The 288,358-nt window shown below is 38.0% G+C and overlaps 4 protein-coding genes, 1 long non-coding RNA gene and 1 pseudogene across 12 annotated transcripts in view; 3 read left to right on the forward strand and 3 right to left on the reverse strand.

Moving 5' to 3' along the window:
• Nucleotides 1-12,455: 12,455 nt before the first annotated feature.
• On the reverse strand, nucleotides 12,456-68,478 carry VPS37A (VPS37A subunit of ESCRT-I). 3 transcript variants are annotated; one of them, XM_047854831.1, is made up of 13 exons: nucleotides 67,999-68,132; nucleotides 63,292-63,357; nucleotides 48,095-48,169; nucleotides 46,107-46,221; nucleotides 45,402-45,502; nucleotides 35,657-35,882; nucleotides 33,831-33,901; nucleotides 30,122-30,249; nucleotides 29,982-30,040; nucleotides 29,836-29,904; nucleotides 25,702-25,845; nucleotides 24,673-24,753; nucleotides 21,846-23,093 (listed from the first exon to the last, which is right to left on the reverse strand). In XM_047854831.1, the coding sequence occupies exons 2-12, from the start codon at nucleotides 63,297-63,299 to the stop codon at nucleotides 24,673-24,675; spliced, it is 1,077 nt and encodes a 358-aa protein (XP_047710787.1). In that variant the 5' UTR covers nucleotides 63,300-63,357; nucleotides 67,999-68,132; the 3' UTR covers nucleotides 21,846-23,093. The 3 variants fall into 3 exon arrangements, with proteins under 3 accessions (XP_047710786.1, XP_047710787.1, XP_047710785.1); XM_047854830.1 differs by lacking the exons at nucleotides 21,846-23,093; nucleotides 63,292-63,357 and adding an exon at nucleotides 12,456-13,127 and having other exon boundaries at nucleotides 67,999-68,478; XM_047854829.1 differs by lacking the exon at nucleotides 63,292-63,357 and having other exon boundaries at nucleotides 67,999-68,478.
• Nucleotides 68,479-68,515: 37 nt separating this feature from the next.
• Nucleotides 68,516-86,199, forward strand: CNOT7 (CCR4-NOT transcription complex subunit 7). Of its 3 annotated transcripts, none has more exons than XM_047854833.1 (7): nucleotides 68,516-68,668; nucleotides 70,204-70,418; nucleotides 72,269-72,462; nucleotides 77,264-77,425; nucleotides 80,362-80,506; nucleotides 82,812-82,922; nucleotides 84,488-86,199. In XM_047854833.1, the coding sequence occupies exons 2-7, from the start codon at nucleotides 70,302-70,304 to the stop codon at nucleotides 84,614-84,616; spliced, it is 858 nt and encodes a 285-aa protein (XP_047710789.1). In that variant the 5' UTR covers nucleotides 68,516-68,668; nucleotides 70,204-70,301; the 3' UTR covers nucleotides 84,617-86,199. The 3 variants fall into 3 exon arrangements, with proteins under 3 accessions (XP_047710789.1, XP_047710791.1, XP_047710792.1); XM_047854835.1 differs by lacking the exon at nucleotides 68,516-68,668 and adding an exon at nucleotides 68,804-68,827; XM_047854836.1 differs by lacking the exon at nucleotides 68,516-68,668 and adding an exon at nucleotides 68,945-68,968.
• A 3,441-nt stretch (nucleotides 86,200-89,640) lies between these two features.
• On the reverse strand, nucleotides 89,641-159,979 carry ZDHHC2 (zinc finger DHHC-type palmitoyltransferase 2). The gene is made up of 13 exons (XM_047854832.1): nucleotides 159,641-159,979; nucleotides 136,101-136,127; nucleotides 134,679-134,773; nucleotides 123,889-124,009; nucleotides 116,406-116,475; nucleotides 115,623-115,655; nucleotides 107,624-107,744; nucleotides 105,249-105,381; nucleotides 102,674-102,800; nucleotides 102,283-102,375; nucleotides 96,994-97,106; nucleotides 94,639-94,713; nucleotides 89,641-92,149 (listed from the first exon to the last, which is right to left on the reverse strand). The coding sequence occupies exons 1-12, from the start codon at nucleotides 159,765-159,767 to the stop codon at nucleotides 94,673-94,675; spliced, it is 1,101 nt and encodes a 366-aa protein (XP_047710788.1). The 5' UTR covers nucleotides 159,768-159,979; the 3' UTR covers nucleotides 89,641-92,149; nucleotides 94,639-94,672.
• Nucleotides 159,980-160,338: 359 nt separating this feature from the next.
• Nucleotides 160,339-177,376, forward strand: LOC125163946 (uncharacterized). The gene is made up of 6 exons (XR_007151594.1): nucleotides 160,339-160,661; nucleotides 163,140-163,236; nucleotides 163,330-163,387; nucleotides 166,679-166,761; nucleotides 172,581-172,708; nucleotides 173,241-177,376. It is a non-coding gene; the product is annotated as an uncharacterized LOC125163946 (long non-coding RNA).
• Nucleotides 177,377-190,753: 13,377 nt separating this feature from the next.
• The window catches only part of MICU3 (mitochondrial calcium uptake family member 3), a 113,295-nt gene continuing 15,690 nt past the window's right edge, over nucleotides 190,754-288,358 (reverse strand). The window contains exons 2-15 of one of the 4 annotated variants that reach the window (XM_047856839.1): nucleotides 251,463-251,616; nucleotides 244,186-244,217; nucleotides 238,373-238,451; nucleotides 234,571-234,618; nucleotides 231,676-231,758; nucleotides 229,035-229,106; nucleotides 225,868-225,906; nucleotides 214,445-214,540; nucleotides 208,309-208,409; nucleotides 207,669-207,840; nucleotides 197,678-197,786; nucleotides 195,457-195,614; nucleotides 194,338-194,406; nucleotides 190,754-192,636 (exon numbers count right to left, since the gene is read on the reverse strand). In XM_047856839.1, coding sequence (XP_047712795.1) covers nucleotides 194,338-194,406; nucleotides 195,457-195,614; nucleotides 197,678-197,786; nucleotides 207,669-207,840; nucleotides 208,309-208,409; nucleotides 214,445-214,540; nucleotides 225,868-225,906; nucleotides 229,035-229,106; nucleotides 231,676-231,758; nucleotides 234,571-234,618; nucleotides 238,373-238,451; nucleotides 244,186-244,217; nucleotides 251,463-251,616 — 1,212 coding nt within the window. In that variant the 3' untranslated portion in view covers nucleotides 190,754-192,636. Of the gene's footprint in view, nucleotides 192,637-194,337; nucleotides 194,407-195,456; nucleotides 195,615-197,337; nucleotides 197,461-197,677; nucleotides 197,787-207,668; nucleotides 207,841-208,308; nucleotides 208,410-214,444; nucleotides 214,541-225,867; nucleotides 225,907-229,034; nucleotides 229,107-231,675; nucleotides 231,759-234,570; nucleotides 234,619-238,372; nucleotides 238,452-244,185; nucleotides 244,218-251,462; nucleotides 251,617-288,358 lie in introns of those variants that run through there. The other 3 variants (XR_007151695.1, XM_047856840.1, XR_007151694.1) reach the window with 3 other exon arrangements.
• On the forward strand, nucleotides 272,735-275,078 carry LOC125163730 (chromobox protein homolog 1-like; annotated as a pseudogene).

Raw genomic sequence — 288,358 nt, forward strand, 5'->3', positions numbered from 1 at the left:
AGGAGGGAACCGAGCCAGCAGTGTTATCTAGCTATTCTTGGCCAGTGCCATACCCCTTACCTCAGAGCATTAACAGCTGCTTGCCTAAAAATAGACTCTACAAGGAGGCCCCACCTACCCAAGGATGTTACCAGCAGACACATCCAGAAACCCCACACTAAGCTGACTGGTGAAGAAATGTCTCTGCCAAATCAAACATGCTAAGTCTGAAAGAGGAGACCACTTAAAGAAAGGCACAGAGACCAACATAAAGAATCAAAGATCTTGAAAAATCAGGTAAGTATGACATACCAACGGAAATGAATGACGCTCTAGTAACTGACCCAAAAGAAATGGAGACCTGTGAGCTGTCAGATAAAGAATTCAGAATAATTGTCATAAAGTTTAGTGAGCTATAAGAACACACAGACCACTAAATAAAATTATGAAAACAATACATGAACAAGAAGTTCACCAAAGCAGAAATCATCCCAAAACCAAACAAACAAAAAAACCCACAAGCCCCAAAATCAGAGCTGAAAAATATAACTGAAGAATTCAATAAAGGGTTTTAAAAGCAGACTCAACCATGCAGAACACTGCAGTGAACTGGAAAAAAAAACAAAAAACCACCATTGAAATTAGAGGAGCAAAAAGAAAAAGAATGAAAGAAAGTGAAAAGAGGCTACAGGAATTACTGGACACAATGAAAGCAAATAATATTTGAATTAGGGGAATTCTAGAAGGAGAAAAAGAAACAACAGAAAGTATATTTAAAGCAATAATGGCTGAAAACTTCCCAAACCTGGGTAGGGAAATAGACATCCAGATCCAAGAGGCCCAAAGGACCCCAAACAGGGTGAACCCAAATAGGGCTAAATCAAGACACTTCATAATTAAATGGCAAAAATCAAAGACAGACCATGAATTTTGAAAGCAATAAGAGAAAACAGAGGGAAAATAAAAGGGAATTCCAAATAAGGCTGGACCCCTCAACAGAAACTTTTCAGGACAGAAAACAATGGGAAGACATATTCAAAATACAGGGAGGAAAAAAAGAAAAACCCAAAGTTTCAATCAAGAATTCTATGCCTGGCAAAGCTGTCCTTCAAAAATAAAGGAAGGATAGACTTTCTCAGACAAACAAAAGCTGAGGGAGTTCATTACCACTATACCTACCTTAAAAGAAATGCTAAACGGAGTTCTTTGAGTGAAAATAAAAGATCACTAGTTAATAGCATAGAAACATAAGGCACTGTACAACTCACTGGTATTGATAGTTAAAAATGGATTCTGGGGGCGCCTGGGTGGCGCAGTCGGTTAAGCGTCTGACTTCAGCCAGGTCACGATCTCGCGGTCCCTGAGTTCGAGCCCCGCGTCAGGCTCTGGGCTGATGGCTCAGAGCCTGGAGCCTGTTTCCGATTCTGTGTCTCCCTCTCTCTCTGCCCCTCGCCCGTTCATGCTCTCTCTCTGTCCCAAAAATAAAAATAAACGTTGAAAAAAAAAAAATGGATTCTGTAATAGGATAATGGTGGTGTGTAAGTCATAAGACTAGTTTAAACGTTAAAAACAAATATAGTAAAAGTAACCATATCTTCAATAGTCTGTTATTAATTACACAATAAGAAAATATGTAAATTGCAACATTAAGTAAAATGTGAGAAGTACAAAGCTTAGTAGTTCAATTAAAGTTGCTATTAGTTTAGAACAGAGTGCTAAATTTTAAAACATCTTATGTAAGCCTCAAGGTAACTACAGGGAAAAACCTGTAGTAATTACACAAAAGATGACAAGTCAAAGCATATTGATAAGGACAGGACATCAAACCACAAAGACAACAGGATAAGAAACAAGGAACAACGGATCCATAAAACAAACCACAAAACAACAAAAAGGCAACAGTAAATCCTTATCAACAATTACTTTAAATGTCAAGAGATTAAATTCCCCAATATAAAGACACAGAAAGGCTAAGTGGATTAAAATCACAAGACCCAACAATATCCTGTCCTACCGGAGACCCACCTCAGACTCAAAGGCAAACAGACTGAGAGTGAAGCAAAGGCATTTTAAGCAACTGGTAACCAAAAGAAAAAAAAAAAAAAAAAAGGGCGGGGGAAGCTATACTTGTATCAGACAAAACAGACTTTAAAAATTATAAAAAGAGACAAAAGGTTATTGGTAAATGGGTCTATACATCAAGATAACCTAACAACTGTAAACATTTATATACCCAGTGTTACAATCAGAGCACATAAAAGCATAAAGCAAAAATGAACAGACCTAAAATAAGCAACAACACAGTAATAGATGGGGTCTTTAATACACCACTCAACAATGGGTAGATCATGCAGACAGCAAATCAGTAAGGAAAACGCTGATATGAGCAGCCTATAGACAAAATGGGACATAAGAGTAATAATATACAGAACATTCTATCTGAACAGCAGAATACATTCTTCCCATGTGTAAATGGAACATTTTTCTAGGATATGTTAGGACATATGTTAGGACAAAAAATAATTCTTAGCAAATTTAAGAACAACGAAATCATACCAAATAACTATAACGAGAGGAAAACTGCAGGATAAAATGGCAATTAAACAACACTCTCCTGAACAACCAATGGATCAAGGAGGAAATGGGAAATAACTATCTTGAGACAAATGACAATGGAAACACACATACCAAAACTTATGAGAGGTAGTAAAAGCAGTTTGAAGAGGGAAGCTCATAGCAATAAACCTCCCAGATAAATAAGAAGCAGAAAAAGAGTAACAAAATGAACCCCAAGTTAGAATAAGAAAGGAAAAAGTAAAGACTACAGCAGAAATAAATGAAGGATAGAACAGAAATACAGTAGAAAACATTAACCAAACAAAGAGGTAGTTCTTTGAAAATATAAAATTGGCAAAACTATTAGATAAATCAAGACAAAAAAGAGGAACCAAATAAACTATGAATCAAACAAGGAGATATTACAACGGCTACTACAGGAATACAATCATAAAGGCTACTATGACCAATTACATGCCAACAAATAGGAAAACCTAGAAGAAATGTAAAAATTCTTGGAAGCATATAATCTACTGAGACTGAATCAAGAAGGAACGGTCTGAATTACACCATTTACTAGTATAAGATTTAATCAGTAATTAAAACTCTTCCAACAAAGAAAATTCTAAGACTAAATGTCTTTGCTAGTAAATTTTACCAAATATTTAAAATAACACTGATCCCTCTGAAATTCTTCCAAAAAAAAAAAAAAAATCAAAGAGGAGGGGCACTCACAAACCTTTTACAAGCCAACATCACCAATAACCAAAGCCAGAAAAAGACACTACCAGAAAAGAAAAACTATGAACCAATATCCCTGGTAATACAGATGCAAAAATTCTCAACAGAACACTGCAAACTGAATTCCGCTCATGAAAGGATCATTTACAACGATCAAGCATGATTTATACCTGGGATGCAAAGATGGCTCAACATGTGCCAATCAATGAGATACATGACATTAACAGAATGAAAGAAAAAAACATCATGTGATCATTGCAATAGAGCAGAAAAAGCATTTGAAAAAGATGCAACATCCTTTCATGATAAAAACTCTTAACAATTATGTATAGAAGGAATGAACCCCAACATAGTAAAGCCTATATATTATAAACCTACATCTAATATAATATTCAATGGTGAAAGGTTGAAAGCTTTTCCTTTAAGATAGGGAACATGACAGGGGTGCCCACTCTCACCATTCATATTCACCACTGTACTGGAAGTCCTTACAGAGCAATCAGGCAAGAAACAAATAAAAAGCATCAGAAATAAAAAGAAGTAAAATTGTCTCTATTTGTAGTAACAAGATTTTATAAATAGAAAATCCTAAAGACTCTACCAAAAAACTGTTAGATCAATGAATTCAGTACAGTTGCAGGATATTAACATTAAATTAACCATAAGAAATGACCTGATAAAAGAAATAAACAACATCATCCCACTTACAATAGCACCAAAATACTGAGGAACAAATTTAACCAAGGAGGTAAAAGATCTCTACTCTGAAAACTATAATACATTGATGAAAGAAATTGAAGAAGATACAAATAGGTGGAAAGGTATCCTGTGTTCCTGGACTGGAAGCATTGTTAAAATGTCCATACTACCTAATGCAATCTGTAGGTCCAATATAGTATCTATCACAATTCCAATGGCATGTTTCTACAGAAGTAGAAAAAAATCCTAAAATTTATATGGAACAACAAAATACTCTGAACAGCCAAAGAAATCCTAAGAGGAAAAAACTGGTAGGCATCACACTTCCTAATTTCAAGCTAAACTATAAAGCTATAGTAATCAAAACAGTATGGTACTGTCACAAAAGCAGACAGATCAAATGAACAGAACTGAGAGCTCAGAGATAAATCTGGGCTTGTATGGTCAACTAATATTTGGCAAGGGAGCCAAGAATACTCAATGGAGAAAAGACAGTCTCTTCAATGAATGGTGCTGGGAAAACTGGATATTTCACATATTAAAGAATGAAACTATACACCTATCTTATACTATTTATAAAAATTAACTCAAAATGGATAAAAGACTTAAACTCAAGACTGAAACTCCTATAAATAAACAAAGGAAGAAAGCACCTTGACATGGGTCTTGGCCATGATTTTTTTTGGATGTCACACCTAAAGCACAAACAATTAAAAAAAAAAAAAAGTAAACACCTGGGATTACATCAAACTAAAAAGCTTTTGTACAGCAAAAGAAACAACAAAGTGAAAAGATAACCTATGAAAAGGGAAAAAAATATTTGCAAGCTATGTATCTGATAAGGAGTTAATATCCAACAAATACAAAGAACTTATAAAAACTCAACAGCAAAAATAAAAATAATCCAATTTAAAAATGGGCAAAAGACTTGACTAGACATTTCCCCAAAGAAGACAAATGAAAGGCAGCACATACACAAAATGATGCCAATCAAAATCACTGACATATCACCCTAGGCCTGTTAAGGTGGCAATCCTCAACAAGACAGGATATAACAAATGCTGGTAAGGATGTGGACAAAAGGCAACACTTGTGCACTGTTGGTAGAACTCCAAACTGGCACGACCACTATGGAAAATAATACGGAGGATCCTCAAAATATTACAGTAGAATTACCACACCCACCAACACACCAGCAGCAGTTACAGGCCAGGAGTCACCCCTGCCGACCAGCGACCCCACAGGACTTGTGGTCGGCCCTTGCAACCACTCAGGCTAGGGGCCATCCTTGCCTACCACTGTGCCCACAGCAGTCATGGACCTATCACAACAAGAGGGAGCATGCAGCCCAAAGGTGGCACCCTTAGAGCACCTGGCTCTGGTGGCCAATGGAGACCACACTTCTGAGCCCTACAGGATATCCCCAACAAAAAGCTACTTTCTTAAGACAGACCTATGTGAACTACCTAATATGTACAAAGAAACAAAGAGAGGCAAAATGAGGAGACAGGAGAGTATGTTCCAAAAGAAAAACTAGGATAAAGCCTCAGAAAAAGAACAAAACAAAATGGAGATGGTTAATCTAACTGATAAAAGAGTTCCAAGTAACGGTCATAAAGATGCTTACCAACCTTGGATGAATGGACGCCAAGGTAAAAATTGCAGCAAAGAGATAGAAAATAGAAGAAAGCACCAATCTGAATTGAAGAGCAAAATAACAGAAATGAAAACTACACTCAAAGGAATAAACAGATGAGATGATAAAGAATGGATCCACAATCTGGAAGACAAGGTGATGTGGAAACTACACAAATTGAACAACAACAACAAAAAGATAGTTTAAGGGATCTCTGGAGAAAACATCAAGAATACCAATAATCTTGTCATAGGGGTCCCAGAAGGAAAAGAGAAAAGAGCAGAAAATTAATGTGAAGAAATAATGGCTGAAAACTTCTCTAACGTGGGAAAGGAAACAACACACAGGTCCAGGAAGCACAAGTTCCAAACAAGAGAAACCCAAAGAAATCCACACCAAGATACATTATAATTAAAAGGTCAAAAATTAAAGAGAGAATCTTAAAAGCAGCAAGAGAAAAGCAATTCACTATACACAAAGGAACCCCTATCACTATGGAACTATCAGCTGATTTTTCAAAAGAAACATTGCAGGCCAGAAAAAGTGTCACAATCCATTCAAAGTGCTGGGAAAAAACAGAACCAAACCAAACCAAACCAAAACCCCCAAAACAAAAAACAAACCTGCAACCAAGAATACTCTACCTGGCAAGGTTACCATTCAGAATTGAAGGGAAAATAAAGCATTTCCTGGACAAGAAAAAACTAAAGGAGTTCATCACTACTGACCAGCTTTGCAAGAAATATTATAAGGACTCTTTACACAGAAAAGCCCAGAAATGAGAAAATATATGATAGAAAAAAAAATCTCACTGATAAAAGCAAACATAGTAAAGGTAATGGGTCAACCAGTTATAAAGATAGTATGAAGATTAAAAGACAAAAGAAGCAAAATTAATTATATCTACAATAATCATTTAAGGGATTCACAAAATAAAAAGATGTAAAGTATGGCATCAAAAACAAAACATGGGGCAGGGGAGTAAAAATGTATTGTTTTTAGAATGTGTTCCAACTTAAGCAACCATCAACTTAAAAAAGACTGCTATATACATAGGTTGTTATATATGAACCTTCTGGTAACAATAAACAAAAACCTTAAAATAGATAATAGTAAAGGAAAAGGAATCCAAGGGTAACAGTAAAGAAAGTCATCAACACAATGGAAGAGAGGAAAAGAAGAATGGAATAGAGAATATAAAACAATCAGAAAAAAAATTAAGAAAAGGCAATAAACTCATACCTATCAGTAATTACTACAATTTTTTTAAATGTTTATTTAGTTTTGAGAGACAGAGAGACAGCATGAGCAGGAGAGAGGCAGAGAGAAAGGGAGAGACAGAATCTGAAGCAGGCTCCAGGTTCTGAGCTGTCAGCACAGAGCCTGACACAGGACTTGAACTTATGAACCATGAGATGACCTGAGCCGAAGTCGAATGCTTAACCGAGTAATTACTATAAATGTGAATGAGCTAAATGCTCCAATCAAAAGACAAAGCGTGGTTGAATGGATAAAAAAAACAAGATGCTGCCTAAAAGAGATTCACTTCCAATGAAAAGTCACACACACACTGAATGAGGGAGAAAAGAGATATTCCATGAAAATGGACTAAAGCTGGAATAGCAGTATTTATATCTGACAAAGTAAACTTTAAAACAAAGGCTATTTTAACAAGAAACAAAGAAGGGAATTAAATAATAATAAAAGGATCAATCAAACAAACAAGAAGGTGTAACACTTATACATACTTATGCACCCAACCTTGGAGCACCTAAACACTAAGAGACACAAAGAGAGAAACTGACAGTAATATAATAATAGTAATGGACTTTAATGGATCTTCCAGACAGAAAGTTATTAAGAAAACATCCTTAAATGACACACCAAATGGACTCAGCAGATATATACACAATGGGCTACCCAAAACAACAAGATTATGCATTCTTCTTAGGTGCACATGCAACATTCTCCAAGATGAATCACATGTTAGGCCACAAAACAAGCTCCATAAATTTAAAATCATATGAAGCATCTTTTCCAACCACAAAAGTATGAAACTAGAAATCAATTACAAGAAGAAAATGAAAAAAACACAAACACATGGAGACTAAACAACATGCTACTAAACAACCAATGGGTCAATGAAGACATCAGTAAGGAAAATAAAAATACCTCGAGACAAATGAAAATGAAAATACAACATCCCAAAATTTGAGACAAAGCAAAAGCAGTTCTAATGGCAAGTTTACAGTAATATAGTCCTACCTCAAGAAACAAGGAAAATCTCAAATAAACAATCTAATCTTATATCTCAAGAAACTAGAAGAACAACAAAACCCACAGTTAATAGAAGGAAGGAAATAAAGATCAGAGTAGATATAAATGAAACAGAGACAAAACAAAACAAATAAAAAGGATCAATGAAACTAAAAGCTAGTTCTTTGGAAAGATAAACTGCAAAAACTTTGGTAAGACTCATCAAGAAAAGAAGAGACAGGGCCCAGTAAATAAAATCAAGAATGAAAGAGAAGTATAAGAGACTACTAATGAATAGTTACATATCAAAAAATTGGAAGACCTAGAAAAAATGAATAAATTCCTAGGAATATATAATCTCAGACTAAACCCAAAAGAAACAGAAAATCTGAACAGACCAATTAATTACTAGTAATGAAACTGAATCAGTACTTAACAAATTCCCAACAAAGAAAAGTCCAAAACCAAATGGCTTCACTTGTGAATTCCCTCAAATATTTAGAGTTAATACCTATCCTCAAACTATTTCAAAAAAAATGAAGATGAATAAATGGTTCCTAACTAATTCTACAGGCTAGTATTACCCTGATACCTAAACTAGGGGGAGAAAAAAATTATAGGCCAATATCCCTGATGAACATAGATGCAAGTATTCACAATATATTAGCAAACTGAATTCAACAATACATTGAAAGAATTATTCATCATGATCAAGTGGAACTTATTCTGAGGATGCTTGGATGGTTAAATATTTGCAAATCAGTTAACATGATAAACCACATCAATAAAACAAAGGATAATGATCATATGATCATCAATATCATTATACATCAATAGATGTATAAAAAATTCGGGGCGCCTGGGTGGCTCAGTGGGTTAAGCGGCCGACTTCGGCTCAGGTCATGATCTCGCGGTCCGTGAGTTCGAGCCCTGCATCAGGCACTGTGCTGACAGCTCAGAGCCTGGAGCCTGTTTCAGATTCTGTGTCTCCCTCTCTCTGACCCTCCCCTGTTCATGCTCTGTCTCTCTCTGTGTCAAAAATAAATAAACGTTAAAAAAAATTTTTTTTTAAATTCAACATTCATTCATGATAAAAAGTCTCAACAAAGTGGGTATAGTGGGAATATACCTCAACATAATAAAGGCCACATATGATAAACTCATAGTTAACATCATACTCAACAGTGAAAAGCTCTTCTAGGAGTGGGAACAAGACAAAGATGACCATTGTCAATCAGCACTTTTACTTAACATAGTATTGGAAGAACTAGCTACAGCAATTAGGCAAGAAAAATAAGTAAAAGGTATCCAAATTAAAAAGAAGTAAAACTGTCACTATTTGCAGATGACATACTATATACAAAAAACCCTAAAGCCTCCACCAAAAAATATTAGAATAAAGGAATTCAGTAAAGTTGCAGGATACAAAATCAATACATTGAAATTTTTTGCATTTCTATATGCTAATAACTTACTATCAGAAAGAGAAAATAAGAAAACAATCCCAATGACAATTATACTAGAAAGTATAAAATATTTAGGAATAAATATTACCAAGGAGGTGAGAGACTGCTATACAGAAAACTGTAAGACACTGATGCAAGAAACTGAAGATGACACAAGTAAATGGGAAAACATACCATGCTCATGGACTAAATGAATTAATGTTAAAATGTCCATACTACACCAAGCAACACACAGAATCAATGCAATCCTTATCAAAATAACAGTGGAATTTTCCACAAAACTAGAAATAAAATTAAAATTTGTATGGAATCACAAAAGACCCTGAATAGTCAAAGTAATCTTGAGACAGAACAAAGCTGGAGGGATCACGCTCCCAAATATCAAACTACACTACAAAGCTATAGTAATCAAAACAGCATGGTAATGGCACAAAAATAGACACAGAGATTAATGGAGCAGAACAGAGAGCCCAGAAATACATTCACAATTATATGGTCAACTGATCTTTGACAAAGTTGGCAAGAACATACACTGGGGAAAAACAGTCTATTTAATAAATGGTGATGAGAAAACTGGACCACTTTCTTTTACCATACACAAGAATAAAATCAAAACATAGTAAAGACATTTGAATGCACAATATCCACAAAACTAGGAGAAAACAATATGCTCTTTGATACTGGTTTTAGCAATATTTTGGATCCATCTCTTTCAATAAAGACAGCGTAAGCAAAAATAAACAGGACTACATCACACTAAAAAGCTTTTGCACAGGAAAGGAAACCATCAACAGAACAAAAAGGCAACCTACTGGGGCACCTGGGTGGCTAAGTTGGTTGAGCATCAGACTTTGGCTCAGGTCATGATCTCACGGTCCATGAGTTCCAGCCCCGCAATGGGCTCTGTGCTGACAGCTCAGAGCCTGGAGCCTGCTTCAGGTTCTGTGTCTCCCTCTCTCTCTGCCCCTCCCCACTCACGCTGTTTCTCTCTCAAAAATAAATAAATATAAATTTTTTTTTTTTTTAAAGGCAACCTACTGAATGGGAGAAAATATTTGCAAATGACATATCTGATTAAGGGTTAATATCCAAAATATATAAAAAATTCTTCCAACTCAGTATCAACAAATATACAATTTTGATTAAAAATGGGTAGAGGACCTGAATAGACATTTTTCCAAAGAAGACACAGAGATGGTTAACAGGCATATGAAAAGATCTAAACACCAAGAGACTATGGTGAAATACCAATCAAGACCACAATGAAATATCACTTCTTATCTGTCAGAAAGGCTATTATCAAAAAGACAAACAACATGTTGGTGAAGATGTGGAGAAAAGGGAACCCTGATGAATAGTTGGTGGGAATGTAGATTGGTGAGCCATTATGGAAAACAGTATGTTGTTTACTCAAAAAATTAAAAATGGAACTACCAGAAGATGCAGCCATTCCACTTTTAGGTATTTATCTGAAGGAAACAAAAACACTAATTGGAAAAGACATGCACTCCCATGTTCACTGAAGCATGATTTATATTAGCAAAGATACTGAAGCAACCTTAATATGCACAATATATGGATTGAGGAAGTGGTATTTATATGCATGCATGTGTGTATTATGTGTGCATATATCTATATACACACACAGCAGAATATTATACAGCCATAAAAGACTGAGATCTTGTCATTTGTGACAACTTGGATAGACCTAGAGGGTATTATCCTAAATGAAGTAAGTCAGAGAAAAACTAATACTCTATCAATTCAGTTATGTGTGTAATCTGAATAGCAAAACAAATGAACAAACAAAACACAGGAATAGACTCATAGATATTGATGGTTGTAGAGAAGGGGGAAGCAGATAGATGAAATAGGTGAAGGGGATTAAGAGGTACAATCTTCCAATTATAAAATAAGACAAAGGATGTAATGTACAGCACAGGGAATACAGTCAGTAATACTGTAACAACTTTGTATAATGACAGACGGTAATGAGACTTACTGTAGTGATCACATCATAAGGTATATAAATATGAAATCACCATGTACACCTGAAACTCAACAATACTGCCTGTCGATTATCATCAACTAACATAAGTACAAACTGTCCTTGAAAAAAAAAAAAAAATGAACTACCATATGATCCAGCAATTCAATTTCTGGAAACAGATCCAAAGGAAACAAAAACACGTTTTTGCATCCCCATGTTCACAGCAGCATTATTTACAATAGCCAAGACGTGGAAATAACCTAGCTGTCCAATGATGGATGAAGAAGGTGAGTATATATACACAATGGAGTATTATTCAGCAATAAAGAACAAATCCTGCCACTTGTGAAAACATGGATGGACCTTGAAGGCATTACTATGCTAAGTGTAATAAGTTAGAGAAAAGCAAATATTGTATGATCTCTCTCATATGTGTAATCTAAAACAAAAAACAAAACTCATTGAAAAAGAGATCAGATTTATGGTTTCCCAAGGTGAGGGGGTGGGAAGGGGACTTGGCAAAAGGTGGTGGAAAGGTACAACCTTCCAGTTACAAGATGAAGAAGTACTAGGGATGTAACACACAGCGTAATGAGTATAGCTAACACTGCTGCATGATATATATTAAGACAGTTAATCCTTAACAATTCTCATCACAAGGAAAATTTTTGCTTTTTTTGCTTTTTTAGTGTAACTACTGTAGATGAGATGATGGATGCCAAGTAAACTTATTGTAATCATTTCACAATGTATATAGGTCAAACCATTATGCTATATATCTTAAACTTACACAGCGATGTACGTCAACTTCATCCCAATAAAACAGAAAACAGAGAAAGGGCAAGAAAGCTACATTGCTGAAATCTCTAACAGGAAAGGTTTGGAGGGGATATAGCAATATATTTAAATAAAATAATACAGTATTCAGTTGACCTTTGAACAACATTAAACTGCACAGTTTCGGGGTGCCTGGGTGGCTCAGTCGGTTAAGCGTCCGACTTTGGCTCAGGGCATGATCTCACAGTTCGTGAGTTTGAGCCCTGTGTCAGGCTCTGTGCTGACAGCTTGGAGCCTGGAGCCTGCTTTGGATTCTGTGTCTCCCTCTCTCTGTGCCCCTCCCCCACTTGTGCTCAGTCTCTCTCTCACTTTGTCTCTCAAAAATAAATAAACAAAAAAAATTTTAAACTGCACAGTTCCACATATATGTGGAATTTATTTCTATGAATACAGTACAGTGGGGTAAATGTATTTTCTTTATGATTTTAACATTTTCTTTTCTCTAACTCACTTTATTCTAGGAATACAGTATATATTATGTATAACATACAAAATATGTGGCTATCTATGTTATCAATAAGGCTTCTAGTCAATAGTAGGCTACTGACAGGTAAGTTTTTGAAGAGTCAAAACCTGTATGTGGATTTTTGTGCAGGAAGTGGGCACCCTTAACCTCCACATTGTTCGAAGGTCAACTGTAATTATTTATGTATTAATCATTTAAAAACAAAACTTTAATACATTAGAGACTTGTAATATAAAAGTACTGTTAATGTAAATAAAACACGTATAATTCCTTAAGAATATAAAATTTGAGCATGCTCTGAGGAATATTTGTTCATTTTCTGCAATTTACTGTATGTAGTAAGAATACTGTGTTAATGATACTTAGGATATACTTGTAATGGATTTTGCATTTTTATAACACAACTCACTACATGCCATTCTTGTAGTTATCAATTCTTAGAAACTTCTTTGCCTAATATGGAGGATGAGATTTTAATTTCTTCTGTTTGGCAGTTTATATCTACAAAAATACAGAAATAAAGAAAAATTAAAAAATAAATTTTTAATGTTTCTATTTTTAAGAGAGAGTGAGTGAGCAGGGGAAGGGCAGAGAGAGAGGGAGACACAGAATCCGAAGCAGGCTCCAGGCTCTGAGCTGTCAGCACAGAGCCTGACACGGAGCTCGAACTCACAAGCCGTGAGATCATGACCTGAGCCGAAGTTGGATGCTCAACCGACTGAGCCACCCAGGTGCCCCCAGCAATAGAAAAAATTTTTAGAAATGAGTAAATAGGGGCGTCTGGTTGGCTCAGTCAGTTAAGTGCCTATTTCAGCTGAGGTCATGATCTCGCGGTTTGCCCCACATCGGGCTCTGCGCTAATAGCATGGAGTCTGCTTGGGTTCTCCCTCTCCCTCTCTCTCTGCCCCTTTGCTGCTTTCTCTCTCTCTCAAAATAAATAAATTAAAAAAAAATTTAACAAATTAGAATAAGTACACAAAACTATACATTTATTTTAAAATACAAATAGTATGTGATATTTTAAAATGTCTTTAATGTGATGCCTTTCACATCAGACACAAACTTTTTTCAGCCTCCCCATTTTACAAGATACTGTAATTTACACAATATGTTCATTTAGACTACTTATTAGAAGTTAATCTAACACTGATATTTATACAAAAGGTTACATTTATTGCATATTAAAAGTTTATTATGCTTTCACAGGGTCTTGAAAGAGTATGGCTAATCCAAGACTAAAATTGCTAATAGCATAATTTCATTAAAAAAAAATTTTTTTTAACGTTTATTCATTTTTGAGAGAAGAGACAGAGCATGAATGGGGAAGGGGCAGAGAGAGGGAGACACAGAATCTGAAAGAGACTCCAGGCTCTGAGCTGTCAGCACAGAGCGCAACACGGGGCTTGAACTCACGGACCACGAGATCCTGAGCTAAATTCGGACACTCAACTGACTGAGCCACCCAGGCACCGCTAGCATAATTTCATTTTAAATCAAACATGAAGAGAGTAGGGGCAAGATGGCGGCTTAGGAGGACGCTGGGCTCACCGCACGTCCTGCTGATCACTTAGATTCCATCTACATCTGCCTAAATAACCCAGAAAACCGCCAGAGGATTAGCAGAACGGAGTCGCCGGAGCCAAACGCAGACGAGAGGCCCACGGAAGAGGGTAGGAAGGGCGGCGAGGCGGTGCGCGCTCCACGGACTGGCGGGAGGGAGCCGGGGCGGAGGGGCGGCTCGCCGGCCAAGCACAGCCACCGAGTCTGGCTTGCAAAAGCGGAGGGGCCTGACGGACTGTGTTCCCACAACAAGCGCGACTTAGCGTCTGGGAGGTCATAAGTTAACAGCTCTGCTCGGAAAGCGGGAAGGCTGGAGGACAAAGGGAGGGAGAGCTGCTGAGCCCCCTGACAACAGAGCTCAGTTTGGTGGGGAACAAAGGCGCTCGCCAGCGCCATCTCCCCCGCCCATCCCCCAGCCGAAATCCCAAAGAGAACCTGTTCCTGCCGGGGAACTTGCTCGCTCCGCGCAAACACCCAACTCTGCGCTTCGGCGGAGCCAAACCTCCGGCAGCGGATCTGACTCCCTCCCGCTGCCACAGGGCCCCTCCTGAAGTGGATCACCTAAGGAGAAGCGATCTAAGCCTGCCCCTCCTGCCCCCGAGCACCTTGCCTACCCACCCCAGCTAATACGCCAGATCCCCAGCATCACAAGCCTGGCACGGTGCAAGTAGCCCAGACGAGCCACACCACCCCACAGTGAATCCCGCCCCTAGGAGAGGGGAAGAGAAGGCACACACCAGTCTCACCGTGGCCCCAGCGGTGGGCTGGGGACAGACATCAGGTCTGACTGCGGCCCCGCCCACCAACTCCAGTTATACACTACAGCACAGGGGAAGTGCCCTGCAGGTCCGCACCACTCCAGGGACTATCCAAAATGACCAAGCGGAAGAACTCCCCTCAGAAGAATCTCCAGGAAATAACAACAGCTAATGAGCTGATCAAAAAGGATTTAAATAATATAACAGAAAGTGAATTTAGAATAATAGTCATAAAATTAATCGCTGGGCTTGAAAACAGTATACAGGACAGCAGAGAATCTCTTGCTACAGAGATCAAGGGACTAAGGAACAGTCACGAGGAGCTGAAAAACGCTTTAAACGAAATGCATAACAAAATGGAAACCACCACAGCTCGGCTTGAAGAGGCAGAGGAGAGAATAGGTGAACTAGAAGATAAAGTTATGGAAAAAGAGGAAGCTGAGAAAAAGAGAGATAAAAAAATCCAGGAGTATGAGGGGAAAATTAGAGAATTAAGTGATACACTAAAAAGAAATAATATACGCATAATTGGTATCCCAGAGGAGGAAGAGAGAGGGAAAGGTGCTGAAGGGGTACTTGAAGAAATAATAGCTGAGAACTTCCCTGAACTGGGGAAGGAAAAAGGCATTGAAATCCAAGAGGCACAGAGAACTCCCTTCAGACGTAACTTGAATCGATCTTCTGCACGACATATCATAGTGAAACTGGCAAAATACAAGGATAAAGAGAAAATTCTGAAAGCAGCAAGGGGTAAACGTGCCCTCACATATAAAGGGAGACCTATAAGACTCGTGACTGATCTCTCTTTTGAAACTTGGCAGGCCAGAAAGAATTGGCACGAGATTTTCAGGGTGCTAGACAGAAAAAATATGCAGCCGAGAATCCTTTATCCAGCAAGTCTGTCATTTAGAATAGAAGGAGAGATAAAGGTCTTCCCAAACAAACAAAAACTGAAGGAATTTGTCACCACTAAACCAGCCCTACAAGAGATCCTAAGGGGGACCCTGTGAGACAAAGTCCCAGAGACATCACTACAAGCATAAAACATACAGACATCACAATGACTCTAAACCCGTATCTTTCTATAATAACACTGAATGTAAATGGATTAAATGCGCCAACCAAAAGACATAGGGTATCAGAATGGATAAAAAAACAAGACCCATCTATTTGCTGTCTACAAGAGACTCATTTTAGACCTGAGGACACCTTTAGATTGAGAGTGAGGGGATGGAGAACTATTTATCATGCGACTGGAAACCAAAAGAAAGCTGGAGTAGCCATACTTATATCAGACAAACTAGACTTTAAATTAAAGGCTGTAACAAGAGATGAAGAAGGACATTATATAATAGTTACAGGGTCTATCCATCAGGAAGAGCTAACAATTATAAATGTCTATGCACCGAATACCGGAGCCCCCAAATATATAAAACAATTACTCATAAACATAAGCAACCTTATTGATAAGAATGTGGTAATTGCAGGGGACTTTAATACACCACTTACAGAAATGGATAGATCCTCTAGACACACGGTCAATAAAGAAACAAGGGCCCTGAATGAGACATTGGATCAGACGGACTTGACAGATATATTTAGAACTCTGCATCCCAAAGCAACAGAATATACTTTCTTCTCGAGTGCACATGGAACATTCTCCAAGATAGATCATATACTGGGTCACAAAACAGCCCTTCATAAGTTTACAAGAATTGAAATTATACCATGCTTACTTTCAGACCACAATGCTATGAAGCTTGAAATCAACCACAGAAAAAAGTCTGGAAAACCTCCAAAAGCATGGAGGTTAAAGAACACCCTACTAACGAATGAGTGGGTCAACCAGGCAATTAGAGAAGAAATTAAAAAATATATGGAAACAAATGAAAATGAAAATACAACAATCCAAACGCTTTGGGACGCAGCAAAGGCAGTCCTGAGAGGAAAATACATTGCAATCCAGGCCTATCTCAAGAAACAAGAAAAATCCCAAATACAAAATCTAACAGCACACCTAAAGGAACTAGAAGCAGAACAGCAAAGGCAGCCTAAGCCCAGCAGAAGAAGAGAAATAATAAAGATCAGGGCAGAAATAAACAATATAGAAACTAAAAAAACTGTAGAGCAGATCAACGAAACCAAGAGTTGGTTTTTTGAAAAAATAAACAAAATTGACAAACCTCTAGCCAGGCTTCTCAAAAAGAAAAGGGAGATGACCCAAATAGATAAAATCATGAATGAAAATGGAATTATTACAACCAATCCCTCAGAGATACAAACAATTATCAGGGAATACTATGAAAAATTATATGCCAACAAACTGGACAACCTGGAAGAAATGGACAAATTCCTGAACAACCACACTCTTCCAAAACTCAATCAGGAGGAAATAGAAAGCTTGAACAGACCCATAACCAGCGAAGAAATTGAATCGGTTATCAAAAATCTCCCAACAAATAAGAGTCCAGGACCAGATGGCTTCCCAGGGGAGTTCTACCAGACGTTTAAAGCAGAGATAATACCTATCCTTCTCAAGCTATTCCAAGAAATAGAAAGGGAAGGAAAACTTCCAGACTCATTCTATGAAGCCAGTATTACTTTGATTCCTAAACCAGACAGAGACCCAGTAAAAAAAGAGAACTACAGGCCAATATCCCTGATGAATATGGATGCAAAAATTCTCAATAAGGTACTAGCAAATCGAATTCAACGGCATATAAAAAGAATTATTCACCATGATCAAGTGGGATTCATTCCTGGGATGCAGGGCTGGTTCAACATTCGCAAATCAATCAATGTGATACATCACATTAACAAAAAAAAAGAGAAGAACCATATGATCCTGTCAATCGATGCAGAAAAGGCCTTCGACAAAATCCAGCACCCTTTCTTAATAAAAACCCTTGAGAAAGTCGGGATAGAAGGAACATACTTAAAGATCATAAAAGCCATTTATGAAAAGCCCACAGCTAACATCATCCTCAACGGGGAAAAACTGAGAGCTTTTTCCCTGAGATCAGGAACACGACAAGGATGCCCACTCTCACCGCTGCTGTTTAACATAGTGCTGGAAGTTCTAGCATCAGCAATCAGACAACAAAAGAAATCAAAGGCATCCAAATTGGCAAAGATGAAGTCAAGCTTTCGCTTTTTGCAGATGACATGATATTATACATGGAAAATCCGATAGACTCCACCAAAAGTCTGCTAGAACTGATACAGGAATTCAGCAAAGTTGCAGGATACAAAATCAATGTACAGAAATCAGTTGCATTCTTATACACTAACAATGAAGCAACAGAAAGACAAATAAAGAAACTGATCCCATTCACAATTGCACCAAGAAGCATAAAATACCTAGGAATAAATCTAACCAAAGATGTAAAGGATCTGTATGCTGAAAATTATAGAAAGCTTATGAAGGAAATTGAAGAAGATTTAAAGAAATGGAAAGACATTCCCTGCTCATGGATTGGAAAAATAAATATTGTCAAAATGTCAATACTACCCAAAGCTATCTACACATTCAATGCAATCCCAATCAAAATTGCACCAGCATTCTTCTCGAAACTAGAACAAGCAATCCTAAAATTCATATGGAACCACAAAAGGCCCCGAATAGCCAAAGGAATTTTGAAGAAGAAGACCAAAGCAGGAGGCATCACAATCCCAGACTTTAGCCTCTACTACAAAGCTGTCATCATCAAGACAGCATGGTATTGGCACCAAAACAGACACATAGACCAATGGAATAGAATAGAAACCCCAGAACTAGACCCACAAACGTATGGCCAACTCATCTTTGACAAAGCAGGAAAGAACATCCAATGGAAAAAAGACAGCCTCTTTAACAAATGGTGCTGGGAGAACTGGACAGCAACATGCAGAAGGTTGAAACTAGACCACTTTCTCACACCATTCACAAAAATAAACTCAAAATGGATAAAGGACCTAAATGTGAGACAGGAAACCATCAAAACCTTAGAGGAGAAAGCAGGAAAAGACCTCTCTGACCTCAGCCGTAGCAATCTCTTACTGGACACATCCCCAAAGGCAAGGGAATTAAAAGCAAAAGTGAATTACTGGGACCTTATGAAGATAAAAAGCTTCTGCACAGCCAAGGAAACAACCAACAAAACGAAAAGGCAACCAACGGAATGGGAAAAGATATTCGCAAATGACATATCGGACAAAGGGCTAGTATCCAAAATCTATAAAGAGCTCACCAAACTCCACACCCGAAAAACAAATAACCCAGTGAAGAAATGGGCAGAAAACATGAATAGACACTTCTCTAAAGAAGACATCCGGATGGCCAACAGGCACATGAAAAGATGTTCAGCGTCGCTCCTTATCAGGGAAATACAAATCAAAACCACACTCAGGTATCACCTCACGCCAGTCAGAGTGGCCAAAATGAACAAATCCGGAGACTATAGATGCTGGAGAGGATGTGGAGAAACGGGAACCCTCTTGCACTGTTGGTGGGAATGCAAATTGGTGCAGCCGCTCTGGAAAGCAGTGTGGAGGTTCCTCAGAAAATTAAAAATAGACCTACCCTATGACCCAGCAATAGCACTGCTAGGAATTTATCCAAGGGATACAGGAGCGCTGATGCATAGGGCCACGTGTACCCCAATGTTCATAGCAGCACTCTCAACAATAGCCAAATTATGGAAAGAGCCTAAATGTCCATCAACTGATGAATGGATAAAGAAATTGTGGTTTATATACACAATGGAATATTACGTGGCAATGAGAAAAAATGAAATATGGCCTTTCGTAGCAACGTGGATGGAACTGGAGAGTGTGATGCTAAGTGAAATAAGCCATACAGAGAAAGACAGATACCATATGGTTTCACTCTTATGTGGATCCTGAGAAACTTCACAGGAACCCATGGGGGAGGGGAAGGAAAAAAAAAAAAAAGAGGTTAGAATGGGAGAGAGCCAAAGCATAAGAGACTTAAAAACTGAGAACAAACTGAGGGTTGATGGGGGGTGGGAGGGAGGAGAGGGTGGGTGATGGGTATTGAGGAGGGCACCTTTTGGGATGAGCACTGGGTGTTGTATGGAAACCAATTTGTCAATAAATTTCATAAAAAAAAAAAAAAAAAAAAAAAAAAAAAAAAATCAAACATGAAGAGTTTTATTTAGGGCAACTGGTTTAAAGCACAGGTAATAAACCAATGTAAAACTGACTCAAAGCAGATTACTTCCCAACTAGTAATATTCAGAGCTCAAGTGACTTGTTATTTAGTGATATTCAAGAAAATTTAATGATATGAAGTAGGTAAGAACTCTGATCACAATTTAGCAATCAACAGAGGAACTTTTTTTAGAATAAAGGTAGGTGAAGACAAGGGAAACCTTGGCATACGATTTTATTTTTTAAGACCAGTTTACATTCTTGCCCTAAAAATGAATTCCAATTTTCACTGAAATTCCTTCAATTTAAGCATATGTAACTTGTGATCAAACTTACCTGTTAAACAACCTCTACTCCAATATAAATTTCCTAGTCTAGTTTATTCCTAGAACATCTTCCAATTTGGAGACAGGTATATTTTTTTTTTTAATTTTTTTTTTCTAACGTTTATTCATTTTTGAGACAGAGAGAGACAGAACATGAACGGGGGGGAGGTGCAGAGACAGAGGGAGACACAGAATCGGAAGCAGGCTCCAGGCTCCGAGCCATCAGCCCAGAGCCCGATGAGGGGCTCGAACTCACGGACCGCGAGATCGTGACCTGAGTTGAAGTCAGACACTTAACCGACTGAGCCACCCAGGCGCCCCGGAGACAGGTATCTTTACTGTACATCCAATTTATTTAGAAAACTTTCTTCTATTTTGAGATATCAGTGTTTAAGTTTCTACCCATGACAAACCTCTACTCTGAATAATATTCCCGATTTCCATCTGGTCTTCTATTATATGTTAAAGTAAAACCAGAAACTGCCTTGGCAGCCATTTGCCCCGCCGTTATGACTTCTCCAGATGACCAATTTTTAGAAGAAAACAACATGGCCATAAAATTACCCCCCAAATCACTTACTTTCCATTGCAAAAGAAAACCAAAGTTCAGAGAATTATTCAAATGCAGACTTTCTTCTATCTTGGACAACTTACACAACCTATATCTGAACTAAATTGTCTGTTGGTTAAATGCAGATATTCACGATCAAACTTTTTTGTAATGACTAGGTTGTAAGGAGGCTGTCTAATTTTGGAAGGAGAAAGCAAGCTATGTTAACTGGTAGAGAATGAAAGTAGGCATTTTGGCTTAGAGAATAAGAAACACTGAGATGAATTATGTAATTATGTATTAGAAATTTGCTGTATAAGAAAACTTATGTTTTTTGTTTGTTTTTGTTTTGTTGTTGTTGTCTCTGTGGAGGGGAAAGGAGATGAGCACCCAAGCACCTAAACCATGTGTGAGTGGATGTTTTATAGTATTTCCACAGGGACTTTTTTTGAATAGATGTTTAAGTACATTGGTAGATCAAATGGACTGATGTCCCTTCGGAATGACTGTGATCTGCTGGTTTCTTGCTATGGGTTCTACAGTTTCTAAGAAAGCTACCTGATGGTCTGCAAAAGACAATTATGTCCTCCAGTGCAGTGACTGCTGGACAACTGGAAGTTCTGCTGGTCTGTGTGTAAGGAAAGGTTTCTAAATACCCAGAAGGCTGCCACAAATTTAAGACACTTACCTGAGTTCTTTCATATACAAATCCTTAAAAATAATGTCTGGTCATTTTGAAGATTAAACAGCATGCCCTTAGTACAGCGCCAGTGAGACAGGCAATTAATGAAAGTTAATTTATTTATTCCAATTATATATTTATAGTCCATATGAATACTTGCTTTTCCATAAACAGAGACTAAGAACTAAGTAATTGTCAAGTCTAAGAAAATAATTTTATTCTTCCTAAAGTTCTATTGCCAGAACATGTAGAGAAAGAAAAAGAATGAAGAAAAAAAACACTGTACCAAATGCTGGCATTTGGAATGACAATACATACTGGGATGAAATTTAAATGAAAATATGTGTTAGGTTGTTTTGTGATTTAGATACCCTTACCAAAGCCTCAGATACATATAGTTCCAGATTTTCTCCTTTATTAGCTTTCACAGCTACCTATAAAATGTGTTCTTCCTATAACATTGTATAGAAGCAAATTGCTGAACGTAGCACAATTTAAAAAGAATTTTCAATAAAATTAAATAAAAACTAGATTGCCTAAAAATTAAATATTAATTTTATTACTAAAGCTGTTCTCTATGAAAAGCTAACTCACAGTAAAGATCAAAAGAATTCATTGACTTCTGTGTCTAGAATTACTACTTATTAACAAAAAGATTGTTTTTAACATTAGGAATTTAGAAAGTATATTATTATCCAATCACAAACCTATTAGCTACTTATATAAAAACATTATTATGAAAGGTTGTTGGACTAGATGAAATGGAAGGCAATCTTCTTCTATTAGGTAAAATATACATTTACTTGTATTGCTTCTTAAATGTATCTTTAATTTTAAAAATTAAATCATGTATGAGCAGCTGATGTATTCTTTTCATTTAGTGTTATTAAAAGTTACCTTTTTGAGACGGCACATTTGTAGGCATGGTGTTTCCTGACATTATGAATATTTAAAAACAAATGTTTTTTGAAAATTTATCATCTGGAAATGAAAAATAAGGCTTTCTACAGTTGAAAATAGTAATTTTTCAAAAAGGTTGACAGGAAAAATATCTAAACAAACCATTCTTGATAAAGAAAGGAGGCAGTTTCAAATTAAAAATATAAATTTAAATGAGGCAATTTTTATAAAATATTGATACTAGCTAAAATCACATGCATAGGTACTTAATAACAGAGGGCCAGCAGTGAAACTTAAATATGATAGGATTTATCAACAATAAATAAACATTTATAGTGCAAATCGTGCAGAAAAATTTCTCAAAGCAAAGACCATAGCAATCATTCTAATCTGTACAAAATCAGTCTCAGTTCTGTATACAATCTATACAGGGTATCTATGAATTCAGTCACTGTGATGAAATACCAATTTGCAAATCATACATATTAATTTGCTTATTAGTCTTGTGTCATTTCTGTCTTGGTAGGTTTTCAGGAAAATCTGAAAAGAAAAGAACATAGACAACCCTAAGATTTAACTTAAGATGATAAATTCTCATCTCTTGATGTTCTCTTCCAATTCAGACATGTCTTTAAGAAGATAACTGGACTATGAGGGAAAAAAGGTGGGGAAAGGATTCTAGCATGTTCATATAAACAATTACTCAGTGCCCACTCTCTTCTTAAACTGTGATATGAAAAATCAACCCCTCCCCAAGGGACTGACAGTATGATTTAAAAAACAAGATATAAAACAAGTCAATGTTGGCACTAACGTTATGTACAACTAGATGAAGAGAAGGGGCAGATGAGTTTGAGGTGGAGAGAAGAAATTCCTGCCATTTCCCTCGCTATAAATGCTCCCAGGGAGGTTCCCATGCTCCCTTCTCAGAGTGCACTGCTTCAGCCCACCTGAATGAGCAAAGAACCACAGACATGACGCTAATCTGCTGGCCAAGCTGCTGCCGGGTCAGCCTATTTGCTGGGGATTTGTAGTGAAACCCCGGTTAGTCGCCGTGAGCTACTTGAACCATCCTAATACGGTCAGGCCTGTGGGCAGCAATGGTGGAGCATGTGTAAGTGTAACAAAGAAAGGCTCTCTGAAGAGCAAGGTGGGGGAAGCACATGAGAGTGAGAGACAGAAAAGAACAGATGCGAAAATGAGAAACAAGCAGCCTTGGCAAGGGTGTGAGAAGAAGCCTTTGGTTATTACAGCCTCCTGCCCTGTTTTCAAGCTCAGCATCTGAGCTGTCCTTTCCTACATTTTGGCTCTACAAACTATCTCTGCATTGTTCAATAACACAAGCTTTTACTCAAATTTGGTGGGGTGGGCAATAGTTTTGACAACCAAATCATTCCTAAAACTAGATAGATGGAGAGGAAAAGGAAGAGAGTGTTGGGACTGAACAAAGACACAGTAATAAGAGAAAGAACATCAAATGGAGAACGTATGGGGAAAATGGAAAATTAAAGTGGGTGCTCTCGAATATATGCCAGATTATAGAGGGCTTAAAACCAGAGAGAAATTTAATAGTGATACTGCCATTGCTAAGTTCTAGAGCAGAGAAATTATACCATTGGCTGGTTTTAGGAAGATCATTCTGTCAGTGCTCTATAGGAAGGGGAAAGCCTCAATTCAGGGGACTGGCAAAACATTTACTGGAATAATCCTGGTGTGAGATGGAAAAGAGACAGACTGGAAGTTCATCTTAAAGGAAGAAATGACAAAGGAGACTAGTGAGAAATGTCAACTAAGTGATACGGTTTACTCCATATACCAGCTAAGAGAAAGGTACTAATCATAGATAGAGTTTATAATTCTACATACGTAGCTGTCAAAACACTAAAAAAACAAACACACAAAAAAACAAAAAAGAAATTCATTTAAGGCAACAGCACAGTGACAAAATATACAAAAGATTTCTATTGGTTAAATGCTTATGTATATAAAATTATACATAATGTATAACACAGAGCATTTTATATGTTGCATATAACACAAAAGCTAAGACAGAACTCAACAGGCACTGGTAAGAATACTTCAATTAAAGAATACTCAAACTTTCCGGAAAACAATTTACCTATAGTGGAGCATGGAATTGGCTGTGCGTTGTTATTGCTTGTTGAAGTTTCTCTTCCTTGGCTCTTCTACAGTGGCAAATCTAGAAGATTTAAAGTACCAGTCATTTCTCCAATGATTTACTTAATGCTTCCTACATTAGGACAGAATTCATATAAGAATCCTTTAACTTGTTGACATTTTTTACTTTTGAATGTTTAAGGTAGCTCAGAATTTGAAAATCATCACCCCACAAACATTGAATTGCATTTGGAAGATAACCTTTGCCTGTAAACTTCCAGAATGTAAAATAAACCTCTTTATATCAATTCTCTGATTATGTAATTTCAAATACCTGTGTTTTAAAAATATAAAAATCCTACTGTTGTTAATCAGGAAGATTAATTAAAACTTCAAGGTACAGTTATATAATATCAAAGAAGAATAAACTAGAAATCAATGCCTTGCAAATGCTATAACCATAGTTTTTAATGTGCCTAAACTTCAATTTTCTCTGATGGAAATGGGGATAACAAAATCTGGCCATGTTCCTTAATAGGATATGCATATATATCATACACATTTTATAAAGTTTATTAAGAAAAGGTTACTTTTAAAATGTGATGTTTCAGAGAAATTAGGTAAATATTTAGAACTTTATCGAAAGGCAAGATACTGTTAAATAGACTTTCTTGATCTTTCTTTAAATGTAATGAAAATCAGAACAGAAAAGAAACTATTCTAGAATGTTCTCAGTAACATTTACAAGTTTTAAAATAACTAAGTATACATTATTCCCTTTTGAAACAACTTGTTGAACATAAGAAGGTGCATAGCCTACAACCACTGACTAGACTTTAGCTGATATAGTAGCTTTAGAACAAAATCATAGTAAGATGCTGCTACCATTCTTAAAGAACAGAGGTTCTTTCGTCTCTTCTCATGGCACTCAAAACTCCAGCTCAGTACTGCGCTAACGTTTGCTCATGAATACAGTTAAGTAATTGGATATTGCACTGTCCCTTGTCCTCAACTGAAGAGTATTACATACTGTTCTCTTTTCCATGAAGCTACTGAGAAAATCATCTATTTCGGTTTTTCCCTCTAAGAAATCTTCAGCAATATTATCAGATTCTTCCTCAGCTTCATGAGCAGCTACTTTCAATCTTGCCTGCAAGGCACTCGCACTACAGCTCTGAAAAAGAAAATCAAGCGCTCATTTAGTTTATTTACACCGCTCAGAAAAATGAGACAGGGAAGGGAGAAATTCATTGTACGCCTTATATTGCGTCTTTTTGAGGAAATCTGCTACCACCCAAGTCCTCAGCTTTTGGAGATAAGGGTAGATACCTACCACAAAAAAACCCAATCCAAAGCTGCAAACCAGTAAATGAGGGAAACTGGGCCAATCAGTGTCTTCTGGGGATTTAGGAATTAGGTCATTGCGGTAGGCACCCTCTAAGAGGACACCTAATTATCCCCAGCTCCTGGTGTTGCTGCCCTTGTGTAAATCACCTTCACTTGAGGGTGGGCTGCACACAGGGACACACTTCTAATGAATATGGTGAAAGCGATGGGAATAAATTCAACCGAAAAGGCACAAGACCTGCACAAACACTGGTGAAAAAACTGAAGAAGTCCATGAATAAGCAGAAAGACATCTCGGGTGCATGGACTGGAAGACTTAACACTGTTAAGATGACAATACTACCCAAAGTGTTCTACACAGTCAATGTGATTCCTATCAAAATCTCCATGGCATTTTTGGCAGAAAAAGAAAAACCCATGCTAAAATTCATCAGAATCTCAAGTGACCCCAAATAGCCAAAATAATCTTGAAAAGGAAGAATAAAGACGCATATTTGCTGACTTCAAAACTTATTACAAAGTGACAGCAATCAAAACAGCGCTGAACTGACCTAAGAGACATGCAGACAAATGAAAGATCAAGCCCCAAGATATACCCTCACATACATGGTCAAATGTTTTCAAAAAGTGTGCCAAGACCATTCAGTGGGGGAAAAGAATGTTTTGGACAAATAGTGCAGGGACAACTGGATCTTCACATGCCACATGAAGGTGGACCCTTATTTTACCTCACATATAAAATTGAACTCAAAAAAAAAATGAACTTAAAGTGGACTGAAGACCTAATTGCCAGAAATAAGACTATTTTTAATAACAGTCATGCTAGTGGGTGTAAGGTGGCAACCCACTGATACATCACGTACACGAATGAACCATTTTCTTATCACCCTTGCCAATACTGGTCATCTATCTTTACAAGTCTGGCTCACATGGATGATGTAAAATTTGATTATTTTTATTACTGACAGGCTGAATGTCTTTTCAAATGTTTCCATTTATTTATTCATTGAACATTTATTGAGTATCTACTCTGTGCCAAGCACTGGACCCGGTACTGGGTATATGGGCGAATACAACACGGCATGCTTCTGCACTCATTGCAACAACAGTCTAATGAAATGATTTACATGCTTTAGAGTGAGAAGACGGACTCATCATTCCCGAAGATTCTGAGTGAGCACATCGAGACACAAGCGTAGGAATCAAGGTTGTATTTTTTAAGTGTTTCAAAAATAATCTCAAGCAATTATAAGTGGCACAGAAGACCGAGTATACCCGTAGGTTTATTGGACATTCATATTTCTTTTTGAGTTTCTTGTCTTTCCTTTGCCTATTTGTCAGGACTCTTTATGGGCCACTGGCATTCGTACGTGCTACATATGCTACAAATATTTGTTCCCTTTTCTTTTAATTTTGATATTATAATCTTCAGTATATGCAAGTTTTAAACTTATAGACAGATAAACAAAATTAATTTTTTTGTGCTTCTGCCTCTTGGATGATACTTGGAAGCATTTTCCCACCATAATCTCATAATTACCTTTCATAATTCTGGAATATTTTAAGTGTGTATGGTGTGACACAGGGATCTTCTTTCTAAATGGACTGCCAATTAAATAATTTATTAAACCCTCAATTTTCTCTGACCCATTACTCATATACACAAGTCTATTTCTGAATTGCACAGTCCGCTCCATAAAACCATTTTTCTCTTCCTACAAAAATAATCTTTTAAATTATGAGATTTTATAGTGTTATTCTAACACCTGGAAAGGGGGAGGGGTGGTTTCTTCCCCCATTGATTCTTTTTGTTCAAGCTCTTCCTGACCACTTTTAACCATTTAGTTTTTCAGATGAACTTTAGAATAAATCAAACTGAAAAAAAAAAACAAAAACAAAACTGGGGATTTTGACTAGAAGTACATTAGAGGCACCTGGTGGCTCAGTTGGCTAAACATCTGACTCTTGGATTTTGGCTCAGGTCATGACGTCGTGGGCTGTGAGTTCGAGCCTGACATCAGGCTCTGCGCTGAGAATGCAGAGCCTACTTGGGATTCTCTGTCTCCCTGTCTCTGCCTCTTCCCCACTCGTGCTCCCTCTCTCAAAATAAATACATAAAATAAAACTTGAAAAAGAAGTAGATTAAATTTTTTGGGGTGCCTGGGTGGCTCAGTCCATGCTGAGCATGGAGCCTACTTAAGATTTCTTTCTCTCTGCCCCTCTCCCCTGCTCACGCACTCTAAAATAAAATTTTTTTTAAGTAAATTTTTAAGTTATTTTGAGAAGAATGAAATCTTTATAATAGTGGATTCACTCCATGAATATTTTAGGTTGCTCCATTTACTCAAGTGTTCTTTTTTGTCATTCAGTAAAGTTTCCTAACTTCCTTCACCGGGTTCAGTTCTAGGTATTTTACAGTTCTGTTGCTATTGTAAATGAGTTTTTTTTCTCTACCTCACTTTGCATTAGTAGCTGCTGGAATCTCGGGGGAAACTTCCTCAATATGCTAGGATTTTTGCTTGTTTTTGGTAAACAACTATTTTATTTTTTCTTTTATACTGTACCTCTTTTTTCTTGTCTTGTTGCACTGGCCTGAACCTTTCCAGCATTGCTAAACAGGAGTTATATTGGGGCATCACTGTCTTATTCCTAATGTTAAGGGGATCTTGAAAATGTTTAGCAATTCAAATTTTTGCTGTTGGTTTCTAATATTCTTTATCAAGTTAAGGAATTAATTTCTATTCTTAGTTTACTAAAAATTTATAAAGAATCATAGGAATATTGTGAAAAGCTTATTCAGTATCTACTAAACTCTAATGTGCATTCAAGAGTATTTCATTGGATTCTCTCAGATTTTCTGGTTAAGAGGGAGGACAGTTTACATTTGATTCCTGACTCTGACACTTTCTATTTATATGACATCAGGGAAGTTATTTAATATCCCTGGGCCTCAGAATGTTTATCTGTACTATGAAAAAGTAGTACCAACGCCTACCTCCTAGGATTTTGAGGGAATAATGGGCAATATATGAAAACAACATAGTGCAGTGTAAGTTGAATTTTATAAATGCTTCAAGTAATTTTATAAAGTGATTTTTATTTTTTACTTAATTGGATCTCTAGCAAAGAGTCTACTATTTGTGGTGAATTAAACTTTACAATTTCATGTCTTTCCATTTGCTAAGTTTTCATTTAAGGTATCTGTACATAAGCTTAAAAGTGAGACTAAAGTTCAAGTTTTTTGTTGTTAGATTTTATTATAGAAGGTAAACTGGCATTATAATAACATTCCCAGAAAAGTTATTTATGGGGCTTTTTGTATTTTTCTGCTTTGGAACCAAATATGCTCTTGCATCAGAACAAATCATTTATAATGCCCCATAACTGAGAGCTATTCATCTCACTTAAAGGTATCAAGCCTTATAAAGAAAGTCGCCTAATAAATGCTTTCTGATAATGAAAGTAAGAATGTGGCTCATGCATACTGAGATTAAAAATTTTTCCTATGGGGTTCCTGGGTGGCTCAGTTGGTTTAGCGTCTGAATCTTGATTTAGGCTCAGGTCATGATCCCAGGATCATGGGATCAAGCCCCATATTGGGCTCTTTGCTGAGCATGGAACTTAAGATATTCTCTTTCTCTTTCTCTTACTCTCTCTCTCTCTCTCCCTCCCTCCCTCCGTCCCTCCCTCCCTCCCTCTCTCTTCCCCCACCCCTCCCCCGCCTCTCCCCAGTCTTGCACTCTCTCCCTTAAATAAATTAATTCATTAAATGTAAAAATAAAATCTTATGGTAACGGAAAAGAGCTAAACATCTTACCTCACTAAGTTCATGCTGCCTTTGCATCTTCTTTTCAAAAGTAGATTTCAGTTGTGTAAGCAACTCATACTAAAAGATTTAAAAAAAATGTTATTTGATTATATTTGTAAGTTGTATGAATTTCTTTAAAATGGTAACTAACTCACCTTATCTAAAACAATTTGCCTTTTGGCTTCCAAGCTGGGCTCCAAAAGAAGATTTTTTCCTGTAAGATAAATTTCTGGTTTATTTCTAGGTTAAAGATCATATTTTTCTCAGACAATTTAAGAAGTAAGGAAAGACATACTTGCTAGCTCTTCAATACTTTTTACTAAGTCATCCTTGTCGGTAATTATCTGTTTTAGTTGAGGCAAAGTCACAAATTGTTCCAGTAATATCTCCTCTTGTTCATTCATATCTGTAAGCTGTGATACACTAGCAGCACAACAGAAAAGTTCATGAGTATCAGTCATCTTGTTTTCTCCGTGATGACATATATTCACAATTTTTCCATTTTATTCAGCTGACAGGGCTCTAAATAATTTTTGAACTATCAGTTTTTATATATGCATGTAAGAATGCAAATTATAACCTTAAAAGCAAATAAAGTATCAACCAACCACAATGGAACACAAATTAGTCCGAGTGTAGCATCCAATCGTGACAGGAGAGTAGGGTTCATGAACAGTCACAACAAGTTAACTTCTCTGTACCTGTTTAGCTAAAAGGTGTGGGGTTATCATAATAAAAGGTGACTATATGCATATGTGTGTGTACAGATTCATAAAATATTTAAAGAAAAGCAATCATGGTGGACTAACCAAAAGTCAATATCCACGGGGTGAAAGCGGGAACTGGATGGGTGGATAGGAATGGAAGCTAAACCTTTATTAGTTTTGACTACAGATCCGTATTAAAGCATTATGTAGTTTAAAAAAATAAATTAAAGAAGTCTATAAAATTCAGAGTAAACAGAAATAAATGAAACTGGCTTTTTCTAAGTTACATACCATCCAGAGAAGTATTATTCAGAGACTTTAAAAAATAGTATTAGGCTGTACATTTCAGCCACAACACAAAAGAAATACAAAAACACAAAAGTATAAGAAACAAACTCTTATCCTGAATTCAAGAATCACAGTAATAATATTGGTATTGTAGTTTTGAAAAAGAACAAGTGCCTTTCAGAGAAAGGACTTTAGGCCAGAGAAAATAAATTTCATGATGATCCCATGGCATCTTTGTTTTGTCAGAAAGGACATAGAAGCCAATGTCAAGAATTTGCTAGTGACTAAAGACAGAATGCTTACGTATCAAAAAGAATAATGACTGCAATAGACTGAAACATATCAAATACAGTTTAAAAAAAATCCATGAATTCTTAGTAGAAAGTAGATTCTACTTTAAATTCTTAGTAGAAAGAACTACTTTCTGAAAGAACAGAAACAAACCAAAACCTTCACGTATCAGAAAGTTGGGAGCTTACGTGTGCATCAACTCAATATTCTGAAAATTGATAAAAAACCAAATAAGCATTTGTCTTTCTGTTCCTATATGAAGTGTATTTAAAGGGGCGCCTGGGTGGCGCAGTCGGTTAAGCGTCCGACTTCAGCCAGGTCACGATCTCGCGGCCTGTGAGTTCGAGCCCCACGTCAGGCTCTGGGCTGATGGCTCAGAGCCTGGAGCCTGTTTCCGATTCTGTGTCTCCCTCTCTCTCTGCCCCTCCCCCGTTCATGCTCTGTCTCTGTCCCAAAAATAAATAAATGTTGAAAAAAAAAAATTAAAAAAAAAAATAAATAAATACAACTAAATACTTGATTAAGAAAGTTCATCTTCCTGGGGCTCCTGGGTGGCTCAGTCGGTTAAGCGTCCGACTTTAGCTCAGGTCTTGATCTTGTGGTTCATGGGTTCGAGCCCTGTGTCGGGCTCTGTGCTGACAGCTCAGAGCCTAGAGCCTGTTTCTGATGCTGTGTCTCCCTCTCTCTCTGCCCCTACCCTGCTCACGCTGTCTCAAAAATAAATAAACATTAAAAAAAAAAGTTTTTAAAGAAAGTTCATCTTCCAGAATTCTGGCCTTTTCTGGAAGTAGAAAATCACATTTGCAACCTTTAACAAAATAACGGAGAGCTAATAATTTAGATGTTTCAACCTGTCTCAGTCTTAATGTCACTAAAAATAGGGCAACCAGACATCATTGTTGCGTTATATAAATGATGTAAAAGGAAGTATGTACTAATTATAAGTATTCTTACCAAAGGAATTGAACCTAAATCTTTTTTTTTTCACCACTGAGGTATAATTGGCATATAACAAACATTGTGTATGGTTAAGGTGTACAGCTCAATAATTTGATAAAACTGAACCTAAGTCTAATTAAAACTCTATATCTAGCTACCAACAGAAATAGGGAAATAGAACATTTCACTGGTACTACAACGATGCAATTAGGCAAAAACAGGATATAGGAAATTCTATAAGCCAAATAACCAATTTCTTCAACAAATATATAACAACATGACATGTATATAACTTACATTACCACATATATGTGTTTACATGTGTATATGTGTGTGTATGTGTGTGTGTATATATATACATGTATATATATACATATATACATGTATATATATGTATATATGTATATATATATATATATATGTATATACACACACACACACACATATATACTGACAAAAATGGGGGGAATGGTTCACAACTAAAAAAAAACATAATAAATATAGTAATCAAATATAATAGGTAAACCTTGTTTTGATCCTGATTCACCTAAACTACCAACGAAGAGATTTAATTATTAAGATCCTGGGGTAATGAGATACTATTAAAGAATTATCATTAATTTTGTTAAGTATGATGATATTGGGGTTATGGTAAACACAAAGTCCTTACCTGGTAGAGAAATTTAGTAAAGAACTGAGTAAAAATGCTATGTTTGGGATCTGGTTTAAAATAATTCTGACCCATACCCACACTTCCCAAAAAGGGCTACAAGGGTATATGATGCAAGACAAGCAAAGAGGTTCACCTTTTTGTATTTGTGACATTTTCATAATAATTTTTTTTAAAAGAAGGAAGAAAAAAAAGAATCCTTTATAACATGGGAAAAATAACAGTATCTACTTTATGGGGTTGCTGTAAACATTACAGTGCTTAGAAAACCTTAACATGTATGTAATATAATATAAATCTTCACTGACTATTATCAGCAGAAAATAATAAATCACTACTTCCTAAAAATGACTGTGAAACACTGAGTCAATTATGGTAAACATTTTTTTTTTTTTTAACTGTAGGATTTCTCATGGGTATCTGGCTGTACATCCCTGGTAGGAGATGTCCCAAAGACAAAAAGAACTACAAAAACAGATTTTTAATTACATTCAGAAGCATTAGTAATAACAGCCTTATGCACATTATAAATCTTCAATGTGGTATAAAGGATGTAATGTTTCCCAAAGTTGAGTGGCCACAAAACAATTTTTCATGAAGTGTCTGAGAGAAGCAGTGTTCCATGAAAAATAGGACCTTAAACTTGAATAGTACAAATTTATTTCCCATCAATTTGAATACAATTTGGCTTGTAAAAACACTGTGCTATTACTTTATGAGAACATTAATATGTTTCTCTATGTACAAAGTTCTACCTACAAAAGGAACAATGAGAAGGTCTAAAATAGGCCAAGAAATATTTGAAATCGCTGGAGATCATGTACTGAGAAATAATTTTCACAATAACCTAAGCCACAAAAGAGAAAGGACATTGTTATCCTGGAAACTATTATATCATTCCCAGTATCTAGAAAAATCCCTGGGTACATAGTCAATAAATACAAACTACGAGACATAAAACTGATTTATAAAACTTTCCCACTAAGACAACCACAATACAGAAATAGTGAAGATAAAAACAACCCAAAAAACCCTTTAACATGGATATGACAATGATGATCTGGTCAAATAGACAATGAATACTAATGTTACTCTCCCAAGATTTTTACCTTAGTTCTGAGAGTTCTGGAAATGCATCAGGGACGTCCGGCATCTTGTAACCAAAACCATTTTGGCTTATCTAAAGAGAGTTTGAAATGGTATTAAACTTTAGCCATCTTTTTGACTGCTCCTATTTACTTATAAATGTAATTTTTAATGGATCACATCTTACAATTATCACCTTCATCTTCTCATCTTCGCACTTCACATTGTCCTTATTTTTCCCCCTCCTTTTTTTTTTAAAGTTTATTTATTTTGAGAGAGAGAAAGAATGTGGGCAGAGGGGAGCAAGGGGCAGAGAGAGAGAGGGCACGAGAGAGAATCTGCTCTGTCAGCATACAGCCTGATGCAGAGCTTGAATTCATGAACTGGGAGATCATGACCTGAGCCAAAGTTGGACCTTTAACCGACTGAGTCACCCAGGTGCCCTTCTCTTCTTTCTTTCTTTTCTTATTTTTCAGCATACCTTGTATATATAGGGTTAATTTTTTTTCTTTCGTGGGATCATGTAAGTACCTGTGTTAGCTCTTTCCTGGGCAAGTATATGACTATTAAATAAAACACTTAACTGCATCTGTAACAAGTGCAGAGAATTATCTGTGGATTTTACTGCTACATAAGAATACATTTGTCTCATCTGAAAGATACTGAATATAAACAAAATTTAGTAAATTGGCAAAAGTCTGAATAGTTGCATAACTAAGTTCCACAAGACAGTAGGGGAGATAACAGGCAATCTGTTATTTAAATTAAAACAACTTTTTAAAATTGAGGATCCTTGGAAAGTTCTCTTGTAATTTTGTTTATACTAATTTGAGTATTACTATGGGTGAGACTCACTGAAGGCTAAAATGAAGGTTTTTAAATCATTTTATATGTTTTATTCACATAGTCTCTCAATAACATCCCACATGGTAACAGTTACCACTTAATTTTTTTTTAATGTTTATTTAGTTTTGAGAGACAGAGACAGAATGCACATGGGTTAGGGGCAGAGAGAGAGGGAGACAGAGAATCCGAAGCAGGCTCCAGGCTCCGAGCTGTCAGCACAGAGCCCAACGCGGGGCTCGAACTCACGAGCTGCGAGATCATGACCTGAGCTGAAGTCGGACGTTCAACTCACTGAGCCACCCAGGCGCTCCCAGTTACCACTTAATTTAAGAAAAAAATTTTTAAACCAGTGAGACACTTGAAGCCCTTAGCAAGGTAGAGAGCAGACCCTCCACGGTCTGAGACCTACTTCTCTTTCATGATCAGTTCTCGTGCCTTCATGTCTATTTCCTCTATCTCTAGAGAGATCTATTAAATGCAGTTTCACAAGAATGCAATTTGGTTTATGCCTCCAAGACTTTGTCAATACTATTGCCTTTTCACAGAAAACTTTACATAACCCCTCTCATTCTGACAAATTCATTACCATCTGTCAAAATCTGGCCTCAAACATAAACAAATACATTCACTTATCTGCCCCATTTTAATTGAGCACCTACTATGTGTATCAGGGGGGTGGTTTGAGGCACTAAGGACAAAGTGGTGAAAAAGCAGAAACACATTTTTTATAAAAGCATCGCTTCTAGTTCTACCTCAGTTTCTAGGAGTACTGTATCTTCACCGCAATTCCAAACTACCTCTTCTACTCTACTGGAAGTTTCATATTTGCAATTATTTGATAATTTGCTGGTCACTTCTGAGTTTGTTACTTGAGCTGAAAATGCGATTTAATCTTTTTATCTTTTGTGCTTTACTTAGTGGCTGCCACAAGAAGGCATATGATAAATATTTGTTGACTGGACAATCTCAAGGATACAAAATGTAGAAAACTGAAGATACCCACCGGTGCTGAAGTGTCTGTTGTGGGAACAGGTAATGGCAGATTTGAAAGGACGCCAAAAGAAGGAGCAGCGGGTTTGGCTGTTGTGTAACTTGTTGTTGAAGAAGAAATAGTGTCAGCAACAGACAAAGAAGTGATGGTCCTGTTAGCTTCTTGTGGCGGATATGGAGGAAGAAATGGAAAACCCTGAGATGCGTAAGGAGGCATCCCACTTGGATTACTGTATAGGCTAAAAAGAAAGACAGAAAAAAACATTAGATTAGACATTAGGGGTAAACCTATAAAACTATCCCCACATGGTTCTAAATAACAATGGCCATGCAACAGAGATAGAATCTTGTTACTATAATCATATAACCGACTTAAAATATTATATAAACTGATAAAATATGACGCCACCCCAATAAATATGGTTTCCATGAAAAAGCACAATGTTTTAGAAAACATAATATTCAACTAGTCAGAGAAGAAGTGAACAGACAGGCTCTTTTTTGAGTTTGGAGCATTCCGTTAGCATTAATCACTATCTTCATAAGAAGAATGGAGGACGTTTAACCCAGAAAACGTATTCAAGACAGGTTGCTTGGATCGTAGCTCTCATTTTATCTGGAAAAATATGACTGACAGTCATGACTGCTTTTCTAAAAGATTTCAAAGGAAAATAGTTAAGTGCAGAGAAGAGCTGCTAAAAACAAATATAAAACATAACTCATTTTATTGCGCTTCACAGATACCGTATCTTTTAAAAAACTAAGTGTTTGTGACAACCATGCATCGAAGTAAGTCTAGTGGCACTATTTTCCTAACAGCATCTGCTCATTTCATACGTTGGCATCACATTGTCATAATCCTTGCAATATTTCAAACTTTCTCATTATTATTGTTGTTATGGTGATCTGTGATCAGTGACCTTTGATGTTACTATGGTAACTGTCTTGGGGTGCCATGAAGTGCACCCATATAAGACAATGAACTTGGGGCGCCTGGGTGGCGCAGTCGGTTAAGCGTCCGACTTCAGCCAGGTCACGATCTCGCAGTCCGTGAGTTCGAGCCCCGTGTCGGGCTCTGTGCTGACAGCTCAGAGCCTGGAGCCTGTTTCGGATTCTGTGTCTCCCTCTCTCTCTGCCCCTCCCCCGTTCATGCTCTGTCTCTCTCTGTCCCAAAAAAAAAAAAAAAAAAGACAATGAACTTAACTGATAAATGTGTGTGCTCTGACTGTGCCACTGGCAGGCTGGTCCCCATCTGTGTCCCTCTTCCCTGAGATGTAATATTAAAATGAGGCCAATTAATAATCCTACAATGGCCTCTTAAGTGTTCAAATGAGAGCCACAGGTCTTTTACTTTAAATCAAAACCTAGGAATGATTGAGCTTGGTGAGGAAGGTGTATCAAAAGCCAAGACAGGCAAAAAGCTATGCCTCTTGGGCCCAACAGCCAAGTTGTGAATGGAAAGGAAAGGTTCTTGACAGAAATTAAAAGTCCTATTCCAGTGACACACGAATGAAAAGAAAATGAAACGGACTTAGTGCAGATGTGGAGAAAATGTTAATGGTTTATACAGAAGGTCAAACCAGCCGTAACATTCCGTTAAGCCAAAGCCTAACCCAGAGGAAGGCCCTAATGCTCTTCAGTTCTACGAAGGCTGAGAGAGGTGAGGAAACTGCATTAGAAAAGTGGGAACTCGGCAGACTTGGGGTCGTGAGGTTTAAGGAAAGAAGCCTTCTTCGTAACATAGAAATGCAGGGTGAAGCAGTTAGTGCTGATATAGAAGCTGCAGCAAGTTACTGAGAAGATTGAAAATAATACAGGTGGCTACACCAAAGAATGGATTTTCAATGCAGACAAAACAGCTTTCTGTTGGAAGAAAATGCCATCTATGACTTTCTAAGGTAGAGAAAAGAAGTTGATGCCTGGCTTCAAAGGTCCAAAGGACAAGTTGACTCTCCTGTTGGGGGCTAATGCAGCAGGTGATTTTAAATCACCATTCAAAAAAATCCTAAGGCCTTTTAAGAATTAGGTGAAATCTGGATAGAGAGTTAAGATGGAAGAGTTGTATGGAGACTTTGAGCTTGTCTCATCCCTGAAACACAGATCAGCATCAAACAATTTTGAACACCGAGGAAAATGATCTGAGGATTAATCCAACAATCTGTGTAATGTGAGCCAGAGAACTTGGCAGGTACATGGTACAGAGAGGTGAATTGGGCGAGAGAAAAACCATGGAGCCATAGAGGGTAGGGAACCATATTCGCGCAGAGAGGACAGAGAGACAAAGAGAAAGAAGAGTGCAGCGCGCTGAAATGAAGGAAGAATACAGCTGGAGGGAAAGAGAGAAATAAAGAGTGAAAGCACTCACAGGGGACTGCACAAGAAACCTGTTCCTCAAAGCCACTGATGGGGAGAAAGGAGAGGGTTTCAATAGGGCCAGGATTCTAGAAATAGTGGAGCACAGAGGCTGAAGTTTCGGAGCTCAGGGCCTGGAGGTGCTCTGGTGAGGAAGCAGGACCAATCCCCAGGAGCAGGCAGTGGGGTCTGAGGGTTCCGTGTGCCACACAGGGAGAAGCAGTTGCCCTACCTGCAATGAACTGCATACTGCCATACGTTTTCCCCGAGGGCAAGAGTCCCAGCAGACCCCAGAGTGCTGCCACATTTACTGATATTGGAACAGAGATGCCAGAGTGCAGCAAAACCTGGCGCCAGCTGTGTGTTGTGATTTACCGTAAACTCTGAGCCTCTGCCACTGCGTGATCGGGCAAATGTTTTCTGGGACAAGACGGCACCTGGCCATTGCTTGATCGGACCCTTCCCCCAGAGAATCAGCATGGGTCCAAGTAGGGAGGGTCTCTGAAGTGTGGGTTTTGAAACGCAGTCCCATGTGAGATAAAACTCTAGGAGACAGCTTGGACACAGACAGGGTAAAGGCGGGGAGTGGACAGAAACCTGGGGCAAAGGAGCAGTGCTTGAATGTGTGTCTGTAAGAGCACAAAATGCCCATGCCAGAGACTAAAGAGCTGGGTGAAGCCATTTCCGCCTTTAGTGCACACGTATACATACTTATGAGCTAAGCAGTGCCACCAAATGGACAATGGAGCCGTTACACCAAACCCCACCCATTTGTAGTCTCCAGGCACATGCCCCAGAAGAGCAGCACAAATCCCTTCAAACTGCTTGGTCTACTGTTCCTTTTCTTTGCTTCTGTTTTTGCCTCTGTTGTTTTCTTTTTTCTTCCATTTTTTTTTCTCTTTCTCGGGTAAAAAGAGTTCTATTTTCTCTTGAAAATTTTGATACTACTTTATTTTATTCCATTTTAATATTTAAAAAAATTTTTTAACTTTTTTTCCTTTCTCTTTCTTCTCTTTCCTATCAAGCTTCTTTCAAAAAACAGAATGAAACATACCTGGCATTGGCTTCCTGTATTTGATTTTGTTTTGTTAATATTTTTTTAATTTTTACTTTTTATTTTTTTATTTTTTTATTTTTTAAATTTTTTTAATGTTCATTTATTTGAGAGAGAGAGAGAGAGAAAGAGAGAGCGTGAGTGGGGGAGGGGCAGAGAGAGAGAGGGAGACACAGAATCGGAAGCAGGCTCCAGGCTCTGAGCCATCAGCCCAGAGCCCGACGCGGGGCTCGAACTCACAGACCGCGAGATCATGACCTGAGCCGAAGTCGGACGCTCAACCGACTGAGCCACCCAGGCGCCCCACTTTTTATTTTATTGTTTTTCTTCTCCTAAAATGACAAGACAGAGGAATTCACCCCAAAAGAAAGAACAGGAAGAAATGATGGCCAGGGATTTAATCAACACAGATGTAAGTAAGATGTTGAACTACAATTTTAAACCATGATTATAAGAACACTAGCTGGGGTTGACAAAAGTATAGAAGACACCAGAGAATCCCTTTCTGAAAAAAAAAAAGAACAAAAATCTAGTCAGGGAAAATTAAAAATGCTATAACCGAGATGAAATATTGAATGGATGCTGTGATCTATGAAGCAGAGCAGTGAATCAGTGATATAGAAGATAAAATTACAGAAAACAATGAGGCAAAAAAGAGGAAAAATGGGCAAAATATCGTAACATAAAACTTAGAGAACTCGACGACTTATTAAAAAGGAATAACGTTTATATCATAGGAGTCTCAGAAGATGAAGAGAGAGAAAAAGGGACAGAAGATATATGTGAGCAAATTAGAGTAGAAAACTTTCCTAATCTAATAAAGGGCACAGACCTCAAATTCCAAGAACAGAGAACTCCCATTAGGTTCAACAAGAATTGACCATCAACAAGGCATATTGTAGTGACATTTACAAAATACTTACCAATTTAAATGCATTTTATTTATTTTTCTTGTCTGATTGCTGTGGCTAGCATTTCCAATACTATGTTTATTAAATAAAACTAGTGACAGGACATCCTTGTTTTGTTCCTCATTTTAAGGGAAAAGCTCTCAGTTTTTCACTACCGAGTATGCTATTAGTTGTGGGCTTTTCATATATGGCCTTTATATTTCGTGGTATGTTCTCTCTAAATCTACTTTGTTTAGAATTTTTTTCTCATGTATGGATGTTATGCTTTGTCAAATTATTTTTCTACATCTACTGAAATGATCATATCATTTTTTATCCTTCCTCTCAGTGATATGATGTACCATATTGGTGGAGTTTTAAATATTGAACCACCCTTGCATCCCAGGAATAATGCCACTTGATCGTGGTGAATGATTTTTTAATGTATTGTTGGATTTGGCTAGCTAGTAGTATTTTATTAAAGATTTTTGCATCTATGTTCTTCAGAGGTTAGTTCACTTTTTTGTGGTGTCTTTTTTCTGGTTTTCTGATCAGCCAAATGCTGGCCTCAGAGAATAAATTTGGAATCTTTCCTTCCTCATGTATTTTGTGGAATAGTTTGAGAAGAATATGTATTAACTCTTCTTTATATGTTTTGTAGAATTTGCCTGTGAAGTCAACTGGTCCTAGATTTTTGTTTGTTGAGTTTTTTGATTACTGATTCAATTTCCTTGCTAGTAATTCATCTGTTCAAATTGTCTGTTTCTTCTTATTTCAGTTTTTGTAGGTTATATGTTTCTAGGAATTCATTTGTTTCTTCTAGGTTGTCCCAATTTGTTGGCAAATAATTTTTCATAATATTCTCTTACAATTGTTTGTATTTCACTCATTTGTTATTTTGTTTATTTGGGTCCTTTCTCTTTTTTTGGATGAGTCTGGCTAGAGGTTTATCAATTTTATTGATTTTTTTCCAAAGACCCAGCTCTTGGTCCTGGTTTCATTGATCTTTTTTACTGTTTTTTTGTTTGTTTTAGTTTCTGTATTATTCACTTCTGTGCTAATCTTTATTATTTACTTCTTTCTTCTGGTTTTGGGTTTACTTAATTCATTTTTTTTTTTTAGCTTCATTAAATATGTTAAGTTGTTTGAGATTTTTCTTCCTTCTTGTGGCAATCTGTACTGTTATAATCTTCGCTCTTAGAACCACTTTTGCTGCATCCCAAAGACTTTGGATCATTATGTTTTCATTTTCATTTGTTTCTATGTAATTTTTAATTTCTTCGATTTCTTATTTGACCCATTCATTGTTTAGTAGCATGTTATTTAACCTCCATGTATTTGTACTTTTTCCAGACCTTTTTTTTGTGGTTGACTTCTAGTTTCACAGCATTGTGGTCTGAAAAGAGGCATGTTATCAGTTCAATCTTTTCAAATTTGTTGAGACTTGTTTTGTGGTCTAATATGTGTTCTAGTCTAGAGAATGTTTCATGTGCACTTGAAAATAATATGTATTTTCCTGCTTTAGGATGGAATGTATCTATCTGTTAAATTCATCTGGCATAGTGTGTCATTCAAAGCCACAGTTTCTTTGATTTTCTATAGATGATATGTCCATTGATTTTAGTGGGGTGTTAAGTCCCCCACTATTACTGTACTAGTATCATTTAGTTCCTTTTTGTTTGTTGTTAACTGTTATGATTTGGGTGCTTCCCTGTTGGGTCCATAAACATTTATAACTGTTATATCCTCTTGTTGGGAAGTCCCCTTTATTATGATATAGGACCTTCTTTATCTCTTGTTACAGTCTTTGTTTTAATGTCTATTTTGTCCAATATAAGTATTGCTACTCCAGCTTTCTTTTGACCATGTTTCTCCAACCCCTCACTTTCAATCTGTTGGTATCTTTATTTTTTTTTAATGTTTATTTATTTTTGAGACAGAGAGAGACAGAGTATGAATGGGGGAGGGTCAGAGAGAGGGAGACACAGAATCCAAAGCAGGCTCCAGGCTCTGAGCTGTCAGCACAGAGCCCAATGCGGAGCTCGAACTCACGGACTGTGAGATCATGACCTGAGCTGAGGTCGGACGCTTAACCGACTGAGCCACTGAGACGCCCTGTTGGTGTCTTTAGGGCTGAAATGAGACTCTTAGAGGCAGCAGATACATGAGTCTTGTGTTTTTATCCATTCTGTCACCCTATGTTTCTTGGGGTAGTTAGTCGATTTACATTCAAAGTAAGTGTCAATTGTATATGTATTCATTGCTATTTTGTTACTTGTTTTGTAGTAGTGTCTATAGTTTTTCTCTGATCCTTTCTTGTCTTGCTGTTTCCTAGTTTGCTGGGTTTTTTTTTGTGTGTGTGATATGCTTGGATTCCTTTCTCCTTATTCTTTGCTCATTACTTTCTTTTTAATGTTTATTTTGAGATAGGGTTGAGGGATAGAGAGAGAGAGAATCCCAAGCATGCTCCATGCTGTCAGCTTGAGGCCCAATACAAGGCTCAATCCCACCTACCAACAGATCACGACCTGAGCCAAAATCAAGAGTTGGAAGCTTAACAGACTGAGCCATCCAGGCACCCCATCTATTATTGGTTCTTAATTTGTGGTTATACAAAGCATAGGTTTAAAGGACATCTTCTGGATATAGGAGTCTATATTAAGTTGATGGTTGCTGACGTTTGAACCCACTTACTCCTCTCCCCCACATGTTTTAGGTATATGGTATCATATTTTACATCCTTTTGTGATCCCTTGACTGATTTTTACAAATATACTTATTTTTCGTATTTGTGGTCTTTCTTTTCTACTCAGAGGGTTCCTTTTAATATTTTTTGTAGGGCTGGTTGAATAGTCATGAATTCCTTTCGTTCTTGTTTGTTTGAGAAACGATTTCTCCTACTATACTGAATGATAGACTTGCTGGATAAAGTATTCATGGCTGCAGATTTTTCCCTTTCACCACTTTGAATATATCATGCCGCTCCCTCTGGCCTACAGGGTTTCTGCTGAAAAATCCAGATACCCTTATGGGTTTTCCCTAGTATGCAACTGTCTTCTTTTCTTTTGCTGCTTTGAACATTATTATCTCTTTCTCACTACTTTCTGCCATTTTAATTACTATGTCTTGGTATGGATCTCCTTGAGTTGATTTTTAGAGGGGATCTCTATGCTTCCTGGGTCTGGAAGTCTGTTTCCTTCTGCAGATTAGGGAAGTTTTCAGCTATTATTTCTTCAAATAAATTTTGTCTCCCCCACCCCCTTCTTCTTCTGGAATCTCTACAACGTGAATATTCTTATACTTGACAGTCATTGAGTTCCCTAAGAGTAGTCCCAATTTGCATCAATTTTTTTTCTTTCATTTGTTCAGCTTGGTTACTTTCCATTACTCTCTCATCCAGATCATTAATTTGTTCTTCTGCTTCATCTATCGCATTATATATTCCAATAAGTCCATTTTTAATTGCACTTATTGTGTTCATCTCTCAGTGGTTCTTTTTTATCTCTTTGTTAAGGGTCTGATGGCCTCCACTCTTCTCAAGGCCAGCAAGTATCTTCACGATCAATACTTCAAATTCTCTAACATGCCTACTACTCATATCCATTTTACTTAGGTTTCCTGCTGTGGTTTGGTCTTGTTCTTTCATTTGGGACATATTTCTCTGTCTCCTCATTTTGTCTAACTCTCCATGTGCTAGGAAGGCCAGCTACATCCACGAGATCCTGCAGTGTCTTGCAGTGCAGTGCCTCCTGTTCCTCAGGACCTGGCACTCGGGTGGGGGGGGGGGGGGCGTGCCTCTGTGTGTTGTGTGTGCCCTGTTGTGTTCCTGCCACTTTTCCCTTCAGTCCAGTTTTCTGCAGTGGCTTTCTTGGTCTGCTGTGGGTAGTGTTTGGTCCCAGGGGAGTGAAGTGCACTGGTCTGCCTGCTAAATAAGGCCTGGAGCCTCTGCTGTGGGGACTGAGATGGCCTAAGTGCTAAGTGGACCTGCATAGAGTGCTTGGGCAGGGCAGGCACTTTTAACATGTTTTGCTTTAGGCTTTTGCAGCAAATGCCTTAGGCTTTTGTGTATTGGGGTGCTGGCAAGGGCTGTGCAGTTCTTCTGGGGGAGGGACCTCACAGTGCTGGGGACTGAAGCAAGTGTGACTGGTGAGGGCATATCCAATGAAGCATGGGGCGGCAGGCCCTGGCATAAGCAAGTTACATAGCAAGTGTTGGTGCCACACTGGTTCCCACAGCTGTGTTTAAGCTGAGGGGACGGGCAGAGAAAAGACATGTGCTAGCTCCTTTTTTCCTAAGTGGGGCGGGGGTGGGGGGTCCCGAGATTCCTGTTTCTCTGGACAAACTCTGTGATGAGTAAATCACTCTACCTTCTGTGTGCCCCAGGCATTTTTCAAATTGCTGAATCTGTGCTGTTTCTGTTCAGGATGTTTGGAGTGTTGCCTCTTTAAAGGCCAGAACTCAGCTTCCTAAGGACCTCTGGGTTCTCCCAGAACACAGCACAGATTTTTACAATACCAGGCTTTATGTCCCACTGGTTGTAAGGGACTGCATACATTTTTGCATATAGGAGAGAAGTAAATTCTTGTTGCCAGAAGAACTGTGGCATTTTGTATTTTCAAAACATCTACAGATAGATTTCTTGACCTTTGCCACTCTATCAAGAGATGGGAGTCTAGTCTCCACCCCTTTGAACCTGGATGGGACTTTGTGACTGACTTTAACTGCCAGATGTGAAAATTAAGTGAGCCTTCAGAGTATTTCAATCCCTGGATTTGCAACCACAACAGTTAATGCAAAAGATGAAACAAAGATGAGCTGTCTCTAGTAGTCTCTAATCAAACTGCAGATTCACAAGGAAAATACATGTTTGTCAAGGTTTGATGATGTGTAAAAACGATTTGAAAGGTATTTTTCAAAGCTGCTGAAAGATGTGGAAAATTAAAAAGATAAAATAACCAATGGAAACACAGAATTATCATCTCCAAAAAAAAAAGCAAAAAGTTGTATCATAAAAGAAATGTAATCATGACCAAGTACATGACTTAGCAACAGGGAATATTTCCAGAATCAAATTAATGAAAATATCAAACATGAAATTTAAGTAAAAATCATGACCTCAATCACTGAGAGGCTGGAAGGAAAGGAACGTTTGTGAAAGATAAAGTCTCATCAATCATAACAGAAGGCTGATACACCTAAAATGAGAGAATTAAGAGATGTATGTTTATATTATATTTACGTTATTCAGAAAGATGAAGGTAAATATTGGAGAAGCAGCTAAAAGAAGAAAACGCAGCTGCCTCTGAAAAGTATAAATTTGTCTGTGTGAAGGTGGGAATGTGGAAAAAAAGAGAACTGCCTTTTAACATCATTTGAAATTTTAAACTGTATTATGTGCACTTTGATAAAAATAAGTAAAAATAAATATATACATATAGGTTTTTTGTTACAAATATACTTACTATGAAAATGCTGTTGAAGAAGGAGCTAAAACTGGAGGATTCTTCCAAAACTCATCCAATAGACTCTGAATAATTTTTCCAAGATCTGAATGCATTGTAAACTGAAAGTAACAGTATACAGGAAGATTAAAATCACTTTCAGAGTAAGTCTTATTAGGATAATGTCATCCTAAAACTTAATCTTAAATCCCCTTCTGCAAGTCAGGAAGTAAATGAAAAACAAAGGATACTGTGTCAAATGACCATATGAGCAATCTACAACTTATAATATTTTCCTATACACTCGATGCCATAAATCAGGTTAAAAATCTATTTAACCATTAATGGAGCTACAATATTTCCACACTTTTTAAAATAATTTTAAGATTCAATGATAAATACTAAGAGTACATATAAGTTACAGTTCCTCACATTAATCAATTATTTATGTATCCTAAGAACTTGGAGGCATATTTGAATTTTATCCTCTCCTGACAACTATGGAAGATCTACTATGAACCAAAGTTCTAAGATCAACAGGTCCTCATCACAGAAAAACAAATAACTTTCAAATCAATATTATCTATTAGATATAGTGACTTTTTTTTTCTCCGAATTGTACTGATTCCAAATGAGATTTTAAATGCATTTTAGATTTCTGAATATACAGCAGAAAAGTAATACACCTGTTATACTACTCTGAAATAAATTATACTATATACATACGTTGTTTACTAATGGAGAGGTAACATAGACTCCTTGTTTATCCATTAAGTGATGTCGTATTGGTGGATAAACACTGATCACTGGTTTTTCCTGAGGAAACTGTGGAGGGAGCAATCTGTTCAATGTAGAACAGATGAAAAACAGAAAGACAAGGGTTATGTTATATAGTCATTAATGCTAAAACAAACTTAGTTAAAAGCAAATTAAATTTTCATACTTTAATTTGAATTAATTATTCACAGTAGTAAGTGCTCTCTTATGGTTGTTGATTGAAAATATACAAAAGGATCTACTTTGGCAGCAATATCATAAAGTAATTCAATATAGTAAAACCTTCTTAATGTGGAATATGGATACCCTGAGTTATAGAATATTCTTTACACCAAGTCAATTAATTGCTTTCAAACACAACAAATCAAGCTACGTAAAATCTCAGATAAAAGTCAGATCAGGTTATTTGTACGAGGTGAACCACAGTAACCCAGTCTGGCTATCAGCTGGACCACAGTTTCTGTCCATATAATTTCCTCGTGGTTTTCCTACTTTTGAAATACTGCCAAGAATTATTTCACTATCTACTGAATTTTTAAAGAGTGAATAGATAAAAGCCAAAGTACTACAATTAAAACACTGTAGCTGTCATCATGCCTTGGTTCTATAAAGCTCTCTTCTAATTGTCCCCATTAACACATCTCTCCCAAGTCTGAGGTCAATCACATGGTTTCAAGTAAAGAACAGTAAACTCTCAAAAAAAAAAAAAAAAAAGGGTGAAAATCTCAACCTTTCTGAACTACCACAAATTTAAAATCAGAGATCGAAGTCTTAAAAAATGGGATTTTACTGGATATGGATACTGATTTCCAAACCTCTCAAAGAAGAATATGTCCCTTTAAACGGTGTCTCTGTTCGCCTGCTGGCTCAGGTAACTATTTATTTTATAGCACTGTCAAAAAGAAAACTGGGTCCTTTTTGGCTTTTCCTACTAAAGCATATGGGGGACAAAACTACTTCATTTATATAAAGACGTTAAAGTAGTTTGGTAAAAAAGGCAATGAATGGTCTTTGAAGCACAACCAATCTGGGTTTGTAATCCTGACTATGCTGTTCACTACCTATGTGTCTGTAATTTGCCCAATTTGCAGGACTGTTGTGAGGATTCAAAAAGCTCCCCTATATCAAGATAACCCAGCATCATGCTTGGGACTGTTATACGTTCACACTTTCATTCACTTATTCAACTAGGATTTAACAAGGCCTTTTCTGTGCTGGCATTGTGCTAGACGGTGAGAATATGAAGATGAATAAGCCATGCTTCTTGTCTTCCAGTTAAGTGCTTCTTACCCACAAACACCTGCTCCAGCACCCAGCCCCCTACTGCAATCTGAGAAAGTAGTAACTTAATACTTTCATGCTGAAGACTAATAACTGCACTTATGGTTAAATGGGGAATTCAGCAATCATCCTGTCCAATCTTTTCTCTCACGAAGAAAATTTTTAACTTGATTTTTTTTTCTTTAATCAGCAGATCAAATTGAGCCTTGAACTTTCTGGCTGATGTAGTGTATCTGTTGCTGAAAACTAGACTATTTTAACTCGTTTTTGATATAAAGCTGAATAGATCTCTAATGGTTTTCGATACACAATCCCTTTGATTGTCCTTATCATTCTTTCTTTCAGCCTACCTCCAGCTAAAACTTTAGTGCAAATCAATAAAAATAATTATAGTACTAAAGATCATTACATCTTTTTATTGCATTTCTTTCTTCTTGTGTAGTTTTTTCTTACAGCAATATCATTATAATGATGTCTTTAAAAAATTTTTGTTTCACGAAATTGCATTAACTTTTTTAGAAGTTACAGTTACTAGAAAGGGAAAGGTTTAAGCAAGTTTACTTTAAGCAATTTACGTCTAATAACTAAGAAACAAAATAATGAAAAGACTTTTAAACACACTATTACGTAAAAATATAGGATACAATTCTACTCACATATTAATGTTAATTGTCAGGTTGTTTACGGTGAATGGCAACCTGTATTCCACATCTTTCTGTATTTCAGCTATACTGTAAGAGAAAATTTGAGAGAAAAGTTTACCTGAAGTTACAAAACCATTAATGTTAAAAAGAATTTTATATGTTTTTAGAGCCTACTAAAACTATTAATTTTAATCACAGAATCTAGACAGCCAATATAACTCACATCTTTTTTTTTTTTTTTTAATGTTTGTTTATTTTTGAGACAGAGAGAGACAGAGCATGAACAGGGGAGGGTCAGAGAGAGGGAGACACAGAATCCGAAACAGGCTCCAGGCTCTGAGCAGTCAGCACTGAGCCCGACGCGGGGCCTGAACTCACGGACCGCGAGATCATGACCTGAGCCAAAGTCGGACGCTCAACCGACTGAGCCACCCAGGCGCCCCAATAACTCGCATCTTAAGGGAACAATTATCATAGAAAGATTTATCAAATAAGCAGGCAAAATATTCTGAGATATCCAAGTGTGTGTGGATACAGTGCAGATAGATGTTGAGGTAAAATAGCAAAGAAAAACTCCTATTAATACTAGATCGATTTACTATAATTTTATCTAATTCATCATTACTAGAAGCAACTGTTATCCTCTGGTTAACACAGGTTAATAAGACATCTGGGTTCTGATCGTAACTCTGCCACTATTCACCTATATAGACAGCTAGGGAAGTCTGGGTCTTAATATCTTAAACTTAAGTCTAGATAAGATGTCTCCTACAGTCTTATGACAGACTGCTGGCCATTTTCCTCCTGTTCTTCCTAAGAGAAGTCTAATTTTATTTTGAGTAGCAACATTCTAGCCTTTTTTGGCAGCTAGTTGTTGGTACAGACTTAACCTCCAAGATAGATATAGGGAGGTTGTAGGGTCAAACTACTAGGAAAGCATCTAAAAGAGGGGACAAAAAAAATGAGTAAGAGTCTATTTGCCCTTCCTGCCTGGACCTGATAGCTGCACTTCCAACAGCCATATTGGACCATGAGTGACGGTGAGAATGGAAGTCATATACTAGGGAGAGCTGAGCAGAAAGAAAGTCTTTAACGACTACGGTATTGTCAACTGAATTTCTTTTTTGTGAGAGGAAAAAGTTTTATCTTGTGTAAGTCAGTATTTTGGGAGTTTCTGCTGGTAGCAGCTGAATAGAACTGCCAACTAATATAATTTCCTTACACTTTAATGCTCTATACTTAGAATTAATTTATTATTAATTGTAGGGACACATTAATACAACTACAATCTAGCAACCAAATCTTTTGGAAGCTCACTTCAAGTCCTAATGAACATTCATAGTATTTCCAAAGGGAAAAATGTTAAGTAGTACTAATGAGTTAAAGTTAGGAAGAATCTTAATATTCAAAAAGGCATGAAACTTTTCCAAGCATTAATGCTACTAAAAGATCTAGCATTTACGTAATAATTTACTTTTTGTTCTTTTGATTGCTTCAACTAAAGCTCTGTACTCTGACATCCTATGGAATGGGGTTAGAATTGAGAAGAAGAAACAGCTGAGAAGAGACTCAAAAAGATATTCAGTATTAGGACTTAAACAGTGTTAGACAGGTTTTTCTTTGGGGTTCACGTCTGGACACTAGGATACTGACAACCTCCTCAGTTGTAGGAACACCGTATAATCAATTAAATGGCTTCAGTTTTCTATTCCTCTATATTATTTTAAGACCCGAAGGTGTAAGTGCTTCAAGGGAATGCTGGTCACAAAAGCATCCATCAGTTTTGAGCTAAGTAGAGCATCTTCAAGGTTAAAAGCATGACCTCCAAAGTGAGGCTTCCTGGGTTCAAATTCTCCCTCTAAACCATTTACTTGTGTGACTATATGCAAACTACTTATCTCTCAAATGGAAAACAGGGATGTTTAAAGTACCTATCTACCGAAAACATTTGTTAGATTAAACGAGAGAATACACGTAAAGCCCTCCACAAAATACCGTAATTGTTCAATACATGTTAACTATCATTAACTATGCATTTTGAACATGCATCACAGTTGCAGCCTGTTTACATTTATAGTACTGAAGTTTTAAGTCAGTTTTTCAGTGTACTTTTATAGAAAGGAAATAAATTTGATTAAAATAATTTTCACTTAATTAATTGGCTTAGAAGTGTTCAATTCATTGTCCTGATGATTAAAGTGTTGACATTATTATTAAGTTTTGGCAAATTTCCTACACAAATGAGGTATAATAGATAACTGAAAGCAATACTCGTAATATTAGTGAAAGCTGAACTATGAGTAAACAAATTCCAACACAAGTTAGTCATGGTAATTGTTGGAGTTCAGGACATACTACTTCAGCATCTTGATTATTTTCAGCCAAAGGAGTTTGAGAAAATACGAGAAGCAGGAATGTTACTCTAACCTCCTCCCTGCCCCATCCTTCTTCCTTGAAACATCATAAAACCCTCATATGACATATGCCCTTCTTATATCAAGAGGAAAGGAACATCCTTACCTCCAAAGACAAAGGGACACCAAGAAGAATAGTAACAAAGAAGCCTTGTGAAGCTGGCCCCCACCTTGTTTACTCCAATTACCTCATATTCTTTAACCCATCATATTCCTCCATTACTGTGCACTCTTAATCAAACCTAGCATAAAATACTTAGGTCTAACTATTTCTTTGGGTCCTCACTTCCTTTTTAAGTTTTCCATCTCATGTAAAACTTCTATTAAATAAGCTTATATACTTTTCTCCTGTTAATCTGTCAGTTTAATTTTCAGACCCAGCCAGATATCCTGAGAGAGTTGAGGACACCATTTTCCTCCCCTGCACTAGCTACATTAGACAATATGGCAAATATCTGTTTACTTAAGTAAAAGAAGAATCATTCCCTGAATATTCACAAATGTGATTTTTGAAGTTTTTGCTATTTTAAATAACTTTTAAAAAACTTATTTTAAAAATGATTCATTTTCATTGGGAAAAAACAAAAAGAACAAGCAAGGAGAACATAAAAATCAATCCACTAACACATTGGTATATAACCTAATCTTTCTATATTCAGAGCCTTATGTAAAATGCAACTGTACTGTCTACACAATTTGTAACTTGCTCTTCTTGAATCAGTAAATGCTATTTTACATTGTCTTTTTTTAAATGGCTGTATAATGTTTTACTATCATGTTTAATCTACTTTTTACCAATTATTGAGATTGTTTCTAGGTTTTACTATTATAAATCACACTTTGATAAACATTCTTTGCAGCCTTATCTTTCAGCTAACAGGCAGTAGCATTCTGGATATAAACACACACATATTTTAAAGTAATACTGTAATCACACTATAAGAGCAAATTTGAATGACCTTCCATTAATATTTTTATGTTCTAGGTTCTCTCAGACAAGTGAATTACTATGGTTTTCAAACTGAAACAACAAAGAACTCTGCTAGAATGTATGATCAAGTGGCATCCTCATTTCTTTGATAGTCCGTAAAACTATAAACAAATAGACCTTGAAATGCAATATAGGCACCAGTTATGGTAGAAAGATTCCTTTACAAAACAATCATTTATCTGACTATATTTTGGACTTTATATTTTGTGTACAGTTGGACTTCGTAAGACTTAGTTCAATCGAACAGCTACCATATAGCCACCATCTTGCAAAGAAACAAATACAGAAATATGTGTGGTCTTTGAAGGGGCGCACAGCATGAAGAAAAAATCAAGGGACTAAAAAAGACCAGTTCAAGCATGCATGTCCCAGTGCTGAGTAAATCAAGAAATGTTTACAAGTGAACCTTGCAAATAAAGGATGCAGATGCTTAAAGATGGTAGAGATTAGACAACTTCCCTTTCCCACCTAAATTTCTAGAAAATATCACAAAAGACTTTAAAAAAAAACCAAAGCTGTAACAGTGCTTTGCAAAGAGTAAGCAGAGAAGAAATTCTGAGGAATCCCTAAAACATAAAAAGATGGGATTAGATTTAAGGAAAAGGGTGACAATAAGGCAAAAGGCAAGAAAAAGTTAGTATATACAGGAACTAATGACAAACCCCCAAAACAAGACCAATGCAAAGCAGGAGTAGTCTGAAGGTCCTGCAAACCCTTGAAGAAAGTCAATGCAAACCCAGAGTGTGGAGGGCAGGGCAGAAACATTTCCCAGGGTAATGAATGGGAAGATGTGTGGAAGAGAAGGTAGGACAGATCACTCTCTTTTCCCTGCTTGTTCCAACCAACAGTCAGTCATCTCTGTATCTAGAACAACACGGTGAGGCAGCAGTGCCTTAGGAAGGTGCTGACTTCCAGGTAGCCTCCAACGCCCAAAGACAAATATCAGCTTGTCCCATCTTGGAGCAAATCATTCTTTTTTTATTCATCATCAGAGGCAGGCTATCATAAACAGAGTTCAATATCTACCAACAAGTCAACAAGAAATCTCCAATACAGAAATGAACACTTCAAAAGAGGTCTGAACAAAACAAAACCATGCAAGGCAGGCACCAAACTCAACAAGGCCCCAAATACAAAAACTTAAGGAAACAGAGTTAATTGAGCAAACAGAAGACTCTAAATTTCTGTAATTAATATTCTTAAAGTAACAAAAGAAAACAACACTTGCATTCACATACACACAACACAGTTGACATGAAAATGAAAAATTAAGAAACTGAAAATTTAAAATTAATAGCTCAAATAAATGGTTCAGCGCTCTGTTTGGAAAATGTTTCATACTACCTTCTCTTCTTGGAGAATACTGACACGTTTTTACATTTTGAAGGCTTTGGGAAATTCTAAAGCACTCGATTTTGTTTTCTCAGTCTGTTTGACACGGAGCATGTATTTCACAGTACTCTTTGAACAGTGTTCTGTGGAACACAGGATAATGAAACAGAGGTGCAAAGAGCTAGAGGAACACAGAAGAAAGCACCTAACCTAAACAAGGGTAGGGGTGGTAGGGTCTTCAGGGAAATAATATCTGAACTACAGTTAAAAGTCAAGTAAGAGTTAACACCTAGGAAAGAGAATCAGGGAAACAAAGTGGACACTCTACACAGAAGAAACACCACGGGAAAAACTTCAGGTGTGAAATAACACGGGGGCTCTAAGTATTCACATTCTTTGCCATTGAAAATCACACACCCCCGTGGTCTCATTAAAAAGAAAAAGAGAGGCCCAAAATACAGACACTTAGGCTAAGTCACCACACTAGGTCTTAATACCTAACCTGACTGTAGCCTCAACCTCCTCAGAAATTTGTCTTAACCAGTCAGGAATTTTCTGAACTGCACTAAATGAGATTATCTGTCACATGGGTCCCCTCTATCACTTCCAAGATGAGGTAATCCACCTAATTAGACCCCCTACTCTTAACCCCAAAGAAAGGTGACCTTACCTGGTACAATCCTTTTCTTTTATTTTGCTAATAACTTCTTTGCTCCACCACCCTTCCTATAAAAACTTTCCATCTTGCACAACTACTGGGAGCTCCCCTTATTTGCTGGATGGGATACTGCCAAATTCATGTAGCATCTAATGAAGCCAACTGCATCTTCAAAATTTACTTGGTTTTGTCTTTTAACAGATTGGGTGGCAGCAACAGGATCCGAAGAAGGGAATTTCCAAGGACAATTGGAAATAAAAAGAAACACAGGCGTGGCACTTCAAGGACCTTTGGTGAGCTCCTCTCTGAGCTCCACCTTCTTTGCATTTGAACTTGGATCTAATTGGTTTCCAGTATAGAGTTAATGAGTCAGTCTGCACAGACAAGAGGCTCTAACGGAACTCCAGTCCTTTGCTTGGTTCAGTCTACAATTTCATATTGAAATCCCTTTCCCAGTTCCAGTCTACATTCCCCACTGATGGGCGTTTGCTGGGTTTGGTACTTTCCCCAATTCTAACCCACAGTCTCCATTTACTAGCGTCTGCTGGTGAAGCCTATGGCGGCAACTGGTGGTGGCCACTGGCTGGGGTTGGTGGCCACTGGCTGGATCTGACTTAAGAGCCAGGCTGGGCCTGATGTGAGCTGGACTAGGTCCAGTGTGAGGCCTCTAGTGTTGTTTTAAATAATGGCTGATAAGAAAGTCTCAGAAGCCAGAAATAAGGCTGCAAACATTGGTGGCCATGGGTCAAGCATTTAAATTCAAAGGCTATTAGAGCACTCACCACCTCAAGAAGACTTCTGTGATAGAATAAGTTGGTCACATTAATGGGTTAGAACTGACACTAGGTCACCCACCAACCTGAAGGCAATTTCTATGCAATGAGGTAAAACATCGCACAATTCCCAACTCCATGTCATGTCTCTCTTAGGTATTAGTTTGACTTCGAGAAATCCAGAGGCTTAGCTAAAAAGTGGGATCTTTTATATGTAGAGTTGACCAGGCCACATTCTGGCATACACCTGCTTACTGTAGGTCTAAAATCTGTAGTCCCAGAAGTTTCAAATATTTAGTCAAATAGCAAGATCTTACTAAAACCAACCTAGAATTACAATGGCCATTAAGGTAAATACTCCAATTAGAGAAATAATTTAAGAAGTGTTCTTGGGACGCCTGGGTGGCTCAGTCGGCTAAGCGTCTGACTTCAGTTCAGGTCATAATTTTGCAGTCCGTGAGTTCGAGCCCCCCGTTGGGCTCTGTGCTGACAGCTCAGAGCCTGGAGCCTGTTTCAGATTTTGTGTCTCCCTCTTTCTCTCCCCTCCCCTGTTCATGCTCTGGCTCTCTCTTCTCAAATAAATAAATAAATAAATAAACTTTAAAAAAAATTTAAAAAAAGTGTTCTTGAAGAACACTTGAAAGTATTCTCAAATAGAACGGGATACCTATTTTAATTGGTAGGCAGAAGCCTTCAAAAGGTTTCAAAATTCCAAAAGTTTCACTGATTCACTGTAAAAGGACAATGAAAAAGAAAGGCACCTAAAACAAAAGACGAACATATAAGACTGACATTACTTCCTATGGCCCTCCTCTCTCCTTTATTTGAGTACTCTTTCTAGGAATCCTCTGAGTTGCCTTTCCATTCTGAAGGGACTATTAGTTACTTTTTAAGATAAAGACCATCCCAGGATGCAGGCAACCCCTACAGTTAACTAAGGGTCATAGTTAAATAATTTCTTAAACCCATAGAGGATTCTCAAAAAGTTTTGTAAATAAATTATGTCCTGAACCCAGTAGAGAGGGGAAAAAAAAAAATCCCTTTCCTTTCCAAATCCGGAACAATTGGTTATTGATCCTTGTTCTCCCAGGGATAGCTACTGCCTTCTTGATGGTCTTGTTTTACATCCTAAGAATTTGGCTTGGCTTTCAGCCTGTCTGGGACATGCAGGTTCTAGATCTTATAAAGACAGTATCTTTTGTGCCCTTTTTGAGGATGCGGCTAGGATCAATGAGGTTGTTTAAAACTGCCACAAATGTTAACTGTATGTCTTGGCTGAGACTTGACAAGATACTTGAAAGGATTTCCTAACTCTATGATCAGAAATCTGTCCAAATTAGAAGCTGGTATTCAGAACCTGAGAAGAATTTTTTTTTTTTTTTTTTTTTTTTTTTTTTTTTTTTTTAGGACTTCTCTAAGCTAAATGCACCCAGAGCAGGAAAAAACACTCAAACATAAGGGGATGAGTATGAGTATCCTTTGATATCATTTCGGTGGCAACTTAACTCTTTGAGGAATTAAAAACAGCTACACTTGTTTTAAATATATGTTATCACTTTATACCTGTTGGAACAGCTAAAATCAAAGACAAGAAATAACAAGTACTGGTAAGGATGTGGTGAAAAAGGAACCTTCATGCACTGTTGATGGGAACGTCAACTGGTACAGCCACGGTGGGTATGGAGGTTCCCCCCAAAAAGTAAAAACAGGAATACCATTTGATCCAGTAACTCCACTACTGGGTACTCATCCAAAGAAAACAAACACTAATTTGAAAAGACATGCACCCCTGTTTACTGAAGCATTATTTATAGTAGCCAAAATATGGAAGCAATCTTAGTGTCCACTGACAGAAGAATGGATAAGGAAGTTATGGTATATGTATACAAGGGAATATCAGTGAGCCATAAAAAAAAAAAAAAATGAGACCTTGCCATCTGAGACAACATGGATGAATCAAGAGGTTATTATGGTAAATGAAGTAAGTCAGGTTGAGAAAGTTAAGTATCGTATGATTCCATTCATATGTGGAATCTAAAAAACAAATGATTAAAAAAAAAAAAAGCAGAATCAAACCTTTAGATACTCAGAAATGATGGTTGCCAGATGGAGGGAGGCTGGGAGAATGGGGAATATGCATGAAGAGGAGTGGAAGGCTTCCAGTTTTGGAATGACTAAGTCGTGAGAATAAAAGGCACAGCACAGGGAATATTGTCAATGATATTATAATAGTGTTTTATGGTGACAGACGGTAGCTACACTTGTGGGGAGCACAGCATAAGGTATAGAGAAGCCGAATCATCATGCTGTAGACCTGAAATTAATGTAACATTGTGTGTCGACTATACTCAAAAAGCTTCTTTCAAGTGTAAGAATTCAAACTTCAATACTATATTAAAATTCAGCCCTAAAATTAAAAGATAATAAAGAAAGACTGAGCTGCGGCTTTTTTTTTTTTTTTATACGTAGTGAATTTTGTTTCTGCACTTATATTCATGGCAACAATTTAAAGCTATAAGCTATGAGGTCTGCGTCTGTGTTTATGTGTCTCTTTCTATAGAGAGAACTTGTAGTAAATGTGTGGTATTTTCTATCTCCAGTTGGTGTTCTTAAAATTAATTTGTAAATTTAGTTGGCTTAAAGATCTATTTAATTGGTTTAGGGAAAATTAAGTGCTTATCTAATTAAATTCTCAGAAATATAAGAGAAACACCCAAATGTTTTTGAAGTTCTAGGATAATCTTCTACTAAATTAAAGCTAGTTTAAATTCATCAGTTTAACTAAAACAGGCATATCTTTAGAGTTATCAACATTGAATACAATGAAGATAAACATTTTATTCTACCTGAATTACTAGTTTATTACAGCTGTTGTAATTTGTCAGCAAAAATGACTTAGAATGATGGCTCATTGTGTCTAACGTCTCAAAGTTTTGTGGGTAATCTAAACTTGAGTGCTGGAGCAAATGATTTAGATGTAAGTGGCATAAGAGCTTACATATAAAATAATTATATTTTATGGTAATGTGCTTAAAAATTTTTTCCAAATCTCTCTAGCTGGAAATTTTAGGAGTCTTGCTAAATTAAATTAAATGATGGAATGTACTGAATATTTACATTATTTCCCAGTAAGATAAAATACTGTTATTGAACATAGGCTTACCTACTTTTGGCTTATTACAGAAAAACTAAAAGATACTTAGTTTTGTGAATTCTTCATTGGAAAACTGAAAAAAGCACATGCTTCTAGAAATTATGAAATGTATTCATAATTTGTTCATCTAAAAAATGCTGGTATGATAGTTCAAAATTCCTTCTTAGTTTTGACTAGAAATTAAGATTTCGAAGGGTTAAGAATTCTATTTACTGTTATTAAAGCTACTAGAAATAAGGGAAACATCTTTGTATGTAAACAAAGTAAAATGGTTAAGAGAACATGTAAGAAACGGAGATGCATTTTTTTTGTTGAGGGAAAAGAAAGTAATTTTGTCCTAAAGAGTTGGTTCTTTAAATTTTTTTTTTTTAATCTTTATTTATTTTTGGGAGAGAGAGAGACAGAGTGAGAGTAGGGGAGGAACAGAGAGAGGGAGACACAGAATCTGAGGCAGGTTCCAGGCTCCAAGCTGTCAGCAAAGAGCCTGATGCGGGGCTCGAACCCACGAACCGTGAGACCATGACCTGAGCTGAAGTTGAACCCCCAACCGACTGAGCCACCCAGGGGCCCCAAGAGTTGGTTATTTAAAGAGAAAGAACAGGACAAAATCAGAATGTGAAAAGCAGAAAACTTATAAAGCTTGTGAAAAAGGAATTTTTGGAAACGAACTTTATGAATGGTCAGGCCTAAGATTAAAATGAGTTAAGTTTTGATAGCAATAGTAGGCAGATACAAAATTAGAATTTGATTTTCTCTGTTAAAAGAACAAAGGTTTTTTTTGTTTGTTTGTTTGTTTGTTTTTTTGGACTTCCAGTCTGCTTTTGATAACAGATTGTGAACATTTCTTTACCTTCTGAGTATTAAGTCTCATAATGATCTGTGATCCTATTTAGGCAAACTTTAAAACCCTTTTTTGATATTTTGACAAAGTTCCCAAAACCAAATTCTAAATGAAGGCTTTTTTGACATGTAAGAAATTTTGGAGTTCTTCCAAAAGTGTTCTTCGAACACTCCAAAAAAATGATTAAACTAATTAGATTTCTTTGATATATTAAGTTACGTGGGAAGCATTATCAAGTAAGAATACTATGTCTTCTTTATATTGTATTTGTAAGATTGTGGCATGTGTGCATGAAGTTCATTTTGCTTCTATAAAAACTGGCCCCCACATGGTCAGATTTTTGCCATCCTAATGACCTTGCAACATGGCAAAAGTCTGCTCCTGAATCAGAGAAATTAAGATGGGTCAACAATGGCTGTAAGATAAGTCAATAGATGGGGCTATGGGAAACCAAAGTTGGCTGCTTGGTAATTCCCAGCTCTCAGGCAAATCCCATTTTTTGGTTTTTACATTCCTTTACACACTAAAGTACATTTAAGGTGACTGCAATTATGAATCAACACTGTTAGGGAGACTTCTACTTGTCAGGTCCAAAATCCTGGAAAAACAATTTTTGTCCCAAAAGGCCTCAGACCTCCTCTCTCCGGACCCTTTGAATACCTGCAAATTAATGTCATTCAACTGCCTCTTAGTGTGGGTTATCAATATGTTCTTGTTATTGCACATGTTTTCTGGATGGTTTGAAGCCTTTCTCTGTTGCAAGGCTAATGCCCCCACAGCGGCAAGGAAAAAAAGAATATATTTCCCAGATAGGCTATACCTTCCACAATATCCAGTAAGTGATCAAGGCACCCATTTCACTCGACAAATTATACAAGCCTTCATGAAAAGTCTGCAAACTTCTTGGAATTTTCACTATCTCTATCACCTTCAATAAGGCAATAAGGCAAGGTCAAAAGAACTAATGAGATGCTTAAATTTAAAATTTCCAAACTTGCAACTACTGGACTTCCCTAAGGTACTGCCTTTGATCCTGTGGGCTATTCACAGTACCCCATCTGGAAAACAAACTCACTCCACATGAGACAGTCACTGGTAGACCAATGCCTACTGGTATGCAACATTCTGTTGATCCCTTGTCTCATGTTAGTATGACCAACTACTGTAAACCTCGAATGTCTTATGCTCAACCTATCACTAACACGTTAAAAAATCTTTTCCAGATCCCAATTCAATGGATCCTATCCTAAAAGCATGGTGACTGAGTATTCCGAAAACAACATCAGAGGAAGGTAGCACTTAAGCCTTGTTGGAAGGATCCTCACTAAATGCTCCTGACCAATGCTCCAAAACTAAAAGATGCTGGAGACCTCAGAATCAAATTAACAAGAAAGTAGCTGACACTGAGGGAGACTGTTTCTGCCCAAGGCAACATATCAAAACTTACATACTTTAAACATGAAACCATGAAACCCTTTCTCCTTTTCATTTCCTTTATTCTGGCATTTGCCTGCAAAGATAACACCCTCATCTGTATCTGCCTGGTCACTACTAATGGGGGTAAACCTCTGAAATTTATAGCAAACTTTTATTTCAGGCTAGGAGAAAATGTAACTGTGCCCCTAACTTTTCACAATCAAAATAATACATTTCATTGGTTGACTCCCCTGAATTTACACTGTTGAGTTAGAAAGGACCTACCAGGAGGCTTTCATGATTCAATATTCACTCCTTTTGGCAGGTCCCTACCACCCCGGCTAGGGATAAATGTAAAGGAGATTATGATCAGGAGCTTCCTAATTCCTGAAATTGCAGAATCCACTGCTAAAGCAATAGCTGTCCAGTAAAAATCCTTGCATTCTCCAGCCAAAGTTCTTCCCCCCCCCCCCACCCCCAAAGTTCTTGACAGTAGGATATCCCATGATTATCTTTTAGCTGAGTATGGAGGTTATCTGCTGTGGCCAACTTCACCTGCTGTATGTGGATTAGTACTTCTGGGAAAGTTGAAAATTATATAAAATCACTGAGCAAACCACTTGTCCTAAAAAGGGAGATTCCTTCAACAGGGTCTTTCTTTCTTTCTTATTATTATTTGTTTTTGTTTTGTTTACTTATTTTTTGAGAGAGAGAGAGAGAGAAAGAGAAAAAGCATGCTTGTGAGCAAGCTGGGGAGGGGCAGAGAGAGAGGGAGACACAGAATCCTTAACAGGCTCCAGGCTCTGAGCTGTCAGCACAAAGCCCAATGTGGGGTTCAAACCCATGAATTGTGAGGTCACAACCTGAGCCGAAATCAGAAGCTTAACCTACTGAGCCACCTAGGTGCCCCCAACATGGTCTTTCTTTGATTGGTTTGGGTTTTGGGGAACATGGCTTCAAAGTGTAATCCAAACACTGGGAATTATCCTGTTTATAGTTATTATAAAAATCTCTCTGGTGAACTGTATCCTCTCAAAAGCTTTAAATGCATGTTTGCGGTTGCTAAGTACCAAGTAGATGATCTCCTTGAGACTGGAACCTTGGAGAAGTGAAGAGAAAGACCCTGTGCCCTGTTAATACTCTAGGCAAATAGTTAGGAATCCCTGGAAAAACAAAGATGAGACCTAGCTTTGGAGACAAAAGAAAAGTCATTTTAGGCCCCCACCTCTTTTCGTGACCTGTACACCATCAACTAGCTCTACTTGCCCAAGGAGCACTTCTTGCAGAACTTCCTAGAAGGCACTTGGATTGCAAAGGAATGCAAAAAACCTCAGTAGTTAAGGATTTTAAGGAAAGAAAAGCGAATGCAACATGCAACATTCTCTACCAGGCGAGGAAATAGCTTAACCAGATCAGAGACAATAAATCAACCTCCCAGTGTTGGTTTAAAAGTACCAAAAAAAGTTGACTGAAGGCACATTCTTTCTTGAGTCTTCTTCGTTTTGTTTTTTTTTTGCAGGATTTAAAGCTTATTTATTTACAGAGAGAGAGAGAGAGAGAGAGAGAGAGAGAGAGAGAGAGAGAGAGAGAATCGGGGGGACAAGGGGAGGGAGAGAGAGAAAGAGAGAATCCCAAGCAGGCTCTTTGGGGCTTGATCTCATGAACTGTAAGATCGTTACCTGATCCGCAATCAAGAGTCGACCGCTTAACTGACTGAGCCACCCAGGTGCCCCTTTTTTTTTGCAGTGTTTTACCTCCGCATTGAGCACTGGGACAGCAGACTAACTTGGAGCCAGAGAATTAATGATGCTGACCCTTGCTGGTCCTTGTAACTTCAATCAACTTGGCCTCTGTCAACTTAGGGTGACTTTTGCCAATTCTGTACCGAACTCTCCTTCGATAGGCTCCTCCACCAATACACATGCACCCTTAGCTTAAAACTTTCTTAATTTTGTTGTTCAGACAGACACTGCTTTGGGAAATATCTCCAGTGTTTTCCTTATTTGTTGCAAGTAAAATTCTTCCTTTTCCACTCTTTCAGGTGGTTCTATCTTTTGACAACACCCAAGAGGTGAGTTCAGTTTCAGGTTACAGTATCAAGGTGTTAAGCAAAAAAGCCAAGACCTGTGGATGTCACAAGAAGGAACAACAAAAACTTCTTGAACTTCAGAGCCACAGCTGAGAGAGGCACTAATGCCTTAAATTTTGACCACAACTCCTGGTTAAGCTGAGAATTTGATCAAAAAGGGAATGATTGTTAAAGTAATCTACCTAATAAAACTCCTTGCCCTTCCACCTAAGGGAAGGTGACCTTACCTGAAACAGTCCTTTGCTTTTGCTAACTTACTTGCCCCACTCTCCTTCATATAAAAACCTTCCATTTTGTACAACTCCTTGAAGCTCCCCTCTACTTACTTGCTAGATAGGATAGTACCCAATTCATGAATTAAATAAAGCCAAATAGATCTTCAAATTTAACTCAGTTGAATTTTGTTTTTTAACAATCCGTTGACACTTTCCATCAGTCACATCACCATCTTCTGTGAAAACTAGGCATTAAGCTAAGGAGGTTGGGATTTTCTGGGCAAGAGTCAGGAAACTACTGAAAAGAATATATGGTCAAATTTGAATTTTAGAAAGGTTATTCTTGTGGCCATGTAGAAGAAAATAATTAAAACCGAAATCAGAAAAATAGTAGAACCCAGTGTAGTAGGAATGGACTGAGTGATGGATAACCAGGTTTTTGACTTAGGGAGCAGATAGTAGACAGCTTGGAAGGAGTTCAGGGGGAGAAAGGGAAGAGTGGATGTGGCTGGATTAAACTACCAATAGGGAAAAAACTGTATGCTTAATTTTTTAAAATAGGTATGGACTGATGCTACTAAGGGGAAAATTAACTAGAGGTAGTACTTGAGCTGTTACGATCCACTTAGGAAAAATTTTCTTAAATAGTATTATGATGCATTATGTCATATACTCTGCAACTATAATTTTTAATCACTGGTTATAAATGGACTATGTGAGATAATATATCAAATTAAGATTCATTTAATTATGGGACTATTTGTCATACATAACTTTAAAGTTCATTGTAAGAGCTCAATGTTTCTTTGTGGAGTCACAGAGTTCACATTTTATAGACCTCTGCAGCTTCCATAGGCTAAGGCATAGCAAATTCTTGTAGGATTTTTTATTGTAACAAGTTATTAAGGTGATTTTCTTCCATAAGAAGTTTTAATCTCAAGTACTTATAAAAGATAAAGTACCATCGCTTGTAGTACAATAGGGAGTAACTGTAACCTGGGAAATGGAGACAGGAAAGCCCAGGGAAGGAGGCACCTACTCCCCAGGTCAAAGCAAATGTTGCTATATGGAAGAACTATTGTCAGATCTTCCAGATCTCTTTATTTTAAAAGAAAAGTTGGAGGGGGAAGGGGCTATATAGCAAATCTCTAAATCTGCTACTCAATTTTGTCGTGAGTCTAAAAGTGCTGTATAAATAAAGTCTTATTTTTTTTTTGAAAGTTGAAAATTTGGGTATTTGAATAAAAATATCTCAAATTATACATGCCAGCAATGGACCCATATTTTAAAAAATACGTAATATTGAAACAGATTAAAAACACATACCCTTTCATTATAGATTTGTTGTGTTACCAAGTTCATGTAGGAGTCCTTCTGAGCCAACACTTAAATCTATAGAAAAAAATTATGGAATTTAGGTTTACTCAGAAACCTATGAGGTTAGAGGAGAAAGTCTTATTAACTGTGAGCAAGGGGTTAAACTTAACAGTTATAGGGTAGAAAACTATACAGTAGGAGACTCTCCAAGGAAGTTATAAGGCTAAAGGTTTGGGCAATCAGAATAATGGTATCCAGGGATTGGCAGCCAAAGAAAATTTCAAAATAATTTACAAAGACTATGTAGATTGGCACCATTATTTTTAAGAAACAAAAATAAAATCATTGTCACTTACAGAGTACCTACTAGTTTTCTTACATGTGATCTATCTAAAATCCTTCAAAACAGGTACATTTCATTTGCGAGGAAACTATCCAAAACGGACTTGCTTACTGAATGGCAAGTCAGAAGTATTCCTGACAGAGGCAAATGAGTTATAGGTGGGCTTGTGAAGGATTCACAAACAATAAGCTGGCAAGACGCATACAGGCTAAGAAGCAAAGGTTCCATGCATACTGATTCTATGCGGTAGAAAGCAGGAATGTAATTCGCCATATGCTCATATTGTACCAGGTACTCTAATAAATGTTCATATAAAACACTGAAATATTAACACTCTTTCATTCATGACAGGAATCACAATTCCTGATTTTACAGATGGGAACTGGAGGCTCAGAGAAGTTGAGTAACTGGCCAAAAGGTCACATTGCCATTGTGTGTTAGAGCCAAACTGGAATCCAGGTCAGTTTGATGACAAAGCTTTCATTCACCTAAGTCAGGCTGCTTTTTCCAATGTCAATGATTTTTGAGTACTTCCATTTATGTTGCTCAAATTCATTTTGTCTTTTATCTCTAAGACAGTGCTCATATCCAGGAACCTGAGGAACCAACACAGACTTTCACAGCTGGGCAGGGCAGTAAGAGATCAGGCAGTTAATCCTCTTACTTCAGGGGTCCCTAAGGCCTATTAAGGTTACACGAGCATCCAGTGTTGCAATGCTGTTAATGATCTATCAGTGACTCCTAACTGCTGGTTCAGAGCCTTTTTCATTAAGACTATTCATCATAATATAGGGAAAAAGAAAAAAGCAATCCTGACAAACGTAATAACTCCCAATTAGATTTTCTTATTTAATATAAAATAAAAATAGCATCAGAATTACCATGTTATTATTAAATGAATGCAAAAGTCTTTTACTTGAGAGACCTGATATCCCTAACTAAAAGGTAATAAAGATTACTATTTGTATAACTTTGAAATTACATAATTACCATTTCCAACACCCTTCCAAATTATTGTTTTAGAGCTAAAGAAAGAAAATAGCTAATTAACTTAAATATTGTTAAGAGAGGAGAAACCAGGATAGTTAGAATAGTTAACTGTTAAGACCATCAGTTTTCAGTATGTTCTGGTTGTAGTACAATGCAGGGAAATAATTAACAGCTTCACTCCTGAAGCATCTTTAAATATTGGGATTAGAGAGTATCACTTGGGATAGTTTCAATTTCAAGTCCTGTAACTGAAAACCCAGGTTGAAAGGGGCTTAAACAGTAAGGGGTCATTAATCCTGAAGAAGAGTAAGTCCAGAGTCATCAAACGTTCCAAAATTGGTTAATTCAGCGTCACAGTATTATCATGAACATTCCATCTTTCTAGTCTACCACATCCAGTAGTTAGCCTGCCTTTCGTGATCCAAGCAGTTCCAGATGTCCCATGAAGAGAAGAATTTCCTTTTAGACATCACTATTACTCAGAAAATGTTTTGAGCAGCTCCCCAGCCGACTTCTCCAACTCCCGTGGAGCGAGATTAGGTCAAGAGTCCTGCTTCCACAATAACTTGCAGGGTAAATGATTGGCTTAAACAATCATTATTTGCCTCCTGGAGTTGAAAGAGCACAGCCTCCCTTAAGTATGTGATCCTGCAGACTGGGAAAGCAGATTAAAACTGTTGTTCTTTCAATAAGTAGAGGGGGGTGGATTAGGGTGGGAAACCAAAAGTTTCCTTCAGAGTGTGCTTCTTTAGGAAGTAGAAGAAACAACAGAATTAATTCTACTCCTGCCCACAAAGATAGGAATGTCAGTGGTAAAATGAATACTGTGATCACTGTTATTCACAAGGTGGAATCTATTACTCGAGCCTACCCTACATAACTTCCAGTTTCCATTTTCATACCAGACAAATATGTTATTATGCTTTGGTTAAAACTTTTGTTTGTCATCTATGACAGTTTCCCATTTGCCCTGACTTACCAGTAAGATTAACATGAGGAAATACACATAAAATGCAGCTAAACTTTAGGAGAGGCCTGAGAAAGATGAGGTAAAAATTTCCTAAAGTACCTAAAAAAGGAGTTTACATTCATTTAAGGAAGGGAATTGAACAGACTATTTCCTGAAATGGAATTTTTTTAATTGTAAGGAGTTAAAAAAGAAGGTAAGAGTTGGAAGGTGTAAGAAAGAACGGGGTTATTGAGGAGGGCAGAAGCTGGATACTTTCCTTGCTAGGAAAGAGCTGCTGACCTCACATCTGAAGAAGGGATAGAGTACGAAACATTAGGGAAGTGGGCCTAATCTCGCATGCAACGAGATATTGATATTCGTAATTTAGGAAGCTTTTGTGTTATTCGTTAAAATATCATCTGAGATACTCTTTCAACTTTTGCAGAGGGCACCTTCAGATTCACCAATCACAGTGTCTTACTGAACAAAAATCTTTATAAGTTGTATTGAATTTGGTACTGAAGCAACATATTGTCATATAGATAGATCATTTTCACCAACTAGCTTTAAGATGTATGTCCTGAGTTCAAATGGCAGATTTAACAAGAACAGACGGATGACACTTTTTTCTGGCACTGTACTATTCTCTGAAAACTGGAAATACGTGACCTAATCGTCCCCAGAATTATCCAAGTATAGTTTATAAATGTGAAATATTTCAATAAAACTAAACTACATGTATTTTTATAAAAGAACTTAAAAGCTTAAGCCAATTCCAGAACTCCTTAGATTAGCAAATCTTATTTTAGAATGTCACCTTAATTGGGAAACCAAAAAAACCCACAAGAAAGTTCAGATCAGTTACTTCCCTTATTTACTACCCTTAGCAGCAAGAGGCTTTAGAGTATTTAAAAAAGTCAACGCCAACCTCAAAGAATAAAAATTTGCCAGCAGTGAGAATATTCAACGGTATCTATTAAAGACTTTAAAGTAATTAATTCCAAGGTGTGGTTCTACTATTTTAGCAATAGTAGTACTGGTTCAGTATATAGACAGTCTTCCAATGTGATACTAAGAAGACAAGCTTTAGTTATGTTCCTTCAAAATGAGTCAACTTATTTAATAAGCATATCTTGTAACAGTAGCTCTTACAGGTTAAGACAGAACACGAAAATAAGGCTGATTTGAAAAAAAAAATTAAGACTGATTTTTAAGAACTGTGACAAAGCCACCAAACAAATGGCATGACACTCTCTTCTGTTCAATACCATATATTTTCACCTTTTGAAAGTTCTCAACAAGCAGAACAATTGAGACAAAGAACTGAGAAACATCTGAAGTTCAATCAGCAATAGCCCTTAATTTAGCCATACTAATTTTGCTGTGAATTTTTCTTTTAACAACATATTTAATTTAAAACTACTCTACACTGTAACTTCCTTGCTTGGGAAAAATTATTAGAGTAACAGAAAAAAATGGCCCTTAAGAGCTCATTCAACAGGAATTAATTTTATGGCCTCATATATCTTTTAAATGCATGAAAAGTCCATTTAAAGAAGACTTGGGTTTGACTGATGTTGGCATCTTTACATTAAAAGACATGTTGTGACATTGTTCAGTAACGAAACTTGCACAATTCATATAAAGAGGCAGTTCCAAATTTTGTAAGCCATTAGAGGCCACAAACATTTGCAAAAGGCTGAAGTTTACAGTAAAAACCTCTGAAATAATTTGAATTGCAATATATTTCTAACCTGACCATGCTGAAATGACAAACTCGTAAGAGGACAACAAATTAACATGAATAGAAGGCAATTCCTGAGTGTGGGAGCAAGAATAATAAAGTGACAAATGGAGACTGGAAGTTTGTCAAATTGGGGGAGGCTGTGGGAAGAGGGTAAATCTTAACGACTTAGGACGATCGAGTTTGTCATTCCCAGCCGAAAAGAACTCACTAATAAAAGCTTTGGTTTCTCTTTCCTTTTGTTACTTTTTTTTCCCCTCCAAAAACTTTTACACTCTGTGAAACCTGGAGATTACTCTTCTTTTTAGCCAAGTAGAGTACTTTGACAATTCTGCCAACGTGGCAATCAGATGGGCAAGGGGAAAAGCTAGTGAGGAAGCAAAGAAAGGGATACTAGTTACAGAACATAAGACAGATTAAAGCCAGCAGTGATGTGTCAGGAGAGATGAGTAAGTCGGAATTGGAAGGGCTGAGCCGTGGTGAGGCGAGAGAGAGCAAGAAAGGGTCCAGAAGGAAATCCTGAACATGGGTCAGGGATAGGAGAGCAAGGGGGTGACTCAGGACAAAGGGGAATAGGTCAAAACGAGGCAGCTGGCGGGCAGTAGGCCTGAGGAGCTGTGAGTGTGGCGAGGACCAGCCCACCCTCCCGCCCTACTTTCTCCTCCGGTCGGCGAGGCAGCGACCAGTCACCTGGAGTGTGAATTCCGGAGGGACTCTATGAGGCGCTGCTTCTGCTGCTGGAGGCTGGTGAGACCACCGGGGGACCCAGCTGCGGAGGAGGAAGCGCTCTTGGTCAGGGGAAAGAGCCAGCTCATCCTCCACGGGTCCCCGGGCCCGAGGCCCTAGACGGCTCTGGCCTGCTTCTCCCAGCTGCTCAACCCGGCGGTTCCCCAGCGGCAGGAGGAGCAGTCCGAGACGCCCGAGTCCCAAGTACCCGGCGGCCGCGTCTTCTCCTAAGCAAGCCAGCTGAGGGGTCCTTGCGTCCTGGGCGAACCACTATGACTGTGAGCAGCTAGAGGAAAGTAGCCGCCCGGGACAAGCAGCGCTACCTTCACGGTCCAGACACCCAAACCAATCAGCCCAGCAGCCCGACCGCTCGGTGCTCCACCACCCCTGCTTCCGTCACCAGCGTGCTCCGCCCCCTTTGCGTGGCGCGTCATCACCTAGCGCCCCCGCCAGGACGTGCGAGAAGCGACGGCGCAGCACGGAGCGACGCAGCCCCGGCTCCCCTTTCCCCCTTGCTGGGCGCGAGGTGTCTATGGGGCACCCGCTGCTGCCGCCGCTACCGCCACCGCCACCGCCGCTGGTTGCTGTCTCTATGGCGAGGAGGAGGAGGAGGAGCGCGAGCTCAGCGACACAAGTAGATCTTGCGTCTGCCGGGGGGAGGGGCGGATTGGGGAAGTCGAAAGGGGGCGGGAACGATGAACCGGAGAGGGTGAGAGATGGCGCCAGCTGGAACGCGGCAGGCGAAGGAAAGAGCTAGGCGGCGGGTGGAAGGGGGCAGGGTAACGGACTGAGGGTATGTCAAGGGGGTGGCGCGGGGTGATGACGTAAAGGCTTTGTACCTGGGGCTTCGACGCTGTTGGACGGAAATTGGGAGTGGAGGGCGGTGGCCTAGATCCTCAGCTCCTCGTATTTCTTCTCGCACCAGTTCTTTGGAGTCAGTCTGGCTCCAGTAAATGGTTATCAAGCACCTTCACACTGGCCCTCTGCCAGGGAAGAGAGTTATCTATGACTTGAATGCCTCTGTGCTGTTCTCTCGTTTCTTTGGGAGGTTGCAGTACGGAGATTCTATCCAGTAATGAGAAGGCCTCTGGTGCCTCCTCGGGGCTTCTGGAATTGTTGTAGAGAGAGAGAGGTGGAGAAAGCATTGTTAAACCACAGGGTCTTGCTGAAGTGTGTGTTTGTGTGTGTGGCTGTCTGGGTGTGTGTGTTTAGCGGAGGGGGAGGGTAATATAGGAGCGGGGGTTCCCTGGATCTTTAGTTTCTGTTCTTGCAGCAGTCCAGGTTACATTTGTGACTGAAGTGTTGGCGGGGGTGGGGGGGGGGCGATCATAATTCCCTTTCTTACCCTTGTTTGTTAGCATTTTTCAAACTACTGTGAAAAAATTAAGGAGCATTTGTAATTTTCCTGTCCCAAAATCAAAATGTTGGTCTGTACTCTATCATTATGTACCGTGATACTGTGTTTATGGACCAAAAACGTGAGATGTGTGTTTGGTAACCAGGGAAAAAAAATGCTGTGGTTTTAGGAAATTAGAAACAATTTGAAGTGCATATTCTCTATTGTTCCCTCTCTTTTTCCTTCCTGGTAGTTATGGACATTCAAATAGTTTCTGTGGCTGTTAGTTATTTTTCAGATAGATTTTGTTTGTTTTCGTTGTTGTTGGTTTACTAAAAAGTCCCTTCCAATCTGACTTGAATAAATGCCAGTAAAGTAGATTTTGTAATCAAATCAGATTTTGAATGTTCTATTAGTGAGTAAAAGCAAACACTACAGTTTTCCTAGTGACATCTGATCTTGTCACATATGTATCAGTATTTAGCTTTTCATTTTTTATCTGGAAATGGATGTCTTTATAAAATTTTATCCAGGGAGTGAGTTGAATTCAAAGCAGTCTTCAATTAATGGAAAGTTTTCAAAAATGATTAGTATGTAAACATAAAAAAATACTGTTTTTACTTAATATTGATATTAGAACCAGAAAACCTATGTTGTGGTTCTTTTTTCCTTACCGATTAGTTACGTGCTTTTAGACAAGTCACTTCCCAAATGGATTTACATATGAGTCAAAGACTTCGAATAAATAATCTTTTAGATTTGTATCAACTCAATTAGTCTGTGATTCAGATTTCTGATATTGCTGGTTTTTATTTTGGTTTTTATTTTGACAGGTACAAAAATAAAGGATACAGTATTTTATGAAACAAACAAATCTTCAGTCAAGTATAACATTTTGATGCTTGGCATCTAGACTTCTTGTGCCCTCACTATGCCAGCAGCAACTGTAGATCATAGCCAAAGAATTTGTGAAGTTTGGGCCTGCAACCTGGATGAAGAGATGAAGAAAATTCGTCAAGTTATCCGAAAATACAATTATGTTGCTATGGTATGCCTATGATCAAATCCTTAAAATGTTTCTTATAACAGGGGAAGAGGGTTTTGAAAAGTCTTGAATTCAACCCATCTGGTTGATTTTTTTTGTTTTTAGGGCTTAACTTAATTATAAAAAGAAATTTTGTCAATTTCGTCCAGCCAGAGATCACCTGGAACACATCCGCAATGGGACAAATTGGGTTATTACTCATTGCAGTGAGGGAAAATGCATACCACTGGAACCATGGGACATTTGAGTAAGAGTGTTAGAAAAGACTTACAGGATTTGGGCTTGTGTCAGGTGGTTTTAAGGATTAAGGAAGCAGGGCCTTGCTCTGAATTGGATGCTGTTGGGAAGCTGGGATAATTTTGTGACAGGGTATCTTAATAAGGCCAAACTAGGATGAGAGAAGACTAGAGTGAGACTAAAGCTATAAAGAAGCAGCGGTTACTTATATTAGCCAAGGTAGAAGAATGTTTGATCAGATTTGTGGTTTGGACAATGTTTATGTTTTTGTCTGTGTTCAGTCATGATTAGAGTGGTCTTGTCTGGTGTTAAAGTGTGAAACTGTTTATATTCGGCAGAACAGTAGAACCTAGCTGTGAGTGCCAGTTCAGCTCCTAGCAACACTAAGGCTAACTGATAATACCAGATGAGCACCGCACTCAAAAGCTTGGGAGCTCCTGCATGTCTTTCTGGAAAAAAAAAAAAAAAAAAAAAAAAAAAAGATCTCCCAGTGAAATATTATTGACCTGTGGTTTTTTCTTGTTTTTGTTGTTTGAATCATCATTGGAGTTGCATGAACACACTGTGCTGTTAAGCATCTCTGCTTTTGCATTTATTATTCAATCTACCTAGATCGTCTATTCAGTTAGTTTTGCTGCTTTACTACTGTATCTTGTCCATATGTTAGTTATTGTACTGTTTTCTAGATTGTAAGTTCTGTGAACAATGGGTTGTTCTCTTAGTCATCCTCATGACACACACAGCATAACACATAGCGTCCAGTAAAGTGGTTGTTGAGTTGGACTAAATTTAGAGAGGTTTTAATTTCTTTACTGTTTCTTAGGGACTTGATATTCAGATTTTTTTCTTAGGTTTTCAGTTTGAGTTTTAAAACTAAAGTGATGTATGATAGTATCCTCTTCTCAGTATTTTTAATGCAAATAAATGCGTTTGTGTGTGTAGGGGCAGGTTGACTGATAAAAAAACAAATATTTGAGTGAACACATATAACCTATTTAATAAAGGTGTATTTACCCATAATTAGAAATGGTTTTTTTTTTTTAAGTCCCACAAAATAGAGACATGATAACATTCTACAAGAATAAGTGGCTATCATGCAGTTTTTGATGACATGCTTTCCCTAGAGTATAAAGACGGAGTACTGTCTTAGCCCAAGAAGTGACAAGGTTTTGGTGCTTAGACAAACCTTGTCTGAGAGAAACAATTGGAGAGTATGATGAATTTTCCATTTTTATTAACCAGTTCTTCATTGATTTTAATGCTAGCATTCTGTGGGCATAGTTTCACATACCCCTTGAAAAACATGAATGTATGATTTTTCCCCTTTCTTTGGGAATAGAGTACTTGGTTGCGTTTAGCATTCATATCTTATACATAGTAATTTTTTATGGATGTGATATTTAATATTAAAAAAAGCCATTAAATTTGTAGAGTTTTATGGTTTTAAAAAGTAACAATTTTCATAGTTAAAAGGTAATTTGTAATTGAATATGAATGTATAGAATATTCTCTAGAATGGGATTCTTTGACTTGTACCAAAAATGATTTATTCTAACAATCTGTGGATTGTGGTTTTGACCATTTAGTAAATAATGAATCTTAAAACTATTTTACAGGATACCGAGTTTCCAGGTGTGGTTGCGAGACCTATTGGAGAATTCAGGAGCAATGCTGACTATCAGTACCAACTATTGCGATGTAATGTAGACTTGTTAAAGATAATTCAGCTAGGACTGACATTTATGAATGAGCAAGGAGAATACCCTCCAGGAACTTCAACTTGGCAGTTTAATTTTAAATTTAATTTGACGTAAGTGGGAAACAAATATAACCCAAACTTTTTTTAGCTTAATTGTAGAAATTGATTTCCCTCATGTATGGTGAATGAAATGCTAACTGAATTTGGCTCAGTTATCCTATAAATATTTAAAGCTTAAAATTCAAAAGATTAGATTTCTTATGGGATAAAAAAATTAGGATACAGGAGACTTAATATTCAAATACTTTGAATTATAGAGATGTTATTTGAAAAGTATGACTACCACTTTTTTTGAAATTTGGAAAACCTTGGGTATTGAACATACTTCTTGATAGAAAAAATAACGTTGCATTCGTTTTACTTTTAAACTTTGTGTGCAGTTTGAAATGTATATCTTTGTTGTAGTGGTTATCCCTGTGAAGAGATTTTTATTACAGTCAAACTCCAGTTTATGAATTGATTACATGTTAAAAGTAGTAAGACATTTCTTGGAAACTTGGGTGCATTTTCCGGTGAAATCAGTGTTATATAATATAGTCCCAGATCAGCCCAAAAAAACCTCTTGTAGCTTACCTATTGGAGAGAGAAAGGTATCCTTGAACTTGGTATTTCTTTCAGAAACAGTTGAGAATCTGCAGTATTCTGAATCTAGAATCTGAATTCTGACTCAAGACTTAGGTTAAAACCCAGTTTACTTACTTGTAGTACTTCTGTATCATTTGTAAGAGTAGTCTTGATAGCTTAGGGAAGTTTAGAGTGGTGTTGGGTGAGGGCAGATTGTTTACAAACTTAGTGTGAGGTGGGTAAATGTTTAATATGTTCTTACTAAGTTATGATACTCTAGCATATCCTTCTGTTTGGCAGCGTGTACTTGTGTAATATGATCTTATATCTGGTTTAAAAAATAGTAAAAGAAGCTGTGGGACATTTAATAGTAGTGCCAGTGTAAGAACCTCCCATTGTCTGTACAATAATCTGATAGTTAGCATATCAGATCTAAAAGGCAGGGCTGGTGATTTTAGAGAGTAGGGTCAGTGGTATACTATGACTTCTAATTACATAATGTTTAGCCTCACTCTTTGTTTTACTTTGTTGGATTCCATAATGTATGCCAGAACCTTCTCAAGGGTAAAAAGTACTCCTGTCTATTCAAACTGGTAATAATCTTTTATAAGTACTACAAAAGATAACTGTTTTTAAAATAAGTTCTTAGCCATTTCATTTGTTCCATGTTACTTTTTCCCCAAGCTGATCATTAGGACATTGTTTTTTAACTAAGTTATTGTTGTGATGCAAATACATGAGTAGGAAGTAACCCTTCCCTGTCTTAATTTTGGTAAAATTGACATTTTCCTTTTTTAGAAACATCTTTGTCATAATAACAACTGCCTTATTGCAATCTTTGAAGGACTTTTTTTCTTATACAGAGAGGGCTGCTTGTTATCAAATTGATACTAATTTATTCCATTTATACTAATGTTAATGTCTGAGAAGAAGTTTAAGGAGAAGAATATAGTGAATCATGTTATTTCAGTAGAACCGATTAATTGGAAGGGAAACCTGGGACTACCTAATGTGGAGATAGAGCACCATGAATAGAATCTTGGATATTTTAAAGAAAGATGAAAATTGACTTTTTTATTGAGTGCCTAGATGTGTCAGCTGTGCTAGGCATCAGGGATATAGTGTTGAGGAAAGTTGCTCGTGGTCTTTATAACTTAGCGTTCCTGTAACTTGGCTGTCTGCTCTCCACCCGCCAAAGTCTGAGAGTCAGAATTGTTAGATAATGATCAGTGTATGGGAATTCTCTCCAAACTGAATTTGGAGTTGATATGTAGAATGACAAATGAAATGAGATACTGACGAGCTGTGCAGAAGAAAAGCTCTCTCAAAGGAGATGGGAACGAATTTCTAAAAAGTCATCAATTTGATGGTTATGGTAATTCTTGGTATTTGAGAGAATCATTTTAATAGTGTAGTAGAGGTTATAGGAGATTGTGGGTTCAGTGGTAACAGAAAGGAAGGTGATAATTCATTTAAGGAAAGTGGCAGTGAAAAGGACAAATAGAGACCACCGTAAGTAGACAGGACAGCAGAATCAAACAGGGTGGTTTTGATTTTGTTTGACAGATAGTGCACAGGCATTTGAAGGCTAAAGAGCAGTTGTCAGGTGTGGACATGCAGGCTCTTCCTAGTGTCTTTCAGGTAGCCTTTGCAGATTTTTGGAGCATATTATGCGTTCTTGGTTTGAGTTCATTAAATATTAAGTTTAGTAACCCTCTGTGTACTGTGACAATCTGTATTCTAGTTTGCCTTTGCTCGTTTTAGTGTAAGCTTAAATATTAAAGTATGCATGTTTTAAAATGTAAAATACATGTTGAACCAGGAATTGAGGTTGGAAGGCATTTCCAAATTGAATCTTTAATCTGCTGTGTTTAAAATTGTGAATTTGTGTAATAGGTTAAGTTTATACTTGTAGGTATGTCAAAAAACCAGGGGCACCTGGTTTGCTCAGTTCAGTAGAGGATGTGACTCTTGATCTCCGGAGTCTTGAGTTCAAGCCCCACACGTTGAGCATGGAACCTGCTCTGAAAAAATGGTGAAAAGATATATATTTATTGAGTTTAACATACCTAGTTAAGTTAGTTAGTTTCTGTTTTTAGGATATTATTTGAGATGAGTAGCCTTGTATCTGCTTTTTGGGAAAGCCTTTTTTAGAGATTTGTACATGACTTTTCATTCCTGTTCAGTTATTAAAACTGGCTATTTTGCCACCTTGACTTTGATAGTGTTAGGAGAAATGACATTACTGTTCATTGTTGTTCTGAACAGATTGCTGTAATCAGTAAGCCAACCCTGCACCTGCAGCAGTTCTTAAGTTTTGACTAGACTGTATTTTAACTACTTTGTTGAGATTTGCATATTTTAATATTTTTCTACGCTTACTGGGATTTTTGAGGGTGGGGAATGATTTCAAAACTTGAAATGGATACTGTGGGAAAGGGACAGTCTGTTGATTTGGAGAATTGAGTTGTAGCAATTATGAAGCTTCCCTTACCATCAAGAAATTTTCTTCATCCTATTTAGAGATTTATTAGCCTACCTGTATGGAGCTTCCAGCTTTCTCTCTAATGAGTTGGGCATTATAAAACATAAAATTGGTTCCAGATTTTAAAATATTTATCCAAAGAAATTAAATGACAGTACATTAACTTAATCTGAATTATGTGAATTATACAGAAAAAAAGAGATGATTTTGGTTGGTTATAATTTGCTAAAGCATGCCTCTCCTTGCAAGCGTCAGAGGTTGACGAGTGGGATGTCAGTTGTTTAGAGTACGTATATATATTTTTTAGGATTATTTTTTATTTACTTATTCTGAGAGCACACATGCGAGTGCAGGGAGGGGCAGAGAGAGAGGATCCCAAGCAGGCTCCGTGCTGTCAGCACAGAGCCCGACTTAGGGCTCAGTCCCATGAACCATGAGATCGTGACTTGAGCTGAAACCAAGAGTTGGATTCGTAACTGATGGAGCCACCAAGGCTCCCCAAGGTACACATTTTTAGTGTAATAAGGCCAATGATATCTGTTGTTTAATGAAAAAACTTTGTGGTAGATTTATTCAGATAGAAATTTTGACATAAAGTGATGATCGCGGTTCCCCTCTGTTTTAAATGTTTCAGTGACTACTTTCGCTATTTTTTAAAAATGTTTATATTAAGGTATAGTTCATATACAATGATATACTGATTGCAGGTGCATAATGTAGTGATTTGACAATTCTGTCACCACAGTAAGTGTAGTTACCATCTGTCATCTGTACACATTTTGTTGTGTTATTTTTCAAAGACATTTAGAAGCAAACTGATTCCTACAGAATAGACCATAAGAATACTTTTCACCTAAGTGTAATGTTTTGTGTTTTTTTTTGGGGGGGGGGGTGAGGTTAATTAGTTTTCTTAAAGCTTTTAATAAAGTGATAGAAACCAGTATTCTTGCAACTAAAAAATAAAAATTTAGTGGGCATTGCACAAAATACTTTTCATGTATTTTCCGAAACCTGTACCTTTGTTTTGATCCTTTAACATTTTGGATACGCATGTGTTCGTACTTAGAAATTAGAGATTTCTTCTTGGCTTAATTAAAATCTTGAAGGATTGGTTTATATTTAGATTTCCTGGCTTGATTTTTGGAAGGTAATTTTCTAGGATTAAGATTGTTAGAAGAAATTATTGCTGTTACAGCAAAGCCTTTCATTTTAAATCTTTTACTGGTTGTTGGAGCCGTTTGAATGGCTCATCATTAGGGAGGGAAGGGATCTCCTTTTTCTTTCCGTTGGAATGTAGTTTTAACTTAGCCACATCGGATATTTTCCTCTTGGTCTCCTTTCTGGTGCTGCTGGGAGCATGGGACATGGATATAGGCTGTCACCCCTGTGGCTACAGCTCCATCTGGCAGCAATAAAAAAGGCTGCTGAGACTGAAAGCCCCTGAAAAGAACATGTCTTTTACTTTGAGTGGTAGCCCCTGGTGAGTAGAAGACCTTTTTTTTTCAAACTCAGTTAAATTTATTTAACTTGTGAAAGGCTAGTGAAATTGAGCTGTAGTGAAGATTAAAATCTCCCCCTTGGACTGTTTCTGAATGAGGCTTTACTGAATACTTTTCTAAAATAATAATCTTTACATTTAAATTGCATTTTCCTTCATATCTGTGAAGCACTGGAATAATTGGACCCAAGCCAATCTTCTATTTTGTTCTTTCTGGTCCCATAGCTGTTGGATGTAAGTGGGAGAAAACCAGTTTGTTTGAAGAATGGCACTTTTTAAGGTTGTCTTTCTTTTTCTCCTGCCAGGGAGGACATGTATGCCCAGGACTCTATAGAGCTACTAACAACATCTGGCATCCAGTTTAAAAAACATGAGGAGGAAGGAATTGAGACCCAGTACTTCGCAGAACTTCTTATGACATCGGGAGTGGTCCTCTGCGAAGGGGTCAAATGGTTATCATTTCATAGGTAAAAAGATTGCACTGAAAATGGCATTTGTGTTTGCATTTCCTAGCTGCTTCACACCTGGTGTGGGTCACTGTTTCAGCAGTTTCAGGCTTAATACCACAAGGAATTGGCTGCCACATAGCAGTCTCCTCTTTTAAGAAGCTAATGTTGGTTTCCTTAAGGTTTAATGTAAAGATACATGATTCATTTTTGCCTATGAGAGCGACGGTATGGCATAGTAGAAAGAGTAAGGCTGGAAAAGTAGATCTTGGTTTAAATCCAGCAGTGCCATTTGGAATCAGTGTTACCAAGAGTTACTTAACATTTCTGAGCCTTAGAATAAAACCATTCCTGGGGCGCCTGGGTGGCTTAGTTGGTTGAGCGTCCGATTTCGGCTCAGGTCATCTCATGGCTTGTGGGTTCGAGCCCCACATCGGGCTCTGTGCTGACAACTTCGGATTCTGTATCTCCCTCTCTCTCCCTGCCCCTTCCCCTGCTCACACTCTGTCTCTCTCCTCAGAAGCAAATAAACATTAAAAAAATTAAAGAACAAAACCACTTGTTAAAAAAATACTTAATGCTTACCAGACCAGTGCCAAGCACAGTGATGTAAAATTCTAGGAATTAAGCTGTGAATAAAACAGACCAAAATCCTCATCCTCATGAAGTTTATATTCTGATGGGAGTTGGCAATTTGTTAAAATGAAGAAATTTATATTGTGGTTTGTTAGATGTTAATAAGTGCTATGAAGAAAAAAGCGAAGAGAATGCTAGGGGGGGGTGGGTGTGGTGGATTTTAATTTTTTTTTCAAATAGAGTGATCAGTAAGACATCACCTAGATAAATATCTTGTTTTAATGATCAATAATAACATATTTTGATCATCTGGTAAAAAGCTTTGCACACAGTAAATTCTCAATAAATGGTCATTTTTAATTCTTTGTTATTATAAAACTGGATTGTTGAAGAGAATTTCTAGGAAGGGAATTAGTTCATTTTGTACAAACAGACTTCCAGATAAGACAAAGAGTTTTCCTATCTAGGTGAACTAAATTAAACTGGAAGCCAGGGAGCAAAAGTGGCCTTGGGAATGATTTTCTTTGACTTTAGCTATGTCTTTAAAAAGGATTGTATTATGCAGACATTAATATCCTTACGTTGGGTTCATTTCACACATATTTTTAAAAAGTCAGAGTCTCCTGTGTGCTTTAGAATTTCTAGCTCTGGTTTGTGTGGAATGACTTTGGTGAAGGAGTATTCATATTGTAAACTCTGCTATAGTACTAAGCAGTAATTTTTGAGTTGGGGGTATTGAACATGCCATTTCTCACCTGTTCTCTCTTCTCTCTTCTCCATTTGAGCCTCTACCTTGGGAGACCAGACTCAAGTCTTTGTTAATTTGAGGAATGTTTTTTCGGTTTGTTTTTTTGTTTTGTTTTTTTTTTTTTTTTTTTTTTTTTACTTTTATGGTCATGACTAGAAAGCATCATCATCTCCTTTTGCTGTATATGATCTATTCTTTGATTCAAAAAGTACTCTGAGAAAATACTGTGTGTTAGGCAGTAGGGATATTGAAATGAACAAAACCAGAAAGGGTTCATGTCTTCTTAGAGTGTGGAGTCTAAATTAGACTCTGGTATTTGTCAAGATTTTATTCTAAATGTCATTAACTGTTTTCTTCACATTCTAGCCTATTTCTAGGAGATAAAAACTAGTTTAAGAAATTTATAAATTCCAAATTTTAATGTAATCTTTTACTAGCAGTAAACAAATGCTATATTGACTTATATTTAGTTAGATAGCAGTTACTTCCTTGCCAATTACCAGAAATGTAAAGGTTTCTGCTGTTGGTATTCATTAGTGGTCTTCAATGGTAAAACTTCCTTCTTTTAAAATTAGAAATAATTCTGAACATTAAATAGAAATTTTATTTGTATCCCTCCACAAGATATGCTAATAGCATCTCTTATCAAATATTTACTGAGTTCCAACTAAGTGAAATAAAAGATTTTTTAAAGATATATTAAAATGTGATTCCTACCAGACTAGTGGAAAACACAATACATGTATTTTAAAGGGTAGTACAAGAAAACAATCTGTATAAGAAATCACAGGGAGCTAGTCTCTTCAGGGAAGGCATCCTGTAAGAGGTCCTTGAAGAAAAGGTAGACAGGGCAAAAAGGGTGTGTAATTGTGGCACAGGAATGTAGGGAGATACAAAGCTGTGGAAAAAGTTAAACAGTTGAGATAGGAGATCTTGATTGAAAATGTGGGAGTTGGTATTTTATTCTTTGGATAACAGTTCTCAGTGTTTACTACTTGTACTTCTTCCATCTGCAGCATTTCCCTTATTTTATCTTGAGGAGTCATAATGAGATAGGAACAGAATTTTGAGGGAAGAGGTTGATTGATGAAGTCACTTGAGGAAATAATATTCCATTAGGGAATTACTCTTTGGATTTTTAGGTATATGACCTCTTTATGTAAAATATGGGAAGGTTTGTAATCTTTTTGCCAGTTCTGCTACCTTTTGACCTTTTTAGCCAGGTTTCCATTCATCTTTATTTTTCCACTTCCATAGTTACTTAAATTTTTTTGAGACATCCATGGGTGGTTTGATACCCTTCTAAAAGAATTCTCCTTTCAGAGGTCATCAGATTGTAATCTAGTGACTGCAGGCTCGGGATGCTAGTATAGATCTGTGTAGTGATGTCTCTGAATGAAAGTGACATGTTCTTATTACTGTTGGTAAGATGATGGTATTTTCCTATTACCATTATAAACGTATCTGTTATTCTTGTGTGCATTTTTTAATTTTTTTGGTTGATTCCAAAAAAATTTTTGGTTGATTTTGGAATACAGTTGTGACTCACTTAAAATTTGTATTGGGAAAAAAAATTATTTTTCTTCATCTCTGGTATTTACGTGCCTCTGTTCTGTATTTAACCCTTTTGTAGTGGTTATGACTTTGGCTATTTAATCAAAATCCTGACCAACTCTAACTTGCCTGAAGAAGAACTTGACTTCTTTGAGATTCTTCGATTATTTTTTCCTGTCATATATGATGTGAAGTACCTCATGAAGAGCTGCAAAAATCTCAAAGTAAGGTTTCAAGTGGCTTTACCTGTAACTCACACTATTTAGACCGAGTGACTGATAAATGAGATCCTAGCCTGGGATGTTTTTAGCCATATTTTAAGTTTTGAAGTGCAATTACATCGTCTTGTCATTTGATTCTATTTGTTGCATAAATAATTTCATAAGAAATCCCTTTTCAGAGCCTCAGTATATGGGCAGAATAAGCTTTCAACAAAATTCAAACCAAGAGTCAGATTTTCATCATTGCCAGATTGAAAATCCTAACCTACGTGAAAATGTAAGGGCTAGTGAGTTCTCATGCACAAAAATGCAAGTTCTTACTGCCCAACACGCACATAATCTATCCATGCCAGATAAATCTGAGGTGGCCATCAATATGCACCTGTAAACGTGACAGAGTTTTCCCTTCAGCTTGGAGAGAAATTATTTTGTTGCGTCTAGTCCTAGGATCATGTTCCTAGGATTACTTTATGTGGCTAAAAAGGTCGTTTTTTTTGTTGTTTGTTTTTCCTGGTCCAAAAGATGTTAAGTTGTTAGTGGTAAGTGCTAGTAAATGTGTAGGTCCTGTCTAGACAGTAGCTTACATCCTGACCCTGCTGAACGTGTGTGTAATAATTTGTTACTTGTGAATAACTTCTTTCCAAAGGAGCATTTCTTTAATAAGTAGAAGTAGAAGTTCCTTCCGTTTGGGAATGAACTTTATTTTGGGAATGGGCTTTATTTTTTTTCAGGGGTGTTTGTATTTAAGCTGCAACTGAAAAGCACATTTCGGTAAAGTGGTGGCTTCGTAGAACCTACGTGAAGGCTGATCACATTTTCTTACCAGGTTTTTAGAAGTGCAAATAAAGTTACACTTTTAGGAGATGGTAAAAACTTTCAGAGCTTTACTTTTAGCCAGAAAGAAATAAGTTAGGAGCTGAGTAAGGAAACTTTGCTTTTGACAAGTGAACTCAAAATCAGAAGAAAAGTAGCCTTTTGGCCAAAGTTTGCTTCCTTTTTTACAGAATATGGCCTATAACTGGGGACATTTTTAAGGAAGGTTCCTTCATGTTTGTAGCACCCAAGAGCAGCAGAATTCTGTGCAGTTTGAAGAGACTTGCAGCTGTGACTTTAGTGAAGTTGCAGCAGGATAGCCTTATTGCTGTAGGAGCTCAGTCCACCCCCGAAAGTTGCTGAGAATCCATGGCCTCATGGCCATGTTCATTAATCTGGCTTTGGAAATGCTTTTTAAATGTTCATTAATCTGGCTTTGGAAATGCTTTTTAAAATTTGACGTATCTCTACAATGACACTTTTCAGGAACAGAATGAAATCCTTGCTCACTGTGTGTACGATATTGGAAAAGTTCTGCACATAGCAGATAATTCTGAATATACCCTACGTGAGCTGCTGTATTAAATTTAGGTTAACGACAAAGGTGCTTTTTGACCTCCGGTCAGCCTTGCTGAATGACCCTATTCTGTTGCCCTTCTAAGCAGCTGCTAATGATACCTAATCCTCATGTTATTTTTAAGCACAGAAGCAAGTCCCGTCTGTGCACGGCACTGTTTCACGCTGTGAAACAGAGGAGGGTTAGTAGGAATTTGTGCTGCTTTTGTTGTCTGACCCGATCTTTCTTTCATTACTCTCCTCCTATTCTCCCATTATTCTGCTTCCCTCTCTTCCTTCCTCTGTGCTTTTTCCCTTTTATTCTTTTTTCTCTTCCTTCTTTTCACTCTTTCTTTTTTAAGCCTGGCAATATTAACATAAGCAGATATTTAGCAGACCCTTCGAAGGACACATAACTGCATGCTCTTCTTTTTCACAGAACCGTAATTAAGCACTTAGTGAATTTTTAAGGATTTGGCTAGTTATAATAGCTTTCTTTTGTACAAATTATTTAGATGAAACTATTTAGAGATTGGGAAGAAGCTTAAGAGAATTTGATAGGAGCTGCCGATGGTCAGTTTTCTATTGATGGATGGATTGACTGTGCAGGTACTTAATAAATGTCCCCCAGTATACCTGTTCCCTTGTATAGGATCTTCTCCCCCCATAGTTTCAGCAAAGTTACTTGCCTGTCACATGACTTGAAGCATATGATGAAGATAAATTTTCCCAATTAGGATCTCATCTTCTACTAAATCAGAAGTTTCCCCCATACTCAATGAATAATTTGTAATTCACAGTCTCTTTTTTCTAATCTTCATGAGGTCCATCTTTACATGCTAAAGTCCATTCCTATTTTGGTCAGTGTCTAAGTGATGTAATGTGTGAATTTGGGTATTGTACGGTTTCTGTTTTGACAGACAAGTTTTCTTTCTTCTAGGGTGGTTTACAGGAAGTTGCTGAACAGTTAGAGCTGGAACGGATAGGACCACAGCATCAAGCAGGATCTGATTCATTGCTCACAGGAATGGCCTTTTTCAAAATGAGAGAAGTATGAAGACATCAGTGCCTTTTTCTCAGTTGGTTGTTAGGTTGAGAACATTAAAAATCTTATGGCAAAAGTGTTTGGGCAATAAGTGTTATTAAATGAAGATACAATTAGAGGTACCATGGAAGTTGTGTCCACCACGCTTGAATGAAAGTATTCAAAAATAAGTCCTCTTGAAATGTAGTTCAGAATGAAATGAAAACAAATGAGTTCTTCATAGACTGGAAAATGAAACAACTTAAACTACTTTAGGAGTCATGTAGCTCCAACTATACTATTTCTTAGATGAGAAAACTGAAGCTAGAGGCTAGTAACTTTTGTCCAGAGTCTCACACACAATACTAGTGGGCAAACTCCAGCATTCTTTCTGCAGACCACATCAGTGCTGCTCTGCCGAGTCAAGGAGTCTGTTCATTAGGTTTCCCCAGCATTGTCTTGTCCAGTAAAACACCATTTGCTTATGCCATTTTTCAGCACTTGGAGGATTTATAGGGTAGTGCTTATATAGTGCTTTTAGTAGACTGAGTCTGACAAGAGGTTCTGAATTCTCAAGTGGTTAAGTAAATCTGAAGTAGCTGTAAATCAAAAATCGTAATTGAGCAGAGCCCTATAAGTGGCAACACACAGACCAAAGCTAGGTATGGAAGAGTGGGATTGAATGAACCCGAGTCTACTCCTAGCTTATGTAATGAAGTGATCTACGCAGGTATACCTCACTGTAAATTAAATGCAAAGAAAAGAAAGTTTTCCTTTTTGCAAAATAGAACTGTAGAATTCTTTTGAGTATATCTTCTTAGATACTAAAGAATTGACTAAGAACTATTTGGAAATTTAAAACTTTTGTAGCAATGTGTTAATAATAGCGTAATAGTTGTTTGCCAAGTATTGACTCAGAAGTGATTTGGAATGTCTATTCGTGACAAGTAAATACTTTGTTTTGTACTTCTGCCCAGTGCTACGTTAGGGAATTAAAACAACCTTTTGGATTTTCAGCTTCGCATTTTAGAAATACCTTAATGGTTCAGTGAATGGTGGATTCTCTGCTACTAATTTGTTATCTTTATTTTTCTTGGCTTCTTCAAGAATAGTAACCTAGTGTGAATGTTGAGATTTTACCGTCCAAAACATGTTTAGGGTTTGATTGTTTTCAGCCAACTCAGCCTTGTATGTAGACAAGGCTACTTGCCTGATGCCTAAACTTTTTCTCCTATCATTGGCTATATTCATTCATTTTCACTGTTAAATTGTTGAATGGAATAAAAATGCCTGCCGTTTTCCCGTGATGACAAATTCTCATTAAACTGGTCTAAATGTTAATAGGAAAGACACACATTTGATACATTTCTTTGTAATCTTTTTCTTTGGTTTCTTTTGAGCTCCGTACTTCTTGAGAACATTAGTCTTACTCATTGAATTTGAAATGTGTGGCCTCAAAGGAGCACCATAGGAAAGAGCTATCATTTTAGTTAATGAACAGTCAGTACTTACATTGCTGAAATATAAGTTACCAGTGGTACCTTTTGGTTAAAATTATCTTTTTTTTTTTTTTCCCCAAAATTCCTTTTTAGATGTTCTTTGAAGATCATATTGATGATGCCAAATATTGTGGTCATTTGTATGGCCTTGGTTCTGGTTCATCCTATGTACAGAATGGCACAGGGAATGCATATGAAGAGGAAGCCAACAAGCAGTCATGACATGAAATAGTCCTTTTATTTTTATTTGAGCTACACACAAGCTTGGATATAGGTTTTATCTCTGGTTGAATCCCTTGAACGATAGATGATACTTTTTTTTTTTTTTTCTTTCATAGCCCATTTTATTTTCTGCCTTCCAGTACTAGTATGACCATTCCTATCTCAGATCTTAATAACTAGAAAAGCATTCAGGTTAAATTTGGCCTTAATATACTTGTTAGCAGGCATGTGTGACAGAGAGTGGGGAAAGCTGCATCATATTGAGTATTTTGATAAACTTTACCTGCTTGGGCTTGGTTTGTTTTTCCCCCTTCGTAAATTAACTAGCACTGACTGTAATTTATTTCCCTGTTTCATGTCTCCCTTCCATTCTACAGGAGTTTTAGCTATTTTGAGATTGTGGACCATCAATTTTGCACTTTAGAGAGTGATTCTGACTCAAATCCTCTGTTTTATCAGAAATTTTGGCTTTTCTTGCTCTTAGCTGGAAAAATGACCATCTGCCAATCTTATACAGTATTTACTTGTTTTTGACCCATGGAAATAGCACACGCATTGTGCAAACGGTTGATTCAGCAAGACTACAAAAAAAAAAAAAGACAAAAAAACTACTGAGGAGCTTAGTAACTGCTGTTTCTGTACGTAGTGTTTCATCTTCCAAGCACATCTAGTGTCTGTCAGTGTCTCATTGGCATGTGTAGGCTGCTCTGACCGAAGAATTTTTCAAACCAGCTTTACACCCTTCAGGAACAATCCCTTGTGATTGGATATTTAGTGTCTGCCAGGAAACTGGTATCCAAGATATTGAAGCTGCAGTTATTTTATGATAGCACACTTCCCTTTGATCTGCTTCTTTTTATTCTGTCACTGTTTACCCTGTTTTTAATTTTTAAAAAATTGTATAGCCATGCTTAACGACACTCTTACTTTGTTGATTCCACAAATCAGTTTCTTTAAAGTCCAAAGATAGCAAGTCTTTAGGTATATTTTGTACCAGATTAAATTAGAAGAAGAAAAAATTGTGCTTTCATAGTTGTTACAAAGATGAATAATGCAGAGATTTGGTGCACAACAACAAAATACAAAAATATATTCTATATATAAAGTCATATATATACATACACACATACGTACATATATATATGTACGTATGTGTGTATGTATATATATGGCTATATATAGCTAATAAAATGACCTGAGGAGTGTAATGCTTGTTTATTTTTTTGTGTATATCTTTGCAATCTATTTTATATATATTGACAAGAGAGACTGTGAAATATTTAGCCATGCAGAATATGTGACCAGACCAGAGCATGTGTAGGAAGACATTTTGGTAATCATTAACTCTGCCCTGAAATGATAGACTACAAGTTACGATGTGTGTTATCTACATTTCAATCAGTAATACTAGCAAATCTCCACATGTTAGCCACATTGGTTTGTTTCCTTTGTACATTCTTTATTCATGATATTAAAATGCTGTAACTGGGTGGTCCTTTTTAAACAAAACGTTATTTGCAAAACAGAGGGTATTATTTGTTTTTAAAGCTTTTGTAAATAAAGGCTTCGGAAATGTTTTCTTATATATGTTGATGACTGGTGATTTTTAAAAATATTTGCGGGATTTTTTTTTTTTTTTTTTTTTGAGCAACTGAACAGAACTCAGTAACTTCTTTATAGCTAATTATTAGTCTCTTGAGCCTTCTGCAGTGCAAGACTGTTGGCTTATTCTTTATGAATACCTCAACTAGATGTTAAAATTCATATTTATCTCCTTTCCAAGAATGCATTTACTCTTATTCTGAAAGAGTACATTTGGTATGATTTACTGTGGCTTCTTTTTAAAGCTGACACAATATAGCCGATAATCTGATTGGTTTCCTCTTATTTTGATCTTCACCTCTTTAAAAAAAAAATAGGAATTACAAAGATTCCCTTTTGAATAGCCACATAGTTGCTGAATTTCAGAGTCTGTGTCAATTTTGTTTATTGTCTCTTAAGAGGCAATGATATTTTATAACTTCTGTAAGAGGAACATTATGATCTTTACTAAATCTAGCTCTTGTATATAAGATATTTGGCTGATAGTTTTGTAATGTTCCTGAGCTGTTAATTCTAGATTCCCCATTGTGTTAAATTCTGTTGGGGCAGGTCAGCAAACTGGCCTACAGGCCCAAACCAGCCTGCTGCCTGTGTTTCTATGGCCAGTGAGACGAGAGTGGTTTTTACAGTTTTAAAATGGTTGGAAAAAAATCAAAAGATTAATACTTACTGACCTGTGAAAATTACATGAAGTTCAACTTTTAATGTCCATAAATAGTTTTATCAGAATGCAGCCAGACTCCTCACTTCTGCACTGTCTATGGCTACTTGTGCACTACAGTGGGAAGGTTGAGTAGCTGCTACAGAAACCGCTTATGGCATTCTCATCATTTCACATTCCTTCTTGGTAAGCTGATGGAGATCCGACGTGCCTTGTATATCTGTACAACAACAGTTTATTATTTCCTCTCTTACCCGTTCATATCCATCATGTCACAACAAGAAAATTGCACTTTGAATGATGTGCCTAGAAGGCACACTGGAGTGTGGATTATTTTACCTCATTATATGGGAAAATACTGTTTATTATGCAACGACACCGTAACTGTGCTGAAAAATACAATATATGTTGACAAAACCACACCAAGTACTCATCACAACATACCCAACTACTGGGGAAGCAACAGAATTAGAAATTGTAAAATGGAATAGTTCATCACATCATAATTTCTTCACAAAATAAGAAATGAAAATGAGGCTATACCCAAAGTATGTTTATGACTGGCCCGGTTGTTAGTCAAACAAAGCTATTATTTTTTGAAGGCAGTAGCGCAAAGAAATGTGTCTAGAGAAAATTCACAGACTTAGCCTTTTGGGAAAAACAGCTGGATGAAGAGTGAGGACACCGGGCACAACATCAACAGTTACTTATAAAATGACAAATGATTCTGATATTTTTCTTTGGCTCTTAGGTCAGATGTTCTAGTACTTTACCGGCTATTATTCTTCATTTGAGAAATCAATGCTAAGTTTGATGTGACCAAAAAATTTGTTTCTTTTAGTAACCTGTGTGGAAATACAGGTGAGACTGTTTTCAAGGAAGTTGGGAAACCACTAAGTTGGTGCAACCTGAAATTTAAGATGTGACAGTAACTGTGAAATACGTAAAAATCTGCAGGAAACAGGAAAAGGTTTAGTTGGTCAAACTTGAGACCCTGTGAGAAAACGTAAAGCATTGTGGTTTGACAGGCACCCATTTCACTTCTGTCATGTGCCTTTGTTTCCTTTTCTTCTAAACAAGAATAAACACTGTTAGCTGGTGTCTCAGACCAGCGCAAAGACCCTGTGCAAAGAGAGTAAACTAAAAATCATAGTTGAGCTATACGTATGTAGAGAGACTCTCCTCCAGGTGAATATAGCCATTCTAGGGCTCATCCATATCCTCTCCTTGCCTCAGTAAATTTTTTAAAGAATTTTAAAACACATAGGGGCGCCTGGGTGGCGCAGTCGGTTAAGCGTCCGACTTCAGCCAGGTCACGATCTCCCGGTCCGTGAGTTCGAGCCCTGCGTCAGGCTCTGGGCTGATGGCTCAGAGCCTGGAGCCTGTTTCTGATTCTGTGTCTCCCTCTCTCTCTGCCCCTCCCCTGCTCATGCTCTGTCTCTCTCTGTCCCAAAAATAAATAAACGTTGAAAAAAAAAATTAAAAAACACATATGCATGTTACACTAAGATGAGTGTGTAATTAAAGTTGATTTTTACTAATAATCGCCTTTCACAATAAATGGTTAAGTCATTTTAAGATGCTTTTAATACCAGACCTTAGGGGGCTCTCCTTACTGACAGAAAAAGACAGGAACTCTACCTGTGACAATAGCCTCGCTTTCATAGTTGAATAAAAAACAGAAGAACTGAAACTTTCTGTGACAACAGTTTTAATTCAGCATCAACAGAATTCTTTGTAGCATTATTTTTTTTCTCATTTTAATGAAGCACCTTTATCTGTCAAACAAGAACTATTAAGTATTAACAAATTCAGGTCAGGAGAGCTCCTTACACTGGAAAACCTTCCCTGGAAGATGCAACATAAATGATAGTTTTTAATAAATCATAAAATAGTCCCGTCCTTTCCGAGTACCGAGGAGCTCCTTCACACAGCACAAGCCAGAGCTTAAAATCACTTATCAAGAGGCCCCCTTTGGTTTCCCTGGTACTCAGAAATAAGTCCACTCAAAAGATGAATCATCTTAACAGACATTTTCCCCCCACCTGTAAGCTGACAAATACGAAATACTGGTTGCAAACAAGAACATCAAAGATCTCTCTGGGCATGGTCCCCGGTTTTGTTTTCGAGGTCACGTTCCTGCCGTGAGAAAAAGCTGCAAACGATCTGCAGTTGTCTTTTGCCCAAATGGTCACATTTGAATTTTTTGTTGGTGTAAGAACAATTAAAGGATGAGCTCTTAGTGACCTGGAGTGTATTATGGTAAGACATCCTTGTATGTACATCCTCTTTTTTTTGAGGATGGAAATACACTGAACATCACACCGGGGGACAGATGTATTTCAAAAGAGGGGAAATCTGCTGGTTTATAATAGAAGGGAGTAACAATTTTTTCACAGGTTGTTTCCTTGAAGCATGAATCACACGATGACTACCTTCATTTTTTAAGAACATGTTTTATAAATCCTGTGATTTCTCTAGAGAGGGTAGTTTTTGTCAAACATATGTCGTGTTTCCCGTACTTAACTGTTGAACGCACTGTACTCAAGTTTTACAGTCTGTTTCTAATTGTCCTCAGAATCGTTTTACTAAGAGATCATGATCTCATCCTGTCATCCAACTCTCCTCAAAAAAAGAGCTTTGTTATGGCCAGGTTGTAGACCAATTTTGTCTGTAATAGCTCTGGTAGACCATTAGGAAAAGTGTATCTTGAAAGCAATTTCGATTGTCAATGCAAAGGCAATTTCATATAGACTGCTAATAATGGTGATCAACCAGACTTTATTATGGTAGAACAGGAGGGAATTCATGGGTAAGCACTGCCTTGAATGGCTCATCATTGTATTTAGATGCAACAAAGTTTTGTCTTTAAAAAACAAACCCTCTTCACTGCACAATGGCAAATAGTTAACTAAAGTATATGAAGTATTTGCACAATATTTAAAAAAATTCTTAAAAATTTTCTCTCTATGGTAGAATTTCTAAAAACAGGAAAAAATCAAAATTATCAGTTAAGTGGACTATCGGGACAGTGGAAGTATAAGTGTCTTCAAGTTTCAGTTGAGCAATTAAAATTTTTAAAGCAAAATGTTTAAAATGTTTTTAAGGTACATTTTATAAATATGTACAAAAATGCAGGTCTATCTGATGCTTTATTCACTCAGGTAAACTTTATACTGCATATCTAACGAGATATGCCATCATCTCTAAAAATTCTAACCACCTAGATTAAAAACAAAACCCTTGAAAGATTATTCACTGTATGAAAACAAAAAGGGAACCAATGCAACTTAATGGAAAAAAATTTATTCGTAAAAATTTTTTTCGAATGATTCTACTGTGTATCAACTCACCACGTATATCAATAATTACACAAAAGACCTAAAGGGGGAAAATTTAACAGTACTCTCGCAAGGGAAAGAATAAAAACCCCACTTTTTTTCTTAGCTTCTATTTTGACAAGAAGGAACACCTCACAAAATCCTGTCCACAAAAATGGCTATAGTACTGTGCTTTGAAAAAACCTGGCTGCATATATTTCATAATACATCACGTGATGCTGTTGCCCTTAAGACTCGTAGCAGTAGCTATAGGTTCCAACCTGGCACTTCAGGTAATAAAAAATGATGACCAAAAAATGCTTTAAAAGTAACAAGTAAAAATGCGTCATATCTTCTGAGATTTCCTGAAACGGATTGTCAGATCAAAGTCTTCAGGTTTAAAAAAAAAAAAATCGGAAAGAGTATCCCTGTTGTTCAAAGAATTGCACTCAAATGATCTTTAAATGGACTTGGCTGACATTGGTTCTTTCACAAACTCATTAAAATGTAAGCTTTATATTTTTAGAAAGAACAAGTAATTGCAAGGATCTTTCTACTCCATTATCCTCCAGTCTCCTGGTCTCTTCAGTGTTGCATTTTTGTCTAACTCAGATTTTGAAAAGTGTAATACCATTGTCTCTTTGATTAAATACTGGTTCCTTAACTGTGCACGTTTTAAAAGATAATCTGCTTTAAATTCTCAAAATCAGTACCAAAAACTGTTTAAGCTTATTCTAATCTCTAACATTTACAAAACTTACACTCCACTCAAAAAAAGAATAAAACTTTTTCAAATAGTGCGTACAAGGCACAAGAGCTTCCTAGTATATTTACCGAAGCCGAACGTTTTGGCATTAACAAACACACCACATTAGTTTACCTTAAACTCAATTTCCAAACAGCACGCCATTTAGTTCAGGTTGAACTAAATTTCTGAAAGTATACGATTTGTTTTAATGATTTGCATAATTTAGTCTTAAGTATTTGAAGAACTATAAAGTTAAGTGTCATACTTTTGATGAGAGGGGACACGGAAAAAATATAGATACCAATGGAGGATTAATCTATTGGCCCATTGGCGATGCTTAACAAATTCAATACGTTTGCTCTGTTCAGTAGAACAAATAACCTAAAAAACAGATTTTCAAAAAAGCCATACTGGCAAAAGAACATAATAAACCAACCATAATTGTTTTTATATAGATTTTCCCCCGGTTTAAGAAGATTGGGAGAGATGAAAAATATATCTTGGATGTAATAGAAATGTGTTAGTTGTGACAAAAAATTTGCCAGCTAGTTGCTTATCAGTGAGCTCAGTCTTCAATCAATGATCACACTTCTTTTCCAGCAGGGAACAAAGGCTAGAATTAAAGTCTGGCAAAAAATGATGGCAGTTTTCAAGTGTGGGCCAATTAAAATTTGCAATGAATTCATAGTCATTAGAGTTCACTCAGTCTGGGGCCAGATTTACAGCAGAGGGAAGAAACAAGTCTGACAGGCTCCCTCCACCTCACAGGTAACTAACAGGTTTTATGAATAAAGCTCTCATTATACTGTAATTTGAAATCTTTTAAACTTCAGTATCTTAATAGTCTCAATTTTCTGAATCAGAAAAATCAGATGGTTAATGGGCTTTTTATGTGTATACATTGTACAACCCAAATATTTGGGTGAAAATAAGCCCATGAATTTATTCCAAGTTTTTATGATAGAAGATATTTTTGTCCTTGATTCATAAACCATAATTACTTTTAATATTTAACAGGAATTTGTGTTAGTTGAAACAATCTCTATACTGGTTTTTTAAAAAAATGTGTTATATTTTAAGCAACGGCTTGGAGAGAACTAACCAATTCATATTCTGCATATCCAGCCAAGAAGAAATGGGAACCACGGGCCCGTGGTGCCTTCCTGTGGGAAGCCTCTGCCATCCACCTGCAGCACTGATACCTTGAAATGAAACAGAAATCATGAAATTATTGTGTTAACTATAAAAAAAAGCAAAAACAAAAACAATTCATTCAATGTTTGTTGAGTAACATTCCCTGCTCAGAATTCCATGTTTTCTGTGCTGGAAAGCTCAGATGTGTTCTTGAATTCAGACCTCTACATCTGTCCTTCTCAAGCTATAATATGCATATACAAGGCCAGAGGATCTTGTTAAAATGCAGAAAATGCAGATTCTGATTCAGTAGGTCCAGGGTAAGGTTTGGGGCCCCAATGCCAGCGGCAGGACTGCTAGTTCTGCATTTGTCTGAAGCCAGGAGGAGTTTAGAAGTGCCAGCTAAGCTGGATGGGGATGTAGGAAAATCATTTTGAAACTTCATGTGTATAGAAGCACAGCATTTTTTTTTTTAAGTTTATTTATATTTGAGGTAGAGAGCGAGCAAGCGAGTGGGGGAGGGGCAGAGAGAGAGAGGGAGAGAGAAAGGATCTCAAGCAGGCCCCACCCTGTCAGCAGGGTGCCCAGTGCAGGGCTCGAAACCACGACATGTGAGATCATAACCTGAGCTGAGATCAAGAGTCAGATGCTTCACTGCACCTGAAGCACAGCATTTTTTCTTTGTATAAGAGGGAAGGTTGAAAAGGCTAAATTTTACTTACACATCAGTGCTACTATGGGCCTAGGGACATAACGATCTGCAAAGTATGAACTAATAAATATTTTATAAAAAGCCCACAAATAATTTATTAATGTACTTCAAAAAGAGAAGAGATGAAAATATCATTCAGAATATAATTAAATTAAGCCTATCAATATCATGTGTGCTGAACAAATTGCAAGTCTGAGATGTAAAGCAGGAAAAACTATTTTTAAATATTTTAAAAACAATTTGGAATATTAGCTACTTTGGGAAAATTCAATTTCTAAAGACACATTTAAATGTCCCTGGTTATGTCAATATATAGAACATTTAACACATATGACCTCACAAAAAAATGGTAATTAGAACTAATGGTTCAAAATACTGAAAAAACATCCTGTGAAACTTTATATGCTTTACAGAACTAGTATAATATTTTATTTGTAGTATTACTTAGTAATTCAATTCTTGTGTATTCAGTTACATTTTAAGAATTCCCTCTAGAGAGGCACCTGGGTGGCTCAGTTGGTTAAGCGTCTGACTTTGGCTCAGATCATGATCTCACAGCTCATGAGTTTAAGCCCTGTGTCGGGCTCTATGCTGACAGCTCAAAGCCTGGAGCCTGCTTTGGATGATGTGTCTCCCTCTTTCTGTGCCCGTTCCCCATTCACGCTCTGTCTCTATCTCTCTCAAAAATAAACATTAAAAAAAATTCAAAAAGAATTACTTCTAGAAATTTAATATTGTCTTTCTGCCATTTAGCCAAGTTAAGATGAAATTTTCACTATCCTAACCATAGTTATGATGAATCTGATCTACTATAAGATCATCCACAGTCATCCAAAACCAAAACATGAGTCAACTGGCAAATTCCCAGATCAGTTTTTTGCTGTTAGTACATAGCTACTTATCAAAACCAAAACCAAAGAAAGAAAGAAACAGATTTAAAAAAAAAGAAAGAAAGAAAACAGATTTAGAGGATTAAAATGGGTCAAAAACCAAAGAAAACAACCCAGATATCCATGAAATACTTTGACACAAATGATTTTGTGTTTTAGATTCCATTCTCTTGATTGTTTTTAGACTTCAGGATTCTAGATTGCAGTTTTATAAATAGAGATTTGTCTTGATAACTTTACTGTTCAACTCTATACTGTGTTTATTATAACAGCACATACAATTTTTTATTTTGTTTAGATGATTATAGCTTTGTTCCAAAGCTGCTCTTTATTGTATTAATTGGAGGCTGGCTTATAAAGAAATTACCTTTTAAAGAGACTGATTTCGAACAACAGGTTTAAAAAAAATTATGGTTTAAAGAAAATGATTTGGAACACTTATTACTTTAAGGGTAACACATGCCATGGCGTGCTACTGTAACCCAAAATTAGGATGCTAGAGGTTTGCACTAACAAGATATAATTGTCTTGTACTAAGACCCAGTGGGATTCTACTGACAGATGGTCAAGGATATAACTGCTGTAATCTGGAAGGATAGAAGAAAATAAAAAACTCCAGGATCCTATCATCTGACAAGATAAGTGCCAAGTAAAGTTCAATATTTTAGGAGTAATCCTTGCCATTTAGTGCATTGCTATAAAAATGAATTTCATTCATCAACTTACTCCAATTATTTGTCAAGTTACCCTACATACAGGCTAATACCAAAGCTAGGTCCACCTGCACAGGTCTCCAACATGATACACGATGGGATCCTAAGGGTTAATTAAAACATCTTCAAATTTCAATCACTCAAAAATAAATAATAACATTTATGGGAACTATTTGCCCTAAGAGAACTGGAAAATTGTTAAAAATACAAAGCATAACAATTAAGAAAAAAACGTATCTTACTTTCATAAAGTATGAATTTATTTTGTTTGAAGAGTTAAGTCTCATTCTCCATGGTTAATGCAGGATTGCTCATACCTTCAAGAAAGAACATAAATTAGCATTTTGTTTTGGGGGGGGGGTTGCTTTTGAATAAATAGAGACTAGTTTTTTCATCCCTGATTCCCTCCATATGCTTCCAAAGGTGCCTTGCATGCAGTACAGGTTTGTAAGATGATCATACAGAAACACACACACACACACACACACACACACACACACACACACACGATACAGTGTTGACCACCCAGAGTGTCACAAAAATAGCACTTTAATGTTTATTTATTTTTGAGACAGAGACAGAGCATGAACGGGGGAGGGACAGAGAGAGAGGGAGACACAGAATCGGAAGCAGGCTCCAGGGTCCGAGCTGTCAGCACAGAGCTGATGTGGGGCTCAAACTTACAGACCGGGAGATCATGACCTGAGCCAAAGTCAGATGTTTAACTGACTGAGCCACTCAGAGGCCCCACAAAAATAGCACTTTAAAAAGAGATATACACCTGAGGAAGTGGGCGGGGGGGTGGGGGTGGGGGTGGGCAGGAACAAAAACATCAAAGATAACATTGGATTGGGCACTTCTCACGTCATCTTAAAGTACTCTTCCTAATTCTACATTTACCTACTACATCCTGCTGAAACTCATCTTGGAGCCCTCCCTCACCTCATCCTTCTCACATTTCTTTTCCTTTTTTTACATCATCCTTTAGACTTTAAATATTCATCCATCCAAGTAACAGAAAATTAATCTAACATGCCAAATAAGTAACAGCATATAAAAAGGAAGAAATCCTTCTATGTTAATGCAGAACTGTACGAGGAAACATGAATTCCTTCTGAAAGAAAGGGGGCTCTTTGTCTTTCCACCCCCCAAAAATTGACCCCCGACTATACATCACTTCTTTGCCTCCAAGAAAACTGAGGGATTCACAGGGCTAACAGGTGTCATCAATTTTTGTTTAGGCAATATCTAGCCCTTCCCACAGACTGGAAAATGGAATGGCCGGTTTGAAGGTGGAAGAAAGACAAAACCAGGAATACTCAAAGGATGGGGATCCTTATTCCTTAAGCACAAAACTCTTTAAAGAAAGCCTATATTTTAGCAGAATATGACTGATTGTATATTAAATAATGACCTTAGAATTTTTAGTTAGAACTGTCATGTTTTACGATCACTAAATCCCAAAGAGATTTCAAATAAAACAACAAACACTTTAAAGTGAAGTGAGCCAGGGTGCCTGGATGGCTCAGTTGGTTAAGCATCCGACTTCAGCTCAGGTCACGCATGATCTCATGGTTTGTGGGTTCGAGCCCCACGTCGGGCTGTGTTCTGACAGCTCAGAGCCTGGAGCCTGCTTTGGATTCTAGGTCTCCCTCTCTCTCCGCCCCTCCCCCACTTGTGCTCTGTCTCTGTCTCTGTCTCTCGAAAATAAATAAACGTTAAAAAAAAAGTAAAAAAAATAAAATAAAGTGAAGTGAGCCAAAGTCTGGCAGCACTAGGAGAGAGTTTGAAGAAAGGACTAGAAATGAAGGAGAAGATTTTCTGGCTAATGGTGCTTTCATCATGCATGTATGATTTTATACTCAATTATAAGGGACACCACACACATCCATATATGCTGGCATGCATGATCACATGCTTTGATTAATCCTCACCAACCCTGAGAAATAAGTAGCATTTTAAGAAAAGAAAGCTAAGTCCAAAAGAGATTAGGTAACTACAAATCTCACACACCAATTAGGTGTCAAAATTGAGACCTGAAATCAGGTCTAACTTCAAACCCTTTGCTGATAAACTATACTAACTGATGCAGTCACAGATTAAAATCAACAGCAATACAATAGAAATGTGAGTGGGATTTGAAGAAATAACAGCTGAAGTTACGGCAATCACACAATCACTTTACTCTGACATTCTGAAACTGGATAGAAATCTTAAGAGTAAAAGAATCACATTAAGATCTTTTTCACTGGATGTTTTTCAATCTGTTGCCTGAGTCGATTACTTTTTCCATTAAACATTTACATTTTGAGTATACTTACATCATTTTCTTTAATAGGCAATAGTTAATATTTGGTTCTTACACTGGGATAAAAGCAATGTAGATCTTTCACAAAATGATCTTCTTCAGCTAACATTAGACATTAACCAAAGGCCTTTACAAAAAAAAGTTCCTGAAAATTAATTCTAAATTTACAATGGGAATCCAACTCCAAAATTTTGTAGGTTATATGGGATTGTTTTCACTACCTTCACCTTTTGTTAAAGGTGAATAAGCACCTTAATTAAATAAAACAGTCAAATCAGGACACCCTTACCAGCTTTGCCTTTTCCTGGGTTTGCGCTGTTCTCAGTCCAAGACTGGGAATCCGTGAGAAGGTGACTCTGGGACTCTCTCAAGGGCTTTGCAGGGAACTGATGGTTTTCAGGGCTGAATAAGAATAATTAATCATCATCATAATCATCATGTTAATTCTTGATCGTGTTATGTTGAGTGTTTCTCAAAGTACAGAATTCAAACAACTTCCCAAGGGAATTTGGGGAACAGGGAATAAGGCATTAAATGGCACTGACTCGCAATGAGAAAACTGTTCTCCCTTCCATTGTCTCGTCATTCTTCTGAATATAACAAGAGGACAATCCTTGACTTTGGCGTCTCCATCTTTGACAGAAAAGGCCTCCGCCTCTGACTTTAGCAGGTGAGGAATTCTAGTTAGAATTTAATAGTGTTTAATTATCAATTTTATTTTTTAAAGTTGTATTCTATTTATGGCAATTTATCGCAGTTTTCATTTATGACAGTGAGGTACTGTTTGATTTAAAAATAAGCTTCAGTGCCAATTTAAATAAATATGTTAAATAAAAATATTAGTTTTATGTGGTATGTGGATATGGAAAACATAGATATGAAGGTGACAGCAGAAATAAAAATTTGAGAAAAATTGGCCTAGTGTTTCTAAAGTGGCCTAACTAGTCTTAAACAAAGAATTCTCTATCTTCCTCTCTTAAACTGAAACAACAAATTTAAGTGCTATCTTGCAAAAATGTTGAAAACATCTGACAACATCAGGTTTTACAAACGTTGTTTAATTTGGAGAATGAAGAGTCTTCAAAGAAGAATTTAAGTTTTAAAATTTAAGTACACATGCTACATATCAATCTATTGGGTGGCATGAAAAAATAAAAATGAAAAAAATAACATTTCACTCAGAAAAAAATATTGGCATAGAAACTATATAAGTGTAGTTTTAGAACACCCTGAAATAGTAATTATAATCATGTTCAGAAAAAAAAGTTCAATTTCTTCCAAGAATAATTTCACATATGAGTTGACTATACTATATTTTTTAAAGGATATGCTTTTGCTCCTTAATAATTACCTCATATCTAAAATTGGAGAATATTTTAATTTTGTGCAGCTTGAACATCCCTTTATTAAAATTTTGGAGATAAATCTTTAAAAATAAAGAGCATGTCTCCTATTTATATGAAAAAACCCCAAATAACTCTTGTATTCTAATTTTTATTATTCTTCAGGAAAGGGACCATACACCTGGTTTAGCATAGTAACCAGGTCCTGGCTTAGGGAATCATTGCAGATTCATTACTGCCAACAAGACTAACAAATGGCAAGGAAGGATCCATTCATTCAACTGTATTCATTGAGTACCTATTACACCAAGGAATAAAGTCTTTGATCACACAGAAATTTCACTGTAACTGAGGAAGAATAATAATAAATAAGCAAATATGTAATAAGTCAGGTGGCAGGAAGAGCTGACAACAGAAAAAGAGAGAGTAAGGGGAAGCGAGGGAGCAGGTCCCTATCTTACAAAGGGTTTTCAAAGATAGCCTGTATTGTGAAGTTGCACCTGAGCTGGAAGTGAATTAAGAAAAGGTCAAAGATGGCACAAAAACAGACACATAAACCAATGGAATAGAATAGAAACTCCAGAACTAGACCCACAAATGTATGGCCAACTCATCTTTGACAAAGCAGGAAAGAACATCCAATGGAAAAAAGACAGTCTCTTTAACAAATGGTGCTGGGAGAACTGGACAGCCACATGCAGAAGGTTGAAACTAGACCACTTTCTCACACCATTCACAAAAATAAACTCAAAATGGATAAAGGACCTGAATGTGAGACAGGAAACCATCAAACCCTTAGAGGAGAAAGCAGGAAAAGACCTCTCTGACCTCAGCCGTAGCAATCTCTTACTCGACACATCCCCAAAGGCAAGGGAATTAAAAGCAAAAGTGAATTACTGGGACCTTATGAAGATAAAAAGCTTCTGCACAGCAAAGGAAACAACCAACAAAACTCAAAGGCAACCAGCGGAATGGGAAAAGATATTCGCAAATGACATATCGGACAAAGGGCCAGTATCCAAAATCTATAAAGAGCTCACCAAACTCCACACCCGAAAAACAAATAACCCAGTGAAGAAATGGGCAGAAAACATGAATAGACACTTCTCTAAAGAAGACATCCGGATGGCCAACAGGCACATGAAAAGATGTTCAGCGTCGCTCCTCATCAGGGAAATACAAATCAAAACCACACTCAGGTATCACCTCACACCAGTCAGAGTGGCCAAAATGAACAAATCAGGAGACTATAGATGCTGGAGAGGATGTGGAGAAACGGGAACCCTCTTGCACTGTTGGTGGGAATGCAAATTGGTGCAGCCGCTCTGGAAAGCAGTGTGGAGGTTCCTCAGAAAATTAAAAATAGAACTACCCTATGACCCAGCAATAGCACTGCTAGGAATTTACCCAAGGGATACAGGAGTACTGATGCATAGGGCCACTTGTACCCCAATGTTCATAGCAGCACTCTCAACAATAGCCAAATTATGGAAAGAGCCTAAATATCCATCAACTGATGAATGGATAAAGAAATTGTGGTTTATATACACAATGGAATTCTATGTGGCAATGAGAAAAAATGAAATATGGCCTTTTGAAGCAACGTGGATGGAACTGGAGAGTGTGATGCTAAGGGAAATAAGCCATACAGAGAAAGACAGATACCATATGTTTTCACTCTTATGTGGATCCTGAGAAACTTAACAAGAACCCATGGGGGAGGGGAAGGAAAAAAAAAGAGGTTAGAGTGGGAGAGAGCCAAAGCATAAGAGACTCTTAAAAACTGAGAACAAACTGAGGGTTGATGGGGGGTGGGAGGGAGGAGAGGGTGGGTGATGGGTATTGAGGAGGGCACCTTTTGGGATGAGCACTGGGTGTTGTATGGAAACCAATTTGTCAATAAATTTCATATAAAAAAAATTAAATCTAAAACCTCACAAATAAATTCTATTAAAGCAAAAAAAAAATAAGCATAAAAAAATAAAATAAAATAATGATTGAAAAAAAAAAGAAAATGTCGAAGAGCATTCAGATAGCTGGAAAAAACAATGGGTAGGAAGAGGAATTGGCAAGTACAAAGACAATAAATAAGGGACATGCCAGGTACATTTGGGGACCAGCAAGATCTGTGTGTCTGAGGACTGTGAGGGATGAGAAGGTGGTAAGGGATGACATTAGAGAGCTACTGGGGCCAGATTAGACAGGACAAGGTAAGGACACTAATTTGATTTATGCTGATTAAGATGGGAAGCCAAGGGAGGGTTTTGAGCACAGGAGTGACACAATCTGATTCTTAATGGAGAGTAGACTGAAGTAGGGCAAAAATGGAACCAGAAAGACCAGCAAGGAAGATGTGGAAGTAATCCATGTGAGAAATGATGCCTTGAACCGGAAAGCAGTCTGAGGGTGACAAAAAGTACTCGGATTATTGGCATATTTTGAAGGGGCATCTGACAGGATGTGCAAATGGAGTAAATACAAGGTAACGAAAGAGGAGTCTAGAATGGTGCATGGTTTCTGGCCTGAGCACCTGGGAGAAGGGGGTCACGTATACTGACATCCTGAAGGATGGAGGAGAATCAGATTTAAGCCGAAGGGTGTTGATGGTTGGAAATCAAGATATCCGCTTTGCACCTGTTCAGTGGGAGATGACTTTTAGACATTTAAGTGGAAATGTTCAGTAGACAGTCAGACATAAAACTCTGCAGTAGAGAGGAGAGGCAGCCACTTGCCATAACAATTTTATATGGGCTCATCAAGGAGGAATTATAGAATTACGTAAAAGACAACTTAGCTGTCAAAATCCAATCCCAAAATTTAAAGGAAAAGGAAGTCGATAGTGGTTACTTGACCCCTTCAAGATCACCTAGCAGGGCAAAAGTGCCAGAATTAGGATTTCTCCGAGGGCCTTTGGTACACTTAGTAGAAGGAGAGATACCATCTCTGAAAACCAAATCTTCTTGAACTACAAAAACCACTTAAAGGGTAAAAAACGTTACTGAAAACTACTAAACTTTATAAAAGCTTGAAAACATTCTAAATAATCTATTAAAGTGATATTTTTCTGCATGAAGATACAAGGAAAATCATTAAGATATAACTCTGTTAAATTTTCAAGCCCAAACTCAAAGGGGACATCCCACTAAGACTCCGGTGCCTTTGAATGTCCCTGGGAAACACATCAGAATGGCCTCCTCATTAACTTGTTCAGTCTACTGTGTCCAAGGTCACGCTGGGGATGGGGTGGCAAACAGGTTTCATCTCGTGACAATTTAAAATGGCTTTGGAACGGCTACCAGGGTCACTGCCTCAAGAAGAATTGTGGGGTCATGACAGGCTCCACCAGAGGACGTGCTGTGATCAATAAGAAATAGAGACAGCAGGAGCGGAGGTACAGGTGTTATGTACGTGGCATTCCAGCAAAGAAGAAACTCTCTAAAATTTAAGAATATTACAGTTATGCTCTTGCTATTGGCTTCCCCTTAAAAATTAGAGGTATGGCCATATTCAAATAAATCTGTCTTAAAGATGTGAAAGTTAGTGTTTTAAACTTAAAAATTCATACATAGCATTTAAAAGGTTTAAGTAGTTTTGCCTTTTGCCAGTTAATTGCAAAGTTAGAATCAAATTGTAAGGTCTTCCTCAAATTCTTGACAAAGCAAGGGCAAAAGTCTCCAAACACTCAATTTCTAGGGCCCCTTGCCTTTCCCTTCCACTGAAATGGCCCAGATAATGTTTACTGGTCTTTAATAAGCATTAGGAAATGTGGTGCACTAGCAAGCAGGTGTCTGGGATTCTATTTGATCTCCAAAAACCTAATCCAAGGAAGTGCTTCTTATCTCTTTATAATGTTATAAGTACCACAGAAAGGACCTGGGGGGTCCGAGGGCACGTTTCCTGTCTGCTCACCTGATCACTAGGGGAGCTAATTTGAACTTATATGCTCTTCTTTCAAGCACTACGTTTTAAAAATTGTAATATACTTCAGTCAAGCAGCATGTGGAGAATTAACACCTGTTTATCCAGAGTAATAACAGAGTTTGACAAGTATAATTAAAGCTCCCTATGTACCCCTCCCCAGTCATACTTTCCTATCTCTCTCATTCCAAGCAGGAACCATTGTGGTCAAGTATCCTAGGTTTTTAATTTTTTTTTCCCAAGAAATATATGGCCAAGGACACAGGAGGAGAACATATATTATTTGAAAGTAAAATAGAAAAAAAATATGGGATTACGTTTTCGATGTTGAGTTCATTCCTGCAGGAGTAGATGGTTGTTCAGGATCCTGATTAACAAGGCAAGTTGGAAAGGAGCAGCCATCACCTAGACTAGAATCAGAACGAAAACTTACAACTGAGCAGTAAAAAAGGCCACAGTGTGAAACCATTACAATGTGATGTTTGCCAGCGGAACACAGTTATGCTACAGACAAAACGGGTCTATCAGACCCTGGCTTCAATATAGCTTGTTAAGGGAGAGGCTGAGTTAACTGACTTCCACACTGATATAAGGATGAACCACGAAATAATTCTTTTCACAAAAACAGGAATTCCCATGCAGAATTATAGTTCTTCTGTTGGGTTGCTTTCATTGGTTTAAAACCCGAATGTTTTCACAACAAACTACCTTGAGAAAACGGGTAGCAACCAGTACTTCTTCTCATCACCAAAAACTTGCCGCATGTTTTTACTGAAACCCAAGCTGAATCCATTCTTATCTGTTCCGTGTCGAAATACAGGACTTCTAAACGCCTCTGCCAAAAAATGGGAGAACAATCACATGAGTAACACATCTAGCAACCCCCACATTTAGAAACCACTGGACTAAATGAGGGAACTCTAAAAATCAATGGCTAGCCCCCTGTGAATGCACAACTCGCGTACCTATCAAAAGCTCTGCCACATAGATTGCCTATTCTGTTTTAGAGGATGTGATTGCATTTATTTTCATTTTTAAAGAATCCTTCTATTATGATTAGCAGCACATGTGCATTGCAAAAGAAAATCAGAAAACACAAATAAGCAAGTTAAAACTTTATAAATTCTGGATCTTTTTTAGATAGATGTGTGGATGGATAGATTCGAGGATCAGCTTCGCCATTTCTGCAAGAAAGGCCATTGAAATTGTAATAGGGATTACACTGACTCTGTAAATCACTTTGGGTCATACTTAAAAATATTAAGTCTTCCAATATATGAACACGGGAAATCTTACCATCTATCTGCATCTTTAATTTCTTTCAGGCAAGCTTGGTAGTTTTCAGTGTACCACTGCTGTACCTCCTTGGTTACACTTATTCCTAGTTATTTTATTATTCTCATGCTTCTGTAAATGGAATTGTTTCTTTAATTTCTTTTTGGATGGTTCTTTGCTCGTGTGTAGAAATACAACTGATTTTTCTGCATAGTGATTTTGTGTCATGCAGCTATTAGCTCTAATAGTTTTTATTGTGGATTCTTTAAGTTTTGTTTTTTTTTTTTTTAATACAGAAGATCATGTCATCCATGAAGAAAGATGGTTTTACTTCTTCCTTTCCTATCTGGATGGCTTTATTTCTTTTTCTTGACTAATTTTTCTGGCTAGATTAAACACCACTAGGGAAAGTGGCCAATCTTGTTTTGTTTCTAGTCTTAGGGGAAAGGTTTTTATATTCACCATGGAGTATGATATCAGCTACAGATTTCTCATTAATGCACTTTATCATTTGCGGCTTGAGGAAGCCCCTTGTGCTGAAGAAATTCTCGTTTGCCTCTAATTTGTTAAGTGTTTTTACCTTGAAAGGGTGTTGGATTTTGCCAAATACTTTCTCTGCATTAGCTGAGTTGATCATGTGGTTTTTTTTTCCCTTCATTGTATTATTGTGGTATATTACCATTGATTGATTTTTGCATATTGAAACACCTTTGCATTCTTAGGATAAATCTTTCTTGGCCACCATACATAATCCTTTTAATAAGCTGCTGGATTTGGTTTATTTTATTGAGGATTTTTGTATCTATATTCATAAGGGATACTGGGCTGTAGTTTTCTTGGATGTCTTTGTCTGGCTTTGGTATTAGGATAATCCTGGCCTCATAGAATGAGTTACAAAGTGCTATCCTGTATTCTGATTTCTGGCAGAGTTTGAGAAAAATTGATGTTATTTTTATTTATTTATTTATTTATTTTAATGTTTGGGAGAATTCACCAGTGAAGGCATATGGTCCTGGGCTTTTCTTTGTTGGGAGGTTTTTGATTACCGATTCAATCCCTTTACTTGTTACAGGTCTGCTCAGGTTTTGTATTTCTTCTTGAGTCAAATTAGTAGTTTGTATGTTTCTAGAAATTTGTCCATTTCATCTGGGCTACCTAATTTTTTGGTGTTCAGGGTATTCACTTATAACCCTTTTTATTTCCGTAAATTCAGTAGTAATATCCCCACGTTCATTACCGATTTTCATTAAGTCTTCTCTATTTTCTCTTTCTCGCTAATAACTTGTAAAATTTGTTCATATTTTCAAAGACCCAATTATTGATTTCACTGGACTTCTATGTTTTAAATTCTCGATTTCTGTTGTCTCCTTTCTAATCTTTATTATTTCCTACCATTTGCTGGCTTTGGGTTTCCTTTGCTCTTCTTTTTGTACTTCCTTAAGATTTAAAGTAACTGATTTGCGATATTTCTTCTTTTTTAATGGAATCATTTATAGCTAGCTGTGGATTTCCCATTAAGTACTGTTTTTAGCTGCATCCCACCTCTGTAGGGCTTTTGAACATACTGTTTCCTCTGCCTGAGATGTTACGGCTCTTACCATGACGGACTTCATAGGTTATATACTTGTTGCTTTGATAAGCCCTTCCCTGGCCACTCTAAGTAGGTTCCCTTCCATCATCCCAGTCCTCGATTCATACCTCAGCATCCTGTTTGTTTCCTATATAACACTTGACATTTTGTAATTACTTTTATGTTTGGTTACAGATTTTCTGTGCCCCCCATAGACTATTTTGCCCTTGCTCACCACTGTATATACACAATGCTTTACACACAATGGACAGTCAATAAATATACAGAACGAGTGCATTTGTAGGTGGCTAAGTGACCCTCTCATACAACAGGGTAGGAAATAAAAATGATTTTTACCACGTCAGGACAGGTTGGCATTTAATCATATGGCAACTTTTGATGGGTTTAAAGTTCTGTTAACTACAATTGAATACTCACCTAATGTAGATTTATTTTTGCTGACTAGCCAACAATGATAGCCAAACAGAGAAGACAAGCTGACAGAAAACATAGCTGCGGCAAAGAATAAAAACATAATATGGAACTTGGCTTGAGTATCGGGTAGGCCATTCTATAAAGAAAGGAAGAAAATAAAATGTTTTGTCAAAGGGATATGTATTCCCCTACATTTGTAAGTAAGATTTTTTTTCTGCTCTGTTTTTTTAAAATTTAGATATGGAGAAAGATACATGGCTTTCTGTTAAAATGTTGAGGAAAAATATGTCATAAGATTAAAAAATGTTTGCTATCAATTTATATAGATATTAAAAGATATTAAACTTGGGATATTTGTTTTTCAAAACTGTGTCATAGAAAAGTTGTGATACCATATGTGTAAACTATAACAATAGGAAGCACGATAAAAGGAACTATAAAATATAGTTTTTAATTTACTTCTCAAAAATGTTTTGTTAATATACTACAGCTTTACAAATGTTTAAATAGTTTTATTATAAAGCCTGAAAATGAAGGTTAACTGGCACAATTACTATTCTTATCGATGTTTTACATTACTACAAACAACAGCATCCACTACAAGAACACATACATTGACACGTCCACAGTAAGGCTTCGAGCTATTTTGAGGAACAGCATCACAGAAAAGATCAACACCAGGGCATAACACTGACCTAAAACAAGCCTTACAATATGCATGTGATTGAACAGGCCATCTCAAAGCAAAACCAGTTTGTATCTCATTATATGTATCGTCCACTCTAGAAGGCCAGGCTTGGGCTATGGAAACTCAGTGAAACACCAGATCTGCTAGGAGATGTCCCCTTCTGATGGAAGGTCATACTGTCTCAATATCATATATTAGCACAGGTCACTGGATCTCACTGACAGCTTTGACAGCACAGTCCTCAGAGTAAAAACTGGTCATTCCATATAAATATATATGTATGTGTGTATACATATATATATATATATGTATGTGTGTATACATATATATATGTATGTGTGTATACATATATATATATGTATGTGTGTATACATATATATATATGTATATATATATATCCACATACACACATATATATATGGAATGACCAGTATACGGATGTATATATGTATATATATGTATGTATATATATATGTGTGTGTGTATATATGTATACATATGTATATATACATATATGTGTATATATGTATGTATGTATATATATATGTGTGTGTGTGTGTGTGTATATATATATATAGAGAGAGAGAGAGAATATGGTTTGCAACTAAAACCATCCATAGGAATGAGAAGCAGTGAGGTATTATCTCTCAGACATTCATTCGAGGCTATTCTTCAAGCTGGACATTGGAGTATTCTTGCATGCTAGGAGCATGTCCATATATATGCCTGTGCATTCCTAGTGCTTAGGGATACAGCTGGCACATAGAGGCATTCAATAAATCTTTAAAAACAAATGAGCTACTTAAAGGCTAATCAAGCAATATCTAATAAAATTTCAGGATATTCTAGACATAATACTTTTAAAAAATAATCTTTACATATGTAAAGAAAACATTTCAATTTTTTTAAATACCAAAAAAAAAATCTTCTAATAGCATCAATTCTCATTATTCACTGTGGTTATGTTCTATAATGGTGCCATGAACACTAAATTTGTGGCTATGGATCCAATGCCAAAGGCAAAATAAAGGGTTAGGTTCCTGAGAGCCTCTGGTCACCATATTCTCAGCAAGTGATCACTACACAACCTCGTTTGATGTGTGTTTCTGCTTAAAGACACCTTGCTGACATCTTATTTAGTACATATTGTTGATTCATAGCCAACAACAGCGTAAGTCATGCCTGAAGGAAACTTCTCTAACACATGTATTTTCTCCATAAGGCACATTCTAGTCTTCTTTTGCTTAGAAACACCAGACAGCAAGCACTTTGGCACTACATTTGAAATAGCAAAATCACCGACAAAAAGTACAAAGTGCAAAAAATGTGACACTAATCAGAATGAAAAGCATACTTGTTTACAGTAAGGGGGAACAAGAAGGCCAAACAAGAAGGCAGCATGTTGCCTTGTTTGATCTCAACTGGGAATGTGCACACGGGACGAGTCAAATTTTTCCCACTCTCAGCATGTCTGCAAATGACCACAAAAGCTCTGCGAGTACTGACTTTGGGATTACAGATAAATTTTAGCAAGCAGGAGAATTCACAAATACAGAATCTGTGAGCACTGAGGATTGACTATACAGAAATGAACTCTGTTTTATGAAATCTGTGTCTGAAATAACTTGATTACTGAAAATCTATTATGTACTTTTATATACCACAAAAAGACACCAAGGTATTGACTTACTGTCCAAAATTTGATAAAATACTGTAAATCTGTAGCAGCAATAAAAAGGCAGTACAGCAGAGAATAAGCCAAGAAAAGGAGGAAAAATTTATAATTTGAAAATCCAACACAATTGTTCACCCTGTTAAGAAAACAAAAACAACAGTTTCAATGAGTTGTGCACGTTCAACCTAGGTATACATATGCTCATCCTGAACACAGTATTTGGTTTCCTGTCATTTAAAATTCATTGGCATTTCTTTAAGCATGACTCGTAAGATTTCTTTCCACATACAACCATTAAAAAATCCATTTCACCAAAGAATTTGTTTAGATTTTTTGCTTTAATCAATCATGGACCGATAGCTGTGTATCGTGTCCATTTATGCAAATAAGCACATGCCTAAAAACACAGAGCTGGAGAGAAACCGAATGAAGTCAGGCAGATAAGAGGAACATGCTATGTTCTTTTTCTTTCTTACCTTTGGATTTAATTTCTAACTATGATTAAGTAACTTCAAATCTTTCAGGTTTTCCCGAATTAGATGAAATATCTTCACAAACTGCTTGCATGCCATCAGCACACCAATGAAGTAAACAGATTATCAAGGGGAGGTTTAAGAAAAGAAATAGGATTGAGAACCAAACTGTGGGGATCATAACGTAAAACCGCCACTTGACAATTACGTGGCCCTGACCAAGTGGAATAGTCTGCGAGACTTTCATTTTCCTTATCTGCAAGATAAACATTCCGGAGGTGGGCTTTATAGCCTTTGATTCCAATCATGGAGATTGAAAATTCTCAGTTCTCACACTAAAGTATATTTGGGAGGAGGGGTAAGAATTCAAACTATTATATATCAATAAACATAAACACAAATACAACTCATACTTCATAGCCACACTCTTCTATCAATTTTTCTTATTTTTTTATTATTATTTTTTTAATTTTCAGGTGCCTGGGTGGCTCAGTCAGTTAAGCGTCTGATTCTTGGTTTCGGCTCAGGCCCTGATCTCACAGTTTCTTGACTTGAAGCCCTGCGTCAGGCTCTGTGCTGATAGGGCAGGGCCAGTTTAGGATGCTCTCTCTCTCTCCCTCCCTCTCTCTCTGCCCCTCCCCTACTGGCACTGTCTCTGTTTCTCTCAAAATAAATAAATAAACTTAAAAAATTTGTTTTATTTTCTTTTTGATAAAGACAGGGAACTACAGGATGATCTCGTTGTAAACGTGACACAACCCCTAAGTGGAAATGGCTGGCATCTTCAATGGGTGAGTTAACTTTGTTAACTGGTACAATAAACCCAGTGCAAACAACATACACATATTGTTTCCTGGCCTCAAATGTCTTTTGCTTACTCTAATGTTAGCAAAGTAACCTCATTCTCTGTTGACTTTGCTAACAAACTAAGGCATTTTTCTTTTTAGATTTTTAAAGTAGAAGTGTACATATGAAAAATGTTTACCCAATTATACAAGATAAATAAGCCCCAGAGGTCTGTGGTGAACACTGTACCTATAGCTAACAACACTGTAGTGTGAACTTAAGAATTTGTTAAAAGAGGGGCGCCTGGGTGGCTCAGTCGGTTAAGCGTCCGACTTCAGCTCAGGTCATGATCTCACAGTTCGTGAGTTCGAGCCCCGTGTCGGGCTCTGTGCTGACAGCTCAGAGCCTGGAGCCTGTTTCAGATTCTGTGTCTCCCTCTCTCTCTGCCCCTCCCCTGTTCATGCTCTGTCTCTCTCTGTCTCAAAAATAAATAAACGTTAAAAAAAAAATTAAAAAAAAAAAAGAATTTGTTAAAAGGGTAAGTGTTGTGTAAGTGTTCTTACAATTAAAAAAACTTAAAAAAAAAGTAAACAGGTAAGCCTTTATCTGGCTTATGAATAAATGGAAAATTTGGGGGGGGGGGAAGAAAAATGCTTATATCATCTACCTCAAAAACCATAAGGTAAAGGGAACGGCATTAGATTTAGTAATTCTGGATCATAAAGGTATTGTATATTGCAAATAAGTAATAAAGAAGGCAAAACTTGTGGGTGCACATTGTATGAAAACAGTTATGATTCTAGTGTGAGTGTAAACCAATTGCTGAGATTGCCTTTTGTGACATCTGAATGAAACAATGGCAAGAAATAATATTGCAGAGAGTTCCAAACAAGCCTACTGTAATTGCATTCTGTCTCCAAAGGATGCAGGATAATCCCTTAGCTTCCTTGGGTTGGTTTCTAGAGGAGAGAATGGTTACATGGAAGCTGGGGTGCCTTAATACTCTGGACAATGGGGGCAAAGACAATGACTCTTTTGTGGGCCAGGGGAGGATAAGAAGGGATAGGAAAGATTGTTTCTCTTCCTATGGGAATGTAAGAAGCAGGTTTGGTATTAAATGGTGCATAGCATTTTTATGAAAAGTAGAAGATTTTGTAACATTGAATTTAACTTACTTTGACTTCTACTTAGGAGCATGATGTAATGTAACCTTAACTGTCACTTAGGAAACAGAAGAGAAAGTCAGTAAATAAAGACCAAGTATTTTAGAGTTTGATATGTACTTTACACTTGAAGAAATATAGTAATAAAATGTCTCTTCATAACAGACAGCTTTGATGAAATGTTTTAACTCTCTACTCCTTTGTAGACTCAATTTGAAAAGGAAGAGAATGTAACTGGACAGCAACATGCAGAAGAATGAAACTAAACCACTTTCTTACACCACACACAAAAATAAACTCAAAATGGATGAAGGACCTGAATGTGAGAAGGAAACTATCAAAACCCTAGAGGAAAAAGCAGGCAAAAACCTCTCTGACCTCAGCCATAGCAATTTCTTACTCGACACATCTCCAAAGGCAAGGGAATTAAAAGCAAAAATGAACTAGTGGGACCTCATCAAGATAAAAAGCTTCTACACAGGAAAGGAAACAATCAACAAAACTAAAAGGCAACCGACTGAATGGGAAAAGATGTTTGCAAATGACATAGTGTGTAAAGGGCTAGTATCCAAAATCTATAAAGAACTCACCAAACTCTACACCCGAAAAACAAATAATCCAGTGAGGAAATGGGCAGAAGACATGAATAGACACTTCCCTAAAGAAGACATCCAGATGGCCAACAGACACATGAAAAGATGCTCAACATCACTTCTCATCAGGGAAATACAAATCAAAACCACACTGAGATACCACCTCACACCGGTCAGAGTGGCCAAAATGAACAAATCAGGAGACTATAGATGCTGGAGAGGATGTGGAAAAATGGGAAGCCTCTTGCACTGTTGGTGGGAATGCAAACTGGTGCAGCTGCTCTGGAAAACGGTGTGGAGGTTCCTCAAAAAATTAAACAGAGATCTACCCTATGAGCCATCAGTAGCACTGCTAGGAATTTACCCAAGGGATACAGGAGTGCTGATGCACAGGGTCATTTGTGCCCCAATGTTTGTAACAGCTCTTTCAACAATAGCCAAATTATGGAAAGAGCCTAAGTGTCCAACAACTGGTGAATGGATAAAGAAATTGTGGTTTATATACACAATGGAATACTACTTGGCAATGAGAAAGAATGAAATATGGCCTTTTGTAGCAATGTGGAGGGAAATGGAGGGTATTATGCTAAGTGAAATAAGTCAGGCAGAGGAAGACAGATACCATATGTTTTCACTCATACGTGGATCCTGAGAAACTTAACGGAAGACCATGGGGGAGGGGAAGGGGGAAAAAAGTTACAGAGAGGGAGGGAGCCAAACCATAAGAGACTCTTGGATACTGAGAACAAACTGAGGGTTGATGGGAGGTGGGAGGGAGGGAGGGGAGGGTGGGTGATGGGCATTGAGGAGGGCACCTGTTGGGATGAGCACTGGGTTTGTATGGAAGCCAATTTGACAATAAATTATATTTAATAAAAAAAATTAAAAGGAAGAGAATGTATTCTGTGTCCAAATGATTTTATATAGAGAAATAAAACATGATTGTGGTAAATATCCCTTGTGTGTTGTTTAAAATTCAGTGCAAACAGCTGTTGGCTCTGATTCAGAAAAAAGGCTTTCTGATTCTAAATTGGAAAAAGAGCATAATATAGAAAAAAGAAAAAGGAAAGAATGTGGCCTTTGGAGTCCAACAATCTTGCCATGGGACTTTAAGCCCACTCTTTAACTTTTCTGAGCCCCACTTACCCCTCCTCTTTAAAATGGGATAAATAATTTCTTTACAAAAATTTTTTTAAAGAAAGAGGGAGAGCAAGCAAGTGGGGGAGACGAGTGGGAGCAGGGGGCGCAGGGTGGGAGGGAGAATCTTAAGCAGGCTCCACACTCAGCGCAAAGCCTGACATGGGGCTTGATCCCATGACCCTGAGATTAAGACCTGAACTGAAATTAAGAGTTGGACACTTAGCCAACTAAGCCACCCAGGTTCCCAGGGACAAATAATTTCTATAATTTCTGTGATTGTTAACAAGAATTATAGATTGTGTGTGTGTGTGTGTGTGTGTGTGTGTGTGTGTGTGTGTGTACAGTCTCTAGCACATTATAGGTGCTCAACAAAATGAAGCTAAAATTATCGAATTTAATTAGTGTTACCTAGTCTTTGGCAAGCATGTCAAAACAGATCATTAAGAAAATTAACATTAATGAAAATTTTATATTAAAAGAAAAAACAGTTCTGGGTTGCCTGGGTGACTCATTTGGTTGGGCATCCGACTTTGGCCCAGGTCATGATTTCGCAGTTTGTGGGTTCAAGCCCCGTGTCAGGCTCTGTGCTAACAGCTCAGAGCCTGGAGCCTGCTTCTGATTCTGCGTCTCCCTCTCTCTGTGTCCCCTCCCACACTCATGCTCTGTCTCTCTCTCTCTCAAAAATAAATAAACATTAAAAAAATTTTTTTAAAGAAAAAACACTTCTGACTACAAGATCCATCACTGTTTTAGTTAAAACACAAGTGTGATGTTGAACTCCAGCACCCTTATGGGTAATCTCAACTGGCCACAGCAGAGAAGCTGAAATCATTGACGACAAACAAGCATAGTTTTTTGATTTTTCAGATGCTCAAAGTTGACAGTTACTGAACTTCAAAATTATATACAAGACCTGCCTAATAAGTTTGGAACATCCTGAAGATCTTTTAATGAATGACTGTTGTATTCCCAAAATGATTATAAAAAAAGGTTATTTATATATGGATAGGGAAAATTTTCCAGGATATATTAAGTGGAGAGAGAAAAAAAAAAGGCACAAACCCAGTCCTTAATGGAACCACTTGTGTGAAAACAATGTGTAAAATATTTTTGCGTGTGTACAAAAACACGTAACGCACCCACATCCACATTTACGTCAGAAATGTGCACGTGACGTTTAGCAACATGTTGTTGTAAGCAGGAGCAGAAAGGGGGAGAGGGCACTGAGAAGAACACTTGACCGAGAGAGAGGGAGACACAGAATCGGAAGCAGGCTCCAGGCTCTGAGCTGTCAGCACAGAGCCTGACGCGGGACTCAAACTCACAAACTGGGAGATCCTGACCTGAGCCAAGTAGGACGCTCGACCGACTGAGCCACCCAGGCACCCCTAAATTTTTTAATTTAAAAATTTAATTTGAAATTTAAAATACGTAAATGAAATGACTGCTCCATGCAGCTGGCACCAGACAAATCTTAGGCCGCTGGCACTCATTCCTTCACAAACCAACCTGGCTACTGCTTGCTGCAAGGGTGGGCCCAGAGCTGAGGCAGTGGCTGTGACAACGGTGGCTATGACAGGAGACACAACAGCCCGGAGAAGCAATGACACAGAAGTTGGCAGGTACTGCGGCCGGTTCATTCAACAGCTTCCACGTGGCCATGAAGAGTGAGCATGATAACGCGGAGGCACAGCTACGCAATCCGAGCCCGCTTTTAAACCCTCCAGAGTCCTTTGCACTGACGGCTCAGAGCCTGCTTGTGATTCTCTCTCTCTCTCTCTCTCTCTCTCTCTCTCTGCCCCTCCACTGCTCGTTCTCTCTCTCTCTCTCAAAATAAATAAACTTTTTAAAAAAGATAGTTTAAAACCTCCAGAGCTTTAGATCTGTTCCCCTTCATTTATTTAACAAGATCTGTCAAAATGTGGAAGATTGTCAGATTGTGCTAGAAGCCTCTTACAAAGCCAAATTAATTGCAGGTTTAGAAAAAGTTGCTATCGTTGCAAATTATTATTTCCTATTTTTGTGCTGTAGTGAGGATAGCAAGAGCGCGGTAAGATTTATAGGTGTGCAAAGCTTGGGATTAATATGGATTGTTTCCACCTTTCCATCCCTTATCATCACGATCTCCTATTACTTTAGGTCAGAAAAATCAAAGTCAACTCTAGGTCCCTGAGTTCTTGCCCACCCTGCTAAGTTTTCCCTAGAATACATAGCTATTCAGAAAAGAGGGGTGTCTCAGTACGGGCTCCCCCGAGAGCAGCCCCTGGACAAGAACCTGGATACAGTGTATTTGAATCAAGGAAGGGAGAAAAGCCAAGACAGCATGTGTTGATGGCCAGGCCCTTGCTGGTTGAGGGTGGCCTCTGGGTGCATGAAAGGCCTGGCGCTTGGGGACTGTCCAGCTTAGCAGCCGAATCAACCCCCTCAGGTGGAAAAGAGCCCTCAGGCGGAGAAGCAAAGAAATAGTGGTGCCTGAGGCAGGGAGCTGCCACGGGCAGGGGAACTATTCAGGTGCAGTGAACCCACAGACAGGTTGTGGGGATGTGGTGAGGAACTGAGGACATGAGCTACTAGAGGGATCAACAGAGGAATGTAAGGAAGATTAAGAAACTTACAATTGAGGATATGCGGGGGGGCGGGGGGGGTTGCTGAGAAAGAGAATACAATGAATGAAGAATGAGGAAAGCAAAAGAATGGCTACAAATGAACATTAATATCAGGGGAGGCTATTTATTGAGATCTTTCCTTGAGAAGAACATTATACTCACAGGCATTAACTTGCCTTAACAACTGAAAGAAGAAACCCTAGGTGGAGAAAAGGAAGAGGTATCTAGAGAGAGAAAGTACCGTGAACCTGATATTTCCCTGTGATTTCCCGCAGCTGAGAGAATCATTCCTTGTATGTTTCTACCAACACCTGACAAACATTGGTGAGCATGTCTACCTTTCTCTGGGGGTTACCCCTGAAAGAAGACAAGGCTTGTACAGTAATCATGCCTCGTGTCCAAATCCAAGCCACTGGTAACCTCAGTGTAGCTGTCACAGGTATGTGTACCTTGAGAAGAAAAATTACAGAGAGGGGTAGAAAAAAATCAACCCTCATTACTTAATTAGACCTTTCAAATAACCCTTTGTTCAGCTGCCTGACCTAAAATTATTTTCTAAAATATTAATGCATTCTAAGTAGAAACACTTGTTTATTTAAAAAAAAAAATTTAACGTTTATTTTTGAGAGGGGGAGAGAGAGAGAGAGAACGAGAGAAAGCAACTGGGGGACACAGGATCTGAAGTGGGCTGTGCCCTGACAGCAGAACCAGATGTCGGGCTCAAACGCATGGACCGTGGGCTCAAGACCTGAGCCGAAGTCAGACATTTAACCGACTGAGCCACACAGGTGTCCCTGGAAACCCATATGTGTATATTTGTGTATTTGCTATTCTACTCCTCAACGTCAAGTTCTATTTAAAATAAATTGTTAAAGTTTTAGATGAATTAATTCATTATTCAAAACTTCCACTGAAGTATTGTGTATAATTTATGAATACATTTTGGTGTAATTTCTGGGAAGTGTTTCAGGATCTCTGTATTTAGGCATGTGCATACAAAGAAAACCATTTGTTCTAAGCAAATATGACTAACTTTTATACTGTTTACCTACTAGTTTTGAAGTTATTTCATGGAAATTCTTCCGAATAAAAAAAGCTCCCTTGAGCTAATTTAACAAATACTAGAAACTAAATCTGAAAGTACCTCCTGGGTCAGCTAAGGCAAGATTTATAAGAAGACTTAAACAGATAAATGATTCAACTTATTAAGTTGTAAGGGACAGAAACCTGCTTGAATACAGATCTATACTCACCAAGGGCAATGATGATCCATCTTCAAAATACATCTAAAAAAACACACACACAAAACTTAACACCATAAAATTTTAGCCCCATTAAAGTATAAAAAGCAAATATAAAAGTCATAGAAAAAAGAGTTGTGGCAAGTAAAATATCGCAAAATTGCTTACTTATCTAAAAGTTGAATAATAGAGAAAGTCTTCAGCTCAAATAAACATGACAGCCAATTTTAATTATGATATAATTATAGAACTTTAAAAATATACACGCTTTAAAATACAAATAAAATACCTCATTTTTTGCAAACAATGCAATATGTTAACACGCAAGTATCTTAGGTTAAAGAAAGTGCAAAATGTCAACAGGTTTACAGAAAGTCTGGATGAACCTTTTCCTTTAATATCAATCTTTAAGGTAAGGAGCACTGTCCCTGTGGTGTAGTAAGAATCTGACAATATCTAATTGTCATGAAGTCAAATGAGCTATCTCTATAAAGATGAAAAAGAGTCACAGAAGCATTTGTTAAACAGAAACTAGCCAAGTCTGAGCTGTCAAAACTCGTGTACTTGACTCCCATCCATGTGAATCCGGGGGGCGGGGGGGGGGGAGGGACAATTAAGTGAGTGTGGCTAGGGCCACACTCACATTAATGCAAGTGATTATACTGGTCCTATTTCCTAAATAAAGCTCTCAGAAGCACAATTAAAGAAATGATCTGGAAAACAGTGAGGAAAGAAACATTATTAATTAAGAGGAACACCACATGTAGACATTTCAGAAGTAAAAGGTTTTCTTACTTGTCACAGACAGAACAGTGATGGCAGCGGTCTGGTTTTATGAGTTGGCATCTATCACAATATCGGATTGCTAGGGACAAAAAGTTCCACTTAGTCTTAGATTTAACACTGAATTGAATATACAATTAAACAGCTCTTATCATCTATCCAAATTTAACTTCTAAAAAGCATAGTGAATTTGAATTTGGTAAAAATGAGATGTTCTCTTGTGTAAATACAAAAATAGGATGACTTGCTTATAGCCTCAGTTTTCTTTCTTTCTTTCATTCTTTCCTTATTCCTTGCTCCCTCCCTTCCTTCCTCCCTGCCTCTCTTCCTACTTTTCTTTTAAAAGTATGGGGCGCCTGGGTGGCGCAGTCGGTTAAGCGTCCGACTTCAGCCAGGTCACGATCTCGCGGTCCGTGAGTTCGAGCCCCGCATCAGGCTCTGGGCTGATGGCTCAGAGCCTGGAGCCTGTTTCCGATTCTGTGTCTCCCTTTCTCTCTGCCCCTCCCCCGTTCATGCTCTGTCTCTCTCTGTCCCAAAAATAAATAAACGTTGAAAAAAAAATAAAAGTAATTTCTACACCCAATGTGGGGCATGAACTCACGACCCCGAGATCAAGAATTGCACTGTCCACCGACTAAGCCAGTCAGCTGCCCCTGGCCTCAGTTTTCAAAAGAGATTTCTCAAGAATACAGAATCTTTGGGGGGAATTTTTCTAAGACTCTCACAATTGCTAGTAATGATAGGAAAGCTCACAAAGGGTGCAAAAATACGTCCATTTCTATCAAAGTAAACAGAGTGCATACCACAGGTAAATCAACTTATTTCCTGTACCCCACCAGGATAAGTACGAGAGGATACAACCACATTTTAGTTTTATGAGAAACACATTTTAGAAATATGCGAATAAACTCTATTAGTTGTTCAAATTGTTCACTGTTGTGAGATACAAGATTAGAAGTGAGTACTAGAAGAAGTACTTCCAATTCAGAATTTTAATTCTTGTAATAGAAGTCCTGATCCTTTCTTCTCTAATATACACATATCAAAGACAATGATGGATGTCTGATCTGGATATGCTATTTCAGTACACAGACATCTTACAAGATGCAAGCAGTCTACCAAAATTACAGGAAGACAATTATTAAGTGGGTCACAGGATCAGTAAAACCAAATTAATGCATTTAAAATTTGGAAAAAGTCCTTGCAACAAATAATTACCACTGTTATATTAGTTAATGTGATCTCTGAAACAGGAAACAGTTGCTATAAACTAAGATTAAGATGAGGTTTTTTTCTTCTTTATTATTATTTTTTAATGTTTATTTTTTTTGAGAGAGAGAGAGAGAGAGAGAGAGAGAGAGCGAGAGCGAGCTCAAGCGGGGAGGGGAAAAGAGAGAGAGAGACACAGAATCTGAAGCAGGCTCCAGGCTCCGAGCTGTCACCACAGAGCCCGACGTGGGACTCAAACCCACAATCTGTGAGATCATGACCTGAGCTGAAGTTGAATGCTTAACTGACTAAGCCACCCAGGCGCCCCAGATGAGTTTTTTTCAACAAGGCCTATTTGGAATTGTTTTCAATACTGAAATAAGTTCTCAGTCATCCCCTTACAACTCTCTTTTTTTCAGACACCACAGAGATTAATGGCATGGCAGCCTCATTTCCTAAATGAAGAAGTCTTATAGCAACATACTAGCGAAAGCTACACAGTATCACTGGCTCATGCAAAACATTACAGTGGAAGGCAGTATTATCCAGCAGAAATATAATGTGAGCCACGTGTATATTTTTAGATTCTCTGGGAGCTATGTTAAATGACATAAAAATATGTCTTGGGCCTGGGTGGCTCAGCTGGGTGAGCGTCCAACTTGATTTCAGCTCAGGTCATGATCCCAGTGTCGTGGGATCAAGCCCCGCATCGGGCTCCATGCTGAGTATGGAGCCTGCTTGAGATTCTCTCTTTCTCTCCCTATGCCCCTCTGCCTGGCTCTCACTATCTCTCTAATCTCTCCAAAATTTTACAAAGACATAAAAAGAAACAGGGAAATTAATTCTATTAAAATACATTATTTTACCTAATATATCAAAAATATTATTTCAACATATAATTAATATACAAATTTAATCACATATTTTACATTTTTTTAATGCCAAGTTTATATTTTCTACACTTATAGTTGAATTTTAAGTGGTAAGTTTGGGGGACAATGCTAGGTTCTCTCCAGATGGTGATTATCTCTATTTTAAAGTATGCTGGGGGAAAAAACAAAACAAAACTCTCAAATCAAAGTGGGTAAATAATTCATAGGAAATCAAAACAATATAGAAATAAGATATTTGTTTATAGTCTTTCATAAACATAAATTTAGTCTTTAAATTAAAAAAAAAAACCCACAATCCCATTTAAAATTGCACCAAAAATAATAAGATACCTAGGAACAAACCTAACTAAAGAGGTGAAAGACCCATATTCTGAAAACTATGAAACACTGATTAAAGAAACTGAAGATGACACAAAGAAATGGAAAGACATTCCAGGCTCATGGATTAGAACAAATACTATTAAAACACCTATACTACCCTATGCAATCTACACACCCAATGCAATCCCTATCAAAATACGAAGAGCATTTTTCACAGAACTAGAACAAACAATCCTAAAATGTGTATGGAACCACAAAAGACACCAAATAGCCAAAACAAAGCTGGAGGCACCACAATTTCGGACTTCACATTACATTACAAAGATGTGGTGATCAAAACAGTATGGTATCAGCCCAAAAATACACACACAGATCAATAGAATAGAATGGAAAACCCACAATTATTTGATCAATTAATTTATGACAAAGGACGCAAAAAATATGCAAGGGGAAAAAGACAGTCTCTTTAACAAATGGTGTTGGGAAAAGTGGACAGCTACATGCAAAAGAATGCAAATGGACCACTTTCTTATACCATACACAAAAATAAATTCAAAATGTATCAAAGATCTAAATGTGAGAACTGAAACCATAAAAATCCTAGAAGAGAGCATAGGCAGTGATTTCTCTGACATCAGCCATAGCATTTTTTTTCTAGATAGGTCCTCTGAGGCAAGGGAAACAAAGGCAAAAATAAACTATTGGGATGACATCAAAATAAAAAGTTTCTGCACAGCAAAGGAAACAATCAGCAAAACTAAGAAGCAATCTATGGAATGGGAGAAGATATTTGCAAATGACATATCCGGTAAAGGGTTAGTATTCAAATTATACAAATCAACACCCAAAAAACAAATAATCCAAATTAAAAATGGGCAAAAGACATGAACAGACATTTTTCCAAAGAAGACATCCTGACGGTCAACAGACACATAAAAAGATGCTCATCATCACTTACCATCAGGGAAATGCAAATCAAATTACAATGAGATATCACCTCACACCTGTCAGAATGACTAAAATCAACAACACAAGAAACAACAGGAGTTGCTGAGGATGTGGAGAAAAAGGAACCTTCTTGCACTGTTGGTGGGAATGCAAACTGGTGCAGCTACTGTGGAAAACAGTATGGAGGTTCCTCAAAAAGTCAAAAATAGAACTACCCCTACCATCCAGCAATCGCACTACTATTTACCCAAAGAATACAAAAACACTAAATCAAAGGGATACATGCACCCCTATGTTTACAGCAGCGTTATTTACAATAGCCAAGATCTGGAAGCAGCCCAAGTGTCCATCACTGATGAATGGATAAAGAAGATGTGGTACATATATGCAATGGGATATTATTCAGCCATAAAAAAGAATGAAATATTGCCATTTGCAATGACATGGATGGAGCTAGAGAGTATAATGCTAAGTGAAATAAATCAGTCAGAGAAAGACAAATACCATACAATTTCACTCATATGCGGAATTCAAGAAACAAAACAAATGAACAAAGGGGAAAAAAGAGACAAAGACAAACCAAGAAACAGACTCTACTATAGGGAACAAACTAATGTTTACCGGGGGGGGGGGGGGGGGGTGTTAACCGGCAATGGGGATTAAGGAAGGCACTTGCCATGATGAGCACCAGGTGATTCTTAAAACAAAAACTTAAAAAAAAAAAAATTCCATGTGCTACATTACATTCAACTAAAATTATCCTGCTATAATTTAAAATGAACTATCTGATTATCATTTAAAAACTGTTAACAGGAAGAATTTTAACTGTCTTGTTTGAATTTTTTCAGAGTTTATTCTTATATTACTTTACTTATGTAATTTAAAACCTTTTTGGGTAATGTTGAAAAACAATGTTATCAACATCTATGTGCAAAAAGATAAGCTCCATCACCTCTAGCTGTTACCTTCTTACGTCAAAATCTACAAAAAAAAAATTTTTGTAGGAAAAGATCAAGGGCAAGAGAGAGCTGAAAAAGCAGAGTCCTCACTTAATAAGCATAGAAAAATATCTACAATAAAGTTTGGTGATCCCTGTAAGAAAACAGAAGATGGTGGGATCAGAAGAAAGCACAGAACAAACAGGTGACATGAACAGTCCTGTTAATACCCTGCTTTACTACGCCCCACATTCCAGTCTGTATGTAGGTGAATTTTTCTCTGTGTAGGGCAGCTTAATCTAGGCAGCTGGCCTTTTTCTCCCTGGGGTTTGGAGGAAGTACTATGGATTTAGAAGGGATACTAAAATCCTTAATTATATTACTATCACTTTCTTCAATTCTCTCTGAAATACAAAGTGCATGAACACTGCATCTTTCAGGTGCTTTAGTCAATTTCTCAGGGGGAAGACGGAAGCTATCCAAAGAACCCAAGGGTCTTTGCTGAGGGTGAGGAAGGAAGGACCCCCCCCCCCCCCCCCCTCACATCCTGCCCTGGTGGTAGTATGGTGGCTCCTTTGAACATCCATTCCACATTGTGTTTTCCTTTACATTCTATACATTCCAGAAGGGGATCAATCACGCTGACATAATCTATTTATTATACTTAGCATAATTTAACTTAGTCAGTGACTCTAGTCAGTTAATATTGATTTTATCAGGCATCCCAAATTTTTGCACTGAAAATATAAACAAAGATTACATTAGGAGATCTAGATTGTATTCTGCACTGTCACAAATATTAAGAACTGTAAGTTCATCTCAGGATAAAGGTATCTAATACTTCAGAGGGATAAGAGCCTTAACATTATATAAACAACACAAGGAGATGACTTATAAATCCAAAGTGTAGTTATTACTAATGGAAATTAATACTTTGTTAAAGTAGGACCTACGCTTCCTCCCTTTCTCTTGACCCAGTGTTTCAAGGGGTACCGTAGAAAGCACTGACCTAGGAATGTGGAGACTAGATTTTTGCACCCTAAACTGTCACTGTCATTAACCAGTTTTGGAAACTGGTGCAGTAATCTATTTTTAGAGGGCTTAAATTGAGTATTTGCTTAGGCTTATGTCATGTCAATATACATAAACATACATAAGCACATCTCAGTGGAAGAGAACCAGTGGCATTAATATTAAACCAAAGAATTACCACTTGCCCAGGGAAAACAAACAGAAAAAAATTGCAAGACTTTGACTTAGACTTAGTTATGATTCTCAGGTGAGTTAGAAACAAACATAAATAATATAAAAATATTGATGAGATGGTTTACATTCTCGTTTTCATACTAAGCCTCTGAAACCAGTTGTGTATTTTATACCTAAAGCACAACTCAATTTGGAGGGGTCACATTTTTTGTAAAGTTTATTTATTTATTTTGAGAAAGAGAGAGAGCATAAGTGGGGGAGGAACAGAGAGAGAGAGAGAGAGAGGGAGAGAGAGAATCCCAAGCTGCTCCGTGCTCTCAGTGCAGAGCCTGACTCGGGGCTCCATCTCATGACCCTGAGATCATGACCTGACCTGAAATTAAGAGTCAGAAGCTTAACCGATTGAGCTACCCAGATGCCCCAGGAGTTGCCACATTTTAAGTGCTCAACAGCCATATGGGGCTAGTGGCTACCAAAGTGGGTGGCACAGGCCTAAAGTCACAAAATTTCTAGGTGAGTCTTGGTGGGCAAGTATCAATAGTCATGTATGTCCATTTTTAAGACAATTCTTTAATCAGATTGCTACTAAACTACCTAAAAGACCTGACCCAGGTAAATGAGATTTATTAACTGAAATGCATTTGTTATAGCAGCACTATCAACAATCGCCAAAGTATGGAAAGAGCCCAAATGTCCATCGATGGATGAATGGATAAAGAAGATGTGGTATATATAAATGGAGTTATTACTCGGCAATCAAAAAGAATGAAATCTTGCAACTACGAATGAAATTTGCAACTACGTGGATGGAACTGGAGGGTATTATGCTAAGTGAAATTAGAGAAAGACAAAAATCACATGACTTCACTCATCTGAGGACTTTAAGAGACAAAACAGATGAATACAAGGGAAGGGAAACAAAAATAATATAAAAACAGGGAGGGGGACAAAACAGAAGAGACTCCTAAAATATGGAAAACAAACTGAGGGTTACTAGAGGGGTTGTGGGAGGGAGGATGGACTAAATGGGTAAGGAGCACCAAGGAATCTACTCCTGGATCATTGTTGCACTATATGCTAACTAATTTGGATGTGCATTTAAAAAAATAAAAAAGAAAATTTAAAAAAAGGAAAGAAAATTACCATACATTTTAAATATAAAGAAATTGTATCAATCCCTTAAGTTTTATTTACTTTATACAATTACTTCTTTATATTTATGTAAAATTGTCAATGTTATGTTCATTATAGATATTGCTCCCTTAAATTAAATAATAGGAAAAGTCTATAATTAAAACTTTAAAAAAATTAGGGGTCCCTGGGTGGCTCAGTCAGTTAAGTATCCAACACTTTACAGCAGCTCAGGTCATGATCTCGTGGTTTGTGAGTTCAAGCTCTGGGTCAGGCTCTGAGCTGACAACACAGAGCCTGCTTGGGATTCTCTCTCTCCCTCTCTCTCTGCACCTTTCCCACTCATGTGCATCTAAATAAAAAAACATTTAAAAAAATCTTTAGTCCATTAAGCGTCCGACTTCACCTCAGGTCATGACCTTGGGCTCTATGCTGACAGCTCGGAGCCTGGAGCCTGCTTCAGATTCTGTGTCTCCCTCTCTCTCTGCCCCCCTCCCACTCACCCTGTCTCTTTCTCTCTCTCAAAAATAAGCATTAACATTTTTTTAAAAAATTTAAAAAATAAATCCAACTACAAATTAGTACTTCAGCAGTTTCTAACATCTCCACTGAGTCCTAACTAAGTGACTAGAGAAGTCACGAGGGAAGTGAGGTCTGTGCTGATGTGTTTGAGATCTTTGTGCCACACACCGTTACTCACGTGTCTGTTTTATAGAATCGTATAGGAAAGACTGAATAACCACCCAAGACATAACACAATCTATTTCAATGAGTGTTCGACAGTTTCAAGTATATAAATATGCTGAGGGTCACCACAAGAATCGTGCCAAAGCACTCATTATCATGTACCTCCAGACATGGTCCTGGTATAGATGGGGAGATCTTTGGCTGCTCGCCGAAGAACTTCCTGATGGGCTTCTCCTCTTGGCTCTCTCTCCAACAATTCTTTCTCCGCATAAGAGAGATGGAACTGTGGAAACAATTTACATTTCAGTCCATGTTCTCAAGAAATTCCATATTGGTCCGAAAAGTTATTTATAAAATATTAATCAGATCTATTATATATACTGAGAGTGATAACAGAGTTTGAATCTGGGCATGTCTGTTAATCTAGTGGATCATTAGTTGATGCATCTAGAAAAAGGGAATAATAATACCTACTTCCTCAGATGTTCATGAAACTCAAGAGGAATAAAGTATGTAAAATTGTCTTATAGAGTTCCGCTCCACCATTAGTTATACTAATAAATGAAGTGACAAAATAAACAAATTTGGCTCATTGGGTAAGTTTTTCAAGCGGATATTAGGAATAAAAATAGAAACAAAACTATCAAGCATTGTTTCTTATCTAAGTGAATTTTAACTTGAGGATAATCATGACATGAATTTCCCAGCACTCAAAAGAACTAATCATTAATTTTACTTCTTACACTGCCAATTTGGCCCACCCAATTAAAAAAATCCTTATTTGAGAAAAATCAAATTTGTTTGGGCTATACACACACAAAGAAAACCCCAATCACACACACACACACACAAAACCGGTTGTAGAAGTCTATAAAGGTTTAAATGTGTTCTAGGAGACATGTACAAGGATATTCATAGCATCATCATTTGAAATGTAAAAAATTAAACCCAACCCTAATGTCCATCAAAAGGATAATGGATAAATAAGTTGGAGTATGATATATCCACATAACTGAATCCTATGATGCACTGCATAATTAATGAACTTGAGCTGTGTTCAGCTCTCTGTGTTCAGCTCAACAAAGAATCTCAACATACTGTTGGACAACAAATCATTTTATAGCACGTAGTATGATTCCATTCATACAAAGTTTTTAAAACCAGAAAGCTATACACTATCCACATATACATACACATATATATGAATTATAAAGAAAAACAAGAGAATAATTAACACAACACTTCAAGATAGTAGCTACTTATTGAGGAATGCAGGGAAATACAATGCGGAAGAGTACACAAGACATGCTGAAAATATATGTTTTTTTGATACTTGGGTGACTTTTAGGTCTTTTCATTTTTCTATTCTTTATTTTGTTATTATTATTATTATTATTATTGTTATTATTATTAGAGAGAATATGCAAGTGTGAGCAGGGAAGGGGAAGAGGGAGGGAGAGAATCTTCAGCAGGCTCCACGCTCAGTGCACAACCTGATGTGGGGTTCAGTCCCATTAGCCTGGGATCATGACCTGAGCCGAAATCAAGAGTCAGATGCTCAACCAAATGAGCCACCCAGGCGCCCCTTATTATTCTTTAAACTATGCATTACAAATGCTTTTTCTGTATGTAGGCCATGTTTTTTAATTTTTTTTTTTAAGTTTTAAAAGTAATCTAAGTAGGTCAATGAAGGAAAGAAAAACAATTTGTTGAAAATGAGGTGATGATATTTGAGCCTAATTCTTCGTCTTTGGAGAAATAAAAGTATTTGTTTAGAGGTTGAAAATTCTAACGAGGTTATATTAAACAGAAAAATAAATCTCCAGCTTCCAAATGTAAATAAGTTTTGGGGCACCTGGATGGCTCAGTCGGTTCAGTCAGACTTCAGCTCAGGTCATGATCTCATGGTTTGTGAGTTTGAGCCCCGCATCAGGCTCTGTGCTGATGGCTCAGAGCCTGGAGCCTGCTTTAGATTCTCTGCCCCTCTCCTGCTCATTCTCTGTCTTCCTCTCTCTCAAAAAATGAATACACATTAAAAGAAAAAATGTAAATAAGTTTTAAGGTACCATAAGATTCCCATATGCATGACACATAGTTAAATATAACTGTAAAATTTCAGCCCCATTAAGGTAAAGAAACTAAACAGAAGTTTTCTAAAAGTAGAAATGTACATAATACAAATTATTCTAAATTAGCATATTAAATTTACTGGCATTAAATTAGTAGATAGGTTATAGTTAGGTCTTTAAGAGTCTCTAAGGTAATTTAAAAAAGTATTCTCTATGTTAAATATTCCTCCTGATATAAATTCACAGCATTTACTTACCTCTCAATTCATTTCATAGTTTTTCAAATTACATTTCAACCAGTCCTTTCTCAAATGAATACAAATAACAAATAAATGAAGGTCACATTTGTGAAGGCATAGTGTGTTCTTTCTATCAGTTGCTCTCCACTTGCTTGCTACCTTAAATCTTAGTTTAAAAACCTGAAACATATTCACACAAGTATTCTGATTGGTTGAATATATAAATGAGGGTGGTGAGTGGCCGTGAGCAGTGTCATTTCCAGCCTGGCAAAGAAGGATGCTGCAGACTGATCCCAGAGGCTGGGGCAGGAGAAACAGCAGATTAAATATCTTGGAATCAAAAAAAGTCCGGGAACCACATTTCCAGGAGGTAGACGACTATCTCCCAATTGGATAATAGATTCCTAGAATTCATTCCATCATTTCAAAGTTACTCTAAAAAAGAACTTTGATAGAAGGCTGATACAATGAGAATATTGTAACTCTTCAGGTCGTATTTAAATCTAAGAGCTGACAAAGAAAAATTCAAATTGTTTACTGATCCATCATATGCGGTTGTATTGGTTTATCAGGGGATTTGCCAGATTTTCTGACTTATTTAATAATTCCAATATTTTTATTTAATGGTTCAACAGTGTGCATCATGCACCCGTTGATATTCTCTTAACATTTAAAATGTCCTGTTCATTGTTTTCAAAGAAAAGAAAAATAAGGACCTAAAGGAAAATGGTCTCAATAGAACTACGTATCTTGTTTGGAAACATTTAATTGGTATAAAGGGTATAACATCCAATGAGGTCATAATGCTGTAACAGTCAAGAAAAAGAAAGGGTCATTGGAAAAGTGTCTATTAACTTTGCACATGCAGATTCCTCTCTCTAGAATGCTAATCCTCGCACTGTATAGATGGCTCCTTCTCACTTTGCAGATTTTAGCTTAAATGCCATCTTCTCAAAGAACTTCCAAGATTCCTTTACTAGGGTAGGTACCCTGAAAATTCTGTCCCTTCCCCCTGTCATACTCTTCCCTAGGTCCATACATTCCTTCTTTGTATTATGCACCACAATTTAAAATTATTTTGTTCAGGGGCGCCTGGGTGGCGCAGTCGGTTAAGCGTCCGACTTCAGCCAGGTCACGATCTCGCGGTCCGTGAGTTCAAGCCCCGCGTCAGGCTCTGGGCTGATGGCTCGGAGCCTGGAGCCTGTTTCCGATTCTGTGTCTCCCTCTCTCTCTGCCCCTCCCCCGTTCATGCTCTGTCTCTCTCTGTCCCAAAAATAAATAAACGTTGAAAAAAAAAAAATTAAAAAAAAAATAAATAAATAAAATTATTTTGTTTGTTCATTGGTCCTTTGTCTAACTCTCCCACAAACATGTAATCCCACACGGGCAGGGATCAAGTCCTAGCACAGATTCAGCATTCTCTTAGGATTGTGAAATGGACAAAGGAACACGTATCAGTAGGCCTGGGTCAGATCACTGACTATCAAGGAAAAACTTGTTTTATTTTTTTTTAATTTTTAAGAATTGTTTTTATTTATTTTTGAGAGAGAAAGGGACAGAGCGTGAGTGGGGGAGGGGCAGGGAGAGAGAGGGAGACACCGAATCTGAAACAGGCTCCAGGTTCTGAGCTGTCAGCACAGAGCCCAACACGGGGCTTGAACTCAGGAATGGCAAGATCATGACCTGAGCCGAAGTCGGATGCTTAACTGACCGAGCCACCCAGGTGCTCCAGAAAAAACTTATTTTATATCTCAGTCCCCAACATTCCATTCTCAGAATCCCACCATTTAGGCAGATATATCTCCCTTCTGTGTTTCTAAAATTAATTTAAAACCTAGCACTGAAAATCAGTTTAGTAAAGACTTAATAATAGTCAAAAGGATTAACCCATCAACATTTTACCACATTTTCTTATGGAGTTCTCTGGATCCTTTTTACCTTAGAGGAAAATTCCAGTCAGTGACAGAACTGAAAGACTCTTTAGTATGTTTAATGCTTTTATTAATAAGTAAACAACACATTGCATCAGGTCCAGAAAACCAAATGCAGGTTGGCAGAATTCTTACTCGTGTCATATGGATTCAAAATATCTAATTCTACTTTGGAATGCACCAAATACACAGTCCTTTCCCCTAGAACACTTTTTATTTTTTAGATTTTATTTTTAAGTAATCTCTAAACCCAACGTGGGGCTCAAACTCACAACCCAGAGATCAAGAGTCACATGCTGTTCCCACTGAGCCAGCCAGGTGCCCCTCCCCCAGAACACTTGTACGTGCACAGGTGTGTCGCAGATTTGAAGAAAGATGACGTTTGTTGAGAGCTGATGGAATGAAGATCTCCTGGGGTGGAACAGATAACATCGCTGACCTGCCACCAGCCTGAAGGGTATGGCAGCCCTCTGACCAGTTAATGCACGCTGTTTTGTTTGGTTTAAATAGTTTTATCCATTTTAAAACATTTTAGATTTATAGAAAATTTGAGAAAATATGATACAGTTCCCATGTAGCTTCTCACCCAATTGTCCACATCATTAACATCATATATTAGTACATCAATGAATCGATACTGATACATTATTAACTTAAGCCTATAGTTTATTCAGATTTCCTTAGGTTTTACTGAATATCTTTTTCTGTTTCAGGATCCCATCCAGAATACCACAGTCCAGGTTAAAGAAGAGTATGATTTTTAAAGGATATACAAATTAAGAAAAAACGTGAAATCTAATAACCAATAGAAAACTCATGGAATGCATTTCCTTTCTTGCTAGCTATTTTTCACTTAGGACAAAAATGAATGTGTAATCTCACCAGTATCTAAAATGTACAAATTGAAACATAGAATTTAATTGACGACGAATAGCTTTCTCAATGACAACAGGCAATGCCAAAGGTCTGATTGAACTGGTGGCACTTTACGTGGCTACCATTCTTTTTTCAAACAATGTGGCAAGTGACTTAAATTCCCTTGGTCTAGGCATGTGACTTTTGAGAATTTATATTAAGGAAATAATGCAAAATATAGGTAAAACGTGTATACACAATATGGGTAACCATGTTAACAAAATTATTTTATAATATGAAAAGTTGGGATCAGCCTAAAATTCCAAGCTGGGATGTGACAGAGTAAACTTTTACACATTTCAGTGAGAATATTACGCCATGATTAAAAATCACAATAAACCAATGATGGACAATTATGTGGGGGGAAAAACTGGAATCTGTGCACGCTGAATAGAAGTAGGAAAAATAACTCGAAGGAAATTCAGCCTGTAAATTGGGTAGATTAGCATGATTTTTTTCCCTTCTCTTTTTGTCCAGTCTCCATTTTCACAATGTATGGTTTTCTTACTTTTATGGGAGAAAATCTTATAAATTGAAAAATGATTAGCAATTTAACAATCCTGTTATATAAAAAGGTAAATTTTAGTTCCAGATTTCTCCTGATTCTCTCAAAAGTAACAAGAAAATATTAACATGATTTTCTTATTACCTCTTCCCCTGCTATTTTAGTCCCATTTTTTCAAAGATTTTTAGCAGCTGAGAGCACCCTATTGTCAATTTAAGCCGAGGACCCCTCATTTTACAAGTGGGAGGGTCTCTGGCTGCTGATCAATTAAAAGATTACGGCGAGATCTTCCACTTTATTAATGGAATAACTCAAGATTCTTTGCCAGCAAGCGAGGGCTCTTTCTTTCATAAAACAGTGGTCTCCAACCCCTTCTGATCATGGACCCATCAGTAAAACAATAATTTGTGACTGACATGCATTTTGATTTGTATTAGCTAATAAATATATTATATATGAAACCTTATATGTGAAACTTTATATGCATTTACATATATTTTATACTTTATATATATTTCTATGCCTTCTATTGTAACTTAAAAAAAAGGAAACATTAAAAGAATAATATGTAAATGGAAGTGCTGCTATTTTTTCTCCATGTGCCAAGCGATACCCTGGCTATACCCACCCACTGTGGTGTCCACTCTCCGTGCTAGAGCGTGGTATACTGCCAAGAGTGTGGGCTTGATGGTCAGAAGAACTTGGCTTTAGGGGCGCCTGGGTGGCTCAGTGGATTGAGCAGTTGAGCCTCTGACTTCAGCTCAGGTCCTGATCTCACGGTTCCTGAGTTCAAGCCCCACCCTGCGTCAGGCTCTCTGATGGCAGCTCAGAGCCTGGAGCCTGCTTCGGATTCTGGGTCTCCCTCTCTCTCTGCCCCTCCCTTGTTCACATTCTGTCTCTGTCACTCTCTCTCAAAAATAAACAGACGTTAAAAATATTAAAAAAAAAAAAAGAAAGAAAGAAAAAGGGGAAATTTGCTTTGAATGTTAGCTCTGTCACATGCTAGTTCTTGATGCCCTGGAGTAATTAGCTAATGTTCAGAACCTACTGCTCCATTTGTAAAATGGTAATAAATAGTATCTATGTCACACAGTTGTAGGACTCGAATAAAGTGTATTTTTTTTTTGTGGAAAAATCATCCAACAAATTGTGGGACAGCTGTAAATTCACTGTCCTCAATCTCGACTGCTCCTTCAATACTGTGACATTTCTTTTCTTTTTTTTATAAATTTTTTTACCTTTATTTATTTTTGATAGACAGAGAAAGACAGAGCACTAGTCAGGGAGGGATAGAGAGAGAGACACACACAGAATCCGAAGCAGGCTCCAGGCTCTGAGCTGTCAGCGCAGAGCCCGACGTGGGGCTTGAACTCACAAACCGTGAGATCATGACCTGAGCTGAAGTCAGATGCTTAACTGACTGAGCCACTCAGCCACCCCTTATTTTATTTTATTTTATTTTATTTTATTTTATTTTATTTTATTTTATTTATTTTTTTAATACTGTGACATTTCTTCCGTGTTTCATCATTTTATTTTCCTCACTCTCTCCAACCACTATTTCAAACCTCTGCTTTCCCACACCTCAATTAACCTACCTCCCTCTCATTCTTAGCTGATGATCTCGCATATAATTTTTTTTAATGTTTATTCCTTTTTGAGACAGACAGAGCATGAGCAGGGGAGGGGCAGAGAGAGAGGGAGACACAGAATCTGAAACAGGCTCCAGGCTCTGAGCTGTCAGCAGAGAGCCTGACACGGAGCTCGAACCCACGAACTGTGAGATCATGACCTGAGCTGAAGTCGGACGCTTAACTGACTAAGCCACCCAGGTGCCCCAATCTCACATATAATTTTAGGGAGAAATTAGAAGGTACTTCAACTTCCACCAAGGCTATAAACACAACCTGCATCTCTACACACAACTACTTGTCTATATCAAATCATTTAGCAAATATTTATTGAATACCTTTAATGGGTCAGACACTGCTCTAGGTATTGGTGATGGGTCAGTGAACAAAACAGATAAAGTTCATGCCATTGCAGGGCTTACGTTCTAGGAATGATATAAAATGAATATGGAACGAGTTACAGAATGATATGCTACGGAGACAAATATAGCAAGGTTAAGGGTTATAGGGCATTCCAGGAATAGTTTGCCCATTTTATACAGAGTGATCATGGAAAGCCTCAAAGATAAGGTATCACTGGAGCAGAGACGAAGTAAGTAAGGGACTTGGTCACACAGTTATCTGTGGGAAGAATGTTCCAGGTCAAGAGAAAATAATCAGGTTTTGAGACCCCTGAGGGAAAAAACATGCTTAGCATATTGATGGAACAATATGCAAGGAAACTAATGTGACTAAGGCAGCACTGAAGAAGGTGAGAGAGGTGGTGTGGGGCCAGACCTTGCGCAGCCTTTTAAACTACAGTAGAGAATTGTGTTTTTACTGTGAGTGTTTTTACTGTGAGTATCAAAGGGATGTGCTAAGCAGAAGAATGATATGATCTGCTTTCCATTTTGAAAGGATCACTGGGGATACTTGATGAAAATATACAGAAAAAGGAAACTGGTTGAAGGGTTACTGCAACATACAGGCATGGGATGTTGGTGGTGGGGACCAGGGGTGAAAGTAGCGGTTGGGGAGGGGGGGCGGGGAATGAGCTCCTGCGGTGCGTGCTTTGAGGGTATGCTTACAGACTCTGCTCAACAGGACAGGACGAGGGGTCTGAGAGCAGAGGAGTTGCCGCGGATGCCTCCCAGGGGTTTAAATGGAATTGCCATTACTGAGCTGGGAAAACTTTAAGAACAGGAAGATTCAGAGAGTGGGTGGGAAATCAGAAGTTTGATTCCAGGTACTTCGAATTTAAAATTTCTATTAGATGCCAAATACATAGCTGGAAATGAGTCTGGAATCCAGAAGAAAGGACCAGGCTAAGGATATTGGGTTTTTTTTTTTTTTGTTTTTGTTTTTTTTAGTATTTATTTATTCTTGAGAGAGAGAGGGAGAGACAGAAAATATTAATTTGAAAGCTGTTGCAATGAGATGATACATAAAGTCATAATGTAGATAAATAAGAGAAGTCCAGGGATTGATCTCTGGAACAATCCAATGCTTTAAAGTTCAGGAGATAATGAGAAATCAGCAATGGAGACCAAGATGGAAATGCCACCATGAATAAAAATGGAATTATTTGGATGAGAAAGTAAGTAAAAATATTCTGGAAAGAAAATAATGGCATGGTATATACAGGAAAATACATGTAATTAAAAACCACTAGAATATAAAGTGGGAAGCCAGAAATTTAGACAAGACTCATGTGTTGCCAAACGAGGGAGACTGGCCTCTGGCCTGTGGGACACGTAGAGTAACTGAATACATAGAAGACATAGAATCGAAGAGTTAAAGTTGATTTTAGACCTCCAGCTTCAGGGTGAAGGATGGATTTTTACAGCGCTCTGGGAAGGGAGTGTAGGCAAGAATGTAAACAGTGAAACCCTATAGGAGACTGCAATGTCTCAAACAAAAGAGATGATTGAGATCCTGAATTAGGGTAATGATAGAAAGAAAGAAAAGAAAGAAAGAAAGAAAGAAAGAAAGAAAGAAAGAAAGAAAGAACATAAGAGAAACAAAGAAAAGAAAAAGGGGTTGGAACCAAAAAAGAAAAATTAGGAAGTAAAAACATCAGCAGGATTTAGATATTGAGGGAGGGCCAAGGAAGCCAGAGAACTCTGGCAAGGCTGCCAAGCTTCCAGAAAGGTGGAGAGTTGGAAGGCTGAGCTGGATGGCAGTGGCATTAACCAGTAAAAGAAACAGATGAGTCATGGTCTGGGAAGGGAGAAGGGGGTGACTTCAGCTTTTGATGTGCTGCATTTGAAGTGTCAGTGGATTAAGGAGCCATGTTTGGCAGGGAGATATGTAAGTTTGCAACAGGAGAGGTCAGAGCCGGAAAGAGATTTGGGAATTGTCAATACAGAGGTTATAGATAAAGAACCAGAAAGGATAAGATCATCCAGGACAGGAGTCAGCATTCTCCTTCAAACCTACAACTAAGGCCAGGAGGGCAGTAAGAGAGCTAATAGGAAAGAAGCAAACATGGCAGGGGGAAGGAAAAAGGGGTAGGAAACAAAAATAGGTAGAGAGTAGAAGAAAAAAAGGCTGTATGTACAGCATTTTAGGCCAACCATACCATTAATTCTGTGCAAATACCTGTGGTTTTATTTTTAATATCCTTTCCCAGGTCATACAGCATTTTTACCAGCCTTCTGACCACAGTTGCATTTCAAACAGATTACTTCTGGGAACAATTTGCAACAATGCCTAGACCTATCTTTTTTTTTTTTTTTTTTAACCTGGCCAACTAAAACCACATTATTGCCGGAACAAAGTTTATTTCAGTTCAACAAACATGTACTGACTAAGTGTCAAAGGTATAGAAATAAGTAAGACATAGTCCTCTGCGCCCAACTTTTAACCAGGGTGAAAGACTTAGAAACAAATACTTAGTCAGAATGATCTTTTCACAATATAAATTTGACCCTATCACTCTACTTAAAATCTTCTGTGGCTGAGACTGCTATTTTTCCCCCAATGTCCACAATTTCCTTCTTCTGACATGGTTAATATGGTTAACATGGCCACTGAGAATAAAGACTAGATTCCTAACCTTCTGTGCAAGTAAATGTGGCCATATAACTAAGTTCTAAACTAAGTGGAAATGGCATCGCAACTTCCAGAAAACATCCTTAAAGGGAAGGACACTTACTTCTACTCCTCTATCCTACTTTCTTTGACCTGCTCTCTGGAAGGTAGACATGATGGCTGGAACTGGAGCACCCATCTTAGGCCAAGAGGTGATGTTGGAAACGGAGGACACACAATAAGCTGTGGACTGGCTACAGACTTTGAATATAGAGAGGATTAGTTACATTGTTATTTTGTTATTATTGTTTCTGGCGGCAAACAGCCAATTAATATACTGTTAGTGTGATAATTGTAATACAGCTATGTTCACCTTCAGCTCTATCCATCCATTCATCCACCCTGCTGTCTGACTCTTAAGTAGAAATGGAACACACCACAGAATTAGGATCAGAAATATAATACTAACCCAGTGCAAAAATAATATTTACAAAGTGAAAATTCAAGTATTTACCAACAGACACATTAATGTAAACAAAGCAATACACTCACTAAGTGCAACATTAACAAAAAGACGTAAAGTTCATTCTTCAGACATCAGTATTATTGATTTCCAACTTCAAGATAACTTCACTAATATTTTAACTTACTTCTTTTGAAGGATTCATTGGTAATGTAAAGATAGTTTTCCAATATGACCAGACGAACATTGCAAAAAGTAGATGATAAGCAATCAGGCACACAACTAAAATGAGAAAAACATAATTATCATTAAAATATGCAAATACACATTAAAATCATAGTATTCACAAAAGATCTGCTTGTTCTAAATGAACCAAATTCTTCAATAACTTAATTATTTCATATCCCACGATTAGAAAGCTCTCATCTGTAGACACCCCCAATCTATTAGCCAAATGGCTAGAGAGACCTTTCCTATATTATAAAAGCCAGGCAGCTGTGACTTCAACTTTAAATAATAAACACAGCATTAAAAAAATGTTAAAACTTCAGGCTTAAAGAACTTCACGGACGAAGAATAGCAAAACCAGTTCCTATTTGAGGAGGTATTTGCTAATTTGGCTTAGATGTAGTCAAATCTATTGGCACCGATTGTTCTAATAACTATATATTTAAACAAACCATCTGGACAAAGAGAGATTTCCTCCAACAGGAGTTCAAGTGTCTTATCACATGGGACAACTTTTAAGAAAAGTATACTTTGTTCAAGCAATGTATATAAACACACTTTGTATGGTGTTTTAGTTGTGAAATACTGTATTAGGCAAGCACAAAATATTCTGTATGTGGTGATAATGAACAATTCTGGAAAATACACTAATATATAAATAAATTCTATAAGATACAGTTGAATAAAATGTTAGTTTAAAATACAGCATGCTTGGTATTTTAAACTGTATGACAATTTCTTTTCTTTAATTTTTTTTTTTCAACGTTTATTTATTTTTGGGACAGAGAGAGACAGAGCATGAACGGGCAAGGGGCAGAGAGAGAGGGAGACACAGAATCGGAAACAGGCTCCAGGCTCTGAGCCATCAGCCCAGAGCCTGACGCGGGGCTCGAACTCACAGACCGCGAGATCGTGACCTGGCTGAAGTCGGACGCTTAACCGACTGCGCCACCCAGGCGCCCCTTAACTGTATGACAATTTCTTAAAGCATGATGATACGCATAGAATCATTTAAAAATTCAGTAATCCAATGAGGCACTTAAATCAGTGTGAAATGGCTGCAGCTAATGATATTTTCCATGAACTATATGGATGACTCAGGAATGGGGTAATATTCTGAGTTGAAACAGGAGATTGTTGATATTCCTGTATTTTGAAGCCACCAAGAATCTTTGGCACAATAGCTACCATTTCAAGGGAGAGGTCTTTGCCAAATGTCTAACAGAGTTCAGTCTGGGGACTGAGAGAAGTCTTTAACCCCACCATGGCTCCACATTCTCAAAGTATAATTTATTAATTCCAACCAACTCTACAGGAATACTATTTTTAAAAAACTACTTTTACAATTTCACATCTAAAACAATAAAAAAACATATCTTACCTTGTTCTCCAACGTTTTCCATGGACACTATAGAAATAAGCAGAAAACAGAGATTAGTAATAGATTACGACATTTACGGCAAACAACAGAGCCTGATGGAGACATAGGTCACTTGAGTAGGTTAATAATTTGGCTCCCCTTCAAACCAACATCGTTAAATATTTGTTCAATTTTATTTAGAGGAGAGGTGACTACTGCTGGGGGACAGGGTGGAGAAGGAAGGCTGGTATTGTTGGTATTTCAGCCCTGACGCCACACAGAAAACAACCCATCAGGCGTCTCCTTGTGGGTCTTATTCCTATATCAATTACTTTCTTAGCCTTCCTCCCGAATCAGGGTTCAGATAAAAGCAGTGTTCTCCATGTGAGGACATTTTCAGAGGCATGTATTGTTCTTTACAAGTTGGCAACTGCCTTCAGATAACTCTCCAGGAAGACTAAAATGTTGGATCCATGGCACACGCTCTGGTCAAATTTCTAGAAGTGCAAATTGTTATGCCCAATGGCTAATGGCTCCCTAGTGTACAATGAGAGATGCAGGTAATGTGCCTGAGAGACTGTCATTTTTGAGGGGCTTATAAATACCCCAAGGTAGATGAGGTCGCTAGATTAGGGATCATTCAGCTGAAATGAGCTGGGACAAGAAACAGTATCTAGAAATAACCCGGGCACTTGTCTTACCTCCTATATTGTGTGCTTGTTTTGTTTCCCATTTGGTCTTCCTCCATTTTTACTAAAGTCCATTTTGGAGGTTTTGGCCTATCTCAAAGTTGGAAGTTGTAGCCAGCAAAGATTTGATATTTCCTAGAATTTAATTTCATTGCCTTAAGAAGCACTGGAACCAGAGTGTAATGTTGTGAAAGATTTTTAAGATCATCTGATCCAACAAACATCCTTCCCAAGAGAGCTACTGAATGTTAGTTCAGGGTTTCTAGAGGCAGTAGGAGCCCATGGTTTTGGAGTAAGTCCATTCCATTATTGGACTGCTCTAAAGAATGATTACAGCATTATAGTGTGCTGAAATTAGTCTCTTTGTGGCTTCTTCCTATGGTATCCAGGCTTCTAACATGTAGCATTAAACAGAAAATCTAAATGACAGACCTTCACGTATTTAAAGTTATTGAGTCTCCATGAAATTTTCTCTTTTAGTCCAAATATTACATGACTTCCAGATCTCTCGCCAACCTTGATGTGGCTCCTTTAAATACAGTACTTCTTTGATTCTCAATTTCCTTTAACATTTTTTTAATGTTTTTTAAAATTTATTTTGAGAGACAGAGAGAGAGAACACACGCATGTGAGCAGGGGAGGGGCAGAGAGACAGGGAGAGAGAGAATCCCAAGCAGGATCTGTGGTGACAGCACAGAGCCAATGCAAGGCTTGATCTCACCAAGTGTGAGATCATGATTTGGGCCGAAATCAAGAGTCAGATGCTTAACCACCTGAGCCACTGAGGTGCCCCTCCTTTAACATTTCTAATGCCCAGAATGGGACAGGCAGACAAGATGGTGACCTTCAATATTATCACTATGGGTCACAATTTTAATTTTCACTTCAAAAGTTTATTTGCCTAATTTCATCTTGCATTAGCCTAATTACTTTCTGGTCTGTACCCTACAGTGGTAATATTTTGCTTTAGAGATTTCTAACTTTCCAATATCCCTGGGAATTTAAACCTCTTCGCCAACTAACTGCGGTACAACTAGGCAACAAGGACTCTGACTTGTTGAAAAAGCCTAAGGAATCCCCACACCTTCTTGGCACTGATGGCGTACAGGAAGAGGGCAAGTGAGGATGGTAAATCATCATCCGAGTTATCAAAGATGTTCCTGTTTGCCGCGAGCACAATGATGGCCTTCAAGGATTCCATCTTGGAGTCTGGAACCAGCCTAGACACCGCAAGGCTGGCGGACTGGGTCATCAGTTCTGGTTTCCAGATGCCCTGTCCTCCTAGCGCTCCCCTCCCTCATTACTCATTCCTCTAAGAAATGGAATGAGGCGTCCGAGAAAAGGCTGAGTGGTCAGTTATCAGTTCAGAATTACTAAGAGTGAGACTTTCCGCTGCAGTATTATCTTTAAAAAAAACTCTTGGGTAGGGGCGCCTGGGTGGCTTGGTCGGTTAAGCGTCCAACTTTGGCTCAGGTCATGATCTCACGGTCCGTGAGTTTGAGCCCCGCGTCGGGCTCTGTGCTGACAGCTCAGAGCCTGGAGCCTGTTTCAGATTCTGTGTCTCCCTCTCTCTCTGCCCCTCCTCTGTTCATGCTCTCTCTCTCTCTGTCTCAAAAATAAATAAACGTTAAAAAAAAATAAAAAAAAAAAAACTCTTGGGTAAAAATAAAACATAAAATCCAGGTTGGAGATTGAAACTATGGGCCAAAGCAATAACCCCTAATACACAAAAGGGTAACAAACTGCTTCTTGATTCAAACCTGGCTTGACTAAACATTCTTAAAAATGTATGCTAAAAAAAAATGCATACCCTCCCTTACCTCTTTTGCATGCATTATCAAGCAATCATTTAATACAGGGGTCAGTAAACTACAGTCCTGTTCCAAATACAGCCAGCCCCCTATTTCTGCAGACAAGTTTTTACTGGAACACAGACATACCCATTTGCTTACGTGGCTATTTTTGTGTTATAATGGCAGAGTTGGGTAGGTGTGACAGGGACAGTATGGCCGTATTTCCTAAAATATTTACTGTCCAATCCCCTATAGAAAAAGTTTTCCAACCCCTGTATATTAGAATTCTTCAGAGAAACAGAACCAACCCCCCCCCCCCCCCGCCACACACACACACAGTGAGAGGAAGAAAAGGGACTGACTGAATTTAAGGAACTGGCTCACATGATTATAGGTACTGACAAGTCTGAAATCTGAAGAGTAGGTCGGCAAGCAGAAAATCCAGGAAAAAGTTAATGCTGCAGTCTTGGGTCCAAGGCAACCTCAAGGCAGAATCTTTCTTCAGGGAACCTCAATCTTTTCTTTTAAGGTCTTCAACTGATTAGATAAAGTCCACCCACATTATGGAAGGTAATGTGCTTTACTTAAAGTCTATTGATTTAAATGTTAATCACATCTAAAAAATACCTTCATAGAAACATCTAGACTGCTGTTGAACTAAACAACTGGCCATCATAGCCTACCCAGGTTGACACAAAATTCATCGTCACACCCTGATGTTATAATTGAGTCTTATTCCAGAAATCTACTAAGAATATATGTGTTGATCTTTTATATCATTTCTCAAGTGGTTACTATTTATTATATGATTATTATTTATTATAAAGCAATAAGTCAGAACTACATATAGCAACATAACTATGTACCTCCTAGAGAGAAACTAATAATAAAATCCCTTTTCATACTCTAAAAACCCAACTACAAATAATCTCATCCAAATTAAATTTACTTATACATCCTTATGATTGTTCAGGATGCTATCAAATCCTATTCTCTAAACAGCTCTAAAAATATTAGAGCAGATTTAGTCTCAATTGATTTAAATTCAATCTTGATTTAAAGCAGGGAATCATGTCAAAGCTCATTCTAGTCCTATATTGTCACCAAGTAATTTTTTTTTAAGTTGGCTTTGGTGATTATACATTAAGAGTTGGTTATCAAGAAGTATATCTATTGATAAGAAGCAGCCCAGTAAGCTGCTGTTAACTTAAATCTAGTTCGACTTTTAGTCATAAGTACCTCCAAAATCCAAAACTTCAGATACTAAAATACGCCTTCATAGTAGGAAAAAAAAAGTACTTTCCCCCTTAAATTAGCAAAGAACAGTTATGTAATTGTTGCTAGAACAATTTGGTTTTTAGGTACTTTCACTGCAGATGTATGCTGCTGTGATCTTTCTATTTCTTAGTCTGAAGTTTATTTGTCTTGCCTTCAAATTCAAACTCTCTTTTATGGAGGAATAACTTACCTACACTGCATATACACAGTAACTTTTCCATATAAATCCACAGCAGTATTTCCAAATTCAGTTCGACACAGACACATCTCAGACCCATATATGCAGTCTAATAATGAAGGATGCCAACTAAAACTAAAAATTTGGTTCTAATGAATGAAGTGTAAGAACAACTTTATAGCCAAGCTCTATTTTTTTTTTTTTTTTTTTTTTTTTTTTTTTTGGCGGGGGGCAGGGGCGGAGGGAGCTTATCTTTAACTCATTTATTGAAAAACATCCACTAACTACTCTATGCTTATACTATTGGGGATAAAATAGAAAATGTGATTCCATCCCTGTGCTCAAAGAACTTAAAGTTTAGGAGATCATTTTAATTGAAAGTTAAAACTAACTGAAAAAACAAGGAAAGTTTTTAAGGCATTGTGAATTAAGTCATCGAAGCAGTTGAAATCAAAAATAGTAGTAGCAATACAAATATGCTTTACTATCTCCTGTCTGAACCAAGTCTCTCCTTTGACCTCATATCTCGGGCTGCTATCCCATTTTTCTGGACTTTTCACAAGAAAACTTATTTAAAAAATTTTTTTTAATGTTATTTATTTTTGAGAGAGAGAGAGAGAGAGAATGGGAGAGGGGCAGAGAGAGACGGACACACAATCAGAAGCAGGCCCAGGCTTTGCACTGATAGCAGAGAGATTGACGCGGGGCTCGAACTCACAGACCACAAGATCAGAACCTGAGCTAAAGTCGGACGCTTAACTGACTGAGCCACCCAGGTGCCCCACAAGAAAACTTATGTTAGCGATCATCCCAATGCACTGTCTCTACCCCCTCTAACTTCCTATTAGTTCCTGAACCAACTCCAGCTGGCTTTTCAGCCCCATATTCTACTGCTATCACTCCTGTTCAGGTCACCATAGCCCTCCCTTGCTGCTAATTCTCAATACTCAAGTGACTCTAACAGAACTAATTATGCTGTTTTTGTTTGCCAAATTGACAGTGAATTCTCCGACTAAACTGGCCGGTGGGAACCCCTTGACGTGGGATCCTTTGTTCCTTCAGCTACTTCCCAAGAAGATCTAGCTCATTGTTCAGGTTATTACAGATCAGAATGTGGGTGGTACATGACAGATCATTCCTGTGAATACTAGCGACACTGCTACCAGACCAGCTTAATGACAGACCTAAGAAAATACAGTATTCCGATCAATACTTCCAGCTGAATTCCAACTGCATTCCTTTCTTCCTAACAAATGTGTTCTAATTAATTTCTTTATACCAGATCTACTTACATTTTACGTCTTTACTAAACTGTGTCTTTCCTTTGTTATCCTCAGATGTCACTGTGATTTTATTGACAGCCGCAGTCCATGCCTTCCTCGCTGACCTCATCTCATGCCCCCTCCCCTTCTTGGGCAGAAGGCTTCAGCCACTCCAGGCTGCCTTGCTTCTTGAAAGTGCTAACATCGTCCCCTCTCTAGATCCTCTGCACCTGCATTTAACTGGTTGGTAGGAGACCCGGACTCTGGTCCAATCTTCCTAATATGTGTGACTTTGATCACGATATTCAGCTGATCTGTGCTTTGATTTTGTTGTTTAAACAAAAACTTGTACTTTACCTGGACAGTTCCTCTGGCTCTAAAATTATCCTCAGTCCTACACTGTCTGATGTATTCTGACTTTTAAAAGACAAGGAGAAAAGTCAGTCTTCAAATAAATTTATCAGTGGGTTTATAGGAACTGTTTTGTCAAGGACAAAGTGGTAGCTTCAGAACAGAAACGAAGAGAAAGGATAAGGCCTCATAAGGCAGAACTTCCCAACACATGGCTTCCAACTGGGCTCCAGACTAACATCCTAACAGCCCTAACCACAAACATCATGCCAGGCAGTCTACAGTCCTCCCTGGATCCCCACACAATTCCTTAAAAACTCATTTTATAATAGGAAAGCCATCATCTCTTTTAAAATGGAAACTGATAACGTCATCTCACTAAAAACCCTCCCATGGCTTTGCATTGAATTTACAATAAAGTCCAATCTCCTTTACATAGGCCTCCATGGTCGACCATGATCTATCTGGCTCCTACTTACGTCCCCAAGACTTCTCATCACTCATCCTACTGCGCACTAAGCTGCAAACAGGCCGGCCTTCTCTTCCTAGAGCATACTAAACCTTAGTGTCTTTACCCTGTCTGCAAAGCTCTTCCCCAGCTCCATTGTTGGCTAGCTCTTTATCATCCTTCAAATTACGATTTCCATGTCAGTTTCTCACAGAGGCCCTCCTGTCCAGTTCACCCCTGCGATCATCACAATATACTGTTTCTTCCTTAGCACTTAGTGCAATCTGCTAGAGGTTTCTTTCCCATGTCTCTCACTGAGGTTTGAGTCCTGGCTCTGCCCCCTGTTTGAGGTTTTATCTTGGCCAAGTTACTTAGCCACTCTGAGCTTTATCTCAATATTTATCCCACTGGGCTGTTTTATGAATTAAACTACATGAGGTACATAAAAGCACCCAGAATAGAACCTGGCGTTAAATAGCAGGGCTCGATAAATGTTAGCTGAATATGGAACATAAGTATCACAAAAGAGGGAAGTGTCAGGAGTATGCGTTCCCCAAAGTTTGGTGTTAACTGCCTTATAAACAACCTGGAGTAACAAGTATACACTGCATTTTTAGCTTGCAGGAATGCCACAAATTTCTGGAGGATGCAATGAGAAGTTGAGGGAAAGAAGTTGCTGGAAGAGTTTTTCAGTGCGAATAAGCAGAAGAATGCAGGTGAATTACAGTGGGGGCAAATTAATATGAGATAAACTAAATCGACTGTTTGTTAATTTTTGTGTGTGAGAGAGAAAGAGTGCAAGTGGGGGGTGGGGGAAGGGGCGGAGAGAGAGAGGGAGACACAGAATCCGAAGCAGGCTCCAGGCTCTGGGCTGTCAGCACAGAGCCCGACAAGGGGCTCGAACCCAAGAACCATGAGATCATGACCTAAGCAGAAGTCAGACGCTCAACCGACTGAGCTACCCAGTGGCCCCTAAACTAAAGTGATTCTTTAAACTATATTTTCTTTTCCTGCCCCTTCCAGAGCTCCTTTCTTGCCAATTTCTCCCCACCTGCACCCCGCCCCCACGCCCACCATGCCCTGTCCAGGTTCTGAGAGAGCCTGACACACATCAGAATCTCTGTATCAGGACTGGGGCTGCATCACTGTGGGGAAAGTCAGCCTTCCCAGGTGGTTTAATGCATTCCTCCTGCCTCTAACCCAGAATTTATTTCTAACAAACTATACTGAGCTAAACCATGTGCTAGAAATTACCAAAACAACCACGCAAGACTGGAAAACCTTTCCCAGAAAACGGCACAATGCAACCTCAAAGACAAAAGATGAACCAGAGTCAGCCAGACAATATAAACCACGAGACAGGAAGTCTCTACCTTAAAAATAGGATACAGTCCAAAAGGTTATGCAAGGCATTTGTCATCTGGGTGGTGAGGTTTCCATATTAGCCATCAAAAGCTTTTCTAATGCATAACCCACCTGCAACTATATTGCAAAATTATAAATGAACAATGTTACAAAAAATTAGAAATTCTGTGGAGAGAAGCCTTTTGAACTGCAACAACCACACTCACTTCCTTTCCACAACTATAGACAACAGCCAGGAGTCCTGGATTAGCTGGTTTGGGAAAGTACCACACACTGAGAGGCTTCAACACCAGAGAACTGTTTTCTCAGTTCTGGAGACTAAAAGTCCAAGATCAAGGTGTTAGAAGGATTGGTTTCTCCATAGGCCTCTTTCCTTGGCTTGCAGATGACCATCTTCTCTCTGTATTTCACATCATGTTACCTCTGTACATCTCTATAACCAAATTTCCTCTTCCTAGGACACCAGTCGGATTAGGACCCACCCCAGTTAACTTAATTATTTTAACCTAATTATTTCTTTAAAGGCTCCGTCTCCAAATACTGTCATATTCTGAAACCTTGCAGGTTAGAATTTTAAGCTATGGGTTGTGGGGAGACACAATACAGCCCCTAACACTCTCCAAATAAGACTGAAGTTCAAGCAGGGTGAAGTCTGGTGAGAGTGAGAGGGCATCGGTGGGCTGGTGAGGGGCAGGAGTCCAATGTCAAGGGGTGAGAAGAAACTAAAGGAAGGGATAGTATGCTGAATGCTTACTATATGCTGGGGATTGTACTAATATTTTTAAAATGTTTCTCTCATTTAAGCCTTATAGCATCTGTCAGGGAGGTATTATTATAATTTTAAAAGTCAGGAAGATAGTCTTACAGAGGTAAAATAACTTTTCTAATGTTATTCAAGTCATAACATATGGAGCTAGGATCTAAATATAAGTCTGCCTGACTCCAAAATTCTTTCAAGGATTCCACGTGGCCTCCTGGGCTCTGATTACACACCCCCTGGGCTTCTCTGTCCAGGACAGCCGTTCCTCCTTCGTTGCTCTCACATCCTACTGGCCTGCTTAATACCATGTGGCTCCCTGTCACTTTTGATTCCGGATGCACTGGAGAGCAGGGTTTAAAATGTCCTCTTTGTCACCCTTCTTCCAGCAACTAACTTAAACACAACCTAGAACTAGATCGTTTTACAAACTTTGGACACAAATAACTTAAATATTTGGTCATATTTCAGGGTAGTAGTTGGACCTTGGCTTTCCTGAGTTCTCAATTCAGGAACTGGGGAGGACACTGAACTTCGGGCCCCTAGGACAGGAGTGAGACAGCGATGCAGGAAAGATTAGGAGATGGGACGGGGGTTTGCTGATCCCTCGTCAGCAGTAGTGGGAAAGAAAGATCATTTTTGAGGTCAGCACTCCCCAGCGCACACACCCCTATGGTATGTCTCCCACTTGTAGAAACTGGCCATGAAGACAGACACAACTTTCATCTCTCTGAAATGGTAATTTGTATTTCTTACACATCCAAATCCTCCCAGTTAGAAGTATTTTTCTCTCTCTCAAGAATCTATCTTAGCAACTTGACCATATCACTGCTCCAGATAGCTAAGAAGCTCTAAATCTACAGAAACAGTATAAAATGCAACTTACCCAACGGAAAGCTGGGAACACGCACTTGAATCATTAAGAATGTGTAGGCCTTTCAGTACATCAATTTTTAAAGGGAAGTCCCATGATTTTAACTTTGTCCCATGATTATGGCCCTGAAAAACTTACTGCCACTTTCCCCTTGGCGAAGAGGAGGGCAACTCCTAAATCACGGACTGTACTAAGCAGTGCAGTTAAATAAGGAAATCTGATCTCAGGGTTGGTCCCTTGATCTTTGTGTCCTCCTTTCAAGGCTTACTCAATGGAATCCTATAATCCCCAGTCTCAAATTAAAATAGAAGAGATTCCCCGTGCCAGCAAGTTGTGCAGATCTCAGTGCACACAGAGTTACTCATCCTGTTAGAGAGAATCGTATGGGCCCTCCCTCTTCCACACATGGCCATAATCACCTCAAATACCTACAGTGCCTGGGTCTTTTCAAGACCTACTGCCTCTCTTTCCAATTCCAGATGCCCTTGTTTGGGTTGGGCCTGGCAGGCATGGCTGATTCCTGTGAACCATGCAAGGCTCTAGGAGACACCACACCCCCTGCAAAGTCCCACCTGGTTCCCGCGTAATGGTTGCCCACTATGAGGAAGACAGTCAAATAGGGATTTCAGATCCTGAAAACGTTTCCTACACTGGTCAGAAACAAGGTTGTCAAGTTGGAGGGGCGTTCATGATTACACTGTCCAGCGTAAACTATCAGCTTTCCTACACGTTTATATACATATTTATTTATGGGTAGCAAGCAAAAATGCCACTTGCGGTGTGGTTATTTCGGCACTTAAAAATGTGTATGATAATACAGAGATAATTTTTGTAGTATATATTTAATGTTATTAGATCAATCTAATTATCTGGTAGAATCATCACAGAGGACAATACTGAGAGTGTTTTGTCTTCACTACCAAACATTAGCTGTCTTGATTAAGTAGAAAAATTAATGCTTATTTGCTTCTACAAGGAAACGGGCAACCTTCTAAAACCTCCTACAGTTAGCAACTACATGTCGAGTACTAAATGACCAGGGTAACTATTACACAGTGCATTAATATGTTTAAAAATTAAACAAATATTTCTACGCTTGTGTAAATTCTTTGGCATTTATGCAGTACTCCAGAGGAAGGAACTGTAGAAAGCTGTGATTCCAACCTTTGTGTCTACGAGGCTCATCAGAATAGAATTCACAGCAGCACCCCTGAAGGGAGAAATCAAAAGATTTAAAACGACATCAGCACCAGCAATAATTCCTGCAGTATTGCACTGGGTCACAATGTCTATTCGCACACGCAAGGGTATCAAAGGGGGACTCATCCTTCAGTACTGAGTCACTGGGAAGCACTATTTTCTCTTGTAACTTCACGGCCACATATTCACATAGTAAACCCACACACACAATCTTTCTTTGATCTCAGCTTGAATTAGTACTTCCCTTCTTACTTGCAAGCAGCCATCCCCTTGCCCTAGACTGCAATTACTCACATGGCACCAGCAGTCTTCACCTGACAGTAACTGCAGCAATGTATATTCAGTTGCAGCAAACTTGATACAATTTGACATAATCATAAACTGGCAGTCCGCAGATGAAAAATCTTCACTGCCTCTGCTGTATGATCCATTATATTACAATAGTGCAATAGTATACAAATACCGCCAATCATATGGCAGACATATTCATTCATTCATGTACGTAGGAAGTTCTAAAATTTGTGTACAGAGTTGAGTAAGACAGTCATCAATATTTGGAATGAGTCTCTTCCTTGCTCATTGTGTGAGCTGCATCCTGTTTCCTGCCTGGATCTCTCCCCAGTTGTACGTACTGATTTTTGCTTCTGTTTGTAAACCATTTTCACTTACCCTAGACCTGCAGGCAATACAGATTCGTGAATTGTGTAGTCCCTGTATGGTGGGTAAGGATCTAGTTCATGATTAATACCGTAGGTTACTGAAGCATCCATAGAAACAGGTATGTTTCCCCCACTTCTCCCCGCCAACTCATGTTACCAAGTGTGTATACCATTTACACTTGTGAATGTGTTGCTTTTTAAAAAGATAAAATTTCTACCAGTTAGCATTAATGCTCTGGCTACTCAAAAAATGTTGGCGAATTTTAGACTATGTACAGTGGGCCAGCAGCTCTCAACATCCCTGCCTTGGGCGGACCTGATGGCCAGCATTTCATGAGGGACACATTCTCCAGGAATGAAGGCTGCCTCATGGGCAAAACGGGATTATTCACAATTCCCAGACCACCAACTTTCCTGCTGGCCATAAAAGGACAAGGCAGTTAAAAACTGTTACAGTGACATTGGTATGGACCTCACAGATACCTCTGGAGACTTTCAAATCTGGATGTTTACAAGGGCATACAAATACAGGCTTCTCTGGAATCACACTTTCATAAAAAATCACCTGCTAGGAAAACTGTATGCTGATTCTCAAAAAACAAACAAACAAACAAAAATTAAACTACCATATAATCCAACATTACGTTTCTGGGTGTATACCCAGAAGAACTGATCTCAGGGACTTGAACAGGTATTTACTTGCACACCCATGTTCAAAGCAGCATTGTTCAGAATAGCCGCAAGGTGGAAACAACCTAAATATTCATCAACCAATGAACGGATAAATAAAACGTGGTCTATACATACAATGCAATATTACTGATCCTTAAAGAAGAATGAAATCCTGACACACGCTGCGACACGGATGAACCTTGAAGACATTATGCTTAAGTGAAATAAACAGACACGAAAGAACAAATAACATGATCCCACTTATGTAAGTTACCTAGAAGAGTCAAATTCATAGAGACAAAAAGTAGAATGATGGTTGCCAGGAGCCAAGGGGAGAATGGGGACTTATTGCTTCATGGAGACAGAGTTTCAGTTGGAGAAGATGAAAAAAATGCTGGAGATGGATGGTGATGGTGGCCCAGCCATGTGCATGCACTTAATGCCACTGAACAGCACACTTAAAACTGTTAAAATGGCAGATGGCGGGGCACCTGGGTGGCTCAGTCGGTTAAGCGTCCGACTTCGGCTCAGGTCATGATCTCACGGCTAGTGAGTTCGAGCCCCACGTCGGGCTCTGTGCTGACAGCTCAGAGCCTGGAGTCTGCTTCGGATTCTGTGTCTCCTTCTCTCTCTGCTCCTCTCCTGCTCATGGTCTCTCTCTCTCTCTCTCTCAAAAATAAACAAACATTTAAAAAACAAATAAAATAAAATGGCAGATGGCTACAATAGTACATTTATTATGTTATAAATATTTATTTAACATATATATATTTAAAAAAATTTTTAAGCTTATTTATTTATAAGAACAGGGGAGGGGCTGAGAGAGAGAGAGAGAGAGAGAGAGAGAGAGAGAGAGAATCCCAAGCAGATGAGGGGTTCAATCTCACAAACTGTGAGATCAAGACCTGAGCCAAGATCGAATTGGACTCAACCTACTAGCCACCCAGGAGCTCCTGAGTTATATATATTTTACCACAATAAAAACTTTCAAAGAATCACTCACTCTAGAGCCTATACTCAAACTGAGAAATTAAGGTAATATCCAACTCGAGCTAAAGTTTTCTTTCTCACATCTGGCTGTTTCCACAATTAAGGGTTTTTGTTCTTTAATCTTTTCAGAAAAAGGAACCTCAGAAGTGGTAAATAGAGAACAAACTCTGCTGAGACGTAGATGTCTGGCTAGGCATTTCCAGTGAAATGCTTCATTCATGAGCCTTCCCAGATTCTCAGTGCTTGGGATTCAAAAGAATGTCTGGGCAAAATTACAAATTCCACTCCTTCTTGACCTTCTCAGTCAATAGGAAGTGGATGAAACTGTGAATGAAAATCCAAGGACCTCAAGGGTCTTGGACATCCACTTCATACACATATCGGTCTTGGACTGTTAGCCTTAACTCAAAGTTAAATTACGTGCAGCATACTCTGTTCAACAAGGGAGGGGCGCAGGGAAAGGGGAGTTGAAACATTTAGAAGACCTTCCTTTTTTTAATCTAAAAGGGATAAAAAAATGTCAGCACGTCACGGGGAGATTTCAGTCATCTGAAAACTATTAAAACAGAGTCTGAGTGCTTCAAGCAAAATGCATTTCACTTTTCAGTGATTATTTTAACTAGTGCTAATATTTTATATGTTCTAAATTATTTCTAATTGCTCTTTTAAATTTTCAAATGGATTCTACAATTAGTTTTATCAAAATCCTTATTACAGATGATTATACTTCAATATCCAGAAAGGGGGGAAAAATGTATTTGATTGTTGAATTTGTGTCTTAGTTTGCTAGGGATGCCGTAGCAAAGTGCTGTTGACTGGGTGGCCTAAACAATAAAACATTTATTTTCTCACAGTGCTGGAAGCCAGAAATCTGAGATCAAGATGTCAGCAGGCTGGGTCTCCTCCGAGGCCTGGCTCCTTGGCTTGTAGACAGCCATCTTCCCCCTGCGTCCTGCGTCTTCACATGGTCTTTCCTGTGTACCTGTGTCCAAACTTCCTCCAAGGAGCATTAGAACTCAACCTAATGACCTAATTTTAACTTAACTACGTCTTTAAAGGCTCTCTCTCCAAACAAAGTCAGATTCTGAGTTACAGAGGGTTAGGGTTTCAACATGAATTTGGGGGGAGTGAGGGCAGGAATTCAGCCCATAACTTGAAACCATAAAAATATTACAAAGCTGTTTATGAACATCTGCGTGATCAAATAATAAAAAGGTAAAAGAGATAATACTCTCATAAAGGATTCACGTTCTTTGATGCCTAAAATGTCTACCGGGCTCACATAAAGCTCGGGCTCACACAAAAGGGCTCACACAAAAGGCTCAAATAAACACGTTTAATTTGTCTCCTTTCATTTGAGCAAAAGTAAGTATTGAATACTATTGTCTACAATCCTCTGTGTCAGGGAGACATTGTTAGGGCGCTCATTAAATTTTCTGTGGATTATCTACATATAATAAGAAAGTTAAGCTTGCCTAATAGAGTAAAGCCTTCTTAAAATTTGGATTGAATAATTTCAGATTTCCCAGCAATCCACACCCTGGTATATCGGTTTCTTTTTGATAAACTTTTAAAATTTGGGGTCTTCAGAGTAGAGTCAGTAATACATTCAAAATAACAATTCAATATCCACATTATTAAATTCTCAGTTCTTATTTTATGTGACATGTATTTGTTGATTCCTACCTCCTCTCTAAGACCCCTTCCCCCCTCCCCCAAGCTTCTCCTTCTCAGTCAGTTTTCTTTGCTGGGTCCTACTCATCTCCTGAACTCTCAGTGTTTTGTCTCTAGTCACTTTCCATTTATTATCCCGGGTGGGACAAATGTATCCAGTGTTGACTCTTCAAATCCATTTACATGCTGAAGATTCCCAAATATATTCCTCCAGTCCAGACTTTCTCCTAAATGCCCAAGTCACAAATCCAAATGCTCACTCCACATCTCTATTTCAATGTCAACATACCCACCACTGGTCTGAGATCACCTCCTTCTACCTGCAACTCTTCCATCTCAGCTGACTGCCATCCTTGAGGGTGTTTAGCCCCCAAACACTGGAATCCTATTTACTCTTTTTTTTTTTTTTTTTTTTTTTTTTTCCCACAACTCAGGTAAATAGGTCTGGAAATTCTGTGGTTACTACTTTGAAAATACATCCACTACCCCCATCATGGTCTGATATACTATTTTTTCTCACCTGGACTGATGAAGTAGTCTACTTGTTACACAGCAGTAGGAACGATCTTTAAACATAAGTCAGAGTACGTCACTGGAGTACTCAACATCCTGCAATGGATCACTTCTCTCACCCCAAAATCTTCCCAGTGGTCTACGGGGCCCTATATAATCTCTGCCTTTTCCACACCCCTTCGACCTTGTCACCTACGTCCCTTGCCCCGTTCCCTCCACTCCAGCCAAAATGATCTCCTTATTCCTCCTCTAACTGCTTGCAGACTCCTGTCTTAGGGCTTTCAGCTGGACTGTTCCATCTCCCTGAGATGCATTTCTTCCTCACAGCAGCATGGTTCAATCCCTCAGCATCTCTAGGTTATTGCTCAAATTTCATGAGCACCCTTCCCCCCACTGCTACCATATTTAAAACGTGAATCTTCCACTGGCATTCCCAATCCTCTTCGCCTTGCTTTTTGTCATGACACTTAGGTCATAGAAGCTACTTACTTAGGTTTCTTATTTGTTCTCCCTACCCCTGCAACTAGAATGTTAACTTTAAGAGCAGCAAATATTTTTGAATGAATGAATAAATTAAAAGGGCATTCTTTAAATCATGGATGGTTGAAATGTACTCAATTCTTGGATTTGGTAATTATTTGCTAAATGCACGTTTGGGGGGGCCTATAATGAATCCCTACTCCCTACCCCCTTCCGACCGACATCCTGCTCTCAGTTCTTAGCTCTTAGTATGTCCTAGTCCTGGAATAGGCGACATTTCATTAAAAATAGGCTATGATCCAAGCCTGATTAAGGCAAACCGGTCTCTCTCCTTCACCCCTGCACATTCACTGACCTCCCTAGAGATGCCCTGGATAATCATTGGTCGTAGTTAAGTACATAAATCTCTTACTGTCTTTCTTCCTAAAACATGTCATATGGACTTGCCTACTTAGAAATAAATTCGATCACAGATTAGCCCCTGAAGTTTGGAGCAGGCTTATGACTTGCAGTTTGCAGCTCATACTAGAAATGTCTTACCTTGTCTGTAAGTGGTATCAGGTGTCTCTCATGACACCTTGACATCAGCTGTTTTGCGGCAGGCTGCTTTTCCCATTTGTACCCCCAAAGTGAATAACATGTGCAGTAGAGAGACTATATTTTAAGGCACACCATATTTCATATCCCTACAAATTTGGTGAGAAGCCACACTTCAGATTCATCTACCTACAACTTTGAGATGACTCTTGGGCCCCCAAAAAGATCAGGGACAGACTCCTGTCTGAATTTTAAGACACCTCATTTGAAACACACCCTTCAAATACGGTGAAAATCCACTGTTTACATAATGCAACTAACACAGAGGCAGACACTTGACTTTTTTCTCTCTATAAGAAAATACATAACCATGACAAAGCATTTTAGTTTTCCAAATTTCACTGAATTATAATCCAATAAGCCTATAAAGTTCTTGGAAATACATGAACTGCTTTTTACAAGGATTATATCTATCATAAGATGATCATGAAGACAAAGTGCCTTAAAACTGCTGCATTCTTTGGATATTGGTTTTAAAGGACATTTAAAGAACAAGGTTTTTTTGTTTACTGGTGTTTATTTTGCTGATGCACTCCTCTGGAGCACTCCTCTGCTCCTGTAGGGTGGCAATGCTCGTGGATAAATCCAGAGAGGTGAAATTAAGTATAACAGCAATGCTTAATTTACACTTCACAGGAGGGGAAATTTGGGGATGCCGCGGAGAAATACTGACAAAGAAATAAAACTCAATCATCTATAAAAGCCCTTCTCTGTCATTTGCATTTTTAAAATGTAATCACCAACATGTCTAAAATGAACTGCCATCAAATACGCATTTCAGAGTGCAGAGAAGCGCTAAATGATAAATGCGGCATGTAGTTTTCGCTGAAGAGTGCCTCCAAATAAAAATGGATTTTGTAACATTTCTGGCACTAATATTGATAATTGAATTTAAAAGTCGCAGCCAGATGAAAAGTCAAGTGAGGGAAAATGCTACACAAACGTTTCACAATGTGACATAATTCTGAAAGGAAAAACTTCAAGCAATCGTGGTTTGTTACTTTACTGCTACCATATGCTTCTTAAGAAATCAGGTCACCTACCTCTTCCCTGCTGCCCTCGCCCCACCCCCTGCCCTGCAAATTCCACCTTTTTGCACTCTCAGCTTTGACTGAGATAAAAATTAAGATCTTACGATAAATTACCCTTAAGGGAATTGAAAGATATTTTCAACGGTTTTCTAACGAACTATGAAAGAAATTAATTCAATTATGTTCTACTTTTATTATTAGTTCTCTGTGGTACCTCTAAGTGGTAATATAAAGTCATCGGGTTCCACATCATATTGAGACTGTCTTTCCAAACGATCTTTCTTTGGAAAACTGTTTTCCCAACAGAGCACATTAAGGATCTCTGCCATGTTCTAATATATCATTCCGCAAGTTCGTATTTCTACAGTCATGACAAACAGTGCTGGGGTCTCAGGGGACTCACGAACTCACCACTTCCTAGAGAAAAGGAGGCTGAGGGATGTGATACAGCCATCAAAATACACGAAAGCAGCACTATAAATTATAAAATGTAAGTCCTGCTTCCATCACGAAAAAGCACAAATTTCCCATCAAGACAAAAAAGTAAAAGCAAACAAAAACATTCACGAGAATTTTCTCACTGAGAACTCATCCACATTCATTTCTGGGATATGTGACTTTTTTTTTTTTTTTTTTTTTTTTTGGTCTTCCTGGCACTTCTTCCTACCATGGAAGCCAGAAAGATCAAACACCTGCTCTTGCTGAACCCTGCTGGCCGGGACACGGGCACAACAACCTCAGCTCGGCCAGCCGATGCTCCTGGAATCATCTTTACAGAGTCCTACCTAGGGAGCGGTGGTCGTAGTTCCTGCACTCCTTGAGGGCCGGCCACCAGGACGGCGGCTCCCACAAAAGGCCATTCCTCTGGTACAATGTCAGCTTCGCTTCACCCACCTGTTCTTGGGTTTTGCCTATTTTCTAAGCTAGTTTCTACAGTCTTTCCATCAATGGAAAGGAGTTGTTTTCAGGAAGTTCTCTGCTTCCTCAGGTTCATCCACCACATCACATGCCCTGAGCTGGGAGCACAGTAAAAGCTGCCCAGGCATCAGGTAGGAAAGGACGGAGCTGAAAGAGCCACATAGTTCATAGCAGGAGCAGGAACTGCTGGTCGTAATTCTACTCTGAGATATTTACATGTGGTCAGATTCATAATATAATTAGAAATTCATTACTACCGAATGCTCTCCATCAGCTCTTTTTTTTTACCTACTTTATTGATTATTCGTTCATGCTGGCCCAGCAACCAATTCGTAGGCTCAGAGGAGCAGGGAATTTTGTTTTCCATTTCTGCTTTCCTACCTCTTGGCTAGGGGAGTGGCATTCTGAAAGGGAATAACCCCTCTCCTTCTGCCCAAGCCAGACAGAAGGGTTCAGGGTTCCCCACCCCTGCCCCGAGGTACTTTTTTTCCTAGCTATTAGGAAACGATCTCCATTAAGTTTTCCTCTAAATCACCTCCGTAGGGGAAAGGGCCTGGCACATAACACGATTCAATAATGCTTTTGAATGAACCCTACTCAAACCCCTCTGACTCTGACTTCTTTCTAATGTTGCGGAAATGTTCCATCTCTAGAGACGATTAATTGCCGTGATTTAAGAAAGCATCCCTTTAGCTTTTGTTTAATTACTGGAAACACTGAAGCACGTATTTAATTTAACGGCATGGGTGACATTCTCAGTAAGCACTCAACAGTAAACTTTCTACAACAAGCCTTAGTTTAAATTGACTTTTTACTGCTGAATCCTATTCTTTGACTCATTTACATTATGCAGTTGTGTGTTTATGCATTAAAAATGGATAGAATAAGACTTATTAAAAATCACAAAGAGATCAATTCATCCAACAATTATGGAGCACCTCTACATGCTAATCACCACGATGACTGTTGTCTCTATCATACAAGACATGTTCTCTCTAACAAGATTTAATAGCAAGCAGTAATGCTGCGTCACTGAATACATCAAAAGAAAAAGAATTTTCTGACACACCAAATGGAACCAAGAAGGCATTAGGCAGAGTCTTCTTTTCTCCTACCTTCCCAGGGACCATTTATATGAAAGTCAAATGGTAGCACCGATCAAGAATTTGGAACATACACATTTGATTTTAGATTTGAAGAAATGTTGAGTTTTTAATCCCTCTTTCCTATAATTTAAAATCTTCAAATGATTTGAGACGCCCAAGAAGTCACACACCTGATACTACTGCGTGATTATTGTCAATGAGAAATAGTTTGAGTGATTTATGCATTAAATATTTACATCAGTTTTCTACAGATGTACCCTCTGTGTCCTTTAAAGCTATTTTAGTAATTATAGATGGTAACACTTGTATTCACAAGATCATCTACCTGTAGTTTTTTCAAAAAAAAAGCTTTAGTGTCCTGTAATTTTTTTTAAAATGATAGTTTACCAAAAACAAGACCACACTTCTATCTCTGTGTGGCTCAAATTCAACTCATGATGGAAGGTAATTTAGAGCCCTGTTCAGTCTCCATCCTTGAGCTTGCAATGACCTTGAATTAATGGTCGACCATAGCTTAAGAGTATCCAAGTATTAGATTTTATATATTCTCTCCTTAAGGATGTTTGTTTAAAAGAAGGAAAACATGATTGTGTATCTCTCACACTGATCTCTAAGTATGCAGACTAATTCATCTGATTCTTGTACATCTTTAATAATCACTGTGGAATATAAGAGAATACAATCATTTCTGAGGATTGCTTATTAATCAAGACTTGCAAAACAGTGAGTAAGCCCCCAATATTCTAATGGACTCACTTCTTAACAAACTCCAGACTAAGCAATCTCCTGCCTAAGGGCCAAGTCTAGCCAGCCAACTATTTTTGTAAACAAACTTTCATTGGAACAGTCATACCCACTTGTGAAGGTATTGTCTGAGGCTGCCTTTTTGCTGCAACAGCAGAGTTGAGCAGTTGTAACTATCTGGCCCAAACTATACATCATTCTAAAAATCTGAAACCATTTTGTAAAGGCTGTTGGCTCACTTTCAGCTGTGTTAACTCTTATTAAAGGACAACAAAGTTTAACAGAGTTGCTAAATAACTCTAGAGAGATCTGGTGGGGGGTTTGAAGGGAAAGCGAGACATTTTAACATTCGTACCAGGGCGGCTGAAGTCACAGCTGACACCTTCATTGGTTAATTTGGAGAAAGGACACAGAGCTCAAACATTTACCTTCACCTACAGATGCCGGAGGGAGGGGGTTGGCCTAGATAATCTCTAAGCTATTCAAGCTTCATGATTGCTTCAAATGACTTAAGTAAAGCCATAAGCAAACTCAGAACCATGAGTACACAACTGAATAATAAATGTTTCATGGCACCTGCCTGAAGTGACAGCAGGGAAGTAATACATTTTAGAAAAATGGAAACCAGGATGGCTAAAAGAGGGTATGTGGAAGTTTCTCGTACTCTTCCTGAAGCTTTTCTGTAAGTTTGCAATTGTAACAAAAAGGTAGAAAGATAGTTAAAACCACTTTTGCATGTTTGCACTTAAAAGGGAAAATTTCTGTTACCCTCCTCAACAAGCGAAGTTAACACAATAACTGCCAAAATGGTTTTGTAAAACATACAAAGCATGTCCGGTACGTCCGTGGAACCACGCAGGGCTGAGGCTGCGCACCACCCTTATTCCAATTCTGCATCCTACATTTTACCCTTGGTACCTGTCTTACTTTATGGAAGATGAGCTAACTAAAACCAAAGGGATCAAAATACAGAATAGACACAAAAGAAGCCGAGGTGGAGAGAACAGTAGGAAAGAGAGCGAAGGAAAGAGGAAGCAATACTGTGAATAAAAGATCCTAGTTAATCAACAAACTATATCGACACGTTCTGACTGTTCACAAGTATTAGCAGACCTCTTTGATGTTTTCTTTGGCAGAATAGGAAGGAAACTTACTGAGAACCCTTGACTCATACAATATAAATACATCCTATGTACTTTATATGTGCATATTCCAAGAAGAGATAGGACTTTAATTTTATAAAATACAAACATCACACTAACTGAACAAGTGCCTAGAGAGCCACACACATTCACATTGTTAAATATAGAAACTAACTGTAATGAGAATCATTATCTCCGGTTTCCAAGGATACCAAGATAAGCACTACTCCTAAATTGCAGTTCATTCAGCAAAGGGCACAGAGTAATTTATATTCAGGGTCATCCTCAGCTGACAGCAGATATAAAAGGGGGACTAGGGTAAATCACCCGGTTTATATTATTCTATTCTGTTGCCTACTCCGGTTTCCAGTTACCACCCCCCTCTGGTCCCAACCCTGGCCAATGTTTTCTGGGTGAAATTTGGAAAATCTGATTGTAAATATCAACTTCCCACAGGAGAAGAACCCACAAAGGGCAGGGCAGTCTGAGATGTGATTAATGCCGGGGGGTGGGGGTGAGGAAGGCTGGAATTCCCACTTGCTTTGTTTATGGAAAGGAGAGGAGGCTGGTTTTGTGTGTCTGTCTCACCAGTCGCCACCCCTCCCAGTGCCTCTAAAGGAACTGTACAGTTAATTTCAACTTCCCACTCAACCAAGGCTGTCTATCCAAGCTATTAGAGCTTACCACTCCTAAGCTGCCACAGTTTCTAGAAGGAAATTCACCTTCAATTTGTTCTGTCTTCTAGACTCCACAATGTAGACTTTCCTATGATTACTATTTTTGTTTCTATAGTAACAAAAATATAAAAACTACTTTCTGACAACCTCAGAGATATGGCCTCGGCATCATTTATTTGTTTATTCAAGACCATTTATTGATTGCTTTCAACATGACAGGCATCGTACTCGGGCAGACAGGCAGTGACAAGCGATGATAGGAAACTTCACTTGGATCACCTGGGAAATAATCACAGGCCATGTCATGTAGGCAGTTTAAAAAGAGGGATTCCCCCTCTTAGTCAAATTTTCTCTTACTACCATGGTGATATAGATTTCATGGACATTTTAGATTTGCCTTAAACTATCAGAAAGTATATATAAAAATCTGATCCCAATGTAACTATGATTTTTTCATCTATTCTTCCCCTATTACCTATCTATCCAATACGGTAAGACTTCCCATGTAGCACTTGAGCCAGGACGGAGGTAGCTGCAAGGAGAGAAAGGCTCTGCCTGCCTTCATAGGCTTCCTGCTGATGGATAGGACACAGTGGATCAGGCTAAGCTTCTTAGCTAAATGTGATGATGGAGGGAAATATGCGCCTGTTTTTTGTTGCTGTTGTTTCTTACATGTTTATTTATTTTTGAAGGAGAGGGAGACAGAGCATGAGCAGGGGAGGGGCAGAGAGAGAGGGAGACACAGAATTCGAAGCAGGCTCCAGGCTCTGAGCTGTCCGCACAGAGCCCGACGCGGGGCTCCAACCCACAAACTGGGAGATCATGATCTGAGCCAAAGTTAGACACTAAACCAACTGAGCCACCCCGGACCCTCCTTTAAAAAAAAACAAAAACAAAAAAAACCGAACTTTTTTTTACTACTCAACCCTTTAAAAAAAAAGATTCACTTCTTTTGTACTGAAATCGTTTTCACACTCAATACATAATAGTATCACATTTAAAAACTATACGAAATGGGCAGTTAGTCTCAATTCTCTTAAAAGTTGTGTCAGTCATTATTTTGGTATACTATCGTGACACCTATTTCTTACAAGGAGCAACATTTTGAGGTAAGATGGCTTCAGACAAGATTCTGTGACTCCTGAAAGTTCTGAAATGCTTTAAGTTGATAAGGTCGAATTAAACAGGCCACTATTTAACCTTTCTCCTTGTCCCACCAGAAGCTAGAGCTCTGTATGACAAAAACGTAGGCACTTTCTCTGGTGAAACGACAAACACAAAAAAGCATTCACAAGTCCCCGGCAGAAAGGTCATCCTCTTTTAATACCTTTTCTGATAGCACAGACCAGCTTTCACAAACCTCTGAAGGCAGAAGCCCGCTCACGGCTACGACTGTAACGTCTAAACTACGGTCTTGCGTATTGCACACGTCTTGGAGAATACTTTCTGATGGCTCGCCCGCCTTCAGCCTCCTGAGGACTAGAAAGTGTACAACTGGCAATCCCCAAATCATAAAAGCAAAAACAAACGACAAAGCAAACACCCAAAAGCCCCTGAGAGCTGTCACAATTTTTTTTTTAAAGTGGATTAAGGACAACCAAGAAAGGACAGCTCTGACACCCGAGGCCGAGGCCACCATCCCCCGCGCGGGTCTGGCGCAGCCCGAATCCTGGGCCCAGCCGGGAGCCCTCCAGCCTCCAGCGCAGCCTCCGCGGGCCTCACCTCTCGGCGGAGGCTGCTGGCAGCGGGCACCGCCGTTCTCCCCGGTGCGGTCCCGCCGAGGTAGGGGGGTGTGGCTGGGGTGGCCGCGGCTAGCGGAAGGCGGAGGGGCGGCTCGGCTGCGGAGTAGAGGTGACACCGTAACCGGAGTTGTAAGGGGGAGGCGAGGGGAGCGGGAGCGGAGCGAGGCTGCCCGGAGGCTGGCTTCGGCCGCCGTGGCAGCGCCGGGGTGGGGGCCGCGGGGGCGCACGGGGGTCTCGGGGTGCAGAGAGTGTCAGCGCCGCTGGGTGCGTCGGGGTCCCGACGTCCCGGGACGGTCGAGGTGGCCGCGCTGCGGGCGGAGGGCGCGCGGGGAGGCCGCCCACAGGTCGGCGCCCTCCCTCCGGGGACCCGCGGGGTGGGCCGGGGGCGGCGGGGGTCCGTGCGGGCGCGGCGCGCACTCACCTATGCACAGCTGGATGGCGTAGGCGTAGTAGGACCAGCCGAGCAGCAGGCTGATGAACACCACCGGGATCCAGTAGAGCACCCGCCGGCACCGCCGCCTGACGCTGCCCGGGCCCGAGGGCGCCATCTTCCAGCCGCATCCACCTGCCCAGCTCCGCCGCCGCCGCCGCCCGCGGGCCTGGCTCCGGGGCGGGCTGGCCGCGCCCCGCGCTCCCGGCGGGACGGGCCCGGGGGCGGCGGCCGGTTGCGCTGCGGCCACTGCCGCCGCCGTGGCGCTAAGTCCCCATCCCGCAGCCCCGAGCCAGCGCCACGGACTCCCGGCTCCTCAGCCCGGGTGGAGGCGGAGGCAGCGAGAGGAGGGCGAGGAGGAGGAGGAAGAGGAGGAGGTGGAGGAGGAGGAGGAGGGGCGGGGGGAGGGCGAGGAGGGGGAGGATCGGAAGGAGGAGGCGGGAGTCTCCGCCCCGCCCCCGCCCGTCCCCGCCCCTCCGTCCCCCGGCTGCCTCCTCCCGCCGGGCCCGCTGCGCCCTCGGGCGGCCACCCCTGCGCCCCGGGGCCCCTCGCGGCCCCGCGCCCCCTCGCCACTGCCCCCCCCCCACCCCCCCCACCAGGGGCGCCCGCGGTGGGAGTGAAGGAGCCCATCTCGGCCCTCCCGCCTCCCCCTTGGAGCCTGGCTTCGGGGTAGAGAGGAGGAGGCGGGCGCCACGGCTCGGGTCGGCGGCACTGGCTGCGGGCGTCGGGCGAGGGGCGAGGGAGCCCCCGCAGCCCCCGCTGGCGCCCGCAACTCGGGGCTCCGTCTGGGAGCTGCAGCGGCCACACTTCGCGCAGACACGCGCGCGGGGGAGGGGAGGGTGACAGAACCGACCCGGGAAGCTGGCCTTGGGCGCACGGGACCCCTCACCTGCCGAGGCAGGTAGGGAGCCAGTGGCCCACCTGGATAGACGCGCCACTAGAAAGCCTTCAGGCGCTGAGGCAAGGGTCCCTCCCGGGCGTGGAAAATTCTCGCTTCAACTTGTGGGTCCAGGTAAACAGGCAGAGGGCAGCAAGGGCGGGGCCGATTGTCCAGACCTACTGAATTGTCGTTTTGGGGGGCGACGAAGCGTACTTTGCTACACGGTTTGGGGGGGGGACGAAGGGGGGCCGCGGTGCACCCCTCGGAAGGGTTGCGGGGCTGTCTGCTGGCGTGCAAGGGGACCGTGGAATGAGGAAGAAGCCCTGTGGTTGTGCATCCAGAGATCACCGGAGTTAGAATCACAGATGACTTGCTCTGGGAATCTGAACTCTTTTGTCACGTTACTTAGTGATTATGCATCACCATGCCCACCGCCGCCTGACACCGGAGTCCCGGGGTTCTTCCGTGGACTCTTTTCACCCCCAGCCCATTCTTCACTACCATGCCTTCTTTTGTGGCGGCAATTCTAAATTTAGCATGTAGCTGGGTCTGGAGTGGTTGCTGAAAATCGTGGAGGGAATTCTAAAGGCAGTGAGACCAAAGCCCTAAAACACGAATGCTTTTGAGATTGTTTGCTTTGTAGCCTTCCTCTGATTCTGAACGCACCGATTCCAAAGGGAGACACCTCAATAAATGTACTGTATCTGAATTATATACATAATGACCATGTCTAGTGTGCACAATTTTACTTAACATTAAAGAATGTATGTATTTAGGCCACACAGCAACCATATGGAATGAAAAAAAAAAAGCTTCTGAATGGCATAAATTCAGTCAAAGAAATTTAAGCTGTTCTGCCTTTGCGATTATTTTTCTGTTGATTAAAAAAGCAAGCTACTCTCTCCTGAAATAGCTACTATATCACACACACACACACACACACACACACACACACACACACATCTCTTCACACTTCTATTCAAAAATGCAGAGAAAACGCCAGTCAAGTTTCTGTGGGATTTTAAATAATTGAAATGAGAACATTTCTGTCCCAGTGAATCATTTTATTTTGGTGCAGCACCTAATACCCTTTATTCGGTACCCTGTAGGGTAGATTAGTATGAAAACATAACTTCCATGGAATCTTTAACTTTTCCCATGAATAGCAACCCTATGCTCCCCCCAGAAGAATCTAAAGACAAAAAATAAAAGTCCCTACCAGTGAAGTGAGTAGCCGCATTTGGGCAGCAAGACGGTAAAAACAGACTCAACAGCCGCCGCCCCCGCCTGCCGTTCTCCCTGATTGCCTGCGTGTGTGGCATTAGCAGCAGTGTGCTGAGGGCCAATTTTAATGCCCTTTGCCACATTATTAATGTCAAAGACTCCTTCGTGGACTCCACCCCACCAAGACTAGCAAATCTGTGATGGAAGAAGGTCACCGATGATTCCTAAGGAATGAAATGCAAAGTCACACTTCCCATATGGGAGCAGTAGAATAAAGTACAAATTGAACCTGATTAGGTAGCAGATGCTGTTCCTCTCCTAATCGTTTTACCAGGGTCTGGAGGTCCAAAATGCAATAGGATCACACAGTTGACGTATCTTTTATCCCTTTGGAAGAATGTGTAGGTGTAACATCTTTGAAGGAGTCTACGTTGTTATTACGTATCTAAAATGTTAAGTGTTCTCATTTGTAATAAATATTTGTGGAATAATCCCAACCTGCTTTTAGCCATTTTAAGAATACTACTATTACTGGGCTCTTCAAGGATATCACTCTTATCTTAAAAAAAAAAAAAATGTAGCCCAGGAATAATCATCTCCAAAGTCACACGATGACAAGACTTATCTCTGCCTAGGCTCTAATTAGGCCGGCATAAGCATGCATTCACAAACGTACGCTTTTGGGTTGAGTACCGAATCTCTAGATGTTAGGATCTAGTAAGAGTGGAGGTAAAGCTTTAATTTCAGAATAGAGAGGCTTTGATTTTTTTTTTTTTTTTGCCTTATTTAAGGCTGTGCATCAACAGGAAGACAATTTGAAGGTCATAGACAATTAAGAAACTTCACTAGAGACTCTTTCACTAGAAGTACAGAAGGTTCAACTCACAAATTTTAGATATTCAATCATTACATCAAATTGTGAATTTCATGTGATAATATTGATAAAACTGCTATGGCCATTTATGAAAAAGAGAGTCAGCTACAGCTAAAGAAGGAGAGGGCAACACTAATGGAAAGGGAATGGCCAGGCAAGCAGGAAGCCAAAGGGGGCACACAAGAAGAGGAGAAAGGCTTCCTTACCAGGCCCAGCCAGATCCTAAGAATGATAATTCCACCCTTACCAGGCCTCTGCCTAGATGCTCCACCCACTCAGTCGTTTATCAAAGTCATTCACCTCCAAAATTTCAAAATCTCCATTACCAGACCCTGTTCCCACAGAGGAAACTTGATTTTCCTCTTCTGTCTCCAGTCAAGTACTTTGAACCACTCCCCCCCCCCCGATTCTGTAGTCCCCAGTCTCAAATCTATTTTACTATCATTGTTAAGACTCCAAATCTTCCTCCTTCTTCCAGAGCCAGATTAAAATGTTCACTTACTTCCTTTCAGAGTGTGAATCAAGAATAACATGGCAACCGAGCCTGGGGAGCCATGGACCCATCCTGAGTCTTGGACCACCATTCATGCTGTCTATCCTCTACCTTAGGTATGACCTACCTTAGGTCATCTTTTGAGCAAAACCACGCACCAGCAACGTTATTAGGTCACTGGCTTGATAGTTTCTCTTTGCTTCCAGAAGTGTTCTCAGAGGGAAACATTGCATCTTTGAAGTGTCAAGTCGATTTGATTACTCTCAGGTATGTGAGAAATGGATTGTATTGATATTGCTATTAGGATACGGTACGTGATAAATACTGCCTCCGAAATTTACAAGGACAGAAAAAAATGAAGTTGAGATCTGGATGCATTCCTTTACTTAGGATTCTCCCATCCTTCTTAGAGCGGTCAGCAAAAATATTGATGATCCTCTTTCATTATTTTCTTAAACTAAACTTAAATCCTTTTGTAAGTTATCAGTCCGTGACATCAGTGACGCTAGTGTTCATTAGCACTTTTATAATAGTGGCCAAGATACTCCCTGTGGGAGAATGGTGGCCTGCCCAAACCACATGTTGTTTCCGGACACAGGTAAAATAAAAGCCATTTTAGAAAGGGAACCTGGCTCAGGGAATGCGGTTACAAAGTAGTGCCAAGAGACACTTTGGCTCCCAGAGATCGACAGTTTGCAGTTAGCACGAAATGGAATGGAATATGATGAAAGATAACTGCAAAGGCTTAAGAAATAGGTGGTTGATTGGATCAACACATTGGGGAAACTGTGAAGCGGGAAAAACTGGCAAACTTGGCCTTTCAAGCGCTCTAGGATCTCTATGGCGGTATTCACCTGTCTCACCACTAGATGGCAGGCGCACACCAAGGTGGTATTCACCTGTCTCACCACTAGATGGCAGGCGCACACCAAGCCGTGCGGCTCGGAATTTTTCAGAGATTTCAATAGCAGCGACCCTTAGCTTCACCAAGGCAATTATCAATTACGAATTTAACTTCAATGCACAATTGTAACTAATTATACTTTAATTCCACAATGTATGTGATACTTTGGTGGCTAATGATTAATTACTAAAAAAGCAATATTTGGAAAATTGAAAAGAAATAAGAGAACATTTTTCTGTATAGTGAAGTCATTTTGATCATACTTACTTACACTTCTTTACAGTTTGTGCTAGGGTTAATTTTTTTTTAGAAATAGATCAAAAGTTTTCACTTAAGTGAATGTTGTGGCCTACACTAACCTCCCTCCCTTGCCCCCAAATGGGAAGAAGGCAGTGTCTGTGAATCCAAAAGGTAGGCAGACGTTTGCACCTCATGGGCTGGCAGCATCTTTAAGGAGTGACACAAAGACAAAGCTTCAATTAGACATTACTTGATGTGGCCATTGTGGAGTCGAAGGGTCAGTGGCTAGCAGACCAAGGGCAACAGAGTCCCGCATTGTGCTGGCAAGTGTCCAGTGCCATCAGGGCAAGTAATGGCATCCTCCGCAGACTGTTCTTGATGGCAGGATCTTGGCCACGCATCAGATTCATCTCTGCTAACTCAAGCTTCATTCTTCAGGCTTCCTGTTGATTCTGCGGGGGGGGGGGGGGGGGGGGTCCGTAGACGCGCAAAAATCTTTTCCTGTGTGTGAGTCAACTGGCACTGACCTGTGTTTGCAACCAGGAGTGTTGACGGGATCATAGTTTTGATTTTATTCTGTATCCTGTTTCTTAAAGGATCAGTTTCAGCTCACGGATGCTGAGGCACTATGAGAAATTAGGGATACAGGAAGTGGGGACAGAGGAACCTCCTTGGTGCCTTTCAAGTCATAGTGGCTACACCTGCACTGTCCAATAAGTAGCTGCTAGCCATATGTACCTCTTCAAACTTAAATTAATTTAAATAAAATAAAAATTAAAAATTCTATTTTCTCAGTCATAGTAGCCACGTTTCAAGTGCCCGTAGTCATATGTATCTAGCAGCAACTGTACTGGACAGTGAAGGTCTAGAACATTTCCTTCATCAAAGGAAGTTCCACTGGATAGAACTGACTAGACATTTTATCTTGTCTGAATATTCATGAGTCGGGCTTTAGATTTATAAATGCAGCAAACAAAAAAGTTCCCTCTCTAATTAAAGAAACAAAAAAATGAAGGGTAGCAAAAAGTTGAAAACATTTTTAGGCTCACAATATTAGGAGCTTTCTTTCTTTAAAAAAAAAAAATTCTTTTAGGGGCGCCTGGGTGGCGCAGTCGGTTAAGCGTCCGACTTCAGCCAGGTCACGATCTCGTGGTCCGTGAGTTCGAGCCCCGCGTCGGGCTCTGGGCTGATGGCTCAGAGCCTGGAGCCTGTTTCCGATTCTGTGTCTCCCTCTCTCTCTGCCCCTCCCCCGTTCATGCTCTGTCTCTCTCTGTCCCAAAAATAAATAAACGTTGGAAAAAAAATTAAAAAAAAATTCTTTTAGTGTTTATTTTTAGAGAGAGAGAGAGAGAGAGAGAGAGAGACCATGCACGAGTGGGGGAAGGGCAGAGAGAGAGGGAGACACAGAATCCGAAGCAGGCTCCAGGCTCCAAGCTGTGAACACAGAGCCGGAGGTGGGGCTGGAACCCAGGAGCTGGGAGATCATGACCTGAGCTGAAGTTGGATGCTTAATTAACCAACTGAGCCATCCAGGCACCCCTAGGAGCTTTCTTTCTTTGAAGATGTAAATTTAAAGACAAGGAGCCAGAAGGATCATAACAGAGGGGGAAGAGGTAACACTAGATATTCTTCAATCTGAAGCTTGTATACAAATGATTGCTTTCAAGAGATATGCAGGGAGAAACTTATCAGAATACTGTACTCAAATTCCTATACAAAAAACTGAATCTTGGATTTAGCTTTTCAGCCAAGGGTGCTTGAAGATATAGCTTCCACACTAAGGAAAATTCCAACCTGTCTGTCTTCATCCACTGGGCATCAGGACCGTTTGTCTTTTGTTGGTTGAGCAGATAATCATTGGGTTGCTCAAAGAATTGCCTATATTCAGCTCTGTCTTTGTCAAGCTGTAGGGTAGATTTAATGTGTCTTGCCCAGTGATCTGTACAAACCCACATTAGCTCTGGTTCAAGACACCCTCTTCTCCATAAATAAATAAATAAATATTAATTTTAAAAATATTTAATGTTTACTATTGAGAAGCATTTTTAGGTGTTGTGCAAAGACTTTAAATGTAACTTGAAGATCAAGCTCGGAGTGTGGTTTATAATTGTGGAAAGGAAAAAAATTAACCAGGTTTTTTTTGGGCTATGAAAAGAACAGGGAAAATGACTAATAAATATTTAATGATGACATTTAACAAAAAAAGGCATGTTGGCTCAGATTTGTAGTAGAAAAATTTTGATCATCAGGGGTTCTTCCAACAGCTAGAATTTATCCAGTGTAAATTATGCTTTATGCCTCAGGATCTTTGAGTCTACAATTATTTTCAAGGATACTTAGACACTCCATATTCTGAATTTCTTTGGATTATTTCACTGGTTGATAACATTTTTCTCTGCTTGCTCACATGTCAGTCTCTTTGATAATGGATCATGCTATGAAATGCTAGCTTCGTGGTGGAATATCAATGACCTTTATATCTGGAATATGAAGTGATGTAAGTTTTTGTTTCTCAAACACTCAAAATAGTGGTTGAGGGTTCGAAGTCCAAATGATCAGAGATCTTGGATTTTATGATTTGAGCCAAATAATAAGCTTGAATAACAAATGTTCATTCTTTTAAGCATTCCCTTGAATATTTTTAATGGATAGAAATATTTTTAATAGATAGATAAGTTAAATTGGACTTTATTTATACATGATGTGATAATGAAACTTTTCCAGTGGTAAAGATAGTGACCTATAGGAATTTATAATTATTCTTTAATTAGAAGCATCTCAGATACAATAAACTACACATATTTGAATACAGATTCCAGTGACTTAAACTAATGTTATAAACATCAATTTTCCATTATTTTGTCAAATATAGCAAGCACTTCCTCCAACACTGGAATAAAATATCTGGTTTGGCTGAAAGTACTAATTAATTTTCTTTATAAAAAGGTCAGTTATAACTACAACCCTTAGAAAATAGCTGGAGTTTCTGATATATTTACAAAATTTAAATATCATGAAACTGTTGAAGCTGCTTAAATATCAGCCATGAACTTTTCAAAATTCGTGTAGTGTATTATTTAACAAATGTTTATTGATTGCCTACTGTATGCTCAGGTACTGGGGATATTTAAACTAAATAACATGGTCTCTAGCTTCAAGGAGCTTATGGGTTAATGTTTATTTTTGAGAGACAGAGAGAGAGCATGAGTGGAGGAGGGGCAGAGAAAGAGGGAGACACAGAATCCGAAGCACGTTCCAGGCTCTGAGCTGTCAGCACAGAGCCCGACGCGGGGCTCGAACTCAAGGACCGCAAGATTATGACCTGAGCCAAAGTCGGACGCTCAACCAACTGAGCCACCCAGGTGCCCCTTGGAGCTTATGGACCAATGTGAGACCAATGTACAAATACTTTCAATAATGATCTAACTGCACATTTAGTACTGTGCCAAGCACATCGTGCCTGGAATGTGCCTAGAAGAGTAACAAACACGGAATTTGTGCTAAAGTGGAAAGGATAAGGAAGAGTTTGCATCACGGAGAAATGGAAGGGATGGTTTTCTCGCACAGGGAATGCCTTCTTCTCTTGAGAGGCCTATTTTGGGAACTAGAAAGGAAGGGAATAGATTAGTCATGATCCAGCCAGAAAAGCAAAACCCACACCAGGTAGTTCAGTGGGAGGAACTTAATATGGGAAATTAAATTTAAAAAATGTTAGAAGATGGAAAGAACAACCATGGTGAAGTGAGACAAACACAAGATTGGCAACCGCAGGAGGTCACTTGCTCCCCAGAACAAGGGGAAGGTGGTGGTGCTACGGCCCACGATGATGGGTCGCCTGGTAAATACTGGGGGCCACTGAGGTGACGTAGCCACTGCTGGAGGCACAGTGGAGGGAGGGAGAAGAGAGAGAGAGAATGAGGGCGAGAGAGAAACACGAAATTTAGTTACAAGCCAGATGGCAAGGGAGCCTGGAGAACCTTGGTTTGCAGAACAGTGCTCTGAGCATAAAGCAAAACAGAAGAAGGATGAGGAATAATCTAAGACCAGACAGGCCACTGACCAACAGAAGGGAGCTTAGAGTAGAGGAACAGTCAAAGATAAAGTAGGTGTCAGCTCATTAAGACAAAAGAAAAAGAGGGCACCCGGGGAGGGGGGGTGGTGGCTAAATTGCTTGAGCGTCCGACTTGGGTTCAATCGTGATCCCATGGTGTGTGAGTTTGAGTCCTGCACCAGGCTCACTGCTGTCACCCTGTCAGCTTCAGATCCTCTGTCCCCCTCTGTTTCTTCCCCTCCCCAGCTTGTGCTCTCTCTCTCTCTCTCTCTCTCTCTCTCTCTCTCGAAAAGTAAATAAAACATTAAAAAAAAGAAAAGAAAAAGATATTGGGATGCTTGGATGGCTCAGTCAGTTGAGTGTCCAACTCTTGATTTCGCCTTAGGTCAGGATCCCAGGGTCATGGGATTGAGCCCCGTGTTGGGCTCCATTCTGAGTGAGGAGCCTGCTTAAGATTTTCTCTTTCTCTCTCCTTCTGCCCCTCTCTCCTGCTAACACACACACACACACACACACACACACGCACAACTTTCTCTGTCAAATTAAAAAAAAAAAAAGGTCTTGTATCCTATTCAGAATTTGAATTTTTCCTAATAGCCACTAGAGAGCTTTTGAATAATTTAAAACAAGAGAACAAACTCTGGGTATGAATTCCAGTTCTGCCACTTACTAGCTCTTTGATAGGAGAACAAGATGCTTAATTTACATTAGGGACATAATTCTGAAAGCACTATAGTGGATGAAGTGGAAAGACAGAAAAGAAAAGATTAGAAACCCTTGTTCTCGACCCCTTGCAAGAAAATGAAATCCTCACCTGGGACCATGGCAAAGGGGATGGAGAGGAGGGGAAAGATTCTAGGAAAAGCCAGAGGGATCTGAATAGGAAAGAGCAGATTTCCTAGATTTTGGAGTCTGCAGAAAGGGCATCTGGGAGAAGGCCCAAGGGATGGACAGGTTCATAACCCCCACTAGGCTCATCATCGCGGGGCCCGAATCCATTTTTGAACTTCCGAGGTCTTGATTTTCAGAATCCCTCTTCATGACCTCTGGTCTCCACTCGACTGCAGTCACCGAGGAAGAAAATGGCTCTGGCTGCCTCCACTGCCATTAACCGTGACTTCTGAGAACATGTTGTTTCTAAGTAACGTGCTTAAAAGATCACAGAGTTAGAAAGGTGGAAATGGTTACTTCTTTCTCCTTTGGAGCTGCCTACACATCACCATTCCACGTAGGTAACTTAGGGCATCTGTGAGGTTTTCTTTGGAGATTTTATCTGAGTTACACCTTCATGTATAACGCTTCACACTCTGGTCCGGTTTGGTGTCGTTTAGGTTTGCTGCTCACTCAGTGTTAGGGGTGCAGCTTTGAAAAGTCACTTCCTTGTCCTCTGTGTTTTCGATGAAAAAGCAGAAGCAGTAAAGAGATCAGACAACTTGCCCAAGGTCATGCTGTGCTATCCGAGAACCTGAGTCAAGAACCCAGGCCGCCTGACTCCCAGCCTGCTGTTGTTTGCGGTCTGCTGCGAGTATAGAGTATAAAGGAACCGCCTTGGTGTCTTTAAAACTCCTCACGTCGCTAGTTTAATTTAAGAAGCGAAGCCCCGGAAGTTAAAGGTCACAGGGGAACCAGTAAAATGCCATTGCTAGATTCTATTTAAAGAATATTAAATATGCTTGGGATAGGACATATAGTCAGGTAGAAGATCTAACCTAGCAAAAGTGGAAGAATCACTTAGGGGCTGAGATGCTGTTGACATTTTGGGCAAGACAGTTTATTCATTGCGCGGGACTGTCCTGAGCACTGCGGCTCATTCAGCATCCCTGGTCCCATTGCTCCCTAAATGCCAGGACCAACGCTCCTAGACATTCTGACGAAACCATCCTCTCCCTGGAGACACTACCACCTTCAAGACAACCACCATTAGACTAAAGAATAGTACAGAAGCTTCTATCTTTATTTTTTATGTTTATTATTTATTTTTTGACAGAGGGAGAGACAGAGACAGAGTGTGAGCAGAGGAGGGGCAGAGAGAGAGGGAGACACAGCATCTGAAGCAGGCCCCAGGCTCCGAGCTGTCAGCACAGAGCCTGACGTGGGGCTCGAACTCATGGCCCGTAAGACCATGAGCCGCCATCTGATGCTTAACCGACTGAGCCACCCAGGCACCCCCAGAAGTTTCTATCTTAAACAGATAGTGGAATGTAGGATTATTTTACCATACTGTCCATTTACATAGAAAAAGAGTACATTTATGTTAAACTATATAATGAAATATCCTCATTTGGAAGAACGTTAAGTTTATTTCCAGAGATATCGAAGAAAAGATGAAGTTTTATCATGTTTGCATTGCATGAGTGTGGTCATATCTAAGGCCAGATATTAGAAATATAACGGAAGTACCTGGGTTAAAGAGTTCCGTTAGCTTCAGGCGGTTGCACCAAAAAATCTGGGTGCGAATTCCAGTTTTGCCACTTACTAGCTGTTTGATCTTAAGCAAGTTACTGAAATTCTTCGACCTTTCTTAAGGATATTTCTTGTTTTCTCAACAAAAAACATGGAAAAGCAACGCGTGAAAGTCGTTTAATAAATCCAGTCATTCATCCACTCATTAAAGTTTGATGAGTTCCTGAGTTTGAGGTATTGTGATAGGTGATGATACATGGTGAGCCAAAAAACCACACCGAACACAACAAAGAACGTGCCTTAATGAAGTTTACAATACAGCTAAAGAAAATGTCCACGTTTGCAGCTGTTTTTTGAATGGGGATAACTTTATTAGGAGGTTCACTGGTGTGTACATCATCAAAAATATCCCGCTGGTTTGTATACTGTGTAAACGCACATAAAACCTGTTCAAGACATGTACTTGCTTCCAGATTCAAGAATTGATTTGGATGCCATGACCTACGATGTGGGCCGTCTGTTTGTGTCCAGAAGTGAAACTATTCATAACCCGTGTGGTATCTGGACATGTTCATTTGAACAACTGGATGTCATAATGTATATTCCTCAAACTTCAAAGTCCATTTTTAGTATAAAAGCATAAATTTTATGCAAGATCTTTGGGATCTTCTCACCAAAGCAGGGCATCGTCCAGCTACTTTAAATAATCTCCCATGCTGGGTATTTCCATTTGCCCTTTCAGTTCCATTCTCTACCCTTCTTTGTGTTATGGGTGGCTCACCTTTTAAGATTTATAATCAAGGGACTCCTTCAAACTCTGGATTCTTGTTGGCTCAATCAGTCGGAGGCAGGCAGGTGATGGAGAGGGCCAGAGAATAAAGGAGGGGGGGGGCGGTTAGTGTTTGCTTCACTTCCCAGATGTATGAAGATCACAGCTTCTGTGACTAAAGCTACCCCCACTCTTTGTCTCATCAGACCTGGGGCAGGGCTAGTACCCAACTCCCTGGGGTGCTCGACTCTACTCTGTTGTTTCCTTTTAGTAGATTCTTCTCAGTTACCACTCTTGAGTATGTTCTCTTCCCTACCTCTTCCACCACTGATATGACGCTTTGCAAGACTGTCTATCAATCTGAGTGGTCTATTTTTTGCTGCATAAAAAAAGGACACAAATGCCCACTGAATTCTCACTTAGAAAGTCAGTATTATGTTTAATTGCCTCTTGCAAAATAAAAAAATCATAGACTTATACATTACCGAAAAATACATAACAGAAAATTTGGAGACAGAGAAAGACAGAAATCTCCCATGATATCACCAACTACCACAACCATTGTTGTTATTTTAGCGTGTTCTCATCTGGTCTCTCTTTGGTGCATATTTTTCCAACATACAATTTTGTGTTCTTTCATAAATTTATCACAAGTATTTTTCATATTACTCCATGGGCCTCAGAATGATTTTAAACAGTTCCGCAGTATTCTATTCTGTAGAAATACTATAATTCATCAAAGCATTCCTCTGTTGCTGAATATTTAGGTATGTTTTCTAAGTTCTCACTGGTATAACATAACATAAATAGCTTACCCAGCTCACATACTAGTTCCCTTATATTTTGTTATTTTCTTTGGGTAGATTCCCAGAGACGAAATGAGATGAAAAAGTCAACTTTGAAAAATTATGCAGCTGTAGTAACTTTAAATATGTCCACAAATTCTTTGATATTCCTCCCTTCAGGAAGTGGAAGCTAATTCTGTTGAGTATAGACTGGACTCACTTATAACGAATAGAATAAAGCAGAATTGATGGTAGAAAACTTCAAAACCTAGGTAAAAAAGTCACCATGACGTTCTCCTCTCTCTCAGATCGGCCCTATGGAGAGACCCACGTAGCAGGGGACAAAGCCTCCAGTGAACAGCCATGAGAGCGAGCCTTCTTGGAAGTGGCTACTCTGGCTTCAGCCATGCCCACAGTGTCTCAGCAGATGTCCAAGGTAGAGAAGGTCTTATCTCCAAGACATTCATGAGTATGGCATTTGGATAGAGAGAAGCCAATAAGATACATAGGAGAGCCACGACGTTTTAAAGAGAAATCAATTCATAGAAACACTACTGGAGACAGAGATAGTAGTAGTGAAAAGGGTCCTTTGGACTTCCAAATTGTTTTAAGTTGGACACCTTGGAGGAAATCACACAGCTGCACATGTATATTACATTCCATGAACAAGGAGGGATGACTAAGATGGCAGAACCAAGAGCCCAGAGAGCAGCCCAGAGCCGTAGAGAAATCATTTCCTGGGCAGGAAGAAGACTGAATCTTAACGAAGGACCTTCCAGCCTTTCAGCAAGGCTACAAACCACTGACTCCTTTATTCTTCCCAGCTTCCCCCCTTTTAAACAAGAATGTCTTGTTTAAATGGTTATCCTGTCTCTGTTCCACCATTGTATACTGGGTGTGTGTGTGTGTGTGTGTGTGTGTGTGTGGCAGGGGCAGGTAACTTGTCTCTGTTCTTCACACATCTTCAGGTTGAGAGAAGCTCTGCTGATGGACTGTACCCAAGGAGCCTCATCCATACCAGAAACTAACTTAGATGATGAGATTCTGGAGTTTGAGCTGACGCATCAGATTTTGTGGACCTTATGAAGAGTGCGTATATTTTACATGTAGGAAGAATGTAAGTAATTTGTGGACAGAGGATGGACTATGGTATTTTTAAATGTATCCCCTGAAGAGGTAGAGTCCAATCCCCCCCCCCCCTTCATGCGAGTGTCTGTGGACTTAATGACTCCTTTCTAATGACTAGAATAAAGTAGAAGTGAGAGAGGGAAACTTGTACAACTAGGTTGTGCAGGCCACTGTGCCTCTTTCTCGGTTATTCTGGGAGAAGTTAGCTGCCATGGCATGAGCAGCTGAATGGAGTGGTCCACGTGGCAAGAAACAAGAGTCCTCCAAGAGAGCCATGTGCGTGAGCTTTCCTGGAAGTCAATCCTCCAGTTGCAGCCATGCCTTCAGATGACTAGTCCCAGCTCACAGCTTGATGGCAACCTCGTGAGAGACCCTGGGGCTGGATCACCCAGCTAAGCTGCTCCCGAATTCCCCACTCTCAGGAACTGTGTGAGATATTAAATGTTTTCTTAGGATTCTGCATTTTGGGTACTCTGCCTGGCAGCAATAGATAACTAATATAGCACAAGGGGAAATATTCTTTTGTAGCATTTGTCAAATAAGTTCAGATATGAGGCACTGAGCGAACTTCCCGATCTCAGATAATCATGGCAAATGACTGGCCCTTGAGGTACAGGGAAAAAGCCAGTGAGACACAGAGGGAAAGTAAAGAGGAAGATAAAAGAAGAGAGGACTAAAAGAAGGAATAAAAGAAAAAATAGCAAGAGAAGGACACAGGAAAGGTGTCCATATTTCCTAGTTTACTCAGGACAGTCCCAGTTTGTAGTGTTGTCCTACTACAATTATAACTAGAATCCCCTTTCACTTTCAAGGGTCTTGGTTTGAAGGATAAATTATATGACTCTAGCTAGAGGCCAATATTTCAGTCTTCCATTCTCACTGTTTTTTGCCTTAATATTCTATCTTTTTCCCATGGCTTGTTGCCCCAGCCTCTTTCCAGTCTGTTCTGATACTAGCCCAGCGTCCTAACTTTCCCACCAAACCACAGCCTGTCACTGGCACCAGCTCCAGGAGTTAGAGGTCATCTCTGTCCACTCCCTCGTGTTCTTTCATCACAGTAAGCAGTTTGTCACAGCAGCAAAGAGATCAGTGTAGGAACTAGACAAGGGTCTGGCTCTTGGTTGTATACCTGCTGGGGGAATTACTTAACTTCTTTAAGCCTCAGATATAAGCTTCAGAATAGAATATTATCTACAATCTTATAGGGATGTGGAAGATGTTAATGGGATTGTGTACATAATGTGCTTAGCACAGTGCCTGACATATATATGCTGGGCACTGTACCTTTGAGCATTTTATATGCATAATATATTTGACGAATATATGTTAGTTATAATCTTAACTTACTGTCACAGAAAACAAAGTCATCTCATTGAGGCTGAAGCACCTTAGGTGTCGGCACATGTATTTTACTGGGGAACCCTCAAGTACATGAGTACTTGTCTTTATTAGTTTTAATGTTAGAAGGCAGAGACATGGTTAGGAAATGTGTTTAGGAGTAAAGTAAAAGCCAGGCAAAGCCTATATTTGCTTTTCAGGCTTGATATGTTTTACTTTGCTCATTCATTCATTCATTCATACATTTATCCACTTATTCTTTCAACAAAGATATATTAGTTATCTACCAGATCACACGCACGATGCTAACCACAGGATTGAGCAATGCTTTGCAACAAGAATAAAGCTGTATTCCCACTTCTTCCAGGAAAACATTACATTTAAAAAAGGTGTTATGTGGGAATATGAGTGACTAGTGATCTGAAGCCAAATTAAAAAATATATATACACACACACACACGTATGTTTTTCAGGGTGACTAGATTTTATTTTAAATTAGTTTTGAGCAATAGAAGCAATTTGCTGCTATAAAAAGGAACAGGTTTTAGCTTTTGACTTGATTTTTTTTTAAACTAAGAGTGGGAAAATGCAAATTATGTGAATATATAATTCGGAATCCTGGTGATGGGAGCAGAAGGAGCTGACAGGAAGACAGAATTCTCTTTTTTTTTTTTTTTTTTGCCATAGGCAATCCTTTTCTCTGTTTTTAGGAAAAAAGAAAACTAGTAGCCAGAAATAGTCCTAGGCACATGGATTATATATTTCATATGCATAGCATAGAATATTCAGTAAAGTTAAGTAGGTGTCTGAAAACCAAGAAACTTCAATACATGAAGGTGACGACAACAATTAAAGTAGGATGCCTTCAACCTATATGGTAGGTTCAAGGGATTTGGCAATATCTTTTTTTTTTCATTTTTAAAAATATATATATTTTTCACTATTTTTAATTCCCTTTGATAATGAGCACCACTTCATACTTTTCAATAGCTCATGGATTTTTACCTCTGTGTTCATCTTCAAGGTCAAGTTTATGAACATGCTACAAATAAGCTAACTGTAAACGAGTTAGGGATGTTTTTTAGGAGTAATAATAACCAACATTTATTAAGTGTTTGTTAAATTCAAAGCCGTACAGGCCATTTCCCCTCAAATTCTCACAACAGCCATGGGACTCCGCCGCTGTCATTGTCTTATCCCACGTGTGAAAAAAGCATGGAAAGTGGAAGAACCTTGCTTGACTACAAAGGTAGGTGGTGACAGAGTCAGGATTTGAACCTGGGAGTCTGGCTCGAGACCCATGCTTAACCACACTATTTTGAATGGATGGGCTAAATGTTTTTCACCTGTTTATGGATATTTCCCAATTAGTCTCTTTTGAAAAAGTTATATCTTCTTGGGTTCTCTTTTAAGTCCTTGCCCTTGTCTCTGTTCTATCCAAGGATCATTTAACCTGATAAATATGCAAGTCCACACCTGTCTGCATGATGCACTGACTCATTCATTTAGCTGAAAGGTAGAAACCAAATTGGTTTTTAAAAATACATAGGAATCTAATTGAAAAATTTCATGAATCACCTTAATGAGAAACCAGTAGCAGAATCTCAAGTACAGAGAGCCTCAGACAATTGCTTTTTAAAAGCCCTGGTCAACTATACATATTCATCTTGAATGAAAATGCCTCTCTAGCAAGACATTGCGTGGCAGTAGTAATCACTGAAGTTTAGGATGTGAAAACCATCTCAAGTGACTTAAATTATTGTTCCTTATTCTTCTGTGTTTGAACATCATGATGTGTCTACTTAGTATTGAATAGCGAGGTGGCCAGTATTCTTTCCAGCACTGGGTAAATTAAAGACAAACCAAGTTGATAACATCTCGCTCTTATTTGTTCTTTATAAATTTACATTCTGCCGGATTTATAAGCTTCACTTTGTACCTTTTTCTTAAAGTTTATGTATTTATTTTGAGGGGGTGGGGGGAGGAAGAGGCAGAGAGAGAGGGAGAGAGAATCCCCAGCGGGCTCCCACGAACCGTGAGATCATGACTTGAGCCGAAATCAAGAGTCGGTCACTTGACCGACTGAGCCACCCAGGCGCTCCGACTTTGTACCTTTTGAGAGTGCAGCCATTTGGAATTTGGTTGTTAAGGAGAGTCCCTAAGTTGTGTTGCTGAAATGTGAGGAATCCCTTCAGACGGTTCGCCGCAGCTCACTGGGTGCCACTTCTCTCAGAGCGTAACACCCCGTGTTGCCCAACGCTGTGAGGGCATGAGCAGGCCGCTTACCATCCTGATGGCTTTTCTCCTGCCCTTTTTTCCTAATGGAAAATCATTTTTCCCATTGGAATTTTGAGACAATCAATATCCACTTGCAAATAGCATAAACTATTGCTTTTTCTTCATTTGTTTCTTACCACCCTATATCCCACCCAACCCACAGATGCCTTTGCACACTGGCCCAAATTTCCACAAACCAGGGCAAGAAGGGCTGCATAAATTTTGGACCCTTCTGCAAAATGAAAATGCAGGGCTTTTTGTTCAAAAAAAAAAAAAAGGCAGGAAAAAACTAAGGTAAAGCCTAAGTTTTTTTTTTCCATGCTCTCTCTCGCTCAACTTGTCGTGATGTTTTCTGTGTGCTATTTCTGTCACATTCAGTAAATAAAAATTAATAATGTTAAATTATTAACGTGGCTTTCACCGTTCTTCATATTCTGCAATGCCAGTTGTGAATGCAGCTATCAGAGCATTTAATGACCATGTGGAATCATCAAAATTACATAATTCCTATTTCATGGGACCCCTTCCACTTGGCCAGAAGAGGCATATCCAAGTTACTCAGGAAGGTTGTGGAGGAAGAGAGAGTTCATCCAGCACAAAGCAGGCTGAGGTAGACTCCTTCAGGCATCGAGACACTTGCAAGGTGAGCGTGGGCCTTCACGGGTGCCCTGAGACCTTCTCCCATGACTCCGGATGCACTTGCATTTGTCCAGGCCTGACGGCTGCCGGTCCCCTCTCATGCCAGCTGCTGGACTGATGCGTCTCCACGCTTAGGTGGAGAGCACCCTGGCGAAGTCCAGTCAGACGTCTCCACTTTCCACAGGCCTGATACTTCAACCCGCGTGGTAGGGAACCCCCCCCAGGGGACTGCAGGCCTGAGTTAGAATACTGTGAGTACTTAGATGAGGATTGGGTCAAAGGCTCGTCTCCACTGAGCTGTGGCCTCTGGCTGCCTGCCGGCTCCTGATGTCTCGTGGCACTGCCAGTTAGGGCAGGATGTCCCCCACCATCCTATGCCCCAAAGTTTCGCTGGATGCGGATGCCCCTCCCCATTTCTACCCATACCTTCACCCTTGTCCCTGCCAGGGGGCTGGAGGTAGGGCAAACACTTGGGCAACGGTGGGGAGGGTGCGGCTGGGCAAGGCGGAAGATAGCCAAGAACCCATCGTGGGGAGGCGGGGAGGAGGTGGGAAGGAGAACTGTGTGAGCAGAGGCTCCAAGCCCCCTGGGCAATCTCCATTGTCTCAATAATTTCACCTATAAATCAAAAATTCAAAGATAACGTTATTAAGAATTCGAAGGTGGTGACCACAGAGCATTAGACCTCAAATGTCCTGGGCTTTGTGCGGGGACACTGATCACATGACCATGAAATCAGCCCTGCTCAGGAATGTTATGAGGGAGTTAGTTGACCCACAAAGAGGTAGGAGTCAACAAACAACATAGTTTTAAAATAGAATAAAGAGAAAATAGCTTTCTGTTGTTCCTTCCCATGATTCGTACATGAAAAATTTTAAATACCTATTTTATGTTCTTTAAGAAAATTTGACAAACCTCCCACTGATGCATATAAAAAAATCGACAGGAAATACAACTTTCCCCATTCAAATCATATTCAGTGTTCTTGGTTAATAACAATAATAATGGTACTACTAGCTGAACATATCTAGGAGACATTGTGCTAATTAAGCACTGTATAGTTCTTAATTTTTAGTTCTATAAATGTACTTTATCGAAATTATCTCATCTAATCCCTATAACATGGGGCAGATACAATTTTTAGCCCCAATTTGGAGATGAGGATCTTGATGTAGGAAAGTCAGCCTGTCTAAGGCCAGGATCCAAAAAGAATGTTCTACCATGATCAGACTTTATTACAGTAATGTAGAATAACTCAATACTTAGAAGCCTATAAAGCAGATATAGCTCATATGGAGGTCAAATTCAAAAACTGTGTAATCATCGCTGGCAGCTGAAAAGGGATTTGAGATGATTCAATGCTCATTCCTTTGTCCAGGCTCTTTTAAATCCAGGAAATAAAGGATACTTTGTTAACAAGATAAAGTATTTGTGTCCAATCAACAGGAACATATTATGCTTCATTGAAAACATTAGAGATAACCTTATTAAACAAGAACTCAAGATTTCTGCTGTCACAATTAGTATTTTACATCATTCTGGAAGCTATAATCGGTGCAGTAATACAGGAAATAGATATAAGAGCGATAATACAGGAATGGGCAAAGACACATTTACCATCATTTGCATATGATATGATTTACCACCAGAAAACTCAAAACAGTCAACAGAAAAAGATGTCAGAACTACTAAGAGTTTAGTTAAGTAGCTGAAGAAATCAATTGTTGTTCTATATACCGACAATAATCAGACAGAAAAGCCCATGGGAAAAATTCCCATTTTGAACAGCAACAAGTATGGAATATCAAAGACCTTCTTAGATGTAGTGTGACTTAGAAAATGAAAGCCATGCATTTTGAGGATAAAATACTGAGATAATTGTTCCTGGATAGGATAAAAATACTATAAAGGTGGTGTGGTGGTTATTTCGTGTCAACTTGACTGAGCCATGGAGTACCCAGATATTTTGTTAAACATCACTCTGGGTGTTTCTGTGAGGGTGTTTTGGATGAGATTAACATTTAAGCGGGTAGACTAAGTAAAGCAGATTGCCCTCTCTAATGTGCTGGGCCTCATCCAGTCCATTGAAGGCTTGACTGGAACAAAGGAATTAAGAGAGGATTCTTCCTGCCTTCCTGCTTTTGAACTGAAACATTGGATCTCGAGCCTGTCAGCCTCAGGACTGGAACTAAACCATCAGCGTCCTTAGTTCTCAGGACTCAAGATTCAGATTGGGAGTAGACCGTCAGCTGTCCTGGGTCTCAGCTTGCTGACTCACCCTGAAGATCTTGGGACTTGTCAGTCTCTGTAATCTTGTAGGCCAGTTCCTTCTAGTAAATCTCTCTCTGTATACATGTACATCCTATTGGTTCTGTTTCTGTGGAGAATGTGACTAATACAGTGTCCATTCTTTTGAAATTAATTTATCATTTTAAAGTGATTCCAGTAATCACTTGGGAGGAGATATGGTAAGATGATTATAAAGTTCATCTGAAAGTATAAACACGTAAGAATAATTAAGAGGGGTGCCTGAGTGCTCAGTCGGTTAAGTGTCTAACTTCAGCTCAGGTCATGATCTCACCTCTGTGGGTTCGAGCCCCCAGCATCAGACTCTGTGCTGACAGCTCAGAGCCTAGAGCCTGCTTCACATTTTGTGTCTCCCTCTCTCTCTGCCCCTCCCCTGCTCACGCTCTCCCTCTCTCTCTCTCTCTCTCTCTTTCTCTCTCAAAAATAAAAATAAACATTAAAAAAAAGAATAGTTAAGAAAGTTTATGAAAAGAGAATTTAAGTGTTGTTGTTGTAGGGGGATGTAGACTAGTCTTATGGAATATGAAAACATAAAGCTACAATAATTTAAAAAATGTGGTTACAAGGATAGACCATCCAAAGGAAGAGAATAGTATCTTAAAACTGATTCAGGTATATAAAAATATTTAAAATATAATTTGCTTTATATTATGTGGCAACAAGGATTATTCTGTAAATAGTGCTGGATAAATTGGCTAGATATTTGCAGGGAAATATAGGGTTAGGTCCTCACTTTTTTTTTTTTTTTTTTACCATTTCACAAAATTAATCCTGGTGAATTTTTTTAGTTAAATGCAAAGAAAATACAAACTATAAAAATATATGACAGAGTAGTTACCAAATTGGAAGAAGAATTTCTAAGCTTAAAAGCAATGGAAGAAACGGGATATTTACACAAATCACATTCAAATACATAAAAATGAGAACCTTTGAGATTATATATATGTATATCCCCAACAATACACTGGAAGGTTATTCACAACTTATATGAAAAAAGGGCTATATTTTTATACACAAAGAAATCAAATGAAGAGAGATTTAAGGAACTAAGACCTGGGGGCACCTGTCCAGCTCAGTCAGTTGAGTGTCGACTTCGGCTCAGGTCATGATCTCGCCGTTTGTGAGTTCCAGCCCGTGTAGGGCTCGCTGCTGTCGGTGCAGACCCTTCTTCATGGCCTCTGTCCCCCTCTCTCTCTCTGCCCCTCCCCTGCTTGTGCCCTCTATCAAAAAAGTAAATAAACATTAAAAAAATATTTTAAAAACCCTAAGCCCTCAATATTTGTGACAAAGAACATGAGCCGACAATGTGTAAATGATAACAACGTCAATGGTAAGCAAACGGTGCCAAAACAAAGGGATTTCTCGCTTCTGGTAATGGTGGGACAACGTGATCAGACTAACTCTCCCAGAGAGAATAATTCCATGGTACTCTCTCCTGCCACAGCTAGAGCATTTGGGTTCAGGAATCCAGGGGCAGAAGTGAGAATGGCTCCTGTCATTTTTACACCTACTACCCACTTAGAGAGTATTTTGCTTCTCATTCTGGCATCTTTGAGCTCTGCTGGTCTGGAGACCTTAGTCTTTAGAAGGAACATGGTTCCACCAGGGGACATAAAAATGCTTCCATTATTGGAGAAAGAAGAGATTGCCGTCTGGCTGCTGTGGACTCCTATGCCACTGAACCAGCAGGCAGAATGATGGGTTGTTCTTCTAGGTGGAGTGATTAGTCCCTATTACCAAGAAGAAACTGGGTTCTGCTACCCAGTAGAGGCAAGAAGGACTGTGTATGGAACCCAGGATATATTATGGGTTTCTTAGGACTCCATACCCAGTAGGAAGGAAGAGTTAACAGAAAACTAAAGGGACACACACACAAAAAATAGACCTACCCTATGACCCAGCAACAGCACTGCTAGGAATTGACCCAAGGGATACAGGAGTGCTGATGCATAGGGGCACTTGTACCCCAATGTTTATAGCGGCACTTTCAACAAAAGCCAAATTATGGAAAGAGCCTAAATGTCCATCAACCGACGAATGGATAAAGAAGATGTAGTTTATATATACAATGGAATACTACTTGGCAATGAGAAGGAATGAAATCCTGCCATTTGCAGCAATGTGGATGGAACTGGAAGGTATTATGCTAAGTGAAATAAGTCAGAGAAAGACAGCATGTTTTCACTCATATGTGGATCCTGAGAAACTTAACGGAAGACCATGGGGGAGGGGAAGGGAAAAAAAAAGGCAAACCGTAGGAGACTCTTAAAAACTGAGAATAAACTGAGGGTTGATGGGAGGTGGGAGGGGGGAAAGTGGGTAATGGGCATTGAGGAGGGCACCTGTTGGGATGAGCACTGGGTGTTGTATGGAAACCAATTTGACAGTAAATTTCATGTTAAAAAAAAAAGAGCGGATAGTGGAAGAAGTCATCGATAACAATTAGGACCTTGTGACCAGTTACAGAAATGACTGTAGTTGCTTTTCATATTTTCCTTTTGCTTCTTATAGGTATGTGCTTATGGGTACATGTCAACAATATTCCTCTTCTCTTTCCTTTCCATTAAAAATGTGTCTATACAGATTGTTAGAGCTTAATTTTATAGTTTAGTCATTAGGCAACAGAATACTCAGTGGAACTGGCACGGATTTTGACGGGTAATTGATAACAGCCACAGTGGCGTATCGAGGGATTGTTGGGCTCATAATTGAGTTGTTTCACTTGCGTATGGCGTTCCAGAGTGTGTAGAGGTTACATATGAAAGCTGAGTGTCAAAGGGGTGGATTATGCTTTTATCAATTAATTTCCTTTTAGCTCCCAATTCCCCCCTTTTGCCTGCTCTGTAATAAAGATGGGCTTTGTAAATGTTTCTGATTTGCCAGCCAGCTTGGTGTTAAACCTTGTCAGTTACAGGGTTCTGGAAGGACACCGGAGGAGGAAGGGATTTTCTCCTCCTGGTGTGGCCCAGTCTCTAGGCTCCCAGGCTCCACCTGTTCCCTGTGTGGTCTTTCCAGTGCTAAGTTCCTGCAGGATATGGCCTCGTCTAGGATTTGGTGACCGCCTGCCTCCCCCACTGCTCAATTCAGTGGTATATCTGGGATCCCGACCCCGATCACTGCTCCCACATCCTGTCTTCGGCCGGGGGATCCCAGGGCAACCTTGGAAGTGCGCCAGACTTGGGCAGAAGGCTCCTGCTTCTGGCTGTGCCCAGCCACCCGCAGCCCTGGCCGGCACCTGATGAGCCCCAGGGCTCGCCGCGGATGCTGTGATGACCGAGGGCTCAACTGCTCTGTGGACCGTCTTCTCCGGTACCCCAGACTTCCAGCAAGTCTCACTTAGGAGGCACCTCAGCATCTTCACCATCTGGTGAGTCAAAGCTGTGCCCTTTTCAAAGTCTGTTTCTTTAAACCCTTTAGCATATTTATAAGCGCTCTTAAACTTTCTATCTGCAGATTGAAGCATCTGGGCCACCACTGGGTCCGTTTCTAGGGTCCATTTTACCTCTGGCCAAGGGTCACATTTTCCTGCTTAGGGTATAGAATACTTTTGTTTGGGCAGGTGGTCACTATACTGGCAGATCAGCTTGTGCCTATTGTGGATTAATTTTCGGTTTTATTAGGATGGGTTTAGAATTGCTTTTAGAGTAGAGTTACTCTCTTTTCTCAAGTTTATTTATTTATTTTGAGAGAGAGAGAGAGAGAGGGTATAAGCCAGGTGGGGAGGGGGCGGGGCGGGGGGGAGACAGGGAGAGAGAATCCCAAGCAGGCTCCATGCTGTCAGCACAGAGTCTGATGTGGGGCTGGAACTCACAGACTGTGAGATCGTCACCCAAGCCAAGGTTGGACGCTTCACGGACTGAGCCACTCAGGCGCCCCCAGAGAAGTCTTACTCTTACGGCATGTCTTTCATTGAATTGTTGGGTTGCTCCCTAAGGTCTTCACATCCTGCTGGTTTGAACTCTGATGCCCCTGGCACAGCGTGACCCCCGGTAGTGGCCTTCTGCCATGCAGCCTCGTGGAGTCTAGCCCTGCGTATGTGCAGCACGATGGAAGGATAGGTCTACTCAGCCACGGCTGGACCCCAAACTCTGAATTGAGGTTTTGAGTCCAGCAATTAAATATTTCTAGAAATTCTATCTGGCAAGTATATCTGTTTAATCCCAATGTTCTGTGTTGTTGTGAAACTCATTTTGGTGACTTCAGCTTGTTTCCTAGGGAGCCCTGGTGCATTCTGGGTTCAGTTCCAACGTCTGATTTGTTGGGGTCTAATTTGAGGTCTCTGTCGCTTCTCACAGTGGCTGGCCGTGTCTGGGTTTGCCTGCCTTTAAGAGGTTATGACTGTAACCCAGGAGAGTCCTGTTGGTTTCTTCTTTTAGCCGGTGTGTGTCCCTGGGTGGGTACAGGGCTCTCAGGACCCTTCAGGGCCTGCCTGAAGGTGTTAGCCCAGAGGAGGGGGCCTTGGATTCAGGTTCGCCTCCTGCCTGCTGTTCCAAGGTTCCATATGCTCACCTGCTGCCAGTACAGAACTCTGGCCCCAGGCCAATCATGCCCCTTCACAAAGCCTGCAGGCTCCCTCCTCTTCAGGTTCCAGGCACCTGTGAAGTCTGCTGCCCTGGCTGGTTGTTCCTGGTTGTCACCTGTGTTCTGGGTTATTTCTAATTCTTCACTCTGGCTACTTGAGGGGCAGGTCTTGGTGTTCTAAAAATTTATGTTTACCTTTTTTTTTTTTTTGAAGGGAAAAATCCCTGGAGATGAGAAATGCTTGTGCGTGTTTTATCTGGTGGTCTAGTATTGTGGAAGAGACATTTACCTCTGACCTTTTGGGGAACAAAAATACACGTATTAATTTTATAATCGGGAGAAGAACAAAGAAGTCAACGGCTATCTGTATCTGAATTAGTAATGTACATATTTATGCGGTAAATAATCACTAAGAGAAATTATTGGTATAATCTGTTTTGCATTCTCAGGTTGCCTAATTTATTTCTCGAGTCCAAACACTGGCTAAAGGATACTTTCGGCAGACTGAATCTTTGTAAGTTTTGGAAAAACACATTTAAGTTGACAAATGAAGGCTGACATTTTGCTATGCTTTAATAGGCTGAACACCAAGCAAATCTTTTTCCTTTATTTGTTCATTTTGCAATAAGTCTTGACATCACCTTCTCCTCTTTCTTAAATTTGCTTACTTAGCAGGGCACAATGCAGTTTTGATGTACAATCTGATTTCAAAAGAATCTTTGAGACAGCTAATCTGTACACTCACTGTAATAAAATATTACAGCACAAACGGTATATAAGATACTCACTTTCTTGAGAACCTCTTAGCACCAACGAGCAATGACATTAAAAAAGTATAGATTTTCAGAGTGTTGTGTATGGGTCTTTTTTTTTTTTTTTTTTTGTAGATTTTCCAGCTTGAATCTTTAACTCTTATAGCACCCAGAGCTTGCAGAGTAAAGCCTTCTATGCCACAGACTGGAAGTATCTTTATTCATTGCCTTCCATTCCTAAACTCATTTTATCTCCGTTTAAAATCTGCTAGTAGACTGATCTTACTTTCAAGCTGCTCGCTTCATCCTTGAAAATACACGATAGAAAATGTCATACTGAATTAGACTAAGAGCCAAGTTCAGTTCTTGGTCTCTTATGGCAAACATCACTAAAATATGTTTTGTGAGAGAGCATGGCTGCGATCTTCGACTTTTTAGGTCTACTGACTGATTTCCACGGTCGGCCCTTATCAACGAGTCCCTTTCTCATTCCCACCATCCAAGCTGAAATCATGCGATGTTCCATAAATTCACAATCATCATTAGACTCTCATTTTTCTTACAACCATCTCTGTCTACTTCAAGAAGTAACTTACCTAACTCTGGATTGGTGAATAAATCCCCCCAAATCCTGACCTTCAGGGTTTATTCCGACTTTTTCCGGACTGAGAACCTAAGTTTTAAAAAATGTGCTTTTCTTGACAAAATGAACAAAAACATGGTAGAAACACCGAAACAGCCCAATAACAACTCATTAAATATATGAGCGTATGGTCCCCATCATTTAATAGACCTGTGGCCCCATCCTCACAGGTGACCATTGTTCAGTTCTGTATGGGGACTTCCCGATATATTCTAAGTATGGAGGTTAAATATATTCTTTTGGACACACCTTTCCCCCACTCCTTCTTGAAAGTGTATAAAATGGCAGAGAAGCATAGCTTTCTTTCTCAAGGACAAGAGAGTACAGGCACACAATTTTCAGATCTCGGAAACAGATGGTAATTAAGTTCTGGACCAAAGAGAACTTAAAAGATTGCAACATAGAGACCCCTGAAAGAGTCAGGTTGACACTGCAGAGTTCCAGAAAGGCTTCATAATGGAAGGATCCAGAAACCTCTGAAGCTGGCACTGTAAATGGGGTTGACTGCAATTCTGTCTATAAAGCATTTTGATCTCAAGCTCCCTCCTGTACCAATCCCCTCTCCCCTCACACACCAGGAGAAACCTCATGAGAGGTCAAACCATGGGTATTCCATGTACAGAGAGACTAGTACATTTGAAGGAAAGAGCATCAAATAAAGCACTCCTTCCTTTACACAACTCGGAACAAAAGAGCAGCTAGGCTTTGCACTGACAGGCAGAAGAAATTGGACCAGAGAGAAAGACCCATCAACACTGAAAAGTCAAGGTCATACGAAGTGACTCGGCCAGAAAAGCAGTAAGTGAGACTCACCAGTCAAAAGTTAATTCCATATACACAGAGCTTGTAATTTGTTTTAAAATATGAACATGTAGCAAAAGATGACCAGATATTTGAGAAAAGCCCCACATATGAGACACCCAAAACACAAACAGAAAAAAAAAAGTCAATGAAGAGAAGAAAATTTAAAAGAAACGAAAATAATCAGAGAGGATAAATGCTACTAAATAAACAAAGTAAGAACAGGAGGTAAATTTGAAGAACAAGTTTAAAAAATAGGACGGAATAAGTAAAAAGCTCAAGAGAATGGACAGTAAGGAGGTTCTCAAAAAATCTCAAGAAATCTTTTAAAAGGTGACAATAGAAAGATAAAAAGATTAACAGTAAGAAGGAGTAAAGGAAAATTACAGACAGAATGTAGGGGACTGAGTATCAAATAACAGAAATTCCAGAGAGACTGGACAGAGAAAATAAGGAGGGGACAAAGTCCTCGAAGAAATTATTGCTTTGTTATTATTTTTGCAGAACTGAATTAAGATTTTAGATTGAAAGAACTGTGGAGTGCCCAGCACACCAGTGAGCAATGATCTTTACCAAGTTAGATCAGTGTGAAATTTCAGAACAGTAGGGACAAAAAGATTCTATTAACTTCGAGAGGGGGGAGGGGGAAGAGAGAGAGAAAAGACCAAACAGGTCAGGAATCAGAATGATATGTGATTTCCTGAGAAAATTATTGAAAGCTGGAGGACAATAGGGCAATGCTTTCAATGTTCTCAGGGAAAAGATGTGCCGCCCTAGATTCCTATCCCTGGACGACTTGTCACCACGCAGGAGGTAGAGTAAACGCATTTTTAGGCATACGAGATCTCAAACATTTATCGTGCAGCCTTTCTCAGGAAGTAATGGAGGATTGTGTTCCACTCCAAAATATGAACATTAAAGGAAGACCAGGGATATGGAGAAGGTAAAATAGAATCTTCGAGACAGAAAAGGGAAATCCTAAAATGTTCTGCATCAGGACTGGAAACAACCACTGTGGAAGGAACAATAAGATGGGGAGTCCCAGGAGGCATTTCTATCATTATAATTAAGAACTTACATATTACCTGATGTGTTGCAATGTATTAACAATATATGTTTATTCTGGAGAGGAGTATGGGCATGATTAATGATGGGTCGGACATGAGAAGTATATAAAAAATGAAGCAAACTGAAAAGGAGAAAATTTTAACTCTATGGAAAGTAAGAAGATGTAGAAGAAAGGAAATGTAATAATTGATGATGCTGTAATTGATTTAACTGAAGTTATGCTTTACATATACTAAAAGGATGGGGGAAGGGAAATGTGTGTCTTAGAGGGGGATTGTATGAGACAGCCGAATCCCCACCTTCCTTTGTAGGAAGTCAACAGTTAGTAATCTAAAAAATGAAATCAATCAAGAAATATCAGTATAACATATTAACCTGAAATAGGGAGACACCAAAAGAAACTGCTACAAGATTGGAAAGTGACAGCCTCTGAGAAGCAGAAATGAGGGTTGATGGGGAGAGAGATGCTGGTTGTTATTCAACCCTCGAGAGTTGAGTTTTAGAAATATGTATATAGATTATATCGTCCATCTATATTATATATATATAATATATATTATCCATATAATATATTATATATATATATATATATATATGGAAAAGGTTTATCCTTTCCAGACTTTTATAACAAGGTTTTTATTTCCTCTAAGCATTGTATCTGTATCTATAGATACATTAAAATGTAATTCTATGCAATGAAATTATGCTGCGAACAGAAACAGTATATTGTAGACTCCTCTGTACTTTGCTGTGCTCTTATAAAATACCTTGCAGATCATCTCTGTCAGTATCAGCATGAGCAGCGGACTTCATTCTTTTTCACAGTTACATGCAATTTCATTGTAAAGATGTATTTTGTGACATGCAAACTTGTGAATGTGTGTGTTGGGACAGTACAATCCCAGAAGTAAAATTCTAGGTCAGAACTCGGAGGCATGACTCTATATTGCCCTCTGAAGATGCTGCACTCAAATTTCTAGCCTCACCAGCAACTGCTACACACGCTTAACCAACACTGCGTATTCCAAACCATTCCATCTCCTCCATCTGGTATGGGAAAGGATGTATTGCCATTATTGATTTAACTTGAGTTTCTTTAAATTTATTTTCCTAAAAACTGTGTATTCAATCCCAATTGAAAAATCTGTCCTCATTCCAATCCCTTCTCCAGTCTCTTCTTACTTCTCTATTCCATTTCTCATAATTGTTTGTCCTTCTCTTCCTTTATGACACTGGAAAAAGTTTATCTATTCCAGAAAACTTTTATAGTAAGGTTTAAAAAAATTTAATGTTTATTTATATTTGAGAGAGAGAGAGAGAGAGAGAGAGAGAGAGAGAGAGCTGGGGAAGGGCAGAGAGCGGGGGGTGGGGTTGGGGGGGGGAGACACAGAATCCGAAGCAGGTCCACAGAGCCCTATGCGGGGCTTGAACTCACGAACTGAAAGATCATGACCTGAGCTGAAGTCGGATGCCTAACCGACTGAGCCACCCAGGCGCCCCTAAAATAAGGTTTTCATTTCCTCTAAGCATTGTACATTTATATGCTGACAGTCACAATTATAGATACAATCCTTGGTTTTCAAGATGGGTGCCAAAAATACTGATCGCGACCTAATGATAATCACAAATATATAAAGAGAATTCTTTGTGCTGATGTTCATCATATGGTATTTCACGGAATATAAGATGTGACTGATTGCAGGACACACAATTATTTCATGAACTACTAAAAAGTAACAATGCTGCCAATTAAGAGAAAAAAAAACCCACAATGCTTTCTTAACACTTACAATTTTTATTTTATACTTTGTGAATATTATACAATTCATATTTTTACATCTATGGAAGTAAAAGCACTATGTAAAACTGTTAACATAGTATAGGCTATAAAACATCAGCTAGAGTGTATTCTGAAAACTAGTAAATTTCTAGGAGCTGTCTTCGTAAAACAATGCCTACAAAATGCCAACATCGGTGAAACGGGGGCTGCTGTAGTGTTGGCTTAAGGATTTTAAGCCATTTAAACAATCAGTTCTGTAAAGCAAAATTCATACTCCATTAAGTCACCACGAAAAACTTTCTGAAAAGCTTTTTAGTACCCATGACTATAATTCTATAATGTATGAATTCCTATTATACACTTTGAGAAGCTTTACGGCTCTGTGATTTATTTACACCTATTAAACTGTTGATAGGATTAATCTCACTGGCATGTATTACCATACCAGAGGGACTAAGATCAATGTCGGTTTGGTAACCAACAAAAATTTTCAAAGTTTGAAGAAAGACATTAATCCACAGATATATGTACAAACAAAAAACTAAGTTTCTTGATTCAAGGGCAGGTACACTTATTTTAAGATACTATAAGAATGTACAACAGGTTGCTTTACAATTATATTTTATCATAAGAACAATGAACTGGATAAATTAAATGAACTTCTTAATATGAAATGATACTGAGAAAATAGCATAACCTTTTTACCATGTAGGCTTTCTGTAGAGTACGATACTAAAATTTATGTATAGTTTCATGTTTCTAAAGAATAATTTGTAGATGGAAATACTGAGAATAACGGCATACATGTATTTCATATGTTACTATTAAAGCATTAAAAATTTTTAATGGATGTAAACAACAATCCAGTGAGATATTTTTACCTCCCAATTCATAGATGATAAAGTTCAAGGGTAATAATATATAATCACTGTAATTTATTACTTTTTCATTTTAATTTATCAGAATATTTTATTTATTCCCGTTTTAATATTATGTTGCAGCCTTATAAATATTCATTTATACTGATAAAAAATAAAGCCTGCATATGTAGTGTGCCTTGGGAGAGTGACAGAATTATAAAGAATTTTAATGAGCTAATTCATTTTTAAATCTATACTGACAGAAGTGTTCTTTTTTTTTTTCAACGTTTATTTATTTTTGGGACAGAGAGAGACAGAGCATGAACAGGGGAGGGACAGAGAGAGAGGGAGACACAGAATCGGGAACAGGCTCCAGGCTCTGAGCCATCAGCCCAGAGCCTGACACGGGGCTCGAACTCACGGACCGCGAGATCGTGACCTGGCTGAAGTCGGACGCTTAACCGACTGCGCCATCCAGGCGCCCCCAGAAGTGTTCTAAATAGCAATTTCTCCATGTGTGCAAGATAATATTACTTTTAGTCAAAGATGAAAGTAAATTGCATGTCTTCAATTATTTTGGATAGCAAATAATTACTATTGAGAACGTTCAGTGTAAGGTAGAATAGACCTTGGACATGTTAAATGAGTGAGTTGGCATTTTCATTTAGTCAATCAACTGAGTCAACCTTCAAAGCAGGTGAAATTAAATGATTATACTGCATGGAATCTTCAAATCCATGAATCATATATATTTCTATATCAATGTAATAAATAATGCCAGATAAAGAATGTACAAAGTTTAACAAATATGTAGCCAATGCTAACCATAACATTTTCTTGGAAATAACAGTACTTTTATAAATAGGCGGATGCAGAACTACCAATTTCACATTTATAACTTACAAAAACAAAGTCTGTATTTCCTATTTTCATATGCAAAAGCAAGGTGATAGCTGGAGTGTGTGCAATTTACATTAAATACATCTTAGAAAAGAAGATAAATGAACTTACCTTCCACATACAATATATAAATATATTAACTTCGTTGTTCTATTTTTGTAGAGTATCCTTTTATAAACTATACGTTCTAACTGAACAAACTTCCATTAAATGCTATCAAATTATTTTCTCCATGTGAAAACCTAATTTTGTTTCTCTCTAGAAAGTTTTTCTTTTCTCTTTAAGTCTTTTGACTTAATGAATTTGAAATATCATTTTGAAAGAATTTACTTAAGTTATTCATTATGACCAGCTGTTTGGCATCACTTTTGCACGTGGTCCTTTTGCAAGAAACAAAATCTTAACTTCTACCAAATACAGACATCACTCGTGTACATGTTACATCCGCACCGTGCAACACTCCCGCACAGCACGTCACACGGCTGCAAGACATCACTGCGACTGGCGTTGCCGACACATGCCATCTGCTGTCAGGAGCAGCGGCATGCTAAAGGCGGTCACAACAAGGACAGCAGTTGCTGTAGCCACCACGGTTTCTACCATGAAGATGTGACTTTTTTGGAGAAAAAAAAAATCTGCATTTGAAATTGCTTTACCGCACACATAAAAGAGTATCAGACATTCTGATGACTTTGGCCAATAAACGAAAACTTTTAAAAACTTTTACATGATTCACACAGTATATGTAAAGTACTTTTAAAAATTAAAAGTACATTGTAAACCATCATATTATATTTATATAGTAGCTTAATTTCTATTTGTTTTTCAAAATTATTTTAATGTAATTAAAAACCTGGTAATAATGGGGATTCATCAACAATTCTAAGGGCCTAAGATAAATCTCAAGTAATACTCATTTTTCTGAAAATAAGTTCACAGTCTAAAACCAAAGAAAATATGTTGTTGCTATTAATTTTTAAGTGATCTAGATTCCAGGAGTCATATATTATTTTGAAATCAGGTAAATTTCTAATAAATAAAAAGTATTTAAAATACATTCTTACATAGTCATTGGAAGTATCTGTATACTTCTGAAAGGAATGAAAAAGTACAGAGTTCAGTAAATCAATGCAAAAGCTCAACTTGATAACACATAACATTTACAGTTAGTGAGAAGATGCATATTATCTGTCTTATGTTCAAGAAGTCAATCAAGAAAAACTGTATTTAGTGTTTCTTCTTTTCCTTCATTTCTACATGCTGTGATCTGAGACCTGCTTTTACTCTGAAATTTTTGCTTCTTGGATCATCATATAGATAATAATCCTTTAAACTTTGCTTTAGAAGTACCTAATGAGAAAAAATATTAGCAATATTTATTTACGATGAAACCAAAAGGTGATGACATTAATCAACTATTATTATGATAATAATGTGAAACAGTAAGGCACATAATAAAAACACTCGACAATATAAGATTCAAAGACTTAACATAAGACATTTCCTTTAACTTAAAATTTCAGTATTTTGCTAAGTAACTTGGCTAACCGAAAGGTCTAGAATAAAGGTAGTCGTTTTTATCTAGGGTTCCATGTACTACTTACTACACAGGATTAGTAGTGTCAGCGTGACTATTTTGGGTTGGTGGGGAACACTACCTACATGAACAAAGGGTACGGTCCTACTTGTTTTTTGTTTTAATGTTAGTGAAGTTTCTAAGGCAGTGGAAACTTCCTTAAAATAGAGAGGAGGGAGACCTGACTTCTTTTGCTAGCTCAACAGTTACCACTGTAAATAAATAAGCCTACTTGCCACTGAACATGTTAGAGCCAAAATGAGTTTCCCAAATGAGTTCCATAAAAAAAAAAGAAAGAAAGAAAGCTTCGAAAACTTTGTAAAATGGTGAACACTTGGTTTTCTCTTGGAAAGACACATAAATAGTGGCATATTAAGATCTGATAAGTTCTAAGGGGGAAGAAACCTACTGTATCATGTTAATTAGGATACTTCTCAAACTTAATTGATTGATTAAGTAGATTTTTGTTGTTGTTTTTTTAGAGTGATACACATTGATATCCTATGGAACCGCTTCGGGAAATATTGCTATAGACAAATACAAATGTTTCAGGCTTGAGGGAAACAGCGAGAATGTATATTGACAAGCATATATGAACGAACAAAACTGTTACTGATGAGACCTAACTAATAAGAAATCACAATAAACCAAAATTTTGTAGCTACAATAGCACGCTTTTAAAAGAAAAAAAGAAAAAGTAAACCTCTCATTCTGGAGATCAGCAACAAATAGGAGTTACTTCTTTGGGTCGACACAAACGGAACGAATCTCGGGCATCTTCCTCAACTACAGCACTCGATGGTGATGGTTAGTTAACAGTAAGTAACACGGCTATGCCATGAGACAGAATGAGGCTCAAATCCTAGCTGGCCACTTACCAGCAAGGTATCTTGGGCAAATTACTCACTATGTCTTTATTTTCTCTGCTGTCACATGGAGTATCTAGCCGTGAGGATTAAATGAGATACTACATGTACAAGAACACCTATTAGAGGACCAGACGCCTAAAATAATTCTAAAAAAGTCAGCTGCTATTATTACAGCAGATGTTTGGACATGGTCCTATAAAATAGTTAACTAATATTCCCTTAGACGCTAATGGTCCCAGATTATAAGAATCCTATTTGGATTCATATTGTATCTGCTCACATACAAAATTGCAGGCTTAACAGAAAATTTTTCATTCAAGACATCCAAGAGAATTCCAGTCAGATGAGTATTTATTCTAGTTCCTTTTTGGATCACAGTGTAATAGTTGCAAATTCATGCTTTGTCATAATGATTAATTCTTAAATTAAATTACTGGTCTAAAATGAAATCATTAGAAGTGTAATTCTTCAACTGAAATAATGGGCTAAAATACAAAATAAGTTCTAAGTCTATTTCTTTCAGCTATTTCCTAAGTGTCATAATAGAAAAATAAATTATGATTCTTTGTTTCTGAACAAATTTAGACAAACAGGGAAGCTACATACTTATCTGCTGTGAAGTTCCTTCTTTAGACAGGATTTGAAAGTGGGATACTTCTGAACTGTTTTATAACCCTGCGGAACAGAGGATTACCAGTATGTAAATGTACATAAAATATTATGGGGCCACAGGTATGCAATAAATAAATAAAGCAAAAATAAAAACATATAACATTTAAGAGATAAACACAGTATCAGAGATTTGTAGCATAGTTTATATTTTAATCTGCTTCTGCTACTCTAAAATTTTTGAGGAAAAATAAATGATTTTCAGTGTATGTCCTTTCAGGTATTTGTGACCTCAGTTGGAAGTGTTAACAGCTCACCACTAGGTGGCAGTTAAGTACACAGTATCTTTACCAATTTTAAAAAATCATCAAAAATCTTTAAAAACATTGTTTAAGATGAATCTCGATTTTTTTATATATAACTTTTTCTCTTTTTAGATGTACAATATTTAGGGGTATTCTTACCAAAGACAGAAGATTGAACATTCTGGCTGTTAATAGAAAATTTTTTTTTTTTTACCTTCCGTTTGTGGCACATCCACAAACATGTTAAATGTGCAAACACTTGTTGATTCATGCTGTATTTCATTACTTAAACCATGTTTCTGAGAAAAAAAATCACTACATTTCTAGTAATTTTCAGTAGAAGATGTTAACAGGAAAAAAATATTTCAACAGACAAAACAAAGGTGTTTAGTATATTTTCCATTTAAAAAGTACTGAATATGCAGTGACCAAAGAGCCTCAAATTGCCTAGTGGAAATCTGCATCGTACAAAATGCTATGTCTTTGTCTAGTACCAAGTCTGAACTGCCTGTGTGCAGACTGAATTAATCAAAAAATATTTCACATTTCTCCCCACAAACGGAGAGGAACATATTAACTGGATATGAAAGTAAGTTACTGAAATTCAAACTGATTTATATTTTCAAAAAGCATTAACTTTAATCATCTCAAAGTGTTTTTGAAAATAGGTATGACCTTATGTGTTTTCTTTTCAAATATGACATTTCATGTTTCTATCCTTAAAAATCTGTATAAATTGTTTCTGAAATGGAGATGAGTTTTTTCTTTCAGTTTTTAAAAAGGATATCAATAAGCTTCAAATTTATTTTACCCGGAATCCTCTATGGAGTCTGTCTTTCATAATTCCAATAAATTCTTTATAACTTAATTGATCATCTTTGTCAACGTCAAAAATCTTGAAGACTGTGTTCACTAAATGTGGTGAAAGTTTGAGGCCAGTAGCTACATAGACGGCACGCTTAAATTCATCTGGATAAATGTTACAGAAAAGGAGGAAATAGTTAATATTATTTTTATAATATGTGTTAACTACCAGAAAGGTTATAAAAGAAGTTTTTCTGACCATGGGTCATGACTTTATGTAGCACACGACTTTTCACTAATCATGCTATCTTTTAGGGAACAGAGAATTTATGTGGTTTGAATTAAAAAGGCCAAGCAGTAGCTGTATCTTGGGTTAATAATGCATTCATATTTGATGATGTTTGATGAACACCTACTATCAGTGATAGACGTACTAGAAATTAAGCTGAATAAGTTACCAAGAAACCTACAGTTCAGACAAATGACGAGACACCTGTCCAAATAACCATTACACAGGACCACACAAATATTAACAAAGTGTATGAGAACTTGGACATGAGTGACTACTTCTGTCTGTAGTGTGGAGTCGTAAGGAAAGGAAAGAGCAGAGCAGTGATTAGGAAAGGCTGCAATTTGTATGTGAGCTGAACCCTGAGGGATGGATGAATTCTGCTTGTGGAGATGAGGGAAATGGCAGAGGCGGGGACAAGAATGAACACAGGCGTGGGGGGAAAGAGCAGAGTCTCAGGCACACAGGGAGGGCAACAAGTGGTCTGGTCCGGACAGAGCCCAGGGGACACGCAGAAGCTGGAGAAGCTCTGCACAGGGACTCTGAGGTGAGGAGCCTGGACAGTCTTCAACAGGCAAGTGTGGGACGGAGGAGTTTACACAGCAGGCGTGTCGTAGAAGGGATCACGTCTTAGAGAGATCACTCTGTGAGCTGTCTAGGAAACATCAGAGAGGAAGGTGGATAATGGCAGGAATACCACAGGGTTGGCTACCGCAGTGGTCCTGCTGAGAGGTAAACACCTGAAAGTAAGTGCTAGCAGCAACAGCAAACAAAGAGAGACGGATTCTGAGCACCTGCCAGGGCACACATTTGATTGCTTTCGTTCCTAGTTCCATACAGTAAAAGAGCAACTTTCCATTCTGAACCAGGTAAGCAGATGCTGACTTTTTTTTTCCTCTCAAGGTTGACTAGTGGGTTCATCATGGCAGTAACTGCCGGTCTGTGAAAGCAGGGCTCCCAAAGTTTTGGTTTTCAAACACAAAAGTAGTTGAGCTGAGATGTCTTTTTTGAACATCTGCACTAGACAAGGGTGAAATAGGACAAATTTTCAGGTTTCTCTAACTCAGCGAGTACATGAATGAAGCTAGGTGAGGGATTCAGTATCTATGTTTTGGGGGGAGAGAGAATTTATGAGCATTTAGGGACTACAGTTTGGCTTCTCCCCAGAACTTGGTAATAGAAAAACAAGACTGTCCTCTGAGATTTAAACTTGGGAATTAGCACTTATTAGATTATGGCAGACACAGGTAGAATTACCTCAAAGACGTAAGTGGCAAGTCCTCATATGGCAAGAATAGTAAACAAAAGACACATTAGGGAAGGGAAACTGGTCCCAGCTACAGAATCTTAGAAAACGGACTAGACTCGTTAGTTTGTCTATAAGGAAAGAATGAAGCTGATCCTGAGGACGACAGCATTCTGAATTCTATGACAGTGTATTTCTTTGTAAATTAAGCAATATCAACATACAATTTTATATGTGATTCTTAAAACTTGATTAACATAAGTCCACAGCAAAGGGGGGGGGGGCTCTGTTGGCAAAATTCAGGCTTCTCGATCAGCAGGGACTGAGCAAAAGATTAGAAATACAAACATCACCCTGTGATGACGTTTGAGCGTGGCCAGTTGGCTCTTCCATAGGTGCACACGCACTCCTCAATGCTACCAGCGGCCATGAGGTTTCTTCCTCTTTGAATCTTTACAAGCATCATTAAGTCTTCTCTATAAGATGAAATGAAGGCCAATAATAAATTTAATGGAAAAATTTAGCATATTTCCCTAAACTCTGCTGGAAAACAGATTTCCCATCAAAGTATTTATCACTTTCAGGTGACTTGATGGCTAATATGAAATACTTTATTAATTTGTTATCAAAGCTCCTAGAAACAAGATAGGATCATTATTTTTTGCCTCTAAGTACTGAAAGACGATTACTTACCTTGCCCTATAGAACGACTTGCAAAGTTATACATATTCAAGGCTATTGCAAAGTCTTCTAAGTTGTTCAGAAACTGGAAAAATGACCTGAATTCATCAAATGTGATGCCCTATATTGGGAGAATACATGGAAATATATTTAGTATTGCCAAATTTATTAAAATAAGCATCTGTACTTACTAGACATAAATAGATTAGGCACTTGCCATATCTCATGTAGGTAAACATTTCCAGGGCACATTCTGAAGCCTCCTTCCTCAAATGGAATGTAAAATTCACTCAGATTTATTTCCACTGCATAGGGTTGCTACCATTAGCATGACAGGTGAAAATATTTTTAAAACGCTGTCATATCTGTACAAAGTTTCAAAAATGATACAATAAAAATGAATAAAACTTTTACAACCACTTTGGAGACCTCTTTGGTTGTTTCTTATAAAGGTAAACAAACAGCTACTATATAATCTAGCCATTCCATCCCTAGGTGTTTGCCTAGGAGAAACGAAAACACACGTCTCCACAAAGAGTTGCACACAAATATTCACAGCAGCCTTATTCATAATGTCCTAAAGCTGGAAATACCCCAGATGACAGGTGAATGCATACACAAGTAGTGGTCTAACAATACCAAAGGGCCCAGCTATGGCTTGGCAACATGGATGAAGCTCAAGTGAAAGAAGCCAGACACGAGACCCCACATGCGATATAATTTCAATATACGAAATTCTAGAACAGACAAGAGTTATGTAAAGTGACGGCAAGTAGATCAGTGGCTGCTGAGGGGCTGCGGAAGGGCAGGTGGACAGGGAAGGGGCACGACGCAACACTGCACTTTTTTCAGGTGACAGAAGTGTCCTAGGACTCTGGTTTCTAGTCTAGTATGAAAGAAACTTGGAAGCAGCCACTCTGTCCTAACAAGTAAAAAGCTGAATAAACAGAGGAAAAAAAACCTAACAAGCTTCAATTTTGAAAACTGTATTTTAGGCCTAAGTTTTTTAAACCCTAAGAGTAAGTATGATGATTAAGAAGAAAAACACGAGAGGAAAACCACCCCTAAAACACCAGTTTCTCCTGTACACGTATTCCTTAAATATAACTCAGCATTTGGCCATTAACGTCTGTAACAACGACAATGCGAAAATCAAAATGTTGAACAGGCCAGAGGCAGGGTACTTTCACTTGTTTCTGCCACGATAACTCTGCCAGGACAGCACGAGGAGGCCCCGTGAGTGCACGCTTACAGTTCTGGGCCCACAGAGAGGACTCCGGAACGTCATTTCCATAAACTGCAATGACTACCACTGCTACCAGCTCAACGCACCATGTATCTCAGATAACGTACATTTGGCCATGAAGAGCTACATTTAAATTATTATGTTCTCAGCAAAACTAATGTAATTGACAAAGTAAACAGAAAAAGGGCATAGGGCTAAGAGCTTAGGCTTAATAATTTCTCATCTTAACATACATGAAAAGGGAAAGGGAAACTAACAAGGCAGCATTGGAAAGGCAGGGAAAGAACCAGAAAAGTCTACTTTCATATAAGCCAATTACTGATTAAACGATTATCAGAATCATATTCATTATCTATTTTATTATCAAAATAATAATACCAATTTTTGGTATACATTATTTCCACTTCACCTGCAATGCTTTTTACCTGCAAGGAGAATTCTCACTGTCTTTTCTCTTCACTATTTTCTCTTCCTCTTTCCTTATATTCATTTATGGCCACTCCAACCCTGGATTTTGTTTTGTGACCTGATCCCAATTGCCATGTTTTCCAGGAAGGGCTGTTTGAATCAATTAGGGGGAGTGAGCCAGAAGGGGTTTGTCTTGATGTGGAGAGCTTGTTGCCAGGGAAACCGGTCACTGTTCTGGTTCTATATCAGTTTATGCTGTGGCCAGCTGCCACACCAATTTTTTAAGCAAAGTGTAAACAAAAATGTGAATTCTTTTAGGGAGTATAAGATTAAAAAGCAAATGGAGGTATGACAGAATACAATGTTCCCCATCTGAATCTTTAGATTTTTCAGAAGAGTGATGTCATGTTTCAGAAAGATAGGTCAGATTCAACACCATATAATTATTCTTCTGTGTAGATTAAATTCTTTGTGTTTGGAAATAGAGAATCATAAACTTGAAGAACAGGGAATTCATTTTGATAATTTAAAGCACTCCATTTTTAACAGCAGTGAGGGAATGATAGTGTCAGGAGGTAGAGTCATTTCTTCTTCCTCTCACCACCAAAATCACTTTTATAATGAACCATTTGGACTTGAAAGGAAAACGTCCTAACTGTGAGAAGTGGAATGAAAAGAAGTATCTTACATTGTAGCAAAAATAACATGATGATAATAACGGAAAAATTTAAAGCATCAAAAGGACATGAGCTGAGAATCAAGAAATAAACCCAAATACCTACGATAGAATGATTTTCAATATGAGTGCCAAGGCCATTTATTGTAGAAAGAACCTCTTTCTTTTTAACATCTTTTTAACAAATGGGGCTGGGACAACTGTTTATTTACACTAAAGGAAAGAAGTTGAACTCTTATTTCACTTCATAGACAAAAGTGAACTCAAAATGGGTCAAAGACCTAAATTTAATAGCTAAAATTATAAAAATCTTACAAAAAAACAGAAACAAAAACTTCATAACTTTGGAACTGACAATGGTTTCTTCCTCTTGTTTTTGTTTTTTTTTGTTTTTTTTTTGTTTTTTACATCAATATATTCTTTATTTTCAAAGAGGAAGAGCTGTTGTATTTTCTTCCTGGTAATAGTTTCTTAATATGACACCCAAAGTATGAGCAACAAAAGGAAAAAAGACAAATGAGACGTTGTCAAAAGTAAACATTTTTTGTGCATTAAAGGATACTATCAAGGAAAGTAAAAAGACAACACACAAAATGGGAGAAAATACTGGCAAATCACGTATCTGACAGGATTCTAGTATCCAGAACATATAAAGAACTCTTAAAAATCAATAACATAAATGGGAATGCAAGCTGGTGCAGCCACTCTGGAAAACAGTATGGAGGTTCCTCAAAAAATTAAAAATAGAACTATCCTATGACCCAGCAATTGCACTGCTAGGCATTTATCCACGGGATACAGGTGTGCTGTTTCAAAGGGACACATGTACCCTCATGTTTATAGCAGCACTATCAACAATAGCTAACGTATGGAAAGAGCCCAAATGTCTATTGATGGATGAATGGACAAAGAAGATGTGGTATATATACACAATGGAGTATTACTCGGCAATCATATAGAATGAAATCTTGCCATTTGCAACTACGTGGATGGAACTGGAGGGTATTATGCTAAGCGAAATTAGTCAGTCAGAGAAAGACAAATATCAAATGACTTCACTCATATGAGGACTTTAAGCGACAAAACAGATGAACACAAGGGAAGGGAAACAAAAATAATATAAAAACAGGGACAAAACAGAAGAGATTCATAAATATGGAGAACAAACTGAGGGTTACTGGAGGGGTTGTGCTAGGGGGGATGGGCTAAATGGGTAAGAGGCACTAAGGAATCTACTCCTGAAATCATTGTTGCACGAGATGCTAACTAATTTGGATGTAAATTTAAAAAATGAAGAAAATAAAAAATAAAAGTAAAAAAAATCAGTAACATAAAGACAACACGATTAAAAAATAGGCAAAAAGACTTGAATAGATATTTTTCCAAAGAAGATAGACAAATGGCCAACAAACACAGGAAAAGATGCTCAACATCATTATTCACTGGGGAAATGCATACTGAAACACAATGATACCACTGCACATCCACTAGGATAGCTAAAATTAAAAAGGCAAGCAATAACAAGTGTTACTGTGGAGAAAAATGTAGAAACATTAGAAACTTCAGACATTATTAATGAGATTATAAGATGCTGTGGCTACTGTGGAAAACAGTTTGGTAGTTCCTTAAAATGTTAAAAATTAAGGATGCCATGTGACCCAGCTATTTACCCTGAAGTATGTATCTAATTCTCTGACAGTTCAAAACACATGTCCACATGAAAAAATCGTATACGAATATTCATAACAGCATTATTTGAATAGTCAAACTGGAAACAACTCAGAAACAATTCACCAACTGACAAACAGAGGAAATGTGATATATCTATATAATAAAGTAGTATTTGGCAATAAAAAGGAATGAAGCGCCATTATTTGCTAAAATATGGATGAACTTTGAAAAAGTTATGCTAAGTTAAAGAAGCCAGACATAATGGATTACAAATTATATGACTGTACTTTTGTGAATATCCATTATAGATAAATTCATAGAAACAAAACAGATTAGTGGTTGCCATGGGCTAGGGGGAGGTAAACTGAGGAGTGACTGCTTAATGGGTTATGGGGTTTCTGTTTAAGATGATGAAAAAGTTCTGGAACTAGTATTAATGATGATTGTATAACATTGTGAACAGAATGCCTCCAAATTTTACTCTTTAAAATAGTTAAAAGGGAGAAACGGTAAATTTTATGTTATGTGTCTTTTATAATAAAAATTTACATATACTATTGAAATGTGTCATTCAGGATGTGAACAAGCATGTGTAAGTCCATTTGGATGGAACTGTGGCAAGGCCTCAGTGAACAAAACCGAGAGAATTGATAAGACATAATTCAATCAAGAGACAAACTAGAAAATGCTGTAGATCTCAAGCTGCAGTGTGATTACACTGGTTGTACCGGCAGATACCATGCTCTATGTGCAGCCATGATGGAGCTCCCAGTGTGTGCACCTGTTTATCTTTGGTTGAGGTACATAAGCGTGAAATAATTATTAGAAGACTAGGAACGAGACTGGGGGGAGTCATGCCATGGAAAATGGCAGGGTAGGGTGCTTAAAAAGTTGGTCCCTCCAGCCATTAGTTGGGAAAGACTGTCAGGATTAACTTTTTTCAAACTCTGGAATCTAATCCATAGTTTATAGCAAGGAGGGGACTGGTTAATGAAGAGAAGGGTAGCTGGAATTCAGGGAGAGAGCACTGTGGTGTTTCTGTCCACTGAACTACCATTTTTATCTTTTGGTGCTGTGGGAGAGTGCTGATGTTCCCGGCGTGGCTTCCTGGTGCCAGAGGGCTACTATGGTATGTGATTATTAAATGTTGTGTTATTTAATATAAAATGTATTGGTAATTAAAATGTTGTTATTAAAATGTTACCACATGTGATTTGACCTGTATGGTGGTTCTCTGAGGGACTAGTGAAGAGGCTGACTTTTGTTCTGCCCCTCCCTCCTGGGCTTTCCTGGGGACAGTGACAGCTATCAAAAGATTTAAAGACATGCACACTCTGTGCCTGCCTGACACAAGGGGTGACAGATGGGACAGGTGGCAGACAGAATCCAAAAACTTGACAAAGGGAAGGCTGAGGAGAATGGTATTAGAATAGGGGCTAACAGGGACACTGTAGATACCTGGGAAATTAAACGTAACCAGGAACTGCCACATGCTTTGAAGATACCTATGGATGTTAAGTTACCACCTCTTGCAGATCTGTGGGCTTTGTGGAGGCAGGAGATGAAGGCAAAGGAAGAGGCTTCGGTAGCCTGGGTCAGTGCAGGAGGAATGCTCCAGCTCAGAGCTGAGTTGCAAAGAGAACACTCTAGGTTTTTCTTCCTGGCTCTGGGATGTAAGGATCTCTGTCAGTTCTCTGCTAATCACTTAGATAACAGAACAGTCTTCAGTGACTATACATGACAAGAAATGCACTTTCCCCCATTTATTTAGTGACTTCGCCAAGCTATTTTGCATATACAGCTGTAGGGGAGAGTTTGGTTTTTCAGAGTTAACACAGTATAATATTCAAAATGGTTAGGTTTTAGCAAAAAATTACAATGCATACAAAGAATTAGGAAAATATGGCCTATTCATCAGGAAAATACATCAACAGAAACCATCCCTGAAGAAGTCCAATCATTGGACTAAATAGACAAAGACTCTGAATCAACTAAAATACACTCAAAAGAGCTAAAGGAAACGATGGATAAAGAACTAAAGGAAATCAGGAAAACTACCTATGAACAAATTGAGAATATCAAGATAGAAATTGTAAAAAGGAACCAAATAAAAATTCTGGAGCTGAAAAGTACTATAACTGAAAACACAAAGTTGAGTAGGTATTCAGCAATAGATTTAAATACGCAAAATAGAGAATCTGCAAACTTGAAGATAGAATAGTTAAAAGTATTCAGTCTGAGGAACAGAAAGAAAAAAAAATGAGGAAAATTAACAGAACCTAAGGAACCTGGGGACACCATCAAGTGTACCAATACCCAAATTATGGGACTTCCAGAAATAAAAGGGGAGAAGACAGCAGAAAGAATAGTTTTACAAATAATGATTGAAAACCTCAAAAATTTGATGTAAGACCTAAGTCTACACGTTCAAGAAGTTTTATGAACTTGAAGCAGGAAGAACTGAAAAGATCCATACCAAGACACATACTCAAACTGTCAAAAGACAAAGGCCATCTTGAAAGCAGCAGGAGAGAAGTGATTCTTCATAGAGAAGGGATCCTCAATAAGACTAACAGCTGATTTCTCATCAGAAACCATGAGGCCAAAAATAAGTAGGACAGTTCAAGTGCTAAAAGAAAAACATCCAACCATTCTGTATGTGGCAGAATTCTGTATGTGGCAGAGCTATCCCTCAGAAATGATTAAGATGTTCTCAGGTAAACAACATGTGGCAAAACTATCCTTGAAAAATGAAGGAAGTAAGACATTCTCAGATAAAACTCAAGGGGGTTCGTTACTAGCAGATCTATCCTACAAGAAATGCAAAAGGGAGTCACTGAGGCTGAAAAGAAAGGAAACCAGAATCTAACTCAAAGCTATATGAAGAAATAAAGAATTCTATTTAGGGTGAAGGTAATGGTAATTACATAGATACTGCTTCATACTCGCTGGGATGGCTAGAACTAAAAATTTATATATATGTGTATATATATATATATATATATATAAATGTCTATGGACAAATGAATGGATAAACAAACAGTACACATACAATGGAGCATAATTCAGCCATAACAAGGAATGGAGTACTGATACAAGTTACTACATGCGTGAACCTCAAAAATATGATGAAAGAAGCCAAACATGTAAGGTCACGTATTGCATGATTCTATTTATATGAAATAGTCACAATAAGTAAATCCACTGAGACAGGAAATTGACAATGATTACTAAAGGCTGGAGAGGAATGACATAATTTGGAGGTCTATACACTAATGACTACACCCCTAAATGCTAGAGTCACATATCCAATTGCCTACATAACTTCTTCATTGAGATATCTCATAGGAATTTCAAACTTAAAGTGTCCAAAATGAAACCATTAATTCTTTCCTAAAACCCCAAACTTGAAGTCTTGCTTAGCTCAGTAAATGGTACCGCTGTTTCACAATGTGTTTCAGGCCAAAACCCTAGGAATTCTTGATTCTTCTTTTTCCTTCACATTGAAATCTAATCCAGCAGCAAGTTCTATCAGCTCTCCTCTTTAAATGATCCAATTTCTCACCACCTTTCCCTACATTCACCCTGGTCCATGCCATGCTCATCTCTTACCTGCACTCCTATAACAATATCCTAACTTGCCTCTTCCTTTCAAAGCTGGGCCAGCTGAAGTGTACTCTGAATATACCAGCCATGATGATCTTTTGAAGGAGGAATCAGATCATATGTGGCCCATGAGTCACATCATATTTAGGTGTCACAGCAGACAGTGAATGCATGCTGAATAAATACTTGACGGATGAATGCACACAGGCCTATGTTCTAAAGCAAGGCTACCAAACTTTTCCTAGAGTAGACCAGAGGGGAAGTATTTTTATTTGTTTAGGAAATATAGTCTTTGCTGCAACTACTCAACTCTACTATTAGGGCGCAAAAGCATTCACAGACGATACATTCAAAGAATGAGTGTGGCTATGTTCCAATAAAATGTTATTTCTGAAAACAGAGGAGGTAGGTAGTTTGCTGACTCCTGTTTCAAATTTTAATAATGTAGTAGTGTCCCATCACTCTTACAATCACCACTAGAATAAAACCTAAATTCCTCGAAGACCTAACCCATCTCAGTCTCTCCATCTCCTACTACTTTCCTATGCCCTTACTTTACCCTATTTTGCAATTTCTCAAATAAACTCAGCTTCTTCTGTGCCCACACCTTTGGTATTTGCTGTTTCCTCTGCCTCTTTGCATAGGTCATTCCTCAGTCTTTCCTCAAAAGCTACCTCTTCAAAAAAACCTTTCCCCAACAGTCCATCTCCTTTTCCAGTCCTCATGACTTTTGTTTAACATCTATCATTATCTGGAAATAAATCATTTATTTATTTTTTGTTTACTTGTTTATTGTGTCTCTCCACTAAGAGGTATTTCCGTGAGAAGGATTTTGCTGATCTTGTCACTTTATCTACAGTAGCTAGAATATTGGGTTGATGCCCAACATCTGCTAGATACATGGATGAAAATTAAAGCATTTTAGAAATGTCAAGTGCTATCCAAGTAGCAGTACCTGTTATTCTTTTGGAAGTAAATGGATGAGAAATGAGAGGAAGGGAAAGATGTAAGTAGGGTGTGGTAGGAGTATCACTGGCTTACAGTCTTGGGTTTGATTCCCTGAACAAGTGTCTAAGGATCTGAGAAGACTCGGCTTCACTTTTTCTAAAAGAAAAAAATGTCAATATCTGGAAGTCTGTTCTAAGGATTGATGACGTAATATCAAACCAAACAAACATCAGGAGAATTGATGCTGGTTCATTTGCCAAATTTTCTTTCTTTCTTTTTTTTTTTTTTTAACTGTAATGATTTGTAAAACTAAGATACTTCTATCAATTATAAGTTTTCAGAAACTGAATTTAGCCTAAAGGAAAACTTTTTATTTTCAGATAATTTTTTGATGTATAAGTTGCAAAAACAGTATCAGCGTTCCCATACACTCTTTACCCTGGAACTGAACTTTTTGAGTTACAGATTGCTGTTTCCATTTGGTAAAAGACAAAAGCAGATTCATTAAAGCTCTAAATATTCTAGCAGCTTGACAAAGTAGTACAATTTCCGATATTTATTTTTAGGGATCTGGGTATCAATTGGAAAACATTCAGTTTATCATACAAAACAGATAAAAGTCCTCTAAGAGATTATGTAAACTAATGGCCAAATGCATCAAGCCTTTTTTTCTCATTCCATAGGAGACCTGGAGAATTGTTAGCACTGTCACAGTGTAGCCACTTTAAACAAAGTCAAACTATTTGCAAGTTTTTCTTGGATAGATTAACTTGATCCTTCTATAAACACAAATAGAAGGCAATATATCCAAAACATCTCATGCTTGAAGGGGTACTTGTAACACCAGTTCCATTTGGTTGCAATGATGCATTCAAATACCACTAGATAATGCGACTGCTCAGAATTGCTGACAACACATTTGCTGCTAAACAAATAGACAATCAGTTGTCCCAGGTTCTTAACCATTCGTGCCATCCAAACTCTTTGAAAACCTCACTTCACTTCCTGATAAGATCCCTCACTCATCAAAGGCTGTCTTCAAATGACCTTTTTTAAAGGATATTATGGAATTAAGTGTTACTGAAATGATGTCGATATAAACTATTTTATATGAGGTGATGTTGATGTGGTAGTCAAAGCATATGGCTCAGTAGAATTCTCTTCAAAAATGATATTCATAATTTGAATTACACAACTGCTAATAATCTTAAAGGTTTTCAGCATTTCTAAGAAAGACATGGATATTGACCCAGAATTTTACATTAATCAAATTTTGAAAATTAGCCAGAGCACTTAGGACACTGAGGAAAAAAGAATGAAATATATCCGAAATATCTATTAATCCATAGCAGAGAAAAAGAATTAAGAAAAGGACAATATATTTTATAAACCTATATAATTACAAGATAGTATCATATGTAACAAAATAGATATGGGTGATTAGATACCTTTTCTTCAGGTATACTGTAACGCACATTTTCCAAAAATACTGATGTATTTTCCACATTTGTATATCGTAAAAGAATATGAGCAAAATCTTCTTCACTGATAGTGTTCATCCCATTAGAGTAGGAAAGGAATTCTATTTCTAGAACTTCTGTTTGTAGGTTATCCATGAATCTATGACAAAATATATAAAGAATGAATACGATAAATGAAGAGTGATGGTGGGGGCTTTGGCTTCCCCATCTGTGAAATGGGGATAACACGAAGACCTCGCAGGGGAGCAATGAGACTTTCGAGAGTTACTGTGCAGTGCCAGGCGATTACTACATTGACACCATATCCATGTTTACTAATGTGGTTCACTGAGACTAAGGAGTTGGGGAGATACCTTCTCAGGAATATACAGGACATAATCAATCCAGATATCCAGGCATTTCTTATCATTCAGCAACTTCCTATTACACTTACCAAGATAACCACTAGTATGCTGGTACTGATGGAAGTGCATATTTGTTATAGAGATATATTCAGTTAAGACGAAAGCAGCCAAGAGGTGAGTATTTCTGCACCAGATCGTTCCTAGAGACCTGTCTGACTTCAGCATGTTAACATTTTTCAATACAAATATAAAGGTAAGCTCACCTATAAAAATCTTCAAAGTTGAGCTCAGCTTTTCCTTTCTTTCCAAAAAAGTGCACAAGAAGTGTAGTATCTGTTACCAAACTTGTAATGTCATCAGCACGCTTAAAAAAATCACAATTTAAAGGTTAGCTGCAATAAACAGAGTAGGGATACCCAACATCCCTCAAAGCATCTTATCACCATATAAATACCAAGAACATACAAACATTAACATTAGAATGAAAAGCATAAGGGTGCATTAATAAATGCCATTATAGGCAAAATGAAGTTCAATATTTGAAAACAGAAATATGACTGAAATTGATCTTTATCCTCAAAAAATTTTAAAGATTAGATTATATTTTAAGGAGTTTTCAAACTCAAAGTATACATATAGGTTATCTGTATTTTAAATTATCTAAGATAGCTGAAATCCTTTACTAATCACCTAAATGTTTTCTCACTATATAAGTCACTTAGTTTGGATTTTCCTAATCAACCCAAAAAATCAATGTTTCTTAAGGATGTCAAAGGAGGTAAATTCTTCAGATGTACGAAACATGGGGCTGACAAAAGAACTGTCAGAAGCTTCACAAAATAGATTCCTTTAAGCATCACATTTTCCTTTTGTATTCCACATTTATGATACTTTAAATTGAAGATACTATATTTTGAAACTATTACTTTGGAAATTACACCATCTATAATTTTGTTTAAAAGTCTTACATTATTTTTTGAATGGATAAGAAATTCATTCCAGAGGACTTTTTCCTGCAATTTCCAACAAGCGTGTTCTTAAAGTCACATAATTCTAGTCCTTATAAAGTTTACTGGCCTATGAAAACAGTCCTTTCCTTTAATGAAGCGATATCAATTTTCCTTTTTCTCCCCCTCTCTCCCCTTTGACTCTTTTTTCTTCCTTCTCTTCTCTCCTTCCTTCCTCACTTGGCCAATAACTCATACCTATCTTATAAACTCAGGTATAAAAATTAAAATTCAAATGACCGTAACTCTCCCATATATTATCCTGGAAAATGTAAGAAAAATAAGAGGTCAAATAAGAACTACTATTTTATGTATTAAAAAAACACAGTCATAAATATCCATCTAAAAGTACATATCTGAAATATTACTTCTTGGTGAGAATTCTGTCGGCATTTAATAGAAAACAGAAGAAATAGCATATACTTCTCTACAAAGGAGTAAGTTGTGATCTGTGTTCCCTGACAAAATGTCTCATCTTACCCATCTTCCACACATTAACTTTTGGTAATCCTTTGATTCTTTATAGTTCTCTTCCCAATCTTTCATGAAGACAGCAATTTTATCCTTCATAATATTTGTTGGATCTTTATTCCCTTCTCCCTAGACCAACTATTATTAACTACTAATGACTAGTTCAATGTTATAGAGACTACATCTCGTGATTTATCTTTTCCCTCCCACACGCCTTCTTTTAATCCCTGTTTTTCTAAAGTGGTCTCTTTGCTACGGTGATTACTCAGGTCTTTCTTAAAAACTCCAACATGTAAGGTATCTTCCACTTTAAATGATCTCAGATTGGTGAAATTCTTTAGTAAGACTACAGGTCTTATTTATATTTATTTAGCTTGGATTTTCCTAGGTAATCCCTAGCATATAACCTCCTTTAACTGGTTTGAAAGATCTCTACTGCTTCTTAGTTTGCTGACAACTCCCAGGATTTTCAGGAGTTGGAATAACTTAGAAGTTTCCTGTAATATATCCAACTTCTTTGAAGATCTGATCGCCAGGGAGAAAACACCACAGCCTGGAAGCCAGGTGTCCCATACTATCTTTTAAATATACCTTATTGAACAAGCAGATGATGGATGTTGAGGAATATGAGTGCTGCCAGCCTTTCAGAACTCCCTACTGATAGCAGACAAGTATAATTTTCAGTAGCGCTCAAAAGGCACTATTACTTCCACCAGTGGCTTTAGGTGGAGGAGGCAGACTGCCATACGGGCAGGATTTAAAATCAGAAGATCTGAGTTTATGGATCTTTTGACCTTTAGCTTCCTTATCTATACAAGAGGCACAAACCTACCTATGACAATGAATGTGAGGATAAAATTAGGGTATGAATGAGAGTCAAGTATACAAGTGTTATTATTGGCAGTCATAAGCTGCTCTGGTGTAAAGCATTAAGACCGCTGGGAAAAAAGAGATTTCTCATGTTAATTATAAACATTCTTTTGTGATTGTGTATCATCAAGTCTAATCCATCATTATGCATGGAACAGCTTAAGGAAGCAGGGGGAGGAAATATTTGAGAAGGCATGACTAAATGGAGCATCAAGTGGAAGCTCTATCCAATCAGAAGTCAGCATGAAGAACGGGGGGTGGGTGGGTATCCATCTAGAAGCTAGAGGAAGGGAATGTGGGGGAGGTATAAAGTGGGTAAAAAGAGGGGCCATGGTGTTCTAGAAAAAGCTGCTTACTTCACAAATAAGCAGTGGTGTGGCGAGCACATAAGACGGTGAGCTCAAGTGTTAGATTTCTGGTTTCGGATCCTGAATTTTAACCGCTTAGTTAGGTGACCTTGGGAAGTTAACCTCTCTGAGGACATTATTACCCTCAGGAATAATAGTACCTACCTTGAAGTGTTGTGAGGCTCAGGTAACACATGTAAATCATTTAGCACTATAACTGGCATACCGTAAATGCTCAACAAATGTTGGCTATTGTTTATTTTTGCCAAATCAATATATTTCAAGAAGTTGAAAAAGGACTAGACGAGACAGCAAAGATGATAATGTTGAAGCTTAATGCAAAAAAAGTTTTACATGGTGCACTCTTACTTCTTTTGTTAACTGAAACTGCCCATATATATTATATAGACCTGAAAAAAAAGCCTTCAAATGAGAACACCAAAAGTTAGTGAACTCCGATAACACCCTCATGAAATGTTTTCCTTTAGTGCTGTGATGTCCTCTACCTCAAGACCTGACACAGTGAAATGAGATGGCTTTGTTTTACACAGGTTTTAAATAATGACCTCATTCTTCCAGCTTTTCTCATGCCCACTGAACAGAGCAGATCTTCGTTTACAGTCTTTCATCATCAAAATCTTATTAGACTTAGGTTGCACTTATCCAGATAATCCAGACCCACAGAGGCATAAGTAACAGTTTGACATTAGAGAAAAAAAAATTAGAAAATGGAAATGGTGAAAACTTTTCTCCCCCCATTCAATGAAACAGAGCACTGTTGGGAGTCATTGAAAACTATACCAGTGCCCTTAGTATCCTGGCAGTGTTATGTAACTTAAATCACAGGGGAGTTGGGACAAAATAGAGACTTTATCCCTTTGATTCTTGTGCTCATTGTTAAAATAAAATGAATTCAGGTGTTTTCATAACAAAGCAAGAAAAAGCCACAAAAGAACCCTATGGCCATTTATGAAAGACCCTTATCTTTTGGGGCTTAAAAATTACTTTAAAAGATTTCATCAAAAATAAAATAAATTAATACATTTGCATGGAATTAAAATGTCAAATATTACAAATTTTTAAAATATCTTTCAATGTATTTTTATTGATTACAGTGGTATAATAATCTTATCAAACTCTATCCAAGGGTGGTGTATCAAACAGATTTCTAAGCTTTCTTTCAAACTAATGTGAATTCTGAAATACTGATACTATAAACAATTCGATGTACACTGGCATCAGTAGGAACCGATAAGGAATTACGATGAGCTGTAACTTAACTACAGTTAATTCTCAATTATCCTCTCTCATGTGGGACGGTAGTAACAGAGATAATCCCCAAATAATTATTTTACTTTAGAAGACAATATAAGTTTTGTTTTCTTCTTTCTTCTATCCGATCTACTTTCATGATGTTTGAATCAATTCATTAAGTAATCTAGCATCTTATGAGTGAAGTGTAGGTTGATCATAGCCAATAGTGTGCTAGTACACAAGCTCTTTAGGAAAAAAAAAACCCAACAACTCCGATTTGTAGTGTTGGCCAATTTCTATGGTATTAATTCCTCTATCATGGCCACTTTCAAGGACCAACAGGATGCCATGGAATGTTGAATTGGGAAGAGATGTGCAGAATTAGCTCTAGGAAGCCATAAAATCTAGCTCCAGCACACCTCTGACGAGTGAAAAACATCTTCAAAAGGTCTTATGCATACATATAATCTTTGAGTATATGTAAGAGCTGACTGGTCTTCTGATACTAAACCTCCCCAGATCTGGATTAAATTCAACATCGAATTAGCAGATTGTGTCCAACTGTGGGAATTTCTTAGATTAAAGACAGGCTGGAGGCTGAGAGGTGGACAGTCTCCGATGGAAAGAGAGCAGGGACAGGACTGTTAGTTTGAAGCTAGGTCCCAGTTGGGCTGTAGGACTCCAGGGCTCACGTCCCGAGTTGCTCTTATTTCAGGCATTTACTACCACGTGCCTGCACAAATGATTACAGAAGTAAGTACTTCTAACATACCTGTAAATGGGACATCAATTACCACTTTATGCCTTAAAAATGGTTCAAATTAAAAGGTAATTTTAAAGGGTTAATTACTGGTCATAATTACATCATATTTACATATCAGAGGTAAATTGGAGAAAGGGAAAAATGCTTTATTTATGTTTTTGGATTTTAAAATTGAGCACAATTGACAAAACTAACATTGCCAAGTGTTTGCCTAGCCTAGGGGTGCCAACAGGGTAACACTGTATACGGGTAACAGAAGTCACACCTGGATTCCTGTTCACGTCTTCAGATTTTTAGGTGTAATTTTTAAGTCAAAGTTTAGGGCTGCCTGGGTGGCTCAGTCGGTTGGGCGTCCGACTTTGGCTCAGGTCATGATCTCGCAGTCCGTGAGTTCAAGCCTCACGTTGGGCTCTGTGCTGACAACTCAGAGTGTGGAACCTGTTTCAGATTCTGTGTCTCCCTCCCTCTCTGTCCCTCCCCAACTCACACTCTGTCTCGCTCTCTCTCTCTGTTTAATAAATAAACATTAAAAAAATGTAAAAAAAAAAAAAAGTCAAAGTTAGAAAAAGAAATGAGAAGCTAACTTTCTTTTTTTTTTTATTTTTATTTAAATTTTTCTTTTTTCAACGTTTATTTATTTTTGGGACAGAGAGAGACAGAGCATGAACGGGGGGGGGGGGGGGGCAGAGAGAGAGGGAGACACAGAATTGGAAGCAGGCTCCAGGCTCTGAGCCATCAGCCCAGAACCCGACGCGGGGCTCGAACTCACGGACCGCGAGATCGTGACCTGGCTGAAGTCGGCCGCTTAACCGACTGCGCCACCCAGGCGCCCCTCACTTTAAAGAGAAAAATAATGAAAAATATATCTCAGTATTTACTGAAAAGTTCTTTGTGGTAAGACTGACAGCCATTTCTAATAAAGTTCTTAAAAATTAATAGAAAATATAAAATAGTGTTTAATGTAAAAGACATAGCCCATCTTTAAAAATGACAAATCGCTAACAAAACAAAACAAAACAAATGAAAAATCCCTAATAACAGCAGCATAATGAGTCGGTGGTGGGAGCACCCCACCTGAGTGCAGCAATAAGGTGCATGTCTCTAGGGAATTCAAGAACAATAACGAATAATCGTCAGTCCGCTTTTTAATTTTTCATGCACTGGCAATCCTACACAGTGTCAAGTTAAAATATCCCTCCCTTCCTTGACTGACTTCTCCTAGCATACCTCCCCTATCCCCCTTGGTAAGCTACACGCTAATATTAGGAAATTTAATATTGAAATCTACCATACTCTAAAGCATTAGCTATCTTTTACCAAGTTACAAGTTTTAGCCTTCATGTAACATTGCAAATTATAAGGTTAAAAGATTCAGTGAAACAATAAAATAGTACTTTTAAATTTCCTGAAAGTGAGCCTTAAGTTAAAAATAGCAATATTTCTTTTTAATTAAGTTGGAAAGTCACAAGTTGATTTAATATAGACCACTATAGGTGGCTTTGCAGCCACTGCCAGCACAGAGGACATATTCGAACATACCGTTCGGACACGGGAATTATTGCTTTACTGGAGAAAAGGGAAAATATAAAATTATTGCTGGTTTCATCATTGTAACTCTGAAATGAAATGAAGACCAGATTTACAAAACGGCAAATAGTACAACGTCCTGCTTGAGGTTTAATTGTACCTCTGCGAGGTCTGAAAAGAGTGCTTGGCTTGTATTACGTCTCAGTGTATCCCAATAGCTTCTGGAGACCAGTTCCTCAGCATCTGTCTTAAGTACCTGTAGAAGTTTTAAGAAGTACATCTGAAATCTAAAGAACAGTCACAAAGAATGATAATTTATACACTTTAAGTCTCTTCTAGCCAACCTTGAAAAGAAAACACATTAACTTACCTGTTTTGTTTTCTGCTGTGCACAACAGTATTATATTACATTGCTGGTAAACCCGGGGTATTTTTTCAAAGGTGTAATGGTATATAACCACTATTTCCACGTACAATGTGGCTTTGTCAAAAAGAATCGCATTCCTCGGTCCTCCCCCATGCTGCCTACAGAAACATGCGTAACTTCTAAGAAAGTGTGAAATAAGCATTTTATTCACACCTTATGTGAATTCATTTGGAGAATATTTTGGTAATTTTGTAGCGACCTATAAAAATGATACTTAATTTAAAAATCAGTTATTGTTGGCTAGTGTACATTGTGTCAGTGCATCAGAGTCAAAATGACCACATTCATATTTAGAGGAACAAAGCTGAAACTAATCTAAAACATATACAGAATAAATATGCCAGTTTACGTTAAACCACCTAAAGTTACTCAGGGATTTGGTAGCTGTGTCTATTGTGAATAGATGAGGGACTTCCTAATCTTCTATCTCAGTACTGGCTAGACTGAAGAAGGCGATGGAAACCAACAGTAAGAAATGCAGTCTAATCTTCATATGAAAATGCAGAACTACAAGCTTAACTTGGGTCTCTGTAAACAAACATAATTACACGCAGTTTCTGGCACGGTTTATCAGGGAAGATTTCACAGGTGCTCAGGCTTGGTATTCTGGTTATTGTGAGAAGAAAATGCTGCTCGGCGTACTTAGGAGCGGCTGATGATTTTTATTTGTGTGTGTGTTAATTTTTAAAAGTCTGGTGCCATTAATAAAATCATAATGCATTTGGGAATTATTTCAACACACTAAACTTTACTTCATTATTATTAATTAGAAAAAAAACACTGCTTACTGATCATATTTTAATAGAATCTTAGATGTTAATAATAATGTATAATGTAGCAGAAATCACTTATATAAACATAGAGGTACTTATTACCATCAGTGTAAATGCAGCAATATACCAGAGGATCTGCTCATCACCCCCTCTAGTAACAAAATAAAATGTAACTGAGCAATTATAAGCCAAGTGAGTAAAATCAGCTGAATTTAGAACAAAGTCCATGTCTTTATATAAGTATGGTAGAACCTCAGTAAATGTTAGCTAGATTAGGTACTCTGCAAAGATTATCTTAATATTTTCAACATGGATACATTTTTTTATTGTAACTGAGAAGGTTATGGTAAAGAAAGGGATTGTTAAACCTATCAAACTAGAAAATAAGGCTTACTACCCTGTTATTTGGAGGGTAACAGGAATGGTTCACTTTGTGAAGCCATGCCTCTCTCCTTCCAACACTGGTCACCATCGCCGCTCACGCACATGCACACACACATGCACACACACCAACACTGATGACATCAGAAGGATGTTCATAACATATTAAGGGATACAATTAGTTTGATAGACTATACTGATGTGGATCTCTACATTTTCTGAGCATAGAAAAGGCGTAAATGTATTCAAACATACTGATTATCTCTGAATGATGAGATTGGGATATGTTTTATTTTCCTCTTTTTGCTACCCATATTTTAAAATATTTTAAGAATGTACATTTATCTATCAGGATCATATATTTTTCAATAAAAATATCTTACTTAGAACGTAACAGCTTAATGGTCCCTCCTGTAGAAAGCTCTCACACTCAACATTTAGCTCCAAAGATTAAATTATGATAGAATATATAACTGAATTGCTATAACTGCCAATATATGTTGTTTTATCCATAGGCTTTTAGATTATAGAGTTTCTGGGGAAAGGGACACTATTCTTACAGCAATTATTGTCATTCCTCATATTAATATGTCATTCCTTGTACTGAGGGGGAAAAAGCTAATACATCAGTGATTTTCTTGGCACAGTCATAGGTGTGTTTGTTCAGGAGACAGGATTTAATTTTTGATAATGACTCAGGGATTAATTTGGGGGATGAAATCGAGGGTAGATTTTCAGAACATGCAAAACTAGTAGAAAACTTTAGTATCAGAAAAATATAACACAATATTTAAAACAAGCTTAAAGTAGTAATGAAAATCAGCCTAGATTTTAATAGCAAGAAAGGCAAAGCAAATACAAAACCAGAATATATGCAATACAGACTAAGAAAAGACTAAGAGGGGGAAATGCCCAAATATAACTCACTAAGCATTGTGATGGTTCTTAAATAGATATCATGATGCTTTGATATGCAAATGTGGGAAAATTTGCAAAGACTTCTTGAAGTCTTCTCAGTGTCTGATTACTATATGAGCTTTAGGCCTCCTTACTAGAATGTTGTTAGGTGTAGAAATTATTAAAAGAGGTAACAGAAGACATAGTTCAGAAGAACTTCAAAAATGAATGGCAAAGGCAAAATGATATCCCACATGTACTATACTTTTTAAGACTGATATCTTCTTTTGCGTAATTTAGAGCCTGTTATTAGAACTTCCTTAAACTTTGAAGTTTGGTCAAGAATTTCCTCTGTCTTTTTGGATGAGCCAAAGTAGCATCCTACTGAAGGCATTCCATGACATTAACCATACAAAGGATAAAAGGAAGGAAGGAGCAAAGGTCTGAAAATTCCTATGTTGAAATACTAACTCCCAAGGTGATAGTATTAGGAGGAAGTGGGGCCTCTGGGAGGTGATTAGGTCACTAGGGCAGAGCCCTCATGAATGGGATTAGTGCTCTTATAAAAGAGGTCTGAGAGAGCTCATTAGCCTCCTTCCACCACTTGAGGATCCAGTGAGAAAGTGCTATTTATGAACCATGAAGTAGGCCCTCATCAGCTACCACACTGAATCTGTCAGCAACATCATCTTAAACTTCCCAGCTTCCAGAATTGTGAGAAATGTTTGTTCTTTATAAGCCACTCGGTTTAAGGTATTTTGTTATAGCAACACGAATTGGCTAAGACAGAAGGAAAAAAAGGAAGGATGGAAGGAAGGGCGGAAGGAAATAAATAAATAAAAGAAGGGAGAAAGGAAAGACAGAAGGAAGAGAAAACAATTTAGTAAAAAAGACGACTGATTTCAAGAAGGGAACATACCATTGTGGTAAGCAGAATAATGGCTCCCTAAAGTTGTCCACATGCAGATAGGCAAATACCTATATACAGTTAGGATCTGAGAAAGCTTACACTTAGAGATTAGGCAAACTGGAAAAACAAAAACAAAGCAGCAGCCCATGGAATCAGACAGTAAATTGTCTTTACTGTTAGTGATACTCAAAAACATACACAGAAAAATAAAAGCAAACAAATAAAAAATAATCTGGGCCACTATGACAACTATGGCCTGAAAAACTATAATCCAAGAATTGTAATTTAAAGTTACATAGGACTGGGGCACCTGGGTGGCTCAGTCAGTTAAGCAGCCGACTCTTGATTTCAGGTCAGGTCATGATCTCACGGTTTAGGAGTTCGAGCCCCGCGTAGGGCTCTACACTGACAGTGTGCAACCTGCTTGGGATTCTCTCTCCCCCTCTCTCTGCCCTCCTGTGCTCTCTCACTCTCTCTCTCTCAAAAATAAATAAACTTGGGGCGCCTGGGTGGCGCAGTCGGTTAAGCGTCCGACTTCAGCCAGGTCACGATCTCGCGGTCCGTGAGTTCGAGCCCCACGTCGGGCAGTGGGCTGATGGCTCAGAGACTGGAGCCTGTTTCTGATTCTGTGTCTCCCTCTCTCTCTGCCCCTCCCCCGTTCATGCTCTGTCTCTCTCTGTCCCAAAAATAAATAAACGTTGAAAAAAAAATTTTTTTAAAATAAATAAATAAATAAAAAAATAAATAAATAAACTTAAAAAAATAAAGTTACATAGGACTGCAGTTCTCTCCAGTGTATCACAGAATAACCCACAGCCGCACCCACACACATACACATACACACACACCCCCTCCTGGAAAAAACACACCCCTAACCCAGTCCTTAAAGAATCTCCACAGACACATTCCAACAAATCTATACTCAAAATACAAAATTACTAAACACAAAAGAACATAAACCACCGTGAGTGAGACCCAGCAGAAACAACAAACCATAGAACAAAACCTGCAGACTTCAGATATTGAAATTATTAGGTATGGAATACAAAATAAGTTTAGTAAGTTTAAAGAATATAAAGCTGTATTTGAAAGGACTTTCCAGTAAGAACAGACTACTGAAAATGAATTGGCTGATCAGAAAAAAGAACCAAATAAAACCTCTGGACATTAAAGATGGAACCACTGAAACTTAGTATCATATTATACATACCTAAGGAGAAAATTAGCGAACTGGAATATAATGTGAATAAGTTATACAGAACACAACATGAAAAGAAAAAAAATATGGCAACTTATTAAGGAGAAGTTAAGAGACATAGAAGAGAACATTAGTATCTATGAAAGTTCCAGAAACCAGTAATAGAGAAAATGGGAAAGAGACCATATCCAGAGAGATACTGGCGGTGAATATTCAAGAATTGATGAAAAAATACAATCCCTGTATTTGAGAAGCCCAATACATTTCATGCTAAATAAAGGCAAAAAGGTATACTGTAGTCAAATTGTAGAATACAAAAGGCAAACAATTTTAAAAGTAGCTAGAAAGGAAAAAACAAGATTAACTACAAAATAATAATTAGACTTGGAACTGAACTTTCAATTTCAATAAAAACAGCCAGAAAACTGGAATGATATCATAATTTGCTGAGAATAAATGTCAACCTATAACAATAGATCTAGTAAGGTTATTTTCCAAATAAGGGCACAGATATATGTATGTATGTGTGTGTGTGTGTGTGTGCGTGTGTGTGTGTGCGTGCGTGCGTGTGTTTAGATGGTTAAAAGGTATAAACTTCTAGTTATAAAGATAAGTAAGTCCTGGGGATGTAAGGTACAACATGGTGACTATAGTTAATAACATTGTACTGTATAATGGAAGTTGCTAAGAGAGTAGTTCTCAGCACAAGGAAAACAATTTCTAACAATCTGAAGTGACAGAGGTCAACTAAACTTACTGTGGTAATCACTTTGCAATATATACATATATCAAATTATGTCATACACATTAAACTGATACAGTGTTATATGTCAATTATATCTCAATAAAATTAGGAAAATATAAGGGCAAAATGAAAACATTTCCAGGGGGACCCTCAGTTGAAGATAAACTTTCTGAGATTAAGACTGTGAGATTTAGGAGGGATGAGGTTAAAAAGGGGATTAATAAATGGCAGATATATAAGTAATTCTAAACTAACACTGATAGTATATATTTAAGAAGCCTAATTTGAAGGATTTAAAAAAATGACAAAAACCCAAACTTCGTACAAGTTCAAGTGTCCAGGCCAGGAGGGGAATGGGAGATATCAAAGCACTTTAAGACTATTTTTTAGGGAAGAGGTGAAGATATGGCATATCTAAGACTTCATTACCATAAGTATACTTATGGATATTTATGGAAATATAGTGAATGTCTTCTCAACTAATATAGGAAAATAAAGAGGAAAAATAGTGAAAATAGAGGAAATATAGTGAATGTCTTTTAAACTAATATAGAGGAAAATAAAGAGGAAAAATTAACCTTAGTTAATTCAAAAGAAAGGTAAGAAAGGAGAAGAGTATATGGAATGGCTAAAATAAATCTAAATAAATTAATAATCCCAGTAATGTAAATTGACTGTAATTTTCAAAAGCACAAATTATCACCCCACATAAAAAAGAACCAATAAAATACATAAAACATATGCTTTTAAAAAAGACATATCAGGGGCGCCTGGGTGGGTCAGTCAGTTAAGCATCTGACTCTTGACTTGGGCTCGGACAATGACCTTACGGTTTCTGAGTTTGAGGCCCACATTGGGCTCCATGCTTACAGCGCACGGCCTGCTTGGGATGCTCTCTCTCCCTCTCTCTCTCTCTCTGCCTCTCTCTCTCTCTCTCTCAAAAATAAATAAACTTAACATAAAAAAGACACATCAAAATATAAGGAGAGAGACTGAAAAAGATGTACTAGGCTTCCATTAATGACAGACAACCTTCTCATTAATAACTGAAAAAGCTGGACAAAACACAAAGTAGATACGTCTTCTTACAAGCATCGTAGAGACATTATTTGTCTCCGCTGCTGTGTAGACTGATGGTGCCAAAGCAATGGTGGGGAGACCTGCTTGCTCGCTGCCTTAGTACAAGAACAGCACTGGCACCAAAGACCAAAGTCATGACATTCTTCAGTTCCATATACTCATGTGAAAAAAACTTCACTTAAGAATGTATTTGCTGTCAATGTATCTGCTGCACTTGCATATTAATAGTTATAAAATACAATTTTTTAAATTCACCTGTGAGCACACGCCTCTTTAATATTCACTGGGATGAAACTAGGAGCATAAAACACTTCTGTGTTCTCCAGCACAGCGGTTGTCTTGAGAAAAAGCCTGTGTGCAAGGGCTTGTGTTGCAAGGTGAACTGGTCACTTTTTTTAGGAACTGTCATTTTTGCTTGGAAGAACAGTGGGTAGAAAAACTACAGTTATTCAGACTCTGGTATCTGGCAGACATTTTTTTGAACCAAGCACGCCTGTCACTTCAAGGGAAACGAATGATAGCATTTGTTGCCAAAATAACGTGACTGCAGCAGACTGAACGCAGAAGCAGCCACGAGAAACCAGCTCTCTTCTATTAGACCAGACACTACACAGGTTTGTGAAGAATGTGAAATACCAATCTCCTCACTACGTTTTTAAAGTTACTTTAAAACAAGGTTTATGTTTATTATTTTTAAATGGATTAATAAATACATTTAAACTTCTCGGTGTTAATTTCTAATATGGCAAGTATGGATACAACCAACATAAACCAAAGCTCTTTCGGGTCCTCTATAATTTTCAACAACGTAAAGGGATCGCGAGAACAAAAATGTTCGAGGAGTGCTGCTTACAGCAACAAAAGGGAGTGAACTAGGACTGGATGCAACAGTGTAGATGACACCAACAATCTGTCGTGTCAAAGAAGCAGAAACAGAAAAACTCCTGTAATATGATCCCATTCATACGAGGCACAAAAATGGGTCAAACTAAACCACGTTGTTGAGGGTGCATTAGGTAGGTGGTAAACCCACACGGCAAAGCAGTGATTTACATAAAAGTCATGATTGTGGTTATCTTATGGAGGAAGGGGAGGGATTGTGACTGGAAAGACCTATGAAGGGGTGTCTGGGGGCACGGCAATTTTTTATTTACTGATCTGTGGGTTATATTTTTATTATTATTACTTATTTTATATTTACATTTTATTTGCCATAAGTTTCTGAACTAAAAAATATATTGTATTTTTTAATTATTTTTTTAAGTTCGTTTTTATTTATTTTGAGGGAGAGTTGGAGCAAGTGGGGGAGGGGCAGAGAGAGAGGGAGACAGAATCACACGCAGGTTCCTTGCTGTCAGCACAGAGCCCATTGCGGGGCTTGAACCCACAAACCGTGACATCATGACCTGAGCCGAAATCAGGAGCCAGATGCTTAAATGACTGAGGCATCCCTGAACTAAAAAATATATTTTATAACTAAGGGAAAGCTTCATCATTACTACAGGAAAAAACAGAAAACGAAACAAAATATGGGGTGCCAGGGTGGCTCAGTCAGTTAAGCGTCTGACTTTGACTCAGGTCATGATCTCACAGTTTGTGAATTCGAACCCTACGTTGGGCTCTGTGCTGACAGCTGAGTCTGGAGCCTGTTTCAGATTCGGATTTTGTGTCTCCCTCTCTCTCTCTCTCTCTCTCTCTCTCTGCCCCCCCCCCCCCAGCTTGTGTGCTCTCTCTCTCTCAAAAATACAAATAAATAAACGCAAAAAAATAGAAAATAATGCAAAATATTAATAAGACTAGAGGTGATATATTTATTTTGACAACTATATTGATTTTCAGGCAAAAAAAAAACCCATTTCTAGAGATCTGGGGATAGTATATAAAGACACAATTCAATTAACTAAGAAGATGTAAGAAATCTATATTCTTGTGAGAGGCAGTAACAATGCTTCAAAATATATAAAATTTAAAAATAACAGAATTACAAGCAGAAATTAGGTCTATCGTTGTAATGTATAATTTAAAATACTAATTGACAGAGCAAGCTGACAAAAACATTAATAATGATAGAGGTTTAAAACACATATTAACATGTTTGATCTTACGCAGAATACAACCCTGCACCCCATATTGGAGAATACAGAGACACTGTTTTAGTCATGTCAAAAACTGTATAAAAACTGGTGCATTTTCTGACTACAATGGAATCAGAGTAATTAAAACAATCTTTAAAAAAGTTTTTAAAAATCAAATAGGGTATTTCAAAGTAAAATATACTTGATTTTGCACTATTTATTCTTTTGCATTTTTTACATTTATTTTCATTGCTGTGGCCAGATAATCAAGAGCTGAATATATGAGAAACACGGAAAGAATCACAGATGTTTGCAACAGAAAAGGCAACAAGGTAACTATATTCTTGGATACAAAGGAGTATGCTCAACCTTATAGGATGGCAAGAAATAATCTGACATAACACAGGCAGAATCTACTGTGAGGGTGATTGAATTTTGTAAGAGGCTCTTACAGAGGCCACAGAATCTCTCTATAGTCAAAGTTATGAGGGTCCCTGCACCTTTCCTGAAGGAACTTCTTCCTAAGGTAGGATCTGCAGTGGTATTCAGCTCCATGAACTATACTCACACTGTGCACTTTAGCATTCCAGCTGATGTACAATTTTGGAAACTAGCACATAACTGCCAGTAAATTTATAATATTGTACTAATACATTTGTGCACTACATGCATTAATGATATTTGATATAAATTTTCAGGCCAACTGACCTTTTTTTTTAATTGTAAACACATTTTCCTTGTTTGCTTGCATTGTTTTGAAAATAATCATACCTTTCTGAGCAAAAACTGCTCTATCAGAGGGAAAAAAAGTCAGTTTATATAACCAACTAAGACCTAAGGGAGTTAAAAAGTCATGTAATCCATTTAATAAGACTGGATAAAAATGACACCAAGTTACACCACTTTAAAATATGTATTTTATATTATTAGATGGAAAAAATATTTTCAGTTAAAATACATGATAAAAAATTTTAAAATATTACAATAAGATGAAAATCATATATTTGCTTTCTTATTTTTTTTTTTAAATTTGTTTTTTTTTCAACGTTTATTTATTTTTGGGACAGAGAGAGACAGAGCATGAACGGGGGAGGGGCAGAGAGAGAGGGAGACACAGAATCGGAAACAGGCTCCAGGCTCTGAGCCCTCAGCCCAGAGCCTGATGCGGGGCTCGAACTCCCGGACCGCGAGATCGTGACCTGGCTGAAGTCGGACGCTTAACCGACTGCGCCACCCAGGCGCCCCTATTTGCTTTCTTATTAAATACACAAGCATAATAAAAATGAAATAGACAATTTAAATCTACTTCTCCATATTATTCAACTAATGTCTGAGTGATTGCAATTTGTATGTGTAGTTTAAACTAGAGCTATGTTAGTATCTATTTCCTTTTGACAAGAGTACTCTGAAAATCATCTATATGAAAATCATTTGAGTTTAAAGGAAAAATATAAAATGCCACAGTTGGAAAAATGGCTCATTCAATGACACATGAGATTAGAAAAATAAGTAATAAAGTCACAAGTATTAACATTTATTAAGTTTCACAGTACATATAATCTGTGAGATTTCCCTCTCTCTTTACCTGTCTGCACCCCCCCCCCCCCCACTCTCTCACTCGTTCTCTTTAAATAAATAAACAAAAAAAAATGGAGGCGCCTAGGTGGCTCAGTTGTTTAAGTGTCTGGTTCTTGGTTTTGGCTCACGTCATGTTCCCACAGTTCATGAGTTCTAGCCCCGCAGAGGGCTCTGCGCTGACAGTGTGGAGCCTGCTTGGGATTCTCTCTCTCTCCCTCTCTCTCGGCCCTTCCCCGCTCTCTCACTCGCTCTGTTTCAAAATAAATAAACAAACTTAAAAAAAATAACCTGTGAGATTTTCATTTTATATATTCTTACAAAGCTTTGAAATGATTAACAGAGGAACATTAAAATTTTCAAGAAAATGGAAAACTGTATTTAATGGAAAAAGTAGTGAACTTTGTAGTAAAAATTTAAAACACTTGTAAGGTGTCAAAACAAGTAGTCAGAAGGGTCCCATGGACTTGGGTTGTTCTCCAACCCATTCTAGGTCCATTCCTTGTGACTGAAGCAAGATACCGTGGATTTATTTTATGTTGAATCATCCTCCAGTGTATGTTCAAAGCTAGAACAGAGTTAATTTTTATAGTTTGGAATTCTGGCTAAGTCTCCGACACAGGAGACCGCACGCCTGCTTTGCACACTGTAACTCTAACACTTTCAGCAGGAGACGGAGTCAGTAACCCTGAACTCAGGGGCTTCTCTCAGGGGGACTTTGTTTACTGAAGGATCCTTCTAAATGACTTAAGGATCCTTGGGGAAACTAAATGAACTGTGCATGTTTACATTCAAAAGGGGCCATGGCCTATATGCTCCATTGTTAGTAGCTGGGATAACCAACAAGCTCTGAGTTTCCAGGAGGAAGGAAAGGAGAAGAAAACTGAGCATAAGCATATATGGAAGATCCTTTGCAGAACTGTCAACTTTTTCAAGAAAAGAAGAGTCTGAAAGTGGTAATCCTCTTTGAGAAATAACATGATATATTAAACATGTCAAGTATCATACCAGACTTTTGTACAGACCACAGGCCATAGGCAGGCATTCAAGATTTTAGAAAAATTTTACAGAAATAGTGATGACCAAGAAAAGCCTATCTATTAATATTCCTCTTTATCAGAACTGAGAAAGACTGTTATCAGACGGAGAGATCTAGTACTTAAAATACCTGTGTTGTGCAGGAGCATAGCCTGAGAATCTGCTCCATAATTTGTATTTAACTCTTCAAATACTGCTGAAAAATATAAAATTTTGATTATTCTATCAGAGCTTTTGGTAGTTGTTCACTCACCTTTCCCTTATTTTAATCTAAAGTTAAAGATATACACCTGCTTTGTAAATTTTAGTCTTCTTATAAATCTAGGAAGGAAATAAAAAAAATTGGCTTGGCCACACCTTATTATATTCAATAAATTCCTCAACATTTTCAATAGTAGATATAGCTGGGTACAAAGAAATAACATCATCAAGTACAACAGGTGAGGGATATTTACATAAAGAACATTTAAAGTATTGTACATACACTATTAGTAGGAGAATGGTATCCATAAAGTTGAAGACGCTGACATAGAGCACAAAGGGCCAAATGAAGTGTCACATTTCAGAATGAACCCAAGTATAGCAAAAGAAAAAAAGAAAAAGACGACAAAATAATCAATTAGGAAGGGCAAATCATTATGCTACATTCTAAATAGAGCACACACACAATACAAGTGGGATAAATGTTAAAGATGAGTAGCAAAGTTTTTCAAATTTCACACAATTAAATATTAAGTGAATCTGCTCATTTCAACCATCTTCATTTTAACTTTCTGACAGAACTATGGCTTTGAGTAAAACACTCCTCTGAAGTACACGGTTCTACTGAGACGCTTCAGCAATTCCATATGGATTAGGGGAAAACTCCAGATGTGGCAGCATGGTAGTGGATATGGTATGAGACACCTGCAGTGGAATCTTGTTCTGCTCTTTTTAGTGCCATGACCTGAGGCAAGTCAATGAAGCTCTCTAAGATGGCTTCCTCCTCTGGAAAACAGTATGAAACTTACCTGCAGAAATGTAATGAGGACTAAATGGGAGCAACACTTATAATGGACATAGCACAGAGTGTCTCAAGATATGTTGTTTCCCTCTTGACTTCCGAAGCACAGTTTTATTTCATGAGGATTTAGTATATTTCATATACTGTTAAGTGGCGACATGTTTTAGCTCATTTGATCCCCATAACAATCACATGTGGCCATTACTCCTATTATCCCCATGGCACAAATGAAGAAACTGAGGCACACAGAGGCTAGGACCTGTTCAAGGTCAGGCAGATAATGAATGGCAGAGCTGATACTCAAACTCTGAAAATCTGGCTCCTGAGCCTGTGCTCTACTGTCTCTCTAATGTAATCAATGTTATTTTCACTATAAGCTAAATTTCAATTGCTTAAAGATTCAAAAATCTTACCAGTTCAGATTTGCATTATTTAAAATGTGGCATCTATTAACAATAGATTACCATAGAGAGCTGTATTGTCTTAGAGTGCTGTTTATTTAGTTCAGAGGCTGTCTAAAGACTATTTCTGAATTGCTTTAAGAAATGGTTCTGATGGCTAAATTATACAAATAAATTTCAAGAGCACTAATTAAACTCTGTAAGGTAAATACCTATGAAGTACCTGTGGAGATCAATGGCTTTAGTGTTTCCTTATATATAAACAAGCTATACAGTATATTACTTATAAGTCACTTTTATCTGTTCTTTAAAACAAGTCTCCTCCATGTATTTCCTAGAGGAAGCTTCAGTGACCTATATGCATATAAAATTATACAATTTAGGGTATGTTGATATAACTTAAGTTTCAAATTCGGATAGACTTTCTCTAATTAATCAAAGTTAATAAGGTTTTACTATATCGCTATTATGAACTATTTTCATTAAACCAGCATTAAATTCACTATTCCTGGGCTGCAATAAAGCTCAGAGCCAAGCTTTGTGCTGACAATGTAGCTTTTCCCAGTGTGGTTTGTCTGCTGTCATTGCTCCCTTTTCTCTCTCCCTTTGTTACTTGACTTACGTATTTTAGTAAATGTTAATGATTAGAACAGCACTGTGTTTTCCTTGCAAGATTCACAAGCCCTTTCTGACAGCAGTATAGATAAATAAATAAACAAAACTGTTAAAATTTTGAAACTAATGTAAACATTGTGTTTCAACTATACTGAAAAAAAAAGCCAGTTAAATTTCTGTCCATTGAAATATGATCTATTCTGTTCCCGAAGTATAGCAAAAGATTAATCAACATAATTCAGCCTCCTAAATGATATTTTATTACCAATTTGCTTATGCAGTTAAATATAGTTAATCTATCCAAATTAAAATAACTTCTTACACTTTCCATATATTATCTACAGAAAATAAAATTTACGAAGGTATTTAGTTCTCCATGTTATTGCTAATACGCTAAAAAAATGGCATTATAGAGCTAATTCATGTGGGATTTATGAATTATAATTTGAAAATCACGAGACCTGAATTAGAGAACTCGTAATGCCCCTTTTAATACCTGACTAACATTATAACCAGCTCTTTGATTTTCTAAGAGTGTCTTCCATACGCTTTGTCAATTAGAATACTGAGGGTGACTCAACAAAAACTGATAATTATATCACAGTCAAATAGCTTATGAAATAATAAGTATTCCATAATCCTGATAATCTGCTTTTATTAATGTAAATATAAATACACAATCTATTGGGATTAAATATGGCACCATCTGCTACAGATAATACATGTTTTTTTTTAAAAAACGTGAAATATATCCTTATAACAATGAGAATAATAAAAAATGTTGCAGCTCTCTAGGTAGACCAACTAAGCTGCTGCACAGGGCCACTAATTTAAAATGAAACAGTCATCACTTACATCTCAACAAAACTGTGTTTCTGCTATCTAAGGACCAGACGAAGAAATAGGCTATAATGGTTAAAGTACAGATCTGGAGCTGCCCAACCATGGTCTCAAATCTTAGCTTGCCATAATTACAGATAATAAGGTAACTAATTTAACTGGTGGGCCGACAAGCATCCAGCACAGTCCCTGAGAGTAAGATCTCAGCACCTGTTTGTTATTTGTATTATGTGAGCCTGGGATACTGTCGGGCGGAAATACTTGGGACAAACAGAAAGAAAACTGGTAGGGAAATGGAGGCAAAGGCTGCTTAACTCTACCTTCAGAGTAAGTTGAAAACATTACTCACCCCAGAAGAATCTTTTATTTCTAAGAACTCAAAAAAATATATTATTTCCTTGGTTTTGCTTCAACATCCATATTGTTACAGTGCCACTAAAGCCACTCATATGTAGAATTAAATCTTTGCAATTCACCTTTAAATTTTTTCAGGCATAATGATCTGTATTCGTCTATTATATGATATACCCTTCAAATCTCATGGAAAACAACAATATGGATGAAAATGAAAAAATGCATGTGATTATGGACACAGATGTTTAATATCAATATTTAAGATAATATTGATACAGATGCATAGAAATCTGAAGCAGTTTTCCTACGTAAGAACTTTAGGAAGCCTTCCTGCAAGGGATAGCTGTAAAGTTACCCACTGTAGTTCTTGTTTCTCAGCACGAATAAAACGACTCTCAGCTAGAAGGCCCACCTGAAACTACCATAAATTATTCTTACCAGCATTGCACGCTTTTCTTCATCTCCTTTAGTTTCTCTCTTTTCATTTTTTTTCCTGAATATCTCTTGAAGCTGACAAAGAAAGTGATCAAGAATCAAATATCCAGTGAGTTTCCAGAGCCCCACTTACCACCCTGTGCTAGGTATATTCTAAAAACATCTACCGAGAACATTCATACTGCTACAGATATATTTTCTGGTACCAATTTTTTTTTTTCCTGAGAAAAAGAAAACACACCCTTGGCTACTGGCAACCTATGGTTAAGTTAAATGTACAAGATTATAGCTTTACTTTATCTCTAAGACATAGAGACAGGGAGTCTGTGACCCACAAATAAAAAAGCCTACTGGGGTATAAAGAAAACTGGAACAGAATTCAGGATTGTGGTTTGGAGCCCATCTTCTGTCACTAACTTCATGATGGTGAACAGGTCACTCATCCCTCACGAGGCCCCAGTTTGCTCACGTGGAATGAGATGGCCTCGGAAGTCCTTTTCAGGTAACCGAATGCTGGTGGGAGCAAGGGCTCTGCCTATAACCCCTTGAGTAAGTTAGTCTAATCATTCACGGAATGTTTTCCACATCCAGAACAAGGAGGTAACTCCTTCCCTTACAGGAATATTTTTTTTTTCTCCAGCTTTATTGAGGTGTAATCGCCAGGTCTTGTAAGAATGTTGTGCAGAGTAAACATTACACATAGTTACTCAGCACATTGCCTGTCACAGAGTAACTTCTCAAGAGATGTCATTTATTATTATTAATGCTGTTATTTCCTCTTTAAAATTCTATTTTACAAAGGGAAGCCTAATCCTACCTCTATCACAGCTTTCTGGTGAGGTCAGTATTCTTGTCTGTGTAACCTGAACAGCGATCTCAACTCTTCATTTCGTAAGGCAATAGTTGAAAGTCAGATGAAATGTATTACCTCCCAACATAGGTAATAACACAAATACAGTACAAAATATAAATGATTTTGTGAACAAGTACATTTATCTCCACACTTTTTCTTTGTGAAAAGAGTTTTCAGCCAAGGTTATTAATAGTCATTTCATAAATAGGCAGGATAATCCTAGATTTTAGACTCTAACAACTAAGTTAGCTCAACTCTACCTCCTTCTTTCAGGAATTCTTTGCTGTCTACAAACTAAAACAACAAACAAAACCCATCACACCTGAGGCAGCAGTACAGCCACCACAAAGGCAAGGAGCACACCGTCGCTTTCACAAGAGTAAAGAGCAGAAGCCGTGGTCCTGCATGAACGTTTTTACCTCCCGTCTCCACAGACAGCTTTCCAAAGGACATCTCTATACAGGCACCTTTCAATGGACTGAGTTCCAAAAGTTAATCTTTTAATCAATGGGGTAGAACTTGGAAGTTTCTACAGAAAGTTTATTAAAAATTATTTAGAGTACTAGGCCCATTCTGAAAGTCCTAAAATGGAGTTTTATGCTATCATAACAAAACCATATTAAACTAAATCTGTTGACTTTAGGAAGGTAGGAACATATCTCTACCTTTGCACTGAACCTGAAAACTCTTACCCCCCTCCCCCCCATCATCCTGGAAAACACTGGAATGAGGGGTCTGTTGTGGTTCCCGGTCCAATGGCCTGGTTCAGGGACTGTCCGAGCGAGGGCTGCATGGGTGTTAGAGGAAGCCATGGGACAGATCCCAGCAAGTAGTGGCTTGCTTCTTTTTGAATGGCTACTAATTAGCCTTCGACAAGGATTTTCATCTCTTCTCTTTCCTACCACAGAAAAGAATGATTTCATAGTTTCTCTTCCATGTTCCAGCCTCTGAGGAAAATACTAAGCTGTTTAAGAGGTTTTTTGAGGGATTTTTAATGGCTGGTTACAAAGGAAAATATAAAACAAAATGGCTATTTATATGCCATCTTTCTCTTTTCTTTTTACTAGGGGCTAAGGGTATATATCTTGTTACTGGAAGGATCTCTACTTTGAGGGGAGAAAAACAGACATTTTTGACATAGAAGTAGATGCAGAATCCCTGGGTGAAAAGAAATAGAAGATTCTAGAAGTGGGAGGTGGTAAGATGAGTGAGCAGCTGTGATGTTGCCACACCAGCACCAGTCCTGTGTCGGTCGGGTGAGAAAGACTGAAGGTGAATACCTAAGAACAATCTTACTCTCCCCACTTTACATCAGACCTCATTCAAAGACAGGAGAAGGGAATAGGAAAATGGGGACCAGACCAGAACATAAGGCAGTGATAAATGGAAGAGAAAAGCAGAAAGAAAAACCACAGATCCGATCATGAGGAGGAAGGGAAGTTCCTGTGGCAAAAAGCTATGGTTGGGGGCACTGAGAAGATGGGGTCTGAGAATAACTGAGCACAGACAACACCCCCAGACTGCTCGTTACCCACCCACTGGGAAATATCAGGCTCATTTCAAATGCTCAGAAAGCGTGTAACAACTATAATCACCTTTATATAATGAATATAATTTATATATTTTTTAATATGAAAATTATTTAACGTACATAAGAATATACTTCTTTATTAAATTAAGGTGAAAGCATATTTTTTCACTCTTCCACATTATTTCAAATAATGCAAAAACATAAGAATATAAATATTCAATACTTAACTACTGATAAAATGCAGCATATAATATACATACCACCAAAAATTCCTTTTTGTCCACCATCTCATTACCATCGGTGTCAAACATGTTGAAAGCTATTCTAAATCCTGCATGTGGCTCTGCCAGAAAAAATAGAAAAGTACTTGTGAAATGGAAAAATGTTTATAAAGTACAGTTGTAAGCAGTTATGTATATACTGTACAAAAATACTTTCTTTAACCAAGGATTTAAAAGCAGCATGTTACTATTAGTTAAATATAAGAAAAGCTATATATGTATACATATTTCTGCTTCCTGTATTAGCACACTTAGTAACAAAATTGATAATACACTCTAGAAGTATTTGTGTGGTAACTGTTGCATAGCACAGACAGTAAAATTTAACAACCTTACTTGCAAAAATAAATACTTTTTGTTATCCAAAGTCTGTCAGTTTTTTTAAAAGGGAAATATCAAATCATCGCATATGTTCAACTACTTAGAGTGAAAGAAAAAAGTTAAAACATGACACAATGGACCAGTTGTAATTCTTAGGGAAATTATTGTGCAAATGACCTGTGAAAATAAATGTCAAGCACAAGATATTACATATCTGAGTTTAAACCTCTAGAAGCCTCAAAAACAGAAATATCAAATAAAAGAGGCTTGAATAATTCTCAATTCCCCCCAAATACAAGGAACAATTGCTTTTCTGAGAAAGACATACTTTTACACACTAAGAGCTGTTTTAATGTTATGAATCTTATAAGGAGGTTCAATATCTTTTCCCTTCTAAAGCATAAAGAAGAAAACTTGAACGTGTCCTTCAAAGAGAAGCTCAGTACACATGCCTTTTAGAAACATCTGACCCTTTCTTTTGAGATGACGTGCAAAAAGTTTGGAAGAGAGGCCTCCCACAGATACATTTGGTATCTACCTGTTGTAAAACCTTGAAGCTAGCAAAAGAGAAGCACGTTACCCTACTTTCTTAACTGGTAATAGCTGTCTCTAATGGAAACAGAAGCCAGTCTTATATGCAGGCTCATTTCTTGCTTATAGCTTAGGAATGTAAACTTACTTTCATTAGCATTCGGTTGAGAAAGAAATAAAAAATTTCATCATCCCTAATAACCAAGTCTTAAGCTTTCAGATGATCCTGAAAACACACAGACAGGAAGTCCTTACACATACTGCTTGGAAGGGAAAATAAAGTTAAAGCAATAACAAGCAAAGAGGAGAAAATTACAGACAGGTAACACAGATTCCGTAGCCCACTTTGTGTCAGCTCTGTTTTCACGTTTGGTCTTCGTTCTAATCTAAAAAACATCCATAATTTTTCAGTGAAATTCCTGCAAGTTTCTAAAATGGGTCCTGAACTCCAAAGGAAGATTCACTGTGTCCCAGGATCCTAACCCCTCCATGTAAGCACATGCACCAGGTGTTTTCCTTACACATTTAACCACACCCTGTCCCATCTCAGTAAGTGGCTTCCCTAGCCAGTTCTGTTATATTCTTGCCTATCATTCCACTGTGTTAGGTATTTCAAATGAATAGTTTTGCAACCAAAGTTGTTCTAGCTGACAATACGGCTTTTTAACAAGTCTCTGAGATACTGGTTGGCACTCCTTTGATTTTCACGGAGTATTCATCATTGACTGGGCTTGAATTGTAATGGCTTTCCAGTCTGAAACAACCTCAGACAGTTGTATTACCACTAACCACCATACAACACTTCTCGTGCTTCAGCACCAACATTTTAATTTTGAGTTCGGAAGAAAAAAATGCAAAAAAGAATAAAGGATAATTTTTGAAACACACGTACTCCCCCCCAAACTTCCTACGATAGAACTCCAACATAACACCATTCATTAGTAAATTTAGAGTAACAAAGTGGCTCTGAATTTTCTGATCATAGAGGTATAAGGAATTTTATGACTTGTTTCTAATGACAGAGTTTCACTGATACTCTTGTTCCCATCCATCTCCACATATCCCCACAAACAGAAATCCGTCTAGAGATATTCTTTCATTTACTCTTTCACTCATTCACCAACTAGTTTTTTGAGAGGTGACCAGGTGCTAGACACTGTTCTTGATGCAGAAATGGACAAAAAAGAGAAAACCTTTGCCATCATGGACCTTGCATTCAAGTATGGGGAGAAAGACAAGAACACATAAACCAATAAACGAATCCTTTCAAATAGTTTTAAGTGCTATGAAGAAAATAAAGCACGGTAAAGGGAGAAAAAGGGAGCGGTAGGAGAGGGAGGATGGTCGGGAAAGGTTCACATTTCACATTTCAAAAGAAACCTGGATAATGTTTGTTATCATGAGGATCTTGAGGAGAGAAGCACTGATAGCAGAAAGAGCAGAGAGTACAAATTCCTGAGGTGAGGATTCAAGGAACACAAAAGCCAGGTGGCTGGAGCACAGGGAACTAGAGCAGGTAAGATCCTGCATTAAATGCAATGAAATTTAACTAAAAACACGAGTAAGCCCTCTGTAGATTTCACAAAAACTGCTGCACACGAGAGCAAGAGAGTAACAAAGCTGTTCTAGGATGATGATGGGTATTCTGACACACTCACTAGTTAAAAGACTCATTCTTTCATGCTAGTCTTAAAAAATACGTGATTTCTGTGAGGGTGGCAGGAAATTTACAAATTGCCATCTGACCTGATCTTTAGGCTTTCATGTAGATTAAACCACAAGGATTGATATATGATGTAAAATTTATAACTTATGAGTACTTTATTACTATTCCAGAACCCATAAAAATAGTTACATTTTTGCCTCTTGATAGTGCTATGCTTAGCATTTGCTGATTTTTGCAAAATAACCATGGATAAACCTAAACTGATTTTCAGTAGTAGGAGAATCTAAGATTTGTTTTCCAAGATTCTGATTAAAAAAGAAAAATGGATCCAAAAATAGACTTACGAGTACACTTACTTGTTAAAATACACAAGAGAAAAAGATATTCTGTGTAAGAAATCACACCTAGAAGAAAAATAGTATTAGTAATGCTATATATAAAATATTACTTTATATTTAGCAAGTAAAATATTATTATAATATGCAATATTGATAAGGAACTTACCACTTTAAAGAACATGCTAAGTATTGTTTTAAGCAAGACTAAACTATTCTAAAATCATGGCAAAAAAACCCCAAATTTTAATTTCACAATGCCTCTGTAGAACCCATTTAAAATTCCCATTAATGCTCCTAGATATTTTGACAAGGAAAGCAAAATTACAATGTTTACTTATAGCTAGCTGTAAACTTGCTGCTAGTTTTCAGTGGATGAATCTAGCATAAAATAAAAAAGCTAAACTGTAAAGTGCTTAAACTTTCAGAAAAAACATTTAGATATTCTTGCTTACAAATCTAATTTCTGTATTGCTTAAAAAATGAAACTTGTCTGCTTTCAAGTTATCATTTATTATTCTTGACAAACTTAATGCTTCTATTAAATGTATTCTTAAGAAATTTTTGTTTTAATTAAATGGCTTACACTCTCTGAATACTGCATCCCGAGTTCTCTATAATCCCAGAATTACAAAGTTCAAAAGGTGTTCAGAGTAAATAAAGATATATATTCTGTTACTCAAATTCTTATTTTTGGGCATAGCACCCCAAACTAGAATTCATGCTTCAATGAATTTCCAAGAGGATCCTGAGAAAATCACAGTCAGGAATAAGTCAATTAACACTTCTCCAGATATCAGATAGTCCTAAAGTTTGGTAAAAGGGTATACAAAAATCCTTAAATAATCAGATCGTGAACCCTGAAACTCCATTTTCCCTGATGCTCTTTGAGGCTCCCCTCTTTGTTACAGAACAAAGAGGACAGGAGTCACTGTCAGGCAGTTTGTCAGAAGACTTGAAGGGAACTAGCTAGAAGCCCTGTGAAAGCATTCCCTTCTTTTGTTTATACTACAATATTGTGACCTATAGACAGATAGTTCTGGTTGACTGCCATGAATGTTATGGGAGAAAGATTCTGGAATGGCCAGCGTATATAAAGATACAATACCTAGATTCCATAAGGATCCCTCATAAAAAAAAAAAGAAAGAAACAAAGAGAGAGAGAGAGAAAGAAAAGAAAAAAGAAGAAAGAGAAAAAGAGAGAAAGGGAGAAAGGAAGAAAGGAAGAGGAACAGAAAGGAAAATGGGATGGGAAAGGAAGCTCTATGTCTTCACAATCCCATCTCACTGACTGTCGTTCTGACTGACCTGGTGGAATACAGAGATGCTGGTTGGGATAAAGAAGTCTAATAACTACTACACATCTTTTATTTGATAATTAACTCAAGGTTTCCCTCAGGGAATGATTACTTCTTAACAGTGAGAGCACTGATCACAATTATCATGGTAGGTACCCGTCTGTAGGACCAAATGGTTTCTGAGGTGGTGTAATCCACAGGCATGGAGAACAAAGTGAAGCTCATGATATAATTTAATAAAAATGATCAAGGAAAAGAGAAAATACTACTAAACATGAACTGTAACTTCTTAATGCTAATGCTTTCCAATTACAAAAATGGAAAACTATTAAACTGGCCCTTCAATTTATTTTAAGGCCACCCAAGATCAAAAAGTAAAATAAAATAAATACATATGCTAAGCATATAGTAATGCTGTGATCTTTAAAAAAGAGGGTAAGAAAGATGCCAACTAGGTTTCTTTTGAAAATTCAACAAAAAAACTTCTAAGGGAAGTTCCTTAAAAACATTACGTTATGACTAAGTCTGGATAATGCTTTCATAAATGTTGCATTTCAATTAACTTTTTGTAAAACTGCATTTTCTTGCTGGGAAATATTTTAAGCAGATATAATTCACTTGTAAACTAATCTTTAATAGCTCTAAAGATTTAGCTTTAAAATTCCTTTGCCACTTAAACCTATTTATAAAAAAAGCAAGGCTGCCTGTAACATTCTACTTCGCCTAACCTAAAGGTTCTAAAACTTTTCGGGTATAAGGATTGCTTCAATAATCCAATCACTGTGACACAGCTCTGCACTGTCCTACAGGGTAGCCACTGGCCAGATGTGGCTACCTAAACTTAAAACAATTAAAATTAAACACAATAAAACATTTACTTCCTCAGTTACAGTAGCCACATTTTCAGATCCTTAAAAGCCACATGGGGCTAAGGGCAGTATACTATGGGAGACAAGACAGAAATACAACATTTCCATCACTATACAGATAATTCTGTGGGATAGCACTGAATAGTTCATGTCCCCCGAAAAACATGCTAATATGCATACAACATAAAGAAGATTAGGACAGGCCTAAACCTAGGGCTTCCAGATTTAACGCTCTCCTTAACTACAAAGAATTTCCTTCTTCCATGCATTTATTTTTCTTAGATTATACTTGATCCAATTTGTATTTTCCCACTAGAAGTATTAAGTAAGTATTTTTAAATTTGCTAACTTCTCTTTCTGAGCTTTGAATTTTCCTGATTCTATCTTCCCACCCTAAGATTTGAATGACCTTTAAGACAACTTCTAGGAAAAAGAATTTCTAAGAGCTTTAAAGATACCATGGCCCTAATTTTAAAACCCTAGTTATGAAAAATCCTACAATAAAAGGTAAAGTGTCTACTCCTTTCAGATTCCATGTCAACTAGGTGAAAGCAATTTGAATTTCTAATTCTACTCAGATAAAATACATAGACTATAACTATTCCTTTAAAATATTGGTCTTCATGCTAGAGTATACTATAATTATTTTCAAACCAATAACTGTTCATATAATTTCTTTAACATTTTTATTTTATATACTCTTATACTTGAGCATGTTAAAAAGTGTATTTTTAAGAAAAATTACTTTGTAAGATTAAAGAGATTTTGTTAATTAGTGTTTTCTACAAATATGAACAAAAAGTACAGTGTCAAAGAAAACAGCAATAAAATCAGTATAATTTGATTGCAAGGAAGTGTATGAATCCATGATTTAGACAAATAGATATAGCTAAGATAGTATGATGGAACAGGTGGATTTTGCAGTGAGTGTTGTTTTTAAAAGAAACATGTTCAAACTGGGTGGACAAAAGACTTCCAGTAAGTTTTTCATACTGATTACATTTTTAAATATCTATAGTTGCCTGGAAGTAAAATGGAAGGAAGAAAAATAGTTGGAGATCAGTATTTTTAAGAAATGCTTTTGTAAGTAAATATAACCTACATTTCTCTTTTTTTTAAAAATTTTTTTTAACGTTTACTTATTTTTGAGACAGGGAGAGACAGCATGAACGGGGGAGGGTCAGAGAGAGAGGGAGACACAGAATCTGAAGCAGGCTCCAGGCTCTGAGCTGTCAGCACAGACCCTGACGCGGGGCTCGAAGTCACAGACTGGGAGATCATGACCTGAGCCGAAGTCGGACGCTTAACCGACTGAGCCACCCAGGCGCCCCTAACCTACACTTCTCAATATAGTTAAAAAATAATTTTTTGTACTATGAAGGTTCATTTTGTTGTAAAAAATTTGAAAGACATGAATAATATATATAAAAGTAAGAACCACCTTTAATCCCACTACCCAGAAACAATCAGTATTAATATTTTACTATTTTTCTTTTCAGTTTTTTCTCTATGCACACACACACACACACACACACACACACACACACACACATACACACATGAATAAAATTACTTTAAGTATGAGGAAAAAATATATAAATAGTATAAATAATATAGTGTCCATTTAAAAATGCATAAGTATTAAAGTTAATTTACCTCTTTCTTTAAGATTGCGAAAAAGCTTTGAGGATCCTTTCCAAACTGGTGGTGTTTCTGAGAGCATTTGATTTAATTCCTATGACATAAGGTATCATAATATTAATGGTAAACCACTTACTTATAAAATAAATAAAAAGTATTTAAATGCCTATGCATAAAAATTCTTCACTTAAAGGACCTGAGACATGGCTGTATTTATTCTATTCTATACCTGTGGTTCATTCAACCACAAAACTTAGTATTTGCCCACAGTCTAACCATAAAATAAATAATAAAGAAGCTAAGTTAAATTCAATTAGAGCTATCAAAAATTTAAGATAAGTTTAGCAACTGGAAGAATATATATAAAAAAAATCAATTTAAGATAAAACACTTAGTTTCATGAAAGCCATAATTAAGGTGGATTTCCTTATCAAGGTCAGAGATGGTGACCTGGCTTCACATACTGTCTCTTCTCTGTAGCCGTCTTGGATTTAAGGAACTGGAAGAAGTAAATGGACAGAGGGTCATACTGGGAAAGAATGAGTAATATTTTAGTAGTGACTCAAAGAATGGTGACATCAGATGAAGCAGGAGTTCAAGGGTACTGAGTTATGGTGGCCACTTTCAATTTTTTTTTCTAATTTTAACTTAAATATTCAGTAAAAAACACAGACTGCAATTGCTTAGTCTGCCTTTTTAAAAATCAAACTATCACAGCAGGTTGGGGAACTAGTTTGAAAATTTATACATTTGAATCATTGCTCAGACACCAAAGGAATTCTGAATTTATTGTTAATACTTAGTTAAAAATAATTAAATGAAAATTATATTTTGGTTAATTGTGAAGAAAAATTATTAAGGGATTTGGTAAGATAAATTGAAATAATTTGAAATAAAAAAGGTAGTTTGCTAACTAACACACTGAAGAACACTAGAAACCACTTCTATATTCCAGACCTGATTCTTGCTACACAACGATGGTTCCCCAATACCCCAGGCATAACCTGGGAGCTTGTAAGAAAAGAAGGTCTCAGTTCCCAGACCTACTGAAACAGAATCTGTATTGTTAGTAAGAACTCCAGGTGATTTTTTTTTTTTTTTTACACATTACACTTTGAGAAACACTTTAGACAAATCCTTCCTGATGCGGTTGTATCTAAAAATATTCTGTGACATTATAAACTTTTTTTTTTTTCATTACAAAGCTGAGTTAGCAGGCAAATAAAGAATCCCTGGGAGAGTTATTTTTAGGGGTTTTCCCTGAAGTCCATCTGTGAACCCTGCTTTCATTTCCGTTGTAGTGTTATCTCTGCATTGCAAGTAACAGATGCCAGCAGACAATCAGTAGTGTCTGATTAGGGCAGCAACAGCACAGAGGTAAGAATTCAGGTATGAACAACAATGAGAAGCCAGATATTTACTGCTTAAACAACAGTAAACTCATGAATATTTTTGTTAGAGCAAGAGATGAAAAATAACACTTTGCATATATTATATACACTTTAATGTATACCGTATCTATTAAACAAATATTCACTCCTCCATTTTAACTATTTCCATGTATTCAATTCCATCTCTTCTAGTTTAAACTCCACTTGAGTTTACAATCAAAAAAATCATAGCTACCTTTTTCTGAGTGCCCTCCATGTGCCTAACAATGGGCTAATACAATCTCTCATTTAATTTTAAAAAACAAACCTCATTCTGCATATTTTACTGAGACTTAAAAAGAATAAGAAATTCACCCGAGGTCACACAACTTCTAAATGATGGGCCAGATCCTTACTGACCAAGCAGTTTACTTTAGTAATAATTCATATTCTTCTGGTCTAGATTATCCAATTAACACACTGATCTTTGTCTCCTGTTGACTTTAAGAAGTTTTAAAATGTATTAAAATCTGTATTTCCACTCGGAATGTGAATCTCCCTCCCCATTCAGTGCCTATCTTGGTCTCTTATAGGTAGTGGTGCTGTGTAATAAATGCTTTGCTTGGCCTTTGCCCCTGGCTCCTAGGAGACTCTGAATCCTTGAGTCACACCCAGGGTGGGCTGCTGACTGTCAGAAGGAATCACAGTGGGATCAGAGAGTTGGAGCTTTGAGCTCTCCTGACTTCTGGGGTGGGGTAGGAAAAGGGACTAGAGATGGAGCTCAATCACTTGGCCAATGAACCAATTATACCTAGATAATGAAACCCTCAATAAAAACTCAATGCCCAAGCTCAGTGGAGATTTCAGGTTGGTGAACACACCGATGTGCGAGGTGGGGAGAGGGCACGGAAGGCATGTGTTTTGGATCCTCCTATACCTGTCCGAGGAGTCTCTTCCTATGGCTAGTCCTGACTTGTGGCACTTAGAATAAACTGTTAATAAATACGGAATGTTTGTCAGTTTTGTGTCAGTCTAGAAAATTACTGAACTTGAGGAGAATTACAGGAACCTCTTGGATTTGTAGCCAGTTGGTCAGAAGTGTGGGTGGCCTCGGGACACTTGAACTTGCATGTGGCATCTGAAATGAGAGCAGTCTTGTTGGGGACTGTGTCCTTAAATCTATGGAGTCTGAAACTAACTTTGGATGGGTAGCATCAGAATTATATTGCAGGGGCGCCTGTGTGGTTCAGTCAGTAAAGCGTCCAACTCTTGATCTTGGCTCACGTTGATACCTATAGCTCTAATGTATTTATTCACCATAGTTGTGTATTATACATTGAATTTGTCCTTGATATGCCTCGGTGACCATTCTTTTATTCATTTCTCAACTAACTAACATTTATATTGTTTTTTTTGTGTGTTTTGGCTGTTACAACTGATGCTGCAGAAAGAAGAAAACAGAAAACATGTACAGGACTGCTGGTGTAACTGTTTCTCTAGTATACATCTCTAGAAGTAGAGCTTTTGATTATATATTTTCAACTTTATTAGATATTGACAAATTTCTCTCAAAAGTGAATATACAAATTTGCATTCTACCTTGGTTCTTTCTTCTTCTTGTCGGTGCTAATTACTGGCATTGTGAGATTTCTGGCAGCTGATAATCTGACGGGTGTGAAATAGCAACATATTATTGGCTTAATTTGCATATCCCTGATTAGTAGTGAGGCTGAGCTCCTTTACATATATTATTGGCCATTCTATGTTTACTCATTTTTTTCTTATTGAGCTGGCTATCTTTCTTCTATTGATTTACAGGAGTTCTAGATGAGTACAAGACACTCAATGTTTTCTGTTAATACACTGTAAGCATATTCTCCCATCTATCATACATCTTTTAGCATTGTTGATGCTCTTTTGGTATGCCAAAGCTCTTCATATTTAATTTAATAAAATTTGCCCAAATATCCTTTGAGCTTTGCTTTGTGTCTTATCTAAAGAATCCTCTTGTATCCCTTATTTTACTTCTAATATTTCAGAATTTTTGTCAAAAATAAGAACTTAATCCATCTGAAATTTGCTTTTGTATATGGTGATCAGTTTAGTATTTAATTTGTTTGCCTCCATGTTGGAAAGACTATTGTTTCAGTATCTAAAGGTCAATTCATTCTCTAGTGATTTACAGATCTTTCCATATATGCATGGGTCTGTTTATGAACTCTATATTCTATTATTTTCATCTAATTAAAAAACTCTTGCAATAATACAATACTATTTTAATTATAACTCTATTATTAATCTTAATATGACACAGGCCCAATTATTCTCATCCTGATGTTTTCCCCTCCTTCCTTTTCAGAATTGTTCTGAAAATTCTGGATCCTTACTCTTCCAAATGAATCATCCATGAACATGATCTATTTCTTGGTTTATTCATATCTTTTAAAAAATATAACAATGTCTTGCACATCTTCTGTTAGGTATACAAAGTAATAGTTTTTGTTGCTATTGTGAAAAGTATCTTATTTGACAGTGCAGCTTCTAATTGCTATCGCTGGTGCAGAAACATTTTATTAACTTTGGTTAATTGATCTTATACTCAGCAGCAACCTTGCTAAACTTTTACTAAATTTGAATACATTTGAAAATCTATGTATTTTTACATTTTTATCTATATCCTATGGCTTCCTACTGTGCTAATCCTTAGAACCTCTTTCTTCCTTCTTGTCATACTACATGTGATAGCCTGGATTATGTCCACCTCCAATTTACATTTGAAGTCATAATTCTCAGTATACCAGAATGTGACTGTATTGAGAAAGGGCCTTTAAAAAGGTAATTAAGATTGTTAAGTGAGGTCATTATGGTGGGTCCTAATCCAATATGACTGGTGTCCTTATAAAAAGACATCAGGACACAGACATGCACAGAACAACAACATGTGAGGATAACAGAGGGAGAAGATGGCCACCTACAGGCCAAGGAGAGAGGCCTCAGAAGAAACCCATGCTGCCAACACCTTGATCTTGAACTTCCAGCTTTCAGAAACATGAGAAAATAAATTTCTGTCATTTAAGCCACCCAAACTTTGGTATTTGCTACAGCAGCCCTAGCAAATTAATAGACAGCATTAGCTTCGATCTGTAGTAAAACAGGGAGTTAGCAGTTGTGATAGGAGACATATTTATATCATATCTAATTTTATTTATATTATTATTACTATAATATTAATTTAATTTTGAGAGAGAAGGAGAGCACAAGTGGATTAGAGGCAGAGAGAGAGAGTGAAGGACAAAGAATCTGAAGCAGGCTTCAGGCTCTGAGCTTTCGGCCCAGAGCCTGACACAGGGCTTGAACTCATGGACCATGAGATCATGACCTGAGCCGAAGTCGGATGCTTAACCGACTGAGCCACTCAGGCACCCCTATATCATACATAATTTTAAAGAGAATGTCTAAAGTTCACATGTAAACATTGCATTTGCCAAAGGCTTTGGGAGGGTTCTCTTTAACTGTTTAAAGAAGTTCCCTAGAATGCTATACTAATACTGATTTTTTTAATAGTGAAGTTTATCATACATTTAAAAGTACAAAAAGAATATATTAAAATTTAAAGTAGAAACTGTTGGGGCACCTGGGTGGCTCAGTCGGTTAAGCGTCCGACTTTTGGCTCAGGTCATGATCTCACAGTTCGTGGCTTTGAGCCCTGCATCAGGCTCTGTGCTGACAGCTCAGAGCCTGGAGCCTGTTTCAGATTCTGTGTCTCCCTCTCTCTCTGCCCCTCCCCTGTTCACGCTCTGTCTCTGTCTCAAGAGTAAATAAACATTAAAAAATTTTTTTTAAAAATAAAGTAGAAACTATTAAGAAACAGAAAACTACCAGTACTTTATAAGCCTCTTTGTAGCTCTTACTTATAATATTCCCCTCCATCTTTCCCAGAGGTAAATAATGTCTTAAATTTATCATTCCTTGGTTTTCCCACCAATGACTGCATTCTTAAACACTATGATTTTCCCCCCTAGTTTTGTAATTTATATATTTGTCAATTGCTTACTTTGTCATTACATTTCCAAGATTCATCGAGTTTAAGCACTGGTATAATTCATTTGTTTTCACTTGGTATAGCAACTGCTGTATGAATATGTAAAAGCCTATTCATCACTTCTACTATTGATATATTGTAGTCTTTCTGGTCAATTATCAATAATCTAATAGTATTCCTGTGAATCTCTCCTGAAAGCATAAGCTTCTCTATGTACACACATTAGTGTAAAATTACTAGAACATAAGAGTATATTCAAGCTTAACATTACTAGTACACATATGTATGCTGTTGTAGAACTGCTAGGTATAGTGTATGTGTATCTTTAGTGTTAGAAGATAACGCCAAACAATTTTCCAAAGTGGGTATGCATATACATAGTGTGCATGTATATGACACCAAGAGCTTTAACCTACCTGTTTGGTAAGTGACTTCCACGTCTTAGCAACTGTAATAAATATAAAAGAATTAGATAATAAATATTTCATGCAATGTATATCCAAATTCAGTAACCAATCTACAGCCATAACTCATAACACCAGACTTTATATCTAACAGGCAATGTTTTTTTAACTTCAAGATGTAGATCCAAGATATGGTTTATTTATGTTACATATTTGTTTCATGTACTATAAACTAGGTATAATAAATAATGTCAGTGGGGTAGTAAACATTTTCCATAATCATTATCTTACTTTGGGGGTTTCTGGATTTATAAAGTTAACTTAATCCATGTTAAAAAATCTTTTAGGCTTACAACACAAATACTGATATTTGTTAAATATTCATACTAGAACTGGGGCGCCTGGGTGGCACAGTCGGTTAAGCGTCCGACTTCAGCCAGGTCACGATCTTGCGGTCTGTGAGTTCGAGCCCTGCGTCGGGCTCTGGGCTGATGGCTCAGAGCCTGGAGCCTGTTTCCGATTCTGTGTCTCCCTCTCTCTCTGCCCCTCCCCCGTTCATGCTCTGTCTCTCTCTGTCCCAAAAATAAATAAAATAAAACGTTGAAAAAAAAAATTAAAAAAAAATATTCATACTAGAATAAAAATATTAACACAGAGAATTTATAATTTCACTACCCATGATCTCTGCTGTGCTAGTATCTCTGGGTATGATTCAAATGCCTGGTCTCTCTAGGGTGGAGTGGAAGAATGGGGGCAATGAGAAAAAGAGAGGAAGGAGAGAGCAGGTAATGTGAGAGGGAGACCCTCATCCTGTTTTCCATTTTTTCCCTATATTTAAGATTCGTTTCTGGAACAAGAGTGTTATAGTCGAATAAAATACCTAGAATCACTACTGATTCCTACTAAAGTAGGAAATAAAGTAGGTACTACTACCTACTGATTCCTCCTCACACCCTTGAAGATATAAAACACTGTAAGTCTTATAATATTGGAATAAATGGACAGTCAACATTATTATTTCCTTTACTCAGATTTGAAAACTGTGAATGTCTGCCTAAGAATTATCTCCAGGTTTCTATGTGATTAAGTCCTATAACACAGCTGCATTAGGAACTGGTAAATATTAATTATTTCAGCTACATTACAATAATGACAACCAATAATTATTCTACATGGCAATGTGGCTATTTCTTTATAATTAACCACAATTATTATAAACAGTATATCAAAGTGAAGATTATGAGATAGGCAGTTTTTGCCATGTACCTTTCTCTTGGAAGGATAGAAATATATTCTAAAATTTAGCAAGCTGATTTTTATGGAGATAGATTTCTTCTCTATGTAGCAACAACATCCTTTCTTTACCTAAGATAGTTTATACAAACATGTAACCAAAAGATTAAAATCACAAATTTACAAAGAAGAATTCAGCATTTAACCTTAACTGTAATACACCTATTTCATAAAGATATCTTCCTTTCCATAATGAACAGAACATTGTAAATAATATTTATTATTCTGTTGCTATTGAAATATGGCAATGAGAACAGAATAAAAATAAATGGTACAAAAGAACATGCACACGCTCTTATGCAATGTTCAGAAGCTATTTATCAGAAGAGGAAGTGACACACTCGAGCTCTGTAGGGTTTATGAGATTTCCAGGGTACATTATTCACAAAAGACATATTCATTCTGCCGGATGTGTTACCGTGTTCAGTATTATTAGCTTTTTTTTTTTTATAAAGACTAAAGAGCCATTAAGATTGTTCTTCAAAGGATTTTCTGATTTTCGGAATTCCTTATTTCGTATTAAGTTACTACATATATAAATATAACTTGGGTGAAGAGCGACTTCAACTCTAATAGATGTATGTTATTTCTTCAGCTATAGGTTGATGTTCATTATATTTTTAATACTTTTATGTATATTTGAAATTTTTTAACAATATATTTTCTAAAACTAAAATTAAAATAATACTATGTGAAAGTAATCAATTACCTACTTTAGTTCCAGAAGGGAAATTTACCTTTTAGGTTCTATTTAGGTAGGTAAAATAAGAAATTTTCTAGATTTCAAACACAAAGCTATGATCAGCAATCAAATGTATATCTCAATTAACATTTATTTAAACTATAACTATTAAGCAAATGTTCACACAGCATACCCCTTTTATTCGTGTTGGTGTCACCATAAAATTGTATCAAAGATTTGTTTTTAATTATGATTATAGATTCAAACAATGACAATGATGGTGACAATGACAATAACACCTACCAACATTTATTAAGTGCTTACTGTGTCTGGTACTATACTGAACACAACCAATATCACTCAATCCTCAAAAACCTTGTGAAGTTGCTATTATTTTTATTTTTATAAATGATGAGACTAAAGATTGAATAACAAAGTTTTCAAAGGTAGAAACTGAATGCTAAGGTTTAAATACAAGTCTGTCCAGGGGCGCCTGGGTGGCTCAGTCGGTTAAGCATCTGACTTCAGCTCAGGTCATGATCTCTGGTTCTTGAGTTGGAGCCCCACTTCAGGCTCTGTGCTGACAGCTCAGAGCCTGGAGCCTGCTTCGGATTCTGTGTCTCCCCCTCTCTCTACCCCTCGCCCACTCACACTCTCTCTCTCAAAAATAAACATTTAAAAAAATTTTAATACAAGTCTGTCTAATAAATAAATAAACATTTAAATACAAGTCTGTCTCATCTCAGTATGCCTATATATATATATATATATGTATATATACATATATATATAAATCGTATATATATGATTTAATAATATTCAGTCTGTGAAACCTATTTTCTCTTCTGAGGCAAATATTTCTTTTTACAACCCTACACTTTAAAAAAAGTTTTTACAAATATCTTGATCTTTAGTGATTGTTCTTAACTATATTTTAAAAGTTCCAGTTTGAGGGCACCTGGGTGGCTCAGTTGGTTAAGTGTCTGACTTTGGCTCAGGTCATGATCTTGTAGTTGGTGGGTTCGAGCTCCGTGTTGGGCTCTGTGCTGACAGCTCAGAGCCTGGAGCCTGTTTCAGATTCTGTGTCTCCCCCTCTCTCTCTGTTCCTCCTCAACTTGTGCTCTCAATCTCTCTGTCTCTCTCTCTCAAAATAAATAAACTTAAAAAAATATGTGTTTGACAAAAATTATAGAATTTGATGCAAAAATGCCATTTGATATTTAAAAAATACATTAATAGTTTTATCAAATATATGCTAACTTAAAAAAATCCACATTGTATGACATCAATTAAACAAAAAAGTACAGAACACATATATATTTTTGTATAAGGGTCTTTTCTATGTACAGTCTCTACATTTATGAAGCTTGAAATATTTTAAGAGGACAAAAGTATCAACCAATTCCAAGGCAAAATATGGTATCTGGCATATGGTAAGTTCTCAATAAATATTTCCAGAAGGGAGGGAAGAAAGAGTGGCTAAAGGAACACAGAGAGTTCTAATCCCTACCACAGCCTTCAAATTCCTCAAAAAGAGTCCTACTTAATTTATAGCCTTCTCTCTGGCTACTACCTTACATATTCCCAAAGTGGACTACCGCTGACTCTCATCATCTCAGATGTTTGTTCCTCTCCTGTAGTGCTATCCTCAGCGTCTCCTGGCAAAATATTGCAGGATAAAAGTCTCTACTTCAATTATGATCTTTCCTTTCCTTTCTACTTCACAGCCAAACATCTTGAAAGAGTCCTTTATACTGCCTGTCTTCATCTCTTCATCTTCTACCCTTGCTATCTGGTCTTTGCCCTAATCATTACACTGAAACATCATTTTAAAAATCATCAATCACCTTCAAATTACTAAATCTGGTGGACATTTTTCTGCCCTCATCTAACTTGACGTCTCATTTGACCATTCTGTTCGTGTTTCTGGGCCTTTATGCCTCCATACTCCTGACTTTCTTCCCATGTCTCTGGATACTCCTAGGTGTCCTTTTGAGACTCATCTTCCAAGCCTTTGTACCTTCACCATTTAAAGTCTAGGAATTCCTCAAGAATTAGTCCTTGGTCCTCTGTATTCTCCTACTACACTGCCTCTTAGGCAATCTCATCCATACATACTGCATTAATAACCACGTACAGATGAACCCTAAATATATACTCTATCCAGCCCTCTCCCCTCATCTCCAATGGAAATAATATAAAGTATCAAAAATTAATTGATTAAAAGCTAATTTGCAAAGTAGCCAATTTGCCAAATTATTTAGGATTTAATTTTTTTGAACTTTTGCAATTTTTTTTTCACCTCATAGAGTTACTTTTTTGGTTACTGTTGAGAATGCTTAAGATTTACTTTCTTAGAAATTTTTATGATTACACAATATGGTATTAATCAATTATGTTTACCATGCTGTATATTAGAACTTGAGGGTTTCATGTTAAGGTTTTGTCACATCCCTGCCTCTGAAGAAAAAACAAATGGCTATAATTTGTTCTAATATAACGTCAGGCATTTGTTTGGCAGTTTCAAGTAGATTATCAAACAACTGATTCTTTAGTACACTGCTTTTCAAAGAATTGAAATGAATGATCAAAAGCCAGACACAACTGTGTCTTCAATATCTCCTCTTTAGATGTCTAAGGCATCTTAAATCCATCATGTCCACAGTTGAAGTTTAATTTTTCCCTTCAAACCTGGTCCCTACTGTCATCCACACAGTTAAACCAGCCAGAAATTTTTAGTACTCATTAGTCCATCATCACCATTGCTACCATCATTAGAAGCTTTTCAAGCCTGGACAAGAGTCTCCTCTCTGATCTGCTCACGCTCACCCTGGCCCTCTCCAATCTATCTCCACTCTGAAAAATCTTTTCAAAACACAATCTAATTATGGTATGTACCTGTTAAAAACAAGGCAATAGGTCCAACAGAGTTGCTTATGCTAAGACCCATGTCACCAAGCCAAAACTTAACTTAATTACAGTTTCTGCTCTGCCAGAAATGGAATCTTAAATCAGTCAATCAGCACTAGTTAGGTAATCTGCTTGACAGACCCCTGCCATCCTCTAAAGGGGAGTAACCTTGCGATAATCAACCCACATTTTTGCCTGGTATGACATCCCTATTCCTGTTCCTTTCTGCCTATATGTCTTTTGTACAGCTCCTTGGAGCTCCATTCTGTCTGCTAGATGGGATGCTGCCTGACTCATGAATCACTGAATAAAGACAAAAAGGTCTTTAAAATGTAGTCAGTTGAATTCTTTTTTAACATACCAAATTCTTCTGCAGCTTAAACTACTGCCATGATTTTCCATTACTTTTGGGATAAAAATAGAAATTTAATATAAGTTTCCAGGTTCAAAGCTTTGGCACCACCCCACACCCCCAGCCGCACCTCGTACCACATCCTTCCCTGCTCCTTGCCCTACAGCCGCCCAGATCGGTTTCCCCTCCCGTGTATCACATTCCCTCTTGTCATGGCGTCTTGATCCATGCTGTTTCTTCGGCTGAAACTGTCTACTCTCAGCATCCTACTTGCCTAGTTAACTCTTACTCACAATTCGTATTTCACGTTGATATTTATTTGCCCAGGGAAGATTTCCCTGAGCTACTCGACTACGTTACTTCTCAAAAATATGCTCTCACAGCCTCGAGTATCTTTGTTTCATGGCACTGAACACAGATACAATTTGCTGTTGATTTGTCTATTTCACTGACCAGCATTGATTCCTTCTACCAGACTGTAAGCATCATGAGGGTAGAGGGCATTTATTTATTTTTTTGTTCCCCTCACCATTTTATCTCCAGTGCCTAGTGCAATACCTGGCATTTGATAGGTGTCTTTACATACATGCGATAACATGCTGTGAGATGAAATGGGAAGTGTGCATAAAGCACTTCTGTTGTATTCCAAAGTACTGTGGTTGTCTTGAGAACAAGCACTGTGACTCTGTGAGTTGCGAACTGAACCTTTTTTCATGGAACACATTTTTACTTGAAAGAACAAATGACAGATAAATTATGGTTATTTGGACTTCGGTATTTGGCAGACTTTCTCTTACAAATGAACAGTCAGCTATCACTTCAGGATAACCACCAACAATATTTGTTGCCAGTCAAAACATTTGAGCTTTCAAGTGAAAATCAGAATTTGGGAAAACGTGTATATACCACCATGAGCTTTCCAATATGTAAAGATTTTTATGATAATATCCATGAATGTGATTTTTTTAAAAATTGTATAATAAATATGTCAACATTTAGAAGATCTGCATAACTTAGTGAACCAGTATCTTCCATTTGATGTTACAAGATTATAAGGGTAAAAGATCCATTCAAAGCACAATATAAACCACTGGATTTTAACATAACAGATGTCAAAAGTTTCAAATTCCACATTGCAACAAAACTTTAAGAAACTACCCTAGCCAAGTGTTGATAGAATAACCAAGAAGAATATTTACAAATATCTGAAAAAGCTATTAAAATGCTCTTCCCTTTGCCTACTTATCTGTGAGGCAGATTTTCTTAATATACTTTGTGAAAAACAACACACTGCAATGTACCAAATAAAAAAAGGAGGTGAGAATACAGCTGTCTTCTATTAATCAGACACTGATCAGATTTGCAAGAATGTACATAATGCCAAAGAGGTTGAGAACCATTGCTCTTAACATATGGAAAGATGAGTAACAATTAGTCTATATTTACAGTGTAGGAGCCGTGACAAATACAGAAGAGGTACAGGTAGAATTCTTGGCCTAGGTCTAGCTTCAAATCCAGTCCTCTGAATTACTCTGTTCATGCTAGATAGAAGAACTGAATAGGGAGAATATAAACCTATTATATGCGGCTCCTGGGTGGCTCAGTCAGTGAAGTGTCCAACTCTGGCTCAGGTCATGATCTCACGGTTCCTGAGTTTGGGCCCCAAGTCAGGCTCTGCGCTGACAGTGCAGAGCCTGCTTGGGATTCTCTTTCTCCCCCTCTCTCTGTCTCTGTACCGCTGGAACTCTCTCTTTCTCTCTCTCTCTCTCAAAATAAATAAATAAATAAACTTAAAAAAATATGAAGAGTAAGGTGTTTTTAAGTTTGATGAACTGAGAAAAAGAAAATAAAAGTTTGTGAAAAGGAAAGAGATGCCAGTAGGAGTTTATAAGAAATATTAGTCTAGTAAGATTGCACAGCATCACATCTTTTGAAATACCACATTACTTGGGTTCATTGTTCTGAAAACTTATACTGTTCTACCCTTTTACAAACTAGAGATAAGAAAAAAATCTTATAAAATGATTAAGAGAATTCAGAAAATATACTTACATTTGGGCTCATCTGTTGTAACAGCCAAAATAAAGTCATATGGAGTCATGAATAACTGCCCTTCACATTCTATAGAAGCAAACAAACGAAATCTTCTTTCCCGAGATGTAGCATAGAGGTCTAAGTCTTCAATGTCTGTTCTGCTGATAGCAACCTAAAGAAAGCAGATAAATTTGGACTGTGGGAAATAACATCTTTTAGAAACTAAATGCTTTTAATTATGTTGAAAGTGAATCAACAGAGTAAATGAAAAAGTGTGAAAATACTGTCTTCTGGAGAACTAAATCATTTTATAAATAAGTTACCCATATGAATAAAATGAATTAATGTGTGAAAGATCCTACAATAAATATCATTAAGGCCCTGAAAATTCTGAACTGACACTTTGAAGGACGTGTGATTTATTTAAGTTTTACTTTCAGAGAACATTAGATCTCTGAGCTAGTAGTTTCTTTAGAAGAACACTAACTCTTGCTGAACGCCTGCTATGTGTTCTCTATGTAGCATTATTTATCTAATTAGAAGTCTATTTGCTAGAGTCTACTGATTTTCTAAAAAAAAAAAAAAGTTAGGGGCACCTAGGTGCCTCAATAGGTTGAACATCCGCTCTTGATTTGGGCTCAGGTCATGATCTCAGAGTTTGTGAGACTGACCCCACATGGTGTTCTGGGCTGACAGCATGGAGCCTGCTTGGGATTCTCTCTCTCCCTCTCTCGGCCCCTTCCCTGCTCTCATGCACATACTTTCTCTTTCTCTCAAAATGAATTAACGTTAAAAAATATTTTAAAAAATAAAACAAAATGAGAAAGTGAAACCCGGAACGCTATTCAGGGCTACCCCTAAGGAAACTACTTAGTGGCAGTGCTTAGATTAGATCTGAAGTTGGTAACTCTAGATCACTACAGTACAATTATCACCAATGATCATTCTGAATTCAACCTAAGGTTAAGATTTTACAGAATTAGAAGGGGGGGGGGAGGAAGTCTCTTTTGTTTTCCTTAATTGCAAGACCAGTCCGCACAGATAAATAATTTTATCTTTATCACTGTTATTTATTTTCTCTCTGAATTACAGCAAATCTATTTTTAATAGGTTTTTTTCCTGATTACAAAAGTGATGCATAGTTATTGTATACAATTTAGAAGACAGAATTTTAAACATTTACAGATACATAGATTTTTTTCTTTTTTGGCAAAAAATGGGATTACACTATACTGTTCAGTTATCTGTTATTTTTAACTTACTAATATATCAAGACTGTTTTCCCATGTCACTACTCTACTAGACTATTTTTTAGTAGTTGTATAATATTTCATAGTGAATGTAGCATAGCGCAATTAATGCATTGCACATGGTTGAATATTTAAGTGATTCACAGTATTTTACTATTATAAATCAATGTTATAATGACCAGCCTAGAATATATATATTTAAATATATCTACAAAGAGTTGAGGTAAATTCCTATGAGTGGATTTGGTTGGTCAAACAAAACCTTTTCATACATATTTTCACTCTGCCTCTATGGAGTTAACAGCAATTTACATGATTATCAAAAATACAAAAATAACATTTTTACACATTTCATAAGAAATTCTTATTTAAGAGGGCAAGCTTATTCTCTTTATTGTCTCTTCTATGTCTACTAAGTCATAATGCCGATTGTGTATAGACTACTAAAGTTATTTAAGTATCTAGTATCTTGAGAAGTCGCATCAAAACAATTCATAAAAACTTTCAACAAGGAGACTACATTTTATATTTCTAAGTCATGCTTTATTAAATGAAAAGCCAGGCAAATGACTAATCTTTTCCCACTATTCTGAACACTAAGATTTTTAAAAACATTGTACAAGTAGTCAAATAAAAACTAAAAGAAAGGTTCACTCCCTACTTTTTAATGGTATGTATAAAAGATAAGACTATATAGTCTCTGCCTTTAAGAAATATATGACCTATACGGAGGGGAAAAATACTAGTTGGAGAGACAAAAGGTACAAACATGGAAGCAAGGAGTGAATCCAGTTAGAGTAAACAGAAATAAAGCATTGTAAAGGTTAAGGTTAATAAGAGGGCTTCAGGAAGAAAAAAATATGAATTTTAACGTCAGGAAGAGATATGAACACTCTAGGTCTACACAGCATATTTGAAAATGGTAATAACCTCCTTGGAGCAGAGGATTTGCATTCATGGAAAAATGATTTCTGAATGCCAGACTAAAGCACTGGAATTTAAAATGACAGACAACATGGCTTTAGAGGATTCTTACATAGAATCTTCTTACATAGAGCAATGACATAAAAATGATGCTTTAGAAGAATACAGCAACTCAGTACCAGAGACAAGTTGGCTCAGCGATGTATTAATAACACTCAGGTGATCCACAGGTATTGTGAAATTGTTTCGGCACTGCCATGGGTGAGAAGTGAGACACTGAACGACTTAATGTCAATAATGGGCAATAATCTCCTTCAATACTCCTCAGCGATCAGTTTAACATCTTAGGTCCTTTTCTGCACATATATCCCAGGGGGTTCTTCTTCCTCTTAGCACAGGGAAATCAATCTTGTCTGTGACCACAGTTTACTCTCCTGCTTTCTTCTTGATAGGCTATTTCTTGGACCTAATTGGCCATAATCAACCAAGACCCATTTCCAATGAACTTCCTGAAGGTCCCCTCTGTGTGGAGCTCTCATGGTTTCCGCACCACAATCTGAAGTCATGCCTCAGTCTAACACTCTGAACCACAATTTTTGCCTCTAGCATCTTTATTCGTTATGACCTAATATGGACTTGATCTGTGACTTCTGCCCTTACCTGCTGTTGCCATTACTGCTCATGATGTACCTGTGTTTTCTCATCAAACTTTCCTCCCTAAGTGGCTGTGACTGGTCCCAGGACACCAAACCTGCTGGACCACTGCAGCTGGGAATGGGATCCACCTTCCATGCCCTAATGCTAAGAACTCCTCCCTCTCCTCAATTTCTACTAACAATCAACCAACAAAACCTATTGTTCTCCCTCTAATTTCTCACATCCACCCCTGCCACCATTTTTGTTTAAGCACTCACTACTTCTCTAAAATTTTACAGTAATGCCCTACCTGTGATTTTTGCCTCTAATCCATCCTTTACTGATAGAAAGAGAAAACACAGTTTGAATCCTTTAACCACCTGAGTAATGGTATCAAAAGAAATCTGACCAAGAAGAGTTTAAGGTTTTCATTCAAACTCCACTGTATGAAACAAATTGAAGATGACACAAACAAAAGGAAAAACACTGCATGCTCATGAATTGGAAGAACAAGTATTATTAAAATGTCTATGCTTTCCAAAGCAATTTACATACTTAATGAAATTCCTATCAAAATACCAGCAACATTTCTCACAGAGCTAGAACAAACAATCCTAAAATTTGTACAGAACCACAAAAGACTCTGAATAGTCAAAGCAATCTTGAAAAAGAAAAGCAAAGCTGGAGGTATCACAATTCCGGACTTCAAGTTATATTACAAAGCTGTAGTAATCAAAACAGTATGGTACTGGCACAAAAACAGACACATAGATCAATGAAATAGAACAGAAAACCCAGAAATGGACCCAAAACTATATGGTCATCTAATCTACAACAAAGCAGGAAAGAATATCCAATGGGAAAGACAGTCTCTTTAACAAATGGTGTTGGGAAAACTGGACCGCAACATGCAAAAAAGAATTAAACTGGACCACCTTCTTACACCATACACAAAAATCAATTCAAAATGGATGAAAGGCCTAAATGTGACATCAGCTGGAGCAATTTCTTACTAGATCCAGAGGCAAGGGAAACAAAAGCAAAAATGAACTACTCAGATTTTATCAGGATAAAAAGCTTCTGAACAGCAAAGGAAACAAAACTAAGAGGCAACCTTTGGAATGGAAGAAGATATTTGCAAATGACATATCTGTTAAAGGGTTAGTATCCAAGTTCTATAAAGAACTTAGCAAACTCAATACTCAATAAACAAATAATCCAGTTACGAAATGAACAGAAGACACGAATAGACATTTTTCTAAAGAAGACATCCAGGTGACTTACAGACACATGAAAAGATACTCAACGTCACTCATCATCAGAGAAATACAAATCAAAACCACAATGAGATACCACCTCACACCTGTCAAAATGACTAAATTAACAACACAGGAAACAACAGATGTTGGTGAGGATGCAGAGAAAGGGGAACCCTCTTACAATGTTGGTGAGAATGCAAACTGGTTGCTTCCACTCTGGAAAACAGTATGGCAGTTCTTCAAAAAATTAAAAAAAAAACCGGTACTACCTTATGATCCAGCAATTGCACTACTAGGTTTTTGCCTGAAGGATACAAAAATACTGGTTCAAAAGGATACCTGTCCCCTGATATTTACAACAGCATTATCAACAATAGCCAAATTATGGAAAGAATTCAAATGTCCATTGACTAATGAATGGATAAAGAAGTTGTGGTGTGTACACACACACACACACACACACACACACACACACACTGGAATCTTACTCAGCCATCAAGAAGAATAAAATCTTGCCATTTGCAATGACATGGATGGAGCTGGAGTGTATTATGCTAAGCAAAATAAGTCAGCCAAAGAAAAACAAATGTCATGATTTCACTCATATATGGAAATAAAACAGATGAACAGGGGGAAAAAGAGAGGCAGACCATAAGACAGACTTTATCTTTTTTTCTTTTTTTGTTTTGAGACAGTGAGCGAGAGAGTGAGAATGCACAAATGAGAGGGGAAGGGGCAGAGAGAGAGGGAGGGGGAGAATCTTAAGCAGGCTCCATGCCTAGGGCAGAGCCCAACACAGGGCTCGATCCCACAACCCTGGGATCACGACCTGAGCTGAAATCAAGAGTTGGGCACTCAACCCACTGAGCCACCCAAGTGCCCTCTAACACTCTAACTATAGAGAATAAATTGAGGTGTAGGGGAGATGGGCGGGAGGATGGGTTTAAGGGGTGATGGGCATTAAGGAGGACACTTGTTGTGATGAGCACTGGGTGTTATATGCAAGTTATGAGTCACTAAATTCTACTCCTGAAACTAATATCACACTATATGTTAACTAACCAGAATTTAAATAAATTTTTGAAACAACAAAAACTCCACTGTATGAATTCTACCCACTGTTGCCTTAGCAATAATAGTACCCATCGTTTTGATAATGGCATAAGGTGGTGACTTCAGGTTTATTTACCACCACCTTAAAAGAAGAACTGGGAAGGCGTTTGGAATGGTTTGTGTCCCAAACAAAAAAAAATATACCCTAAAAGGGAAGAACATGATTTATGTACAAGAGATAACTGGAGGGGCGCCTAGGTGGCTCAGTTGGTTAAGTGACCCACTGCGGCTCAGGTCATGATCTCATAGTTTGTGGGTTGGAACCCCGCTTCGGGCTCTGTGCTGACAACTCAGTGCCCGGAGCCTACTTCTGATTCTGTGTCTTCCTCTCTCTCTGCCCCTCCCTCTGCTTCCAGTCTGTCTCTCTCTCTCTCTCAAAAATAAATAAACATTGGGGCGCCTGGGTGGCGCAGTCGGTTAAGCGTCCGACTTCAGCCAGGTCACGATCTCGCGGTCCGTGAGTTCGAGCCCCGCGTCGGGCTCTGGGCTGATGGCTCAGAGCCTGGAGCCTGTTTCCGATTCTGTGTCTCCCTCTCTCTCTGCCCCTCCCCCGTTCATGCTCTGTCTCTCTCGGTCCCAAAAATAAATAAAAGTTGAAAAAAAAAAAAATTAAAAAAAAAAAAAATAAATAAATAAACATTAAAAAAAAATAGTAATAAAATAAAAAAAAAGAGATAACTGGAGCCTGGGTGCTTAAAATGGCTTCCTACTACTGTAGACTTGTTACTTCCTCCATTGCCTCTTCTCAATTTAGTGTGATAAATGATATAGTGTAGTAATATATACTGGCACTACTCAAATGTAACATAAACTGGTAAAAAGTAAAAACCAATTTTCCCATGTTAACCCAGTATACTAGAATGATCCTAGAATAGTTTGGTTACCATCAACTGTAAGGAATGGGTTCATCTGGCTGAAGAATGCGATGAGATGAAGAACAAAACAGGAAATCAATGCTTTCATTGGCTTTTTAAAAAGCGTGTTATTATTTATTTATTTTGAAAGAGAGAGAGAAAGTGGAGGAGGGGCAGAGAGAGGGAGACCGAAACCCAAGCAGGTTTCATGTTATTAGCCCAGAGCCCAAGGTGGGACTTGAACCCACAAACTGTGAGATCATGACCTGAGCTGAGATCAAGAGTTGGACGCTTAACCAACTGAGCCACCCAGGCACCCCCTTTCCTTGGCTTTATATTCTCTATTCATTTCCACTGACTTACTTGTCTCTTCGTACTCAGATGCCACACTGTTTTAATTAGCATGTAGTTTTAATAGCATGTTTAAATAGCATGTAGTTATGCTTTGATATTAGGTAAAGTGAGATTTCATCTTATTATCAATATTTTAAAAATATTCATGGTGATTGATACTCAATTTTCTCCTCTAACTGAACTTTGAAATCAATGTGTCAAGTTCTATTTAAATAATACCTCCAGCATTTTATTGGGGATGACATTCAATTTTGGTATAACTTAGGAGACTTGATTTTTCCCATCTGGGAAGACGGAGATCTATTTATTCAGGTCTTCAACTATGTCTCTCAGTAAAGTTTCGCAGTTTTCTTCATATAAGTTTTAAATACCTTTGGTGGATTTTTGGTACATTTTATAGTTTCTATGTAATTGTGAATTGTGAATGGAACATTTTATTCCTGTTACATTTTCAACTGGCTATTTCTTTTTTTTTTTTTCAAAAATTTTTTTTTTCAACGTTTATTTATTTTTGGGACAGAGAGAGACAGAGCACGAACGGGGGAGGGGCAGAGAGAGAGAGGGAGACACAGAATCAGAAACAGGCTCCAGGCTCTGAGCCATCAGCCCAGAGCCCGACGCGGGGCTCAAACTCACGGACCGCGAGATCGTGACCTGGCTGAAGTCGGACGCTTAGCCGGCTGCGCCACCCAGGCGCCCCTCAACTGGCTATTTCTAATGAATGGGAAAGCTACTGACTTTGGTATATTTTCCCTGTATCCAATTACCTTTTTAAATTCCTTCATTTTAATAATTTTTTCCTTGGATTTTCTAAGTAAAGAATCATAAATTCTTTCATAATAATGACAGTTGGTAGTTTTTCCTTTTTAATATTTATAGTCATTTTCATTGCCTTAATTATGAGAGGTCCACATCTCTAAATAAGATGTGGAACAGTTATCAGTAATAGTAAGCATTCTTATCTTGTGCCATGTTTTGAAGAGAATGCTTCTAATGAATTGCCACTAAATGCAATGTCTGCTGTTGATGTTGATCATTATCGTCTACCTGAAATCAGCAATGGGTGCTTACCTGTTTTCCTATGCTCCCTGGAAATAAATGTATTTGGATTAGAATCGTCATCATGACCAGAGATCATCTGGTCTTCTTGCTTCTTTACCTTTTTTCTTAAACCAAAACAGAAGCATAAATATGAGTCCCCAAACAAAAATTTTAAATGTGCTAGACAAGTACAAGCATGAACAGAAATCCTCAAACAAAAACTCAAAAGTTATTGGACAAAACTCTATTATTTATATAATCTTTTAACAATTTTGTTTCCAAGATGAGTATTTAAAATCAACTAATGAGGGGCACCTGGGTGGCGCAGTCGGTTAAGCGTCCGACTTCAGCCAGGTCACGATCTCGCGGTCCGTGAGTTCGAGCCCCGCGTCAGGCTCAGGGCTGATGGCTCAGAGCCTGGAGCCTGTTTCCGATCCTGTGTCTCCCTCTCTCTCTGCCCCTCCCCCGTTCATGCTCTGTCTCTCTCTGTCCCAAAAATAAATAAACGTTGAAAAAAAAAATTAAAAAAAAAATAAAATCAACTAATGAGCTAATGTAAATTCATTCATTCAATAGATACTTCTTGTGTGCCTCCTATATGCAAATGAGTTCATTATAAAATAATCAGCTGGAAGATCACTTAATCTAAAACTGTTTTAGAGCCAAATATGAATAATCTTAGTTTGATCATGTTTTACATACTTATATGCCTAATCACTTTCAAACCTTCCAACTGTCCATGTGCTTCTTTCTCCAGAGTTTATGAACAGACTAGCTTCTTAATGAATGACCTAACGGCACAGACGAAGAATTTAGTAAATTTTTTCTTTTTTTTTTAATGTGGTACAGTTCTAACCACACTAAATTTTATAGTGTTTAGGAGGTTGATAAGGAGCAGCGGTCCATGAATTACTAGAATCTCAGAGGAAAGGGACAGATTCAGATTAGTAGATTCCCAAAATATGAGATAGAACTCTTAGACCTTTAAAAGATACAGCTTTGCTTTTGAATTTTCTAAAGTTTAGAAAATCTAAACCTTTTTAAGTTCTAACATCACTATTATAAACATTCAAAAATAAGAACCAATAAATAAAGGGAAAAATGATATTCAAACCAGTTTACTAATCCTCTTGGAAGCCTTATTAGCTTACAAATGATGATGATCTTGTATCATGTTAATGTTCTGAGCATTAAAAAAAACAAATACAGCCATTTCCCTGTAGCAATTGGTGGGAATCTATGGATAATCCTGATATTACAAGGAACAGGCTAAGTACATGTGTATTCACTGGCTGATCTACTTTAATACCTTTTTTTGCTTATCTCAATCCAATATATCTTTTTAAAGTTAATTCCTAAAGCTTAAAATTAACCTAAACATTTTTCATTAACATGTACTGTTTCAGTAAATAATACTTTTGCATCACAAATTCCCAGTACAGAAAAACTCATTCATAAGTATAATGTACCTAAGGCGATTGGAAAAACTAACCTGAAAACCAAAAAACCTGAATTATATAACATTAGGTGTAAAAACATTACCAAAATGAAAATCTTTATTATCAATCCAATATTATGTACTTAAAAAATAAGCTTTCAAAAGTGGTAAAGTATAACTAGACCATCTGTGAACTGCAGGGAAAACACTGACAGGAGTTATAGAAGTCATGGTCATTTAAGAAAAATTCTTCATTTCCATAGGTTGATGGTCAAACTAAAAAACACACATTTGGGAAATTGAGGAAGTGATAGCCTTTACATTGCTAAGGAGTACTGTAGAGAAAACCCTCAAGTTTATAATGGCTATAAGGGAAATGTCCTCTCCAAGAAGCTGGAGGGTAGCAGAAGCGTACACAGAGCTGAAGACTGGTATGCTTCTAGGAAATAATTTCTTCAAAGTAGACACAATATAAAGTTTAACACAAAGTTTCCATGTTCCATCTTTCCTGGAGATGCCTCTTTTAAATGGCTTATTATAAGGTGGAATACATCAGGTGAAAGATAGCTGCTGTTATCAGCAGACCCAATGAAGAAGCTCTTAAATCCAGGGAGACTGAAACATAATTTTTGTTAGGCAGTAAGGAGCACATCAACCTGTGAAGTATACAGCTCATTAATTATCGATTTCAAAAATTTGTTCTAATAAAAAATTCTTGGAGATTAAATATAATTAATATTATTTGTACCTTGAAGATTTGGATGGTGGTGTCTCTTCTGTTCTGGAACCAAGAACTGAGCTTCCGATTTCCTTCCTATTATCAGAACGCATCCCTTATTTCCCACTTTCAGTACTTGCGTTCCTGCCAACCTGTGCCTGAGACCTTTTCCTGAATACTTCAGTAGTTCCCCTGGGATTACAATGCATGCTTATCCCCACCTCCGTACTTGGTGTTAAACTGCTACTTTATCAGGTCTCCTTGATGCTTCATTTTCGTGTCTTCTATAGAGATCTGCTAGTCAGCAACATGGCTGTCTACTGCCACTACCTCATGGAACCAACTAAGCTAATAAGTAACCAACATCTGGTCCTAACCTGTTCATAGAAACAAGAATGAGTCTAATTTCACTCTGTACCTGGGAACTATAATAGTCTCTGAGCTCTAGTCAGCTCCTGTAGTATTTTCAATTAGCTGCAGCTTCCTGTTCAGCTTTTCAATTTCTCTGGAAGTGGGGCGCCTGGGTGGCGCAGTCGGTTAAGCGTCCAACTTCAGCCAGGTCATGATCTCGCGGTCCGTGAGTTCGAGCCCCGCGTCAGGCTCTGGGCTGATGGCTCAGAGCCTGGAGCCTGTTTCCGATACTGTGTCTCCCTCTCTCTCTGCCCCTCCCCCGTTCATGCTCTGTCTCTCTCTGTCCCAAAAATAAATAAACGTTGAAAAAAAAAAATTAAAAAAAAAAAAAATTTCTCTGGAAGTGAGTCCTGATACTTTTGCAGCTATTACCAAGAAGATGAATCTTTGCTCCATATCAAATGGTCTACGTGATTCTTCAGCTCAGACTCTCAGAAAGGATACCTGCCAGAAAACTTCTGCTGCCATGCCCTCTCTCCTAACATACTGCACCAAATCAGTCCTAATTAATCACATCCCTTGTAATAACATGTCTGAAATTCTGACAACAGTGAGAGTGTTGAGAGTTCCCTGAGAGTCAATACTATACTTTCAAGAAATCCTAGTTATTTTCTTTATACATCCCTGGTCTGGTACCTGCACTTCTTTCCCCCATTCCTACTGAGTTGCAATGATCTGTTTACATATCTGTCTCTGCCATTTAACCATGAATTCCTTGAGAGGAAGAGTAGCTCTTATGTTTATAAGGACTTAACCAGTGTGTAACATAACGCCTGGCACATCTAAGAGGCTTGGTAAATGATGATTGTGGAAATAAACAAATATACGCTTGTGGATGAAAACGCGATTCCTTAGCAAAGGAATACTGACGGAGTCTGGCTCAGGCGGTAAACAAGGACACAATCAAAAGAGAAGCTTCTGATTCCAAACTAGGAATCCAGACAGAGATGATAAAAGATACTCTAGGGGCGCCTGGGTGGCTCAATCAGATGAACGTTCCATCTCGGCTCAGGTCATGATCTCGCGGTTTGTGGGTTTGAGCCCCACGTCGGGCTCTGTGCTGACAGCTCAGAGCCTGGAGCTTGCTTTGGATTCTGTTTCTCTCTCTCTGCCCCTCCCCTGCTCATGCTGTCTCTCTCTGTCTAAAAAATAAACATTAAAAAAAAAAGATACTCTAAAGTTTTAGTGAGAAAGGTATGGCATAATTTATGGGTACCTGGTTTGTTTGTTTTTTATGTTTTTTTTTTTTTTTTTTTTTTTTTGAGAGAGAGAGAGACAGAGCACAAGCAGGGGAGGGGCAGAGAGAGAGGGAGACATGGAATCCGAAAAAGGGTGCAGGCTCCAAGCTATTAGCATACAGCTGGACGTGTGGCTCAAACTCAGGATCCATGAGATCATGACCTGAGCCAAGCCGGATGCTAAACCGAATGAGCCACCTAGGTGCCTGTATGGGTGTCTGTTTTTTAAAAGTTGTTCAAACATATCTTTAAAACTAATGCTGGTAAATGCTTAAGTTTAGCTGTTGTAATAAGAAGACATATGAGATTTTTCATTTTATTATTTTAATAGAGTAAAAATTCTGGTTAAATGAATATCTTCTTAAGTAGGGATGCAGGCAAAAATAATTTGTGGCTTAAGTCTTAAAATGTAGAACACTCAATTTTCAGGCACCCCTCCCAAGTGACTACAACATATAAAAAACTGCATATTTGGATTTTAAAATGGTTCAACATACTTAAAATTTTAAAGTACACTTGACTCTTGAACAATACAGGTTTGAACCGCACACATCCACTTACACAATTTTTAAAAATACATACAGTACAGCTCTGTAAGTGTACATTCTCTTCTTTATGATTTTAACATTTTCTCTAGCTCACTTTATTGCAAGAATACAGTATGTAATACATATAATACACAAAATGTGCGTTAATCCCCTGCTTATGTTATTGGCAAGGTCTTCCAATCAACAGTAGGTTATTAGTAGTTAAGTTTTTGAGGAGTCAAAAGTTACATAGGGACTTTCAGCTGGGGGTGGCAGTGGTGCCCCTAACCTCTGTGTTATTTAAGGGTCAACTCTAATTGCAATGTTACCAGCTGCCTATTACTTCACTTAGTGTTTTTCAGTACATATTACCAAATTTTTTCTACAATAAAGAATAATTTTTGCTTCTATAATATCTTTCCAAAAAGGGTTAATGAAACTCACAAATTATTCTAACTTTAATTATAGGAATAAAAACAAATGGACAGTACATCTGGTGAAATTTTTAACAGTGTATGGATTAGGGAAGGCCAGAGAGATGAGAATATAGCTTTTCCAGTTTGAATGAATACTGGTAGTTATAACATAGAAGTATGTGGCAATTGTTGGAGAAAAACACAAATACAAATATGATTTAGAAGATGCTCAAATTTGGTAGGTTACCCTTTTTGCTACATGAAGGACTAAAAAGGAGGGTACAGCAGTGGAGGGAAGAGAAGCCAGAACAGAAAAGGTAAGGGAAATAGAGCATATGATTTATTTGGCATAATCCTGAATCAAGTACAAGACCCAGACTGTGGTATCAGCCAGGAATACAGGTGACACAGGCAGACTCAAGCAGCAGGCAAATTGGCCTAAGGCCATTATTTAAAGAAGAGATGGGTAGACCAAGTTAAGAGAAACCTGGATTCATAAAGAAGAAATTTAGTCCCCAGAAAATTGGCATAAGGCCACTGGGGTATAATATAGGAATCCATAAGACTAGAATTAAATCATAGAGATCACTTCCATTAATAAAGTCAAAAGTGGCCAATTAGCCATTAAGCTCCTTTGTCTTAGTGTCTGTGGTCAGGGTAAACCTAATAGGTGTCTAGTTAGGTGAGCTTTCATATGAGAAGAATATAGGAGACCAGTCCAGCTGACAAAATTAATTCACTTTCATCAAAAAATAATCATTTCCTCCCTTCTCAGTGATCAAAGCCTTCACCAAGCAATCCTTTCTCTTCTGTGTAAGATAGGATAGGCTACATTCCTCAAATGTAATGGCTCAAACACAACAGAAGTGTGTTCATTACTCTCATAAGAGCTCAGGACCAGGGTTGGGGATGGGATCAGGGAACTCTGATTCAGAGACTAAAGATGACGTCATTATCACCTGAGGTGCGGGAGTGGGTGGGGGGTGGTATGCAAGAAGTTCATGTGAGAAACTTTTCTTGGCCAAGCCTAGAAGTGGTATAAATCACTTGTGCTCACATTCAGTTGAAGAGAACTTAGTCACATGGCCACACTTAAGTGTTAAGAGATGAAGGAAAATGAAGAAGAAACAAAACAAAACAAAAGAACTGGGCATCTACAACCGTAACTATTTTGGGGGAAGAAAAGAGATTATGGTCAACAGCTTGCAGTCTGTCATACCAACTTGGGGTAACAACAACAACAACTCATGGGATATAAAGGACAAGGGAGAAAAATATTAGAATTATATGTACGTTTAACAAAGACTTGGAGAGATTCACTTCTAGAACAAGCTACTTCTGTAGGACTGGAAGCCTCAGGGGAGGGAACACTTCCAAATCACCTTTATCAATTTTGCAGGACACTAAACTGCTGTGATTGACTTAGGTTGACGGTTCCACACATTTCATCTCCTGCATTCTGTATCTCTTCCCAGAGTCTTAGACACAGCCACTACTGGCTTGAAGTTTAATGTTTGCATGTGCACTCTCCCTAGCTCTGTATTTCCAAATTCAGCAAAATTTTTATGTATCTCTGACCTTTTCACAAAACACTGCAGTGAGGTTAAGAAAACACTGGGTCTGATCCTCCATTCTCAACGGTGGGAGCTGCTGAGTGTAAACAGATGCTTTGTGCTCCCCCTCCACAGATCTCCCCACATCATCTATGGGAGGCCAAAAAGTAATTACTGTCCTACAGTTTACTTTACAAAATCTGAACTGAATGATCTACAGGGAAAAATATAATGGTCTTCAAATTTTTGCTCTGCAATTCTAAAACTGAATTATTCCTAAACTAAATTTGGTAACAGATCGCTATACTCAAAATATCAAAATAAAAAACTTAAAAATAAAATATACTCAAAATATCAAAATAAAAAACTCTAAATCGAAAGTCTAAGCAACAGAAAAAAAAAATGCCTGAAACCCCCCCCCCCACATATACACGTTTTAAATTCTAACAACTTTCTTTCATTAATATAGTAAAATTCACTCTGAAAATAAAGTATCATCAAACTTCAAAATAATGAAACTACAGCATATGTGACTTTGACAAATATTAACTGTATTAAACCTAATACAATTACGATTTCTTGGCTTCATGCAGGCCAAGGAAAATATAGACATTTTAAGTTTAAGGGAAAGCATCACTGCACAAGTTTTAGATATGGCAAATTTTGTGAAGATAATTGAATTTTTCGTGTCAAAAAGATCTTGTAAAACTGCTCCTGAAAACTACCCAAGCACGGACCTGAGGGTTGGCCACACAAGCTACCTTATTTGTAAGAGCAAAGCCACAGAGCAGAAAAATGAAATCAGAGATACCTGAAGGTAAAAGAATTTAAATTTGCCTTTTCATTTTATTCCTCCTAGGAAATTATATTTTATACCTCCTAGGAAATTATTTATGGGAATTGCTAAATATTCTTTTCAAGTTTGCTAAAAACATTCAGGGAATTATTTTTCTAGCTCTAGAAAGCTTTGTCTTTTTGGTCTTACTGAAGAATTGTGAGCTACATTTTAATCTCAGTTTTCCTACTTATAAAAATGGGAGAGTCTACATGGAAATAAAAATTTCAAACACACCTATAAAATGAAATACATAATGTATTCATAAAAACAAATAATGATCACTTTTAGGTAACTTTGTGGAATGTCTGAGTCATGTTGACATGGGCAAGATGAGTGGTTTAAGAAGTGGTAGAAATGATAAAAGTTACATTTTTTAATTACCTCATCTTTCCAAAAGAAATAAAAATATTGTGTCAATGCAATTATCTTCTTTGGAATTTCCAAACTCAGACCTCTGCAACTAGTACTTAGATGTTACTTCTTAAGGTAGTCAAACAAGGGCCTGCAGGCAACAGAGTACATCATTATCCTTCCAATGAATAACAGAAAGGGAAGGTTCACTGCCAAGGCACAGTCTCATGTTACTTCAGGTCAGCAATTTGAAAATTTACCCTGTGGTAACGTCTGATTTTCCCAGGGAGGCAAGATTAAATGCCAGATAAAGGATTCACTACTTGACAATTAGAGAAACTGATGCCTACAAGCTGATAATACCCTAAAGAGGTAACTTGAAACAATTATATCAATTATCTAAACACTGTATAATGTATTACCTTTTAGCAGTGAGAAACAGAGCCATGAGAATTAAAAATGGAAGGAAAAATAAAAACCATTTGTATTAACCAAAATTATTTTGATTACTCATCCTTATTAGTTTCTTTAAAAAAACTGTTTGATGTTAAATCAAATCAATACTAATTTTTAAAAATAAAGAATGATTAAGCATTTATTTGATTTCATGTAGAAGGCTGAATATTTGCTATTAGGTCGTACCTGATACTGGCAACTGTACTAACATTTTCATAAAACACCAAACAGCAAAGCTCTTTTAAATTTAGATTTTTATTTTATATTTTTTAGGATAAGAATCATGAAATTTTATTCACATCTATTTTTATTCTGGCTAAAAAGATGTTCATGGAAGTACTACACTTGGCTTTCTCAAATGGCTTGAGGCTCATTTAAAAGCTTCTAAGAAGATAAAAGGGGTAATATTTTCTTTGCTTGTTGGGTGGTCGAAAGGTTAAGTATCAAATTCCCAGTGTGGGAAAATCCCAAAGTACTCTAGGTGAAATGTTTTGATGCTAGGTACGTGTGTCCATGTGGAAGTACACACAGCTGAAGACCAGCCAATAGTATTTCCTGGGCCGAGATCACACAAAGTTATAAAATTAAAAAAAAAAAAAAAAGCAACTGACCACTTACTCTAAAGTCTCTACGTGTAGTTATAGTAGCATACATTTTAAGGTTCTTTACAAGTTTACAAAGCACTTTCACAAATATTGTCTCAGTATTTTGAGGACGATTGATAGGAGGATGATGTAAGTAAGGCATGTCTCTAACGAGGCCATATGCATCATGGTTTACTGTGTACATCGCGTCTCTTTTGGTCTATTCCAGGCCTTTGCTCCAGCAATACCTCCCTTGCCCTGCCTACCTAACTCACTATTTTTCTACTACTGGGTACTTCCCTCCAGCATACACATGTTGGTATTCCTCCGTCTTGGCAGGCTTCCTGTCCCACTTCTCCATTTAGCTACCCTTCCCTTCTTCCCCACCTTCTCTCCTGCATTCATTTCCTGTCTCTGACTTCCTCTACTTCAGCAGGTTCTCCCCTCTACCACTCCACTAAAACTGTTTACCAAGGGCATCAATGACCTCTTTGTTGCTAAATCCAAAGGCCAATTCTCAGTTCTCATCTTACAGCATCTGACACAGTTGATATCTCTTTTTTCCTTGAAATAATTGTCTCAGTTTCCAAGATACCACTCTCCTGATTTTCCTTTTACTCCTCTGGCAGTTCCTTCTTGGAGCTTCTCTGCAAAGTCCTTGGACCTCATCTCTTTTTAAAATCTGTGATTACCCCCTTGATGATCTCATCTAGTTTTTACATATTATAAATACACTAAAAAATCCAAGATTTTTACATGTACCCTTCTGAATTAATATAAATTCCACAAAGGCAGGTATTGGTTTACAGTGGTAAACTTCTGCCTCTCCAAAGCCTACAAGAGTCTCTGGCCTGTAGCAGGTTCTCCAATATTTGCTAAATAAATGAATGGATGAATGTGGTTATAAAACTTATTATAATTGTTAAATAATGATTCCTTTAAAAATTAAAACATAATATTAAAAACTCAATAATCAGCTGGTATTAACAATGTAATTGACTTCAAAACTGTGCTGTTGGGAAGGCAATACAGTAAAATATGTTCAATAATTTGTCTTTTGTGGAATGGGAAATTTTTTGATATGGATTTATCCTCAAATTTCAGATATATAAATTAAAAATTTCTGTTAAATGTATCTGTAACCGGGGCACCTGGATGGCTTAGTCAGTTAAGCATCTGATTCTTGATTTCGACTCCTGTCATGATCTCACAGTTTGTGAGTTCGAGCCCCATATCAGGCTCTGTGCTGAAAATGTGAAGCCTGTTTGGTATTCTCTTTCTCTCCCTCTCTCTCTGCCCCTTTCCTGTTACCTCTCTCTCTCTCTCTCTCTCTCTCTCTCTCTCTCAAAAATGAATAAACAAAACAAAAATCATGTGTAACCACTTGAAGACTAGAATTAGGATGTATAATTTTCAAGTCACTAAATGAGAGAAAAGAATAAAAAAAAAAGGACTAATATAATGTCAGGGCATAAGAGAAAAAAATTATACATGCTCATGTAATACAGCAAAAACAGATGCAAATATGTCAATGAATATAGGGGAGTTAAACTCTCATGAAAAAAGAGCAACTCTTGGGGCACCTGGGTGGCTTAGTCAGTTAAGCATCCAACATCAGCTCAGGTCACCATCTCATGGTTTATGAGTTCGAGGCCCACGTCGGGTTCTGCGTTGACAGCTCAGAGCCTGGAGCCTGCTTCAGATTCTGTGTCTCCCTCTCTCTCCGTCCCACCCCTGCTCACACTCTGTCTCTGTCTCTCTCAAAAATAAATAAACAGTAAAAAAAAAAAAAAAAAAGAGCAACTCTCACATTGTATTTTTAAGAAGTCATATAAATGTTCCTTACAAGAGCCAGAATTAAACATTGCCAAGAATTTTTGAAAATGCACAAAATTAAGGGCCAAAAGCATTAAATGGGGCAAAGAAAAATTCACCAAGAAGCTATTACACACATAAGGCAAAATAGTTTAAAATTCTATAATGGAAAACCGGTTAGAAAAATGCAATTTGACCAATTCACAATCATGGCTGAGATGTCAACAAATCTCTACTAGAAATGGATAGGTCAAATGACAAAATCATGTAAGAAAAAAATTTGTGTAACAAGACAAATAAGATGTTTATTTGTTTTTAATAAACAAAATATATAAACTGATCATATATTATTCTTCATAAAAATATCAATAAGATAAAAATGTGGAAGTTATATAGGCTCAATGAAATATTCATAGACTATTAGAGAATAGGAAAAATAAATTTACCAGGAGTACCTGTATCAATACAGATAAGGTTTTTAAAGATAATATTAAGTAAAAATAAAAACTAGAAAAAGATACTATAAAATCAGTATATATTATTCAAGGGTACATTCACTTATAATAATATTATGAAAACTTGCACAAGAATGATAAAAATCAAGTTTAGAACAGTGGTTATCTCTTTGGGGAAGAGTGAATTATGACAGAGGTATATATGCTAACAGTTTATTTTTTAAGCTGTCAGTGCATCTATAGCTATGCATTATATTATCTATGTATTTTATTTTTGAAAGTTGGATACATGTCATTTTAAAAAAATCATTCAAGTTTTATTCCTTCCCTCATATGGAAAAATGCTAAAAGTTATTAGCAAAAAAACCAACATAAAAAAGACCACTTTGGGAAATTTAAGATATACTATTACACAACTGGGCAATTCTTGGGTTAAAAAAGAAATTAAAACTGAGATTACAAGTTTTTTGAAAATAAATGACACTTAGGGATTTACAATTAACAATCTGTGTAATTTGGTCAAAGCCATTACTGACAGGGGAAAATTAATAACCTTAAATGTATTTAAAGTCAGAATTTAAAATAAGAATTTAAATTAAATAAACTATGTATTCAATACAATAAGCCAAAAAATAAATTAAGATAAATTTGAAGAAAATAGAAGGGTATAATTACTAAAGATAAAAGCAGAAGTAAAACAATAAAACAGTAAATAAATTTAATTTTAAAAAGTATTATTTGAAAAGACCAATAAAATAAACCCCTATCAAATCTGATTTTCAAAAAGCAATGAAAATGAAATAAACAATATTAAACATAAATTACATTATATCCATAGTTTGGAATAGCACCTAAACATAAGGTAAGAATCAGAGATCTATGATTTATCGATATAATAATGTCTTAATATAATATCGGTCTAAAAGGCAAGAACAATAGGGACAGTATGCTCTCATATGTGTTACAAAGAAAATGATATATGTGTTTAAGTTTATAGGTCTGTAAATATATTTTAAAGGCCTGAGATGAGAGAAAACATTTATGACCTATAAAGTAGGAACAGGATTTAAATTTTGCCATGTCAATAAAAAACAAAAATTGGTGAAGATATTAGAAGGCGATTCCCAGGAACTATAAACAAAAAAATTCTCTACATCACCAGTAATCACAGAAATGGAACTTTTTTTTTAGAAATGTAATTTGTAACAATCATGACAAATCATTTTTTCACACTCGAATTGGAAACAATCAAATTTGATAATATTAAGTAAAGGGGACACTAGAAGTTCATGACGATCGGGATGAAGTTATATTTGGATGCAACCATTTTGAAGAACAATTCAATAGTTGCTATTAAAATTTAGTAGCGATGGACCTAGCAATTTAACATGTGTGTCTACATAGAAACCTGATATTCACTGTAGCAATGTTTCTGATATTGAAAAAATAGAAACAATCAAAATTTCCATGAGTGAGATAATAGTTAAATAATGGAGTAGTGTATAGCTATTAAAAAAGGTTATGGTAGATTAAGAGGTGATAGTACACTGGGGTGCCAGGATGGCTCAGTCAGTTGAGTGACCAACTTTTGATTTCGGCTCAGGTCATGATTCCTGGGTTGTGGGGACACAGCCCCACGTTAGGGTCCGCAATGAGCATGGAGCCTGCTTAAGATTCTCTCCCTCTCAGGGCACCTGGCTGGCTCAGTCGGTTAAACATCCCACTTCAGCTCAGGTCATGTTCTTGTGGTTCGTGAGTTCAAGCCCTGTACTGGGCTCTGTGCTGATAGCTCAGAGCCTGGATCCTTCTTCAGATTCTGTGTCTGTCTTTCTGTCTCTCTCTCTCCCCCTCCCCTGCTCATGCTCCCTCTCTCTCTCAAAATTAAACACTTAAAAAAATTAAAAAAAAAAAAAGATTCTCTCACTTCCCCTCTGCCCTTCTCCCCTGTTTCTGCTCTCCCTCCTTCCCTCCCTCCCTCTCTCTCTCAAAAAAGGGGGAAAAAAGAGGTGGCACTATAGTAAGATTCAGAGGATACATAAGTGGGTGAAATAAACCAAGTTAAGAAAGAATGGGTAAGAAAGAGAAACAAAATTCACGCTTTAAAGAAATACACATACACACAGACTTTAGAAAAAGTTGTGGAATGGAGTATTGTTTTTTAAAAAGCAAACAGCACATATATTATTAGCCCAATTTTAGACAAGAGTTACTAGCTTTGTTTAGAGAAACCTTCCTCAAGCATAGAGATAGCAACTGAGTCTAGGACCAAATCCAGTGTTCTTGTTTCTACTCTAGACAGCTTGGCACACTGGAATAAAAGTGCATTGTTTTGTACTCCTTCAGGCCTATGTTCACCACTTCCCTGTTAGGTAACCTTGGAAAAATAAGCTCTCTGAACCTTAGCATTTTCAACTGACAAATGGACAAATAAACTCTAGCTCCACAAATTACAAAGACAAATGAAAACTACATGAGAACAATTCCTTCTCCCCTGGCGAACAGAAACAGTTCATCGAGAATCCTCTGTTAATCAGCAGGGTCCAGAAATAGTCTTAGGGCAGCTCAGTCCCATGAGTAAAGTTTGCCGTGTCAAGTGCCTCTGTGGCACTGTAAGTTGGAAGTTTCTAAATATGTTCAAGACGATAAAACTATTCCGATGGCCTGGCATTTCCTTGAGGCTCCCATCTGCCTCATACTCTAGCACCTTTCTCTCAGTTTTTCTGGCTCAGTTCCAAACATCTAGATTATACGGTATGTGGTAGGTATTTCATTTATTTCCTAAGAGCGATGGCTGACCCTTAATGATAAAATCTCTAGCTGTGCACTAAGCCACTGTCTTCTAGGCCTGGCTACATGACTCTAAGATAGTTTTTCTAGGTTGCAATCAAAGAAATGAACATAACACACCATTAATAGTCTGCACTATTTTACCCTAAATGAATCACCTTGAACTTACCCAGTTGTATTAGTTAGCTCAGGCTGCCATAACAAAATACCACAGACTGGACGGCTTAAACAGAAATTCATTTTCTCGTAGTTTTGGAAGCTAGAAGTCCAAGATGGAGGTGCCAGCACAGAAAGTTTCTGGTGAGAAGTCTTTCTGGATGGCAGATGGTCACCTTCTTCCGGAATCCTCACACGGTCTGTCCTCGGTGTGTGGACACACTCAGAAAGTGTGAGTGAGCTCCCTCTCTTTGTGTCTCTTCTTATAAGGACACTTATCCTATCAGACCAGGAGCCTACCCTTATGATGTCATTTAACCTTATGACTTTCTTAGAGATGCTATTTCCAAATACAGCCACACGAGGGGCTAGAGTTTTAACATATAAATTTTGGGGGGACACAAACATTCAGTCCAGAACACCAACCACAGAGTGACTCATCAGCCCTTTTTCTCTACTCACTTATACAGGTCTTAAAAATGTTCTGGCAGGTCATTTCCCTCAAGCTGGCATTTTATTCTGGAGGACTCGAATACTGGCAGATCTAAGTTGGGAGGAACCCTCTCTGTCGGATCCTTTATAAACAAACAAACAAACAAACAAACAAACAAGCGAACATTAAGTAAGATCAGTCCTAGAGTCTTTGGCCTACCTAGATCCCTGTGGAGGGGTTCCCCGCTTACCAGTCACAATTTCAAGTTCCCTGCCCACCAACCAGCCTTGGCCTACTTGCATCCCAGTGGGAGATCTCCTGCAAGCACATTCCACCACATGGTTCCCTGTCTGCAAACACTGGCCCAAGGGCACACCAGCAGGTGACTTCCAGGTTGCCAGTTCTACCTGGTATCTCCCTGTCTGCCAGCCTCAGCCCAGCCACTGCGGAAAAGCTCTTGCTGTGAACACACTTTTTCTCACAAGGCCTAAATCCCAACCTGGGGAGGCAGCTGCCCTTCCAAGTTTGTTTTTTCCTTAGGTTCTCTCTCTTGGCCCTAGAATATTCTTTTGAATTTTGATTCCTTCTCAGTAGCTTTCCTATCATAAATAGTTAATAATTCTTCATATTGAACATTATGCATTCAAATTACCATGTGGTTTCCATCTTCTGACTGGCCCCTGGCACAGAACAGCTTGAAGATGAGTGTCACTGGGTGTTTCACGGTGCTGCCCCAAGAACAAGGAGAGAGGTACGCCAGTGTCCAAGAAAGAAACCACTTCTCCTACAGTTCCCTGCTGCAAGCTCTACTGGCAAAAAAGAAATGCTGGAAGTTCCAACACCAGCATTACAAGCAGGACAATGAAGGGTAGATCTGAAGGTTACCTGACATAGTAACCGTGCTGCTATCCACACACAAAGTCGCTATCTGATTACATCAAAAAAAAAAAAAAAAAAAAAAGAAAAAGTTAACACATAGCAAGACCTTCCTATGTGCCTGACCATTTTAAGCTCTCTTAATAATTCTGTAATGTAGGTACTATTACTATCCCTACTTTACAGATGAGGAAAGTGAGGCATAGGCATGTAAACTTAATTAGCTTTGGCAAGGTTCTGCAGTGAAAGACTTGAGATTCAAATCTAGGTATTCTGACTCCAAAGACTACATCTCAACCATCATGTTGTATTGACCTTTGTTTCTATTGCTAAGACAAAAACAAGCTTTAAAAAGTGGAGAGATTTGTTTCTTTTCTGGAGGCCACTTTCCCCACTGGCCTGACACACCACCAGTGTGGCAAAGTTTCCTCTCATGCTCTTGGGCACAGCTCTGAGCAGCATCACCCTTTAGACCAGAAAGCTGGCGGGCACTGTGGGGAAGAAACCAATTAAGAAGAAAGTGGAGGAGGTGCTAGAAGAGGGGGAAGAATTCGTGGGTGTCAAAGGTTCCCAAACATGGAGTGGAAAAGGCAAAGGGGATACTCCTGAAGTGCAAGGGGTCCTGAGAGGAGGACAACACATGGGAGTCAGAAGACAACCTGGACTGCCCTGACCTCAATGCCCAGTTTCTACAGTCACAGAAAACAGTCCATGGGACAGATAAATGAGAGGAAGGCAAGCACAAAATTGACTCTGTCTCTGAAAATAAGGGAGAGAACAAACCAAAGAAGAAGAAAGAAGAGTCAGAAAAGCCATGGGACTTTGCCAGTGGTTTGGAGCTGGATGGAGCAGATTACTGGAGCCACAGACTCCAGTGGAGAACTCATGTTCCTGATGAAATGGAAAAAATCTGACGAGGACGACCTGGTCGCCACCAAGGAAGCCAATGTCAAGTGCCCACAGCAGGGGGGGAGGGGGTCATACCCTTCTCTGAGGAAAGGCTGATGTGGCATTCCTGCCTTTCAGAGGATGGTGGCAAAGAGATGACAAGAATGCACTCTCCCGAGTACCGGCCCCTGTCATACCTGACTGCAGGCTTCAAGTGGGGAGGAGGGAGTTCTACTTGCCTTGACACCACAGGAGTGGCTTGAGAGGATGTCCTTTGAAGAGTCAGCACAGTGTGCTGTGCTCTACAGCAGCCCAAGTAAAGCCCGTCCACGCCATGTAGTTTGCACACCCATCCCACTGGAGGGGAAGGGGGAGAAGTGGTGCAAGGCAGCTCATTCTGGGTTTTCCTGAGAAAAGCAGAAGGCCTTCCAGGAAGGACAAAACCTGCAGAATGGGTGTGTGGGACAGCAAAAGATACTGTAGATCTTCAAAGACCATCTCCACACCCCACAGCCTGCTTCCCCAAAGTGCTAATGCTGCATTTTTACAGTGTAGCGTGTGTGTAGTGTAGTTTTTGGTAATCACTGGTATGTAATTTGTGGGTACAAGGGATGGAGTACGAAGGGAGATAGGTAGGATCATTTTTATTAAAATTTGGGGCCTGACTGGGAAAATGGTGTCACAACGGAAAGAACAACTTAATGATGATTTTGTTCTACGTCCAGAATATTTTATCTTAAAAGAAAAATGTCACCAGTGACCTAAATGAGGACTATAAGAAACTATTTAAAATGCCTGAAACTTATCACCCAAGGTGTTCCTTGCCTGAGCTTAAGGCTATTCCCAGGAAAGAACTAAGTGAGTTAATAAATCACCAGCTGCCACTTGTGGGATGGAAACTGGTTGAGGAGGGAAAGTCTTCTATCGGAGCACATACAGGCCCACTGTTCTGTCTTAGCAGTGTTAACTCTTGATGTTGACAACACGCTTCTTTTTCAATTATAAAGTTATAAATAGCAGCTTGCTCATCCGAGCCACTGGCCAAGGCACTTGGGGAGGGAAAGAAGTGGTATAGAAAGTGGGAAAGTAGGGAAAGAAAGGCCCATGCTCTCAGAAGGGAACAGTCTTGGAGCCTCTGTTACTTGAATTTTGAACCCTAAAGCCACTGGTCGCAGCACTGACAGCACAAGTTCACAGAAGCACTTTAAAAGTTGAATGATTTCAAAAGCCCTGGTCTCAGGACATTAAACATTCACACTGGCACAGTGGTTCACTTTAGAACACAAAACAAGACTTTTTCTAATCCTAAGAATTATCTGATACCTGAAAAGCTGTCTTCAATCATGAGATCCATTAGTTCTTGACACAGTCTAGACCTGCATCTAAAAATCCATTATAAAATCTACCTAGGCATGTGTTAGTCTTCCTTGAAAACTTTGTTTAAATGTAAACTTCCTACCACATTGTCAGTTTTTGTCTTAAAACTATAAGTTTATTTAAAAAAAAAAGTGAAGATGGCACAAAAACAGACACATAGACCAATGGAATAGAATAGAAACCCCAGAACTAGACCCACAAACGTATGGCCAACTCATCTTTGACAAAGCAGGAAAGAACATCCAATGGAAAAAAGACAGCCTCTTTCACAAATGTTGCTGGGAGAACTGGACAGCAACATGCAGAAGGTTGAAACTAGACCACTTTCTCACACCATTCACAAAAATAAACTCAAAATGGATAAAGGACCTAAATGTGAGACAGGAAACCATCAAAACCCTAGAGGAGAAAGCAGGAAAAGACCTCTCTGACCTCAGCCGTAGCAATCTCTTACTCGACACATCCCCAAAGGCAAGGGAATTAAAAGCAAAAGTGAGTTACTGGGACCTTATGAAGATAAAAAGCTTCTGCACAGCAAAGGAAACAACCAACAAAACTAAAAGGCAACCAACGGAATGGGAAAAGATATTCGCAATTGACATATCGGACAAAGGGCTAGTATCCAAAATCTGTAAAGAGTTCACCAAACTCCACACCCAAAAAACAAATAACCCAGTGAAGAAATGGGCAGAAAACATGAATAGACACTTCTCTAAAGAAGACATCCGGATGGCCAACAGGCACATGAAGAGATGTTCAGCGTCGCTCCTTATCAGGGAAATACAAATCAAAACCACACTCAGGTATCACCTCACGCCAGTCAGAGTGGCCAAAATGAACAAATCAGGAGACTATAGATGCTGGAGAGGATGTGGAGAAACGGGAACCCTCTTGCACTGTTGGTGGGAATGCAAATTGGTGCAGCCGCTCTGGAAAGCAGTGTGGAGGTTCCTCAGAAAATTAAAAATAGACCTACCCTATGACCCAGCAATAGCACTGCTAGGAATTTATCCAAGGGATACAGGAGTACTGATGCATCGGGCCACTTGTACCCCAATGTTCATAGCAGCACTCTCAACAATAGCCAAATTATGGAAAGAGCCTAAATGTCCATCAACTGATGAATGGATAAAGAAATTGTGGTTTATATACACAATGGAATATTACGTGGCAATGAGAAAAAATGAAATATGGCCTTTTGTAGCAACGTGGATGGAACTGGAGAGTGTGATGCTAAGTGAAATAAGCCATACAGAGAAAGACAGATACCATATGGTTTCACTCTTATGTGGATCCTGAGAAACTTAACAGGAACCCATGGGGGAGGGGAAGGAAAAAAAAAAAAAAGAGGTTAGAATGGGAGAGAGCCAAAGCATAAGAGACTGTTAAAAACTGAGAACAAACTGAGGGTTGATGGGGGGTGGGAGGGAGGAGAGGGTGGGTGATGGGCATTGAGGAGGGCACCTTTTGGGATGAGCACTGGGTGTTGTATGGAAACCAATTTGTCAATAAATTTCATAAAAAAATAAATAAATAAATAAATAAAAATAAAATAAAAATCGGTTTTAATCCACTAAAAAAAAAAAAGTGAAGAGAAACTCTATTAGAGGCCAATGTTCCTCAATATTGCTATCAAAAAAGATAGCACACATAGACGGTAGTTATCTCTGAAAGAAAACTAGAAAAAATATCAAAATGTTAACAATTATTAATTCTGAGTGGTTTACAGTTCACACCTGAACACAGGTTCACCAATACACAGATTTTTTTTTCTGAAATAGCACTGTAAATGTATTTTCTCTGCCTTATGATCTTTTTTTTTTATTATGAAGTTTATTGTCAAATTGGTCTCCATCCAACACCCACTGCTCATCCCAACAGGTGCCTTCCTCAATGCCCATCACCCACCTTCCCTTCCCTCCCACACCCCATCAACCCTCAGTTTGTTCTCAGTTTTTAAGAGTCTCTTATGGTTTGCCTCCCTCCCTAACTTTTTTTTCTTCCCTTCCCCTCCCCCACGGTCTTCTGTTAAGTTTCTCAGGATCCAGATAAGAGTTAAAACATATGGTATCTGTCTTTCTCTGTATGACTTATTTCACTTAGTGTAACAATCTCTAGTTCCATCCATGTTGCTACAAAAGGCCATATTTCATTCTTTCTCATTGCCAAGTAGTATTCCATTGTGTACATAAACCACAATTTCTCTATCCATTCATCAGTTGATGGACATTTAGGCTCTTTTCATAATGTGGCTATTGTTGAAAGTGCTGCTATAAACATTTGGGTACAAGTGCCCCTATGCATCAGTACTCCTGTATCCCTTGGGTAAATTCCTAGCAGTGCAATTGCTGGGTCATAGGGTAGATCTATTTTTAATTTTTTCAGGAACCTCCACACTGTTTTGCAGAGTGGCTACAGCAGTTTGCATTCCCACCATCAGTGCAAGAGGGTTCCCGTTTCTCCAAATCCTCTCCAGCATCTATAGTCTCCTGATTTGTTCATTTTAGCCACTCTGACCTGCATGAGGTGGTATCTCAGTGTGGTTTTGATTTGTATTTCCCTAATGAGGGGTGACATTGAGCACCTTTTCATGTACCTGTTGGCCATCTGGATGTCTATTCATGTTTTCTGCCCATTTCTTCACTGGATTATTTGTTTTCGGGTGTGGAGTTTTTGGTGAGTTCTTTATAGATTTTGGATACTAGCCCTTTGTCTGATATGTCATTTGCAAATATCTTTTCCCATTCCATTGGGTGCCTTTTAGTTTTGTTGTTTCCTTTGTAGTGCAGAAGCTTTTTATCTTGATGAGTTCCCAATAGTTCATTTTTGCTTTTAATTCCCTTGCCTTTGGAGATGTGTCAAGTAAGAAATTGCTGTGGCTGAGGTCAGAGAGGTTTTTTCCTGCTTCTCCTCTAGGGTTTTGATGGTTTCCTGTCTCATATTCAGGTTCTTTATCCATTTTGAGTTTATTTTTGTGAATGGTGTAAGAAAGTGGTCTAGTTTCAAATTCTTCTGCATGTTGCTGTCTACTTCTCCCAGTACCACTTGTTAATGAGACTTTTTTCCATTGGATATTCTTTCCTGCTTTGTCAAAGATTAGTTGGCCATACTTTTGTGGGTCCAATTCTGGAGTCTCTATTCTATTCCATTGGTCTATGTGTCTGTTTTTGTGCCAATACCGTGCTGTCTTGATGATGACAGCTTTGTAGTAGAGGCTAAAGTCTGGGATTGTGATGCCTCCTGCTTTGGTCTCCTTCAAAATTACTTTGGCTATTCGGGGTCTTTTGTGGTTCCATACAAATTTTAGGATTACTTGCTCTAGCTTCAAGAACAATGCTGGTGCAATTTTGATTGGGATTGCATTGAATGTGTAGATTGCTTTGGGTAGTATTGACATTTTGACAATATTTATTCTTCCAATCCATGAGCAGGGAATGTCTTTCCATTTCTTTATATCTTCTTCAATTTCCTTCATAAGCTTTCTATAGTTTTCAGCATACTGATCTTTTACGTCTTTGGTTAGATTTATTCCTAGGTATTTTATGCTTCTTGGTGCAATTGTGAATGGGATCAGTTTCTTTGTCTTTCTGTTGCTTCATTGTTAGTGTATAAGAATGCAACTGATTTCCGTACATTGATTTTCTATCCTGCAACTTTGCTGAATTCATGTATCAGTTCTAGCAGACTTTTGGTGGAGTCTATTGGATTTTCCATGTATAATATCATGTCATCTGCAAAAAGTGAAAGCTTGACTTCATCTTTGCCAATTTGGATGCCTTTGATTTCCTTTTGTTGTCTGATTGCTGATGCTAGAACTTCCAACACTATGTTAAACCACAGCGGTGAGAGTGGACATCCCTGTCGTGTCCTTGATCTCAGGGGGAAAGCTCTGAGTTTTTCCCAACTGAGGATGATATTAGCTGTTGGCTTTTCATAAATGGCTTTTATGATGTTTAAGTATGTTCCTTTTATCCCGACTTTCTCAAGGGTTTTTATTAAGAAAGTATGCTGAATTTTGTCAAATGCTTTTTCTGCATCGATTGACAGAATCATACGGTTCTTTTCTTTTATTAATGTGCTGTATCACATTGATTGGATTTGCGAATGTTGAACCAGCCCTGCAGCCCAGGAATGAATTCCACTTCATCATGATGAATAATTCATTTTATATGCTGTTGAATTCGATTTGCTAGTATCTTACTGAGAATTTTTGCATCCATATTCATCAGGGATATTGGCCTGTAGTTCTCTTTTTTTTGCTGGGTCTCTGTCTGGTTTGGGAATCAAAGTAATGCTGGCTTCACAGAATGAGTCTGGAAGTTTTCCTTCCCTTTCTGTTTTTTGGAATAGCTTGAGAAGGATAGGTATTATCTCTGCTTTAAATGTTGGTAGAATTCACCTGGGAAGCCATCTGGTCCTGGACTCTTATTTGTTGGGAGATTTTTGATAACTTATTCAATTTCTTTGCCGGTTATGGGTCTGTTCAAGTTTTCTATTTCTTTCTGAGTTTTGGAAGTGTGTGGGTGCTTGGAATTGTCCGTTTCTTCCAGGTTGTCCAGTTTGTTGGCATATAGTTTTTCATAGTATTCCCTGATTACTGCTTGTATTTCTGAGGGATTGGTTGTAATAATTCCATTTTCATTCATGATTTTATCTATTTGGGTCATCTCCCTTTTCTTTTTGAGAAGCCTGGCTAGAGGTTTATCAATTATGTTCATTTTTTCAAAAAACCAACTCTTGGTTTCATTGATCTGCTCTACAGTTTTTTTTAGATTCTATATTGTTTATTTCTGCTCTGATATTTATTATTTCTTTTCTTCTGTTGGGTTTGGGGTATCTGCTGTTCTCCTTCTATTTCCTTTAGGTGTTAGATTTTTGATTTGGGATTTTTCTTGTTTCTTGAGATAGGCCTGGATTGCAATGTATTTTCCTCTCAGGTCTGCCTTTGCTGCATCCCAAAGTGTTTGGATTGTTGGATTTACATTTTCATTTGTTTTCATATATTTTTACATTTCTTCTCTAATTGCCTGGTTGACCCATTCATTCTTTAGTAGGGTGTTCTTTAATTTCCATGCTTTTGGAGGTTTTCCAGATTTTTTCCTGTGGTTGATTTCAAGTTTCATAGCATTGTGGTCTGAAAGCGTGCATGGTATGATCTCTTTTATACTTATTAAGGGCTGTTGTGTGACCCAGTATGTGATCTATCTTGGAGAATACTGAACGTATACTCGAGAAGAAAGTATATTCTGTTGCTATGGGATGCAGAGTTCTATATATATATGTCAAATCCATCTGATCCAATGTTATCATTCAGGGCCCTTGTTTCCTTATTGATCCTGTGTCTAGATGATCTACCCATTGTTGTAAGAGGGGTATTAAAGTCCCCTGCAATTACCAGATTCTTATCAATAAGGTTGCCTACGTTTGTGATTGTTTTATATATTTGGGGACTCCTGTATTCGGTGCATAGACATTTATAATTGTTAGCTCTTCCAGATGGATAGACCCTTAATTATTATATAATGCCCCTTCTTCATCTCGTTACAACCTTTAATGTAAAGTCTAGTTTGTCTGATACAAGTATGGCTACTCCAGCTTTCTTTTGACTTCCAGTAGCATGACAGATAGTTCTCCATCCCCTCACTTTCAATCTGAAGGTGTCCTCAGGTCTAAAATGAGTCTCTTGTAGACAGAAAATAGATGGGTCTTGTTTTTTTATCCATTCTGATACCATATGTCTTTTGGTTGGAACATTTAGTCCATTTACATTCATTGCTATTATTGGAAGATAAGGGTTTAGAGTCATTGTGATGTCTGTAGGTTTCATGCTTGCAGTGATGTCTCTGGTACTTTGTGGTCCTTGCAACATTTCACTCACAGAATCCCCCTTAGGGTCTCTTGTAGAGTTGGTTTAGTGGTGATGAATTCCTTCAGTTTTTGTCTGGGAAAACCTTTATCTCTCCTATTCTGAATGACAGACTTGCTGGATAAAGGATTCTCAGCTGTATATTTTTTTCTGTTCATCACATTGAAGATTTCCTGCAGTTCCTTTCTGGCTTGTCAAGTTTCAGTAGATAGGTCTGCCACTACTCTTATGTGTCTCCCTTTGTAAGTCAGAGCCTGTTTATCCCTAGCTACTTTCAGAATTCTCTCTTTATCTTTGTATTTTGCCAGTTTCAGTATGATATGTCGTGCAGAAGATCGATTCAAGTTACCTCTGAAGGGAGTTCTGTGTGCCTCCTGGATTTCAATGCCTGTTTCCTTCTCCAGATCAGGGAACTTCTCAGCTATGATTTGTTCAAGTACACCTTCAGCCCCTTTCTCTCACTTCTTCTTCCTCTGTAATTCCTATGATACGGATATTGTTCCATTTGATTGCATCACTTAGTTCTCTAATTCTCCCCTAATACTCCTGGATTTTTTTATCTTTTTGTCACCTTCCTCTTTTTCCATAATTTTATCTTCTAATTCACCTATTCTCTCCTCTGTTTCTTCAACCTGTGCTATGGCCGCCTCCATTTTATTTTGCACCTCATTTATAGCATTTTTTAGCTCCTCATGACTATTTCTTAGTCCCTTGATCTCTGTAGCAATAGATTCTCTGCTGTCCTCTATGCTTTTTTCAAGCCCAGCGATTAACTTTATGACTATTATTCTAAATTCTTGTTCCATTATATTGCTTAAATCGTTTTTGATCAATTCATTAGTTGTTGCTACTTCCTGGAGTTTCTTTTGAGGAGAGTTCTTCCGTTTCCTCATTTTGAGTAGTCCCTGGGGTGGCTCCAAAGTGCAGGGCACTTCCTCTGTGCTGTCTGGAGTAACTTGTGTTGGTGGGCAGGGCTGCAGTCAGACTGGATGTCTGCCCCCAGCCCACTGCTGGGCCACAGTCAAACTGGTGAGTACCTTATCTTCCCTTTTCCCAGGGGCAGGACTCACTGTGGAGTGGTGTGGCCCATGCCTGGGCTACTTGTACACTGCCAGACTTGTGGTGTTGCTTCGATGGGATTTGGCATATTAGCCAGGGTAGATTCGCAAGGTGCATAGGGGCGGGAGGGGCAGGCTTAGCTCACTTTGCCCCTGGTGGTCCCCTGTGGGAGGGGCCCTGCAGCACCGGGAAAGAGGTAGGCCCATCGGAGGGATGGATCCACAGAAGCACAGCATTGGGCGTTTGCACGGTGCAAGCAAGTTTGGTGATGGGAACTGGTTCCCTTTGGGATTTCGGCTGGGGTATGGGAGAGGGAAATGGTGCTTACCAGCCCCTTTATTCCCCTGCCGAGCTGAGCTCTGTCTTCCAGGGCTCAACAACTCTCCCTCCCGGTGTCCTCTCGCCCACCCCGCTATCTGAGAGCAGAGCTGTTGACTTTTAACATTCCAGATGTTAAGTCCCGCTGGCCGTCAGAACTCACGGAGTCCGGCCCCTCCGCTTTTGCAAGCCAGACTTCGGGGGTCTGTCTTGCCGGGTAGGCTGCCCCTCCACCGCCCCGGCTCCCTCCTGCCAGTCCTTGTAGCATGCACTATCTCTCTGCCCTTCCTACCGTCTTCCATGGGCCTCTTGTATATGCTTTCTCCAGTGAGTCCATTCTGCTAGTCTTCTGGTAGTTTTCTGGGTTATTTAGGCTGATGTGGGTGGAATCTAAGCGATCAGCAGGACACAGAGAGCCCAGTGTCCTCCTACACCACCATCTTCCCCAGGTCCTTATGATCTTGTTAGTAACATTTTTTCTCTAGCTTACCTTGTTGTCAGAATAAAGTGTATGCATATTATAATATTTGCACATAATACATATCACATACAAAATATGTGTTAATCAACTATTTATATTATCAGTAAGGCTTCTGGTAAACAGTAGGGTATTAAGTTTGGAAGGAGTCAAAAGTTATATGTAGAATTTTGACTACACAGGAGGTTGGTACCCATACCCCTGAATTGTTCAGGGGTCAACTGTACAATATTTACATACCTTTTAAATTTAGCAAAAGCAACTTCAAAAAGAGAATAAGAAAAAAGCACTAAATGTATAAAATCTTAAAAACAATTCAATTTTTCAATTGTAGAAATTATTATTGAAAAGGATTAACAAGTTTGTATAATATTACTTAGTTTTGGCAGCTTATTCCCAACACACTGGCATTTTATTTCCTGAGAGAACTTATATGTCCCTTGAATAAATAAGAATAAAAGCTTAAAAAGCATTATCTGGGACAAAGTTTATAAACTAATGTTTTAATTTATAAAAAGGATTTAAAACATATATACAATGGAATATTGTTCAGCCAAATGAAATCTTGCAATTTGCAATGATATGGACAGAGCTAGAGGGTATAATGCTAAGCAAAGTAAGTCAGAGAAAGACAAATACCACATGATTTCACTTATATGTGCTATTTAATAAACAAAACAAACAAGCAAAGGGAAAAAATAGAAAGAGAGAGATAAATCAAGAAACAGACTCTTAATTTTGGAGAACAAACTGCTGGTTCCCAGAGGGGAGGTAGGCAGGGGTGCGGGTGAAATTGGTGATAGGGATTAAGGAGTGCATTTGCTGTGATGAGCACCAGGTAATGTATGGAATGTTGAATTGCTATGTACACCTGAAACATTAATATAGCATGTTAATTAACGGAATAAAAATAAAAACTTCAAAAAATGAAGTTTAGAGAGGATTAAAAGATGGGAACAAGATTAAAGCAACTACTAGTAATAATCAAAATATTAAGAAGAATAGAGTGATGTTAAGATTAAAGAACTATATAGCTGAAATGGGCCTTACAAATTCAAATCAATCATGCTATCTATGACATTTCATAGAAGTCATAGATTCCTATGACATTCAAGAAGAGTGATAACCCTGAAAGGTTAAATGACTCAGTTACTGTTACAAAGACAGACTGTGGCAGAACATTAAAACTGAACCCAATTTTTAAAAATGTTTATTTATTTTTGAGTGTGAGCAGTAGAGAGGCAGAGACAGGGGAGACAAAGAATCTGAAGCACGCTCCAGGCTCTGAGCTGTCAGCACAGAGCCTGATATGGGGCTTGAACCCACGAACCATGAGATCATGACCTGAGCTGAAGTTGGATGCTTAACCAACAGCAACCCAGGTGCCCGGAGATATAAACATTTTTAAAGGCATAATTAATACATGGTTTCTAACTTCATTCTCAAGGTTTTATACTTAGAGAGTATTATATGAGATTCAGTTTCATAATCTAGGAGAAAGTTTAAATATTCCCATCTAGAAAGTTGCCTATGAAGAAAGAGTAAAAGGCTGATGCTCAAGGAAACAGAATAAGTTCTTCGCTATCCCCAAATTCAGAACTATGCAGTGTTTCTTTGCAGGAACCATAGCAGGCTCATAAATTTCTAGCACATTATGAAGTATACACCTGGAAAGTGGCTCCAGATCAGGTTCAAAGAGGTGGTGGTTGTAGAGATTAAGCCAACTAATTTCTCCTACCACAAGGAAACTTGTAAGGCTTGAGGTAGGGAGGCAGATTCTCCTTTACTCTTTAGGTTTCATCAATGCAGTGACATTTATTTTTGCAGACTGCAATTTACTCAGATTACCTGAGGACAACATAAAATCTACACATAACATTGTGATATTTAATATACATACTTTCAATTAAAATTCCATTTAAACTTAAGGAGCTATCAGTTCCTATAATGAGAATTAAAAAGTTTGAAGTAATTGGTGGTACAAATATATATTAATTATATTAATGAAGTCATTAATCCTTCTTCCTAGGCATACAGCTAGAGTACATTTCCCAGGATCTCTGGCACTTAGATATGACCCATCTGACTCAGTTTAGAAGTGACATGTGCCACTTCCAGGCCTGGCCTGTGAAACTGTCCCTGCGTATTCCTCTATGTTCCACCACCACCAACAACAACAACCACTACCACCACCTTTTTGGTTAACTCGTTTGTTGACACTCTGGGGAACCTTAGAAGCCACTTGTTGAAGATGGTAGAGTCACTATCAATCTACATCTTGGAATGACTGCATGAAGGTGAGCCACATACAGGAGACTTCTATCAACCTACACACAACCCTATAAATATTACATAAACAATAAATAAGCTTTTATTTGGGTTAATCCACTGAAACCTGAAAGTCTACTTGTTAGTATAAACTAGCTTACCCTAATAAGATCATATTTGAATACAATTCTGTATATTAAATTGATCCTAAATCTTGGAGACGATGTGAATGTCTTGACAAGAAACAGAAAATGAAAGTTTATAATTAGATATTCTAGTATTTCTTTTTGGAGAAGGGTACATTACAAATGTAATATATTCTACAAATTAAGGAGAAGCTATCCAAGGATTTTATGTGGCCAAGGGTGGAATATTTTCATTTTCAAGAATCTTCCTTAATCAGTAAAACTTTGCCTTAAACATACTCCCACGAGTTTAACATTCTTATGGAACTAAATGAATCTGGTCGCCTGTCTTCTATCAATTTTGTTTTTTTGTTTGTTTGTTCATGTATTTTGTCATTGAGAGGACAAAGGCCCTCTGCTCTTCTCTGCCACCAACTTCACTTAGGCACTAATATCTGGCAAATAAGTTGAGTCACTAATACTGATGGAGGCAGATATGCCCTGGTTCTGTCATTTACCACCTTGTCAATGGCAGCCTGTAGGCATTCCTACTCACTTATTAAAGAGGACTCTAAAACCTAACTCATGATTTTCCCCATTGCTCCAAATCATGTCAGAGAGAACTTCAACATTCAAGGAGATGGCCCCCTCTAATAACTTAGCCTCAAAGCTGTCTGACGCCCAACTTCAAAACTCAAGGACAGAATTATACATTATCATTCCACCTCCTGGGCTACTGGGTACGGGTGGAGAAAAATCATGGACTGTAAACTCCTTTCTTTAGTTTCGCAGGAAGTTTCCTTCATTCCTGTTGAACTAGAAGAGGGACAGATAAAGGCATATTTAGTTGTGAAGAAGTGATAAATGAGCAAATTTACTTCTGATAGATCATTTCCTCTGTGAAAAATGGAGGTCATTCACTTGAGACAGGGCAAAGAGAGGTATGCTGCAGGTAGAGAGAAACACATTTTCAAGTAGCTGTTGTGCCATTAAAAACTGAGGTGTTGGGGACATGTAAAAAACTGTTAAACATGTCTCCTTGTGCACATGTTTCCGTTTCTCAAGAGTTTATACCTAAATAGAATTTCTGAGTTATTAGACATGTGAATCTCCAATTTACTATATAATGTTAACCTATTTCCCTAAGATTTGTATTCCTACCAAGAGTATGAGAATTTTTGTTGCCAAAAGTTATTGTCAGTGTTTTTAATTTTATCAGTCTAATTAATAAGAAATGGTACTTCAGGGGCACCTGGGTGGCTCAGTCGGTTAAGCATCCAAACTTTTGATTTCGGCTCAGGTCGTGATCTCACAGTTCATGCATTCGAGCCCCTCTTTGGGCTCTGTACTAACAGTATGGAGCCTGCTTGGGATTTGCTCTCTCCCTCTCTCTCTGCCTCTCCCCTGCTCACATGCTCGCTTTCTCTCTCAAGAATAAATACATTTGAAAAAACTTTAAATACTTCATAATGGTTATAATTGTATTTCCCTATTATTAGTGATGTTGAACATTTTCTCATGTGTTTGGTCTTCTGAGTATTTTTCTCTTGAATGGCCTGTTCAGACTCCCTGTTCATTTTTCTATTGTGTTGTCTTTTTTCAAATTTGCTTTGCAGATCATTGCTATTTATTCTGGATACTTATTCTTTGAAAGTCCTATGTATTATAAATATCTTCTGCCATTCCAAGACTTCTTTGTATTTTATTAGGTATTTTTGTTTTAATGAAGTGAAATGTAGCAGTATTTTCCATTCTAGATTGTGCTGTTTGTCTTGTTTTGAAAATCCTCCCCCACCTAGGGTCAAAATTTTATCTTCATATATATTCCTCTCAGTATCTTGGAAGTTTTTTTTTTTTTTTAATCACATTTAGGACTCTGGATTTAAATCACATTTAGGACACCTGGATTATTATGACATGAAGTAGACATCTAAGTTTATTTTTGTTTCCCACATAGAACACTTTACCTTTAATCAAGTCTTATCTTCACTGTTCAATATTTGAGAGCTACCTTGTTTTAACTATTTTCAATATAATATTATTATTTTTGAT

This window comes from Prionailurus viverrinus, chromosome B1 (assembly GCF_022837055.1).
Source record: "Prionailurus viverrinus isolate Anna chromosome B1, UM_Priviv_1.0, whole genome shotgun sequence".
In the NCBI taxonomy this organism is placed as follows: Eukaryota; Metazoa; Chordata; class Mammalia; order Carnivora; family Felidae; genus Prionailurus; species Prionailurus viverrinus.

Excerpts from the sequence above, each read along its gene's own strand:
- VPS37A (XM_047854830.1), bottom strand. The coding sequence starts at position 68,123 with ATGAGCTGGCTCTTTCCCCTGACCAAGAGCGCTTCCTCCTCCGCAGCT. Across the intron at positions 48,170-67,998 it reads CTCCGGAATTCACACTCCAG|TATAGCTGAAATACAGAAAG; the intron begins GTGACTGGTCGC and ends TTTCTCTTACAG. Across the intron at positions 24,754-25,701 it reads GCTTCATGGAAAAGAGAACA|ATTTGCCACTGTAGAAGAGC; the intron begins GTATGTAATACT and ends TAAATCTTCTAG.
- CNOT7 (XM_047854833.1), top strand. The coding sequence starts at position 70,302 with ATGCCAGCAGCAACTGTAGATCATAGCCAAAGAATTTGTGAAGTTTGG. Across the intron at positions 80,507-82,811 it reads AGAGCTGCAAAAATCTCAAA|GGTGGTTTACAGGAAGTTGC; the intron begins GTAAGGTTTCAA and ends TCTTTCTTCTAG. Across the intron at positions 82,923-84,487 it reads CCTTTTTCAAAATGAGAGAA|ATGTTCTTTGAAGATCATAT; the intron begins GTATGAAGACAT and ends ATTCCTTTTTAG.
- ZDHHC2 (XM_047854832.1), bottom strand. The coding sequence starts at position 159,767 with ATGGCGCCCTCGGGCCCGGGCAGCGTCAGGCGGCGGTGCCGGCGGGTG. Across the intron at positions 107,745-115,622 it reads ATGGATCATCATTGCCCTTG|GGTGAACAATTGTGTTGGAT; the intron begins GTGAGTATAGAT and ends TTTTCTTAACAG. Across the intron at positions 97,107-102,282 it reads ATGAACTCAACATCGAAAAC|CCCTGAAAACCATCAGTTCC; the intron begins GTAATCCCATAT and ends ATTCTTATTCAG.